The sequence below is a fragment of the Aethalodelphis obliquidens genome, unplaced genomic scaffold, assembly GCF_003676395.1.
Source record: "Aethalodelphis obliquidens isolate GAN/ISIS:26980383/991018 unplaced genomic scaffold, ASM367639v1 scaffold8, whole genome shotgun sequence".
In the NCBI taxonomy this organism is placed as follows: domain Eukaryota; kingdom Metazoa; phylum Chordata; class Mammalia; order Artiodactyla; family Delphinidae; genus Aethalodelphis; species Aethalodelphis obliquidens.
This window is the reverse complement of record NW_020837952.1, coordinates 2828354-3100968: the sequence shown is the minus strand read 5'-3', so window position 1 is coordinate 3100968 and position 272615 is coordinate 2828354. Positions and strand designations below refer to the sequence as shown.

Sequence of the window (272615 nt, the reverse complement as noted above, 5' to 3'; positions counted from 1 at the left end):
TGTGTGTTGGCTTAATATAAAAGGCAGTCAGAGCATATCCAGGCACATGCAATAGTTTAATTAGTCAGTGAGGCAGAAGTTACAGCAGATGATGAAAATAGCCTTCTCAGTTTTAAACATTATGATATTAAGCCACCAAACCTTTGCCCCAGAAGTATTGTGCAAATTCAGGTACTGTATTTTATCTATTTATAAGGTCCTCCTGCAACGGCCTCCCCTCTTTACCCAGGCTAATGTGGGTAAATGGGCATCCTGCATACTTAACTTTTCTCCATACAAGATTTTACATTTTAATTTAAACATAATTTGTGAGCTCTCATGCATAATACTTTTTTTTTTCTTTTTTTTTTTTTTTTTGCGGTACACGGGCCTCTCACTGTTGTGGCCTCTCCCGTTGTGGAACACAGGCTCTGGACGCGCAGGCTCAGTGGCCACGGCTCACGGGCCCAGCCGCTCCACGGCATGTGGGATCTTCCCGGACTGGGGCACGAACCTATGTCCCATGCATCGGCAGGCAGACTCTCAACCACTGCGCCACCAGGGAAGTCCCATAATACTCTTAATAAATATTTTTCATTGCTTTTTTCAAGCAATAAATATATTACTTTAGTACTTTCAGAGTAAGATTATGACAAAATTCTGGAATCTCTTGGGTTTTATGAGAAAAGCCCATTTCTGATTAAACACTTCAGTTAATCTATTTTTACTGCTGAGCATATATTGAGAGAGTGGGATCTTTCTGGTAGCCTGATTAGAAGTATCTTTTCATTGTGTAATCAACATGAAGGATGACATTTCTATTCCAGCCATCTTAAATTTTTCTGACTTTCATGGAACATATTAGAGCCAACTGCTGGAATATTTACCCTAGTAGAATAAAGTAGTTGGATTCTTTCCTTGCCTATTTTTTTTTTAATTAATTAATTTATTTTTGGCTGCACTGGGTCTTCGTTGCTGCACGCGGGCTTTCTCTAGCTGCAGTGAACAGGGGCTACTCTTCGTTGCAGTGTGCGGGCTTCACATTGTGGTGTTTTCTCTTGTTGCAGAGCACCGGCTCTAGGCGCGTGGGCTTCAGTAGTTGTGGCTCACAGGCTCAGTAGTTGTGGCTTGCAGGCTCTAGAGCAGAGGTTCAGTAGTTGTGGCACACGGGCTTAGTTGCTCCACAGCATGTGGGATCTTCCCGGACTAGGGCTCGAACCCGTGTTCCCTGCAATGGCAGGCGGATTCTTAACCACTGCACCACCAGGGAAGTCCCTCCTTGCCTATTTTCTATGGAGGACAGTGTTGACTGAAACGTGTACTTGTTGGTGGCACTAGAAGAGCCTCATGATAGGTACAGATGGCAACTTTTAAAATAATTACCCTGTGCCAGTGGAGAAAAGTGTATATAATACACAGAACAGTGGGTAATGTCTAGAATGCGGATATATTTTCAGATCTTCCTGTGTCTTTCCCTTCCCAAACACTAGACTTCACCTTCCTGTCAAAGTATTCCTCCACTACAGGCATCAAGGAAGGGGAAATCAGCACCACAGATAATATTACAGTGTATTCTTGATTTTATCTTAGTGGGTATTTTTTTGTTTTGTTTTGTTTTCTTTCCCAGGCCTGGAGTCAGGGAATAAATCTGAGCCATGGCAGTTATGACTTCCACAAGGTCTAGCTTAGTTTTTAGAACCTTAGGGCAATTACAGAGGAGTTTGATGCCACAGGTATACTTAACATTTAATATCTTCTTTGTTTCTTGTGTTTTCTACAGTGTCATACCAGATTAGCAGTAGCACTTCTGGACTAAATCCTTTTTTCCCTCAATACTGCCATCTGAGGGAAAAGGGATTTTTTTAGTAATTTACCTTTGTACTCCTAGAAATACTTTCAACAAGTATAAAAATGAATACACAAATATTTAAATGTTAAGACCTTTACGTTTGTGGTAAAATAGTCAAGTTTTTATGTAAGAGTGAGGTGCACAGTGGTGAACCAGATTTAAATAACAACATGACCATTCTCCTCTGATGTAATTTTTGCCCATTCTAGAAAGGAGTTTATGAAAGCCTTAATTACCTTGCCCTGTTTGTGGAGAATTAAGCTGTGAATAGAGCATCACATTTAATCTGGATAGAGAAAATTTTTCTGTAGCCACTATATAACTCCTAATTTTCAGATTGATTTGGCGTAATATAGATTATTTTCTGCCACTAACTAGAAAATAAAAATTTTAAAAGTCAGAAAATCATGGCCTAGCCTTTGAAAGACATCAAGAAGGATATTTTTGAGCTGACTCTGATTGTTGATTTGGAAATCAACTTCTTAAACAGCTGAAGTCTATGAGAATTCCAGCTGAAACTTCTGCAGTATAATTTGCTACATATTAAAAATTCTTCATAATAAATAGGTTTCAGAAGGCTTCTTGTTTTTCTTGTCTGAAGCTTCATTTTTTGGACACATTGAAGGATCGAGGTCTAATATAATCCTTATACATAGAATAGAGAACACCTAGAAACCAAAAGATGTGTATCAATAGAGTATCCATGGGAAACAAACACTGAATTTCTTCACTTGTATTTTTTCTAAAACCAACCTACAATTAAAAAACAAACGCCCTCTATCTTATTAATTTTTGGCTTGGATCATATGAGTGACTCCAGGAAAAAAAACCAAAAAACAAATCTAAGAGCCCTTTGGGATCAGTATAAATCTGAATTTATGACATTACAATGACACCCTAAAGTTTGAATTTTAAAATATTGGTGAGAAAGGAAAGTGGGAAGATTTGGCTAGATCTTGAGATAAAAACAATAGGCACTTCAACTTAGAAAACATCTATTCAGTGTCTGCTAGTACTCAGTATTCTGAAGAAAAGCAAGGTGAATGGATCGAATCCCTGCTTCTAGGGATTTACAGTCCAGTGGATGAATTAGCTATGTTTAGGCAGATGAGGTAAATGTACATCTTCCCCAAGGATGAGGTCCTAGGGCCATGCAGAAAGGGGGAGGTGGCCAGGGAAAATATCCTGAGGAAGAGAGGAGCTGCTTCAGTGAATTCCAGGGATATCAGCAAATGTTCATATCCAAAGCAAGTTAGGGGGCTTCCCTGGTGGCACAGTGGTCAAGAATCCGCCTGCCAATGCAGGGGACACGGGCTCGAGCCCTGGTCTGGGAAGATCCCACATCACGGAGCAACTAAGCCCATGCGCCACAACTACTGAGCCTGTGCTCTAAAGCCTGTGTGACACAACTACTGAAACCCGCGTGCCACAACTACTGAAGCCCGCGCACCTAGATCCCGTGCTTCGCAATGAGAAGCCACTGCAATGAGAAGCCCATGTGCCACAACAAAGAGCAGCCCCCACTCGCCGCAACTAGAGAAAGCCTGCACGCAACAACAAAGACCCAAGGCAGCCAAAAATAAATAAATTTATAAAAATCAAACAAACAAATAAAGCAAGTTAGGGAGTCACAGATTTAAACTACAAGTCACCACTCTCCCCATCCATATCAATTGTCAAGGCATCAGCTGTCTAGTAGATTGTCTGAACTAAACCTTTACTTCATTTTCCTTCAGCTTTATTTCTGACACCTCCTGTTAATACCTACAAAAAGTGCACAGAGCCTAAAGGGTAAGTTAGTTCTCATCTCAGTTAGATAGCAAATTAGATATCTGCACAAATAATTATTAACCTCTTGCCTACCTCTTAAATGTTGGTGTTCCCTGGAGTTCTGATCCCAACCCTTTTCTCACCTCATTCACACCTGTTGCTTCACTGGTAAGCAAGTTAGATCTCTCTTCTGAATGTGAGACACATGTATAGATTATATTATATGTGACATTTCCATATCCCATAGTTATGGCCTTTAAAATTGTATATAAGTAAATATGTTGAGCATGCCCTTCAAAATGCACATTTATTTATAAACCATATAAATGTACTACGATCAGTCTGTATACTGGTAAAGCTTTTTTTGTTTTTGGGTTTTTTAGGCTACGCGGTGCAGCATGCATGCGGGATCTTGGTTCCTCGACCAGGGATTGAACCCATGCCCCCTGCATTGGGAGTATGGAGTCTTAACCACTGGACTGGCAGGGAAGTCCTGCTTTTTTGTTTTTAAGATAAAAATATTTTCTCCCCATGTCCCCATGGACCTCCTTATACATCAACTAGGGTATGAGTACTGTAATTTAGAGACATCTTCCATAGGCATCTTAGTCAGTATAATATAAAAATAAGAGTTCAGGCTCTGGAATAGATTGCCCATGTTACTGTGAACAGGTAACCTTTCCTCTCTAAGCCTAAGTTTCCTTATCTGTAAAACAGATTATGACAGTACCTACCTCATTGAGTATTGTCGTTTAATAAAGACTTTGTCTGGTCATGAGCCCCTTGAGTCATACCTGAATTTATGCCGATTAGGTGACTCATGGTGGACTCCTAGGTAGCTTCAGGATGTGGCTAGTCATGCCAGAAGACCAGCCATGTGATTAGACTTTCAGGGAGGGGAGTAGGACTGGAGATTGAGTTCAGTCATGTGGCCAGTGATTCAGTCAATCATGCCTACATAATGAAGCCCCAGTAAAAACTCTGGACACTGAAGCTCAGTGGAGTTTCTTGGTTGGTAAACACACGGATGTGCTGGGAGGGTGACATGCACCAATTTCACAAGGCGATATATATATATATTTTTTCACAGGGTGAGATTTTGAGTTTGGGACCCTCCCAGACCTTACCCTATGTGTCTATTTGGTCCTGATTTGTATACTTTATAATGAAACTGTAATTGTGAGTATGGTGCTTCCCTAAGTACTATAAGTTCTTCTAGTGAAATATCAAACCTGAGGAAGTCTTGGGAAACCTTGAATTTGTAGCCAGTTGGTCAGAAGTGCAGGTGGTCTGGGAACCCCCAATGGCAGTGTCTGAAAGAAGGGCGGTGCTTTCAGGAACCATGTCCTTAAACCTGGGCCATCTGATGTGAGCTCCACGTGGTTGACATCAGTATTGAGTTGTCCTGCAATACACCAGGTGGTGTCCAAGTAGGTATTAAGATTAAATGAGATAATGATATATAAAGCAGAGTGACTTATACATCATAAGCACTCATTGTATGTTATTATTGTTTTATCCAATATGTACTCATCCTCTCACCAAACCTGTTCTTTCTTCTTCATTCTTTTTTTTTTTTTTTGTGGTAGGTGGGCCTCTCACTGTTGCGGCCTCTCCCGTTGTGGAGCACAGGCTCCGGACGCGCAGGCTCAGCGGCCATGGCTCACGGGCCCAGCTGCTCCGCGGCATGTGAGATCCTCCCGGACCGGGGCACGAGCCCGTGTCCCCTGCATTGGCAGGCGGACTCTCAACCACTGTGCCACCAGGGAAGCCCCTTCTTCATTCTTTTTATGTGTGAAAGGCAAACCTTTCATCTGGTTGCCCAGACCAGAAACCTAGGAGTCATCCTTGATTCTTCCTTCCTTCCTTTTCCCAATCACTTAGTTGCTGAGTCCTCAGTATTTCTAGAATCCATCTCCTCTCTGTTGCCATTGCCACTGCCTTAATTCATATCCAATTCATTATCTAATTGGCTTCTGCCTTTTTTCTCCCCTCCTTTGCAAATCATCTCTAATCATTTTCCTTTTCCTCTTAACACTTTCTTCATGGTGATATAAATATGCATGGAAAATAATTCATAAAACTTAAATGACCAGATTAACAGATAGTTGTAGAATGAACACCTGTAATTATGGGTCAAGAAGTAGAATATTACAGGCATCCTGGGAGCCTCCAGGTTTCCCTTTCTGATCATATTCCCCTCCCTTTTTCATAGGTAACCACTGTTCTGAATTTTATGATAAGAGTTTTCCTTGCCTTTATAGTGTGACAGTCTGTTTAGTATCCCCAAACAAACAGTTTCATATTGCCTGTTTCTGATCTTTCTGTACAGCAGGCATCTTTTTTTTTTTTGGCCGAGTGGCATGTGGGACCTTAGTTCCCCAACCAGGGTTCGAACCCACACCCCCTGGATTGGAGGCGTGGAGTCTTAACCACTGGACTGCCAGGGCAGTCTCCCAGCAGGCATCTTTTAGATGCTGTTCTGACTGTTACTCCCCTGTTTAAACCCTTCGCTGGCTCACTTCATCTTTTTACTCCTCAACTAGCAACCATATAAATCTATTGGGGGATTTGTTTTAATTCAGTTTAACTAAGCTGTTACTGTGTTTTCCAGAATTCCCTTCCCTGCATAGTTCCAGGTTAGCTTGGCCATGAGAGACATTTTACTTGAGATTTGAAGGTGAAAGTTGAAGCAGGAGCTGCCAAATTCTTTTTGCACTTGGAAGGCTTGGTGCAGAGCACCAGGTGCTAGTACAGCTTGTGTATGTTGTTGTTTATCTGCTGGCTCACCTCGCTGTTGATGGGCAGCAGTCAGGCCCACAAATCCTTCAGCTCCTTCTGGATCTCCTCCATTAGCTTTTCTGGCTCCTGGGCCAGGTGTGGATTAGCTCCATGATAGAGCGTGCCAGCTTTTCCTAAAGGTCATGCCATGATCAAGGTTGGAGTCAGCAAGACTCGGACTCAAGTTTCCATTTGTCTTTGTGGGTTCCAGCTCACCCTTGCAGATTCTAGTTTAGTTTTCTTTCCCAATTGCTGCCTTGTTACCTTCAGGTGCCAGCATTAGAAATATAACCAACAACCTAACGTGGACTGTTTAGCCAGCTCCCCAAATTGCTTAAGGTCATATCTCTATAATAAATCCCTTTTTATATATCACTACTAGTAGTTTTCCTTCTCTGATTGAACCTGACGGATCCAGAATTTGGTATTGGAAGCTTCCAGAGGAACATAACTCTGAGCATTGGTTCTCTGAATTGGTTCTGGGTTATCTGGAGTTGGTTCTCTGATCTGATTATATTTAAAGGTATTAATGGGCTTTTTTTTTTTTTCCCCTCCAGTGGCAAAGAGTATGCTAGCAGTCCATGGCATGTGGTAGCAAAACATTAAAAAAATTATCACCTTGCAGATACCCTTAATCAGGTGCCTATAGAAAGCAAGGCTTTGGGTGATCAAGTATTTATTGTCATAGGACATTTAGTGGAAGTAAGGAGTATAATAAGGTTAGTAACTTTTAAGTGTGCTGGAGAACTTGGGAAAACTATATGATGGGCTCATGGCTTTAAATTCCTAGCTCAAGGTCTTGTGAGGGACCTGAAAGCTTTATGACTTTCTAAAAAGAAACTCTTAACTCCTGTAGCCTTGAGACTGGTATTTTCGAAAAATGTACACAGGGGCTAATCCTGTGAGTGACTAATCACAACACAAATTAAATTCCCAAACTCATAACACCTCTTAAGTTAAAGTTTAGGGCATTGGGGACTTCCCTGGTGGTCCAGTGGTTAAGACTCCACACTCCTAAAGCAGGGGGCAGGGGTTCGATCCCTTGTCAGGGAACTAGAGCCTGCATGCCGCAACTAAAAAAGACCCTGGATGTCGCAACGAAGATCCCTCGTGCTACAACTAAGACCTGGCGCAGCCAAATATATAAATAAATAAATATTAAAAAAGAAAAAAAGTTTAGAGCACTGCTTTGGCAGGCGTGGGACTCTGAAAATTGGAATGGGGACATATAAGCAGATTTCAGTGAAACTGGGTCCTTGAGCCCCTATATCTTACTGAGACTCTTTTGCCAGTAGAAACAGTCCTTCCCTCTGTCTGAGAATGACTGAAACTTGGACCAAAAAGTAGTCTCCACTAAATGAAGTTGAAATACCAGAACTTCCTTAGTATACTTCCATGGTACAGCAGTGATTCTTCTTTACTGGGGCAGTTTTGTTCCCCAGGGAAATCTGGCAGTGTCTGGAGACGTGTTTGGCTTTCACAGCGCGGGTGGGTACCATTGGCACCTAGTGGGTAGAAGCCAGGGATGCTGCTGAACATTCTGTAATGCACAGGACAGTCCTCCACAACAAAGAATAATCCAGTCCAAAATGTCAGTAGTGCTGAGATTGAGAAACTTTGCCATAAAGGAAGGTATCCAAAGGCTTAGGGAGATTGGAATGTTAGACTGGATTTATCCTGCTCACTCACCCCCTAAATATATCTCCTTCCTTCTGCAGAGCTGTGAGAAGTACATTTGTGAAGGCAGCCCTGCCCTCCTTGAAGAGGTCTATGGTAATGATTTCCTATAAGTCAGAAATGACAGTAGGAATTTCTGGGCTCCCTGAGTTCAGTAGGGATGATGGGATTGTGGGGTGGCAGGGGTCAAGTGGCAGCTTTTAATTGACAAAGACAAGGAAAGCATGATTACTGTAATGGGCAGCAAAGCCTAAGCAGTAATCAAATTAGTCTAAGCCACAAAGATCTTTGGCATTTTGGCTAATTGATCATGTTGTACCTAGAGTTGAAAGCGGTGAGCAGCATGTGAGCAGAAAAGCTCTAGGTCTGGCGAACAGAAATTTGACTTGAATCATCACAATAGAGAGCCATGGCCCCTCAACCAATTCCCAAATTTGAGTCAATTCATAGACCCAAAGTCCCTGGAATAAACGAGAGGTCAGATCTCCTTAAGGAAAGACCCTGTTTCACAGCCAAAAATGCAAATACTATAAATCCTCCTTCTAGTCTTCCCCAAAGGCACCTATGACTATTCAGCAAGAGGAAGGGGAAATAATCACATTTGTGGGACATTGTTAAATATTGATTTTGAATTGATACTAATGCCTGGAGAATTAGTGTGTTCTACCAGTCGAACTAGGAGTTTATGGTCAGGTCAGTGGAGTTTTGCTGTGGGTCTATTTTACAGTTGGTCTGGTGGGTCCCTGAACCTACCTTATGTTATTTCCCCAGTTATGGAATGTGTAATCGGAGTAGACATACTCAGCAGCTATCAGAATCCTCACATTGGTTCCCTGACCTGGGGAGTAAGGGCTATTATGGTAGGGAAAGCCAAGCGTAAGCCATTGTTGGTTTTTTAAAAAATTAATTAATTAATTAACTTATTTTTGGCTGCATTGGGTTTTCATTGCTGTGTGCAGGCTTTTCTCTAGTTGCAGTGAGTGGGCTTCTCATTGTGGTGGCTTCTCTTGTTGCTGAGCACAGGCTCTAGGCACGTGGGCTTCAGTAGTTGTGGCACGTGGGCTCAGTAGTTGTGGTATGTGGGCTCAGTAGGTACGGCACACGGGCTCAGTTGCTCTGCAGCATGTGAGATCTTCCCGGACCAGGGCTCAAGCCCGTGTCCCCTGCATTGGCAGGCGATTCTTAACACTGTGCCATCAGGGAAGTGCAGTGTAAGCCATTCTAAATGCTTCTATTACCAAAGCAATACTGCATTCCCAGAGGGATTGTAGAGACTAGTGTCATCATCAAGGACGTTAAAGATGCCAGGGTGGTGATTCCTACCATATCTCCATTCATTTTGCCTCTTCGGCCAGAAGACAGATGGATCTTGGAGAATGATAATGGATTTCTATAAACTTTGCTATAGCAAATCAACACAATTTTTGCTATTTGTTTTGTAGCTATTAATCTGATTGATTGCTTTTTTCTGTATACCTTTTAGTAAAGACCATCAGAAGCAGATTGCTTTCATCTGGCAGGGCCAGCAGTATACTTTCAGTGTTCAGTCTCACGGCTGTGTGAACTCTCCAGCCCTATGCCACAATCTAGTCTGCAGGACCTTGATCATCTCTCTATTCCACAAGACATCACATTAGTCCATTACATTGATTTGATCTATCAAGGGTAAATTGTTACTATACTGGTAGGGTAAGGAGGAGTGTGTCTGGAATGTATACCTTCTGGGGCCTTTCTTAGTAGTCCCATGTCATGTGATTAAAGAAGGTGGAAAATTATACCCAGTACAGGAAGGATCATTAATGACCCAGATCATTTCAGAATGTTTGGGTCAACAACCGAGTCAAATAACCATGAATAGCCAAGGTGCTTTCGGAAGGCAAAGGGTGGATGAAATGGCCAGTGGAAAAACATAGTTATAATATGAGTCATGATCATCCGACCAGTTGCAGAAACAAAGACTGTGATAGTTATGAATATTTTTTCCTTTTTTTTTCTTTCTTTTTTTTTTTTTTGCGGTATGCGGGCCTCTCACTGTTGTGGCCTCTCCCGTTGTGGAGCAACAGGCTCCGGACGTGCAGACTCAGTGGCCATGGCTCACGGGCGTAGCCACTCCGCGGCATGTGGGATCTTCCCGGACCGGGGCACGAACCCGTGTCCCCTGCATTGGCAGGCGGACTCTCAACCACTGCGCCACCAGGGAAGCCCCCTTATTTTGATATGAATACACGTGTATACAGTCACCAATTTCTTTTTCTATTTGCCATTTCCATTTACCTACCATCTAATATAAGAAGTGTTAATAGTAGTTAACTTTATATCTCAGGATTTAAGTCACAGGATATCAAAAGGGAATACGACTCAGCTCAAAGATGAATCAACATCACCCAAAGATGGACAAAGGGATTTTGTATCCTCTTTTAGGAGAATTAGCATGTTTTTGGTTATACAAGGGATGGTTGATTTTACCATTGTCTTTATTTGAAGGTAAGTGTATTAAAAGAGGTGTATATGGATGCCAGGTTGACAAGGGATAGACAGTGACGGATTTGTAATGTATCAACTTAGCTAAACTATAACTAGATTTTCCAGAATTCCTTTCCTTTCATTCCCTGAAAAATTGCACGAGAGACATTTTGCGTGAGATTTAGAAGGTAGAAGTAAAGCAGCCAGCAAATTCTTTTGACCTGGGAAGGCACTGTTGCAGCATAGTTTTGCTTATCTGCTGGCCCACCTGGTTGGCATGGGGCAGCAATCAGGAGTGCAGCTACCATGGCTCCTGCTGAATTTCCTCTTTCACCTTCTCTGACTCCTTGGCCAGGTCCATGTTTAGCTCCCGGATGAGGGGCATCGGCTTTTTCTATGTCACTCCATCATCAAATTTGGAGGTTTAGAGATGGTGAGAAATCCATAAGGATTCCAGACCATCCTGTGTGTTTCAGCTCATCCTTGCAGGTTCCAGATTTTTCTTGCTTCTCTCACTTTTCATCTACCTTTTCTAACTGCTTGCTCTGCCCACTTCAGGTCCCAGATCCTGATACATAAGAAAGAGCCTCACAGTTACATAAGTCCAAATACCTAAAATAAATCTCTTACTATATGTTACTACTCCTAGTTCTGCAGTCTCATCAAACACTGATTGATTCACCTACCATACCAAACTGTGTCGAGTTCCACTAACATGCCATGCTTCTGTGCCTTTGTTTTTTCCCCTCTGCCTAGAATCCTGACCTCCTTCTCTGCTTAGTTAATTCCTCTACATTCTTGGCTCATCACATGGTTTGCATCCTTAGAGAAGCTTCCCTGGACTCTCAGCCCTAGTTAAACGCCTCTCCTTTGTGCTTGTGCTTCCATAGCAACCTGTGTTAATCTTATTGTAGTACCTCTGACTTTATATTGTCTTCTCCTGCTCTTGATCTCTCTCCCTAAGGAGATTAAACTAGTTGAGGGTAGAGAGTTAGTTTCACTGCTGTATCTCTAGACCAGCACAGTGCCTTGCACATAGCTCATGCTCATAAGTGTTTTCTGAATGATGAAAATGAGGCCTGTTACTTCATAGTAAAGTTTCTTGTTGTATTTTGTTCAAGACTCATATCACAGTTCATAGTAAAAAGATAATTACCATATAACTCCCTATAGGCAAGCCCCACACCCATCATCCCATAATCCTAGACCTACTCAGGCTGATTCTACTTTGCACAGCATGAAGGGGAGCTAAGAACATTGTGACTTGTTCTCATTAATGTAGACAAAAATTTTAGGTAATTTAGGTCCCAAAGTAGACTCCTTGTTAGAACTAAATGATTTAGCTGTTGATATAACCTGAATCAACCAGATAATTTTATACCCACTCTTTGGATTTGACTGTGTAAATATTGCTTAATTTATAGACAATAAAAAATTACCTATTGCTCAGGCTTGGAATAGCTGAGTTATACAGGGTATAAACTATTCACTGCTCCTTTCACTATAGAGGATAACAGAAACTATAACCTAGTTCTCCACTGGGTTTTTCTTTTTTTAGACTGAAGTATAATTCACATACAATTTGAATTTATGTTGTACAACATAATGATTCTATATTTGTATGTATTGTGAAATGATCACAGTAAGCCTAGTTAACATCTATTACCATATATACAGAATTTTTTTCTTGGGATGAGAACTTGTAAGATCTACCCTCGTAGCAACTTTCAAATATGCAATACAGTATTATTGACTATAGTCACCATGCTGTACATTACATCCCCAGGACTCATTTATTTTATAACTAGAAGTCTGTACCTTTTGCCTACTGAGTTTTTTTTTTTCAGTGCTTAAAATACCAAGCGATTAAGCCTATAACTGGGCAGCAACCTCAACCAAGTGAAGATCACTGTCTTTCTTACCCTTCCTCCTCCATTACATCATCTTGACCCAATATTCATGAATGAATATGAATGAATAAATAAAAATACTAATATGAATGGATGAATAAATCAAAATACTCTCAAAGACAGCTGAACACAAGATACAAATTAAGCAGGTTACCTAGAGTCACAGCTCTTACAACAAATCCTTGGGCAGCAACTCTCATGTGAATAAGATGATGGACATTTTCTGATCTCTTCTGTATTTTAACTTGTAAAGACCATAGGACCCCACAGTCATAAAGCCTGCTATCCCTGTGAATTAAAAAAGTAGGGATTATATAAATAGCAGGCTAAAATTCCCAAGAGCTTAGAGAATTGAATAAGAGACTGTGCAAGGGATCAGTACCTGGAAGATAAGCAGGCAAGATACCAAAGGATACTTCACTCATGGATTCAATATTTGCAGTTTTGACTCTTCCCGGAAAAACCTGAATTGTATACTATAGTAACTTGTCTAGTAATTTCTAATTTTCCTGAGGCATGGCATAGGCTGCAAGCCTTTTATTTGGGGCAAGTCACTTAACCAGTGAGTGAACCAACCAAAGTCTCAGCATTCATAGCTTTTGGGTGTTTGGCTTTATTCCTCTCTACTTGTTATTAAATAAGGAGTAAATCTAGTAAAGTGGAAGAAACTTTACTCTTCTGTGAAAATGAGATATTAAATTTTAATGAGAGGTAAAAAGGTCTGAATAGTTGCATGAGAAGTATGTGACTCTGGGAAGAACTGTGATTCTAGAAAATTCCAGAAGCCCATACAAATATTTCTGTATTCACTACATATGTCAAGGGGTGAATATACTGCTGGGACAACCAAGATTCTGTGTAATTCACTCTAAAACAGAAAACTGAATAGGAATCAACTGAATAGGAAAAATTCTAGAAAGCGATTTGAAACACTGTGAGAACTTAACCCATGACAAATCAAGATAACCAAATACCAGATAAGGGAAAAACTATTACAACTAACTTGGATTTGTATCTTACACCAGACCCTACAAAAAAAGTCTGGATGGGTTAGCATTAAATATGAAAATAAAAATATCAACAAAATCTAGAAGAAAATAGAACAGCATATTTATAACATCTAAAAGGGGGTAAGGTAGATTTAAAAAAACTGACAAGGACAAAAATGCTATATTTTGACATAAGAGTAAAGGAAACTTTTGCATAATAAAAGTGTGGCTCTATTCTGGGGGATCTCTCTTCTCTCCTATTGATTTATGCATCTATCCCTTCATCAATACCACACTGTTGATTACTCTATATATTAAGCCTTAGTATCTGGTAGGAGTGATTCCTTCCACTTAATACTTTTTTTAAAAATTACTATTAAAGGTATCCATCCTTGAGATCAACTGCCTTTTTTTTAAAAAAATTTATTAAATTTGTTTATTTTTGGCTGCATTGGGTCTCCGTTGCTGTGTGCGGACTTTCTCTAGTTGTGGTGAGTGGGGACTACTCTTCGTTGTGGTGTGCAGGCTTCTCATTGCAGTGGCTTCTCTTGTTGTGGAGCATGGGCTCTAGGCACCTGGGCTTCAGTAGTCGTAGCACGCCATCTCAGTAGTTGTGGCTCGCGGGCTCCAGAGCACAGTCTCAGTAGTTGTGGTGCACGGACTTAGTTGCTCCACGGCATGTGGGATCTTCCCGGACCAGGGCTCGAACCTGTGTCCCCTGCATCGGCAGGCGGATTCTTAACCACTGCACCACCAGGGAAGCCCTACTTGATACTTTTTCTTAAAAGAGGTAGTCTTAGCCATTCTAGAACTTTTGCCTTTATGTAAATTTTAGAATAAGCTTGTTTCTGTCTACAAAAAAACATTGCTGGGATTTTGATAGGAATTACAGTAAACCGATAGATGAGTTTGGGGAGAACTGACATCTTTATTGAGTCTTACAATCCACGAACACAATAGTCTCTACATTTATTTAGTTCTTCTTTGATTTCTTTCATTAGCATTTTGTATTTTTTCAGCATACAGATTCTGTACATGTTTTGTTAAGCTTATACCTAATCATTTCATTTCTTCAGAGCGATTGTAAATGGTCTTATGTCTTTAATTTCAGTTTCCATATGTTTGTTGTTAGTATATAGAAATGCAGTTGATGTTTATGGACGATAGCAAGTTTTGATTAACTATTGGCACATGTTTGTCTCTGTGGGTGGGTGAGGATATATTTATTCTCTCAGAGTATACTTAATAAGTGGAAATAAGAATCAGAGTAAATAATCACATTTATATGTATATTTTGTAGGCTGATTAGTAATAAGTGAAATTGAAATAAAAATGACAAACATAAAAACAGCAAAAAACAAATAACAGTTAAAACAACAATGGCAGGTACATTGAGAAACAGGTACAATGCTGAAAGCTCTGTAAGTTTAGCCAAATCTTTCTGGAAAGAACTCTGGAGACATATAATAAGTGACATTAAACTGAACATGCTTCCTGCCCTGGAAATTCTACTTTCGGGACATACTCCAAGGAAGTAAGCAAAAGAAAAGTCAAGAAGTTGACACAAAGATGTTTGTGGCTACATTATGTATGAGGAAAAACTAAACCCAAATGGCCCAAACAGAGGGAAAACTACCATAGCTATAAAAAAATTACAAGTATAGGAAGTACTAATATACAGAAATGTACTATGAAATGTTACGTGAAAGAAGCAAAAACAAATAATCTATCAACACAGAGTTTAAATACATATAATGTACACACAGACCTTAGCAGTATTCATAAGATTTTAAATAATATGAATAAATTATAATGACAGAAGTTAAGACAACAAATTAAAATGTTCTGTAAATTATTGACAGGATACTCTCTCCTGCAGCAGAAAATACTTAGGAGATATTCTTAATAAAACAATAGCTAACAAACTATTCAATAATATATATACAAATTTGATCAGATATTTTTCTAGCAAAAACTTGGCTCTCTTCCCTTATCAAATCAATACTCTGTTCTAACTGAAATTTGTTTTGTTTCTTTTAGAGATTAAAGTCAGCACCTTTACTGTTTTCCATACGATGTCTCTGTAGTTTGAATATAACTGAATTTAGCTGGAAACACTTTTCTCTTTCTACTTTAATCACGCTAAATGTCTCTGGAAAAACAATTTAATTTCCAACAGGCACAGTGATTAATCTCTGTTCATTACAGTGATCTGCTCAAGTGGCACTGAGTCCTTGAATTGTTTTGTTAGTTAAAAATGCTAAAGAAGAGGAATAAATCACTACAAAATTATTTGCCTCCATTTCTTGTGCCATTACAAGCCTTAATCAAATTAAGTGGAACTTTCAAACACAGAATATTACTATAAAGTAAAATTTTGATTCTTTTTGATATGTGAATAATGACACATAAAGTTGCTAGGTTTGTAGTGGTATTTAATGGAAACATATGACTTATACCTCTTTAGAGGCTTTTGTGGAATTAATCACAAAGTTATGTACGTCTGATTTGTATATATATTTTTAAAACAATTTTATTGAAGTATATTTGTTTTACAATGTGTGTTAATTTCTGCTGTACAGCAAAGTGATTCAGTTATAATATATATATATATATTCTTTTTCATACTGTTTTCCATGATGGTTTACAACAGGATATTGAGTATAGTTCCCTGTATGTACATCTGATTTAAATAAGTTATTTTAATAGTTTCCAGACAAAGAAAGCACAAGGAAAGAGGCATGGCTGAAGTATTAAATAATAATGCCTAGGGCAGCTAAAGCTTCTGAAAGAGAAAGAAGAGAAAGCTTAGATTTTAAAACATAATATTGGTGCTTAGATTTTGTGGGCTTTTTTTTAAGTCCACATACATATAGTATTTGTTTAAAATGTAAACATATCAAATATGTGTTGGGAAAGGATAAAGAGGCTAAGACTCCAGGTATAATTAGAATAATACTTCTTTAACCTGGAGTTTACTTAACCATCAACCTCAGCATCTGGAACACATCAGGAAGCCAGCAACAAGCCACAGAGCATGAACACCACAGAGTTCATGCTCTCAAGTGTACAGGTAGGCCCAGGCTTTCATTCAGAGCTTCTTTACTCTGAATTGACTCATGGTTCTTTTAAGCGTGGGTATCTAGCTTCTGACACCACAGAACATTAGAAGCAGAAGTTTCTGATGGTACCCAACAGTAATGGAAGAAACAGAAAAGTCTATAAGCATCGACACAAGCACTTAAAGTTTGGAGTTGAGGGCTTCCCTGGTGGCGCAGTGGTTGAGAGTCTGCCTGCCGATGCAGGGGACACGGGTTCGTGCCCCGGTCCGGGAAGATCCCACATGCTGCGGAGCAGCTGAGCCCGTGAGCCGTGGCCGCTGAGCCTGCGCGTCCAGAGCCTGTGCTCCGCAACGGGAGAGGCCACAACAGTGAGAGGCCTGCGTACCACACACACACACACACAAAAAGTAAAGTTTGGAGTTGATAAGAGAACAAAGAGACATGTAAATCTTCCTCAACTCATGACAGGGTTACACCTTGAAAAACCCATCATAAGTTGAAAATACTGTAAGTCAAAAATTCATTTAATACACCTCACCTATTGAACATTATAGCTTAGCCTAGCCTACTTTAAATGTGCTTGGAATACTTACATTAGCCTGTAGTTAGGCAAAATCATCTAACACAAAGCCTATTTTATAATACAGTGTTGAATATCTCATGTAATTTATGGAATATTGTACTGAAAGTGAAAAACAGGATGGTTGGGTACAGAGTGGTTGTTAAGTGTATTAGTTGTTTACCTTCATGATGGCGAGGCTGACTGGGAGCTGCCACTGCCCAGCATCATAAGAGAGTATCATACTACATATTGCTAGGCCAGGAAAAGATCAAAGTTCAAAGTATGGTTTCTATTGAATGCGAATTGCTTTGTCATCATCTTAAAGTCAAAAAGTCGTAAGTTGAGGACCGTCTATATACATCTCAATAGTCTCTAATAGGCTCTGTATAATAATAAACTGATACTGCAGCTGCTGATTCTGAGTCATTACAGAAAAGTTACAGTCCATTCAATCAATCCTATTTAGATTGGCTGGGAACTAGTAATTTTTGATAGACTGCTAATGAAAATGGATTAAACAGAATAAAAAATTGATGCTTCATAATAATAAGAGTTAATATTTACTGAGGATTTGCCATACACTAGAAACTGTGTTGAAAGTGTAACTCATTCATGCATAGAAAGGGTTAGCTCCAAGTATCTGAAAACATTTAATTATATAAACTATTTCAATACTCAAAGATACTGGGTAAGGCATTATTGTTTTATTAGAAACAGCTTCACAGTATCCAGTCAAGGCTTGTACTTACCTACAGGGACAAAGGGGGAATCTCTAGATTTCCTGATCAGTCGGGATAACAGGCCTTCGTCCTCATCTGCTGACCGCTGGTTATCTGAAGACATTTTTCTCTCTAGTAACAGTAGGGGATAATCAAAAAGAATCTGTTTCCGTCTCCCAATATACTCTTATGTGTTCTTCTGTCTTCATTTGCTTGACATGCTTGTCTGCTCAACTGAAATAAACAGTTATCTTTCCTTCACCCTTTGCATTGTGGAGTCCTTTCATTTTGTTTAGGGGTGGAGGAAAGAAAAATATACAAAGAGGTAAATGATGATCAGATTCCATGAATACAGAGTAAAAACACAGATCATAAGTGTGTTATTCAGTCCCCTTTCACTGCTTGGCGTTTGAAATCATTGGGAATCTCAGAACTTCCGCAAACAGTAAGAACACAGAGTTTCTTTCACAAAATATAGTTTTAAAGAATGATGGCAGTGCCAACATAGGCAAAAATACCTCCAGATTTACAGGTGATGGGAGAATGATCACTCCAGTGCTGCAGAACGTGTAGGGCATTATAAAGCACCTACCATGTACCAGATGCTATGCTAGACAATGGAAATAATCTTCCTTGTCTGCACAGGATGAATGAGGAAACTAGCAAGAGCAACTATAATCACAATCAACATGGTCTGGCAGTACCTCAGTTTGTTATCCGTGCAACCCTCTATTTTCAACCCTCAAAATTCAAATATGGAGGCTTCATTCTACAAAGCAGCTTTCATCAGAAAATGTAAGCCGGTAAGTGGAAGAAGCACAATACCGTTGGCGTACTCCACCACCTGCAGCCTGTTTCCTGGTGTTCGTTCAGCTGGAAGCCATAGATCAGAACAGGCTTTGTTAGGCCAGGACACGTTTACGTGCAATTTCCAGCTAATTGATAATGGGAAAGCCCAGAACCCTCCCCTCACCAAGGGGGCGTGGCCGGCTGGTATTGGCCATAGCCCAGGCTGGAAACTCACTGGTAGCGGCACCTGGACCACAAACAAGAGGCTTTCCAAGATAATATTCAAGGAAACATTAGGCTTTTGAAGAAGATGCCTTTCCTTCTCCCTTCATAAGGACGCTCCCAACTTCCCTCTGTGGCTTTGAATCCCGCTACCCAACTCCTGGGCCCGAAATTGAAGGGAAAGTTGGTGCAGGGTTACAACACTGGGTTTGTAGGTGGGAGTGGGGGTTAGCCTTATGAGGCCAAGATTCTTGTGGTTTTTTAGTGCGCTTGCCAGAGGGGCGCCCACTGTGGCCGGGATCCGGGACTGAGACGCCGCGAGCCTGCACCAGCTTGCCTGATGGCCAGACCGTCGCACCTGGCGGCTCCACGGGAGCCTAGAGCTGCACGCGCGCCCTGCCGGGAAGGACGTGATGTCACTACGGCCCCGGCCAATCCGAGGGCAGGGCGGGCCGGCACGGGAAGACGCCGAGCGAGCTGCTGCCCTGCGCCTGCGCGCGGAGATTGAGGCTAATCTGGCTTTCCCGGAGGGTGGTGGTGGACGACCCCTTCGCTGCTGTTGTGAAGGTGCACCCTTGAGCCCCTTGAGGCCTCGAAGAAGTTCGGACTCACCGCCTCCGTCTGACTGCAGCCACAGAGACCTCAGGATGAGGGCAGAGGACCAGGTAGCGTTCACGCTTTTTCCTTGTAACTTTTAATTATTAAATAATTTTAGATTTACAGAAAAGTTCCCAGAATAGTACCCCAAAAATGTGTATCTGACACTTAGATACCCCTTTGTTAACACTGCGCCACATTTGCTTTATCATTTCTCTCTAGATGCGATTTCTTCCTTCCTTCCTTCCTTTATATGAACCACCTGAGAGAAAGCTGCACCGATAGGCCTATACCCCTACATACGTTGTGTGCATTTGGGGAATTCTCTTACATAACCATAGTACAATGAGCAAAATCAGGAAATTAACATTGCTATAATACTATAAGGTAAAGATTTTATTCATAGTTCACCAGTGGTCCCAATAATCCTTAATAGCAAAAAAGAATTTTTTTTCTGGTCTAGGATCCAATCAAGATTACGTATTGCATTTGGTTGTCAAGTCTCTTTAGTGTCCTTTAATCTGGAACATTTCCTTAGTCGGTGTATTACTCAAGGTTCTCCAGAGAAACAGAATTGATAGTATATATATATATATATATATACATATATATATACATACATATATGTATACCTGATCGAAGATATGCATATATACATATGTATGAGGAGATTTATTGCAGGAATTGGTTCACGTGGTAATGGGGACAGAGAAGTCCCAGGATCTGCCACCTGCAAGCTGGCAATGGTCTAAGTCCCTGTCCAAGTCCAAAGGCCCGAGAAGTAGGAGCACTGATGTCTGAGGGCTGGAAAAGGTAAATGTCCCAGCAGCTCAGGCAGAGAGCAAATTCACCCTTATTCTGCCTTTTTGTTTTACTCAGGCCCTCCATGGGTTGGATGGTGCTAACCCGCATCAGTGAGGGTGATCTTTATTCAGCCTATCAATTCAAATGCTAATCATCTGAAAATACCCTCACAAACCCATCCAGAAAAAATGTTTTACCAGCTTTTTCGGCATCCCTTAGCCCAGCTAAGTTGTCGCACAAAATTAACCATCACAGTTGTCTTTTGTCTTTCATGACCTGATACGTTGCCAATGCAGGCCAGTTATTTTGTAGGATGTCTCTAACTTTAAGTTTTATCTGATGCTTTCTCATCATTAGATTGAGGCTATGCATTTTGGCAGAATATCACGGAAGTGATGTTGTGTCTTCTTGGCTTGTAATATCAGGAGGCACATAAAGTCAGCTTGTGTGGTGGTAGTAACTTTTATTCGATATTCTGCTGATAGATGTCTAACAGCTGGATCTGCAGGGAAAAAAACCCCTTGTTGGTAATATTTGCCGATTTCCATGGTATAAATACTCCCACCCTGGTCGATTTCAAGCTGCTGTCGTATAGTCACTGCACGCAAAATTGGGAAGAGATGTGACTCTTCTGAGTTGGTGTGAAGTTGGCTCTAGCATACCACTGCTTTGATCACTTGGTTTAAGGTGGTGTCTGCCTGTTTCCCCACTGTAACGTTACTATTTTTTCCCTTTATAATTAATAAGTATTTTGTGAGGAGATACTTTTTTTTTTTTTTTTTTTTTGATACGCGGACCTCTCCCTACTGTGGCCTCCCCCGCCGCGGAGCACAGGCTCTGGACGCACAGGCCCAGCGGCCATGGCTCACGGACCCAGCCGCTCCGCGGCATGTGGGATCCTCCCGCACCGGGGCACGAACCCACATCCCCTGCATCGGCAGGCGGACTCCCAACCACTGTGCCACCAGGGAAGCCCGAGATACTTTAATATTATATAAATATGCTGTTATTTATCAGATTTTTACCCATTAATTTCAGCACACAGTGATGATCCTTGCCTGGATCAATTAATATTATGTTTCCCAAATGGTAATTTCTGAAATCCATCATTCCTTTTATATTTTTCAATTGGTATTCTATAAGAAATCGCTTTCCCTCCTTCCCTGTTTAATTATTCATTTATTTATACCAGTTTGGACTCATGAATTTCCATTTTATTCAGTAGCTTATAATTCATACCATAATTTATTTATTTATTTATTTTTTATTTATTTATTTTTTAAAATTAATTAATTAATTTATTTATGGCTGTGTTGGGTCTTCGTTTCCGTGCAAGGGCTTTCTCTAGTTGTGGCAAGCAGGGGCCACTCTTCATCGTGGTGCGCAGGCCTTTCATTATCGCGGCCTCTCTTGTTGCGGAGCACACGCTCCAGACGCGCAGACTCAGTAATTGTGGCTCACGGGCCCAGTTGCTCCGCGGCATGTGGGATCTTCCCAGACCAGGGCTCGAACTCGTGTCCCCTGCATTGGCAGGCAGATTCTCAACCACTGCGCCACCAGGGAAGCCCCAATTAATTTATTTTGATGGCCAAATTGTCCTAGATTTGGCTAGTGGGAGCTCCTTCAAGCAGGCTCTCCTATGTCCTATTGACATGACACTGTCATTCTTCAAACACTTCTTTAAATCCTGGTGTAGCAAGTTGTTCCAGGCTGAACGTGTAATTTTTCTCCCCTAGCCCTGAAATCAGCCATTTCTTCAAGGAGTCCTGATTCACTTTAGTGGAGAATGATACTTAGAAACCAAGTTTTGGGAACTAGAGGTTCTCATTGTTACTGGAGTGTCATTACTTCTAGGTCCTCTTAGCAGAGTTAGGATTTATATCTCTCTATGTTTTTATTCCTATAAAGCTTTGTCCAAACCATGAATTCATAGTAATATCTTCAGTTTCAGTCTTCCCCTTTTCATATTTGTGATTTCTTTTTCTGACTGTGAGAGACCTGACTCCCACTATCCTCAGTATATTCATCTGCTTTATTCTAGACAAAAAAAGTAGTTTCAGAATTCCTAACCCATACCTCTGTGAAAAACAAGCCTATGAAATATTTTTTATAGTTCTTTTTGTCAAAGGAATACAGTCAAAATACTGTCTTCAAAAATCACTTGGATTGAAAACATGTCTACACAAAAACTTGTTCACAAATGTTCATAGCATCTTTATTCACAATAGCCAACAAGTGGAAACAACCCAAACATCCATCATTTGATGAATGGAGAAATAAAATGTGATATCTGCATCAATGGAATATTATTTGGCCATAAAAAGAAATGAAGTACTGATACATGCTACATCATAGATAAACCTCAAAAACATGCTAAATGAAATAAGCCTGTCACAAAAGACCACATATTGTGTGATTCCATTTATGTGAAATGTCCAGAATAGGCAAATCTTTAGAGACAGAAGGTGGTTGCCTAGGGCTGCGAGACAGTGGGGGCGGGGAAATAGGGAGTGACTATTAATGGGTACAAAGTCTTTTTAGGGGGTGATGAAAAGTGCTTTAAAAATAGATTGTGGTCACACAACTCCGAATATACTGAAAACCACTGAATTGTATACTGTAGGTAAATGTTATGATATATGAACTATATCTCAAAACTGTTGTTAAAAAAATAAGTTACTTGGATTAATTTTTTCTTCCTCCATCAATGTGGTTAGCACTCATTTGAAATACATTTCGGCGTTTTTTTATTTTTCCATTTTAGAGGTCCCTCCAGTTTTCATTTTATTTTATGTAAGACATTCTTTTACCTATTTTATATAAAACATAAACATGATTCCAAAAATCAAAACTATACAAAGGGTGGGCTTCCCTGGTGGCGCAGTGGTTGAGAGTCCGCCTGCCTATGCAGGGGACACGGGTTCGTGCCCCGGTGCGGGAAGATCCCACATGCCACGGAGTGGCTGCGCCTGTGAGCCATGGCCGCTGAGCCTGTGCGTCCGGAGCCTGTGCTCCGCAACGGGAGAGGCCACAACAGTGAGAGGCCCGCGTACCGCAAAAAAAAAAAAAAAATAATAAAATAAATATTAAAAAAATTGTGTGAAAAAAGAGAGTAAATCCTGAGAGTTCTCATCATAGGAAAAAGATGTTTTCTATTTCTTTAATTTTGTATCTATGAGATGTTGGATGTTCACTAAACTTATTGTGGTAGTCATTTCATGATATATGTAAGTCAAATTATTATGCTGTACCCCTTAAATTTATACATTGCTGTATGTCAGTTATATCTCAATAAAACTGGAAGGGAAAAAAAAAAGAGCCCAGGGCTAGCCTTGCAGAGCCTGGGAGGAGACCTCATCCTCACGTCAGTAGAGGGGATCTGTGAGGTTCTTAAATTTCTGATCCCACTCAGTGAGTTTTTTTTCCTTTCCTTTTGAGAAATGAGTTGTGAAGTTGTCTGGTGAGAGGAGCAGTATGGAAACGAGTGTGGTGAAGGTTTGTCCTTTGTGTCAGCTGAGGGTAAACTACAACATTCCTGAGCAGCACTGAAAGTCTAACTCAGATTTTGTAGTTTCTCCTGAGAGCAGCAACAGAGGAAGCAAATGGCTGGGATCAGTTGTTCATTTAACAAAGATTAATTGAGTGCTGCAGATAGAAAGATGAGTGAAGACAAGTGCCCTGTCCTCAAGAAGCTTAGAGTCAAGTTGGGGAGATGGGTGAGTAAAGCAGCCTCACATGAGAACACATTGAGATGGTGGGAGGAAAAGGCATGGGACCCAAAATCAAACTGGAGAGTTAAGAAAGTTCTCTTTGGAGAAAGTGACTTATGGGATGTTTTAGAGAACTGGTAAATTTTAGATGAAGGTAAAATTCATCTAAATTCATGAGGTAGGGGTGTTCTGGGCAGAGGGGACAGCTTGTAGAAAGGCACAGAAGCAAACAGCCAGGCGGCTCAATGTGTAGAATCGGGTGGGAGTGGCTTGTAGAGGATGGAGCTATAGGGCTAGTAGGGCCAGATCATGAGAGCCTTGACTTTCATTTATTTATTTAAATTTTTTTTTATTGGAGTATAGTTGATTTACAATGTTGTGTTAGTTTCAGTTGTACAGCAAAGTGAATCAGGTATACATACATACATATATATAATATATATATCCGTTCTTTTTCAGATTCTTTTCTCATATAGGTTATTACAGACTATTGAGTAGAGTTACCTGTGATATACAGTAGGTCCTTGTTAGTTATTTTTTTTAAAGATTTATTTTTAAAAATTTATTTATTTATTTTGGCTGTGCCGGGTCTTAGTTGTGGCACGTGGGATCTTCGTTGCAACATGCGGGACCTTATAGTTGTGGCATGCAAACTCTTAGTTGCAGCATGCATGTGGGATCTAGTTCCCTGACCAGGGATCGAACCTGGGCCCCCTGCATTGGGAGCCCAGAGTCTTACCCACTGGACCACCAGGAAAGTCACAGTTATCTATTTTATATATCGTAGTGTGTATATGTTAATCCCACTCTCCTAATTTATCACTTCCTCTCACATTTCCCCTTTGGTAACCATATGTTTGATTTTGAGATCTGTGAGTCTGTTTCTGTTTTGTAAATAAGTTCATTTGTATCATTTTCTTAAGATTCCACATATAAGTGGTATCATATGTTGTCTTTCTGTATCTGACTTACTTCACTCAGTATGATAATCTGTGTCCATCCATGTTGCTGCAAATAGCATTATTTCATTCTTTTTCATGGCTGGCTAATATTCCATTGCATATATATACCACATCTTCTTTATACATTCATCTGTCGATGGACATTTAGGTTGCTTCCATGTCTTGGCTATTGTAAATAGTGCTGCAGTGAGCATTGGGGTGTATGTGTCTTTTCGAATTATGGTTTTCTCTGGATATATGCCCAGGAGTGGGATTGCTGGATCATATGGTAGCTCTATATTTAGTTTTTTAAGGAACCTCCATACTGTTCTCCATAATGGTTGTACCAATTTACATTTTCACCAACAGTGTAGGAGGGTTCCCTTTTCTCCAAACCCTCTTCAGCATTAACTGTTTGTAGATTTTTTGATGATGGCCATTCTGACCGGTGTGAGGTGATACCTCATTGTAGTTTTGATTTTCATTTCTCTAATAATTAGTGATGTTGAACAGCTTTTTTTAAAAAAATATTAATTAATTAGGTTGCGCCAGGTCTTAGTTGAGGCAGGTGGGCTCCTTAGTTGTGGCTCATGGGCTCCTTACTTGCAGCCTATGGGCTCTTTGGTTGCAGCGGGTGGGCTCGTTAGTTGCGGCTCGCGGACTCCTTAGTTTCGGGGTGTTGAGCATCTTTTCATGTGCTTTTCGGCCATTTGTCTGTCTTCTTTGGAGAAATGTCTATTTAGATCTTCTGCCCATTGTTTGATTGGATTGTTTGTCTTTTTTTTTTTTTTTTTTGGTGGTACGCGGGCCTCTCACTGTTGTGGCCTCCGCACAGGCTCTGGACGCGCAGGCTCAGCGGCCATGGCTCACGGGCCCAGCCGCTCCGCGGCATGTGGGATCTTCCCGGATCGGGGCACGAACCCGTGTCCCCTGCATCGGCAGGCGGACTCTCAACCACTGCGCCACCAGGGAAGCCCTGTTTGTCTTTTTGATATTGAGCTGCATAAGCTGTTTTTGTATTTTGGTGATTAATTCCTTGTCAGTCACTTTGTATGCAAATATTTTTTCCCATTCTGTGGGTGGTCTTTTCATTTTCGTTTTGTTTATGGTTTCCTTTGCTGTGCAAAAGCATCTATTTTTGTTTTTATTTTCATTACTCTAGGAGGTAGATCAAAAAAGATCTGGCTGTGATTTATGTCAGAGAGTGTTCTGCCTATGTTTTCCTCTAGGAGTGTTATAGTATCGGCCTTACATATAGGTCTTTAACCCATTTTGAATTTATTTTTGTGTGTGATGTTAGAGAATGTTCTAATTTCATTCTTTTACATGTAGCTGTCCAGTTTTCCCAACACCACTTATTGAAGAAATTCTTTTCTCCGTTGTATCTTCTTGCCTCCTTTGTCATAGATTAGTTGACCACAGGTGCATGGGTTTATCTGTGAACTTTCTATCCTGCTATTTTGATCTATACTTCTGTTTTTGTGCCAGTACAGTACCTGTACTCAGAAAGCTATAACATGCTGATGAAAGAAATCAAAGATGACACAAACAGATGGAAAGATATACCACGTTCTTGGATTGGAAGAATCAGTATTGTCAAAATGACTGTATTACCCAAGTCAATCTATAGATTCAGTGCAATCCTTATCAAATTACCAATGGCATTTTTCACAGAACTAGAACAAAAAATTTGTAAATTTGTATGGAAACACAAAAGACCCCAAATAGCCAAAGCAATTTTGAGAAAGAAAAACAGAGCTGGGGGAATCAGACTCCCTGACTTCAGACTACACTACAGAGCCTTGCATTTTAAGCTAAGGATTTTGAACTTTAACCTGAAAGCCATGAGAAGCCATTAAAGGATTTCAGGCAGGAGGTGACTTTTTATTTAGCTTCTAGAGGCATCATGGAGGACAGATTGAAGAGGGTGGGGCTGAGCTCACTTCATTGAAGTAAGGAGTGATGTGTACAGAAGCAATGGAGGGAGAAAGGAAGGGTTGGTGTCTTACTGGTTGTGAGAGGTAAGAGAGAGAGAAAGCTAGGATGATGTCTTGGTTCCCAGCTTGAGTGACAGTGACAAAAAGTGATTTTGCTATTCACTGAGATTAAAAAAAAATACAGAATAAGGAGCAGGTTGGCGTCAAGGAGAGCCATGGTCAGATATTGGCAGATTTTTATGGCAATAGGAACTGGAGGCATGAATGGAGAGTGGTGATGTATTGGTTTACAATGCAGTCCAGCCTGGTTAGAGAAGGGACTCAATGTTGGTTGGTAGCCCAAGATAGATGAGACTCATTCGAGGTCTCCAGGTTGAAGAACAGGTGTAGTGGGAGAGGTGAAAGGCTGGAAGGCTGCGTTTCAAGAAAGAGACTTAAGAGTTTAAAATTTTCTACGTGGTGCTTTGGAGGCGATGACAGTATGCTTAGACAGGTGTTTGGCATGTCTGTTTCCCTCTAGAAATGGTGTGTTTATTTGTAGGAGCATTTTTTCCCAGGAGTGGATCTGTATCTTTCATCAGACTCTCAAGGAATCTCTTAGGACCCCATAAAAATTAAGAATTGGGGGGCTTCCCTGGTGGCGCAGTGGTTGAGAGTCCGCCTGCCGATGCAGGGGACGCGGGTTCGTGCCCCGGTCCGGGAAGATCCCACATGCCGCGGAGCGACTGGGCCCGTGAGCCATGGCCGCTGAGCCTGCGCGTCCGGAGCCTGTGCTCCGCAGCGGGAGAGGCCATGGCAGTGAGAGGCCCGCGTACCGCAAAAAAAAAAAAAAAAAAAAAGAATTGGGATTAGTTAGCACCATCTTAAGCTAATTCTCACATTTCAGACATACCTGTCACACAGGTGCTGTGTGAGCGGGAGGCAAATATTTCTTTATAAAATTTTACTCAGAAGGGCCCTACACTACATGAAGGGAAGAAAATAAAAGCACAGTGGAAAAATGTAGGCTGACAGGTTAACAGTTTATTAATATTGTCCATTTTCTCCAGTGTTTCGTCCCACTTTTATTAATAATATTTGGGCAGATGATGTTGTATGCATTGGCAAGCAGTTTGGTATATGGCATCATTTATATTTATAAATAAATGTGTATTTATCTTACTGTTTCAGCCTTCGCTTTTTTTTTTTGGCCGTGCTGCATGGCCTGTGGGTGGAATCTTAGTTCCCTGACCAGGGATCAAACCCATGCCCCCTGTAGTGGAAGCGTGGAGTCTTAACCACTGGACTGCCAGGGAAGTCCAGCCTTTGATTTAAAAAAAAAAAAAAAAAGTTTTTAGATTTCTTTGTTCCTAAGCTTTGGTGGACAATAAAATAGAAAAAAAGCTCTTCCTCTGGGATCAGAGTTAATAATCTGTTCCTGTAACCTAAGAGGTGACATAGAATTTGAACGGAGTGCTACTTCTTTTATAGTCTTAATACTACCTGCTTAGCTTGACAGGTAAGATGGGAGCCAAGATTAGAGGTACTTAGAAAATCTTGTCTGTATCTGTAACATTCCCTGTAGAAGTTATTTGCAGTAGCTGAAGCAAGTGCATCTCATCTCATCGCAGGTGCCAATGTTTTATTGTCAGGTGCAAAAATGAGAGCTTTGCCAAGTTATTTTTTTATGGAAGATTTCTTTTTAAAAATGCTGAATCTTCAGAAAACATTATAGTGTGTAATAATCCGGTCGATTGGAATTCCAGGATGACATTTATAGAAGTAAAATATCTTTTCTGATAGGAAAATATACTTTATTCCTCTTGCAAATGCTTAAGGAGGCAGGGCCTTGACCAGAGTGAGGGGCCTTGTGGAGCAGTTTCAGTGCTTTTACTAACCATGTTACATCTCATTTCATCCTCACAAAAATCCTAGGAGATGTGGGTACTGTTGTTCTCTTATGTTAAGTGAATAAAATATTAGTAAGATGCAATGATGAGGTTTGGATTCACATATTCTGACTTGAAACCCCATGCTTTTTCCACTGGACCACAAAGCTGGGAAAAGCGTTGAGGTGTCAGTTGACAGATGGCCCTAAATTCAAAGTTGAGCAGTTTAAATTCAGTCTTATGCTGAGTGGGAATTGTCAAATTAAAGTATTCTGGAAATTATGAGCTCATGCTCAGGAAGGGGTGATGAAGGCGTGGAGGCATGGAGACCAGTTTGAAGCATTTTCTGGTATGAGAGATTATGACTTGGGTGAGATATTGATGCGTGCCTAGGAAGCCACTTCTTTGTACCCCAGGAAAGTTGTTTGCTGAGCTCCTATTTTTCCATGGGGTGTATTGGGTGAAGGAGGGCAAAGAAGGTTAAGTCGGTTATAAAAGGAGTGTTTTTCTGCTACTGTATCCAGATGTAGCATCTCCTCCTCACCTTAGAGCTACTTCCCTGTTATACCCTTGAATCAGGTGACACCTGGCAAGTTCCGACATAAATGGTTTATCACTTCAGCCATCCCCACTCAATATATACATACGGTCATTCAGGCATTAGTTCTCATGCTGAGATGGTGGCTGTGGAAGTGCAATAGAAGGGACCAGTTGAGAGGTATGTAGAAGAGGCAGGACCTGACAGTGAATCCATTGGCAAATACTTTCCGAGCACCTGCTGTGTAGTACACACTATATTTGGCATGTAGAAGAAAGGAAGAAGAGATTGGTGGATGTTAGTGAGTGCTAAGTGATTTCTCAAAGAAGCAGCTTCTTGAAACAGCCAGAGAATGCTTTCTAGAAACATCACTTTACCTGGTCCTTGGGAAATAATCATAGATATTGAGGAAGTTGGAAAGTGTTGCTTACTTAGGGAAGCAGAGAGTGAATTCTTTTTTTTTTTTTTTTGAATTCTTTTTTGATGTGTTAAATCTGAAGTATCAAAGGCATGGAAAGTGTGAGGTTTAGAAATCTTCTTCATGTAGGTGGTGGTTCACAGCCTAAGAGTATAAGAAACTCTTAAGGGACTGTATACAGACTGAATGAGTCTTAGGGGATCATTCAAGAGAAATGGTGGAGGAAGAAGGAAACAGTTACAGAGACTGGGATTCAGAAGACTCAGAAGACCTTGAGAAGCAGGGCAGCACCGTGAGGAGCTCTGGGCTTTGGAGTCAGGTGAGCTATGTGGGAAAACCAGGGTGGCCACTCACTATGTGGCCTTGGGCAAGTAACGGAACATCCACTGGTCTGGTCTGCTTTCTCCTTTGTCAGATGCAGATAATTATACCTGCCTGGTAAAGTTATGAGTACTATGTAAAATAATTGTGTAAACTTCCTAGTATAAAGATGGCATGTAATAAATGGAAATTTTTATTATTAGCTGTTAGACTCATGGAAAAAAAGGATCATTCCAAGGAGAAAGTTGACATCAGGGTCAGATACATTTTAAAGATTGAGAAGGATGCAGCCTGGGTTGCACTATGGGATGTGAGAGATTTTTACCTTTAAGAACGGTGAATTCTGAATGGTAATTTTCCTTGTTCCCATGTAATTCTCTGCAGGTTTCCACATAGTTTCCTTTAGAAACAAATAATGCCTTACTTGATCTGCGTATTACTATTTTTTCTTAACTGAACTAGAAATTGGGAACATTGGCCACTCTGTTCATTTCCTGTGTCCTTAGTTAACATAACTTCTGCCCCCAATTCTCTGGTGATTCCATGGTTCAGGGAATTCTGGTTTTTCTTTAATATAGCCTGAATGCTTTTGGTTTTAAATTTTGAGGTATTTAAAGTGAAGCTTATTGAATAGTTTCATTTTTTGCTTTTGTTGACATTAGTCTGCTATGATTCATTACACCCTCAATTGCCTCAACAGATAAATAAGAATTGAATTTCAGTTATGTTAAGCTCTGTGTTTTCTAAAGCAATACCAAAGAGAAAGGCTTACGTTAGGGTCAGGAGTACAAAAGGAACTGTTATGTAATGTTTGCCTCACTTTCTATTCAAGTGTGAAATAGGTAGGAATTCAGGAGAAGCAATTGAAATATCAGAACAGTTAGGAACAGAATATAATACATATATATTATATAAATATAATAAAATTGAATTGTTTTGTTTGTTGTCGTTGTTAGCCATTAAAATAAGTGTTGAGCTCACGGACCCAGGGCCTTAACAAAATTAGGAACAAGCTAATGGAATAGTAGCCATCCCCAAATCTGCCCTTCAGGCTCTGGTGCCCAGCCCTGCCTACTTCCTTTCAGTTCCTTGAACATACTGTGTTTCTTCTTTTTATTTGTCTTTGGCACAAGCTGTTCCATGAGGCTGAAATACTCTTTATTCATCCTCTGGAATTCAGTTCACACGTCACTTCCTCAGGGAAGCCTCTGACCCTCCCCCCAGGAGGGTCAGATTCCATTCTCCTGTACCCTGCACTTCTCCCTCTTAGAGAGCACTGATCACAACTGTATGCTCCACCAGGGCAGGGAACAAGTCTAGTTTATTCAGGGCTCTAAGCCAATCACTAAGAGCAGAGTACACAATAGGCACTCAGTAAATATTTGTCGAATGAAGTTCAGCATTTATTAAGCACCAAGTACCTCACTTCGTCAACTCCTCACAGTAACCCTTTTAGGTATTCTTATCCCCATTAACAGATGAGGAAAGTGACACTAGAAAAGTAACATGCCCCAGGTCACATAGTCAACGAATGGCACAGCCAGAACTTGACCCACGTCACTTTGATGCCAAAGCCAGTGTCCTCTTTTTCTTTTATTTCTCTCATTGCGTGCTGTTATCCCACTGAAAAGCCAGTGTTCTAAGCGTGGCACTACGTGATGTTCCACAGAAAAGCCGGCAGAGGGTCTGATCAGAATGTAGCTTTGTACTTATAATGCACATTCGTAGTGTGCCTGCGTGCTTTCCCCAGTCGCAGGCTCTGCTTTCATTTGGAGGATATACAACTCTCCATGTCTCAGTCCACATGGTCTGGGTGAGCTCAGCCCTAGGGATGAAGCCCTGTGCCAATCAGCATGACCCATCCCACTGAAATATGATGATTGATTCAGGGGTGGGCTTGTGACCTAATATTGTCAATAAGAGCCAATTGAGACTCAATCTAGAACTTTGGTTGGAGTCTTTGCAAAAGTGGACTTGATCTTTCCAACTGGCCATGGGCCCTGGAAGCATGAAGATTGGCATTACTTCAGAGACTCACCACCTGAAACAGAGAGGAGGGCAGATGTGACCCTAGACACTGTCTGGCTCCTGATAGCATTATCTGAGCCTTGCTCAAGCTGTGCCTGAGGTTTTCTGCCTGAATACTTGTCACTAATTTGAGTCAGTGGAGTCCTTTTTCTGCATAAGCCTTTTTGGATTGGAAGTTCTGTCACCTGCAGTCAAGGGAATCTAACCAACACAGGACCTAAAAGACACTGGACGTGTTTTGACTCTTTTCTGTTTCCATTTTGCACAGGCTTAGGTCACTTCCTTAGGCTCTTTGAATGATCATAAATGTGTGTTTTCTGGGCCTGGGGAAGAAAGCAGTGAGAAGGTAGTACGGCAGCGATGCTTGTCAAAACAGGTGTTGTGGCTTTAGGAATCGTGGCCCTAGGACTTGCTCAGTAACTTGTGGAATGTAAGAAATTTCACTTACTTATTTTTCTGCACCTATAAAGAGTGAGGATAATATTTGCTACACTGGGGCATCCTTGGTCGTCCAGTGGCTAAGACTCCACGCTCCCAATGCGGGGGGCCCAGGCTTGATCCCTGGTCAGGGAACTAGATCCTGCATGCCGCAACTAAGATCCCACATGCCAAAACTAAGACCCGGCGCAGCCAAATAAATAAATATTAAAAAAAAATTTTTGCTACCCTGTTTAAACGAGAGGGAGTTGATAAGAATGTGTCTAGTACTTTGTACTTTGGTACGACTCACCTTCCAATGTGGCAGTAACACTTCACCATGTCAACCTGTGGCTTTTCATATTTCTCAATCCCTAGACTGACCTAACCAGTAGTGAGGTGGCTAAATAAGGAGGCTCCTACTTTTGGACGACCATAGAGGGAGGATATTCATGTTCCATAGCCCAGGAGGCCATAGATGCATGTCCTAACCTCACTGAAACATTAACTGTTTTCACGCTCAAGAGAGAATAGTAAGCTTTCTTTCTGCTCTATGGATTTCACAAATGCTGTGGAGCAACTAAGCCCATGCGCCACAACTGCTGAGCCCTGGCGCGGCAACTACTGACGTCCATGCACCTAGAGCCTATGCTCCGCAACAAGAGAAGCCACCACAATGAGAAGTCTGTGCACTGCAATGAAGAGTAGCCCCTGCTCGCCGCAACTAGAGAAAGCCCACACGCAGCAACGAAGACCCAACGCAGCCAAATAATAAATAAATAAATAAATAAATAAATAAATAATATCTGCTAGCTGTATTTAGAGTTACCTGGCTGTAGGAGGAAAAATCTGTGTGTTCAAATAGCTTAATTTTCCACAGTGAAGGAAAGCCCTCCCAGAGACACTAAGAAAAATGAAACCAAGCCAGCAAAGATATAAACCATTAATTTTATTTCCATTCCTAAAATGTAAGTGAATTTATTGATTTGATATTTAAAGTAGTCTCTTTGCAAAATCATCTCAGAAAATATTCTAAATTTATTAAAATGCATGCAAACTATTGCTGAAAATTCTAAGTCCTCTTATTGACCAACTTGTTTTCACAGCACTTGTGATGATTTCCCAAGGTTTCCATAGTTACAGTGAACAAAGAAATCATCTTGAGACCAGAGTGGAAATTTGATCAGACTAATCCGAACAGTATTTATCTACCTCTTTACAGACTCACAGCTTGACTATTTTGAGGCGGCTCTTACAAAGCGTATCTAGTTATTCAAGGTTTGTCTAATTACAGTGGGCCTTTTCTTTGCCTGCAATTTACTACATTCAGCAAAGTATACGTTAGATAATAAGGAAAATGAACCCAAGAACTCTAACTGCTTCATATAGTTTTATGGATATACTGAAGTGTCAAGTACAAACTTCATCTTAAGAATTGAAGACTGGAATGCAGGGAAACAAACTCTGGTGCAATACCAGAATAAAAAACATAACAAAGCTGGGCAGAACTAGGTGTGGCATCCTGGTACATTAATGTTGAAAGCCAGCCCAATGATACTAAGGACAACAAATAGATTCAGATTTCTTTTTTTCTTTTGCGGTACGCGGGCCTCTCACTGTTGCGGCCTCTCCCGAAGTGGAGCACAGGCTCCGGACGCGCAGGCTCAGTGGCCATGGCTCACGGGCCCAACCGCTCCGCAGCATGTGGGATCTTCCCGGACCGGGGCACGAGCCCACGTCCCCTGCATCGGCAGGCGGACTCTCAACCACTGCGCCACCAGGGAGGCCCCGATTCAGATTTCTTTAAAAAAAAAAATCTGTGCTGTTTAGGTTTGGAGTTTTCAACTAGTCAGTATTTCTTTATTTATTTTGTGAATTATTAAGATTTTTTTGGAATTTCCCTGCTGGCGCAGTGGTTAAGAATCCGCCTGACAATGCAGGGGACATGGATTCGAGCCCTGGTCCAGGAATATCCCACATGCTGTGGAGCAACTAAGCCTGTGCGCCACAACTACTGAGCCTGTGCTCTAGAGCCTGTGAGCCACAACTACTGAAGCCTGTGTACCTAGAGCTTGTGCTCCGCAACAAGAGAAGGCACCACAATGAGAAGCCCGTATGCTGCAACTAGAGAAAACCCACGCACAGCAACGAAGACCCAACACAGCCAAAGATAAAAAAATGAATTAATTTTATAGAAAAAGATCTTTTCACGTCTCCCTCTTCAAAGTCTTCTTTTGAGTGATTAACTGCTAATTAGCATCAACCTCTCAAAGAGAAGGTAAAATTAAAATCTGTTGGGTAATAATTTAAATAAGACAGAAAAAATTTGAAGTTACTGAATAAAGTAAGGTTTGAGGATAATGGTGGACTTCAATTATGAAAGCCCATTGTTTCCTTTAAGGGAGAGTTCAAAGCTGTTTTGTTTTGTTTTTGATTCTTTGGCAGACAATAGAAAATAGCTAAATAGGTTATAACATAAACTTTTAGTGATGAAATTCAAATTTACCTTAAAAAGGGGGTTCCCTTCTCCCAATTAGTTGTGTGTGTGTGTGTGTGTGTGTGTGTGTGTGTGTGTGTGTGTGTATGGCTGTGTTGCGTCTTCATTGCTGTGTGCAGGCCCTCTCTAGCTGTGGTGAGCAGGGGCTCTAGGTACACGGGCCTCAGCAGTTGTATCCATGGCCTCAGTAGTTGTGGCTCGTGGGCTCCAGAGCACAGGCTCAACAGCCGTGGCACATGGGCTTAGTTGCCCCACGGCACGCGGGATCCTCCGGACCAGGGATCGAACCTGTGTTCCCCACATTGGCAGGCAGACTCTCAACCACTGCACCATGAGGGAAGTCCCCCAATTAGCATTTTAAGTGTAAAACCCAAACCTTAAATTATTCGAGCCCTTCAGGTTTCAACTTCTATTTCACAGCATATCCGTAGATGTGAGGGCGCAGGAGCTCCCAGGACAGGGGGGCCTGTAAGTGCTGCAGCTTCAGCTTGGAGAAGCGGGCCCACTCCAGGGCCTTCCAGCTCTCTCTGGTCAGGTTGCATCCATCAAACAGAAGGTACCAGACAGGAGTCAGGACCTGTTGCCAGAAGTAATTCCAGGTTGAAGGCTTAGCTGCTACATGCTCCATGAAATAAAAAGCTCCTCCCTGAGAAAGAAAAGAAAAGAAAAAAAAAAACACATCAAGGATTTTAGTTTGGGGGGAAAAATTTATAAGATGATTTTTTAAAAATTAATTAATTTTTTTATGGCTGCACTGGGTCTTTGTTGCTGTGCGCAGGCTTCCTCTAGTTGCGGTGAGCGGGGGCTACTCTTTGTTGTGGTGCAGGGGCTTCTCATTGCGGTGGCTTCCTTTGTTGCGGAGCATGGGCTCTAGGCGCATGGGCTTCGATAGTTGTGGCTCACGGGCTTTAGAGCACAGGCTCAGTAGTGGTGGCGCATGGGCTTACTTGCTCTGAGGCATGTGGGATCTTCCCGGACCAGGGCTCAAACTCGTGTCCCCTGCATTGGCAGGCAGATTCTTAACCACTGGACCACCAGGGAAGTCCTATAAGATGATTAAATGTCAGATTTCAGTGGCCCCAAAGGCCAACTTCATGAGAAGACATGGAGAAATTCAAACTTACTACGATACTATTCTGGTTAATAGTGTCATCTTCTGTCAGATTTTATACAGAGTTGCCAATCTATATTTTCTGTTCATAAAGGTAATACATAATAATAGTTAGAATTTGAAGCAGTTACTGCATGCAAGACCCTGTCTGTAAGGCCTATCACATGTTAACTCAATCCTTACAATGCACTTATTTGGTAAGCATTATTATTATCATTCCTATGTTCTACAGATGAGGAAACAGAGTCACATAGAAAATAAACAACTTGCCCAAGGTCATACAGCTTACAAATGTCAGAATCAGGTTTTTACCTTGGGTGGTCCGGCTCCAGAGGCTGGCAATACTGTCTCACCAATATTATTTTAGAAAATTCAGAAAATACAGAAAAGTTTAAAAAGAAAAACAGTCAATCATCTTTCATCACCTCGAGACAACTACTGTTAAGATTTTGTGGAAGATGGTGGAGTAGAAGGACATGCACTCATTCCTTCTCGTGAGAGCACCGGAATCCCAACTAACAGTCATCGACAGGAAGACACTGGAATGCACCAAAAAAGATACCCCACATCCAAAGACAAAGGAGACGCTGCAGTGAGATGGTAGGAGGGGTGCAATCAGAATAAAAGCAAATCCCATAACCACTGGGTACGGGTGACTCACAAACTGAAGAACACTTATACCACAGAAGTCCACCCACTGGAGTGAAGATTCTGAGCCCCACGTCAGGCTTCCCAGCCTGGGGTGTCCGGCAATGGGAGGAGGAATTTCCAGAGAATCAGACTTTGAAGGCTAGTGGGATTTGATTGCAGAACTTCGACAGGACTGGGGGAAACAGATTCCACTCTTGGAGGGCACACACAAAGTAGTATGCACATCAGGACCCAGGGGGAAGGAGCAGTGACCCCATAGGAGACTGAACCAGACCTACCTGCTAGTGTTGGAGGGTCTCCTGCAGAGGCAGGGGGTGGCTGTGGCTCACCACGGGGACAAGGACACTGGCAGCAGAAGTTCTGGGAAGTACTACTTGGCATGAGCCACCCCCCGCCCCACAGTCTGCCATTAGCCCCACCAAAGAGCCTGTAGCCTCCAGTGCTGGGTTGCCTCAGTCCAAACAACCAACAGGGAGGGAACTCAGCCCCACCCATCAGCAGACAAGCAGATTAAAGTTTTACTGAGCTCTGCCCACCAGAGCAACACCCAGCTCTACCCACCACCAGTCCCTCCCATCAGGAAGCTTGCACAAGCCTCTGAGATAGACTTATCCACCAGAGGGCAGACAGCAGAAGCAAGAAGAACTACAGTCCTGCAGTCTCTGGAACAGAAACCACATTCAAAGAAAGATAGACAAGATGAAAAGGCAGAGGGCTATGTCCCAGATGAAGGAACAAGATAAAACCCCAGTAAAACAACTAAGTGAAGTGGAGATAGGCAACTTTCCAGAAAAAGAATTCAGAATAACGATAGTGAAGATGATCCAGGACCTCGGAAAAAGAATGGAGGCAAAGATCGAGAAGATGCAAGAAATGTTTATCAAAGACCTAGAAGAATTAAAGAACAAACACCTAGAAGAATTAAAGAACAAACAAACAGAGATGAACAATACAATAACTGAAATGAAAAATACCCTAGAGGAATCAATAGCAGAATAACTGAGGGAGAAGAACGGATAAGTGACATGGAAGACAGAGTGGTGGAATTCACTGCCACAGAACAGATTAAAGAAAAAAGAATGAAAAGAAATGAAGACAGCCTAAGAGACCTCTGGGACAGTATTAAATGCACCAATATTCACATTACAGGGGTCCCAGAAGGAGAAGAGAGAGAGAAAGGACCCAAGAAAATATTTGAAGAGATTATAGTCAAAAACTTCCCTAACATGGAAAAGAAATAGTAACCCAAGTCCAGGAAGTGCAGAGAGTCCCAGGCAGGATAAACCCAAGGAGAAACACGCCAAGACACATAGTAATCAAATTGACAAGAATTAAGGACAAAGAAAAATTATTAAAAGCAACAAGGGAAAAACAACGAATAACATACAAGGGAACTCCCATAAGATTAACGGCTGATTTCTCAAAAACTCTACAAGCCAGAAGGGAGTGGCATGATATACTTAAAGTGATGAAAGGGAAGAACCTATAACCAAGATTACTCTACCCAGCAAGGATCTCATTCGGATTCGACGGAGAAATCAAAAGCTTTACAGACAAGCAAAAGCTAAGAGAATTCAGCACCACCAAACCAGCTCTACAACAAATGCTAGAGGAACTTTTCTACATGGGAAACACAAGAGAAGAAAAGGACCTGCAAAAACAAACCCAAAATAATTAAGAAAATGGTAATAGGAACATACATATCAATAATTACCTTAAATGTGAATGGATTAAATGCTCCAACCAAAAGACACAGACTTGCTGAATGGATACAAAAACAAGACCCATATATATGCTGTCTACAAGAGACCCACTTCAGGACACATACAGACTGAAAGTGAGGGGATGGAAAAATATATTCCATGTAAAAGGAAATCAAAAGAAAGCTGGAGTAGCAATACTCATATCAGATAAAATAGACTTTAAGATAAAGACTGTTACAAGAGATAAGGAAGGACACTACATAATGATCAAGGGATCAATCCAAGAAGAAGATACAACAATTATAAATATATATGCACCCAACATAGGAGCACCTCAATACGTAAGGCAAATGCTAACAGCTATAAAAGAGGAAATCAACAGGAAAACACAATAATAGTGGGGGCCTTTAACACCTCATTTACATCAATGGACAGATCATCCAGACAGAAAATTAGCAAGGAAGCACAAGCTTTAATTGACAATAGACCAGATAGATTTAATTGATATTTATAGGACATTCCATCCAAAAACAGCAGATTACACTTTCTTCTCAAGTGCACACGGAACATTCTCCAGGATAGATCACATCTTGGGTCACAAATCAAGCCTTGGTAAATTTAAGAAAACTGAAATCATATCAAGCGTCTTTTCAAAGCACAACACTATGAGATTAGAAATAAATTACAGGGAAAAAACGTAAAAAACACAAACACATGGAGACTAAACAGTACATTACTAAATAACCAACAGATCACTGAAGAAATCAAAGAGGAAACCAAAAAATACCTAGAGAAAAATGACAATGAAAACACGATGATCCCAAACCTATGGGATGCAGCAAAAGCAGTTCTAAGAGGGAAGTTTATAGCAATACAATCCTACCTCAAGAAACAAGAAAAACCTCAAATAGTCTAACTTTACACCTAAAGGAACTAGAGAAAGAAGAACAAACAAAACCCAAAGTTAGTAGAAGGAAACAAATCATAAAGATCAGAGAAGAAATAAATGAAATAGAAACAAAGAAAACAATAGCAAAGACCAATACAACTAAAAGCTTATTCTTTGAGAAGATAAACAAAATTGATAAACCTTTAGCCAGACTCATCAAGAAAAAGAGGGAGAGGACTCAAATCAATAAAATTAGAAATGAAAAAGGAGAAGTTACAACGGACACTGCAGAAATACAAAGCATCCTAAGAGACTACTACAAGCAACTCTATGCCAATAAAATGGATAACCTGGAAGAAATAGACAAATTCTTACAAAGGTATAACCCTCCAAGACTGAACCAGGAAGAAATAGAAAGTACGAACAGACCAATCACAAGTAATGAAATTGAAACTGTGATTAAAAGTCTTCCAGCAAACAAAAGTCCAGGACTAGATGGCTTCACAGGTGAATTCTATCAAATATTTAGAGAAGAGCTAACACCCATCCTTCTCAAACTCTTCCAAAAAGTTGTAGCGGAACACTCCCAGACTCATTCTACGAGGCCACCATCACCCTGATACCAAAACCAGACAAAGATACTACAAAAAGAGAAAATTACAGACCAATATTACTGATGAATATAGATGCAAAAATCCTCAACAAAATACTAGCAAAGAGAATCCAACAACACATTAAAAGGATCATACACCATGATCAAGTGGGATTTATCCCAGGGATGCAAGGATTCTTCAATATATGCAAATCAATAAATGTGACACACCACATTAACAAATTGAAGAATAAAAACCATATGATCATGTAAATAGATGCAGAAAAAGCTTTTGACAAAATTCAACACCGATTATGATAGAGACTCTCCAGAAAGTGGGCATAGAGGGAACCTACCTCAACATAACAGAGGCCATATACCCACAGCAAACATCATTCTCAATGGTGAAAAACTGCAAGCATTTCCTCTAAGATCAGGAACAAGACAAGGATGTCCACTCTTGCCACTATTATTCAACATAGTGGCAAGGAACTCCTAGCCATGGCAATCAGAGACGAAAAAGAAATAAAAGGAATATAAATTTGAAAAGAAGTAAAACTGTCACTGCAGATGACATGATGCTATACATAGAGAATCCTAAAGATGCCACCAGAAAACTACTAGAGCTAATCAGTGCATTTGGAAAAGTTGCAGGATACAAAATTAATGCACAGAAATCTCTTGAATTCCTATACACTAACAACAAAAAAATCAGAAAGACAGATTAAGGAAACAATCCCATTTACCATTGCAACAAAAAGAATAAAATACATAGGAATAAACCTACCTAAGGAGGTAAAAAACCTGCACTCAGAAGACTGTAAGACACTGACGAAAGAAATGAAAGATGACACAAACAGATGGAGAGATATACCATGTTCTTGGCTTGGAAGAATCAATATTTTGAAAATGACTATACTACCCAAAGCAATATACAGATTCAATGCAATGCCTATCAAATTACCAATGGCACTTTTTACAGAGCTAAAACAAAAAATCTTAAAATTTGTATGGAGACACAAAAGACCCTGAATAGCCAAAGCAATCTTGAGGGAAAAAACCGGAGCTGGAGGAATCAGACTCCCTGACTTCAGACTATACTACAAAGCTGCAGTAATCGAGACAATATGGCACTGGCACAAAAACAGAAATATAGATCAATGGACAGAATAGAAAGCTCAGAGAGAAACCCATGCACCTATGGTCAACTAATCTATGACAAAGGAGGCAAGAATATACAATGGAGAAAAGACAGTCTCTTCAGTAAGTGGTGCTTGGAAGACTGGGCAGCCACATGTAAAAGAATTAAATTAGAATACTCCCTAACACCATACACAAAAATAAACTCAAAATGGATTAAAGCCCTAAATATAAGACCGGACACTATAAAACTCTTAGAGGAAAACGTAGGAAGAACACTCTTTGACATAAATCACAGCAAGATCTTTTTTGACCCACCTCCTAGAGTAATGGAAATAAAAACAAAAATAAACAAATGGGACCTAATGAAACTTAAAAGCTTTTGCACAGCAAAGGAAACTATAAACAAGACGAAAAGACAACCCTCAGAATGGGAGAAAATATTTGCAAATGAATCAACAGACAAAGGATTAATCTCCAAAATATATAAACAGCACATGCAGCTCAATATTAAAAACACAAACAACCCAATCAAAAAATGGGCAGAAGACCTAAATAGACATTTCTCCAAAGATGACATACAGATGGCCAAGGAGCACATGAAAAGCTGCTCAACATCACTAATTAGTAGAGAAATGCAAATCAAAACTACAATGAGGTATCATCTCATGCTGGTTAGAATGGGCATCATCAGAAAATCTACAAACAAAAAATGCTGAAGAGGGTATGGAGAAAAGGGAACCCTCTTGCACTGTTGGTGGGAATGTAAATTGATACAGCCACTATGGAGAACAGTATGGAGGTTCCTTAAAAAGCTAAAAATAGAATTACCATATCACCCAGCAGTTCCACTACTGGGCATATACCCAGAGAAAACCATAATTCAAAAAGACACATGCACCCCAATGTTCGTTGCAGTACTGTTTACAATAGCCAGGTCATGGAAGCAACCTAAATGCCCATCGACAGACGAATGGTTAAAGAAGATGTGGTTCATATATACAATGGAATATTACCCAGCCATAGAAAGGAATGAAATTGGGTCATTTGTGGAGACGTGGATGGAGCTAGAGACTGTCATACAGAGTGAAGTAAGTCAGAAAGAGAAAAACAAATATTGTATATTAACGCATTTATGTGGAATCTAGAAAAGTGGTACAGATGAACCGGTTTGCAAGGCAGAAATAGAGACACAGATGTAGAGAACAAACGTATGGACACCAAGGGGGGAAAGTGGGGGTGGGGGTGGTAGGATGAACTGGGAGATTGGGATTGACATATATACACTAGTATGTATACAATAGATAACTAATAAGAACCTGCTGTGTAAAAAAATAAAAAGCAAAAAAGCAAAAAAAAACAAAATAAAATTTTGTATATACATTTATATATTTTTTTCTAAAACTAGGATTGGAATATACATTCTGTTTTATAATCTGTTTTATTTTATTTATGTATTTGAGTATTATTCTAAAAGATGGTTTAAAAAACCTTTATGCAATATTTCACACCACTGAAGTTACCATCTCTTTTTTTTTTTTTTTTTTGCGGTACGCGGGCCTCTCACTGTTGTGGCCTTTCCCGTTGCGGAGCACAGGCTTCAGACGTGCAGGCTCAGCGGCCATGGCTCACGGGCCCAGCCGCTCCACGGCACGCGGGATCCTCCTGGACCGGGGCACGAACCCGTGTCCCCTCATCGGCAGGCGGACTCTCAACCACTGCGCCACCAGGGAAGCCCTACCATCTCTTATTTAACCATTCTCATTTAGGCTATTTCCAATTTTACATTGTTATAAATACTGTTACAGTGAACATCCTTATCCATAAATCTTTGTGACCATCTATAATTATTTCCAAATAAATAACTTGCTAAAAAGTGGAATTGCTGAATCAAACGTCTGTGCCTTTTTAAAGCTTTTGGTACAGGTTGTCAAATTGCCCTTTGGAAAAGTTGTAGCAGTTTGCATTCATGCTAGCAATAGATGTGAATGCCCATTTCCAATAAACTCTCATCAGTACTTTTTTCTCCTATATCTTTGTCAATTTGATGTGTAATATGGTATTTTTGATAACCTGCATAGCTTTAATATTCGTAATCGTAACATCTTTTACTAAACCTTATTGATTATTTGGATTTCTTGTTTTCTGATTTGTCTGTTAATGTCCATCCATTATCAGTTTTCTTCTTTTTTCTTTTCTTTATTTATTTGGTTGTGCTGGGTCTTAGTTGTGGCAGGTGAGCTCCTTAGTTGTGGCTCGCCGGCTCCTTAACTGTGGCATGCTCACTCTTAGTTGCGGCATGCATGTGGGATCTAGTTCCCTGACCAGGGATTGAACCTGTGCCCCCTGCGTTGCGAGTCTTAACCACTGTGCCACAGGGCAAGTCCCCACTATCGGTTTTCTAATAGGCCATTGGTTTTTTTCTTACTGATTAGTAAGGGCTTTTAGTATAATTAGACTACATAGACTACAGACGTTTTCCCTTGTTTGTTGTTTGCCTTTTAATTACAATTTTTTAAACTTCCCCTTTTATTAAAAAAAAAATCTTTAAATTCATCTGAGTATTGTTCTTAGGCTCTGCTTTGCAAACCTGTGGGTGTCTGAATCCATACCTAGTACTGCCTGGGACTAAATAACCATGTCTTATACTTTTTTTTTTTTTTAGTTCATTAGTTCATGTCTTTTATTAACCAATATACAATAACCTGTCTTCTGGTTTGTTGAAACAATAGGTCAGACAACATTTGTCACAATAGTGTTTGTCAAAGTGGCTGGCCATAAAAACTCCACACCACATTTATCTGAAGGGCACTCCCGATGAAGGTGACTGCTTTTGCCATTCTGATCCGCCTTACAGTATTTCAGGACAGCCAGCTTAACCTTTCTCTCTCTCTCTCTCTTTTTTTTCTTTTGGCCATGTGGCTTGTGGGATCTTAGTTTCCCAACCAGGGATCGAACCTGGGCCCTCCGCAGTGAGAGTGCAGAGTCCTAACCACTGGACCGCCAGGGAATTCCCAACCCTCTTTCTCTTATGCTTGTTCTTCTTGGGAGTGGTGTAAGACTTCTTCCTTTTCTTAGTACCAGCACGAAGTCTCAACAGAAGATGAAAAGTAGACTCCTTTTGAATGTTGTAGTCAGACAAAGTACGTCCATCTTCCAGTTGCTTGCCAGCAAAGGTTAGTCTTCACTGGTCAGAAGGAATTACTTCCTTATCTTGGATCTTGGCCTTTACATTTTCTATTGTATCTGAGGGTTCGACCTCGAGAGTGGTGGTCTTCCCTGTCCGGATCTTCATAAAAATCTGCATCCTGGTGGCGGCACCACCACAGATGGTGGATCCAAAAAGCCTATGTCTTATACTTTTGTGCCATTGTCACAGGATGTAAACGATAGGATTTATTTTATTAAAATACTGAATCATCTAAAAGTGTTACTAAATTCATGGTTATATTTTGTCATTAGGTATTTTATTTGGTCAGTGGATGCTGTGTGTAAATTACTGTCATATAGGAGTTAGTAACTGCTGCTTTCATCTAGGACGGTCCTATACTTATGGGTCAAGTCTGGACACAGTAGAGGCTACACATTATTAAGGAGTCTTCAGAAGTTTTCTACTTATCTATCTCTGGGGTGAAGGGGGAAACGGACCAATGATTACCTCCCAGACCCAGGGTGACCGTCCCACTCCTTAGCCTCTTCTAGCCTCCCTAGTGTTGGCTATCCCAGGCAGGGTTTAGAGATGGAGTTCCTCCAAATCTATGGGTAAGTGTAAGACCTGTGTTCAGGAATGGAAAACTTGACATTTCCTGATTGAAATATTTTTTTTCCATAGAAGAGGACAGGAGAGAAGAGGTGATCCAGGCCTGGGGAGGTTGCTGATGCCCTCTGGGTTACACAGGTTAAGCTAGAGATGCCTGTTACCCACTCAGGTGACTGTCGAGTAGACAGCTGGGTATGAAGATCTGGGGTTAGAAGAGAGATCTGAGCTTGATACTTAGATTTGGAAGCCATTTGTGTATGCACGGTAATTGAAAACATTGGGGGTACATGAGATTGCACAGGGCGTGTATATAAGTGAAATGAGAGCTAAAAAAGAAACTCCAGCGTTTAGGGGATGGGCAGAGGAAGAAAAGCCAGCAAAAGTGGTAGAAATGTTGAAGTCAGATAAAAAGCCCCAGTGACAAGCACTGTGGTACAGTGATAAGAATATTTGCATTAAAGTCAGACATAGTGGCTGTGTAACTTGAGGCAAGTTTCTTAACTCCTCTGGGTCTGTTTCCCCAGTCCAACATGAAGGCAATACCTGCTTTAAAGGACTGTTTCCTACATGAGAATGTAGGAAAGCTCTTGGTTCTGTTCAGCAGAGAATGGGTGCTTCGGAGGAGCTAAGGAAGACCACCAAGAATATGATCCCCTAAGGGCACTCTCAGGGCTTAAACCAGAGATGACCGTTACTTGCTTTGCAGAGGTGTTGTGAGATTAGTAACACTGTAAGCAAAACCTCTAACTGTGCCCAGTCTTAGGACACAAGAACCCAGGATTTGAGTATCAGAATCAGACTTTTTTCAGTTACTACTTTGACGTTGGCCTATCCTTGAGCCAAAGACAGAATTACAGTTGGCCCTCAGTATCCACAAGTTCTGCATCCTTGGATTCAACCAAATGCAGATCAAAAATGTTTGGAAAAAATCCAGAAAGTTCCAAAAAAGCAAAACTTGAATTTGCCACATGCTGGCACCTGTTTACATAGCATTTACATCGTATTAGGTATTATAAGTAATCTAGAGATGATTTAAGGCATATGGGAGGATGTGCATAAGTTATATGCAGGTACTGCACCATTTTATATAAGGGACTTAAGCTTCTGTAGATTTTGGTATCTGTGGAGGGGACAGGGAGGGACCCCGAGGAAACTGAGGGATGACTGTATATTAATTGCCTCTAAACACTATCTTCAAGTCCTTTTCTTCCTGAGGAACTTCCTCTGTTAGAAAATAAAACTGGGGATTACAGAACATCCATTTCCTCTAGTATAGTAAATTCAAATGTTAAGAAACCCATACTTGAGACTCCCCTGGTGGCACAGAGGTTAAGAATCCGCCTGACAATGCAGGGGACATGGGTTCGAGTTCTGGTCTGGGAAGATCCCACATGCCGCGGAGCAACTAAGCCCGAGTGCCACAACTACTGAGCTTGTGCTCTAGAGCCTGTGAGCCACAACTGCTGAGCCCGCATGCCACAACTACCAAAGCCCACGCGCCTAGAGTCTGTGCTCCGCAACAAGAGGAGCCGCCCCAATGAGAAGCCTTCACGCTGCAACTAGAGAAAGCCTGCGCACAGCAACAAAGACCCAACGCAGCCAAAAATTAACAATAAATAAATTAATTTAAAAAAGATATCCATACTTTATGTTCACCTATGTTTAGAATAAAACTATTTTAAACTAGTTTTTAAACAAACAATAAAGGTAATATGTGAAAATTACATATAGGTATAAAGAATTTCAAACTATACAGAGAGGTATAATATGAAAAGTAATTCCTTCCCCTCATCCAATTCCCTTCCCAAGAGGTAACCACTGTTAATAGTTTCTTGTGTATCATTCCCATTAACATAAATACTTATATAGGTATATTCTCCCACACACACACAAATGGACTTATACTGTATATAATATTCTATGCTTTCATTGCTTTTTAATTTAACACTGTCTCTTGAGGAGATAGTTTTTTCATATCAACATAGGTAACTCTTCCTTTTAACAGCTGCACAGAAATCCTTTATACGATGCGACAATTTACTCAACAGCCTCCTACCTCCTATTGCTGGATGTTTAGGTTATTTACAATTTGTGGTATTACAAATACTGTAATGAATATTTTCGCATATGAATGAGTTTTTGCACATTTGTGCAGTATAGCTATAGGATAAATTCCTGTTGGATGAAGGAGGAAGTGTCCTTGAAAATTTGATATTATCAAATTGCCCTCCAAAGAGGGCACTTCTTCCAACTGGGGTAATCCAGTCCCCCAGACTCACCCCAACACCATATTGAACTTAAAAGTCTCTGACAGTGTTAGGTAAAAATAGTATCTTGCTTTAATTTCTTCTTAATTGAAGTATAGTTGATTTATAATATTATATTAGTTTCAGGTGTATAACAGTGATTCAGAATTTTTATAGATTATACTTCATTTAAAGTTATTACAAAATAATGGCTATATTTCCCTGTGCTGTAGAATATATCCTTGTTGCTTATTTATTTTATACATAGTAGTTTGTATCTCTTAATCCCACATCACTACCTTGCCCCTCCCCACTTTCCTCTCCCCTCTGGTAACCACTAGTTTGTTCTCTATATCTGTGAGTCTATTTCTGTTTGTTATATACATTCATTTGTTATATTTTTAAGATTCCACGTATAAGTGATATCTTGCTTAAATTTGTTCTTTTATTGCAAGACAACATTTATATCATATATTGGCTATTTTTATTTATATTTCTGTTCCTGTGCTTTGCTTACTTTTCTCTTTTTTAAAAAACTGATTTAAGAATTCTATTGATCTTGATTTGTAATGTCTTTTATTTTTTTATTAAAATTTTTTTTTATATTAATTTATTTAGTTTTGGCTGCCCTGGGTCTTTGTAGCTGCACGCAGGCTTTCTCTAGTTGCTGCGAGCGGGGGATACTCTTCGTTGCAGTGCAAGGGATTCTCATTGCAGTGGCTTCTCTTGTTGCAGAGCATGGGCTCTAGGCGCACGGGCTTCCGTAGTTGTGGCACGTGGGCTCAATAGTTGCGGGTTGCGGGCTCTAGAGCGCAGGCTCAGTAGTTGTGGCACACGGGCTTAGTCGCTCCGTGGCATGTGGGATCTTCCCGGACCAGGGATCAAACCCATGTCCTGCTTTGGCAGGCAGATTCTTAACCACTGGACCACCAGGGAAGTCCTGTAATGTCTTTTAATATGAAGTTAACGCATTATCTATCATCCTTGGCAAATACTTTTTACAAACTTTTTTGTACTTTAAGTTTTTTTACACTCCTTTTTTTTCTCTGCAGGAGTTCTAAAATTTTACATATTCATGTATTATCAATCTTTTCCTATATAGCTTCTTTTCCACTCTAAGATTTTTTTAAAAATTCGGCAGTGTCTTCTCTAGTAGTTGTACTTTTTATGTTAGGGTGTTTGATCTACCTGAAATTGATAGGGCTGCCCTTGGTGATAGTGGTTACTACTAACCAGCCCTCACACCCTGTACTCACCGGCCTCAGCACCCTGCACACTTCCTGGAGGATCCGCTCCTGGTTCTTCACGGAGCACAGGACCAGTGTGCAGACCACCACATCCATGGAGTCGTCGGCCACCTGGTGCAGGTCCTCCCCGGCAGCCACCAGGAAGGGCTCAAACTGCAGGTGTCGGTTCTCAGCAATGCTCTTGATCAAGAACTTCTCAAAGTTGGGGTTGGGATCAATACAGGTCACCCGGCATCCAGGCGGGTAGAACTTGAAGTTGGGCCCTGTGCCGCAGCCCAGCTCCAGCAGGGAGAGCTTCCCGGAGGGGCCTGCGAACTCCTGTAGATTGCTGAAGAGCTCCTGCTTCTTGCTCGCCATCCGTTCGTTGTACATCACAGTAAACCTTGCCAAGAAGTAGGGGAGCGATTTTTTGCATATCCAGTTCCACAGGCCCAGGAAGTCCAGCAGGTACACGGGAAATGCCAGGATGCAGACGGCCAGCCGGAGGATAAAAATGGTCAGCGCCATCACTCAGAAGAGAAGAAAACAGATCAGCAGTTAGAGGCCTGACTCCTTTAATTGCAGGAAGTAGGTTTCTGGCCACATTCCAGAGCCAATCAGCTGCAGAGGAAAGAGCTGGTTGTGCTGGAGAGACGCAGCTGCAGTAAAATCTCGGGCGAGAGGCCCATTTCACCCAGTTAATAGATGTTTGCCAAAAGTTGCCTCATAGCTTACTTTTCATGAGGTAAAATGAGAAGGTTCTCAGCTTTTCCTTAGAAGGAAGGCTGATTACAACCCATTATTACAAATCTATTCCTGCTTGGAGACTACTGCAAGTTTCCTGCTGAAGTTTTAAATGCACAGCATACTTACAGCCTGTCTGGTTCTCCAGTGACCTCTGCTAAGAAAACAGAATCCGTGGGTGGAGCCTGGTTAAACCACACCAGAAAGCCACTGCCAAAGCCCATTTATTACGTGACCCCTCCTACTTCCCTTCCATCCGCCCTCATGTTTTTTTAAACAAATTTTTTTTTCTGCTGATTTTATTTATTTTTTGTCTCTTGTGGATGCCTTTTTTTTGGCTGCATTGGGTCTTTGTTGCTGCATGTGGGTTTCTCATTCCAGTGACTTCTCTTGTTGCAGAGCACGGGCTCTAGGCGCGTGGGCTTCAGTAGTTGTGGCACACGGGTTCAGTAGTTGTTATAGCAGCCTATATTTTGAAAAGCATTTCCCTCACCCCCTTTTTTTCTTCAGTCTCTGTAGGCAGTATTTTCGTTTTCTCCTGGGGTGTTTACATTTCAAAGACATTCACAACTTCAGGGACAGAGAAAGAATGACGTTTTTCTCCTAGGAGTTTTGGGGTGTATTTCTCTATTATCAGAAGTCTAGGGTGACTACTATTTAGATTTTTTCTTTGTATTAGGGGTTGGGCAACATGAGGCACTCTGTTTCAATCACCACAACATCTTCCCCTTTGCTCTCCTCACTTTCCCAGGGATTCTACCTCTTAGCATCCTAATCAGGCTTTCTCACAAGTACTTGGACCTTAATCTGCAGTAGCTTGTGCCCTCCTAGCTTTGCAAAATGGCACATGAAGGTCTCCAACTTATTATTCTGCTCTTGTACCTTGTCTGCCAGCCCCGAAGCTAGCAGAGTAGTGGACAACTGCATGTTCTTCTCTAACTTCAGCTCTTCTTCCAACTGTCTAACTCAAGCTTCAGCCTCTATTTGGGCATCAGTGGCCACAGAACTGCCCACAGTAGAGGACAGCCCACCGCAGCAGCCATTTGTTTCCCTTCTTTGCCACAGTGTGCTCTGCTCAGTTCCTCAAACAAATGCATCAACACACCCGGCTTTTTCAGGGTGCCCCTGTAGTCACACATTGGTGCACAAGCATCTAACATACAGGCCACCCCTCCTGACATAGAGGTTGATGTCTAACTCAGGATATTATCCTCAAATGCCTCTTGCCCAGGGCTTGTTTCTTCAGTCTCCTGGCTGCCTTATCAGTTGTTAGTTCACAACCTGGCTGCTGTACACACTGAGCAAGGAGAGACTGAAGAAAGAAGCAGACCACTCCAGATTGGTAGCTGGCAGATTTAATAAGAAGGGGGCTTACTTATGAGGCTTGCCTTAGATGGCCACGAGATGAGTAGATCTCCACGCCCACCACCAGAATCATAAAAGTTTAGATAGAGGCCTTAACTGGGATCTGTCACCTCCACAGTCCAATGGTCTCAACACCTTACTCTCTCAAAGCTGTATCCTTGGAACAGCTCCCATTGTGGGGACAGTGGTAAGAATGGACATTTCAAGGGCAGTTGAGGGAATGAGGAACCTCTGATTGCCTGAGTCCAGCCCATCAGTCAATCACTGATTACGTCCTCTTGATGACCTCCTCCAATATACTTTGTGTCCTTTTTTTTTGACCACACCCCGGGGCATGCAGGATAATAGTTCCCCCACCAGGGATCGAACTTGGCCACCCCCACCCCCCGCCCCCCGCAGTGGAAGCACGGAGTCTTAACCACTGGACAGCCAGGGAAGTCCAGTTTGTGTCCCTTTTTTAGTCAGTTTATCTAGAGGTTTTTCACTTGTATTGATCTTTTCATAAAACTAGCTTTTAAGTTTTGTTAATTTTTCTCTAGTGTTTGTTTTCTATTTCATTATTTCTGGACTTTATTATGTTTTTTTCTACTTACATTGAATTTAATTTGATCATCTTTCACTTCTGAAGTTGAAAGCCTTAATAATTGATATAAGCCCCCCTTGCCTCTTCTAATGTAAGTATTTGAAGCTATAAGTTTTTCTTATAGCACTGTTTTAGGTGGATACACAAAGTCTGATGTACTGTGTTTTCATTTTCATTCAATTTAAAATGTTTTCTAATTTTCCTTGTGATTTTTTTCTTTGACCCCATGGATTATTTAGAAGTTGTTTAAATATTTGGGGCTTTCATAGGTATCTTTGTATATTGATTTCTAATTTAATTTTATTGTCACAGAACATACTATGTGGGCTTCAATCTTTTGAAGTCTATTTAAATTTGTTTTATGGCCCAGAATATATTTTTTCTCAGAAAGTGGTCCCTGTTCATTGAAAAGAATGTGTATTCTGAAGTTGTCAGGTGTAATGTTCTATAAATGTCAATTAAGTTAAGGTAGCTGAAAGTGTCATTCAGATCTTCTGTATTCTTATTATTTAGTTGCTCTGTCAATTATAGTGAGAGATGTCTTACATCTACAATTATGATTGTGAATTTGTTTTTCCCTTTAGTTATTTCAGTTTTTGCTTCATGTATTTTGAGACTCCATTATTAGGCACAAATACATTTATAATAGTTGTAGCTGCCTGATACATTTCCTTTTCATCATTATGAAGTGTCCTTCTTTGTTTTTAGTGTTTATTTTTGTCCTGAAGTCTATTTTGTCTGGTATGTATTTAGCCACTCCGTATGCTTTCTAATGTTTCCTCTTTCCAACTTTATTTTTTATTGGAGTATAATTGCTTTACAATGTTGTGTTGGTTTCTGCTGTACAATGAAGTGAATCAGCTATATGTATACATATGTCCCCTCCCTCTTGGACCTCCCTCCCACCCATCTAGGTCATCACAGAGCACCGAGCTGAGCTTCCTGTACTCTATAGCAGGTTCCCACTAGCTATCTGTTTTACACATGGTAGTGTATATGTATCAATCTTAATCTCCCAGTTCGTCCCACCCTCCCCTTCCCCCACTGTATCCACATGTCTGTTCTCTACGTCTGTGTCTCTATTCCTGCCCTGGAAATAGGTTCATCTGTACCATTTTTCTAGATTCCACATATATGCATTAGTATACGATATTTGTTTTTCTCTTTCTGACTTACTTCACTCTGTATGACAGTCTCTGGGTCCATCCACATCTCTACAAATGACCCAATTTTGTTCCTTTTTATGGCTGAGTAATATTCCATTGTATATATATACCACAGCTTCTTTATCCATTCATCTGTTGATGGACACTTAGGTTGTTTCCATGTGCTGGCTATTGTAAATAGAGCTGCAATGAACATTGGGGTACATGTGTCCTTTTGAATTATGGTTTTCTCAGGGTGTATGCCCAGTAGTGGGATTGCTGGGTCATATGGTAGTTCTATTTTAGTTTTTTGAGGAACCTCCATACTGTCCTCCATAGTGGCTTTATCAGTTTACATTCCCACCAACAGTGCAAGAGGGTTCCCTTTTTTTCCATGCCCTCTCCAGCGTTTATTGTTTGTAGATTGATTACGGCCATTCTGACCAGTGTGAGGTATTACCTCACTGTAGTTTTGTTTTGCATCTCTCTAATAATTAGTGACGTTGAGCATCTTTACATGTGCCTCTTGGCCACCTGTCTGTTTTCTTTGGAGAGATGTCTATTTAGGTCTTCCATCCATTTTTTGATTGGGTTGTTTGTTTTTTTGATATTGAGCTGCTTGTATATTTTGGAGATTAATTCTTTGTCCATTGATTTGTTTGCAAATATTTTCTCCCATTCTGAGAGTTGTCTTTTTGTCTTGTTTATAATTTCCTTTGCTGTGCAAAAGCTTAAGTTTAATTAGGTCCCATTTGTTTATTTTTGTTTTTATTTTCATTACTCTAGGAGATGGGTCAGAAAAGATCTTGCTGTGGTTTATGTCACAGCGTGTTTTTCCTATATTTTCATCTAAGAGTTTTATACTGTCTGGTCTTACATTTAGGCCTTTAATATATTTTGAGTTTATTTTTGTGTATGGTGTTAGGGAGTGTTCTAATTTAATTCTTTTACATGTAGCCGTCCAGTTTTCCCAGCACCATATATTGAAGAGGCTGTCCTTTCTCCATTTTATATTCTTGCCTCCTTTGTCATAGATTAGGTGACCATAGGTGTGTGGGTTTATCTCAGGGCTTTCTATCCTGTACCATTGATCTATATTTCTGTTTTTGTGCCAGTACCATATTGTCTTGATTACTGTAGCTTTGTAGTATAGTTTGAAGTTGGGGAGCCTCATTCCTCCAGCTTCATTTTTCTTTCTCAAGATTGCTTTGGCTATTCGGGGTCTTTTGTGTTTCCATACAAATTGTAAAATTTTTTCTTCTGATTCTGTGAAGAATGTCAGTGGTAATTTGATAGGGATTGTATTGAATCTGTAGATTGCTTTGGGTAGTTTAGTCATTTTCACAATGTCAATTCTTCCAATCCAAGAATATGGTATATTTCTCCATCTGTTTGTGTCACCTTTGATTTCTTTCATTAGTGTTTTATAGTTTTCTGAGTACAGGTCCTTTGCCTCCTTAGGTAGGTTTATTCCTATGTATTTTATTCTTTTTGTTGCAATAGTAAATGACATTTTTTCCTTAATTTCCCTTTCTGATCTTTCATTGTTATAGGAATGCAAGAGATTTCTGTGCATTAATTTTGTATCCTGAAACTTTACCAAATTCATTGATTAGATCTAGTAGTTTTCTGGTGGCATTTTTAGGATTTTCTGTGTATAGCATCATGTCGTCTGCAGACAGTGACAGTTTTACTTCTTTTCCAATTTGGTTTCCTTTTATTTCTTTTTCTTCTCTGATTGCTGTGGCTAGGACTTCCAAAACTGTGTTGAATAATTGAGGCGAGAGTGGACATCCTTGTTTTGTTCCTGGTCTTTGTGGAAATGCTTTTAGTTTTTCACCATTGAGAATGATTCTTGCTGTAGGCTTGTCATCTATGGCCTCTATTATGTTGAGGTAGGTTCCCTCTATGCCCATTTTCTGGAGAGTTTTTATCATAAATGGGTGTTGAATTTTGTCAAAAGCTTTTTCTGCACCTATTGAGATGAACATATGGTTTTTATTCTTTAATTTGGTAAAATCGTGTATCACATTGATTTGCATATATTGAAGAATCCTTGCATTCCTGGGATAAATCCCACTTGATCAGGGCGTATGATCCTTTTAGTGTGTTGTTGATTCTATTTGCTAGTATTTTGTTGAGGATTTTTGCATCTATGTTCATCAGTGATATTGGTCTGTAATTTACTTTTTTTGTGGTATCTTTGTCTGGTTTTTGGTATCAGGGTGATGGTGGCCTTGTAGAATGAATTTGGGAGGGTTCCTCCCTCTGCAGTTTTTTGGAAGAGTTTGGGAAGGATAGGGCAATACCAGCCCCTGCCAACTGGTAACCACTAGTTCTCTCTGTGACTCTGCTTCTTTTATGTTAAAAAATAATATAATTTAAAATTTGAGTTTATAAGTAGAATGAGTCCTTTGTTCTAGTAAGTTTTTCAGATGAAAGAAATAGGGTATTTATCTAATACATAATGATCTATATAATGAAAAGGGTCCTATGAATCATGGATGGGATAATAATAACAGTAAAAACAGTAACCAGTTATTGAACACCTTCAATATATCAAGAATTTCATATAATCAACTTATTTAATCATTCACAACAGTGGTGCCAAGGAGGTATTAATAATTGTCCAAACTCTTACAGTGACCAAGTTGACAGAAAGAAATTTGAAACAAAGTCTACCTTAGATTCCAAAGTCTTATCTCTTGTGGTGGAGAGAAATGTTACATAACTGAATTCTGGTTGGCTGAAATAAGTGAACTAAGCTGGGGGAAGAGGTAAGAGGTTACAGACAGTAGCTCCTGCCTGATTACAAAGGCAGACCCAAGCAGTAAGTAGGACGGACATACCTTTGAAGTGAAAAGCAAGGGTTTTTCCTCCAGTGCTGTCGATACATTTTAGAAGAGTTTCTTAATATCAACTAATATCCAGGGCTTATCAAGTGAATCTGAATGATAGTCAGGTAGAATAAACAGGAAATGACTAATGTATTATACTGATTGCTATGAAAGCATCACCAACTAATTCCTTATAAGACCTTGTTGGTGGATAAACTAGGGTCTCCTTCAAGAAAGAACAGTCAGTATCCCCTCAGTGTTGCTCATAAGTCTATAAAAATTAGTTTTCTAGGGCTTCCTTGGTGGCGCAGTGGTTGAGGGTCCGCCTGCCGATGCAGGGGACACAAAGTTCGTGCCCCGTCCGGGAAGATCCCACATGCCGCGGAGCGGCTGGGCCCGTGAGCCATGGCCGCTGAGCCTGCGTGTCCGGAGTCAGTGCTCCGCAACGGGAGAGGCCACAGCAGTGAAAGGCCCGCGTACCGCAAAAAAAAAAAAAAAAAAAAAAAAATCAGTTTTCTACCCCTTGAATGTTAAACCAGTAATGATCCCCAAGGGAATTAATTGATGGAAAACTAATGCTTTCAGTTAAATCCTGAAATTATGTTAAAGCCAAGCAAAACAAAACAAAACAACAACAAAAATACATGATCTTAGCTGGTTGAATGTAAAAAAGAAGGATGAGAAAATAATTATTTCTCCCTTACTACATGGGTTCTCCAAAGTTTAAGGGAGATGTGAGTTGATTAATAGTAGATACTAAACCAGTCAATTTTTTCTTTTGTTTTATATAATCCATATTAAAGATTAGTCATCATAAAGTTAATCCCAGGTTGGCATCCCTCCTTTCCCAGCATGCTCTTCTGTCACCTCTGCTCACAGTTAATTCCAGGGCCCAAGAAATACAGACCTTTCGCATGGGCTTCAAGAAAATAATGTTCAGAAAATAGGTTATAACGTTGCAAAAAAAAGTCACAGTATACATTTCTAAATAAAAAGTAAATTATTTGGGGATGTTTGCACCACAATTCTCTCTTGGCACAGGAAAGGAAGTATTAATATTAAATAGTTTTAATTAGAATTTGAAAAACAGGCAAATACTTACTTCTTCAAATATCCTTTGAGAACCAGAAACAAGATGATGATTCAAAAATATATATATCATACAAACAAATGTTTTTGAATAAAATAAAATCTAACTTAAAAATAAGGTTTGATTAATTTAACAAAACATTTTTAAAATTATTAACTCTTTATTTTGACATTTATATACATAAAGTATATATTTAACTGAATATTTTACACAAACTCTAGGAAGGTATTCCAAATGAAAAAGTATGATTATAAAGTACAACAAGATACCTCGAGGAAGCATGTGATTCAGTGCCAAATTTATAATCACTTATCTAATATGTCACAATCCTTTTATTCCAGAAAATGTCCACATGAGGACTCTAAAATGGGCAATTACTTGTCAAAAGAATAAATGATTTTCATTATATAGAACATGGAAAGGGACACGAGGCAAAATAAAGATTCTTCAGAATTTCTTTATGGAGCTGCTAGTAAGACAACAGAACCTAAGGCTACAAGGACCTGTCCAAGCAGAATATTTATATTAAATATGCCTTCATTGCTTGCCTGGTAGAATTGATCTGTCAGCCACTTTTGGTAGAAGGATGGCCCACTATAGACACCAGGAAAATTTTTTCGCCCACAGCCATATCCATAACTGGTAATTCCCATTACAAAATATCGTTCATGTTCTGGTAAGTAGCACATTAATGGTCCACCACTGTCACCCTATTAAAAAAGTCCCAAAATAGTATTAGTTACTTCCACTAGTCCTTAAACAACAGTAAAGCTGAAATAAATTAATCACATTAATCATACATTTATATATATATTTTCAAAATACCTCCAACTTACAAAGAACCATAGATTTTCAGTTTTGTATTCTGACTAAAACAGGAGATATTCAGTCTGGCCTGGTGTTTAGAGGCACCGTGTAGCTGGTGGATAAACTTCGCACCTGCATAGTTTTGAACCAGAATACTATAAATCAAATTGTTTGAACTTTTTAGTGCAGTTACTCAGGAGAAATGTAATTTAGGAAGTGTGAAAAATACTGCAAATATTGTCTATTAGAATACTTCTGTTAATGCTGTGTGGGAAAGGTAGAACTAAGATATATAAAGGATTCATTTAGGGATGTGTGTGTGTGTCGTTTGCTAACTAGAGGACAGGAGTAAATTGGCATCTTGCAAGAGATGGCATCTTTCTAAGTGTTGACATTGGCTGGTGCAGGATAACAGGAATCAATGGCTAGTCCTCTTAATAGTATTACAAATAACAAATCTCTATCATGGTTTATACAAGACTGTTAATGCACTGAAACACCTTTACTGAGGACTGTTAATCATTCAAAACAGTAAGGACGCTGAGATAACTGTTTCAGTGCCTAAAGTATAAGGACTGTGTTTCTAAGGTGTTTGCAAATTCTCTACATAAGGTAAGCATTGAATAATTATTTTTGAAGGTAAGAATGTTTCACTTAGGAATACAATTCATAAGTGAAAGTATGTAGATTGGATTCTTTCACTCAGCACGATTTTTAAGGAAAAGGACACAGGAAAGATAGACCCTGGATTGCAGAAATCAGAATGAGTAGGAAAAGATCAGAGCATGGGACACTGTTTGGGAGTGATGTGCTGGTAGATTTAGAAGCAGTGAAGAAAAGAGGAATAAAGAAAGATTCAAAAAGCACAAGGGACAAAACAAAAAATAGATAAATTGGACTCCATAAAAAATCAAAGACTTTTGTGCTACAAATGATAACATCAGGAAAGTGAAAAGACAGTCCACAGAATGGGAGGAAATATTTGCTAACCATACATGTGGTAAAGGACTTGTATCTGGAATATGCAAAGAATGTTTGTGACTCCATAATAAAAAGATAAATAACTCAATATAAAAATGGGCAAAGGATCCGAATAGACCTTTCTCCAAAGACGATATACAAAAGACTAATAAGCACATGCAGAGATGCTCAACATCATTAGTCATTAAGTAAATACAAATTAAAAGCACAGTGAGATACCTTGAGATACCCACAAGGATGGCTATAATCGAAACTCTAATTCAAAAAGATATATGCACCCCAATGTTCATAGCAGTACTATTTACCATAGACAAGACATGGAAACAACCCAAGTGTCCCTCAAGAGATGGTTGGTTTAAGAAGATGTGGTATATATATGTACTATGGAATATTACTCAGCCATAAAAAAGAATGAAATATTGCCATTTGCAGCAACATGGATGGACCTAGAGAATATCATACTAAGTGAAGTAACTCGATAGAGAAAGACAAATATATATGTTATCACTTATATGTGGAATCTAAAAAAATAATACAAATAAATCTATATACAAAACAGAAACACGACTCACAGACATAGAAAATATATATAACTGAAAAAATATATATATAACTGAATCAATTTACTGTATACCTGAAACTAATACAATATTGTAAATCAACTATATTTCAATTAAAAAAAGATAGATTGTAAGAAATGCTGTAAAGGATGTGGAGAAATTAGAACTCTCATACATTGTTGAGATGGCCAAAAAGCACATGAAAAGATGCTCAACATCACTAATTACTAGAGAAATGCAAATCAGAACTACAATGAGGTATCACCTCACACTGGTCAGAATGGCCATCGTCAAAAAAATCTACAAACAATACATTCTGGAGAGGGTGTAGAGAAAAAGGAACCCTCCTACACTGTTGGTGGGAATGTAATTGGTACAGCCACTATGCAGAACAGTATGGAGGTTCCTTAAAAAACTAAAAATAGAACTACCCTATGACCCACCAATCCCACTCCTGGGCATATATCCAGAGAAAACCATAATTTGAAAAGATACATGCACCCCAATGTTCATTGATGCACTATTTACAATAGCCAGGACATGGAAGCAACCTAAGTGTCCATTGACAGATGAATGGATAAAGAAGATGTGGCACATACATACAACAGAATATTACTCAGCCATAAAAAAGAACAAAATAATGCCATTTGCAGCAACATGGATGGACCTAGAGATTGTCATGCTGAGTGAAGTAAGTCAGACACAGAAAGACACATGTCATAGGATATCACTTATATGTGGAATCTAAAAAAAAAAGGGCACAAATGAACTTATTTACAAAACAGAAGTAGAGTCACAGATGTAGAAAACAAACTTATGGTTACCAGGGGATAAGGTGGGAAGAGATAAATTGGGAGATTGGGATTGACATATACACACTACTATATATAAAATAGGTAACTGATAAGAACCTGCTGTATAGCACTGTGAACTCTACTCTGTAATGGCCTATATGGGAAAATAATCTAAAAAAAAAAAAGAGTGGATATATGTATATGTATACTGATTCACTTTGCTGTACACCTGAAACTAACACAGCATTGTAAATCAACTGTACTCCAAAAAAAACAAACAAAAAAAGAACTCTCATACATTGCTGGGTAAAAATGTAAAATGGTGCAGCCACTTGGGAATACAGTTTGGCAGGACTTCAAAATGTTAAACATTGACTCAGCAGTTCTACCCCTAGGTGAAATTTCCAAGAGAAATAAAAACATACCTACACATGGGCTTTCCTGGTGGCGCAGTGGTTGAGAGTCCGCCTGCCGATGCAGGGGACACGGGTTTGTGCCCCAGATGGGGAAGATCCCACATGCCACGGAGCGGCTGGGCCCGTGAGCCATGGCCGCTGAGCCTGCACGTCCGGAGCCTGTGCTCCGCAACAGGAGAGGCCACAACAGTGAGAGGCCCGCGTACCGCAAAAAACAAAAACAAAAACAAAAAAACCTACACATAAAAACGTACACAAATGTTTATAGCCACGTTATTCATAAAAGCCAAAAAGTAGAAATAGCTCAAATGTCCATCAACGAATGAATGGATGAATAAAATGTGGCATATCCACACCATGGTATATTATTTGGCAATATATCAATGCATGCTGTAATAGAGATGAACCTTGAAAACATTATGCTAAGTAAAAGAAGCCAGTCACAAAAGACCACAAATTGAATGATTCCATTCATATGAGATTTCCGGAATAGGCAAATCTCTAGATATTAGTGGTTGCCTAGGGCTAGGGGTAGGTGAGAGGAGAATGGGGAGTGACTGCTAATGAGTAGAGTTTTTAGGGGCGGGGGGTGACAAAAGTGATCTAAAAATTAGATTATGGTGATGGTTGCACTATTCTATAAATATACTGAAACCCCACTGGGTTGTACACTTTAAATGGGTGAATTGTATATATGTAAATTGTATCTCAATAAAAGTGGTAATGGAAAAAAAGATTCAAGGCAAATTTTGATTAAGGTTGACCATGATTGTAGAAACCAAGGAATCAGGCAAGCAAGACGATTTGGATTGTTGGAATAGTTAAAAAAGGAGAAAAACAATTTAGACTTGAGAATTAAGACTTCACCAGAAAGTGATCAAAGGACTTGTTCAAGTTCCGTTCTGTCTTTAGAAAGTATTTCTAAGGAAAATTATTTGGTCTTACCTTGCAAGTATCAACAACTCCATCTTCATCACCTGCACAAAATGAAGTGTAAGGGATTATATCCCCATAACTCTTGTCAGAAGTACAAAAACTTGGAGAAATATAATGCACTTCTGCTTCATGTAATTTTTTTGTAATATTACCTATTAACAAAAAAATACCAATAAATTATTTTGGAGAGCAGACATTTTGACAGCAATATAAAGTATTCCTGATGAACAAGTTTTCTTTCCATAGTGCCTGATTGAACAATTATGTAAAATTGTATCCATGTATGTATGTATGTATGTATGCCTAGAAAGACTGTGAAAGAAAGTTCACCAAATCTTAATGACAGTTATCTCTAGATAGTAGGAATTTCAGGTTACTTTTGTTACCTTTGCTGTCTTGTATTTCCTGGAGGTCTCACAGCAGGATCTATAGCTTTTTTTTTTTTTTTTAAAAAGGGTATTTATTTATTTATATTTTATTTTGGGCTGCATTGGGTCTTTGTTCCTGCACACGGGCTGTCTCTAGTTGCAGCGAGTGGAGATGCTCTTCATTGTGGTGTGCAGGCTTCTCATTGTGGTGGCTTCTCTTGTTGCAGATCACGGTCCTAGGTGCGTGGGCTTCAGTAGTTGTGGCACGCGGGCTCAGTAGTTGTGGTTCGCAGACGCTAGAGTGCAGGCTCAGTAGTTGTGGCGAACAGGCTTAGTTGCTCCGCGGCATGTGGGATCTTCCTGGACCAGGGCTCGAACCCATGTCCCCTGCATTGGCAGGTGGATTCTTAACCACTGCGCCACCAGTATTTATAGCTTTTACAAAGTAAAACTATATAAAAATTGTCAAGGGCGAAAGAGGTAAATGCTGAGGTCTATCTTTCTTATGTTGTAAGCTGTGAATAATTTTAATTAAAGTTTTAATGATGCTAAAGTCTTGAAGGATGTTGAATATGAAAATAAAACAGATTTTTAATTCATGCACTCCCCTAAATTCCCTGCTAATTCCTGAACATAAAGTGGTTCTTTGCTACAGAAAAGATAGGAAAATATAAGAACACTTCAGGTACTATTAAAGGACAGATCATTTTAAGGTTTATCCATAGAAAAGCTACTGTAACAGCAGCATCTCTTCTCATCAGCCTGTCTCAGAGTTACAGGTGTCACATGTGGTAGCTGAATATTTTGTGTGCCCCACATTCTTCCCTAGCTTTTCAAGTAATAGACATTTTACCCTTAGCTGCAAGTGGGTAAATGACCCAACTGTTCCATTCACAGAATTCCATTCTCCTGGTTGTGCTGATTGGTCTAGAGGTGACTATATTTGGTATAAAGCTAGCCAATTGGAATACTTATCCAGCATTTTAATTTTATTTTATTTTAGCAATATAGAAATACCTTTAATATCATAAGTGAAAAATAAGTACATGAAATAGAATGCAGGCTATTATGACAGCTATATACAATTATGTAGAGAAGACCGAAAGGAAGCATATAAAATCATTTGTAACTTATTTAATGATAGTGGGATTATATATTTCCCCATCTATTTTTCAAATATTCTGCACTATTGTTATAATGTTTTAATAAAAATGTTAAATCAAAGATTATTAATAATATTCTTCACTTATTTCCAGTATGGCTGTAATGTTGGCTGTAAATATGAAACTTTCTTCCACACACCAATATTTTCAAGAATGGCATATTCTCACGCAGTATGTTTATCCAGCATTTTTAAACTGGAGCTTCCAGAGAAGAATCTGTTTCACCCTAGTCACATGACTGTTTAGCTATAAATTCAAATCAGTCTGCAGCCATAGTTCCAGACTTATGAGGACAGGCAGCCTGAGAAAGTAAAGTCAACATACAGAGAGAATAGCAATAGGAAATAGAAATTAAATATGTCTAATGGCATCCAGATTCCTGGATCAAGGCTCCTAGAGGCCAGCCTTTCTGCGCTTTATTTATTTATTTATTTATTTTGCGGTACACGGGCCTCTCACTTCTGTGGCCTCTCCCGTTGCGGAGCACAGGCTCCGGACGCGCAGGCCCAGCAGCCATGGCTCACGGGCCCAGCCGCTCCGCGGCATGTGGGATCTTCCTGGACCGGGGCACGAACCCGCGTCCCGTGCATCGGCAGGCGGACTCTCAACCACTGCGCCACCAGGGAAGCCCAATGCACTTTTTAAAAAAATAATTGAAGTAGTACTAGCTGTATATAAAAATATATATATATAACATATAAGTTATAGAATACAATAATGAAATGAACACGTGTAAATCTACCACCCAATTTATGAACAATACTAATCCAGTGTGGTATTGGTATAGGGCTATTCAAAATAACCAGAGATTTTCAAAGTGAATAGGAGAGAGAGCCCAGAAGTAGATGTCTGGGTTTTCCATTTTGTTCCACTGGTCACTTAGAATATTCTTGCACAAATACAACACTGATCAATTACCATAGCTTTAGAATAAACCTTGATTTCTGGATGGCAACTTCTCCAACATTGTTTTCTTCCATAGGAGTGTCTTGGCTATTCTTAGGTCTTTTAGAATGAACTTTTTCATTGTCTTAACACTCATGTTAGGGTTTATCGTAACCTGGTGCTTTTCAGTTTTTCAGATAGAATTGACATCTTTCTTTTTTTTTTTTTAATAAATAAATAAATTTATTTTAAAAAAAGCCAACAACAGTAGAAACGCACCCTTGCATGGAAGGAAGTCCCTGATATCACATGAAATAGTAATTCAGAACAGTCTGTGTGATTCTGTTTATGGAAATGATGATAATATATGATCATTTTTATAGAGGAAAAATCTGGAAGACACATCCAACTTGATAGTTTTATCTCTGGAGGAACTTTTTTTTTTTAGTATTTGTTGGTTTTTTTTTGTTTGTTTGTTTGTTTGTACTGCAGGTTCTTATCAGTCATCAGTTTTATACACATCAGTGTATACATGTCAATCCCAATCGCCCAATTCAGTACACCACCATCCCCACCCCACCGCAGTTTTCCCCCCTTGGTGTCCATACATTTGTTCTCTACATCTGTGTCTCAACTTCTGCCCTGCAGACCAGTTCATCTGTACCATTTTTCTAGGTTCCACATACATGCGTTAATATACGATGTTTGTTTTTCTCTTTCTGACTTACTTCACTCTGTATGACAGTCTCTAAATCCATCCATGTCTCAACAAATGACTCAATTTCGTTCCTTTTTATGGCTGAGTAATATTCCATTGTATATATGTTCCACAACTTCTTTATCCATTCGTCTGTTGATGGGCATTTAGGTTGCTTCCATGACCTGGCTATTGTAAACAGCGCTGCAGTGAACATTGGGGTGCATGTGTCTTTCTGAATTACAGTTTTCTCTGGGTATATACCCAGTAGTGGGATTGCTAGGTCATATAGTAATTCTATTTTTAGTTTTTTAAGGAACCTCCATATTGTTCTTCATAGTGGCTGTATCAATTTACATTCCCACCAACAGTGCAAGAGGGTTCCCTTTTCTCCACATCCTCTCCAGCATTTGTTGTTTGTAGATTTTCTGCTGATGCCCATTGTAACTGGTGTGAGGTGATACCTCATTGTAGTTTTGATTTGCATTTCTCTAATAATTAGTGATGTTGAGCATCTTTTCATGTGCTTCTTGGCCATCTGTATGTCTTCTTTGGAGAAATGTCTATTTAGGTCTTCTGCCCATTTTTGGATTTGGTTGTTTGTTCCTTTAATATTGAGCTGCATGAGCTGTTTATATATTTTGGAGATTAATCCTTTGTCCGTTGATTCATTTGCAGTATTTTCTCCCATTCTGAGGGTTGTCTTTTCGTCTTGTTTATGGTTTCCTTTGCTGTGCAAAAGCTTTGAAGTTTTATTAGGTCCCATTTGTTTATTTTTGTTTTTATTTCCATTACTCTGGGAGGTGGATCAAAAAAGATCTTGCTGTGATTTATGTCAGAGTGTTCTTCCCATGTTTTCCTCTAAGAGTTTTATAGTGTCCAGTCTTACATTTAGGTCTCGAATCCATTTTGAGTTTATTTTTTGTATATGGTGTTAGGGAATATAGATTGACATCTTTCTGATAACTGAGTCCTCCTATTGTGGCATAAACTATACCATTTCGTTTACTTAGATATTCTTTAATGTCTTTTTTAAACGTTTTAGGATTTTTTTCTATAAAAGGCCTGCAATCTTTTGTTAGATTTGTTTTTAGCTACCTAATCATTTTGGTATTATTGTATTTGTTGACTTCCATTATCTTTTGTTACCAAGAATTGTCAAATACCCTTTATTCAGATTCACCAATTGTTTACTTTTTGTCATACTGCACTATCATTTTTATGTGTATGTGTATAAATTTTTCTGAATCATTTAAGAGTGAATGGCTGACATTGTGCCCCTATACCCTTAAATACTTCAGTGTGTACTGCTTAAGAACAAGGACATTCTTTTATATAACAACAGTACATTTATCAAGATCAGGAAATTTAACACTGGTCCAATACTATTATCCAGTTTAATCTCCATGTATTTTTAAATTTTCCAGCTATCTTTCTGTTATTGATTTATAGTTTAATTTCATTGTTTATAGTTTATTTCTAACCATTGCTTTGCTTTCTGTCTCTATGATTTGCCTATTCTGGACATGGCATCATATAAATGGAATTACACAATATGTGGGCTTTTGTGTCTGGCTTATTTCACTTAGCATAAGATTGTAGCAGGTATCAGTACTTCATTCCTTTTTATGGCTGGATGATATTTCATTGTATGAATATGTCACACTTCATTTACCCATTTATCAGTTGATGGACATTTAGATAGTATTCTTTTTTTTGCTATTATGAATAATGCTACTGTGAACATTCAAATACAGGTTTTTGTGTGGACATATGTTTTCATTTCTCTTGGGTATCTACCTAGGAGTGGAATTGCTGAGTCATAAGGTAATTTATATGTTTAAATTTTTGAAAAACTGCCAAAATGTATTCCAAGGCAGCTGCACCATTTTATATTCTTACTAGCAATGTATGAGAGTTCTAATTTCTTCACAACCTCATCAACACTTGTCTTATTTTTTTTTTTTTTTTTTGTCTAACTTTTTGATAAGTCATCCTTGTGGGTGTGACATCTGTTACTTTTAAAATTACATTTTCTAACTACTGATAGTGTATAGAAATGAAATAGATTTTGGTATATTGCTTTTATATCTGGCCACTTTACTAGACTCTCTTAATTCCAGTGGATTATAAATTCTTTTTTAATATAATGACATCATCTGCGAATAATGAATGTTTTGTTATTACCTTTCTAAGTCATATGTCTTCTGCATCTTTTTCTCGTGTTTCTGTACCTGGTAGAAGCTCTACTAAATATGGAATAAAAGTGGTGATAGTGGGGGAAATCACTGCTGATTTTAAAGGAAATGTTTTTCTGTAGTAATGATGTTTGCTGTAGAGGTAGATAACCTTTATCAGGTTAAGAAAGTTTCCTTCTATGTCCAGACTTAAGAGTTTTTAACAGTGTTTCTTCAGCACTATTGAGATAATCATGGGGTATTTTTTAATCCTTTAATCAGTTAATATGGTGAATTACATTAAGAAACTTCTAATATTAAACCACCCTGAATTCCTTAGATCAGTGGTCCCCAAACTTTTTGGCACCAGGGACCACCGGTTTTGTGGAAGACAGTTTTTCCATGGACCGGAAGCAGTGGGGGGAATGGTTTCGGGATGATTCAAGTGCATTACATTTATTGTGCACTTTATTTCTATTATTATCACATTGTAATATATAATGAAATAATTATACAACTGACAATAATGCAGAATCAGTGGGAGCCCTACGCTTGTTTTCACTTGCCATTCATGATAGGGTTTTGATATGAGTCTGCAAGCAATTGATTTATTATGGTCTCTGTGCAGTCAAACCTCTCTGCTAATCTGTATTTGCAGCCGCTCCCCAGCGCTAGCATCACCGCCTCAGCTCCACCTCAGATCATCAAACGTTAGATTCTCATAAGGAGCACGCAGCCTAGATCCCTCAGCATGCGCAGTTCACGGTAGGGTTTGCACTCCTATGAGAATCTAATGCCACCGCTGATCTGACAGGAGGCGGAGCTCAGGTAGTAATGTGAGTGATGCGGAGCGGCTGTAAATACAGATGAAGCTTGGCTCACTTACCCGCCGCTCACCTCCTGCTGTGCAGCCCGGTTCCTAACAGGCCACGGACCGGCACCAGCCTGTGGCCCAGGGGTAGGGGACCCCTGCCTTAGTTAAACTCACCTTGGTTATGTGGAATTCTGTTTATACTATTCTTTTTTAAAATTAATTAATTAATTAAATTTTTTGTTTATACTATTCTTGATAGATTTGGTGTGCTAATAATTTGGAATGTCCACATTTATGATACTGGCATTTCTTGTACTATACTTACTTAATTTGGGCATCAAGATGATTATTATCCTCATACACTGAGTCGGGGTATGTTCTCTTTTTTTGGATTCTTTATGAAGATATTTATATAATACTTAAATAATTGCTGGTAATTATGGTTGACTCACTTGTTCTGAGTTCTGGTGTTTTATTTTTGAAAAAAATTTAATTACGGATTAAGTTCTTTTACTGTTTAAAGGACTATTCTTATTTAGTTAGTCAGTTTGGGTTAGTTAGAATTTTCTAGGAATTTATCCATTTTGTTTAAGTGTTAAAATTGAGAGCATAACATTGTTTAAAGTATTATTTTAAAAAATTATTTATTTATTTATTTAGGCTGTGCCAGGTCTTAGTTGTGGCGTGTGGGATCTTCCTTGCGGCATGTGGAATCTTTTAGTTGCAGCATGTGGACTTATTAGTTGTGGCATGTGGACTCTTAGTTGTGGCATGCGGGATCTAGTTGTCTGACCAGGGATCAAACCCAGGCCCCCTGCATTGGGAGTGTGGATTCTTACCCACTGGACCACCAGGGAAGTCCCTAAAGTATTATTTTTTAATTCATAATATTATTTATATTTGTGCCTTCTCTCCTTTTCTCATCACTCTTACCAGGGGTTTGTGGTTTTTTCAAAGATCTAGATTTTGGCCTTGTTGGTCCTCTTTTTTTCTGATTTTATTTTATTTTCATTAATTGTTGTGCTTATCTTTATTTCTTTTCTTCTGCTTTCTATGGGTCATGTAATATTCTTTTAACCTTTATAAAGGTGGACATTTAATGTATAACATTCAGCCTTTCTTCTTTATTAGGCTGAATATTCTAGGTCAAATATTTGCTCTTCCGTATGGCTGAACCTAAAAGTTTTAAAGCTTTATTATTTTTATTTTATTTATTTATTATTTTTGGCTGCATCGGGTCTTAGTTGTGGCATGCGGGATCTTTGTTGAGGCATGTGGGATTTTCCGTTGTGGCGCACAGGCTTCTCTCTAGTTGTGGTGTGCGTGTTTTCTCTCTCTAGCTGTGGCAGGTGGGCTCCAGAGCAAGTGGGCTCTGTATTTGCAGCACGTGGGCTCTCTAGTTGAGGTGTACTGGCTCGGTAGTTGTGGCGCGTGGGCTTAGTTGCCCTGCGGCATGTGGGCTCTTAGTTCCCCAACCAGGTATCGAACCCGTGTCCCCTGCATTGGAAGGCGGATTCTTTACCACTGGACCACGAGGGAAGTCCCTAAAGCTTTAAGTGTCCCTTTATGTAGTACCTTACTTGCAGCACTGAAGTTTTGCTATGTGGTATATACATTACTATTCAGTTATAAGGATTTTAGATGATTATGATTTCTTCTTTGATATAGGAGTTATTTAGCAGTATATGTTGAATTTTCCAAATGTGTGGTTTGAAAAAGTTTTTTTCTCATTTTTTAAAAAGCTTTATTGATGTTTAATTTACATAGCATAAAATTCTCACAGTGTAAGCACGCAGTTCAAAGATTTTTGTAAATTTATACAAGCCCCACATCTAATTTTAGGATACTTCCTTTACTCCAAAGAGTCCTCCTCCCGTGCCCATTTGCAGTCAGTTCTCACCTCCAGCCCCACACTCAGGAAATGATGGTTATGATTTCTGTCTGTGTAGGTTTGCCTTTTCTAGAAATTTTGTGTAAATAAATCAGTTGGTCATAAATATAAGTTGGGTTTTGTTTTGGACTCTGTATTGTGTTCCATTGATCTCTGTGCTATTTTTAAACAACCAGCACAGCAGAAATACAAAGGATCATAAGAGACTACTACAGGCAACTATACACCAATAAAATGGACAACGTAGAAGAAATGGACAAATTCTTAGAAAGGTACAATCTCCCAAGACTGAACCAAAAAGAAATAGAAAATCTGAATTACCGTACTGAAATTGAATCAGTAATTTTAAAACTCCCAACAAACCAAAGTACAGGACCAGATGGCTTCACAGGCGAATGCTACCAAACATTTAAAGAAGAGTTAACATCTGTCCTTCTGAAACTATTCCAGGAACTTGCAGAGGAAGGAACACTTCCAAACTCACTCTGTGAGGCTCCATCACCCTAATACCAAAACCAGATGAAGATATCACAAAAAAAGAAAATTACAGGCCAGTATCACTGATGAACATAGGTACAAAAATCCTCAACAAAATACTAGCAAACAGAATCCAACAATACATTAAGAGGGTTATACACCATGACCAAGTGGGATTTATCCCAGGAATGCAAGGATTTTTCAGTATCCACAAATCAATCAATGTGATACACCACAGTAACAAACTGAAGAATAAAAACAATATGATCATCTCAATAGATGCAGAAAAAGCTTTTGATAAAATTCAACATCAATTTACAATAAGGACTCTCCAGAAAGTGGTCATAGAGGAAACATACCTCAATATAATAAAGACCATATATGACAAACCCACAACTAACATCATACTCAATGGTGAAATGCTAAAAGCATTCCCTCTACGATCAAGAGCAAGACAAGGATGCCCACTCTTGCCACTTTTATTCACCATAGTTTTGGAAATCCTAGCCACAGCAATTAAAGAAAAAATAAAAGGAATCCAAATTGGAAAGGAAGAAGTAAAACTGTCATTGTCTGCAGGTGGCATGATACTATATATAGAACATTCTAAAGATGCTACCAGAAAACAAACCAATACCATACAGTCTTGATGGCTATAGTTTTTAGTATATTTTGAAATTAGGTAGAGTAACTCTTTCAGCTTTGTTGTTCTTCAAAAATTTTTGGCTATTCTAGGTTCTTTGCCTTTCCATATACATTTTAGGATCAGCTTGTCAAATTGTATGAAAAACCTTGCTGGGATTTTGATAGAGAGTGCATTGAATATATAGGTCAATCTGGGGATAATTGCCGTATTAACAATATTGAGTCTTCGAATCCATGGATGTGGTATGTCTTTCCATTTATTAGGTCTTCTTTGATTTCTGTATGTAATGTTTTGTAGCTTTCAGTATACAGGTCTTGCACATCTTTTATTGACTACAATGAGTCTAGGTGTGGATCTCTTTTTTTAATCTTAATTGGGGTTTATTGAGCTTCTTTTATAAATTAAGGGTTTTTTTCATGAAATTTAGGCAGTTTGGGGCCATATTTTCTTCAAATATTTTTTCTTCCCCATTTTTCCTTTCCTCCCTTTCCAGAAATCTCATTATATGTATGTTGGTACATTTGGTGTTGTGCCACAGGTCTCTGAGTGTCTGTTTTTTTTCAAAAATATTTTCTCTGTTTTCTCCAGATGAGATTATTTCTATTGCTGTAGTTTAAGTTCACAGATTCTTTCTTGTGCCATCTCAAATCTCTAGAATTTCCATTTGGTTCTTTTTAAAATTGTCTATTTCTCCACAGACATTCCCCATTTGGTAAGTCATTATCATCACATTTTTCTTTAATTCCTTGAACAATAATTCCTTGAACAATAATTTCTTTTAACTTGTTGAACATATTTAAAGAGCTTCTTTGAAATCTTCGTCTGCTGTATGCAACATCTAAACCTATTCAGAGTCAGTTTCTATTGACTACTATTTTCCCCTGAGTATATGTCAGTGGGGTTTTTTTTGTTTGTTTGTTTTTTATGATGTCTTACAATATTTTTGTTAAACTGGACATTTTAGATTAATGTATTGCAACAACTCTGGGTTTTGATTCCCTTTTCAACAATATTGTAATTTTTAAAATAACTTGCCTGGACCTAAATTGTGTAATCTGTCTCCCCCACATTGCGTGATTGTTGATGTCTCTGCTCAGTTTTTTAATTCTGATTTTTTTTTTTTAACTTCTTTTGGCCATGCCTTGCAGCATGTGGGATCTTAGTTCCCCGACCAGGGATCAAACCCATGTCCCCTGCATTGGAAGCGCAGAGTCTTAACCACTGGACTGCCAGGGAAGTCCCTTTTAATTCTGATTTTTACCTTTAACCTGGCTTCATAGAGCTTTCCCATGTGTCTGCATAGTTTACTGGTCAGTTAATGATTTAAACTTTCATCCTCTGCTGATGGATCTGTGTGTGGGTTGGGGAGTACATTCAAAGTTCAGTCAGATTTCAAATCTACCTTGGTTTTCACTTTATGGTAAGCTGTCTCAGATTTTTTCCCACACATGTATACATGTATGTTTCCCAGTAAGCCAAGGATGTTTGGAGAGCTTATCTAGCCATTCTATAGCTGTCTCATTTTCAGGTTCTTCCTGTCAGATTTCTGACTGTTCCACTCCTGGCTGCATCTAGGACCTCAATCCCAGAACAGCAGAGCTGTGGGTTTCCCCCATTCATCTCTTGCTGAGTCTAATACTTTTTTAAAAATTTATTTATTTATTTTTTCGATACCTGGGCCTCTTACTGCTGTGGCTTCTCCCGTTGCGGAGCACAGGCTCCGGACGCGTAGGCTCAGCGGCCATGGCTCACGGGCCCAGCCACTCTGCAGCATGTGGGATCTTCCCGGACTGGGGCACGAACCCATGTCCCCTGCATCGGCAGGTGGATTCTCAACCACTGCGCCACCAGGGAAGCCCTAAATTTATTTTTAAAAATTTTATTTAGTTTTTTGAGTCTACTACTTTTATTGACAGTGCTGCTAGACTGGATTATCAACTACTGCTCTAAATCAAGTCCATCTCCTCTGGTACCAAGATCCTTTTTCCTCATGATCCTGGTAAAACTGTTGCACTGATTGATCTGAGAGGGGAGTTAGGAGCAGCCACAAGCAAGAAAACTACAAATTCCTCTTTTTACCCAAATTTCTAGCTGCTTATAATAAACAAATACTCTTCAATTTATTGTGCATTTTGGTTGATTTCCAGGGCTCTGAAATGGTTGCTTTTGACAATTTTTGTCCATTTTATACTTACATTGGGGGAAGAGGATTTTCCAACTCCTTATTCCATCATAGCCAAAATTCCCATCTCTCTTATTGCTAAAATAATTGTAATCAGAGTATATAGTCTGTACATTACCTATTCTTTGAATTTTGAGATTTGCTATATGGCCTAGTAAGTGGTCAATTTTTATAAAGTTTCCACCTGTACTTGAAAGGATGAAATTCTCTGATTTTGGGATGCAGAATTTTCTGATTTGGCTATTAAATCAAGCCTCCTACTTCAAGCATTATAAATCTTTACTAATTTTTCATCTGCTTAATATGCCAATAATAAAAAAGAGAGTTGTGTTAAAATTCCCTCCTATCATAGGGAAGTTATAATGTTTGCCATACAGTTCTTTCTATTTCTCTTTACTGTTATCCGGGTCCTAGTTATTAGCCTCACAAGTCTAGAACTGTGCTATCTTCCTGGTGAGTTGAATCATTTCTAAACATATAATGACCTTCTTCACCCCTAATAATTCTTTTATCTTAAAGTCTATTTTGTCTGCTGTTTGTATAGCAATACCAGCTTTCTTTTAATTAGAATTTGCTTGGTATATTTCTTTCCTATTGTTTTACTTCAATCCTTCCATATTGTTACATTTTAAGTATGGCTTGCTAAAGTAAGCTGAATTTCCTGCTTCCTAATCTGATTATCTTTATTTTAACTAGTGATGTGGTCCATTAACATTTATTATGATTATGGATGTATTTGGGCTTGTTTCTAATGCCTTATATAGTTTTATTTTTCTTATGCTTCTTATTTATCCTTTCTTGATTTTTTTTATTGAGATTTTATTTGCCTTTATGTTCTTATTCCTTTTGTTTCTTTCTACTGGTTTACAAGCTGTATCCTCTATTTCTGTTATTGAAATTTGACCATTCATGCTTAAAATCTAATGTTAATCAGTATTTTAACACTTTTCCTGAATAATACAAGGACCTGAGACCACTTTAACTCTGGTTACCCATTCTGAAGTACATGCTTTTTTCCAATTATTTAAATATCTTTTTTAAAATTCCACAGAATATGCATTGTTTTTATTTTATTCCAAGGTTTCTCCGTTTTGGCACTATTGACAGTTTAGGCCAGATAACGCTTTGTTCTGGAAGGTACGAGTACTCTCCTGGGTATTGAAGGATGATGAGCAGCATCTCTGGCTTCTACCCACTAAGAACCAGTAGCATGCTTATCCCCTGCCCAACGGTAAAACCAGAATTTTCTACAGACATTACCAAATGTTCCCTGGGGGCAAAAGTGCCCTCAGTTGAGAACCAATGTTGTATACAGACAATGTTTACTTACAATTACCTATGATTTTAGCTATTTCTTTGCTCACTTCTCTTTTTTAATTTTTATTTTAATTAATTAATTAATTAATTTGGCTGCACCATGCGGCTTGTGGGATCTCAGTTCCCTGACCAGGAATTGAACCCAGGCCACGGCAGTGAAAGCCCGGAATCATTTTGCTCGCTTCTTTCATTTCATACCTCCCTTTTGGCAGCATTGGCATCGTTTTCTTTCTCTCTGATATATTTCTTATTTCCTCTGTGAAAAATTATTGGTAGTAAATAGTTTTGTTCACTCTTATTTTTGAACGATAATTTTATTGGATACACAATTGTAGGTTCATAGTTCTGTCCTCTCAGTAATTTGATCATGATATCTTATTGTAGTTTGACTGTCATTATTGCTATTGAGAAGTTTTCTGAAAGCCAATCTCTAGTTATTGTATAAGGATTTCTCTTTTATCTCTGGCTGTATTCAGCTCTTCTCTTTGTTTTTTCTCTTCTACAGTTTCATTACACTGTATGAAAAGGGATTACATTTTGTTTTGGCTCATGTTGTGCTTACTGTAGTATCTAGATTCATGTTGTCTTTCATCAGTGATAGAAAAATTTCAACCCAAATCCATTGAATATTGCCTCTCCTCTATTCTCTTCATTTGTTCTCTCTAGTGCTCTCATTAGGTGTATATTTGACTTTCTTTTACTTGACTTTCTCTCTCTCTCTCTTTTTATTTTTGGTTGTCAAATAACCCTTTATTAAATTATTTTTCTTTGCAGTTCTTAACTAGCTGGACATTCCATCACACCACTGTTGATGTCATCTGTGATGTCGTAAGGGTGGTGGCCATCAACATTGCAGCCCACAGACTGGGCAGTTCCCAGGATCTCTTGAATGGTTCCAGAGAGTTCTCTAGCTAAAGATCAATGCCTCATCTGTCAGGCATTGTTGACAATCTAATCAAAAGTGATGTTTCCACTATGCTTAATGTTTTTCTGCTTCTTTCTGTCTCTTGGCGGTTCCTCAAGGGCTTTGATGATCAGGGAAGAGGCAGAAGGTATCACCTCAATCTGGGCCTGTCTATTTTGAATGGTCAGTTTCATTGTAATCCTCAGACCCTTCCAATCACCAGTTGCCGTGGAGCAACTTGGATGCCTTGGATGTCATCACCAGCCTTTTTTGGAGAGAGACCCAGGGGGCCGATCTTGGGGGCCAGGGCAGATGTGGCACCAATCTCCCCACTGGTGCACCTCAGGTATACGGCTTTGATCTCGCTGGGGTCGAACTTAGGCGGCATGGTGGAGGCCTCTGGTGTCAGATGAAACCAGATTCAGGATGACTGAAGAAAGTTGCACCTTGGCCTCCTCCGAGCCAAGAGCCAAAAGCTCTTTCTCTTTATTTTCTCTGTGCCACAGTCTAGGCACTTCTTCAGATACATCTCTGATTCACAGATTCTCTCTTCAGATGAGTCTAATAGGATGTTTATTTCATCCAGTGAGTTTTAAACTTAGGCAATTACGTTTTTCATTTATAAAGATTCTATTTGGTTCTCTTTTAAATCTGCCTGATCACTCTAGATCATCTATCGCTCATTTTTAATTCTACTCTTTTATTTCTTTAAACAATTCACATATACTAATTTTATATTCTATACCTAAAATATTAATATCTGAGATCTTTGGGGGGGCTTTATCAGTTATTTAATTTCTGTTGACTTTCATAATTATGATTTGTTTCCTTATGTGTTTAGTGATCTTTGACTGTGAACTGATATTTAGCTGATTTTAATCTGGGAATCCTAAGTTCCTTCTGACTTGGTACTACTTTAGCCATTGAATTTATTTCAATTATTGTATTTTTTAATTGTCACAGTTACGTGGTTCTTTTTCACATCTCTTTTCATTTTTTAAGCACATCTTTTATTCTTGTAATATCAATATATTAAACATTTAAAAAAATATTTATGTATTTATTTGGCTACACCAGGTCTTAGTTGCAGCATGTGGGATCTTTGCTGCTGCATGCAGGATCTTTAGTTGTGGCATTCTGGAACTTTAGTTGCAGCATGAGAACTCTTAGTTGCGGCATGTGGGATCTAGTTCCCTGGCCAGGGGTCAAACCTTGGCCCCCTGTATTGGGAGCACAGAGCCTTAGCCACTGGACCACGAGGGAAGTCCCATTAAACATTAAAATATATTATCTGATGATTCTGGTATCTGAAATCTTTGTAGGTCTTATTCTGATGTCTGTTGTGCCTTGTTTCCTTTGGTGTTTAGCAATTTAAAAAATTATAATCCATTTTCTTTGAAACTTTGGTGAAGTTCTTTGAGGTTTCAGGTGACATTGGGTTTCTACACAAATTATTGGCATTTGATTCTCTCAGGCACCTAGAGAACATTAACAGTCTAGGAACTACTTAAACTAAATTCTAACCTTGAGGCTTTCTAGTCTACTCAGAGTGATTTGGGGCATATGAGTGGTATTTGTAGTTACATATTTTCTGGGAAAATTTCTTCATTTTTTGCCTTCCATTAAGCAGTTTTCCTAGCAATCCTGGGGGTGGGGTGGGGGTTGAGGATGCTTTTGTTATATATGATTCATTTTTTAAAAAAACTTTATTTACTAATAATTATAGTTAACAGGAAGTTGCAAAGCAAGTACAGTGAGGGTCAGTGTAATCTTTACCCAGTTTCCTATAATGGTTCTATCTGTATTATTGAAGTACAATATCAAAACCAAGAAATTGACACTGGAACAATGTGTGTGTGTGTGTGTGTGTGTGTGTGTGTGTGTGTGTGTGTCGTTCTACACCATTTTATGGCATATGTAGATTCATGTAATCACCACCACAATCAAGATACAGAACTATTCCATCGTCACAAAGATCTCCATGCTATCTAACCTTCTTACCCCACAGCGATCAGTAATCTCTTCTCCATCTTTATAATTTTGTCCTTTTGTGAATGTTGTATAAATGGAATCACACAGTATGTGACCTTTTGAAAATTGCTTCTTTTCACTAAGCATAATGCACTTGTGACCCATCTAAGTTGTTGTGTATATCAATAGTAAATTCCTATTAACTGCTTAGTAATGTTTCATATTAAGGATATACTGCAGTGTATTTAATCATTCACTTATTGAAGGACGTTTAGGTTTTTCTAGTTTGGGGATATTACAAGTAAAGCTTTTATGAACATCTATGAACAGGTTTTTGTGTGGACTTATGTTTTCATTTCTCTGGGATAAATGCCTAGGAGTGTGATTGCTGGGTTATATCGTAAGTGTATGTATGTTCACATATGTTTTTAAGAAACTGTATCTCTGCTGTTCCATGGTTACACACTTAGAATTGCTGTGTCTCCTTGGTGGATTTACCCTTATAATTATGTTATGTTCTTCACTGTCCCTGGTAATTTTCTTTGCTCTTAAGTCTACTTTATCTGATATTAATGTAGCCAGTTCTGCTTTCTTTTCCTTTTTCCCCCCCATTCCAGCTTTTCTTTTGATTAATGTTACCATGGTATGTCTTTTGCCATCCTTTTACTTACTTTTTTTTTTTTAATATTTATTTATTTATTTGGTTGTGCCAGGTCTTAGTTGCAGCAGGTGTGCTCCTTAGTTGCGGCTCGCCAGCTCCTTAGTTCTGGCATGCGAACTCTTAGTTGTGGCATGCATGTGGGGTCAGTTCCCTGACCAGGGATTGAACCCAGGCCCCCTGCATTGGTAGCACAGAGTCTTAACCACTGTGCCACCAGGGAAGTCCCCATCCTTTTACTTTCAATCTACCTATATCATATTTGAAATGAACTATGTATATATGAACTATGCAGCTAGGTCTTGAGTCTGACTCAATTTTAGAGTACAGCCCTGAAGCTCCAGCTTTATGAGTGTCTCCCCACACACACTCAAGCAGGCTTTGTTCTTCAAGCCTCTGAAGGCCTATGAAACCACAGAAATCAATATTGAATGTTACCAATTTGACAAATACCCTTAAGATGAAAGGCAGCTTTTGTGCTCCAGTTATCTAAGTTCCTGTCTTCACACTCAGTCCTTGACCTATGCATTTTCTCTCTTTAATAATTTTCAGTGGGAAGGTTGGTGTGTGCATGTAATCTGCCATGTTGCTGGAGAGCCAATATAATCCTCAAAACAACTCTCTGATAAGGTATTATTGCTCTCATCTTACAGATCATGAAAATGTATGACATGGTGAGACATGATATAATATAATGGAAACACATGAGTTTTGAGGCAGGCCGACCTAGGCTTGAATTTTTGACTCCTCAGTTAGCTGTGTAACTTTGGGCAATTTATTTAACCTCTTTAAAACTCAGTTTATTCACCCATATTATAATATTTCTTATAGTGTTGTTGGGGCATTAAATGAGAAATACATTAAAATGCTTAGTATTTTATTTAGTACCTAGCCCTGAATAAATAGTAGTTGCTCCTATCATCATTGTTCTAACTGTTGTAAAAGATTCAATAACCTGCCCGTGGTAATTCAGCTAGTACATGGCCAGGCTGAGATTCAGACTTAGGTCTGTGATTCTAAAGCCCATGCTCTTTTTCCTGCACCATGTCACTTTCCTTATCTTCCTTAGAAAATATTCACAGAGAAAAAAAGAAAAATAATAATTCACAGACTTTTCATACATTTATTTCTATCCTATCTAAATAATCCACAAATATTTAAATGGCTAGGTTTGGTAGAGAATAGAAAAAAAAGAGTCTCAGCACTTGATCTCATATATTGCTAAACAGACTTCAATTCCCTCAGGAGCAGATTGTATTTAATGTACTACTTAAATATTCAGGCTTTAGAATAAAGAAAAAACTTAAACTTGAGTCCCAGCTTCTCAACCTCTAAGATTCACAATTCCTGGTCTGTTAAATGGGAATAACAACATTAACTCCCTAATAGGAATATTGGGAGGATAAGATAAAATAAAGTAATATATTTAGAACAGGGCCTAAAACATGGTAAATGCTCCCAAATGGTAGCTGCTGTTATTACCAAAGGCAGAGACTGTTTTCTACATTTTTCATTCCTCCCATTAGTTCAGTCAGTCAACGATTTGTGCCTCTTTGTGCACTAAAGAAAATACATGGCAATCAACCTGTTTGATACTAAACAGTGCACTAAATAAAAAGTATACTAAATTTGATTCCTTATAGCCAGAAGCTTATTATTTAAGATAAGCAAATCTGCTACAGAGCTTGCTTCATCACCTAAGAGTCTCAGAAACTACAGAAATACTTGGAACCATCATTCTCTCTGAGAATGTCTAAAGGTTTAAGTATCTTGGCATGTATAACAAAAGAAGTCTCTATTTCTGCTTTGGAAGATAATTTTCTCTCTCCCACAAGCAAGAAAAAAAACACAGAAAATTTAAAAAGACATTTCCTTTTCACTGGTTTATAAAGACCTGTTGTTCAAACTCATGATATAAAGAGATAAAGACATACATATTCACCCTCTGCCAATCATCAGGAAAATCTGTATCAACAAAATTCAGATCATAATTACCTTTTTCTGTTGTTCTTCCCCATCCACTTATAAAACACTTCGTGTTTCGGTTCAGTCTTTGGAAAACACCAAAAGGTAGACAGATAGGCTGAATATAATCATTATATCTCACTGCTTTTTTTAAATGAAAAAGCGCAATATCATTTTCATAAGATTCCACATCGAAGTCTGGATGGATAATGATTGCTTTAACTTTCATCATCTTGGAGTGTGGCTGACGCCCACCTATATTATTAGTTCCAATCACAACTCTCCACATTACAGGATCTCTGAAAGAAAGTAAATGTTCTTATCTTAAACAGGTATTTAACTAAGTAAATATTCTTAATCTCCCACTAGTTTTTGTTTTTCTCATGTTAGATTAATAACAAAAAAATTAATCCTACTTTCATGTGACAAAGTCATAGCAAGTAAAAACCTAAATATTGTGATGTAGGAAAAGAGAAAAAGATCAATGGGACAGAAAGTCCCAAACGGATTCAAGTACATGAGAATTTAATATATGGTAGCAATTCTTACCAATGGACAAATGGATGAATTATTCAATAAATGGTATTGGGACAACTAGCTAACTAACAAACTAGTTTGAAAAGTGAAATAAAATTAAATCCCTGAAAAATTATTAAACACTAAAATAAACTCCAAATGGATTAAATATTTAAATGCACGAATCTTTTAAATAAAGACTTCCTATCTTTTAGAGATACGTAAAGTGGTATGTCTGAGATTTCTTTCAAAATAATTAGAGGGGGAGTTGGCAAGAATAAAGATGAAACAAGATCAGCCATGAGTTGATAAACTGAAGCTGCATATTATGCATATGGGAATTCATTAAACTATTTACTTTTACAAATTTTTGAAATTTTAGAATGAAACATTTGGATATTAAATTAGGATGAGAAGTTTAAAAATTAAACCAGAAAGAAAATATAGATGAATACCTAACATTGTTATGGAAAGGATGCCACCAGGGAAGCCCAAATTTGCCTTTTTGTAATTCTATTTGAGCAAGTTGGAACATTCCACTGGACTATATCTCAGTGAGAAAGGACTTTATAAAGCATGACACTAAATATAAAAGAAGCAACTAATGGATCTTGACGTCTTTAAAAGCAAAAAGCAAGCAGAAATCAAACCAAACCAAAAAAGTCTTCTGTAGGTCAAAAATCAACAATTAAAACCCCAAGTGGTTAATACTTATTGCATGTGAAATTTACAAATGCCGAAATTCCTTTCACCCTTCAAATTGGCAGAGTGTGTGTATTTAATGATTATGCTCAGTGCAGACAAGAGTCAGAGGAACAAAGTTACTCTTATTCACTGAGGAATATATAAATAGATAGGCACTCTGGCAGCATGTACCAATAGCCTATAAAAGTTGCATTGATTTTGACACTGCAATTCTACTTCCTAGAATTTATTCCAAGGAAATAGAAGATAATTAGCTATCTTAAAATTGGACTAGGTAACCTCTAAAAAGTTTGTAAAAATGTTTATACAGTCCTAGTTCTATTGTGTTTAAAAAGAAATTGTAGCTTAAATGCTTTAAGCTGCTTTAAAAAAATGATGTTTGGGCTTCCCTGGTGGCGCAGTGGTTGGGAGTCCGCCTGCCGATGCAGGGGACGCGGGTTCGTGCCCCGGTCCAGGAGGATCCCACGTGCCGCAGAGCGGCTGGGCCCGTGAGCCATGGCTGCTGAGCCTGTGCGTCCGGAGCCTGTGCTCCACAACGGGAGAGGCCACAACAGTGAGAGGCCCACGTACCGCAAAAAAAAAAAAAAAAAAAAAAAAAAAAATGTTTCTTTTCCAAATGTATACAATTTATCTTTCTTGAATTAAAATTTTTTCCCGTTTTATTGAGAAATAATTGACATACATCACTAAGTTTAACGTGTACTGCATGTTGGTTTGATTTACATATATTGTAAAGCGATTACCACAATAGGTTTAGTTAACATCCATTATCTCATATAGATACAATAAAAAGGAAAGCTGGTGATGAAAACTCTTAGGATCTACTCTCTTAACAATTTTCCTATATCATACAGCAGTGTTAACTATAGTCATCATGTTGTACATTACATTCCTAGTCCTTATTTCTCTTATAAGGGAAGTTTGTACCATTTGACCACCTTCCTCCAATATCCCCTCCCCCCACATCCTGCCTCTGGTAACCAACCACAAATCCCATCTCTTTCTCTAAATTTGGTGGGGAATTTTTGTTTGTTTATTTTTATTTGTTTCTACTTATAACTGAGATCCTGCAGTATTTATTTGTCTTTTTTTGTCTGACTTATTTCACTTAGCATGATGCCTTCACGGTCCATCCTCAATGTCACAGATGGTAGGATTTCCTCATTATTTATGGCTGAATTACACTTACACACACACACACACACACACACACACACACACACCACGTCTTCTTTATCCATTCATCTATCAGTGGACACTTAGATTATTTCCGTGTCTTAGCTGTTGTAAATAATGCTGCTATGAAATGCGGTGCAGATATTTTTTCAAGTTAGTGCTTTCATTTCTTTTGGATATATTCCCAGAAGTAGAATTGCTGGATCTTGTGATAGTACTATTTTTAAGTTTTTGAGGAACCTCCATACTGTTTTCCATAGTGGATATACCAATTTACACACTCCCATCAGTGGTGCACAAGTGTTCCCTTTCCTCCACATCCTCCCCTTGATGATGGCCATTGTGAGGTGATATTTCATTGCAGTTTTAATTTGCATTTCCCTAATGACTAGTGAGTTGAGCATCTTTTCACTTACCTGTTGGCCATTCATATATCTTCTTTGGAAAAATGTCGATTCAGATCCTTTACCCATTTTTAAAATTGGATTATTTATTTTTTTGCTATTGAGTTGTATGAGTTCTTTATATATTTTGGATATTAACGCCTTATCAAATAGATGATGTGCAAATATTTTTCCCATAGGTTATCTTTTCACTTTGTTCATATTTTCTTTTTCTGTGTGGTTTTTTTAGTTTGATGTAGTCCCACTTGTTTATTTTTTATTTTGTTGCTTGTGCTTTAGGTGTGATTTCCAAAAAATCATTACCAAGACCTATGTCAAGGAGGTCTTTTTCCTGTGTTTTCTTCTAGGAATTTCATGGTTTCAGGTCCTACATTTAAGTCGTTAATCCATTTTGAGTTAATTTTTGTTAATGGGGTCAAGTTTCATTCTTTTCCATGTGAATATCCAATTTTCCCAGCACCATTTATTGAAGAGACAGTCTTTTCTCCACTGAGTATGCTTGGCTCTCTTGTCAATTATTAGTTGACTGTATGTGCTTGGGGTTTTTTTCTGGGCTATCAATTCTGTTCCATGGTCTATTTGTTTTTATGCCAGCACCATACTGTTCTAATTACTATAGCTTTATAGTATATCTTGAAATCAGGAAGTGCGATGCCTCTGTTTTTTTTGTTCTTTGGATTCAGGATTTCTTTGGCTATTCAGGGTCTTTTTTGATTTCACATAATTTTTAAGGGTGTTTTGTCTATTTCTGCAAAAAGTGCCATTGGAATCTTGATAGGGATTGCACTGAACCTATAGATGGCTTTTGGTAGTACTGACAGTTGAATAATATTAATTCTTCCAATCCGTGAACATACCTTTCCATTTGCTAGTGTCTTCTTTATTCCTAAGTATTTTATTGTTTCTGATGCTGTTGTAAATGTAATCAATTCTTTTATTTCTTTTTCAGAGAATTCATTGTTAGTGTATAGAAATGCTATTGATTTTTGCGTGCTAATTTTGTACCCTGCAACTGAATTCTTGGATTAGTTCTAATGGTTTTTTGGTTGTGTCTTGGGATTTTCTATATATAAAATCATGTCACTTGCAAATAGAAACAATTTTACTTCTTTTCCAGTTCTCATACCTTTTATTTCTTTTACTTGCCTTATTATTATTATTTTTTTGTGGTACGCGGGCCTCTCACTGTTGTGGACTCTCCTGTTGCGGAGCACAGGCTCCGGACGCGCAGGCTCAGCGGCCATGGCTCATGGGCCCAGCTGCTCTGCGGCGTGTGGGATCTTCCTGGACCAGGGCATGAACCCGTGTCCCCTGCATCAGCAGGCGGACTCTCAACCACTGCGCCACCAGGGAAGCCCTACTTGCCTTATTTTTTTAAAAAATATTTATTTATTTCTTTATTTTGGCTGTGCCAGGTCTTAGTTGTGGCATGCGGGACCTTTAGTTGTGAAATGTGGGCTCTTAGTTGCAGCATGCCTGTGGGATCTAGTCCCCTGACCAGGGATCGAACCCAGGCCCCCTGCATTGGGAGTGTGGAGTCTTACCCACTGGACCACCAGAGAAGTCCCTCTTTTACTTACCTTATTGCTCTAGCTAGGACTTCCAGTACTATGTTGAATGGGAGTGCGAGAGTGGGCAGCCTTGTCTTGTTCCTGATCTTAGAGGAAAAGCTTGCAACCTTTCAGCATTGAGTATGATGTTAGCTGTGGGCTTGTCATGTATGGTCTTTCTTATGTTGAGATATGTTCCTTCTATGCCTAATTTCCTAAGTATTTTATCATGAATGGATGTTGAATTTTGTCAAATGCTTTTTCTGTGGCTATTGAGATGATCATATGATTCTTTTCTTTCATTCTATTAATGTAATGTATCACATTGATTGATTTGCACATGTTGAACTATCCTTGCCTCCCAGGGAGAAATCCCGCTTGATCATGGTGAACAATGCATCCTTTTAATGTGCTGCTGAATTTGGTTTGCTAGTGTTTTGTTGAGAATGCTGCATATATATTCATCAAGGATATTGTTCTGTAGTTTTCTTTTCTAGTAATGTCCTTATCTGTCTTTGGTATTTGTAATGCTGGACCTTGTAAAATGAGTTTTGGGAGGTTCCTTCCTCTTCAGTTTTTTGGAAGAGTTTGAGAAGGACTGGTGTTAATTCTTCTTTAAACATTTGATAAGATTCACCAATGAGCCGTCTGGTCCTGGGGTTTTCTTCTTTGGGAAATTTTTGATTACTGACTCAACTCCTTACTAGTAATTGATCTATTTAGATTTTCTGTTTCTTTCTGATTCAGTCTTGGTAGGTTGTATGTTTCTAAGATTTTTTTCATTACTTCTAGGTTATCCAGTTTGTTGGCATCTGGTTGTTTACAGTAGCCTCTTACGACCCTTTGTATTTCTGTGGTATAAGTTGTAATGTCTCCTTTTTCATTTATAAGTTTGTTGATTTGGGTCCTCCCTCTTCTTTTCCTTGGTAAAGCTAGCTAAGGGTTTGTCAGTTTTGTCTATCTTTTCAAAGAACCAACTGTTATTTCGGTTAATCTTTTATTTTCATTATTATTTTATTTATTTTTGGCTGCATTGGGTCTTCGTTGCTGCGTGCGGGCTTTCTCTAGTTGTGGCGAGCGGGGGCTACTCTTCGTTGCAGTGCACAGGCTTCTCATTGCAGTGGCTTCTCTTGTTGTGGAGCACAGGTTGTAGGCACACAGACTTCAGTAGTTGCAGCACGCGGGCTCAGTAGTTGCGGCACGCAGGCCCTAGAGCACGCAGGCTTCAGTAGTTGTGGCGTATGGGCTCAGTAGTTGCAGTGCACAGGCTCTAGGGTGTGTGGGCTCTGTAGTTGTGGCGCACAGGCTTAGTTGCTCTGTGGCATGTGGAATCTTCCCAGACCAGGGATCGAGCCCATGTCCCCTGCATTCGCAGGTGGATTCTCAACCACTGTGCCACCAGGGAAGTCCCTGGTTAATCTTTTATATTGTTTTTTTGTTATCTATTTAATTTATTACTGCTCTAATCTTTATTATTTCCTTCCTTCTAATTTTAGGGTCATCTTTTTCTAGTTCTTTAAGGTGTAGAGGTAGGTCGTTTATTTGGGATCGTCTTGCTTCTTTTTTTCTTTATTTTTTGCGGTACGCGGGCCTCTCGCTGTTGTGGCCTCTCCCGTTGCGGAGCACAGGCTCCGGATGTGCAGGCTTAGCGGCCATGGCTCACGGGCCCAGCCGCTCCGTGGCATGTGGGATCTTCCCAGACCGGGGCACGAACCCGCGTCCCCTGCATCGGCAGGCAGACTCTCAACCACTGCGCCACCAGGGAAGCCCTGTCTTGCTTCTTAATGTATGCATTTATTGCTCTGAACTTCCCTCTTAAAACTGCTTTTGCTGCATAAGTTGTGTTTCCATTTTTGTCTCAAGATACTTTTTAATTTCTTCTTTGATCCACTGGTTCTTTTTTTTTAGGAGAGAGTGTTGTTTAATTTCCATGTAGTCATGAATTTTCCAGTTTTCCTCTTTTATTGATTTCTACTTTCATGCCATTGTGGTCAGAGAAGATCCTTGGTATGGTTTCAGTCTTCTTGAAGTTGCTAAGACTTGTTTTGTGGCCTAACATATGGTCTGTCCTCGAAAATGTTCTATGTGTACTTGAGAAATACTCTGCTGCTGTTGGTTGGAATGTTCTGTGTATGTCTCTTAAGTCCACCTTGGTCTACAGTGTTATTTAAATCTGCTATTTCCTTACTGATTCTCTATCTGGATGATCTGTCCGTTGTTGAGAGTGGGATATTAAAGTCCCCAACTATTATCAAATTGCTGCTTATTTCTCCCTTTAACTCTGTTAGTTTTTGCTTTATATATCTAGGTGCTCCAACGTTGGATGCATAAATATTTACAATTGTTATATCTTCTTGATGGATTGACCCCTTTACCGTTGTGTGGTGACCTTTTTTTGTTTCTTTTTACCATTTACATTTAAAGTCTATTTTGTCTAATATAAGTACAACTACCCCTGCTTTTTTGGGGTTACCATTTGCTTGAATGTCTTTTTCTATCCCTTCACTCTCAGTCTATGTGTGCCTTTAAAGCTAAAGTGAGTCCCTTGTAGACAGCATATTGTTGGACAAAGACTTTTCTGAACAGACAAAAGCTGAGAGAGTTCATTACCACTAGACTAGCCTTACAAGAAATGCTAAAGGAAGTTCTTTGACTGAAAGTAAAAGGACACTAATTAACATCATAAAGACATTAAAAGGTATTGCAAAAATCACTGGTAATGGTAAATATATAGCCAAACTTAGATTCTGTAATTTGGTAATAGTGGTGCATAATTTACTTACAACTTTAAAAGTTAAAGGAATTAATATAGTAAAAATAACTATAACAACACTAATCTATTAGTTACACATTATAAAAAATATGTAAATCATAACAGCAATAACCTAAAATGTAAGGTGGAGGAGAAGCAAAAGTGTAAAGTTTAGGAATTCTATTGAAGTTAAGTTGCTAACAGCTTAAAATAGTGTGTTATAATTTTAAGATAGTTTATGTAAGCTTCTTGATAACCTCAAGGTAAAAACCTGTAGGAATTACACAAAAGGACTTGATAAAGAAATCAAAGCATACTGATACCAAAAGACATCAAAACACAAAAAAGACAGGAGGCTAAGAAACAGGGAACAGTGGATCTAGAAAACAACCAGAAAGCAATTAATAAATGGTGATAGTAAGTCCTTACCTGGCAATAATTACTTTAAATGTAAACAGATTAAATTCTCCAATCAAAAGACATAGAATGGCTAAATCAACTTATATTACTTACCTATTTCAATTTATATTCAGACCGTGAGATTAAAAAACAGGTTATATACACTGAAAAGTACAAAACATTGCTGAAAGAAATTAAAGAAGACAAATAAATGGAAAGACATCCCTTGTTCATGTATTGGAAGACTTAATATTGTTAAAATGACAGTACTACCCAGAATGATCTATAGATTCAATGAAATACCTATAAAAATCCCAGTGATGCTTTTGCAGAAATAAGATACCCATCCTAAGATTCATATGGAATATCAAAAGACCCCAAATAGCCAAAATAATCTTGAAAAAGAAGAATAAAGTTGGAGGACCATACTTCCTGATTTCAAAACTTACTGAAAAGCTACAATAACTGAAACAGTGTGATACTAGCATAAGGGCAGATATATATACCAATGGAAAATAGAGAGCCCAGAAATACACCCTTGCATATGTGGCCAATTGATTTTCAACAAGAGTGCCAAGATAATTCAATGGAGAAAGGAAAGGCTTTTCAACAAATGGTGCTGGGAGAATTGGATATCTACATACAAAAGAATGAAATTGGACCCTTATACCATATGCAAAAGTTAACTCAAAATAGATCAAAGACCAAAATATAAGAATAAAGCTATAAAACTCTTAGAAGAAAACACAGAAAAGCTTCATGATATTGGATTTGGCAGTGATTCTTGGGTATGACACCAAAAGCACAGGCAACAAAAGAAAAAAATAGATAAATTGGACTTGATCAAAATTAAAAACTTGTGCATCAAAGGACACTTTCAAGAGAGTGAAAAGACAACCCACAGAATTGGAGAAAGTATTTGTATATCATATATTTGACAAGGGATTAATATCTAGGATATATAAAGCACTCCTACAGCTCAACATCCACAAAAAATCCAGACAGCCGAGTTCAAAAATGGGCAAAGGACTTGAATAGACGTTTCTCCACAGAAGAAATATAGGACTGCCCTGTTGGTCCAGTAGTTAAGAATCCGTGCTTCCACTGCAGGGGGCACGGGTTCGATCCCTGGTCCAGGAGCTAAGATCCTGCATGCCACATGGTGTGGCCAAAAATAAAATAAACCTTAAAAAAACAGAAGAAATACAAATGGCCAGAAATCACATGGAAAGATGCTCAACATCACTAATCATTAGGGAAATGTGACTCAAAACCACAATGAGGGACTTCCCTGGTGGCGCAGTGGTTAAGAATCCACCTGCCAATGCAGGGGACCATGGGTTCAAGCCCTGGTCCGGGAAGATCCCACATGCTGTGGAGCACCTAAGACCATGCGCCACAACTACTGAGCCTGTGCTGTAGAGCCTGTGAGCCACAACTACTGAGCCGGAGTGCCTAGAGCCCATGCTCCGCAGCGAGAGAAGCACCGCAATGAGAAGCCCATGAACCGCAACGAAAAGTAGCCCCCACTCGCCGCAACTAGAGAAAGCCTGCGCGCAGCAATGAAGACCCAACGCAGCCAAAAATAAATAAATTAATTAATTAAAACAACAGAACCACAATGAGATACCACTTCATGCTCATTCAGATAGTTACCATAGTAATAGTGTAAGTAATGAACTAGGGATATGGAGACTGGTATTCTGAATCTACTTCTCATCAGTGGGGAGTATTGGGGGACAAAAAGAAGCAAATTTAAGAGATACCGCACAGAGAGAGTCAGCTAACTGTCGAGGTAATGGGACTGTTGGTGAGGCTGTTATCTGAGAAAATAGAGAAGGGATAGAATTAGAGGGAAGATTTTTTTTTTAATAAGATGGGAATTTAAACTTTATACCTGATTTTGACCACTTCCAGATTTAGCATGCCATAATAACACTTAGAACAGTTGATAGTCAGTTTGTAAAAATTAATTATTTTTGCCCGTGTTGGGTCTTCGTTCTGTGCGCAGGCTTTCTCTAGTTGCAGCGAGCAGGGGCTACTCTTTGTTGCGATGTGTGGGCTTCTCATTGCGATGGCTTCTCAATGGAGCATGGGCTCTAGGCAGGCTCAGTAGTTGTGGCTCTTAGGCTCTAGAGAACAGGATCGGTAGTTGTGGCACACGGGCTTAGTTGCTCTGCGGCATGTGGGATCTTCCTGGACCAGGGCTTGAACCCATGTCCCCTGCATTGGCAGGCGGATTCTTAACCTCTACGCCACCAGGGTAGTCCCAGTTGATAGTCATTTGACTAAAAACACAAGTTATTTATAAACCACTTAGTATGTATTCACTTTTGTATATAGATTGTAATCCAAGAAAAACAAAATGGTAAATTAAAAGTTCAGATGTCTTAGATAAGACTTGATTTCTGGGCTTCAGAAAGATGTGGAAACTTTTCCTGAAGAAAATTTTCTTTCTTGCTTGCTAAACTTGTCTTCCTTGCTTTGATGCAGGCTTGTTTCTCAATTCTCAATCTGACAAAACGTTTCACCTAGGGCACTGCAAAGAATCGTTTTCTATTGTTTCCTTTATTTAGGTACCAAGGTATAGGCCACTGCTTGAACTTGTGCCAGATGATTCTTCGAAAGATGTCTCTTCTCCAAGAACCAGGTCTAGCTTTTTCTTGACCAGTCTGAAGAATTCTGAGGGCATCTTCCCTTTCCTGGACAACTTTATCTAATGTATCCATGGAATCTACTACCTTTTCTAACTGCTTCAGACTTGGCATTGGCAATCTCTGCCGCTTAGCCTCCTGCTCTAGAGTTAGGAGCATGTTTCTTTCAGGAGAACATACCAAAGTTTATGTAAATCTTCATGACTTTTGTTCCTTAATTGCTGACAGGTCCATGAAGCTCCCTGTGCTAGCAGGGGCCTGAGGACTTATTAACGACCTGAAAGCCTTCAGGGCTGCTGAGACTGTTCTCTAGAGGAAAGAGTTTAAAAGTTCATGTTTGGACTTGTTGGGAATGTGACTCCAGTATATACGTACAGTAGGGAGCTGGAACTACGACTCAGCTGGAGAGACTTGGGAGTTGCCAGGACATGGTGACTCCTAAAACAGAAGTAGATGAGACATCTCTAGGGAAGAGTACAGATGATAAGGCAAGAGGATAGAAGGTGGAACTCTTGAAAATACTGCCACTTAAAAGAAGACAAAGACTCAAGGAATAAGGAAAAAAATTTTTTTAAGGTAGAGAATAGTGGTGTCTTAAAAATCAAGAAAAGAGATCAGAGGGAATTCCCTGGCGGTCCAGTGGCTAGGAATCCGAGCTCTCACTGCTGAGGGCCCGGGTTCAATTCCTGGTTGGCGAACTAAGATCCCACAAGCCGTGCGGCATGGCCAAAAAAAAAAAAAAAAAAAAAAAAAGATGTAGAACAGCAGTCAACTTTGCCAAATGTTATACAGATGAAATAGGATGGGGATTGAGTAGAGGTCATTGGATTTGGCATAGAGGTGGGTCTTTAATAGTGTGTTCTGGCTACAAAAATCAGACTGCAATTGGGATTTTATGAGTCAATGCAGGTGAAGCAAAAGGGAGTCTTTCTTTCAAGGAGTCTAGTAGTGAAAGGAAGAATAGAAACAGGTAGGGTTTGTTTGTTTGCTAAATAACGATGAGGTGACCTAAACATGCTTGAAGGCTGTAGGGAAGAAGCAAGAGGAAAATATTGAAAAATACTAAAGAGACAATGAGGTGTAACGAAACAGCTATAGACTTGAGACTAGGTTTAAATCAATAGGTTGCCACTTTACAGCAATGTGGTCTTGGGAAAATTACCAAATATCTGTGATCTCTGACTCCTCAGGTGTGAAATGGAGATAACAGCTATCTCAGAGGGCTACTGGGAGGGCTTTTTTAAAATACAGAGTTATATGTAACATTCTTAAACAGTACCTAATCTCAGAGCGGGTCTTTCATGTTATAAGAAGGAATAAGGGATAACTGATGGTGCAAGGTTTAGGAAATGAGGGGGAACAGGAATAGAAGTGGCAGAGTCTTCTGAGACAGGAGGTACTCCTGAAAAATACAGACTATGCCTCAGTAATGTCGACTTCCTCAGCACCTAGCCCAGTCCCTAGTATATAATATACATTTAGTAAATGTCTGTTGAGTAAAGGGGTAAAAATATCAATAAGATTTAGCCTTGAGAACTGTTAAGTGGAATATTAATATTATCTTCAAATGCTTGGAAGAGTAATGAGGTTTAATATATATGGCTTCAGAAGGCAGAATGAAAATCAAGACACTTAGTTCAACATAAGGAAAGGCTTTCTAAGAAATAAAGCTGCACAAAACTTAAATGAAATTCTTTCCAAGGTAGCAGTTCATCATCACAAGAGGTGTTTCAAGTAGAGAGCCAAATGATATAGTTATGGTTATGTGTGTGGATTTTCATTATGACACACCTGGATTTGATCCCTGATTTCACTGTTTTCCAGTCAGGGTCTCCCTACAGTAAAGAGTGGTTGTGAAGAGTAGTGGAAATTGTGTCTGAAAATATGCCTGACTCAATGCATTAAAGCAATAATTATTTCAGACTAGAGAACCCTTTACTTCAATATTTTAAGAAGGATTCATATACAGGACAGAGAATTGAACCACACCTTTATAATACCTCTTTGAACTCTAAGATTTTATGACAATATAACAAAGCTATATTATTTGACCAAGGTGGTACATCTAGTAGGTTCTGGAATCTTACTTAAAGCCACTGTACCACAAAGTGTCAGAGGAGGACTAGTATACAGGTCGCCCCTCTCCAAATGCATTGTTCTCCCCACGTGTCAAAGGAACAGACTAGGGCTTCCCTGGTGGCGCAGTGGTTGAGAGTCCGCCTGCCAATGCAGGGGACGTGGGTTCGTGCCCCGGTCCGGGAAGATCCCACATGCCGCGGAGCAGCTGGGCCCGTGAGCCATGGCCGCTGATCCTGCATGTCCGGAGCCTGTGCTCCGCAACGGGAGAAGCCACAGCAGTGAGAGGCCCGCGTACCGCAAAAAAAAAAAAGGAACAGACTAGTAAAGGCCCAATATCAGGACTTAATAGGTGAGAAGAGCTTTTCCAAGAATCTTCAAATCATACCAAGCAGGCTTTTCCTTCCTTGGTTTAAGGTTTGAAAGCTGTTGAAAAGCAGTTTTTAAAGACAGCATTTTAGGAAAGAGTTGTAAGACACCCACACCTGAAAGACCAGAATTGATTTCTAACTCTGAAGCTGTTTTCTACATCTTTTTCTATACCCTTGGGTTTATACCTCAATAGCTTCCCATTTTTCTGATCTCTAGTCCTCAAGAGGCCAACTTATGGAACTGAAATGCATGTTTTTAAAATGCGGTAAACAGATTAAAAGATTAAAACCTTAGGAACCCCATCAGGCCAGTTACCCTCAGTTGAATTTTGAAGTTGTTGTTAGTTTTTCTTAGAGACTTTTCATTCTTCTCCCAGATAGCTCATAAAAATTAGAGACTAAAGAGAGACTGTATGACAGGTACCACGGTTTTCCACAGTATTTATCTTAGAGCTTCATTTTAAATGTTAGGAGGGTCATAAAGTTCTATTACAACTGTGGTAAATCGATTTCTCCAAGACTGACATCATCCATAGACTCAATAAATATTTATTATGTCTCCTGCAAACCAGGCCAACTCCTGTATTAGTACCAGAAATACAAAATAAAACATGTAGTCCTTGTCTTCATGGACTTGTCTCACCATGATCTAATGGTGAGAAAGACAAATACATGATTACAATACAGTAATTTTTAAAGCTAAAAGAAATGCTATTTATTATTTAAAGCAAGGTCCAACAAACTACAACCCACAGGCCAAATCTGGCCTGTCTCCTATTTTAATATAGCCCATAAACAAAGAATGTTTTTTACACTTTTAAATGGTTGGGGAAAACCCAAAATGACAAAATAGGATTTTGTTCAGATTTCAGCGTTCATAAATAGTTTTACTGCATCACAGCACACTCATTCAGTGATGTATCATCTATGACCACTTTGGTTCTACTGTGACAGAGTTGAGTCTGGCCTGCAAAGCCTAAAATATTTACTGTCTTTACAGAAAACGTTTGTTGACCTCTGACTTAAAGGATTTATTTCAACAAATATTCAGTGTACTATTCAGTGTAAGGCATTATGGCTACCTGGAAACATATCGCTTAACTGAACATGGCTGAAGTCAAGTGGTCCTCCGCCACTTCAAAATATCCCCCAAGAGCATAAAATAAGAGTTCTGTTCTGAATACATACCTAGTGTCCTTATTAGTGCAGTGGGCAGCCGTGAGGACCCATCTATTTTTCACCAAGCTTCCCGCACATACATGAGCACGATATCTGCCAGATTGAATCTGTAGGCTAACTAGCCATGGCCATGCGCCAATTTGAGCTTCTGTGCCCCCTACAATCCGAGACCCCTGGAACATACTTGCAAGTGGTGCTGTTCCACAATCTAAAAATAAAAATGATACATTATTTGGACTGAACATATTATTATATGTATTACTTTATAATCTTAACACGTTAATGTAATATTTGAAATCCCTGTTTAAAAAACGCATAAAGCAAGCTGGATACCTAAGCCATGCCCATATTTTGAAAAAAGATCTTAGAGAGCTGAGACAAACATGCCTTAATTGCTTACTCACAAATAGAAAGACATTAAATCAGCACAATTCATCCACTTTAAAACTCTTCTCCTGAGAAGTATAACCATGAGGCAAGTTTCTCTGGCCAGGTATCGTATTTTTCCCCCGTGTGAAACGGCCACTAAAAGAGCCTGGGACTGGTCAACCAAGAGCTACAAGTTCTAATACTTGCCATTTAACTTGTTGGGTTAATTCTTCTTAACTGTAGTATGAAAAAGTCACCTAACAGCCCTTTCATCTTTGAATTCCAATGAATTATTAGTCTGTAAAATGGGAATGACAAAGCCCAGAATGTTTTGAGGCGCATATACAGACGCAGAAGTGTATGGCATTTTTACTATTAGTACTACTACTCCAGTCATTAAAATCGGGCTGCTTGGATCCGTAAATTTTTAGTTAAAGGCAGCTGGAAAAACAGAAAAGGAGGGCCCCAAATTCAAATACTACTTAAGTGGGGAAAAGGCAAGGACGACCGTCCAAAGAGAAGAACGAACAGATACTGCCCTTTGCGTTCAACCCTTCCTCTTCCGGGGCCTGGGGCTCCTGCGCCCTGGGCCTCCCACTCATGGCTTCAGGCCACCTCCGACCTCCGGCCTGTTCCCGCGAGGAGCCATGCCCACTCCTTTCAGAGAGTGGGTAGTGTTCTGAGCATATGAGAGCGCCCCCCAGAAACAACAGCGCTGCGCTCAGGAGTCCCAGCCCCATGTCGGAACTCCTGGTGGGCAAGATGGCGGCAGGCATTTCCTGCCCGCCCCCCCTGCCCCCTTCCCCCACCCCGCGAGCCTGTGGGCCCTCGGCCTGAGCAGCCCGGCAGAGGAGGTGGGCGAGGTGGGCGACGCGGGAGCTGTGCGGCTGGCTAGGTGCAGGGGACGGGGTGGGGGGCAACGTCACACAACCGAAGTAGGCGAGGGGTTTTGATGGGGGCTGAGGCCTGTGAGGCTGCGGAAGTGCCCGGATGAGTCAAGGCCTCAGCCGGTGTTCTAGTTACGCGACCAATGAAATGTCTCGCCCTCAGCCAGGATCTCGGGATTCGCTAACTGGCGAGACCTTCCTGAGCCAGATCTACACACTTAGATGGTACAGTAGGACTGTTGTGGTGAGAGGGGAGCTGCTGGAACCTCTGGAGCAGCTCAGACTTCAAGGCCAGGAAGGCTTCCTGAAGTAAGAGCACCTAAACTGAAGTGGGTAAGCTGGGGAAGGGAGACGTAAAGCAGAAGGCAAAGCAAGTGTAGAGGTTGGGATTTGAGACAATGTGGGCGTTGGGGGAGCCCAATTTCTGTAATGCACATTGATCTCATCATTAATTGTTCTGTAGTAGTTTACCTTCGACTGGTCACCTCAGGGTGAGCTGATTAAATCAAATGTAAGGACCTGCAGGGACATCCCTGGTGGTCCAGTGGTTAAGACTCCATGCTTCCGCTACAGGGGGCGCGGGTTCATGCCTCCAAGCGCACCCCCCAACCCCAGAATTTAAGAACCTGCCTGGAAGTTGAGGACAAAGCCTGACTGAAGGTCACTGCACCACCCCTACCCCAAACACACACACACACACACTCCAGTCCCCAGCCTGAGAGGTACATTATTCCTTGCACCATCAGAACCCCCAAGATGCCCCTTGACATTACAAACACTGTGGGAAAAGAGCACAGATAAGTGGCTCCAGTTAATCGATCCACTGAACACGTAGGTATTAACCTCATACTACGTACCATACACCAAAATAAGTATCATATCATGGGAGGTGTGTTAAGACCTGGCCCTCTGACCCAGAGAACTTTATAACTTGGCTAGAAGAGAAAATCAGGGGTAATTCACTTGGAGAACAAAGAAGGAAGCCATGACACCCAAGCCTAATATGAATTCAGACACAAGGAATTGGTGTGGGCTGTGGCAGTCTGGGAAGGCTCCCTGCAGGAGGGGAATGTGAGCTGGACCTAGGTAGAGGGGGAAGATCAAGAAGAGGAAGGAGATGTAGTGAAGACAGACTAAGCAAAGGTATGGATATGTATTTGTGTTTCTCCAGAGAAACAGAACCAATAGGATATATAGAGATAGATAAGAGGAGATTATTTATGGGAATTGGCTCTCACAATTATGGAGGCCGAGAAGTCTCATGATATGCCATCTGCAAGCTGGAAAACCAGTGGTATAATTCAGTCCCAAACGAAAGCCTGGAGAACCAGGAGCTCTGATGTGGGAGGGCAGGAAAGATGGATGTCCCAACTCAACAAGAAAGGAGAAATTGCCCTTTGTGCACCTTTTTGTTCTGTCTGGGCCCTCAGCGGATTGGAGTGAATGATACCCATCCAACAGTGGTGACGGCAGATCTTCTTTACTCAGTCTACTAGTTCAAATGGCAATGTTCAGAAACACCCTCACAGACACACCCAGAAATAATATTTTACCAGTGATCTGGGCGTCCCTTAGCCCTATCAAGTTGACACATAAAATTAACCACCATAATAATAATAATACAATGTGTGTATAATTTTAGTTTTTTGGGTTTTTTTTTAATTACTGTTTTCTGTTATCTTTCAGAGACTGAAGAGAGAAACCATGCCTTAAAATTTTTGATCAGGATATATAAGAGAAAAAACTAAGTTAAAGGCTTCTTCCTGGTTTTGTATTTGATTTGATTCTTTTTGGAGTCCAGGATTGTGTATGACCCTTCTTCCCTTTAGCAGAACCATTTACTATGGTTTTGGATATGCAGTAGTAGGCTTGGACCCTGCTTTGTACTTAGGGGTATAAGTATGCTCAGCATAATGAAGAGAAATTTTTCAGTGTGCAGAGGAGAGGAGAGAGGAAAGAGGCAGGCCGCCCAACAACATGGCAGAAGGCCAGGCCCAAGCCAAAAAGATATCTGTGAGAGTTTCACTGTGGTGGGTTGACCCATGGTTTTTAAGAACAATGATGTGTAATGTTTGGTTTTAAATTGTTTTATCATTGCTATCTTGAGCTGTGCTAAAGGTTTCCTCAGTTAACCTGACTCCTTCAGTAACAAGGGCACAGTGTGGGCTTGTGGTAGTCTGGGAGGCTGGTCACATGGTGGGGAATGAAAGTAGGGGTCAGCAAAAGGACAGCGCTGTTCTCATATCATCCTCCTAGTTTGTCATGGTTGGCTGCATTAAATCAAAGGAGCCTATTAGTTGAGCCTTACAGGTGGTAACAAGTGGAAAGAGAACAGAAGCTCCTGGGCTGAGCTGAAATCAGTGGGAGGGAAGCAGGTGGTGTTGGATAAACAAGTTGCAGCATGAACTGACCTAACCCAGGGGCAGAACAGGAAACAAATTGACTTTTCCCCAAATAGTTGAGTGAAAGATGATACTTGAAAGGGGGGAGACACAGTTGGGGTGTGTTTCTGTGGGGGAGGGATGTGATCAGATTGGGGATGGCATTGTAAGCAGGGCAAGATGACTGGTCTTGCTGTGGCAGATGACAGACATTCAACAGATTTCTTTTCCACATCCTGATCAAAAACAGGTGCATGCAGCCAAGTCATGAAAGAGCAATGAAAAATGCAGTGGACCGGTACATGCAAAGGTCCTAGGCCTGGATTTCCTCTGCCTTCTCTAGGTCTTCACTCTTCTCTCCTGCATTGCTACTTCCTTGTTTTGTGGGATCACTCCAGTCCACAGACATATTCTCTGGTGTGGTAGGCAGCCACCACGATGGCCTTTAATTAGCCTTGTCTTCTGGTATTCATACCCTTTGTTAGCCCCCTCCCCTAGGTTGGCAACTCTAAGTTGGCTAGATTTAGTGACACGCTTGTAGCAAACAGATGGTGGCAGAGGGGATGGGCTGTCCCTTCCAAGACTAGATTATAAAAAGATTGTGACTTGTCTTGAACATTTTCTCTAGCTCTCTTGCTCTGAGGGAAGTCGGCTGCCATATTATGAGCTGCCCTATGGCCCTATGGAGTAGCTTACAGTCATAGTAAATCTAACGGCCTATGAAGAAGCAAACCACACCACGTGAGTGAGCTAGGAAGCAGATCTTTCCCAGGTCAAACCTTCAGATGAGACCACGGTTCTGGCTAATAAGATCCTAAATGCAACCTCATGAGAGGCCTGAAGCCAGAGACATCCCCCAAGCCACACTCAAAATTCTTGACCCACAGAAATTGTGAGATAACAAAATTTTGTTGTTTTAAGCTGCTAAGTTTTGGAATAATTTGTAACATAGCAGTAGATAATGCATCTTGTTTCTCTTATCTTTGAAGGAGGATGAGGGCATTAGTGCTGAGCCTGGGGCCTGGGGTAGGGTGTGGGGGGGGATGTAGGATGGTAGGGTTGATTGGGTCTGGAGTTAGGGGAGATTTTATTCTTCTTGGTTGTCCCTTGCTCCACTTGAGTTAGTGCTAGAAATCTTTTTTTTGAATAGTGGATGAACAATAAATTTACTGGATGTCTGATAAATATGTGGATAGTCAATAAATGTGCCCCCAAGTATTCAGTGAATGCCAAACAAATATGTGCAAATACGGACGTCTAACAAATGAGTAAACAAAAATGAAAGAAGAGGTATGTGACTTGGTTTAACCTCTCTCAGGCTCTATTTTTTTCAGCTGAAAAGGGGGATCCCATACCTAACTCATGGGAGTAAACCTTAAGAGAGGAAAGAACCTAAGTAGATGGTAGAAATTACTATTTTTCAGAACTTGCGTCCTGATTTTTAGTTCAGGGTTTTGAGCTCAACGTCTCGAGATTTATATCTTAAGCCATGAGAGGACCCTTTTAGGGTTTTTTTTGTTGTTGTGTTTTTTAAACATCTTTTTGGGGTATAATTGCTTTACAATGGTGTGTTAGTTTCTGCTTTATAACAAAGTGAATCAGTTATACATATACATATGTTCCCATATCTCTTCCCTCTTGCGTCTCCCTCACTCCCACCCTCCCTATCCCACCCCTCCAGGCAGTCACAAAGCACCGAGCTGATCTCCCTGTGCTATGCGGCTGCTTCCCACTAGCTATCTGCCTTACGTTTGGTAGTGTATATATGTCCATGCCTCTCTCTCGCTTTGTCCCAGCTCACCCTTTCCCCTCCCCATATCCTCAAGTCCGTTCTCTAGTAGGTCTGTATCTTTATTCCTGTCTTACCTAGAAATCTTTTTAATAAAAGTATTTTATTATGTAGACTTTAAATAATAACAAAATAAACTTCTGTGTACCCACAACCTCATTCACTATTTTTGTTTTGTTAAATATTTAATCCTTTTGAAGGAATGTTTATAGTACAGTTTATGTACAGTTTAAAGAATAAAAACAATATAAGGATACCTATTTAAGAAAAAGAACATCATTGTTACTTTGGAAATCCCCCGTGTCCCTGTCCCTGTCCCTTTCCCTTTCCCTTAGAAAAAACCAATATTCTGAATTTTGTACTTAGTAGTCCATTGATTCTCTTTAGAAACCTGACTGTACAGTATGGTGGTCACTAGTGACAGGTGACAATTTAAGTTTAAATTTAAATTAAATTAAAATTTAGTTCCTCAGTCATGTTAGCCCTGTAGCCAGTGGTTACCATATTGGACAGCATGTTTAGTTTTGCCTGTTTTTAAACTTTATATCAGTTGAATCATGCAGTTCATTTTCTTTTGCAGCTAGTTTTGTTTCATTCAGTATTGCGTGCTCAGCATTCATTCATGTGGTTATTTATAACTGTAACTCATTTATTTTTACCATGTGCATGGTGTGAATATGCCATGATGTATTTATCTACATTGGAATCTATTACTGATGAACATTTGAACTGTTTCCAGCGTTTTGCTCTTACAACTGATACTATTATGGATGTGAGCAGGAGTTTCTCTGGACTATATACCAGGTTAGGACTGCTGACTCTTACAGAATATATACACCATCACCTTCTCTAAATAATGCCAAATAGTTTTCTGAAATGTTATAACAACATACTGTCCAACTAGCAGCACGTAAACGTTCCCATTATTTATATTATCATCGATGCTTTTTAATTTTTTACGAATCTTGTTGGTATGAATTGAGAACTCATGGTTTCAATCTGCATTTTCCTGACTCTAAATGAGTTTGAGTATTTGAATATCTTTTCATATATTACCTACTTAGGTCTTTTATGTGTTTATCTTTATGTTATGCATTTCATTAAATGCAGCCACTCATCTTTTACTGTTTCCATAGTTTTGTCTTTTTCAGAATACCGTATAATACATACCTACAGTATGTAGCCTTTGCAGATTGGTTTCTTTTACTTAGTAATATGCATTTAACATTCTCCATGTCTTTTCTTGTTTTAATATTTATTTATTTATTTTTTTGGCTGTGTCGGGTCTTAGTTGCGGCACGCGGGGTCTTCGTTGTGGCGCTCGGGCTTTTATCTAGTTGTGGCGTGGTTTTTTTTCTCCCTCTAGTTGTGGCGTGCGGGTTCCAGAGTGCCTGGGCTCTGTAGTTTGCAGCACGTGGGCTCTGTTGTTGAGGCACGTGAGCTCAGTAGTTGTGGTGTGCGGGCTTAGTTGCCCCGCCGCATGTGGGATCTTATTTTTTTTTATTATTATTATTATTTTTTGTGGTACGCGGGTCTCTCACTGTTGTGGCCTCTCCTGTTGTGGAGCACAGGCTCCGGATGCGAAGGCTCAGCGGCCATGGCTCACGGGCGCATCCGCTCCGCGGCATGTGGGATCTTCCCGGACCGGGACACGAATTCGTGTCCCTGCATCGGCAGGCGGACTCTCAACCACTGCGCCACCAGGGAAGCCCAGCATGTGGGATCTTAGTTCCCCGACCAGGGATCGAACCCTGCATTGGAAGGAGGATTCTTTACCACTGGACCACCAGGGAAGCCCCCCTCCATGTCCTTTCATGGCTTAAGAGCTCATTTCTTTTTTGTGATCAATAATATTCCATTATCTGGATATACCACAGTTCATCCGTTCACCTATTGAAGCACATCTTGGTTGCTTCCAAGTTTTGGCAGTTATGAATAAATTTGCTGTAAACATCTGGGTGCAGGTTTTTGGGTAAACATAAGTTTTCAGCTCCTTTGGCAAATACCAAACAGTGCAATTGCTGGATCATATGATAAGAGTATGTTTAGGGCTTCCCTCGTGGCGCAGTGGTTGAGAGTCCGCCTGCCGATGCAGGGGACACGGGTTCGTGCCCTGGTCCGGGAAGATCCCACATGCCGCGGAGCGGCTGGGCCCGTGAGCCATGGCCGCTGAGCCTGCGCGTCCGGAGCCTGTGCTCCACAACGGGAGAGCCCACGACAGTGAGAGGCCCGCGTACTGCAAAAAAAAAAAAAAAAAAAAGAGTATGTTTAGTTTTGTACGAAATCGCCAAACTGTCTTCCAAAGTGTCTGCACCACTTTTGCATTCCCAGTAGCAATGACTGAGAGTTCATGTTGTTCATGAGCATTTGGTGTTACAAATGTTTTGGGTTTTGGCTATTCTAATGGGTGTATTAGTGGTATCTCATTGTTTTAATTTGCATCTCCCTGATGACACGATGTGGATCATCTTTTCACATGTTTATTTGCTATCTATATATCTTATTGATGAGATGTCTGTTAAGGTCTTTGGCCCATCTTTTTGTTGTTTTTTTTTTTTGCTGTATGCGGGTCTCTCACCGTTGCGGCCTCCCCCATCGCGGAGCACAGGCTTCGGACGCGCAGGCTCAGCGGCCATGGCTCACGGGCCCAGCTGCTCCGCGGCACGCTGGATCCTCCCGGACCTGGGCATGAACCCGCGTCCCCCGCATAGGCAGGCGGACCCCCAACCACTGCGCCACCAGGGAAGCCCTGGCCCATCTTTTAATCAGGTTCTTATTGTTGAGTTTTAAGAGCTCTTTGTATTTTTTGGATAACAGTCCTCTATTAGATATGTCTTTTGCAAATATTTTCTCCCAGTCTGTGGCTTGCCTTTTTCTTTGTCTTTCACAGAGCAGAAACTTTTAGTTTTAATGAAGTCCAATTTATCAATTCTTTTTTTTATGGATCATACTTTTGGAGTCATCGACAAATCCAAGGTCATTTAGATTTTCTCCTATGTTATCTTCTAAGAGTTTTATACTTTTGTGTTTTACATTTAGGTCTGTGGTCCAGTTTGAGTTAATTTTTGTGGAGGATATAAAGTCTGTGTCTAGATTCTTTTTTTTTTTTTTTTAATGTGAATGTCCAGTTGTTCGAGCACCACTTATTTAAAATACTGTCTTTGCTCCATTGTATTGCCTTTGCTCCTTTGTTGAAGATCAGTTGACTGTATCCCTGTGGGTCTATTTCTGGGCTCTCTGTACTGTTCCATTGATCTATTTGTCTGTTCTTTTGCGAATATCACCCTGTCTTGATTACTGTAGCTCTGTGTTATGTCTTTTTTCTTAACTGTTTTTTTTCTTTTTGGCCACTCGGCATGTGGGATCGTAGTTCCCTGACCAGGGGTCGAACCTGTGGCCCCTGCAGTGGAAGTGTGGTGTCTTAACCACTGGACCACCAGGGAAGTCCCACTATGGTATGTCTTGAAGTCAGGTACTGTCAGCTCTCCAGCTTTGTTCTTCTCCTTCAATATTGTGTTGTCTATTCTGAGTCTTTTTTCACTGTGTATAACCTTTAGAAGCAGTTTGTTGATGTCCACAAAATAACTTGCTGGGATTTTGATTGGGCTTGTATTAAATCTGTAGAACAAGTTGGAAGAACTGCCATCCTGACAGTGTTGTTTTTCTATCCATTAACATGGAATACCTGTCCATTTATTTAGTTCTTGTTTGATTTCCTTTATCAGTTTTGTAATTTTCCTCATATAGATCTTGTACATATTTTGTTAGATTTATACCTAAGTATTTCATTTTGGGGGGTGCTAATGTAAAAAGTATTGTATTTTTAATTTCAAATTCCAGTTGTTCATTGCTGGTATATTCTAATGAGATTGACTCTTGTATATTAACCTTGTATCCTGCAACCCTGCTGTAATCACTTATTAGTTCCAGGAGTTTCTTTGTCAAATCTTTTGGATTTTCTAATAGATTAACATATCATCTGTGAACAAAGACGATTTTATTTCTTCCTTCTCAATCTGTATACCTTTAATTCCTTTTCTTATCTTATTGCATTAGGACTTAACAGTATGATGTTGAAAAGCAGTGGTGGGAATTCCCTGGCAGTCCATGGTTAGGACTTGGTGCTTTCACTGCCAGGGCCTGGGTTCAATCCCTGGTTGGGGAACTAAGATCCCACAAGCTGCACGGTGCAGCAAAGAAAAAAAAAGTCCACTCTTTCCATTCTCTTTAACATTATACTAGAAATCCTAGGCAGTACAGTAAAGCAAGATAAAGGCATACAGGGCTTCCCTGGTGGCGCAGTGGTTAAGAATCCGCCTGCCGATGCAGGGGACACGGGTTCGAGCCCTGGTCCGGGAAGATCCCACATGCCACAGAGCAACTAAGCCCGTGCGCCACAGCTACTGAGTCTGTGCTCTAGAGCCCGCGAGCCACAACTACTGAGCCCATGCGCCACAACTACTGAAACCCATGTGCCTATATAGCCCATGCTCTGCAACAAGAGAAGACAATGAGAAGCCTGCACACCACAACGAAGAGTAGCCCCTGCTTGCTGCAACTAGAGAAAGCCCACGTGCAGCAATGAAGACCCAACACAGCCAAAAATAAATAAATAAAATAAATTTATTAAAAAACTAAAGGCATACAGACTTTAAAGAAAGATATAAAGCTGTCTATATTCACAAATGCCACTATCTCAATAGAACCTCTCCCCCCCAAGAAAATCTATTTTAAAAACTCCTCAAACTTATAAGTCAATTTATAATAAGCTTACAGGACAAAATTCCTCTTTTTATATATTAGCCAACAGTTGGAAACTGAAATTTAAACATTTAAAATACCTATAAGAAAAAAGAAAAATAAGTAGTAATTAGGTATAAATCTAACAAAATATGTGCATGGTCTCTGCCAAAAACTACAAAACACTGAAGAAAAAAATCAAACACTAAATAAGTGGAAATATATTGTGTTTATGAATTGGATGAATATTGTTAAATGTCAGTTCTTCCCCAGTTGATCTGTGTATAGTTTTAACACAACCCCAGTCAAAATCCCAGCAGGATCTTCTTTTATAGATACAGACCAGCTGATTCTAAAATTCATATAGAAAAGCAAAGAAACTGGAATGGCCAAAACAATTTTAGGGGAAAAATAAAAAATAAAACTTGAAGAATTCATACCACCTGATTTCAAGACTTACTATGAAGCTACAGTAATCAAGACAGTGTGGTTTTGGTGAAAGGAGAGACACACATAGATCAATGGAACATAGTCTGGATAAAACCAGTCCTTTGAAAATTTGTTGAGACTTCACTGCCCAAATTATATGGTTCTATTTTCATAAATACTCTTATGTGTTATTTACAGTTGTATTTTCTACATCAAATTTCACTGATTAAAAGATGTCTGTTTTTCACATTTAAACGTCTCTGAAATCAGTATGCATCTGGCCATCCATGGCATGGCGTAGTTTAACTGGCAGTGGCTTTTCTTTCTTAGTGGTACTTAAGATACAGCTCGCTTTGCAATCAGCGGTGGCTTACAGTTGATGAAATTTAGTATGTTAGGTCAAGTTTTTTTATTGTTCAAGTCTTTGTACTGATGATTTTCCTGCTTTTTGTATCAATTATGAGAGAAGTATGCTAAGTTCTACTAAGATTGTGAATTTTTCTTTCTCATTATATTTCTGCGTTTTGCTTAACATCTTGACCCTGTATTATTGGGTGTATCCAAGTTTAGATGTGTTTTATCTTCCAAGTGAGTTAAATCTTTTTTCATTTTATAGTGACCATCTTTGTCCCAAGTAATAATTTTTTCCTTTAAAGTCTATTTTGTTCAATATAAATATAGCTATACCGATGCTTTCTTTTGGCTAATATTTGGCTGGTATAACTTCTTCCATGCCTTTACTTTCAACCTTGCTGTGTCCTTATATTTTAGATTTACCCCTTATATAAACAACATATAGCTGGATTTTGTTTTCTAATCCAATGTGACAATTTTTAATATTTAACTAATATCCAGTGCATTTTTATTTATTATCATTACTAATACACATAGATTTCTATAATTTTATTTTGGGCAATTTGTCCTGCCTGTTTCTTTTCTCTCCTTTCTTATCTTTTGGATTGATGAGTGTTTATTAATTAAAAAAAATTTTTTGGCAAGCATTTTTTCCAGATGTGATATTAAATTCTAAGAGTTGTCAGTTGGAAAAAATAATGCTCTGATGCTCAGGTTTTTTCCAAAACAAAGTATTGTTACCATAGCTAAAATCCTAAATTTTCTTTGGTCTGAATTAAGGTACCATTTATAAGCTTGTAAAAAAGGTACTACAGTCTGACATGTATTATTTATGTATTCATACAATAAACATAAAAACATGGACTGGTTCCATCCTAAATTCATGATAGTGGTTTCCATCAGGGAGGGAAATTGGACTAGGGAAAGAAAGGTGAGGAATTTATCTGTACATCCTTCCTCTTCAGAAAATGATCTGAAGTAAAGGCAACAAAATGTTAACAGTTATTAATTATGGATTGTGCATGTACGGGATTTGATATGTTAACTTCTGTAGTTTTCTATATATTTATTTTAAAAAGTTTGTAAAACTTCCGTGATTTTGAAATGGAGGTTGCCATCTAGTGGACACATTTAAATAGGACTTTTTTTTTTTTTTTGCGGTACGCGGGCCTCTCACTGTTGTGGCCTCTCCCGTCGTGGAGCACAGGCTCCGGACGCGCAGGCTCAGCGGCCATGGCTCACGGGCCCAGCCGCTCCGCGGCATGTGGAATCTTCCCAGACTGGGGCACGAACCCGTGTCCCCCGCATCGGTAGGCGGACTCTCAACCACTGCGCCACCAGGGAAGCCCTAAATAGAACTTTTTAAACCTTTGATGTTGAGTGCAGAAAGATTCAATGAAAAAAGCTTTTCAGACTTTGTAACACATGCAAGACAGAAGGTACACTCTGGTGGCTAAGACCACAAACTTTGGAGTTGATCAGACCTAGGTCCGAACCCTAGTTTTGTTATTTACCATTTAACCTTAGGCAGAGTATCAAACCTCTCTGTGCCTTAGTGAGTTTGAACCCCAGACCCTCATTCATTTTAACAAACATTATAGAGCACTCCTTTAAACCAGGTGAGCACTGCCCTAGACTGTGGGGATACAGAAAAGCATGAAAGAGACAGAGTCTCCCCTTCACGTTTGATAAGGGAGTGTGTTGGGCGGGGATGTGCTACTATTTCATATTGAATGGTTAGAGGTTAGGTTTGTATCTGAGATCCCTAGTTATTAATACTCATATAACTTTAGGTAAGTACCAATCTCACAGGATGACATTAATATCCAAGTTCCACAAGAGAGATAACTCTGCCTTGTTTGTCACTCCTCCTAGTAATGCTTGGCATATAAAAGGCCTTTGATAAATATTTGCTGAATGAATGAATGTCATTACTTTTACAGTTTCTTATGCATAGTAGATACTCAATAAATAGTAGATATTAAGGAAACAGTAAGGCTGTGTATGTTACGTACATAGGTAACCCTAGATTTTTCTTTTTTTGGCTGCACTGGGTCTTCATTGCTGAGTGTGGGCTTTCTCTAGTTGTGAACAGGGGCTACTCTTTGTTGCGGTGCATGGGCTTCTCATTGCAGTGGCTTCTCTTGTTGCGGAGCACAGGCTCTAAGCTTGTGGGCTTCAGTAGTTGCAGCACGCGGGCTCAGTAGTTGCGGCACATGAGCCCTAGAGCGCGTGGGCTTCAGTAGTTGCAGAACGTGGGCTTAGTAGTTGTGGCTCGCAGGCTCTAGAGCACAGGCTTAGTAGCTGTGGCATACAGGCTTAGTTGCTCTGTGGCATGTGGAATGTTCCCGGACCAGGGCTTGAACCCATGTCCCCTGTACTGGCAGGTAGATTCTTAAACACTGTGCCACAAGGGAAGTCCAACCCTAGATTTTATAATAAATTAAATTGACAAATATTTACCTAAGTTAAAAACATATATGCTTATTGAAGGCAGCAAACTATTAAATATATCCAGTCAATTTTGAGGAAAAGGATTTCAACCATGAAAGGGCAAAGACTTGGCCTCTAATGCCTATCTATGTTTGCTATAAAGAAATTTACACTGATAAAAGGGGATTGAGTTATCAGAATCTCTCTTAAAAAAAAAAAAGTTAAATGGCCTAAACCTCCTCCAACTGACTCCCTCAAAGACTTCTGCCAGGGACTTCCCTGGCGGTCCAATGGTTAAGACTCCACCCTTCCACTGCAAGGGGTGAGGGTTTGATTAAAAAAAAAAAAAAAGACTTCGCCAAACACTCCCTAGAGTGGCCTTCTGAATTCTACAACCTTGATATAAGTGTTCCTTTACTTTGTTTTATAGCAAAAAAACAAGCAGTATTTATAAAAATAAAAACCTACTTTGTATAACAGAGTAAATAATGTTATATGATTACTGCAATTAGATTGTGGTATACTTTGACATTATTTCATTTCACTATAAGCTGTGACTTTTCCTTTAACTTAGCTATCAAGTCCCTGGTCAAATTCACTCACTTTATATCATTTCAGCATCTTTTCTGGGAATTTGAACTGCATTTACGACAACTTTATATTCCAAAGCATAATACATTTTTTAAAATATCTGTTGTTACTTTATTTAATTATTTAATTTTTTTTTTTTTTGGTGGTACTCGGGCCTCTCACTGTTGCGGTCCCTCCCACTGCGGAGCACAGGCTCTGGACGCGCAGGCTCAGCGGCCATGGCTCATGGACACAGCCGCTCCGCGGCACGTGGGATCTTCCCGGACCGGGGCACGAACCCGTGTCCCCTGCATCAGCAGGCGGACTCTCAACCGCTGCGCCACCAGGGAAGCCCTATAATACATATTTTTTTATTGGAGTATAATTACTTTACAATGTTGGGTTAGTTTCTGCTGTACAACAAAGTGAATCAGCTATATGGATACGATATCCCCTCCCTCTTGAGCCTCCCTCTCACCTCCTGCATCCCACCGCTCTAGGTCATCACAGAGCACCGAGCTGAGCTCCCTGTGCTATATACAGCACCTTCCCACTAGCTATTTTACACACAGTAGTGTATATATGTCACTGCTGCTCTCTCAGTTTGTCCCACCCTCCCCTTCCCCACACTCCCATGTCTGCAAGTCCATTCTCTACATCTGTGTCTCTTTTCCAGCCCTGCAAATAGGTTCATCAGTACCATTTTTCTAGATTCCATATATATGCGTTAATATACAGTATTTGTTTTTCTCTTTCTGACTTACTTCACTCCGTATGACTGATTCTAGGTTCATCCACATCACTACAAATGACCCAATTTTGTTACTTTTTATGGCTTAGTAATATTCCATTGTATATATGTACCACATCTTCTTCATCCATTCATCTGTTGATGGACATTTATGTTGTTTGCATGTCCTGACTATTGTAAATAGAGCTGCAGTGAACATTGGGGTACATGTATCTTTTTGAATAATGGTTTTCTCAGGGTATATGCCCAGTAGTGGGATTGCTGGGTCATATGGTAGTTCTGTTTTTAGTTTTTTAAGGAAGGAACCTCCATACTGTTCTCCATAGTGGCTGTATCAATTTACATTCCCACAAACGGTGCCAGAGGGCTCCCTTTTCTCCACACCCTCTCCAGCATTTATTGTTTTCTTTTTAAATTTTTATTTATTTATTTATGGCTGCATTGGGTCTTTGTTGCTGCCTACAGGCTTTCTCTAGTTGGCTCCAGCAGGGGCTACTCTTGGTTGTGGTGTGCGGGCTTCTCATTGAGGTGGTTTCTCTTGTTGCAGAGCATGGGCTCTAGGCACACAGGCTTCAGTAGTTGTGGCACGGGGGCTCAGTAGTGTGGCTCGTGGGCTCTAGAGTGCAGGCTCAGTAGTTGTGACACACGGGCTTAGTTGCTCCGCGGCATGTGGGATCTTCCTGGACCAGGGGCCGAACCCATGTCCCCTGCATTGGCAGGTGAATTCTTAACCACTGCGCCACCAGGGAAGTGCCCTCTCCAGCATTTATTGTTTGTAGATTTTTTGATGATGGCCATTCTGACCGGTGTGAGGTGATACCTCATTGTGGTTCTGTTTTTTGTTTTTAATTGGGGTATAGTTGTTTTACAATGTTGTGTTAGTTTTTATTGTACAGCGAAGTGGAGTTCCCTATGCTATACAGCAGGTTCTCATTAGTTATCTATTTTATACATACCAGTGCAGCAGTCCCCAACCTTTCTGGCACCAGGGACCGATTTCGTGGAAGACAATTTTTCCACAGGGCAGGGGGGATGGTTCAGGCGGTAATGTGCACAGTGGGGAGCGGCAGATGAAGGTTTGCTCGCTCACCGACTGCTCACCTCCTGCTGTGTGGCCCAGTTCCTAACAGGCTGCAGATCGGTACTGGTCCATGACCCAGGGGTTGGGGACCCCTGTATTAGTGTATAAATGTTAATCCCAATCTCCCAATTCACCACCCCCTTCCCCCCTTGGTGTCCATACATTTGTTCTCTACATCTGTGTCTCTATTTCTGCCTTGCAAACTGGTTCATCTGTACCATTTTTCTACATTCCACATATATGCATTAATATACGATATTTGTTTTTCTCTCTCTGACTTACTTCACTCTGTATGACAGTCTCTGGGTCTGTCCATGTCTCTACAAATGACCCAATTTCATTCCTTCTTATGGCCGAGTAATATTCCATTGTATGTATGTACCACTTTTTTTTAATCTATTCGTCTTTCGATGGACATTTAGGTTATTTCCATGTCCTGGCTATTGTAAATAGAGCTGCAATGAACATTGGGGTGCATGTGTCTTTTTGAATTTTGGTTTTCTCAGGGTATATGCCCTGAGGGATTGCTGGGTCATATGGTAATTCTGTTTTTAGTTTTTTAAGCACCCTCTATACTGTTCTCCATAGTGGCTGTATCAATTTACATTCCCATCTACAGGGCCAGAGGATTCCCTTTTCTCCACACCCACTCCAGCATTTATTGTTTGTAGACTTACTGATGATGTGAGGTGATACCTAATTGTAGTTTTGTTTTGCATTTTTTTAATAATCAGTGATGTTGAGCATCTTTTCATGTGCCTCTTGGCCATCTATGTGTCTTCTTTGGAGAAATGTCTATTTAGGTCTTCTGCCCATCTTTCGATTGGGTTGTTTGAGTTTTTGGTATTGAGCTGCATGAGCTGCTTGTATATTTTAGAGATTAATCCTTTGTCGTTTGATTCATTTGCAAATATTTTCGCCCTTTCTGAGAGTTGTCTTTTCATCTTGTTTATGGTTTCCTTTGCTGTGCAAAAGCTTTTAAGTTTAATTAGGTCCCATTTATTTATTTTTGTTTTTATTTTCATTACTCTAGATGGTGGGTCAAAAAGGATCTTGCTGCAATTTATGTCAAATAGTGTTCTATGTTTTCTTCCTTTTTTTAAAAAATAATTTATTTATTTTTGGCTGTGTTGGGTCTTCACTGCTGCACGCAGCCTTTCTCTAATTGTAGTGAGCAGGGGCTAATCTTTGCGGTGCTTGGCCTTCTCATTGCAGTGGCTTCTCTCGTTGTGGAGCACGGGCTTTATGCGTGTGGGCTTCAGCAGTTGTGGCTTGTGGGCTCTAGAGCAGAGGCTCTGTAGTTTTGGCACATGGGCTTAGTTGCTCCGCGGCATGTGGGATCTTCCCGGACCAGGGCTCAAACCCGTGTCCCCTGCATTGGCAGGCGGATTCTTAACCACTGTGCCACCAAGGAAGTCCCCATGTTTTCTTCTAAGAGTTTTATCGTGTCTGGCCTTACATTTACGTCTTTTAATCCATTTTGAGTTTATTTTTGTGTATGGTGTTAGGGAGCGTTCTAATTTCATTCTTTTACATGTAGCTGTCCAGTTTTCCCAGCACCACTTATTGAAGAGATTGTCTTTTCTCCATTGTATATTCTTGCCTCCTTTTTCATATATTAGGTCACCGTAGATGCTTGGGTTTATCTCTCAGCTTTTCTATCCAGTTCCATTGATCTATATTTCTGTTTTTGTGCCAGTACCATACTGTCTTGATTACTATAGCTTTGCAGTATAGTCTGAAGTCAGAGAGCCTGATTCCTTCAGCTCCATTTTTCTTTCTCAAGATTGCTTTGGCTATTCAGGGTCTTCTGTGTTTCCATACAAATTGTAAAAATTTTTGTTCTAGTTCTGTGAAAAATGCCATTGGTAATTCGATAGGGATTGCATTGAATCTGTAGATTGCTTTGGGTAGTATAGTCATTTTCACAGTGTTGATTCTTCCACTCCAAGAACATGATATATCTCTCCATCTGTTTGTGTCATCTTTGATATTTTTCATCAGTGTCTTACAGTTTTCTGCATACAGGTCCTTTGCCTCATTAGTTAGGTTTATTCCTATGTATTTTATTCTTTTTGTTGCAATGGTAAATGGGATTGTTCCTTAATTTCTCTTTCTGATTTTTTTTGTTGTTAGTGTATAGGAATTCAAGAGATTTCTGTGTATTAATTTTGTATCCTGTGACTTTACTAAATTCATTGATTAGCTGTAGTAGTTTTCTGGTGGCATCTTTAGGATTTTCTGTGTATAGTGTCATGTCATCTGCAAACAGTGACAGTTTTACTTCTTCTTTTCCAATTTGGATTCCTTTTATTTCTTCTTCTTCTCTGATTTCTGTGGCTAGGAGTTCCAAAACTATGTTGAATAATAGCAGTGAGAGTGGACATCCTTGTCCTCTTCCTGATCTTAGATGACTTGCTTTCAGTTTTTTTTACCATTGAGAATAATGTTTGCTGTCGGTTTGTCATATATGGCCTTTATTATGTTGAGGTAGGTTCCCTCTATGCCTACTCTCTGGAGCGTTTTTATCATAAATGCGTGTTGAATTTTGTTGAAAGCTTTTTCTGCATCTTTTGAGATTATCATATGGTTTTTCTCCTTCAATTTGTTAATATGGTGTATCACATTAATTGATTTGCATATATTGAAGAATCCTTACATCCCTGGGATAAATCCCACTTGATCATGGTGTATGATCCTTTTACTGTGTTGTTGGATTCTGTTTGCTAGTATTTTGTTGAGGATTTTTGCATCTGTGTTCATCAGTGATATTGGTCTGTAATTTTCTTTTTTTGTAGTATCTTTGTCTGGTTTTGGTATCAAGGTGATGGTGACCTCATAGAATGAGTTTGGGAGTTTTCCTGTCTGCAGTTTTTTGGAAGAGTTTGATTAGCTCTTCTCTAAATGTTTAACAGACTTCTCCTGTGAAGCCATCTGGCCCTGGGCTTTTGTTTGTTGGAAGATTTTTTTTTTTTTTTTTTTGCGGTATGTGGGCATCTCACTGTTGTGGCCTCTCCCATTGCAGAGCACAGGGTCCGGATGCGCAGGCTCAGTGGTCATGGCTCATGGGCCTAGCTGCTCCGCGGCATGTGGGATCTTCCCAGACCGGGGCACGAACCCGTGTCCCCTGCATCGGCAGGTGGACTCTCAACCACTGCGCCACCAGGGAAGCCCCCTGTTGGAAAATTTTTAATTTTTTTTTGCGGTACGCAGGCCTTTTACTGTTTGTGGCCTCTCCCGTTGCGGAGCACAGGCTCCGAATGCGCAGGCTCAGCAGCCATGGCTCACGGGCGCAGCTGCTCCGTGGCATGTGGGATCTTCCCGGACCGGGGCATGAACCCGTGTCCCCTGCATCGGCAGGCGGACTCTCAACCACTGCGCCACCAGGGAAGCCCATATTGGAAGATTTTTAATCACAGTTTCAGTTTCAGTGCTTGCGGTTGGTCTGTTCATATTTTCTATTTCTTCTTGGTTCAGTCTTGGAAGGTAGTACTTTTCTAAGAATTTGTCCATTTCTTCCATGTTGTCCATTTTATTGGCATATAGTTGCTTCTAGCAGTCTCTTATGATCCTTTGTATTTCTGTGGTGTCCATTGTAACTTTTTTTTTTTTTTTTTTTTTTTTGGCGGTACACGGGCCTCTCACTGCTGTGGCCTCTCCTGTTGCGGAGCACAGGCTCCAGACGCACAGGCTCAGCAGCCATGGCTCACGGGCCCAGCTGCTCCGCGGCATGTGGGATCTTCCCGGACCGGGGCACGAACCCGTGTCCCCTGCATCAGCAGGTGGACTCTCAACCACTGCGCCACCAGGGGAGCCCTGTAACTTCTCCTTTTTCATTTCTAATTTTATTGATTTGAGTCTTCTCCCTTTTTTTCTTGATGATTCTGGCTAATGGTTTATCAACTTAGTTTATCTTCTCAAAGAATGAGCTTTTAGTTTTACTGATCTTTGCTGTTGTTTTCTACATTTCTTTTTCACTTATTTCTGCTCTCATCTTGATTGATTCCTTTCCTGCTATACTAACTGTGTGGGGGTTTTTTTGTTTTGTTTTGGGGGTGGTTTTTTTTTTGCTTTGTTTTTTGTTCTTTCTCTAATTGCTTTAGGTGTCAGGTTAGGTTGAGATTTTTCTTGTTTCTTGAGGTAGGATTGAATTGCTATAAACTTCCCTCTTAGAACTGCTTTTGCTGCATCCTGTAGGTTTTGGGTCGTGTGTTTTCGCTGTCATTTGTTTCTAGGTATTTTTCGATTTCCTCTTTGATTTCTTCAGTGATCTCTTGGTTACTTAGTAGCGTATTGCTTAGCCTCTATGTGTTTGTGTTTTTTCACTTTATTTTCCTGTAGTTGATATCTAATCTCATAGTGTTGTGGTCGGAAACGATGCTTGGTATTTCAATTTTCTTAAGTTTACCAAGGCTTGATTTGTGACCCAAGATGTGATCTATCCTAGAGAATGTTCCGTGTGCACTTGAGAAGAAAATGTATTCTGCTACTTTTGGATATAATGTCCTGAAGATACCAATTAAGTCCATCTGGTCTAGTGTGTCATTTAAGGCTGGGTTTCCTTATTAATTTTCTGTGTGGATGATCTGCCCATTGGTGTAAGTGGGCTGTTAAAGTCCCCCACTGTTATTGTGTTACTGTTGATTTCCCCTTTTATGGCTGTTAGCATTTGCCTTATGTATTGATGTCCTCCTATGTTGGGTGCATAAATATCTACAATTGTTATGTCTTTTTCTTAATCATTATGTAGTGTCCAAGGCATAATACATTTTAACTGGAGAAAAACACAGGTTTAACTAGTAACTTCAATATAATAACTGCTGAATGACTAAATGTATATGGTAAGATTTCCAAAGCTCTAAAACATGCCCATTCTTTATGCTCTATTCCAGCGGTCCCCAACCTTTCTGGCCTCAGGGACCGGTTTCGTGGAAGACAATTTTTCCACAGACCCTGGGGGGGATGGTTTTGGGATGATTCAAGCACATTACATTTATTGTGCACTGTATTTCTATTATTAATACATTGTAATACATGAAATAATTATACAACTCACCATAATGCAGAATCAGTGGGAGCCCTGAGCTTGTTTTCATTTGCCACTCACTGATAGGGTTTTGATGAGAGTCTGCAAGCAATTGATTATGGTCTGTGTGCAGTCAAACCTCTCTGCTAATGATAATCTGTATTTGCAGCCACTCCCCAGCGCTAGTATCTCCGCCTCAGCTCCACCTCAGATCATCAGGCATTAGATTCTCATAAGGAGTGTGCAAACTAGATCCCTCACATGTGCAGTTCACATTAGGGTTTGTGCTATGAGAATCTAATGCTGCCACACTAGATTCTGACAGGAGGCGGAGCTCAGGAGGTAATGTGAGCGATGGGGAGTGGCTGGAAATACAGATGAAGCTTCGCTCGCTGGCCGGCTCCTCACCTCCTGCTGTGTGGCCTGGTTCCCAACAGGCCATGGACCCATACTGGTCCATGGCCTGGGGGCTGGGGACCCCTGCTCTGTTCAATAAAATTAAAGGGTTATCATTTTATATGCTCAAGATGTGTTCCTGGGCAATAATGTATTTCCATCAATATAACAAATTAGTAAATTATTTAAAATAGTTAATTGAACTAAGGAACTAATTTCTTTGGTCTGATGAATTTCTGAAGTCTGATAATTTCAGGTTTGTACTACAATCACCTTTAAAGTGTCATAAGCCCCACACTGAATTCAAATTAGAAAAACATCTAGGACGATAATTTGGTATGCATTTATGGAATCCTCAGTGGCTTGCCCATGCCTGTTACATATAGCTAAACTAGTTAACATTATCTAGTGAGCAAGGCCCTATTCCAGCAATGTGTAGGCTGTGGAGAATTTACATATATGTGTGGATGTCCAGTTGTTAAGGTACTAAGAGCTAGGCTACTGGAGCCAAACACAACACCTACCCAATATATTCTTTTAAAACACTCTGGATATAATCCACTGACCCCATACCTAATATTCTTTAGCCTAATGGGTGACTATTTTGAGACTCAGGCTTTACACAGGACAGGGATATAAGTAATCCCACTGGTGATCAGACTTTATCTTTCTTTACATAAACTGCTGCCAAGTCAACAAAATCCCATTTTAAAAGATGCCGTTAATGAAAAATTTTACTAGGATTAATCACAAATTTATCTGTTAGGTTAAGATTTCTACACGACAGGCTCCTTAACCATGTCCTAAACACTTGTAGAACAAAATAGTTAGCTATCTTCAGTTTGTTATAATTGGTTCTGACTGAATCAAAACATATAAACATATCCCCTTCTTAAAATAGGTAGTGTAGCCCAGATTTTTAAATTTATCCTCATTTTAAAACTAGAAATGCACTATAGTTAGTATAATTAACACAGTGGCTATCAGGAAGCTTGTCATTCGTATATCAAGCAATATATTTTACATTCGGCAAACTTAATTTTTATCAAATGTCCTTTAATTTCATAGACAACAATATGATACATATTGTATAAGAAGCACACAATAGTTTTGCAGTACAATTTCAAAGTGTATACAAATTGGAATACAGAGGTTAAACACTGGTGTGCTGACAGCATTTTTGAACTCTGGATAAACTGCATACAAAACTCACAATTCAAATATTAGCCAACCTGGAAACTTCCTATAATATAAAAATGATACTTTGAGATGCAAAATATTTTTTACTAACAAACTATATAAACATTTAAAATAATCATTAAAAACTCAACTTTAGAATTTATAAAGATTAGCTATAAAAATATATTGGCAGTCACATTTCTTATAAATGTACCATTCACTACATTACAAAATAGTCTCTCACATAAAATTGCCTTAGTAACTGTACTATTTTAGAATCTGATAAACCTTACATTAAACCAATTATAAAATCCTCTTGGAAAACTTTGGTATGCATCTTCAGAAGGTTTTTAAAACACTCTAACATCTCAAGGGCCTGTAAACATTCCATTCTATTAAAGCACAACAGAATAAGTAATGTGTATTTAACTGCATACAGAATATAGAATCAAAAAACAATTTATTAAATATTTGTAGAAAATCACCATTCCCAGAGTAACCAAAAAACAAACGATTTAAAAGTATCAAACTTTTAAACAATTCTCTTTCCATTCTGATAAAAAAAATGTTACAAAAATCACCACACTCCATTCATGTACCTTAGATGCCTTTTAGGACAAGGCCTCAAAAATAGTTAACCCAGTCTCAAAAATCCTCTCAAGTTCAATAAACAAACTTTTAAACACCCATTTAAGACCTGATGATAGAGCAAGTATACATAATCAGAACACATAGTTTATATATTTAGTTGTATATTAGCTTTTTTCTATTTGTAATTTAGAATTTATTGGCAGAAGTTGCACACACACACAATTGAAAAAGGTAAATTTTAGGAAACGGTAAGAAATGCAAACCTATAGGGTAAATTGATTTATTTTTAAAAATCTGATTTATCAAATTTCATCTTATCTGCCATTTTTGGAATATGACAACTATTGTTATTTAGAAAATTTGAATTTGTGAAAGTTTATTTCTTGTTTCTTGAGTATGTTTAATTTTTACAGAGTTTCCAGTTGTGCCAGTAACCTCCTTGAGGTCTTTTTCCACTTTATCCTCTGTCACCAGATCTCTTGCATAAGATATTTATCTTTAAGTTGCAAAAGCCTAAATAAAAAGCTTCATTTTTGACCTTTTAATTCATAAAACTCCACTAAAAAAGAAAAGAAATTCCGTCTAATTTTTAGGCAAGTCCACAAAAATATTTTCTTTCTTAAGCATCAAACACTTTTATTAGAATAAAGATCCTTCAAAGTTTTCAACTCTTCTATTAGAGTTTTATTTTGATTTTCCAGGACTGCAACTCGATTTTCCAGACATTTCACATATTCTTTCTTCTTTCTGCGACATTCTCGAGCAGCTTCTCTAAATGTAAGCATTAAAAAAAACAATGTTAGAAAAAAGTGCACATTCCTTAAATGGTAAATGCACTTCAGTAATCTTCCCTGGTCATTTTCCTCATTAAAAAAAATTAAGGTATAATCTATATACAGTGAAACACAATGATCTTCAGTGCAGAATTCAATCAGTTTTGGCAAATGCATATACCTGTATAACCCACCCACTCATCAAGACATACATTTTTATTGCCCCAGAAAGTTCCCTCATGCCCGTTCATCTCCCCAAGCAACTACTGTTTTGATTTTTATCACCATAGATGAAATTTTTCCTATTCTAGAACTTCAGATACCAGAGTCATACAGAATGTACTCTTGTGTCTCATCTCCTTTCACTCAGTATATTTTTGAGGTTTATCTGTGTTACTGTGCAGTGGTTTGCTCCTTTATATTGTTGGGCATATTCCACTGTATGAACATCATTACAATTTGCTGATCCATTCTCTTGGGCTGTTTTCTAGTTTTAGCTGCTATGCATGTTCTTGTGCCAGTCTCTTTGTAAACATATGTCCCATTTCTCTTGGATAAATACCAAGAAATGAAATATATGGGTCCTCTTATTAACTTTTGGCACATAGACTCTCTAATTTTTATTTATTGAGTTTTAATTACAAACAGTGATTTCATTCTCAGTTTTGTACATGTCCTGTTAGAATATTTCTATGGATTTACATTCAAGTTTTACATACATATAGAAGTAAAAAGTATTACTTTGAGTATTTTTTATACTACGGACTGTAGATATTATCTGCAACTTGCTTTTTTTACACATACTATTTTAATGATGTTTCTATTGATATACTGGTACACAGTTCTTTGCATGTGGACATTTCATTGTTAATTTTCACTTCCCTAACTACTAGTGTGATTGAGCATATTCTCAAAAATTTAACGGTCTTTCAGATCTGCTCTTACATAATTTGCCTATTCATACCCTTTTCCATTCATACATTTTGCCCATTTTACAATTAGAAATTATTTGAAAGATGAACAACCTAAGAACTCTCAGTGCATTATACACAGTAACCCTTTATCTGTTTCTACATTATTTTCTAATCTACCACTTGATTTCTGATATTTTTATTTCTTAATGCAATAAATGCTCTTTTTTAAACTCTTTCTTGGCTTAAATCAAAATGTGATACACTATGTATTTCTCTCTAAATTTTATCTTAAAGATTTTATTGCTTAATTTTCACAGTTAAGTCTTTAATCCATCTGCAATTACTTCTGTATATGGTATAAAATAGGGGTCCAATTTAATTTTCCTCCAGATGTGGAGTTGTGTCAGTATCATTTCAAAAATATATTCAACATTTTTTCAGTTGGGTTGTACTTCTGATTAATTCAGAAGATCTAAATCTGTTGTTTTTGGTTAGACATGTTGCAAATATCTTCTATAGGTTTGAAGCTTATATTTTCATTCACTTTGTCTTTTGATGAAAAGTTACTCATTTTAATGAGGATTCATCAATTTTTCATGTTAATTATTGTGTGTTTATGTGTGTTGTTTTAAGGAATCTTCCTTATACTTGAAACCATGAGGTTATACATTTTCACCTAAAAGTTTTTAAAATTTCACCTTTCACATATATGTTTTTAATCCATTTAGTATGATTTTTGTGTATGGTGTGAGGAAGAAATCCAATATATTTTTTCACATATAAATAACTATCTTAGCACCATTTATTGGAGTCCCTCCTTCCCCCAATAATCTGCCCTACCAGGGTTTCATGTATTCACAGATCTGTTTCTGAGCTCCCTACTCTATTTCACTGGTGATTTTGTTTATCTCAATGCCAATATAACATGATTTGAATTACCACAGCTTTAAACAAAACTTGATATCTCCTCACCTTATTCTTGTCTGGAATATTTTGGCTGCTCTTGGCCCTTTACTCTTCTACAAATTTTAGTATCAACTTGTCAAGTTCTTCAAACAACCTGTTTGGGTTTTGATTGGAACTGCATTGAATCTATGGATCAATTGGGGGGAAAAATAGTCATCTTTATAATACTGAGTTTCCATATCTATGGACATAGTATATTTCTCCATTTATTTAGATCTTCCTTAATGTCTTTCAAAAACATTTTACAATGTTTTCTGTAAATGTCCTGCACAGCTTTTGTTAGATTTATTCTCACATATTTTATTTATTGATAATATAAATGATATCTTTTAAATAATTATTTACCAAACTCTTTATTGATGATGTGAAGAAATACAGTTGATTTTTTTTTTTGCGGTATGCGGGCCTCTCACTGTTGTGGCCTCTCCTGCCGCGGAGCACAGGCTCCGGACGCGCAGGCTCAGCAGCCGCGGCTCACGGGCCCAGCCGCTCCACAGCATGTGGGATCTTCCCAGACTGGGGCATGAACCCGCGTCCCCTGCATCGGCAGGCAGACTCTCAACCACTGCACCACCAGGGAAGCCCTACAGTTGATTTTTGAAAACTGATTTTGTATCTACTAAACTCATTACTTACAATAATTTTTCTCTAAGTCCATTTGGTTTGTTTTTTTTTTTAAATCAAGCAATCGTATAAAAGATAGTAATAGTTTCTATTTTTTTCATTTAAATCCTTGTAATTTCCCCTCCCTTTTCCTGTTTTACTAAACTGGCAAGGGCTTCTGGTACAAATGTTGATTTTCAATTTCAAATAGTTTGCAGACAGATCTTCCTGGATATTCTAAGCAGATGAATATATCTTTGCTAATAATAATAGTTTTATTTTTCCTCTCCAATTTTTATCATTTTTATAGTCTCTTGAGCTTTGATGATTTACAATGACATCCTTTTTTTTAAATACAAAAGACATACTTCTTTCCCTCTCTCCACTCGATTACTAAGACTTCACAAAACTCATTCTGTCGTCTGCTCTTTCTGCTGACTCTTGCTCCTGAAAGGCAGTGTGGGATTCCCTAAGACTTTGGACTCTAAAACTTGGACCCATGAATTTAAACCCTACCTCTATCAGTTACTAAGCAGTGTAACCTTGGTCAAGTAACTTAACTTCTCTAGGCCTCAGTTTCCTCATCTCAAAAAAATGGAAATAATTTTTTGTGACAGTTGCCTAAGGGGTTGGCACATATAATGGAAGCCTAATTCCTTGGGTAGTCTGATTTTTCAACTTATATTTGTTAGAACTCAATGTATGGGGAATTCATTAGAGCCTGTGTTGAAGTTGCTTTCTCCAACTGGGGGCACTAATTTTTAAAATTACAATTCTCAGCTTATGGATGTAGTACTTCTTGGGTCTTGACCTCATGAAAAATAATCTGTGATCCAGTTCTCCAGCCTGCAGAGGCCCCAGGCTCTGTCCCGAGTCCCCTCTGCATACCAAAGCTATACCAATCACAAAGATCTGAATTTATCCCTAGGATATACAGGGGCTGCTTAAGTGCTTATTTAACATCATGGTCCTGGGCTTCTGGTTCGCACATCTAACCTCAATAGATTTCTCTTACTTTCTGCATGCTCATCCAGTCATTTAAAAGGATGGTTTTTATCTTTCATCAAGCTTTTATTATGTAGCTGACCTTACATTGTCAGAAAGAGAAGTCACACTCTAGTAATTTTTAACAAGTCTTTTGGGTTTCCTAGGTACACAGTCATATCATATCAGCAACAAGATACAATTCTTTTCTAACAATTTACATAACTTACTTCATTTACTTGTATTTGTTGGAACCTCCAAAACAACAGACGGTCCCTGCCTTGTTACCAAGTCATTTACAGTGATGCTTCCTCTTGTTTTTAGTAAAGAAACATTTTATCTTGAAGTAATTAAATGTATCCATCTGGTCCTTTTATGGTAATTTTTATTGCTCTAGAAAATTATCCTTTATTCTAATTTTCTAACTTACTGGAGAGGACCTGAAAATAGAACCTGATTATAATTTTAAAAATTTGTTGTATCTGTGGCTATTTACCCTTTTTTGTTTCTAATATAGTTTACTGGTGTCTTTTCTTTTCCCTTGAACACACTGCAGAAGGCTACCCATCATATTCTTTTTCTCCAAGAACTAGTGATTTTTAATGCCTGATGTATATGTAGTGCATATAGCAATGTTTAAAATACATTTAAAACAAACAAATGTTTCTGGGGGTTAAATGACTACTATATTTCATGATCAAAATTCATTTTTAAGAGCAATTCTGTATCCAGAAGTATATTAGGTATTATGCAGAATCCTACTAATTCTTGCCTATTCTTACTCTGGTCAACAGCAAGCAGCAAATTATTATTTTCACTTAACTTTGTCATCTGAATAAGAACAAAATATATTGTTTGAAAAGTTTTGCTTAACAGTGCTATTCAAAGGACACAATAAAAATAGAAGAACTCTAGGTTATATATTAAATAAAGAAACTATGCAAAGGGACTCACTGATCCACTGGAAATGTACTAGACATAATCTAAAACTCTTAAAATAATGTTGATATAATCCCCTCTCCTTGTTTCTAATATACAATCTCAGTTAATATCTGGTTATATTTTGAGGTTTATAAAAACATTACCCATTCTGATAGTATAATTTTACTACCTACCTATTTTTCATCAACCTTATTTCTCTTTTCAGTTGGGGGTCATCTGTCTTAGTTGTCTGAGATGTAAGGGTTACGGGAGATGTCATCACCACGGTTTGTGGTAGCGAAGTAGCTGAAGGTGTGGTACGGATCTGATATGTCTGCATATCTCCTGATGCAGCTGTGTGGTCAAAAGAATTAGTTAATTTGTAAGTGTCTTTGAAAGTACTTTGTGATGCTTTCCATAGATACTTAAGCAAACTTACTTTGTACAACCACCTGGTTGCTGGGCACAAGTATTTGCTGTCCATCAGAGGTCTGTGCATACTGGAGAATTGTTGTACCTTGTTGAGTACTGCCTGAATTTGTCATGGTTAATGTCTGAAGCCCCTGTACTCCATCTGTGCCTGGACTGGCCAGCTGTAAGGCTCCATTTGGGGCAATGGCAACTTAAACCAAAGAGAGAACATAGCTAATATAAGGCTGTACAACACACTAATGACAAAGGATTGGCAAAAAAAAAAAATTTGCTATTTATTAAAACAGGTTTAAATGCAATTCCACTTGATAACTGTTGACTACTTTGGGTGAGCTATATGTAAAACAAGTAAAACGGCATTTCTTCAGAAAATATTGTATTTCAGATACACTAATCTTAAATTTAGTCTCAAACTGTACAATAGCTGACTGGTCAAAACCCATTTGGGGCTCTATAGAGCATTCCATGCTGTTAATGTTGTCACAGCAATTTTGGGCCATTAGAAGAGGGTACCACCGATGACAAACTTTTAAAGGAAAAATAAGTAGTAGGAAATATTAACATAGTTTGTAATTTTTATTTAAAAGCATTAAAAAGATTGTATTTTAAAGTATTTTTGAATAGATAAGTGTGCCTATGGAAGAAAATTCAAAAAGGATAAAAGGTTACATAATGAAAAAGTAAATCCTCATACTCTTTCTTAGCTCCACTCTCTAGTGGTGACCACTGTTTCTGATTACCCTTATCCTTTCCCTACTACCACACAACAAATATTCCCATATACTTTAATTTATAAATAGACTTTAGAAGTAAAGACATTAAAATTTTTTAGGGGCTTCCCTGGTGGCGCAGTGGTTGAGAGTCTGCCTGCCAATGCAGGGGACACGGGTTCTTGCCCCGGTCCGGGAAGATCCCACATGCCGCAGAGCGGCTGGGCCCGTGAGCCATGGCCGCTGAGCCTGCGCGTCCGGAGCCTGTGCTCCGCAACGGGAGAGGCCACAGCAGTGAGAGGCCCGTGTACCGCAAAAAAAAAAACAAAACATTTTTTAGATTCAGAGATTCGTTTTAAACTTATACTAGGAATTACTTTCAATCTCCTTCCCTGCAACACACATTACATACATATATAAATATATATATAAAAAGTCCCATTATCCCTATTTATTCCACTGTCCACTCCCCACCCCCCTCCTGAGGTAAACATTATTTTGGTGCACAACCTTCCTAATCTTTTCCTATGCTCACACAGATTGATATATAAATATCGAAATAGGTTTATTTACACACATTATAGATACACATCTTTTGATGTTAAATATATATGTTAATACAGAATATTTTCATTTTTGCAACATATCTTCCTGTACTTGCTTAACAAATGTATATTTACCTGGTTGAATTTACTTCTTTGAAGAACTCAACTGTACTGTTCAATACAGTAGCCATGAGCCATGCGTGGCTATTTAAATTAACTAAAATTAAAATAAAAAATTCAGTTCCTCAGTCTCACCAGCCACATGTCACGTGCTCAGTATTCAGATAGTTTAGCAGCTACTGTACTAGACAATGCAAATACAGAACGTTTGCATCATCAAGTTCTACTGGATCATGCTGCCCTAAATATGCCTTGTACTGTACTTACTTCAGTTGTAACATATGAAATATTAGCCCAAGTTTCTTTGTAGTTTTCATAATTCTAATTTTTAATGGGTTTAGAATAATAAACCATTTAATATATCATAACTTTTAACTTGCTAATATGCTGCCTTAAAAAAATTTTTTTGGAAATAGCAATACATGTATATGATTAAAAAAAAAAATTCAGTTTTGTTTAAAATGAAAAGTGAACCTCCCAGTTGCCTCTGATCTCTGCTCCTAAGTTTCCTTCCTTGCAACTGCTATTCCCAGTTTCTTATGTGTCCTCACAGAAATATTCTACATATATTCTTAAAATCATATATTCATAACACATTTTAATGAAAGCCTACATGCGCCAGGCCCTGTATGCCAAGGTCATAGTTGTGAACTTACATTCCTTGAGAACAGATCATAAATAAGCTAACCTATAATTATATACATTCTGTAATTAAGCTACTATATTTTATGGCATTTATACGTAATTATAAAAAGTGAGGATGTAAGGCATGTGAGGATCTGATGAAGAACGCGCAGGTAGTAGGGATGACACCTCCAAAGATCCTGAGGTAGAAACAAGCTTCATGTGTTAAGGAACAGCAAGAAAGTCTGTGTGGCCAGAATGGCATCAAGTGGTAGGAGATGAGATCAGAGTGGCAGGCAAAGCCAGATCCTGAATGTAATGCTTTGTGGGACCTATTCTAAAGTCACTGGAAGATTCTGAGCAAGAATGGTGTGATCTAATTGACATTTTAAATAAACTGCTTTGGCTGAGATATGGAAAAGTATTAGAGCAAGAATGGAAGCAAGATGACCAATCGGATACTGCAGTAATTCAGATGAGAGTGTAGACTGAGGTGGTGGAGAGGATGACTGGAGATGGTGACAGGTGGTCAGATGGGACGCCAATAAAACTTGAAGAACAGGGGTTAGGAGAGGAGGGAGAGATTATCTATAAACGGACACAGCACAAGTGAATTTCTTGGGGTGATGGAGTGTCTTGATTGTGGTGGTGCTTAAGACAGCTCCATGCATTTGTCAAAACTCACAGACTTATACCCTAAAGTAAGTATATCATTTACAAGCCGTGTATCACTTACAAGCTGTATGACTTCAGGGATATTATCTGACTCTCGAAGCCTCGGTTCCCTCATAAATTGATAACTGCCCACCTCACAACAAAGTTGTAAGGAATAAATGAGATAATACTGAAAAAGAACTTTGCATTATTTCTGGCTCAAAATGTTATCCTTTAATAATCATCACTATAAAGTATGACAGTTTACACACCACTTCTGCAAACAGAAAGGTTAGTTTTTGTGTGTCTATCGGGTGGGAAATTTATTCCTATACGTACTGTACTGTCCGGTGCTAGTCTGATAGATGGGAGTTGGAACAGACATAGAAGTGACAGCAGAAACTCCAGGATTTTCTCCGTCTCCTTTTCTGCCCCGTGTATCTTCAGAAGATAGGTCTTTCAAAATTTTTCTGTGAAAAATAGAACTCTATTATTACTGTTGGTGATGAGGACAGCTTTACAAAGAAATTACTAAACCTTTTAAATCTCAGTCATCTGGTAGACACCTAAACTCTTATGTCAAGGAATCCTTTGTTTAGCACATACTGTGTTTTAGCACAAACTAGACTTTGTTTATTAGCAGGCTGGTTATATTTTAGTTTATGACGACCTGAAAAGAGACACTGAGCAAATACCCATACAGAGTGCCTTTCAATATACAAGGCCCTTGTAGAGGTATAAAATGTCTCCTTCCCCTACAGGAGAGATGGCTCCATTGTGAGGTATTTCATTAATTAACAAAGTACTATTCATTTTCTAAATAGTGTCAGTGACCTTTATTAAGAAGATTAAATTTTGGACTTCCCTGGCGGGTCCAGTAGTTCCAGTAGAACAATCCGCGCTTCCACTACAGAGGGCACAGTTCGATCCCTGGTTGGGGAACTAAGATCCTGCATGCCACGTGGTGTGGCCAAAAAATTAAAATGAAAAAAAAAAAAAAAAATACTACTATAAAGACTGGTGGTTGTCAAGGGGGAGTGAGGTGGGAGAGGGATGGATTGGGAGTTTGGGGTTAGCAGATGCAAACTGGTATATATGGAATGGATAAACAACAAGGTCCTACTGTATAGCACAGGAAACTATATTCAATATCCTGTGATAGACCATAATGGAAAAGAATATGAAAAAGAAGGTATATATGTATACATAACTGGGGGGAAAACCCCATTTTCCTAACTTTGATGGAAAGTACAAAAAAAAACTACTATAAAAATGCAGTTATCAGTGATAAATAAAATTGCTTATTTTAACGAGAAGTACATTTGATTCCACAGGCATCCCTCAGACTTGGTTAAAAAAAAAAGGGACTCATGGCAAGAATAAGGGGATGGAAAAAGATGCCTTGCTGAAAAGAAAGGTCTTCCAAAACACAGCTGGGGATGGAGGGAGCATAATTTTGTTTCTGGGGAAAAAAAGAAAAGGAAAAAAATGTTTACTCAAGAATTCTGTGTTTATTGTAGAAAAATCAGAAAACCTAAACTACTTGTGTGGAAACAATAATAAAAAAGAATCACAAAGGAAAAAAAAAACCCCTCAGCATTAAAAGGGATCTTTCATGTTATCTATGCTAACCCTCCAGCCAGTGGAGGAATTCTCTAGCATTGCTAACAGCCTCTACTTCCAGGAATAATTCATCTACAACTTCCAAAAAGCAAACTATTCAATTTTTGGATGGTTAGAGCTCATCCTTATTTAGACTCAAAGCTAATTCCACCCAATGAAGCTAGAGAAAGTTAAGCTTTACCCTAATTGGTTTGGCCAAAAAGTTCATTCGGGTTTTTCCATAACATCTCACAGGAAAACCCGAATGAACTTTTTGGCCGACCCAATATATCCATGTCCTTCTTTGCAATATTTGACAACTGCTGCAGGTCTTCTTTATTGGAGGCCAAATAATTTTAGATCCTTCAGCTGTTCTCTTACCACACATTGAAGATCCTTCTCCAGCTTGGTCTCTTTACTCTGGACAGTCTTCCCACAAAGACCTGCAAGTGTAGACTGTACTAACAGAAGTCCCACACAGAGAGCAAGAGAGGTGGCAGTCCTACAGGACTCTGTGTTAGCCATCTGTAGAATTGTCACAGTGGTTCCTAAACCTGCTTATGTACCAGAATCAGCTGGAGAGGTTTACTGAATTCAGATTCCCAACTGGTAACCCTAATGATCGAGTGGACAGAGCTCCAGAATCCATTTAACAAGCTGCCTGCATGGTCTTAAGCAGCCAGCCTCGCATGAGACTGTGGAACGCTGTGGCCATTTCTTCTTCAATTTTAAGTTACGAAACATTTTGAGCATAAAGAGAAGTACAGAAAATAAAACACCAATGTACCGTGTACCAAGAACCATTAGATGGTATTTTGCCATGTTTGCTTTAGGTATCTCATTTTTAATAGGAATTAACTTACAGATACACCAAAATGTCACTACCAATTCCTTTCCCTGCTCTTCTCCCCCCTTAAAGAGTACCATTATCTAAATTGTTGTTTACCATTCCCATATATATTACTTTATTTTTACTATATTTTGAGATATTATTTGCCACTGTTTTGCATTCTTCCTCATCCTCCTGCCTCATTCTTGGAGAACCTTAGTCTTTTGGACTTCTCTTTATCTGTATTCTTTCTAATGAGCTCATCTGTCCCATAGGCTTGAATACCTTGTGTATACTGATGACCCCTCAAATGATATTTCCTCAACTTCCCTCCTTAACTCGAAACTCCTATATCCAATTGTGTATTGAATACTTCCACTCAATAGCACCTCAAACTTAATACATCCAAATCTAATGTCAGATATCCTTCCACCGCTTGCAGTCTTACCCACGTCAGTAAATATCGACTGTTTTTCAAAAATTTTGGAGTCATTCTCTCTTTCTCACAACCTTTATCCAATTCATAAACAAATCCCATTGTCTCTATCTTGAAAATATATCCAGAATCTTACCCACCCTCATCACCTCCACTGCTACACCCCAGTCCATGCCACCGCCCTCTTGACTGAATAGTAGTAGCCTCTAACAGGTCCTCCTTTAGTCTACCCTTCTCTTGCTACATTCCATTCTCCACACCAATCATCAACAACCAGTCATCTTTTTAAAATGTCAGTCAGATCAAGTCACTCATCTGCAGTGGCTCCCTATCAGAATAAATGACACAGTCTACAAGGCCATAACTTGTCCCTGTGACCTCCCCAACCTCATCTCTGACCACTCTCCCCTTTATAGTCACCATTCCCCCCATCTTGCTACCGGATTATCAATTTTACTAATTCTTTTTCCCCCAAAGAACCACCTTTCAGTTATATTATCTCTATTAGTTTTCTCTTTTCAAGTTCATTGACTTCTGCTCTATTTTTCTCCCCTGGCCGTGCCATGCATCTTGCAGGATCTTAGTTCCCCCGCCAGGGATCAAACCCGGGCCCCTGGCAATGGAAGTGCAGAGTCCTAACCACTGGACCACCAGGGAATTCCCTGATTTCTGCGCTTAATCTCTATAATTTCATTTCTCCTGCTTGCTTTGACCTTATTTTGTTTTTCCCCTAGTTTCTTAAAGTGGAAACTTGTTGATTTGAGACTTTCCTTCTTTTATAAGTTTTTATTTAATAAGGTAAATTTTCCTCTAATTATTTCCCACTGGTTACAGCTCCAGATTTTGATATTTTCATTTTTCATTAAGTTCACAGTGCTTTCTAATTTCCCTTAAGATTTTCTGTTTGGTCCATGGATTATTTCTAAGTGTGTTAATTTCTGTATGTTTGGAGATTTTCCTGTTATCTTTCTTTTACTGGCTTCTAGTCTAATTCAAATATAAAAGAACTTTGCACAATTTCAATTCTTCTAAATTTGTTAAGGTTTGTTATGATCCAGGATGTGGTGTTTCTTGGTGAATGTTCTTTGTGCACGTGGGTAAAGTGTTCTAAAAATGTCAATTAGATAAGACTGATTGATTGCATTGTTCAGTTGTTCTATAATCTTGCTGAATTTCTGGCTACAAGTTCTGTCGGATACTGAGGTAGGTGTACTCAAATTTTCAGCTATAACTGTGGATTTATTTTGCTTTCCAGTTCTGTAAGTTTTTGATACATGTATTATGAAGCTCTGTTGTTAGATGCGTACCTATTTAGGATTGTTATGTCTTCTTGGTGAACTGACTCCCTCTTTATCTCTGATAATCTTCTTTGCTCTTAAATCTTATTTTGTTTGCTTTCTTTTCCTTTTCTTTTCTTTTCTTTTTTTCAGTACACGCGCTTCTCACTGTTGTGGCCTCTCCCGTTGTGGAGCACAGGCTCCAGACGCGCAGGCCCAGCGGCCATGGCTCACCGGCCTAGCCGCTCCGCGGCATGTGGGATCTTCCCGGACCGGGGCACGAACCTGTGTCTCCTGCATCTGCAGGCGGACTCTCAACCACTGCACCACCAGGGAAGCCCTTAAGTCTTATTTTGTATGATATTAATATAGCCAATTTTCTTTTGATTGTTTTTATTTCTCTTGCTTATATATATAGCAATAGTAGTAATGGCTTATAAGGTATGTATGTTCAGTATTTTGAAGAACTGCCAGATTGTTTCCACAGCCACTGCCCCCCTTACCAACACCTGTTATGGGTTTTTTGTTTGTTTTTTAGGCATCCTACTAGGTTTGAAGTCATATCTCATTATTTTGATTTGCATTAACCTAATGACAAATGATGTTGATCAGTTTTTCACATACTTATTGACCATTTGTATATCTTCTTTGGAGAAATGTTTATTCAAATCTTTTCTTCATTGTTTAACTGGGTTATTTGTCTTAACAATATTTAGTCTTCCAACTGATGAACATGTGATGTCTTTTTGTTTAGATTTTTAAAAAATGTCTCTCAACAAGGTTTTGTAGTTTTCAATACACAAGTATTATACTTCTGTTTTATATAATTTGAATTTATAAATTTAATTTCAAGTATTAAAGTATTTTATACATTTTATGTTATTTTAAGTAGGACTGTTTTCTTAATTTTATTTTTGGATTGTTTATTGCTAGTGTATAGAAAACCAGTTGATTTTGTATCCCACAACCCTGCTGAACTTATTTATTAGTTCTATTTTAGTGGATCCTTTGGGATTTTCTATATATGAGATCATTGTTATCTGCAAACTTTTATTTCTTCTTTTCCAATATGCCTTTCATTTCATTTTCTTACCTGATTTCCTGAGTAAAACGTTAAGTAAAAATAGTGAGAGCAGACATCCACAGCCTTGTCATGTGCCTGACCTTAGGGGGGAAAACATTCAGTCTTCCACCATTAAATATGATGTTAGCTCTGGGCTTTTGTAGATGCACTTTATCAGGCTGAGGAAACTCCCATCAATTTGTTTGATGAGAATTTTTATCATTAAAGGGTATTGGATTTCATCAAATGCTTTTTTGTGTCTCTGTTCAGATGACTATAAGTTTTTTGTTTTTATTCTATAAATACGATGTATTACATTAATTGATTTTCAGATGTTAAACCAATTTTGCACTCTGGGATAAATCTTACTCAATTATGGTGTATAATACCATCTATATGTTGTTGTACTTGGTTTACTAATATTTTCTTGAGGATTTTTGTGTCTATTTATAATCTGTCTTTTAGTGAGTTTAAGTCATGCTGTCTTAATATAACTACTGATATTGGTTGATCTACCATTTTATTATTTGCTATCTTTTAAAAAAATTCTGCATTCTTTTGGGTTAAGATTTTTCAAAACTCTAATATATCTATTGTGTATTTGACTAAATCTCTTTGTAGTTTCTTTAGTAGTTGTTCTAGGTGTTACAGTATAGATGCCTAGTCTACTTATAGTCACTATTTTATCCCTTCAAGTGAACGTTAGAAACTTTACCACCATATTAAATCTCTTTATCCTCCCCCATTTATGTTGTAGTTGTCTTACATATTAAAACTGCCTACACTGGAAACCCCATCAGACAGTGTCATTTTTTTCAACCATCAAACATATTTTAAAGAATTTAATAGGAGAGTAGTCCATTATATTTGCCCAGATCTTGCTGTTGCCTTTATTCATTCCTAACCTTCCAAGTTTCTTTTGGTCTTAACTTTCTTAGCAGTTATTTTAGAGCAAGTCTGCTGTCAATGATTTCTCTTAGTTTTCCTTTATCTGAGAATACTTAGTTCACCTCCATTTCTGAGGTTATTTTCACTAGATAGAGAATTCTGGATTAACAGTTTTCTTTAGCACTTTAAAAATGCTATTTCATTTCTTCTAGCTTGCGCAGTTTTTGATGAGAAATCTATAATCATTCACATCATGCCCTTATAAGTAGTGTCATTTTTCTCTGGCTGCTCACAATATTTATGCATTTTTCAGCAGTTTGATTATGATATATGTCTGGGCAGGGATTTCTTTGCATTTTATCTATTTTAAGATTTGCTAAGCTTTTTCAATTTGTAGGTTTCACCGAATTTGGGAACATTTCAGCTATTATTTCTACAAGTATTTTTTCTGCAACATTTTTCTGTTCTGTAACTCAAATGACACAGTTTAGATCTTTGGATATTGTCTCACAAGTCCCTGAGAACTAGTTAATTTTTCCAATCTCTATTCTTCAGATTGGATAATCTCCAATGAACTATCTTTGAAGTTGACTAACTCTTTATCTCTGTTCTCCTATTGAATCCGTCCAGTGAGGTTTTGTTTCTGTTAGTGTATTCAGCTCTTAAATTTCTATTTTGTTCTCTTTATATCTTCTGTACTTTGCTAAGAGTTCCTATCTTTCCATTCATTTCAAGAGAATTCACCCTTACTTGTTAGTTAGAACATTTCAGTAATAGCTCTTTTAAAGTTTTTGTCATATAATTCCAACATCTGGGTCATGTAGGAGATGGCATTTGCTTATAATCTTTTCCCTTACAAGTTAAGATTCTTCCAAGTTCTTTGTATGCCATGTAATGGTAGACATTTTCAATATTATATTAAACTCCTGTTTAAATCCTATGGAGAATTCTTGATATTCTTGTTTTAGCAGGCTATCAGCCTGGTTGTGTCCAAGCTGCAAGTTCTGACCAGCCTTCTGTGGGTCGTGGTTCCATCAATTTAGTTTTCAAAGACTATGCAGTGCTATTCAGATTTGGTCCACGTGTGTACCATGTTTGGAACTTGAGCTATGATCTGTCCTATGTATAGTTCAGTTCTCAAAGTCTGTATATGCTAGGAAAGTCCATTTTTATTCCTATTTGCTAAAAATTTGAGTGGGTGCTGAATTTTATCAAATACTTTTCTGCATTTATTGAGTTCACTGTATATTGTTTCTGCTGATTCTCACTTATAATGGTTTATTTCTTTGTACGCTTGATGATTTGTGACTGTAAATTCATATTTGGTTGATCCTATCTTTGGTAATTCGGAAAGCTTAACTTGGGGAAACTTTGTTTCAGGTGCTCTAGCCTGCTGTAGGGATCTCAGCTTAACACAAAAATCTCAGGTTCGTAGTCCCTTCCTGCAGTAGACCTAAAGTAATGGGTGTACCTTGGTCTTCATGCTTGCTTCTGCTTCCCATTCTAGTTTCAGCTCATGTATTTGTATGTATATGGTTTTATGTTTATTAGAGTAGGCTGATAAGACATTTCTGTTATTTCCTATAAATGCACAATTCATTAACAAGTATTTATCTAGGAGCTAAATAACTGTTTTGTGCCAAAAGAGCCCCACTATTTGGAAATTAAACTTTTTATCTGTATTCTTTTGCCAGTTACCTCTAACAGTCTAAGGTAAGTCTAAAGGTAGTCGATGTAAGACTCTAGTAGACCATTCCTGTCTTATATATTTCTGCCTGATATATTTCTTTCCATTTGTTTTTAAACTACCCAAATTAATCAATCATTATTAGTATTATTCTAAAAAGTCAATGGTAACTTAAATGAATGTCTTGGTTCACCATTCTTTCTTATATTCACGTTCCTTTTGTTTGGTTTCATTTTCTTCTTCCTGACATGTACCCTTTAGTAATTTCTTAAATCAGTTTGAAATGATTTTAACTTCACCATTATTTATGAGTGATTGTTCAGGTGGGTATATAATTCCAAGGCCAACTGTTACTTTCTCTTGGCATTTAAAGATTTTAGTCCATTGTCTTCTAATATTACCATTCAAAAATCTGTTGTCAGCCTAATGGTCACTCCTTTCTAGGTAATTTGTCTTTTCTCTGTGGAAGCTTTTAAGATCTTATTTTTATCTTTGGTGCCCTCCAATTTTGCTTCATAAGATATATCTAGATGTAGGTTTAGATTAACTTACATGGTTGGAACCTTGCTTTCTAAGGCTGAGAAATTCATAATGGATTACTTTTTTTTTTGGCCACACCGCATGGTATGTGGGATCTTAGTTCCCTGACCAGGGATCGAACCCATGTTCCCTGCAGTGGAAGCACGGAGTTTTAACCACTGGACAGCCAGGTAAGTCCCTGGATTATTTTTTTATAGTTTCAAATTGAACTCATTTTAGTAGGCTTATTTTTCACTCCCCCAAAAATTCACAGACAAAATTTTTTGTGTATTCAGTAGAGTCCCAATTCCTTAACATGGTAACAAGGTTCTAAGTAATGTGGCTCCTGTTTACCTTTTCTTGCTAAACCACCCCTTCTTCCTTGTACCTTAAAATTGCCAATTCCCAGAACAGGCCAACCTCTTTGATATCATACAATCTACCTTTCATTACACACTGTTCCCTCAGCCTAAGAAGCTCTCTTCCTGCCTTACAAAACCCCTCCCTGCTTCCAGAATTTATCAGATTGGTGATGAACTAAATTACATCTTTTTTTTTTTTTTTGCGGTACGCGGGCCTCTCACTGTTGTGGCCTCTCCCGTTGCGGAGCACAGGCTCTGGACGCGCAGGCTCAGCAGCCAGGGCTCACGGGCCCAGCCGCTCGGCGGCATGTGGGATCTTCCCAGACCGGGGCATGAACCCGTGTCCCCTGCATCGGCAGGCGGACTCTCAACCACTGCGCCACCAGGGAAGCCCTAAATTACATCTTTTATGAAGTCTTTCCTACTTCTTCCGTCAGGCAGGAATGAATACACCCTATAAAAAGTTCTCTCGTAACATCGAAAACCTTACTGCATTTGTCTATGTGTTTCAAAAGAGCATTTCATCCTTTTCTGTCTCCCTTTCCTCCTACCATCTAGTCATCAGGTTTGGTCAGTTCTACCACAGCAGTGTCTCAGATCCAGCCATGCCAAAGATACCACACTACCTATATGAAATCACCCAGATTATTTCAAAAGCTTTCTGTCAGTTAGTTGTACTACTTCAGCTTTCTCTTCATTCAACAAGTAATTATTAAGCATCTACTCTCATCTGGTCATTCTGCTAGGCCCTGAGGTGACAAAAAATAATAAAGCACTGGCCATGCCCATAAATAAACTGGAATTCCAGTAGCATGAGATAAGTACTATAATAGGGGTTAGTAAAAAGATGCCACAGAAGAAAGACCTAACCTGGTCTTGGGAGGCTGAAGAAAAAGTAAACAGAGAAGGTTTCCAGGAGGAAATGAGGCCTAAAGTATGTGCAGAATGTAGAAGAATGTGTTTTAGCAAAGGGACACACACACAAGGGGAAGACAAAGGCTCAGAGCTAGGAAGCGAAGAAAGGGAACACAAAGTAGTTTAATTCTTTCATATTACTATTAAAGTTAGTAAATATGGATATCTAATACTTTGCCAGAAGATGAGTCTAAATTCCTCTTCAGCACAGCAACTTGGGCCCTTCAAAATCTTGCCCTGTCTCTCTTAACACTTCCCTTCCTATACAAACACATGCTCCTTCTTGATATAATTTGCTTTGCCAGCACCATTCCAACTCATATGGTAATATAACACATGCAGGGTTTGACACGAGTACTCACCTGTAAGATGGGCGCCGTGCTAGGATCCCGTGGGTTTTCTGTGAGGAGCCTATGCTGTCAGATGAGTCCTGAGACTCTTCACTTTCTGATAAAGATGATACCTGAAAAACAGAACTGGTTTTACTATGATGAACAAAGCAGGTAGAAAAAGAATTAAATTTAATTTTTACTTTCAGAAAAAATGATCTGTCTTCTGCCACCCAAATTCCTTTGTCATTAAATCTAAGGTCGAAAAGAAAGAAATAAAAGGAAGAGAGAAAGTTTATTTCAGGAGCCCAAACTAAAGGAACATACAACACAGCAGGCTTAGAACTAAGAAGAAAGTCTATCCCCCAAATAAAGCAATACTACTTCACTAGAGTTGTAAAGATCAGTCTCTACACTGATGCACATTATTCAAAGTTTTTTTTTAATCATTAATGCTGTCTGATTTGGATTTTGGACATGCTAACTTTGAAATGTTACCAGATATCCAACCAGTATCTAATTATTAGATAATGAAATTGAGGAGACTGCTGAATATACAAGCCTGTGAGTCAGGGAAGGGGTCTGGGTGAGACGTATATTGGAAGTCACAGTTCTTTAGATAGTCCTGAAAGCCACAAGACTCAGTGAGCTCAATAAGGGGATAAATATAGGACAAAACCCAGGGACACTCTAGCAGTGAGAGGTTGGAAAGAACGGGAGGAACCAGCAAATGAGACCAAGAACAAGCCACCATGAGGAATAACTAAATGAGCAAAGTGTCCTTGGAAAACTAGCGAAGACAGTGTATTGAGGAAAAAAGAATAATCAACCATGTCAAATTCTGCTAGCGGGTGAAGTAAAACAAGGACTGAGAACAAGCATTAGATTTGGCAAAGTGGAGGTCACTGGCAAGGGCAGGTACAAACACATGCAACTTAAATATCTGTAATAATTAGCTGTATCTCACTTCACAGTTGAATGAGTTAATACATGTAAAGCACTTAGTGCACGGCACAGCGCAAGCACACAGTAAATGTTAACTCTTATTAATAATAAACCTATTAAAACTAGTTACTACAATAACCATATGCAAGTTTTAAGTTATGATATCTTACAATTGAGGAAACGACTTATTTTCAATTTTTAAAATGTATTAAATTTCTCAGCATTTTTCTGAAGTTGCATTGTGACACCTGACTTCATCTTCATTAAAAAAAATAAACAAAACAGGCTTCTAGAACGGACGTAAATTCTCTACCTTACTTACTCTCTACAGAAGGCCTTCCCCTGAACTATGTAGACTCAGATCTTAAATTTCCAGAGAAGCTTGTTTTACATTCTATAGTCTCCTTCAAAAACAAGGTCTAGTGTACTTCTACTTTTTTGTATCTTAAATCTTTGTCTTTAGATAGGAAAGAAAGATCACAATCTGTAAACATAAGAAATAATCGCAGTAACGAATAATAAAGTAATAATTAAGGAAGATCTGTCACTTCTATATTTCCTCATGCACCACAGATATGCCATTTCTAATCTAAATATTAGCTGTTTTCCCTGTCTGTCCCTAAATTTACTCCAAAGCCTCCCACTGAACTCAAGTAAGAAAATCACTTCTAAAACTAAGAGATTCCTTATAACTAAGATCAAGTATTTCTCTTTAATAACAGCACTAATAAGAGTAAAATCTTCATATAAAACCTCAAAAATCCATGCAGCAGTCACCTTTCCTATAGGAAAAAAACCAAAAACAAAGACAAAAACAAAAAACACATAAAGATGCAGCTCTAGAGCTGACAACACTGCCAGACACTGTATACATTCAAGAGGAAAAAATGAGTTATACAGCTTTTCTTCCAGGATAGCTGCTTCTAAAAATGAGAGATGACCAAAGGCATTCTGAGACTCACAGGAGCCAGAAGATAAAATGGGGAGAAAGAGTAAAAAGAAAAGGAACCCAGGATGGCCTTTTCCTCCCTACTGTTGTCAGGTGTAAATATGAAGGTAGATAGATATAAATAAGAACTTCACTATGAGAGAACTTCTTTTATTTGATCGCCATAAAGCATAAGGTAGGTACTTTCTTAGTTTGCTAAAATGCTCACATCATCACCCTTTCTTCAGAATTCTCTTTTTCATGAAGGATACCACTAGGATAAAAAGGTGCTTTCCCTTCAGAAAATTTTTCATTTCCTTAAATTCTAAGCAATAACTTCTTCCCAAAATTGCCTTATATTTTTACAGGGTAGTATATACATGAAGCTAGAAGTTCTAAAATCTAATTTCTAAGACAACTTTATTATCTTGTTTTACAATATTATAACTATAGCAACTTCAGTGTGTCCAGAGACTCAGGGTTCAAAAGTCCCCTCTCTCAACCACTAAGTCTTTGAATTTCTGTACCGTTTGCACGTGTGGTGGGTGAATTACAGAAGACTGAGCTGTCTGGATGACCCCCTGAACCTGTACTTGCTCTCCAGGAAGAGGTACAATTGTCACTGGCGCAGATCCTCTTAATGACATCTAAGAACAAATAAAAATTCAATTAACATAATATAATTATACCTGTGCACGTAAGAAAGCTGAGTTCTTAATACTGGAAAATACATTTCAGAGCTTATTATATTTAACCACATCTATTAATCACATATTAGGTATCTTCTGTGGGCAGGAGACTGCATTAGGGGGTTGAGAGTACAAACTAAACAAACAATAAGAGCTATAATATAAGCAGAGAAGTAGACAGCACTGTACTGTGGGAGCAAAGAAAGGGTGCTACTTCAGCTAGGTCTTGAAAGATATACAATTCCCTGAAGGTGTGCTTGGGGGATAGGGTTGGAAGGTATTTGGGGCAGAGGAACTGATTGTGTAAAAACATGGTGGCTCTTCAGAACATGTCATTCTGAAGATATCTGGTTAAAAAACAATTAAGAAATCAAGAATCAAAAAGTGAGCGAAATACCAACTTTGGGCAGTATCTTCAAAGAAAAATAAATTATAATTTCATGATTCAATTATTTACTTGAAATATTTTATTTCTGTGGAAAGTAGATGGGGTTTCATGGAAATACCACAATAGAATGCTAAACCAAGAAAAGCCCACCCGTCATCCTTCAAGACTCAGCTCAGGCTCTACCTATTCCAAGAAGCTTTCCCAGATATTTTCAGATCTCTCACCTTCCTCTACACTATCCTGGTTCATACCATCCATCTTGGGCTTAAATCACAAAATAAAATCCAAGGCTGCTTCTCAAGTCCTGAAAAACACCTTTATGACTCTTTTCTGTGTTTGCATCAGGCCCCCAGAACAATGCCTTATTCTGTTTCATTGAAGGTTCTTTACCCTTTCCCAAGACTGGATTAAATTCCAGTCTCATTATCTCCCAAATGCCCAGGTCAGGGAAATATGTATATAAAACTTTATCCAAATATCAGAAAGGAAATGTAAAAAAACAGTACCTTTTAAAATCACACCTCCCCAAAATAAAATACTTAGGAATAAACCTGACCAAGGAGGTGAAAGACTTATACTCTGAGAACTATAAAACATTAATAAAGGAAACTGAAGATGATTCAAAGAAATGGAAAGATATCCCATGCTCTTGGAAATGAAGAATTAATTTGTTAAAATGGCCATACGACCGAAAGCAATCTAATGCGACCCCTATCAAATTACCCATGACATTTTTCACAGAACTAGAACAAATAATTCTAAAATTCATATGGAACCATAAAAGACCCAGAATTGCCAAAGCAATCCTGAAGGAAAAGAACAGAGCAGGAGGCATAACCCTCCAGGCTTCAGACAGTACTACAAAGCTACAGTAATCAAGAGTGTGGTATTGGCACAAAGTCAGCCATATGGATCAATGGAACAGAATAGAGAGCCCAGAAATAAACCCACACACCTATGGTCAATTAATCTTTGATAAAAGGGACTTCCCTGGTGGTCCAGTGGTTAAGACTCCAGGCTCCCAATGCAGGAGGCCTGAGTTCGATCCCTGGTCAGGGAACTAGATACCACATACGGCAACTAAAGATCCTGCATGTGGCAACAAAGATCCCCTGCAACTAAGACCTGGCACAGGACTTCCCTGGTGGCGCAGTGGTTAAGAATCCTCCTGCCAATGCAGAGGACATGGGTTTGAGCCCTGGTCCGGGAAGATCCCACATGCCGTGGAGCAACTAAGCCCGTGCGCCACAACTACTGAAGCCCATGCGCCTAGAGCCTGTGCTCTGCAACAAGAGAAGCCACCACAATGAGAAGCCCATGCACCTCAACAAAGAGCAGCCCCCGCTCTCTGCAACTAGAGGAAGCCTGCACGCAGCAATGACGACCCAACGCAGCCATAAATAAATAAATAAATTAAAAAAAAAAACTGGTGCAGCCAAATAAATAAATAAATATTAAAAAGAAAAATCTTTGACAAAGGAGGCAAGAATATACAATGGGAAAGACAGTCTCTTCAGCAAGTAGTGCTAGGAAGGCTGGACAGCCACATATAAATCAATGAAGTTAGAACACACCCTCTCTCACCATACACAAAAATAAACTCAAAATGGCTTAAAGACTTAAATATAACACATGACACGGTAAAACTGCATGAGAACATAGGCAAAACATTCTCTGATATAAACTGTACCAATGTTTTCTTAGGTCAGTCTCCCAAGGCAATAAAAATAAAAACAAAAATAAACAAATGGGACCTAATCACACTTACAAGCTTTTGCACAGCAAAGGAAACCATAAGCAAAACGAAAAGACAACCTAAGGAATGGGAGAAAATATTTGCAAATGATGTGACTGACAAAGGTTTACTTTCCAAAATATACAAACAGCTCATACAACTGAACAACAAAAAAACAAACAACCTAACTGAAAATGGGCAGAAGACCTAAATACACATTTCTCCAAAGAAAAAACACAGATGGCCAATAGGCACATGAAAAGATGCTCAACATTGGTAAGAGAGACATGCAAATCAAAATTACAATGAAGGGGAATTCCCTGGCTGCCCAGTGGTTAGGACTCTGTGCTTCCACTGCAGGGGACATGGGTTTGATCCCTGGTTGGGGAACTAAGATCCCACATGCCACATGGTGTGGCCAAAAAAAACCTACAATGAGGTAGCAGCTCACACCAGTCAGAATGGCCATCATTTAAAAGTCTACAAATAACAAATGCTGGACAGGGTGTGGAGAAAAGGGAACCCTCCTACACTGTTGATGGGAATGTAAGTTGGTGCAGCCACTGTGGAAAACAATATGGAGGTTCCTCAAAACTAAAAAATAGAATTAGCATATGGTTCTGCAATCCCACTCCTGGGCATATATCCAGACAAAACTTTAATTCAAAAAGATACATGCACCCCTATGTTCATAGCAGCACTATTCACAATAGCCAAGACATGGAAAGAACCTAAGTGTCCATTGACAGATGAATGGTAAAGAGATGTGGTACATATAGACAATGGAATACTACTCAGCCATAAAAAAGAACAAAATAATGCCATTTGCAGCAACATGGATGCAAATGGATTATCATACTAAGTGAAGTAAATCAGAAAAAGACAAATACCATATGATGTTGCTTATATGTGGAAATATGACACAAATGAACCTATGAAACAAACAGAATTGCAAACAGAGAGAACAGACTGGTGGCTGCCAAGGGGAGGGGCTGTGGGAGGGATGGAATGGGAGGTTGTGGTTAGCAGATATAAGCTTTTCTATATAGAATGGATAAACAACAAGGTATACAGTACAGCACAGAGAACTATATTCAATATCCTATGCCAAACCATAATGGAAAAGAATATATAAAAAAATGTATATATATATATATATATGTATAACTGAATCACTTGGCTGTACAGCAGTAATTAACAACACTGTAAATCAACTATACTTCAATTTAAAAAAACAAAACAAAACAAATAACAAAACAAACCAACCTTTATCCAGGTACTGAAAACTGCAGACTTTCAGCACAAACAACTCCATTCAACCTCCCTCACACACACTAAGAGACATGACCAAACTCTACCACAGCTTCTATCAGTTCAAGGCTGAGTCCCTAGGATGACCCAGCCTCCTTAAAATGCCTCCTAGAGAAAGCTCAATGCTGCCAAAATAATTAACTGTTTGTTCTAGCCAAAACCTGACTATAGGCCTTTGACCTCACTTTTCTTAGAGCACTTACTTTAGAAAACTTGCAGTTGTCAATCTCTGACCCTGGAGATAAACAAATCTTGTACAACCCAGAAATGTCTTTCTCAAGGACCTGGGAGTCATCCCTTCGCAATGTAGTCATCAAGAAGGATAGGGCCTTTGTCTACCAGTCTCTGTTGGAGGATGGGAGCCTAAATTTGATAAGCACCAATTAGCAAGTGGACACAAATGGCTGAATCACAGTGACCAACCTCTCCACCTAACATCTTCAGTACTTTTCCTTTAGCACACTCCAGCATTTTAAAAGGGACCCACCTTTTGTTTCAGCAGAGTTGAGCTCAATTTATGCTGGAGTCTCTCTTCCCTACTGCACTAGTCTGAATGAAATCTATCTTGCTGCCTTTAACAGGTGTCTGGCTCTGTTTCTCACTGACAGTATCCCAATATGGGGACACAGAAATTAATGAGTAAAAATAAACAGAATTCATGAATCTGAAGAGTCCAGCTCTAGAGTCATCATTACACTCAGAGGTCCCCTTACTTTTCAGACCCTAACTAAAGCCACTCACTCAAATAATGAGGAGAGCTTGTGAGGGGGTTAATTTACGTTTCTAAAGGGATAAAAGCAATCATTCCTCCAGAGTTTCTGGCAATCCTTGTGATTTTGTGCAGACTGAGGATCTGGCAGGCAGAAAAGGAAAAACAGCACCAGATTTTGTTTTAGCTAGCAGTCATCACTTCCCCTTATTATCACTGTTCTAACCTCACAAAATGCTCATCACTCAGGGTCCCAAAGCCTGGTGTCTTCCCACTGCCACTCTCAAATGTGATCATCTAAATCCTGAGATCTTTCTCAAAGAAGGAAAAGAGGGACCTGCTGTTCCCCACCCCCCAATTTTAATCTGCAGTTGAAACACAGATGATTGCCTTCACCTGTTACTTTTCAGTGCTGTCTGAGCCTTCTGCAATGATAGAAATGTTCTAAATCTGCACTATCCAATATAGTAGTCAGTATCAAGCATTTGAAATGTGGCTAGTATGACTGAAAGACTGATTTTTAATTTTGTTTAACTGTAAGTAATTCAAATTAAAATTGAAATATCCACTTGTGGCTGCCATACTGAACAGTGCAGTCTGAGATCTTAGAGCTGTAGCACGTGCTAGTACACTATAGCACCAACCTCAGAACCCCTCTTAGGAGATGTTAGAAGAAGTAGAAAAGGATTTTTTTTGGAGCTCTGATTAAATTGGGAGCTGTAGGACTAAGGCCCCCTGATTGCCTCTCACTCCACAGGGTAGCTGAGCTCACTCTTATTCAAGTGACTGGGCAAAAATTAGCATTCTCCTTAGCTCCCTAATTAGGGGATCCCTAGACCACAAACACTTGGGTGAGGGAGGGTGGGAAGTTAGTAGAGTGGCATGGGAAAAGAAACCTCTATTTAACAGAGTTTGAATCCAAAGTCTTCTAAATCCAGAAAGGCATACAGATTTTGGAGTCAGACAGGCTTGGGCTGATTTTTAGCTTAAGGCAATCATTTGCTGCTCTGTGATGCTAAACAAATTACTTAACTTCCCAGGACCTCAGTTTCCTCCTTTGTAAATAGAACTAATAATACCTTTTTCAGAGTTACAGTGAAAATTAAATAATAAGTTAAAAACAAAAGGTATGTTAAAAAAATTATGTACACACATACAATAAATAACAATTTAGAAAATTTAAACACTGAATGGTCATTTGATAATATTAAGGAATAATTTTTTTAGGTGTGTTAATAGTATTGTAGTTATGTTCTTTAAAGGATTTCTTATATTTTAGAGATACATACTGAAATATTGAAGGCTTTAATGATATCTAGATTTGCTTCAGTATAATCCAGTTGGTGGTGGGTTAGGGGGGACAAGGAGCCGTGCTGAAACAGGGTGACGGGAACCATGATGGCTTAACCTAATCATCTCTTCTTCTGAATATGTTTGAAATTTTCTGTATTAAGTATTTTGAAAAGTAAAATACTGAACACAATAATGGGTGGTCCTGTGTCGCTCCAGAGCCCAGTGCTCTTTCCAAGACATCTTATCCCTCCTGGTACCACTGACTTTTAAAACCTCTCACACTCTGTATGTTCTCAATTTGCTTCCTACACAACAAGTTTATTTGTTTTGCCTTTTCATTTCAAGGAAAAAGGAAGAACAGACTGTTTTGACATTTGGAATAATGATTTTTTACTTACTTCAGTATCAACTATGGCAAACCCTTAAGCCCAGGGTATCCTGCACAGTTATTAATGGACTGGAGCCGTTATTTCAAAATACAAATGAAAAATAAAATGAACCAGAGCTGTACATCTTTTAGTTTATTATTTCATGTAAAGATAATTTAACTGTAATTTTGTGGTTTTAATTTTTTTGCCCCATAGTTAAGCCTACGCTGTACTTGCCCCAAAATGTCACTACTTCCTAGGTCTCAAAAGATTCAAATGATCCTTGGACAGAGAGGATTTATACATGGTAAACTGACCAAAGTAAAGAATTCATACTCAATAGCATGCTTTCAGGAAAGTGTATCTCCTATACTATTATTTACTTCTTATTTTTCTTTAAAGTATATATCTGCTTTTGTAAACTCAAAGTACTTAAAAAGAAAACCTTAGGGCTTCCCTGGTGGCACAGCAGTTGAGAGTCTGCCTGCCGATGCAGGGGACGTGGGTTCGTGCCCCGGTCTGGGAAGATCCCACATGCCACAGAGTGGCTGGGCCCGTGAGCCATGGCCCCTGAGCCTGTGCATCCGGAGCCTGTGCTCCGCAACGGCAGAGGCCACAACAGTGAGAGGCCTGCGTACTGCATTAAAAAAAAAGAAAAAGAAAACCTTATTTCACTATGATAAATAGAAACTAGTATCACTTGCTGTAAGTATATGGTAACTATAAAAATAAATATAATGAAAACAATGCTGTTACTAAATATATTTTTAACTTAAAAACAGGGTAAAATTTTAGATGCTTCATATTTCTTGACACTTCTCTGTCCTCTGCTTCTTATATTCTAAAGACTCTATAGATTCTAAATCACCAAGCCAAAATCTGAAGTACAGTGAGAACAAATAAAAGAGTAAACAAAATCACCTATCAAGGTAGATTTGAACTGCTCTCAAAGGAGAGGCGGGAATAAGAGGCCAGATTTTTCTCTAGGTAAAGATAGGGGACCTCCTATTAAGCTGGGACTTTCAAAGGGCCACATCATCAGGGTAAGGTAACAGAAGGAAAGTTGCCTAGGTATGGAGGAGGGAAGGGCTGAAGAAGATGTAACTAGCTCTCCAGCAGACTCAGAGCCCAATTAACATCACCTAGGTGGTACAAAAAGACAAAAAGAGCCTCAAACCCTGAAGGCGGTTCCCCAGGCACCTGGCAATAGTAAATTCTTTCTGGAGAAAGGCACACTCATCCTTGGCCACAAAAAATTCCCACAGTTTGTCAAGATTAATGGACAGTAAAGAATAAAAAATAACAACAAGCCACCAGGAGCAAGATGCAAAAACAGCAGACAGCACAAGCAGACCCAAGTGATTTTTAGATATTGACATTATCAGACATTATAAAGCAATTATGCTTACTATGTTTAAAGAAACAGCAGATTATGTTTCAAGACAAGCTTGAAAATGTCTTCAGTAAATAGAAAACTACGGTCGATTTGAAAAAGAACCAGATTTTCTAAAAATAAAGATACAATACTTGAAATTTTAAATATCATTGTTCAGGGCTTCCCTGGTGGCGCAGTGGTTAAGAATCCGCCTGCCAATGCAGGGGACATGGGTTCGAGCCCTGGTCTGGGAAGATCCCACATGCCGTGGAGCAACTAAAACCGTGCGCCCCAACTACTGAGCCTGTGCTCTAGAGCCCGTGAGCCACAACTACCAAAGCCCACGTGCCTAGAGCCCATGCTCCGCAACAAGAGAAGCCACTGCAATGAGAAGCCTGTGCACCGCAACGAAGAGCAGCCCCCACTCGCCACAACTAGAGAAAGCCCGTGTGCAGCAACGAAGACCCAACACAGCCCTCCGCCCCCCAAAAAAGTCATTGTTCAGATATACCAAACAAAGCTAAAGGGAAACTTAGTGAGCTGGATGACAGGTAAGAAGAAATTATCTGAACTGCAATACAGAGAGACAAACAGATGGAAAATATAAGAGAGGTTAAGAAATACAGAGAATAGAGTGAGAAGAACAAAGAGTAGGATACAGGCAAAATCTGAAGATATAATGCCTGAAAGTGTTATAAAACTCATGACAGACACCAATCCATACATTCAAGAATCCTAGTAACTCCCATGTGGAATAAATAAAAAGAATTCTACACCTTGGGACTTCCCTGGTGGCGCAGTGGTTAAGAATCCACCTGCCAATGCAGGAGACACGGGTTCGATCCCTGGTCCAGGAAGATCCCACATGCTGCGGAGCAATTAAGCCCGTGCACCACAACTACAGAGCCTGTGCGCCACAACTACTGAGCCCGAGTGCCATAACTACTGAAGCCCACATGCCTAGAGCCTGGGCTCCACAACAAGAGAAGCCACTGCAACAAAGAGCAGCCCCCACTCGCTGCAACTAGAGAAAGCTCGTGTGCAGCAATGAAGACCCAACACAACCAAAAAAAAAAAAGAAAAGTCTACACCTAAACACAACACAGTGGAACCTACAAAACAACGAAAGGTAAAAAGAAGACTATAAAAGCACCCAAAAGAAAAAAAACAGATTATATTTAAAATAGCAACAGTCCTGTTTTAAGCTTACTTCTCAAAAGCAACAATGGAAGACAGAAGCCGGCAGAATATTTTGAATGTGCTAAAATATAACTTAGAATTCTATGCCCAGTGAAAATACCTTTTAAAAATGAAAATGAAATAGGTATTTTCAACAAATAAAAATAGAGCAGCAGACCTACGTCAAAGTAAATTCCAAAGCAGTGGTTCTCAACCAGGAATGATTTTTGCCCCCCAGGGACATCTGGCAACACCTGGGGACATTTCGGGTTGTCATAATGGGGTGGGGTGGTTGGTACTGACATCTAGTGGGCAGAGGCCAGGGGTGCTGCTAAATAGCCAACAATGCACAGTCCACCACAACAAAGAATTATGCAGCCCAAAATGCCTGCAGTGCTAAGGTTTTTCTAAAGCAAATACTTAAAGTAAAAGAAAAGTAATCTTAAATGGAAGCTGAGACATGTAAGAAGGAATGAAGAGCAAAGAAATGATAAGTACGTGGGAAAAAAGCAAATAATGATGAATACATAAAAGAATTATGATGTTTTATGGGATTAAAAGAGAAAAAGATAAAATTAAATCCTAACAACAGTGACAAGTGAGAGGATAAATGGGAAATAAATGTTTTAAAGTTACTGGAATGTCTGAGAGGAAACGTATTAACTTTGGACTTTACTAAGTAGGCATGCTATAATTAGTAGTAGCTGAGTTTATGTACAGTCCAAATTGATACAAGTGATGGCAGGATGGAATGAGAAGAAATAACTCAAAAGAAGACAAGAAAGGAGAGAAAAAGAAACATGGAACACGTGGATCAAAAAGTAAAAAATAAGATGGTAGGTCTAAATTTATATGTATGAGTAATTATGTCAACTGTATATGGATCAAAGCTCTGTTAAAAGTCTAGAAGACTACAATGGAATACTATTCAGCCATAAAAAAGAATAAAATCTTGCCATCTGTGACAACATGGATGATCTTGAGGGCATTATGCTAAGTGAAATAAGTCAGACACAGAAAGACAAACACCACATGATTTCATTTATATGTGGTATAAACAACAACAACAACCACCTCACAGAGAGACTGGTGTCTGCCAAAGGCAGGGGATGAGCAAAAAGCACAAACTTCCACTTATAAAAACAATTACTGTACTGCCTATTTGAAACTTGCTCAGAGTACCTTTTAAAACTCCTCATCAGAAGGAGAAAAGTATTTCTAACTATGTGTGGTGAGGGATGTTAACTGGACTTACTGTGGTGATCATTTCCCAATGTACACAAATATTAAATCATTATATTGTACACATGAAATTAATACAATGTTATATGTTAATTATACCTGAAACAAACACAACAAAACAAAAACCACAATGAGATACTGCAACACATTCATCAGAATGGTTACAACTTAAAGAAACTCACAATACCAATTTTGGGTACTTAAATGTATCAACAGTGCTCTCATATACTTCTGGTGGTGTTGTAAATTGGTGTAAGTTTATAAAATTGTTGGCAGTATCTACTATAACTGAACATTTGCATATCCTATGACCAATTCATGGGCAGCACAGACATGTACAAGTGTGTGCACTAAGCACAATTCACAATATGTAAAAACTGAGGGGAAAAAAGTCTAGGAAACTACATCTTTTTTTTTTTTAAATCTAGTTATATACTGTTAACAAGAGATACACCTGAAACATAACCTAAGGACACAGAAAGTTTGAAAATAAAAGCACAGGAAAAAAAGATGCCATTAACATACTAAATTAAAGCCAAATTAGTATCAAATTAGACTCTAAAGTAAAAAGCATTTCTAGAAATAAAGACACAAAAGGGACAATTCTCCAGGAATATACAATTTTAAAATCTAGGGACTTCCCTGGTGGCGCAGTGGTTAAGAATCCTCCTGCCAATGCAGGGGACGCAGGTTCAAGCCCTGGTCTGGGAAGATCCCACATGCCGTGGAGCAACTAAGCCCGTGCGCTGCAACTACTGAAGCCCATGAGACTAGAGCCTGTGCTCCACAACAAGAGAAGCCACCGCAATAAGCATGCGCACCGTAACGAAGAGTGGCCCTTGCTTGCCACAACTAGAGAAAGCCCGTACACAGCAACAAAGACCCAACACAGCCAAAAAACAAACAAACCCAGTAGAACTCTTTAAAAATAAATACATAAAATCTGCATTCATTTAATAACATAGCCTCATAGCACACTTTCAATCACACAGCATAAATTGAAGGACCACTAGGCAAAATCAGTCCACAATTATAATGGAAGATTAATGCAATGCTCTCAAATTAGTCATAGAACAAACAGACAAAAAGTGATAAAGATGCAGAATATTTAACAACATGACCAACAAAGCTGAACTAATAAATACACAGAACTCTGCATCTAAATGCAGAATATACCTTCTTTTCAAGAGCACACTAAACATTTTTTAAAAATTATCATAGATTCTATGATAGCAAAGTTGTATTGCAAATTAGTTTCTAATTTATTAATTTTATGACCAAAATCACACACATTCTATTATTTCATGGGAAGAGATATCAAGAAACCACAAAATTGCTTCTCAAGAAAAAAACAGGGAATTCCCTGGCAGTCCAGTGACTAGGACTCGGTGTTTTCACTGCCGGGGCCTGGATTCAATCCCTGGTTGGGGAACTAAGATCCTGCAAGCTGTATGGCACAGCCAAAAAGAAAAAAAGTACTCAAAATTATATCATTACTTAGAAAAATGCACTTAGTATGAAAATTCTGAGATACAAACTCAGTTTTCTTTTTTTTTTTTTTGCTGCACTACATGGCATGTGGGATCTTAGTTCCCCGACCAGGGATTGAACCCATGCCCCCTACAGTGGAAGCGCAGAGTCCTAACCACTGGACTGCCAGGGAATTCCCTGAAACTCAGTATTTTTTTAACAAATTCACCAAAGATGGAGTCTTATTACCCTTAATGATAGAAACTTGCTGGTCATGCTTCCTCCAAATAGTTGTATGTGATATAATGTACCAAAGTTTCTTCTAAGGTTTAATCGTTCTTCTTAGTCCTTTTACCACAAAAACCTCCTTCATCAACAGAGAATGCTACTGTGTGTACTCATATTTGCTTTGAAAAAGCTCATGTATACTCAAGACCTCTTGGGTTTCCAACATTCAGACATTTTCAGTGACCTCACTAAGTCTATCAACACATTACAATACTATTTTGCTACTACGTACTATACTTCAGTTGTAGATTAGAACATTCACTCTATATTCTGAGGAACATTCATCTCTTACCACAGACTGTTAAGTGAGACCTCTCATGTTAAACCCCTCCATATATACTGATTAACTTAAAATTAAGAACCTTTTGGTCTATTAGTTCAGTCATTACTTTCTGTAATTTGGGGCTGTAATCTAATAGTTCCATAGGCCAAGTCCCGAGTATTATTAACACTACAGACACAGTTATTATAATAACTGTGATGTATCTAATGTCTACTATAGGTAAAATTTTTATTATAGCATGATATTTGTAAATTATATGTACTCTCACATCCCACTGAAGAAATTAGCTATCCCTTATAAATACATTTTCTCATACTTTCTCAAGCTAAGAGTCATTCCATTATAACAAAATATCTCGTTTCACACTGTCTGCAAAATAAATGGATAGATGAAGAGAAAATCTAAGCTGTTCATAACTCTTAATCTGCTTTCAAAATGAAAGAATGCAAGTGAACCACTTTCTTACACCATATACAAAAATAAAAAAACAGATTAGGGCTTCCCTGGTGGCGCAGCGGTTGAGAGTCCGCCTGCCAATGCAGGGGACACAGGTTCGTGCCCCGGTCCGGGAAGATCCCACATGCCGCGGAGCGGCTGGGCCCGTGAGCCATGGCCGCTGAGCCTGCGCGTCCGGAGCCTGTGCTCCACAACGGGAGAGGCCGCAACAGTGAGAGGCCCGCGTACCGCAAAAAAAAAAAAAAAAAAAAAAAAAACAGATTAGACCTAAGTGCCAGATCTGAAACCATAAAACTCCTAGAGGAAAAGAGACAGTAAACTCTTTGACACTGGTCTTAGTAATATTTTTTTGGATCTGTCTCCTCAGTCACGGGCAACAAAAGCAAAAATAAATAAATGGTACTTCATCAAACTTAAATACTTTTGCACAGCGAAAGACAATATCATCAAGACAAAAAGGCCGGACTTCCCTGGTGCACAGTGGTTAAGAATCCACCTGCCAATGCAGGGGACACGGGTTCAAGCCCTGGTCTGGGAAGATCCCACATGCTGTGGAGCAACTAAGCCAGTGCGCCACAACTACTGAACCTGAGCTCTAAAGCCTGAGCCACAACTACTGAGCCTGTGTGCACAACTACTGAAGCCCGTGTGCCTAGAGCCTGTGCTCCACAACAAGAGAAGCCACTGCAATGAGAAGCCCATGCACCACAACGAAGAGTAGCCCCCCACTATCCACAACTAGAGAAATCCTGCATGCAGCAATGAAGACCCAGTGCAGCCAAATATAAATTAATTAACTAAAAAAAAAAAGGCAACCTACTAAATGGGAGAAGATATTTGCAAATGATATATCCAATAAGGAGTTAATATCCAAAATATAGTAAGAACTCATACAACTCAATACCAAAAAAAACCCAAACAATCCAAATTTTAAAATAGGCAGAAGACCAGAATAGACATTTCCCCAAAAAGACATACAGGATCGCCAACAGACACATGAAAAGATGCTCAATATCACTAATCATTAGGGAGATGCAAACCAAAACCACAATGAGATATCACCTCACATCTATCAGAATGGCTATCATCAAAAAGACAACAAATAACAAGTGTTGGCAAGGATGTAAGGAAAGGAGTTGTTGACAACAGTGTTGTCATGCACTGTTGTTGAGAATGTAAATTGGTACAAACACAATGGAAAGCAGTATGGAGGTTCCTCAAAAAATTAAAAATAGGACTACCATATGGCCCAGCAATTCCACTTCTGGGTATTTACCCAAAGAGAACAAAAACACTAGTTCAAAAAGAAATATGCACCCCTATGTTGATGGCAGCATTATTTACAACAGCCAAGATATGGAAGCAACCTAAGTGTCCTTCGATAGATGAATGGATAGAGAAGATGAGGTACGTGTACACACACACACACACACACACACACAGGAATATTAGCCACAAAAAAGAATGAAATCTTGCCATTTGCAACAACGTGGATGGATCTAGAGGGTATTATGCTAAGTGAAGTAAGTGAGACAGAAAAACAAATACTATATGATTTTACTTATATGTGGAATCTATAAAAACAAATAAAATGAACAAACAAAAGATACAGACTCATAGAGGAGAACAAACAGGTTTGCCACAGGGAGGGGGATGAAAGGTTGGGCAAAATAGGTGAAGGGGATCAAGAGGTACAAACTTCCAGTTATAAAATCATATGATCACACCAACTGATACAGAAAAAGCATCTGATAATCTAACATCATTTCATGGGAAAAATAAAAAAACAAAAAACCTCTCAGAAAACTAGGAATAGAAGGGAACTTCCTCAAACTCAAAAAGAGCATCTATAAAAGACTTACAGCTAATGTCAGGTTTAATGATGAAAGAATGAATGCTTTCCCTTTGAAACTGGGAACAATGAAAGGATGTCCATTTTCACCACTTTATTCAAGATAATTCTGGAAGTTCTAGCCAGTGCAATAAGGGAAGAAAAAGAAAGAAAATGCATACAGATTGGAAAAGAAATAAAACCAACTCTTATTTGCAGATGACACGACTATACATAAAAAATCCTAAGGAATATTAAAAACAAACAAAACCCCCAAATCATCCCTCCTAGAACTAATAAGTGAGTTCAGCAATGTTGCAAGGTACAAGATCAATAAACAAAAATCAACTGCATTTCTATGTCCTTACAACAAACAAGTGAAATCAAAATTAATACAATATCATCTACAATAGCTCCAAAGAAAATATGCAATATTATTTACAACTGCTCCAAAGAAAATGAAATACTTAGGTGTAAGTCTAACAAAACATGTATGGGATCTGTATGTTGAAAATGACAATATGCTATGGAAAGAAATCAAAGGAGATTGAATAACTGGAGAGATTTACTATATTTGAGGACTGGAAGAGTCAACAAGATGTCAGTTCTCCCCAAACTGATCTACAGGTTTGCAGACACAGACAAGCTTATTCCAAAATTTATATGGAAAGGAAGAAGACCTAAAATAGCCAAAACAATTTTGAAAAAGAAGAATAAAATGTGAGGAATCATCTTCCTGATGTTAGGGCTTACTATAACATGGTAAGACAGTGTGGCACTGACAGAGGGACAGACATATAGATCAGTGGAACATAATAGAAAACTCAGAAACAGACAAATATGCCCAAATGATCCTGACAAAGGTGCAAAAGCAATTCAGTGGAGGAGAGATACTCTTTTCAACAAATGGTGCTGTAGCAATTGTACATACATAACAAAACCCCTCAAATCTATACAAAAAATACCTTAAAATGAATTGTGGACTTAAATGTAAAACATAAAACTTTTAGGAAGAAACAGGGAAAAAAAATCTTTGAAATTTAGTTCTAGGCAAAGAGCTCTTAGATAACATCAGCACAATCCATAAAAGGAAAAATTTATAAATTGGACCTAATCAAAATTTAAAACCTTTAGCTCTGTGAAAGACCCTATTAAGCAAATGAAAAAGAAAAATTATTCTTCTATTCCCCATACGATTCATACTGGAAACATCGAAATAAATTCACCTAGATTTCTAACTCTCTATAGAAGAATCTTTCTTTTCTAAAAAGTAAAATCAATATGACCAAGCACATCCAAAACATTAGATAATCGCCAGGTAAGAAAGGATTACCAAAAACACTGGTGCGCACGCACTTGCACACACATTCTTAGCTTATCCCTGGACAAACCCTTGGGCTAAATTCTCATGTCAAAAATATGAATGGGGGCTTCCCTGGTGGCGCAGTGGTTGAGAGTCCGCCTGCCGATGCAGGGGACACGGGTTCGTGCCCCAGTCCAGGAAGATCCCACATGCCGCGGAGCGGCTGGGCCCGTGAGCCATGGCCGCTGAGCCTGCGCGTCCGGAGCCTGTGCTCCGCAGCAGGAGAGGCCACAACAGTGAGAGGCCCGCGTATAGCAAAAAAAAAAAAAAAAAAAATATGAATGGAATGAAAATCAATCTGTTTTAAAAGTGTTCTGGAGCCAAGCCTATTTGTTAATTTCTTAAATTATCCTCATTTATCATCATCCACTGCCTGGAGGCAACAAAGGACTGTGGTGATTATAAAGTCTGCAGTTGTAGTGGACACCATGATGCAACAGCCAGATCCCTTTTCTCTGGTAAAAGACTTATTCCCCAGCTGCTGGAAGACAGCTGCTGACAGTGTTCAGTTGTCAGCCCTCTTTGGAATTGCCCTGGCTGATGAGAGTCACTCTGCCTGAGGTCACACGTACCCCTTCCCGGGTCAGTCAAGATCCAATGCCTGGTGCATGCAGGAATATAAAGGCCTGGCTGGTCCCTTACCCCAATTCTGAAGAGCTATCTCAGCTTCTAATCTCCCTATAGGGTCAGTTGAGGTCTTCATTGAGACTGAATCAAAGTCCAACTTTTCCCTCTGTTCAATCCTGCTTCCTCTATTCCTTTCTTTCCCTTCCACAGGTGGCAATCCCAAGAGGACCTCCTAATAAACCTCCTGCATGCTAATGTCCATCGCATTGTCTGCTTCTCAGGAAACCCAAGCTGTAAGAGAAGTCAAACTGCTGGAATTCAAATCATGTCTCTAGCCTTACTAGTTGTGTGACCTCTAAAATGGGGATTAGAAAAGCACAGTAGGTTGGTAAGAGGTTTGAAGGCATTAAAACATGTAAAATGCTTACAATACACTTGGCACACAGTGGATACTCAATAAATGTTACCTATTACTATCAACATTGTTTTCCCCATTCACACATAGTTAAAGTACACAAATTTCTCTACGGTATGAGAATTACTGAAAGTTAGGAGCTGGAAAAGACTTTACAGATCACCAAGTCCGATGCCTTTATTTCCAGATGCTGAACATCAAGTCTAAATAAGTTAAGTGGGGACTTCCCTGCTGGCGCAGTGGTTAAGAATCCGCCTGCCAAAAAAAAAAAAAAGAATCCGCCTGCCAATGTAGGGGACACTGGTTCAATCCCTGGTCTGAGAAGATCCCACATGCCTCGGAGCAACTAAGCCCGTGCGCCACAACTACTGAGCCTGCGTCCTAGAGCCTACGAGCCGCAACTACTGAGCCCACGTGCCACAACTACTGAAGCCCACACACCTAGAGGCCATATTCTGCAACAAGAGAAGCCACTGTAATAAGAAGCCTGTGCACCGCAAGGAAGAGTAGCCCCCAATCGCCGCAACTAGAGAAAAGCCTGTGTGCAGCAACGAAGACCCAACGCAGCCAAAAATAAATAAATAAAATGAATTTTTTTAAAAAAGTGATTTAATAAATAAGTTAAGTGACTTAGTCAATGTTCCAGAGTCACTAAGTGACAAAACCAGGATTCAGACCAGGTCTTAAGCAAGGTTGCCTCTCAATCTATATATACTTTGCAATTAAATGAAATTCATCAAGTACTGAGTCCCTCCCCTTCACCTTCTTGCCATAATTGAACCTCTGCTCTCCTCTGGAGAACACTGCCTCTCTCCTGCACTCATACCATGAGCCTACAGACAGAGTTGGTATTTCCTTTGCTCTTCATTGCTACTTCCAGGCCACTGTCCCAAGTTCTACCTGAAAACTCCCAAGTCTGAGGCTCAGAGCAGTAGACTGTCCCTGTGGCAGTCATGTCCCCTCATTTCTTTAAGACTTTAGCCCCAGGATCACTCTGTTCTCTCCAATACTATTCCTGATGTAATTTGTGGTGATTTCAGTATGCAACATCCAGTATCCTTCCATGTCTGGGCCAGTTTTTGATTCCTCTCCTCCAAAGCCCTGTCTTCTACCCTTCTTGGCCACCCACTCCCATTGTCATACCCTACAGGGTTTCTGAACAGGCATTTGGGGTAGGACAATTCTTCCACGTGCAGGAATATCCTGCACAATGAAAAACATTTAGCATCTCTATATTGCCCATTAAATGCCAGTGGCAACCACCATCCCTAACCCCCTACATATTTCTAGACATCTCAGTGGGGAAGCAGTACCACTCCAGTTGAGAACTACTTACCTAAACCTTATCATTACCAATAACCCCTCCTATAATCTCAAATTCAAGTATCCCTCTCTCTGAGTACCACCTACTTCCAACTCACTACCTCTACTATTTGGACTCTCAACAATTCTTGGACTCCACAGGAACTTATAATCCATCGAGTCTACTATCTTTTCCCTGCTCTTGACCCCATCAAGTCCCCACTTCTTCCTTATACAGCTTAAATTTCATGGTACAGCATTATAATCACTGTATCACATAACCTTCAATGTCCTTGTCTTTTTTTGCTTTGCTGTAAAGCAACCTGTTAACTCACATACTCTATGCCTGTAACCTGTATGCAAGTACCTGAATCTGACTGGAGAAAGACACACAACTGAACTTAATGGGCACACTTTAAGTTCATGATCAGTAACCTCAAGTGGACTGTTAATGCTCTCCAACAATCCTACTATATATCCCTAGTCCACTTACGTTCTCAAAACATTTTATCTGACTGAAAAACAAAGAAGTTATCAAAAGGAAACTTTCAGAGTACCTCATTCCCAATCTACCTACCTAACCTGTATTTGATTGCTTTCTTATTATGAATGAGGTACCTATGCTCATGTAAAATAAATTTTCCACTTGCAGACTAATGCTCATCCCCACCCCTCCTGAAGGACATCATCCCAGATTGTCCTTTCTATATGTCCTGTGTCATCAAATATTATTGCATCACTCCCACTGGTATATAGACAGGCTGTTAATTCCTCCCATCATAAAAAGTAATAATAAAAATAAAACTTCCATGACTTATAAAACCCCCTCCAGCACTTCATTTTGTAGATCCCTTTGCAGCAAAACTCCTCTCTACTCATTTTCTTCCCTCTTTTTTTTTTCCCATGTTCTCTTAGATCTAATTAGATTTTTATCCCCACTTCGACTGAAAACAGTTCTTGTCAAGGTTGTCAATGAACTCCATGTTGCCAAATACAGTCAACTCTTGTTATTTGTGGTTATGTTCTATGAAGCTGCCATGTACACTGAATTAGCAAATGCTGAACCATTGTTCCTAGGGGAAATACAGGGTTAGGTTGCTGCAAGCCTCTGGGCACAATATTTTCATCAACCGGTTAACGTATAACCTGGTTTTAAGTGTGTTTCTGTTTAAAGACACCTTATTTAATACAGGCATACCTTGTTTTATCGCACTTCACTTTATCGTGCTTTGCAGATACTGCATTTTTTACAAATTGAAGGTCCGCGGCAACCTTGCTTAGAGCAAGTCTCACTGAAGGCACAAAAAGTTAGCACTTTTTAGGAATAAAGGTTTTTTTTTTCCCTTGGCCGCATGGCTTGTGGCATCTTAGTTCCCTGACCAGGTATTGAACCCAGGCCCTCGGCAGTGAAAGCTGGACCACCAGGAAATTCCAGCAATAAAGTATTTTCTAATTAAAGTATGTACATTGTTTAGACAGAATGCTGTGGCACATTTTTTTTATTGATTGATTGACTGCTGTGTTGGGTCTTCGTTTCCGTGCAAGGGCTTTCTCTAGTTGTGGCGAGTGGGGGGGCCACTCTTCATCGTGGTGTGCAGGCCTCTCACTGTCGTGGCCTCTCTTGTTGCGGAGCACAAGCTCCAGACGCGCAGGCTCAGTAGTTGTGGCTCACGGACCTAGCTGCTCTGCAGCATGTGGGATCTTCCCAGACCAGGGCGCGAACCCGTGTCCCCTGCATTGGCAGGCAGATTCTCAACCACTGCGCCACCAGGGAAGCCCTATGGCACATTTTAATAGACTACAATATAGTATAAACATAACTTTTATATGTAGTGGAAAACAAAAAATTTGTGTGACTTGTTTTATTGCAATATTAGCTTTATTTTGGTAGTCTGGAATATAGTACTGTTAATTCATTAACATTGAACTTATGGTCAACAGCACTACAAGTCACACCTGAATGAAACTTATCTAACACATGTATTTTCTACATAAGGTACATCACAGCCTTCTTGCACTTAACACTTAAGCCCTATGCTTAGAGGCCATTTTAAACAGCAACATCACCAACAAAAAGCACAATAATGTGAAAAACACAGCACTAACTAGACCACAAAAAGGAGAATTGTTTATAGTATGAGACCTAAAATTGTAAGACAGAGTATTGCATTGTTCGAGCTCAACTGAGAAAGTGACTTAAATTTTTCACTACTCCACACATGTCCACTAATGACCACAAGAGTGCATACTGATTTTGGGGTTACAAATGAATTTTATCAAGTAGATGAATTTGCAAATACAGAATCCTTGAGGGACTTCCCTGGCAGTCCAGTGGTTAAGACTGCACATTTCCACTGCAGGGGGTGCAAGTCTGATCCCTGGTCAGGGAACTAGGATCCTGCATGCCACAAGGTGCAGCCAATAAAAAAAAAAAATCCTTGAATAATGAAGATAGACTATATAACAGTTACTGATACTCCTCATTTGACCTACCAGCAGCACTTTACATAGTTGATCATCACCTCGTTCCTAATTTTCATGATCCCCATTTCTCTTGATTTTCTTTTTACTGCTTTGGCCATCCCTCTTCAATCTCCCCAACCCCCAAATGTTGGAAAGTCCCAGAGTCAAATCCATTGACCTCATCTCTGACTACACTCACCCCCAGTAATGTCATGTAGTCCCATGACTTTAATTACACTTATGTTAAATATTTAGATATTGTCCCACAGCTCTCAGATGCTCTGTTCTGTTTTTCTCCCCACTTTTTTTTCTTTTTTCAGTTTGGATAATTTTTGTTGGCCTATCTTCAAGTTCACTGATTCTTTCCTCAGCTGTGTCAAATCTACTAATAAGCCCAAAAACGTAATTCATCTATGTCACAATTTTTATTTCTAGCATTTCCATTTGACTCTTTCATACAGTTTCTATTCCTCTGCTGAAATTTACCTCCCGTTCATACATGTTGTCCACTTTTTCCACTATAGCCTTTAATATATTATTATTATTTTAAATTCACTATCTGATACTTCTAACAACTAGTCATCCTGAGTCTACTGATCATTTTTACTTCTGACAGCGGGTGATTATTTCCTTGCTTTTTTGTATGTGCTTCATAATTTTTGCCTGAATGATGGACATCATGTGTAGTAAGATAGTAGAGACTGAGGAAACAGTATTCATGCCTAAAAATGGCGTGGTAGTTCTTCAGTACTTCTTCTACTAGGCTTTTAGTGCAGGTGGTGGCTGGGGGAGGGATGAGTCAATCTATCCAAGAATTGAGCAGGGTTTGGGTTTTGTTATGATTACCTTAAGTACACAACCAGCTCTAAATTCCTCTAGTGTGACCTTCTGCTTAGGGTGGGGCCTGGTTTGCCAGAGGGTTTTTCTCAGTGATCCTGCTCCACCCTCAGCTTTAGGCTTTCTCTGTGCACCTGACCCAGAGTGTCTCTCCATACTCTTAGTCCTCCCCAGGGATAAACTGCTATTGCTTTACTTGCTGGAGGAGCTAAGGGGAGACTGAGAAGTTGCTCTGTTATCCTGGCCTAGTCTCAGTCTCAGGGGGTAGGGCTTTCTCCAAGTAGTAGGAAAACTAATGGTCTGAACCCAGGAAAATTTTCTGCCCTTCCCTCAGGGTTTATGTATTTTCTTTTTCTTTTCACTTCTACCCACACTGGAAAATGGGGTTTATTCCCTTCCCCCAGTGGCTTAAAGCTCTTTTCCACAGGGAAGAAGGGTCCAGGCAGGCCTGTACCACCTAGAGAGGCTTTCTCTTGTCTCCCTTGCTTCCCCTAATCTTTCTCATGAGCAACTCTTGGGGATCCCTGGAGTGGGTGTTACCTACCCTGTGTCTGCAGCTCCCAAGGGTTCTATGTTCTCATACTAGCCTACACTTAGACTTTAGCAATTCAATAAAAATTTAGCTAAATTCTTCTCTTTTTCTGACCATTTTTAATTTCTTTAATGTTGTATCTACTTTATTTATTTTTATTCTTGGCTGCATTGGGTCTTCGTTGCTGCCCACGGACTTTCTCTAGTTGCGGTGAGCGGGGGCTACTCTTCATTATGGTGTGCAGGCTTCTCATTGCGGTAGCTTCTCTTGTTGTGGAACATGGGCTCTAGGCGCGTGGGCTCCAGTAGTTGTGGCTCTCGGGCTCTAGAGCGCAGGCTCAGTAGTTGTGGCACACAGGCTTAGTTGCTCCGTGGCATGTGGGATCTTCCCAGACCAGGGCTTGAACCCGTGTCCCCTGCATTGGCAGGTGGATTCTTAACCACTGTGCCACGGGCGAAGCCTCAATTTAGCTAAATTCTTATTTCCCCCTGTATGACAGCCCTGCCTTCTTCCTGTACTCTGCTACTGCTACAGGTGAGCCATGCCCACATGCCACTACTAATGTGTTGAAAGAAGTTATGATTTTTGTATATTATAGCTTACTCTTGTTTTACAGTGGGAGCAATATGCTTTCCAGCTTTCTACGTCCTAAAGAGAAGCCAGAAATCACCCAATGAGTTTAAATACCACCTATATATCTACAATGCCTAAATTTACATTTCCAGTCTGGACCTCTCCCCTGGACTCCAGACCATATATATCCAACTACCTATTGGACAAATCTACTTGTATGGTTTGGCAGACAAATTCTAAGGCGGCCCCTATGGTCCCCACCTTCTGGTGTTCATGCCTTTGTGTAATCCTCTCCCCTTGAGTGTGGGAGGGATCTGTGGCTTGCTTCTAACCAACAGAATAAGGCAAAGATGATGGGACGTCATCGCTGTGATTATGTCACATTTTATGGCTAAGGAATGGGATATCATTCCCTTGATTATATTATATAAGACTCTGTCTTGTCAGCAGACTCACTCTCACTCTCCTGCTGAACTTAAAGTAGGAGGCTGCCATGTTGTGAACTACTTATTGGAGAGGGCCAGGTGGCAGCGAATTGCAGGCGACCTCTAAGAGCTGAGGGTGGCCTCCAGCTAAAAAAATTAAAGTTCTCAGTCCTACAGCTGCAATAAAATGAATTCTGCCAACAACCTGAGTGAGCTTAGAAGTGAATTCTTCTCCATTCTAGTCTCCAGGTAAGAAGCCAGCCCTAGCCAACATCTTGACTGCAGCTTGTGAAACTCTGAAGCACAGAACCCAACTAAGAGAAATTTTAGGATAATAAATGTGTGTTGTATTGTTTTAAGCCACTAAATTTGTGGTAATTTGTTTTGCAGCAAAGAAAACTAACAAATAGTATCATAAATTTAACATGCCCAAAAGCTAAATTCCTGATTGCCAACATCTCCCCAAAAAGAAAAAAAAAAATGCGCCAATGTTGTCCATCTCAGTAAACAGCAACTCCATTCTTACTGTTATTCAAGTCAAAAACTGTAGAGTCAATCTTGACTCCTTTTTCCCTCTACACCTACATCCAATCCAAAAGCAAACACTGGGGGACTTCCTTGGTGGTGCAGTGGATAAGACTCTGTGCTCCCAGTGCAGGGGACACAGGTTCGATGACTGGTCAGGGAACTAGATCATCCCACATGCATGCTGCAACTAAGAGTTCGCATGCCACAACTAAGGAACCCACCTGCCGCAACTAAGACCCGGTGAAACCAAATAAATAAATAAATTTTTTTTTTTTTAAAAAAGCAAACACTGTTGGCTTCACAACCAAATTATATCCAGAATCTAACTTTTTTTTTTTTTTTTTGCGTTACGTGGGCCTCTCACTGTTGTGGCCTCTCCCATTGCGGAGCACAGGCTCCGGACGCGCAGGCCCAGCAGCCATGGCTCGCGGGCCCAGCCACTCCGCGGCACGTGGGATCCTCCCGGACCAGGGCACGAACCCGTGTCCCCTGCATCGGCAGGCGGACTCTCAACCACTGTGCCACCAGGGAAGCCCCAGAATCTAACTTTATCTCACCACCACCACTAATACCACCTTGGTCCAAGCCACTACTGTCTCATGCACAATCAATGTAACAGCCTCCTAACTGGTCTTCCTACTTCCACTCCACAAAGCAGCCAGAGGAATCCTATTAAAATATCAAAGTGCTTTCTCTGTAAAATATCAGTCAAATCAGGTTTTTACTCAAAAACCACTCCCAAGGTTCCTTATCTCACCCAGAGTAAAAGCCAGAAATCTTACAGTGGCATACAAGGCCTACATTATCTGGCACTCTCCTCTGCCATCCCAAACCTCTCTGCCTCATCTTGTATCCCTCTCCCCTCATTCATCCCTCTCCTACCACACTGGCTGCCCTGCTGTTCCTTAACCATGCCAAGCACATATCAGTCTCAGAGTTTACAGCTGTTGGTCCATATAATTGAAGAGGTATTTCCACAGATACGACTTCTCAGACCACCTTACATAAAAAGGCAAGTCCCCATCCCCATCAACAACCCCCTATTCCTCCTACCCTGCTTTATCAGCCTCCACAGCACATACTACGAACTGATACATTTTATTCTCCCCAACACTAGAATGTATGTTCCATGAGAGCTGAAACTTTTGTTCACTGTTATATCCCCACCTTATACTGAATGACTGAATAAATACTACTGTTATTAGATACTTCTTCCTTACAGAAGTTAGCGTCTAATAAAGCAGTCAAGCCACAAGAATTTGGATAGCAAGTCAGTGACATTATTTTTTAAAATCACTATAAAATTATTTACCGCCTAGAAATGTACTTATTCTATCTCTGTAAATATGCTTCTGAGGAAACCTGTAAAACATTCACATCTAACCAACATAACTGAAATGTGTATGTAAGCCAACTGAATTAAAACATTTCTGTGAAGGGCCCTATTAACAGAAGGTAAATGAAAGACTCTATCATTGTTTTTCCAGTACCATCTAGGGAAGATATCATTATTCTTCACAGATATAGCCAAATAAGAGAAGGATACCTCAAGCTTGAAGGATTAATCCTTTAGTTGCTTGGTTCTCTAACTTTTTCATCTCAAGACCCTTTTATACTCTTAAAAATTACTAAGGACCCCAAAGAAATTTCATTTATGTCAGTTTTTAATCTAATACTTACATTTAAAATTTAAACAGAAATTTTAAAACTATTTAACAGTTCATTTAAAAACAGCAACTAGAGAAAGCCCGCGCACAGCAACAAAGACCCAACACAGCCAAAAATAAAATAAAATAAATGTATAAAAAATAAAAAAATAAAAACAACAATCATAAATCCATTACATGTTAACATAAATGATATATTTTCACTAATATGACTAAATATACCCCCCCAAATTCGTGACAGAAATGACACTGTTTTATATTTCTGCAAATCTCCTTAATGTTTGAGTTAATAGAAAACAGCTGATTTCTCTTATCTGCTTCTACATTAAATATTTGCCATATGTGGTTTTGTTGAGGTATATGAAGAAAGTCTGGCCTCACTCAGGTATGTAGTCAGAAAAGGGGGGGCGTGTTTTAATTGTTTTTCCAGATAACTATGGATATTCTCCTTTGAAACCACATTAAAACTTGACAGGTTGCAGTTTCTTAAAGGTTGTCTGCAATGTACAATTTGAACTCTGTGTATTCTGTTAACATTAAAATCCATTGGTGTATCTCGCATTCTGAATGGATCTTATACCATGCGTGATTTTGTAACAATTTTGTAACGAAAAAGTTGGTAGCTACTGGGAAGCTGTCAAGTTCATGATGGTGAATACAAGTTATCCAAAATTCTAATTTTTACTTGAAAGTTCAAATCCTGTCACTGGCAATACATAGTTTCAGTTGTTTTCCCTGAAGTGGGTCAGGTGCATGGATCAGACAACTTGAAATTTAAAAAATATCATCAGTTCTGCAATATGCATGTCTGTCAATTTAAATTCTCTAATGAATATGCCTATTTTCCAGTTCAGCAAAAATATTTCTTTTATATCCACAATACATCTGTTGAATTGAAGATGGTCTGCCTCCTGAAACTATTAGTCTCTATTTCAAGTCAGCCCAAAGGGCCAAATAATTTTTCATTTGTCTTATGCAGCAACAAAATTAGTCTGAAAAAAAACCTAAAATAATCATGTACCGCATAAAATGAACTCTACCTTCCCAAGTTTTGAGAAGTATATACATGTTAAAACACTAAATATGTTATAACAGAAAATAAACTGAATGATCTTGACAAGATATTTAAATCAGATAATTCCTTCCTTCCATACATTTCAACATTTTACAGGGGTTTTTTTCTCTTTTGCTTGGTTCTTTTTTTGAACGTTAGTAATTGGTGATCTGCAACAACAGCTTAATCTGCATAACAAATATTCCTAACTGGTTCAATGTTTTGGCTCGTTCCTGCCTTACCTGTTGAGGAATATGAGAAATATGAGCTCCCTGAACTGTTGAACCAGACTGAGGTGCTGTCTCTGAAGCGTTATTCTTGTGAGAATCTTCCATAATCAACTGTAAGGGGAAAAAAAAAGTTAAAAGATGCTTTCTAACTTCATTTTCAAAAAATCTTAAGACATTTCTTTTCTTAACATGCATACTTTTTAAGAGGAACAAAACAGGCTTTTCTATACTAAGGGCTGAGCTCAATTTATCCAGACTCATGTTTCCACACCTTCGCTCTGGGTGTGTAGTGACCTATGATAAGAGCTTTTAAAATGGAAAATAAAAAGTGCTACAGAATATGGATAGTATACTCTATAGTTGCTTAAAAATTGGTAACTTGGTTACCTCCACGGAAGAGAATTGGTAGCTATGGTACAGAGAGAGAAAAGAGATTTTCCTTTAAATTTTTTGAATTTTGATCCACATGAACATGTTTAAATTTAATAAATGGTATACATAAGATAGTCTTCTGTGCAGGAACACAAGCATTCTTTTCTTTTTTCTTTCCTTTAAATTAAAATAAAAATTTTTAAATTTATTTTTGGCTTTCTTGGGTCTTCGTTGCTGCGTGCGGGCTTTCTCTAGTTGCAGCAAGCGGGTGCTACTCTTCGTTGCGGTGCGCGAGCTTCTCATTGTGGTGGCTTCTCTTGTTGCGGAGCACAGGCTCTAGAGCGCAGGCTCAGTAGTTGTGGCGCACGGGTTTAGTTGCTCCATGGCATGTGGGATCTTCCCGGACCAGGGCTCGAACCTGTGTCCCCTGCATTGGCAGGCAGATTCTTAACCACCAGGGAAGCCCAAGCATTCTTTTCTACAGTCTACGGAACAGTTTTTCTTTTCTTTTCTTTCTTTGGCCTGCAACATGTGGGATCTTAGTTCCCGACCAGGGATTGAACCTGTGCCCCCTGCAGTGGAAGTGCGGAGTCTTAACCACTGGACTGCCAGGGAAGTCCCCTAGGGAACAGTTTCTAATTGCATACATAGTTTAATATAGAGAACTTATTGAGCAAAGGTTGAACAGAATAAATAAATAAATGAAACCATAACTAAGGAGTTTCTGAAGATCTAGATGATCTAGATAATCAATTGCAGGACATGTAGGCTGGGTAAGAATGAGAATAAATGGGTTATGAGAGATGGAATATGTCAAATAGGAGAACTACGTAGAAAGAGGCTGGTAAAAGATTTGGGTAGAATTTAAGGTTTTTCTAATTATGTGAAAAGACATAAAAAGAGAGAGGGCCGGCCAGCAAACAAATGAAAAGATGCTCAATTTCACTAATTATTAGGGAAATGCAAATCAAAACTACATTAAGATATCACCTCACACCCATTAGGATGGCTAATATTTTTTTTAAAAAAAACAGAAAGTAAGTGTTAGCAACGATGTGGAGAAACTGAAACATTTGTGCACTGTTGGTTGGGAGTGTAGAATGGTGCGGTCACTATGGAGAACAATATGGTGGTAACCCAAAAAATTAAAGATAGAATTACTATACGATCCAGCAATCCCATTTTGGGGTGTATATCCAAAAGAATTGAAAGCAGGGTCTTACAGAGATATTCGTACACCTATGTGCATAGGAGAATTATTAACAATAGCCAAAAGGTGGAAGCAACTCAAATATTCATCAGTGGATGAACGAATAAACAAAATGTGATATACATATACAATGGCATATTATTCAGCTTTAAAAAGAAAGGAAAGGAAATTGTGACACATGTGACAACATGAATGAACTTTGTGGACATACGTTAAGTAAAATAAACCAGTCACAAAAAGACAAATTCTGAATGCTTTCACTTATTTAAGGTACTTAATAGTCAAACCGATAGAAACAGTAGAATGGTGCTTAATAGGGACTGGAGGGAGGGGAGATGGGTAGTTGTTTAATGGGTATGAAAAAGTTCTGTATATTGGCACCACAATAATGTAATGTACTTAACACTACTGAATTGTATACTTCAAAATGGTTATGATAGTAAATTTTATTTTATGTGTATTTTACCACAATTCAAAGAATTTTTAGAGAGAGAGGGGGCAACTAGGTACTTAGCCCTTAGCATCATTAATTTAATAATTGTGAAGTTTAAGCCTGCATATTCTTTCTTCTCTTTTTTTTTCCCGTTTTGGACAGCAGAAAATAAATTCATTCTTAACTCTGGATTGATGCTACTGTTTTTAGCCATTGAGAAAAGGTATAAAATCACCTCAAACATAAAGTGCTTCTAATGCTTTTCCCTCTAAATATGTCATGAGCCTTTTTTTCTAACATGGAAAATATAGAACAGAAAGAGAAAGGATGATAAAAACTTAATTATAATATTGTCTAATTTCTTTTCAGTCTTCTCTTTCCACAACTTTTAAAAAATCATAAACATACTGTACGTACAATTTTGTATCCTGTTTTCATTTATCACAAATATTTTCTAGGTTTCAAATAGAAACATATTTAAATGCTACATAATATTCCATCCAGTGAATGTACATAATTCACATTTTTTTACCAAACAAAACAATACTGAGATTAATATGTTTAGCATATAAAGCTTTTTCTGTAATTAAAATTATTTCCATAGGATATATTCTAAAAATGAGAATTACTTGGTTAAGGAGAATGAATATTTAAGGTTTTCTGAAAGAATTACAGTCCACCAGAAGCACATGAGAAAGCAATGGGAATTTTTTTTTTTTTTTTTTAAGAATTCAGGGTTTTTTTTTAAAGTCTTTATTGAATTTGTTACAGTATTGCTTCTTATGTTTTGGTTTTTTGGCCCCGAGGTATATGGGATCTTAGGTCCCTGACCAGGGATCGAACCTGCACCCATTGCATTGGAAGGTGAAGTCTTATCCGCTGGACCGCCAGGGAAGTCCAGTGAATTTTTTAGTCATGACTAACCTGATAGATGGAAAATGGTACATTGTTTTACATTTCTTTAATTCTCTATTAGTTATGTGAGCTCTCTGTTCATATTAGTTGTCCATCCATCTATCAGATCTTGTGTTTTCCTTATTACCCTATATTATTTCTTCATATAAATTTTATTTCTTTCATTTTGATACAAATGTTTCCAGTAACTATGATTTTAAAACTTTAAATTTTGACAAGTTCATCTAGTGTTCCCCTTGTTTGAACTGCTTTTAAGGGAACTGCTTGAACTGCTTTTAAGCTATATATAGTCCCTTCTTTAGGAAGAGTGCAGTGATTTTTAATCTACACTAAGAGAAGTGTAATTCCAAAGACTGAACATACAGACAGCATCAAAGATGGAATTTTATACTTTCTACATACTATCGCTACTGAAAATGCCTTTTTAAACACTCCATTTCAGAAGACATAAGAATATAGAGCAGAGAGAAAAAAAAAAGATGTAGTGCTAAAGCACTGAAAGAAACTATAAAAGATTTTATAATACCTTGTTAAATTACTGAAAATGATACTTTTCTGTTTCACTGTGACTCACTGATTTTCCCCCATAAGAATATTATTAAGAAATTTTATATCTAATGGAAACTAACATCATCAACAAAACATCTGACATTTCATAGTAAAAGCCACTACAGTCAGCAAATAACACTTTGGACAATTACTACAACTATATTTCCTACAGAAAAGAAGACAGTCTATTTTCTGTTTTTTTTTTTTTTTTTTTGCGGTACTCGGGCCTCCCACTGTTGTGGCCTCTCCCGTTGCGGAGCACAGGCTCCGGACGCGCAGGCTCAGCAGCCATGGCTCACGGGCCCAGCCGCTCCGTGGCATGTGGGATCTTCGCGGACCGGGGCACGAACCCGTGTCCCCTGCATCGGCAGGCGGACTCTCAACCACTGCGCCACCAGGGAAGCCCTCTATGATTTTTTAAAAGAGGAATTAACCAATCAGTTTTTTTTCCAAAATGAAAGCAGCCTTTATACCTTCGGCTCATTATTAACAATACATACATAGTTTTTTAGTGACGTTATCAGAATGTGTAACCTTTATTTGCTTACTTTTTAAAGCTATTATTCCTAAAATTAAGGTTAAGATTAACAATCTGTTAAAAACTTGCTCAACACAGAATTTTATGCATACATTTTCTGTAAAAATAAAGTAAGCCCAAGGCAGCAGATGGAAGCTTAACATGAAACAATCCCAAGTTGGGCAGAATCACAAGTGGGCAGTGAAACACAGCTTCAAAAGTACCATCAATGGGGTAGTTCCCTGGCAGTCCAGTGGTTAGGACTCGGTGCTTTCACCGCCGTGGCCCCAGGGTTCAATCCCTGTTTGGGGAACTAAAATCTTGCAAGCCACGCAGCGTGGCAAAAAAAAAAAAAAAAAAAGAATCGAACTGGATTTCAAATGAATAAAATAAACAGACTGAAAGAAGAAAAAAAAAGTACCATCAATGGGAATGAATTTGGGGAGCTAAATCACAGCAGGCTGCGATCCTGCTGACATATCAAGAATGTTAAAGTAAAGGCATGGCACTTTAAGAAAGCTTGTTAAGAAAAGAACATATGCTAGGCACTAAACTAAGAGTTCTTTATATATCATCACCTGGATTCTTTATTATTATGTTTTTGGATTCCCTATTTTAGAGATGTGTAAACTGAGGATCAAAGGAATTGCCATTTCTGTGGATCTCACAGTAAGATGTGAATGCAAGATCTGAAGCCAGAACTGTTTTAAGCCAAAATCCATGTTCTTTCATTCCACACTGTCCCTCTTCCAAGAATACCTTCACATCCCCAACTCGTCCACCTGGCAAACTCCTCATTTTCAAAGTTTCATTCCAAACATTATGTTCCCAACTGCTCTAGGTCCTTCCTTCCTTAATGCTTGTTCCACTGTGCCTTGCAGATATTTCTAATGAGGTTACTTAACATTCTGAACTGTGTTTATAGGCATGTCTGTTTTCGCCAGTCTTAAGGTGCCTAAGAACAGGGCCTCTATCTTGTGAATGTATGCTCTGTGCCCAGCAGACTGTCACGTATGCAGTAAAATAGTAAACATCAACAAATATAGTTTTCTCATCTGATGAATGAAGAGGGTCTTAAGTTTCTCCACCTACAGATGATGTAGAAGCCTGTGGGCAAGAAGTCTCTTGCTCAACATTTCCACAACTTAACTCACAATCTCCCCTCAAAATTGCTATTAGTCATACTGAATTTGTTTCAGATCTTCAAATGTGCCTGCGCTGCTTTCTCTCACCTTCAGGCTTTCATGTATGCTATTCCGTCTGCCAGAAACACTATTCCTCTTCAAGCGGCCTATTCCTATAAGTTATAGTTCCAGGCAAACTTTCATGACTCCTTTAGACTGGTCTAGAAGCTTTGGCTGTATCCCCACAGCACATGCTTCCCCCACCTTTCATGGCACTTATTATCACAGTATAGTAATGGCCTGTTTTCTGTCTCTCTACCAGAATGCAAGCTCTAGGGAGTCAAAGACCACTTCCTGTTCCCAATATAATACCTTGCACTTAACTACTGCTGAATAAATCAATGTGTTTAGTTGGGTTTACCTACTTAAAACTGATAGAAATAATGGTTAACAAAATATCTTTAGACAATTACTCCAGCCTAGCTTTAGGAACAGGAAAATTCAGGCACAACACCCTACTTTAGAGCTGAAAATTCATTAGTATAAATAAATGGGATGACATGTGAAAAAAAAAAAAGCATTTTTTGAAGGTACTACCACCTACTGGTGATACAGTAGTACTGCACAGATGTAGCACAGACGAAGCCGAACCTTAAAGGACAACTGCAAATAACAGACCTAACATACTCGTCTTAGCAACACAGTAGTGATTCTAATTGAGACACCGAGTAAACTGCATATTATAAAGTCTATAGGAAAAACAGCATTTTAATAAAACTGCATATTTCTGTTGGTAATGAAATTTTCAGGATAAAACGAATTTTGCGAACATAAGCAAACATAGTGTACAAACTCTTAACCACAAACGAGGCCAGTTTGACAGATGCTTGCCAAATCTATGCTGAATAAGCCTCAGAAACGTAAAGGCTCCCAATGACTATTTTAGCCCATTACGCCTCAAAAGCTGACAAAACAACTAGTGATTAACATCTACAATAACTGTAAAGAGATCAAGGGGGACGCTCCACGGCGTAGTTGACGCTATGAAATACCATGCTTACTTTCGTGATACAGGAGAAAATCAAAGAGAACGTTTGCTCAGTTTGATCGTCTGTCCGGGGGTAAACAGACGAGCTCTGTCACTCCACACTCCCCTTCCTCGCCTGCCGGCTGCACCTTTCCGTGATTATTTAGGGTGTGTGTGATTATTCTACGTCTCCCCACTCGACTGGAAGCTCCCAGCGGATAAGGGCTGGCTCTGCCCACACAGCGAGCGTCCTGGGCCCCGCACCCCGAGGGCGCCCGGCGCGCTCTGCGGGGTCCCGGGCGGAGATAACCGGTCGCGGGCCGCGCTCGGCGGAAGACGCGCGGAGGCCAAGGCCACGCCGCCCTCCCCGCGGCTCCCGCCCCAACCCCGAGACCTTCGACGGAGGGCGCTCGCCTTGGGCCACAGAGCGGCGGCTTCAGAGGCGAAAGCCACCCTGCGGCAGGAGGTCTTCGGTTTATTTTTCATTGGGGGGGGCAGCAGGCGAGAGGGAGGAAGGAGGAGACCGTCGACTGAAGGGGCACCGGGCGCCAAGGCAAGAGAACCGGAACCGCGAGCAGCCCCTCCCCCTTCCGCCGCGCGCCCTCCGCGCCCCTCCCCCACCTTGGCCGCCCCGCGCGACCCCCACCAGGCGCGCAACCCGGCTTGGCGTCCCCGCCGGCGCCGCGCCCCCGCGCCCTCCCCTTGCCCGGGGACACGGGAGCCCGTCCCACCCCCGCCCCCTGCTTACCTGTGGCTGCCGCCTCGCCGCAGTCCGGGGTGGGAACTTCCACTCCCCCCTCCCAGGTGGATCCGAATTCACTACCCACTTCCCCACCCCCTCACTTGGCGGGGACGTGCCTCCTTCTCGGGGGTCAGGCGGGGCGGGGAGAATCAGTGTCACGTAACAGCTAACTGTCCTAGGCTACCGTTTCCTCGGCAGTCAGGGCCGCCACTGGCGGCATGATCTACACCAGGCCGGGGGCGGGGGAGGGAAGGGGGGCAAAACTGAGTAACTAAGCGTGGGGGGTGAGGTTAGGGCCGTCCCTCCTTGCGAGCCGCCGTCCTACGTCACCGCGTTGCGCACGTGACGCGTCGCCATCTTGTGCCGGGGCACTCCGGTGTGGCGAGTTAGTATCGCGGAGGTGATATTCTGGCGAGAGCGGGGCGTAACAGTTACCTGCGGTTCCTTTTTACTTCAGGAGCTCTGTCCTCACTGCTCCCACACGTGTTTTCGGAGGCCGGCACCTGCTCGGGGTGTCAGGAGACCGCTCGGTGTGGGGCAGTTTTCTTCGGTTGGGGCGTCGCGCTCAGCCCCTACTTGCTGTGGCCTAGAGGTGTAGTCCTCCCCGGCCTTGACCCACGCCTGACCTGCCCGCCTCTTGTAGACAGAGTGACTTGAAGCTTGAAGGCTTGTCCTCAGCTTTTCTTACCACCCAGACTAATGTTAATCCCGGAAATCTGCGTTAAGAGTTGTATCTTTCAACACACGTGAAAGGATTAAAAAGCCACACCCACATGGTACTCGTAGGGTTAGTGTGTTAGTGGGACTTAAGTGTGTCACGCTGAAGCACAGATTTACCCCAGCTTTTAAACTAGAAAAAAGTTACGTACGATCGAGTGTCGTAAAATAAAATCACACCGTCATTTTAATACATTACAGAAACTTAAAAAAATATTTTTTAATGTGTGTCTACCTTTATGGAGAAGGGATTATGCATTATTCTGATTTTTTTTCTTTATTCATTTCCTTGCAAAATCTTTGATGGCTTTCTAGTGATAATAAACAACAAATGATAAACCTTTCAGTTTGCTCTTGATAGAAAGTTCAAGAATTTTTCTGAAATTTTACTAGTTTGAGATCTCCAAGTAAAACTGATTGAGTGGATAGAGCCGTTCCTGGTTTGACCTTTAGGGCCAGATGATGTGATTTAAAGCTCAAGAGTTACTCTGCCCGACTGTCCTAAGAACTCACTAATGTTTATCAGTTGTCGTTCATTGACTACCTATTAAAACCTACAATAGGCAACTGCCCTTACTTTACATTTTTGATTAGGCAAATCACCCAGCCTCTCTTAAGTGTCTCTTCTTATCAAAGTTGGGAAAAGTGTAATACTCATCCCATATCCCAACATTATTTAAAGAATCAAAATGTCATATATCACAGAAAAGCAAAGTGCCCTATAAAAGTAAGGTGTGGAGAAGAGATTCTCAGACGTCGGCCTTTCATGATTAACAAAGTCCGGTGACAGTCGTTCTAGAATCCAGAATATTAATGGCTGGGAGGCTGGTTCTAAGTTTATTGTTCTTTTCTTGTTCAGTTGTTTCTTCCTTAGAAGACAGAATGCTTAACAAATGTTGATCAGGACAAGAGGGATGGGGAGACTGAAAAACGTCAACCATCAAAAGAAACTAAATTACTGAAACCTTCAAAATGTTAATGGACTGCTCCTTCTTTAGTTCCTCTTCCACCCATAAAGTATCTTAAGTCTAAATCAAATATTATGCTGTGCAACACTGCCACTCACAAGTATTTCCACTGGCCTTGTTTCTCATAGAAGTGTCACAAGCTGTACCTACTACTCTTCTGCAACTTGAGGAATAACTGAAGATGAAGAAAAAAAAAAAGTATTGGTTATGATGCACATAGTTCTATCCAAATAGTAAGAGTTTTAAAAACCAGATGGACAGTTCTTTGACTTCAGAAGGGAGGAAGTAGAGTGAAACAAAGAAATTTAACTTTCAATTACCTTTCAAAGGTAACTTTTAAAATAAACTGGTCAAGCCAGTGGTGACACCTCATGGGCTCTCCTGCAGTACTGTTTTCTAGTTAGGAGAGAGGGACATTATAATGAAATGGGTTTAACAATACTACCTATCCCATGGAGTTTTGTAGATTGAATGAGTTTAACACCTGTAAAGTTAGAGCCAATGCCTGACACAGAGTAAGCACTAAATAAATGTTGGATATTAGTATGGAAGATACTGCAATATAACTGCTGGAAACTTAGCTAAAAACATGAATTGGCTGCACACCCTGAGAAGCCTCATGGGTTAACAAGAGGACTGAACTGGAGTGGAGGACTTGAGAGCTGTGAAACAGTATCTGGAACAGGGTAGCTCTCAAAAGGCAGAAATTATTTAAAGCTAGTAAATGTAGGCTTTGTAGTCTAAAAATAGGCTTAATTTTTTTGTTGTTGTTTTGTCCTTTTTCAATACTCAAGTCTAAACTCGCAGGAAAACCTAACTAAGGGGACTTCCCTGGTGGCGCAGTGGTTAAGAATCTGCCTGCCAATGCAGGGGACATGGGTTCAGTCCCTGGTCTGGGAAGTTCCCATGTGCCACGGAGCAACTAAGCCTGTGCACCACAACTACTGAGCCTGTGCTCTACAGCCCGCGAGCCCCAGCTACTGAAGCCCGTACGCTCCAGGGCCTGCGTGCCACAACTACTGAAGCCCATGCCGCCTAGAGCCTATGCTCAGCAACAAGAGAAGCCACCACAGTGAGAAGCCCGTGCACTGCAATGAAGAGTAGCCCCCGCTTACCGCAACTAGAGAAAGCCCACGTGCAGCAACAAAGACCCAATGCAGCCAAAAATTAAAAAATAAATACAAAAATTAAAAACCTAAATACGGATAGGTCCTAAATGCCTGCAGGAATTGTATGAACTACAATCGTACTGTTTCAGCTAACACTCCTAAAACAGAGTTGTCCCAGATAACTTAGCTCTGAAACTTTGCTGCTTCATCTTAACTATGCTTGAATTGAACTCCTAGAGCTAGTCTGTGAGGCCCTTGGAGTAGTGGACAACTACAGGGCTGTCCATCTATCCCTCCTCCTTTTTATGGAAACTTCTCACAGTCATCCATATCTTACCAACAGTGGGCACCTGACCCAAGCTGGGCCATCAGAGTCTCCCCTATGGAAATTTGTCTTTGGACAAAAATTAGTCTTTCTCTAGTTAAATGATCCTAAAGCTTAGGAGCTTTGTAATGAGCCTCTTCCATCTGTGAATGACGCAGATGAGCTGAGAGCTACCCAGTGGCTTTGTAGGCCCCAGTTCTAGAACCTGCTGCCTGCCTCAGCCCTTAGGTTCCATGAGCCACCCTTTGTCATTCTAATGAATAGCACTTTTCTATTTAAACTGGCTTACTTTGATTGCTATTATTTCTAGAATCCTAACTAATACACCTGGATACAGGAGAAATTATTTCCACGTGACCTCCTCCCTTTCTGTGTACCTCACCACTATCCCCTAAATCCAACCTATCACTATTTCTTGCATTGTGAACTGCAGTAGACTCCTAGCTGGTTCACTAGAAAAATCCTGCAATGGACAAGTACTAGTTATTGTGCTAGTTGGAGTGTATGCAATCAAGTTATTTACCTTCAAGATTATGATGACAGAGTTGTAGCAAGACAGCTTGGAAATGAAATTCGGCTTCCTGGAGGAAACTTCTTTATGTTGGTCAGAGCAGCCTGCAAGTATCATGCCCCTTTGTGAGCCCCCAGGTAGTGATGCTGAGGGAGGCTCAGAGGGCAGGATGGTCAAATTCTTATCCAGAAAAGGTAAGTCTATTCACATGAGAACAAATCACTAGCCCTTCTAGGATGGAGGAAGCCTAGTGTTGTCAACTTACTATCAAGTGGCCAATTAGTCTCCTAAATAGTGCCACCTTGGGAGCTCAGTGTTGGTCTCTGTCAATATTTACTTGAAGATTCAGAGACAGCAGTAGCTACGTCAGCCTTGGTAAGTGGGAGTCCGTGCCATTGGGCCTCTGCATAGCCTCCATCTCTACCACTGTATCTATTCCATTCATGTGCTTATCGTGCCAATACTGAGATGGCCAGTATGCGGCTGACATCAGCCAGCCAAGTCATTCTGTCTATTAGGATGTTCAGTGTCTCTTCCATGGTGAATTCTTTTTCATGGGCATTGATATATGAAGCAAAGATCTTCATCATCTGTCTTCCCTCCCCTATATCCATCCATATACCTCTACTGCATACCTTGTTGCAGCCAATCTTCCAGTCTTTTTCCCTTTAAGACACTGACCAACTGGCCAGGCCATTTGCCACTGCCCATGAGTTCATATATATTCTCACTTTGAGCCACTTCTCCTTCCACACAAAATGGGTGATCACATTAATATCTGCCAATTGGGAAGATTTCCACTGCAACTGCCTTTCAAAGTTACCCCTGAAAATGGTCAGAACCCACCCATAGCCAAACAGGCTTTCTACACCTGCTTCAGCTGGAGCCACCCCCATGCACCACTATGGCCATAGGTGTGAGCTGAGTGAAGAACACTTAGGTGCAACTGCAGTGGGTAACAGTGGGTTCTGGGTTGTCTCTGCACGCATAGTGCTTGTGTCCTCTGATTCTGCTTAGGCTTGGTCCTAGGTGTAATGTTCCTGTCTTATGTCGTCTTGGTGTTGGGCCCATCTGACTTTACGACTTGGTGCATTTGACAGAATCCAGCCAATGATGGCCAGTTCCAGATGCATAGTCACTTGGGGTCCCCTGGTCAAGTTTTCCATCTCTATCATGGCCCAGTAGCACACCAGTCGCTATTTTCAAAAGGCTTACAATTCTCTACTACAACTGGCATATTCTTGCTCCTGGATTTCAATAGCTTGCATTGTGATTCTCCTGCTGGGTCTTGCCATAAACTTCCCACTGCTTCTTTTTCCACGACTGTCACCTCCACGGAATCTGCAATATCATATGACTCCACGCCTGACTTAAAGCTGTCACCTGGTATTACTTTTTCATGGGCATTATTACTAGGCATAGAATGTACTGTCCCCAGAACCTGAAGAGGCCTGCTTACCAAAGAGTGTGCTTCCTTCTTTGAGAAAGGGGATGCAAGATGCAGTCATTTGTTTTTTTTCTGTCTTAGGGGATATGTCAGCACGCCCCTGACCACTAGACCTCTGAATCTTTCATAGAGTTTATTTCCCATCCTCTGGATTGCGTGCAGCTTACCAAGACCTTCAGCGTACTAACCACTTCTTGTTCTGTCTGTCTGATCAGAGTGATGTCAGGTAATGTAATTCTGGGGCAAAGCTATAAATGTATGTTCCTGTCCCTTCTATGTGAATGTGAACTACTTCTGATTCTTTAAAAAATTAAAAAAAAATTAGATATAATTGACACATAGCATTATGTTAGTTTTCAGATTCAATATATGTGTATATTACAAAATGATCACCACAATAAGTCTAGTTACTATCCATCACCACACATAGCTGCAAATTATTTTCCTTGTTATGAGAACTGATTTTCTTTCTTCATTGGAATACAAAAAGACACATTTGTCAAATCAATGGCTACATACCATGTACCTGAGACCTTATTAATCTGATCTAGCAAAGATACAAGTACAACAGCTATAATTGGGTCTACTATCTGGTTGAATTTGCAGTAGTGCACTGCCATCCCCCAGGATCCAAGAATTTCTGCAGGGACCAGACTGGTGAATTTAAACAAGGACCAACGCCTCTGAATCTGACATTCTTATGAATGGCACTAATCTCCACCATTCCCCCCTGAGATGCAATATTAATATTGTTATTGTTTTATTAACTTGGCTGGGTTGGGGACAGTTTCAGAGGTTTTCCCATTTCTGGACTTTCAATTCTATTCCACTGATTGATAGGTCTATCCTTATGCCAGTATCACACTCTCCTTATTATAGCTTTGTAGTAGGTTTTGAAATATGGATGTGTAAGTACTCCAACTTAATTATTCTTTTCCAAGATTGTTTTGACTACTCTGAGTCCCTTACATTTCCAGATGAATTCTAGGATCACTCTATCCATTTCTGCAAAATAGTCAGCTGGGATTTTGATAGAGATTGCATTGAATCTGTAGATCAATTTGGGGAATATTGCCATCCTAACAATATTAAATCTTCCAATCCATGAACACGGGGATGAACTTCCGTTTGTTTAGGTCTTTAGTTTCTATCAATGATTTCATAGTTTTTAGTATACAAGTTTGTACTTTGGTTATAATAAGTAATATTTTATTCCTTTTGATGCTATTTTAAATAGAATTTAAAAAAAATTTTATTTATTTATTTATTTTTGGCTGCGTTGGGTCTTCATTGCTGCGCGTGGGCTTTCCCTAGTTGCAGCGAGCAGGGGCCACTCTTCGTTGCAGTGTGCAGGCTTCTCATCTTGCTGGCTTCTCTTGTTGTGGAGCACGGGCTCTAGGCATGTGCGCTCCAGTAGTTGTGGCATGTAGGCTCCAGTAGTTGTGGCATGTAGGCTCCAGTAGTTGTGGCATGTAGGCTCCAGTAGTTGTGGCTCGCGGGCTCTAGAGTGCAGGCTCAGTGGTCGTGGTGCATGGGCTTCGTTCCTCCACGGCATGTGGGATCTTCCCAGACCAGGGCTCGAACCCATGTCCCCTTCATTGGCAGGCAGATTCTTAACCACTGAGCCATCAGGGAAGTCCTAGAATTGGTTTTTAAATTTCATTTTTGGAATGTTCGTGGCTAGTAAATAGAAATAATATCTTTTTTATTGATCTTGTATTCTGCAACCTTGCTGAACTTGTTTAATAGTTTGGGTGTGTGTATTCCTTAGGATTTCATATATACAAGTCATTTCATCTGGGACTAGAGATAGCCTTAATTTTTCTTGTTCAATCTGGATGCCTTTTGTTTCTTTTCCTTGCCTAATTGCCTTTTATTCAATGTTGAATAAAAGTGGTAAGAACAGACTTTCTTGCCTTGTTCCCAACCTTAGGGAGAAATCATCCTGTTTTTCACTATTAAGTGTGGTGTAAGCAGTGAATTTGTTTTTATAGATGGTCTTTATCGGATTGAGGTTTCACCTTCATGTTTGAAGGATAGTCTGATGAGTTATAGAACTGGATAGCTTTTTTTTTTCCTTCCAGCACTCTAAATATATCATTCTGTGTTTGTTCTTGTGGCTTCTGTTATTACTAATGAGAAGTTGGCTATTAATTGTATCATTGTTCTCCTGTATATAATGTGTCACTTCCCCTTGGCTACTTTTAAGACTTTTGCTTTATTGAAGTTTAGCTGTTTGCCCTTGATCATGTTTAAGTGTGGTTTTCTATATACCACTTGGGGTTCCTGGAGTTTCTTCAGTTTGTAAATATGTCTTTCCAAATATGGGGAGCTTTGCCACTATTTCTGCACATTTTTTAATTTTATTTTTTTGGCCGCACCGTGTGGCATGTGGGATCTTATTTCCCTGACCAGGGAGTGAACCCATGCCTCCTGCATTGGGAGCACAGAGTCTTAACCACTAGACTGCCAGGGAAGTCCTCTGCACATATTTTTTTATGTCCCATTCTCTTTCCCACCTGGAACTCCAAAGGACTCTAAAGCTTTCTTCATTATTTTTTTCTTCAGTCTTTTTTCTCTTTGTTCTTCAGACTGATAATCAGTCATCAAGTCCACTTATTCTTTTTTTAAAAAAATAAATTTATTTTGTTTATTTATTTTTGGCTGTGTTGGGTCTTTGTTGCTGCACGCAGCCTTTCTCTAGTTGTGGAGAGCAGGGGCTACTCTTTGTTGCGGTGCATGGGCTTCTTATTGCGGTGGCTTTTGCTGCAGAGCACAGGCTCTAGGAGCGTGGGCTTCAGAAGTTGTGGCATGTGGGCTCAGTAGTTGTGGCGCATGGGCTTAGTTGCTCCGCGGCATGTGGGATCTTCCCGGACCAGGGCTCGAACCTGTGTCCCCTGCATTGGCAGGCAGATTCTCAACCACTGCGCCACCCAGGGAAGCCTCATTTATTCTTTATTATACCATCTTCAATCTGTTGTTAAGCTCATTAAGTTCCTCAATTTTTCATTTCAATATTGTACTTTTCAGTCCTAGAATTTCCATTTGATTCTTTTTTATAGTTCCTATTTCTCTGCTAGATTCCCTATCTGTTTATCCATTTGTGTATATTTCCCTTTAAGTCCCAGTATGTATGTATGTATGTGTGTGTGTGTGTATATATATATATATATATATATATATATATATATATATATATAAAATGGCTGATTTAAAGCTCTTGACTACCAATTGTAACATCTGAGTGATCTTGCAGTTGGTATCTATCGACTGATTTTCTTTTTCCTTAGGTATGAGTCATATTTTTCTGTTTCTTCAGGTTTCTAGTAGTTTTATCATTGGGATGGATTATACTCTTTTACAGAGTGATTTTTATTCCAGAAGGCAGTTAATTTGAGAGGGCTTAACTTCCCATCTCGTTTTCCTCTGTCATGGACAATGGCTGAAATCTCTGCTTAACTCTTTCAGCTTCTAGCTGATGCTCTGTTTCACCAGGAACTCTGGGTTTTTCTCCACATAATTTAGTTTAGCTATTAGTCAAAGATTCTGACAGATTCTATATGCAGATTTGGGGACTTACATCTTCTGAGGCTTTCTCCCTGCATAGATTTCTCACCTAACTACTCTCTGGCTGCTCTGCCAACCTGAGACTCTGTCCTTTTACACCTTAAGCCAATAGGGTGTGGCTCTCTACCACTTAAGCTATTTGGAGTTATGGGGATGTCCTCAGACACAAAGTCACAAACACACAAATGTCACCTATTGCATTTCATTTTTCAAATGTAGTTACTTCTATCTTTGGGAGGGTTAATCTGACCAAGTTAACTCCACCATTATCATAAACTAGAGACATATGCTATTGATATTTATATGTTTATCCTGTATTCAGCAATCTTGCTAAATTCCTATTTGTTTAAATTTGTAGATTCTCTTGTATTTTCAACACAGACTATCATACTGTCTACAAATATTAATGTTTTTCTTCCTTTGTATGCAATTCATATAGCTCATTCTCTTTCCCCTAATTATGCTAGCTATAATATTAAGTACAATGCTGAATAGAAACAGTGATAGACAGTAAGCATCCTCATCATAATCTTGACTTTCATGGTAGTGCTTCTAAAGTATCACCATTAAGTATTTTTTATTGTAGTTTTGTAACAGATGATCTATCTATCAAAGAAGCCTTAATTTCTCTTTCTGCTATTCCACTGTTAGTTTATAGAAATGCAACAGATTTCTGTATATTAATTTTGTATCCTGAAACTTTACCGAATTCATTGATGAGATGTAGTAGTTTTCTGGTAGAGTCTTTAGGATTTTCTATGTATAGTATCATGTCATCTGCAAACAGGAAACTATCCTATTTACCATCACATCAAAAAGAATAAAACACCGAAGAATAAACCTACCTAAGGAGGCAAAAGTCCTGTACTCTGAAAACTAGAAGACGCTGCTTAAAGAAATTGAAGAAAACACAAACAGACGGAAATATATACCATGTTCTTGGATTGGAAGAATCAATACTATTGAAATGACCATACTACCAAGGCAATCTATAGATTCAGTGCAATCCGTATCAAATTCCAAAGGCATTTTCCACAGAACTAAAACAAAAAAATGTTTATTATTTTTTTTTAATTAAAAAAAATTTTTTTTGGCCACGCCATGCAGCTTGCTGGATCTTAGTTCCCTGACCAGGGATTGAACCCAGGCCCACTTCAGTGAAAGCGCTGAGTCCTAACCACTAGACTGCCAGGGAAATTCCCCAAAGTTAAAAAAATTTGTATGGAAACACAAAAGACCTCAAATAGCCAAAGCAATCTTGAGAAAGAAAAATGAAGCTAGAGGAATCAGGCTCCCTGACTTCAGACTATACTACAAAGCTACAGTAATCAAAACAGTATGGTACTGGCACAAAAGCAGACATATAGATCAATGGAACAGGATAGAAAGCCCAGAAAATAGACCCAAGCACCTATGGTCAATTAATCTACAACAAAGGAGGCAAGAATATATAATGGAGAAAAGACAGTCTCCTCAATAAGTGATGCTGGGAAAACTGGACAGCTACATGTAAAAGAATGAAATTAGAATGTTTTCTAACACCATATACAAAAATAAACTCAGAATGGATTAAAGACCTAAATGTAAGAATGGATACTATGAAACTCCTAGAGGAAAACGTAGTCACAACATTCTTTGATGTAAATCACAGAAATTTTTTTTGGATCTGTCTCCTAGAGTAATGGATATAAAAACAAAAATAAACAAATGGGATCTAATTAAACTTAAAAGCTTTTGCACAGCAAAGGAAACCATAAACAAGATGAAAAGACAACCCTCAGAATGGGAGAAAATATTTGCAAACGATGTGACCCACAAGGGATTAATTTCCAAAATACACAAACAGCTCACACAGCCCAATATTTAAAAAAAAAACAAAAAAAGACCAACCCAATTAAAAATTGGGCAGAATATCTAAATAGACATTTCTCCAAAGACATACAGATGGTTAATAGACAAATAAGAAGATGTTCAACATTTCTAATTATTAGAGAAATGCAAATCAAAACTCCAAAGAGGTACCACCTCACACCAGCCATAATGGCCATTATCAAGAAGTCTACAAATAATAAATGCTGGAGAGGGTGTGGAACCTTCCTACATGGTTGGTGGGAATGTAAATTGGTACAACCACTATGGAGAACACTATGGAGGTTCCTTAAAAAACTAAAAATATAGTTACCATATGATTCAGTGATCCCACTCCTGGGCATATATATCCAGAGAAAACTATAATTTGAAAAGATACATGCGCCATAGCAGCACTATTTACAATAGCCAAGACATGGAAGCAACCTAAGTCTCCATCGACAGATGAATGGATAAAGAAGATATGGCACATATATACATATGTATAATGGAATATTACTCAGCCACAAAGAAAATGAAAACATTCCATTTGCAGCAACATGGATGGACCTAGAGATTATCATACTGAGTGAAGTAAGTCAGAGAGAGAAAGAAAAATATATAATATTGCTTGTATGTGGAATCTAAAAATATAATACAAATGAGCTTATTTACAAAACAAAAACAGACTCACAGACATAGAAAACAAACTTTTGGTTACCAAAGGTGAAGGGGCAGGTAGGGATAAATTAGGAGTTTAGGATTAAAATATACACACTACTATATATAAAAAATTGATAACCAACAAGGACCTCTACTGTATAGCTATATAGCACAGGGAACTATACTCAATATCTTATAATAACCTATAATGGAAAAGAATCTAAAAAAGAATATATACATATATATGTAACTTAATCACTTTGCTGTACACCTGAAACTAACACATTGTAAATCCACTATACTTCAATAAAAAATTTTTAAAAAGTCTTCTTCTATTCCTTGCTGTTTGAATTTTTTCCATTAGTCAATGTTGAAGTTTACCTTTTTTCCCCCCTGAATCTGTTGAGATGAGATAATCATATGGCTTTCTCTTTTAAGCTGTTGATAAGAGGTATTATATAAACAGATTTCTCTAATATTGAACCATCCTTGATTTGACCCTCTTTGATTTTCATGTATTATTTCTTATACACTACTGGGTTTGGTTTGCTAGTGTGGAAGATTGAATTTTCCAATATAATATCTTCAGACATATGCACAGAGGTATCTGCCAAACCACATGCTCCTTTGCAATGTGACTTTGCTTCTCTCTCATCAAGATGTAGAGTCATCTCTCTTGCATCTGGGCTGAGCAGTAGAATGCAACAGAAGGAACATGCATGCCTTCCAAGAGTGGATGAGACATTTACAGCTTAACATGATCCTCTTCTGATGCTCCTTTTCAGAACCCAATTGCCATGCTGTAAGAAGTCCTAGCTATGAGGAAAGGCTACATTAAAGTGCTTCGGTCAACAGTCCCAGTTGAGTCCAGTCTTCCAGTTATCCCAGCCTGGGCTTCAGATGTGTGAGCAAAGAAGTCTAGATGATTCTGGCCCCAAGCTTTTCAAATCATCCCCCCCAGACCTAAGAGTCCTCATAGCTGAGGCCAGACATTTTGGGACAGATATAAGACGTTCCCACTGTGCCCTAATTCATGATGCACAGAATGTATATATGCATGACTTTGTTTTATGCCACCAAGTTGGGGCAGTGTACTACATAGCAGATAACCAAAACAGCTAGATTTTATAATTTTGCATCTTTTCACAAGTGAGATTATTTAGAATTTTAAAACACTGCCTTAGTCTGATTTTGGTATCAAGGTTATACTAACTTTGTACGATGAATTGGGTGGCTTTTTATTTTATATATGAAAAAAGGATTACCTGTTCCTTGTGGGTTTGGTAAAAATCAGATTTTTCTACTTCTTGAGTGAAATTTTCAAATCGCATAGTTTCTAGAAAATTATGTTTCATTTAAAATTCAAATTTACTGCAATATTATAATAATCCCTCAAGATTAAAAAAATACTGTAGCTGTAGTTATATTCTCCTTTGTGTTTCCTACTAGTTTTTTTTTTGTGTGTGTGTGTGTGTGCATGTGCATACACAAGTTTTACTAGAGATTAGGTTATTTTTAAGAAATCAGCTTCTGGTTTTGTTGAACCTTTTACATTTCCTTTATTTGTATTTATTAATTTCTGCCTTTCATTATTTCCTTCCTTCTACTTTTGTAGAGGGCCCTTTTTTTCTTTTTTTAGTTGAATACAACTATTTTATTTTTAGTCTTTGTTTCTATGAGTTTCATGTAAATTTCCCTCTTACATCTGCTTTTTAGGAATTCCCATTATTTGCAGATTCCATGTTATTTTTTGTCAGCTCTATCATATTTATTTTAGAGATTATCTCAGAAATGAATATTCATCTCTGTAGACTGAGAATGGAGATTCAGAGAAGTGAAGGAGGTCATCAGTAGTAGGCCTCTACTAACTTCCTACTATCAGGATCTTGCCTCTTCCCAGTTTTATTTGAAAAAATGTGCTTCCTCCCCTTAAAGGCTAATCGTTCCACCTGTTCTCTGGATCCCCACCCCTCTTAATTTCTCAGTGACCTTGTTTTGTCCATTATCCCTCATTGCTTTATTTGGAAACTTTCCCTCTACTCAGGAATATTTTATTTCTTCTGTCTTAAAAATAGTCTCCCTCAATTCTACATCCCTCGTTTAACTACTATCTCTTTCCTTTCTATGTGTAGATACAGCTTCTAAAAAGAGTAGCCTCTGTTCGGTCACACTTTCCATCACACCTCTCCGGAACCAGTCTTCTGCCTCCTGCCCCCATAGCTGCCACTGCTTCTGCTCTGACCAAGGTTACCAGTGACTGCCTGGTTGCCAGATACCACAGACGCTAGCCAGTCCCTGTTTTCTCAGCTTCATTGTAGCCTTCGGCACTGCTGGGCACTCCCTCCTCTTTAAAAATCGTCCTTCGATTTCTATGCCCAAGCTCCTTCTTGGTTTTGACGCTATCTCTCCAGTCATTCCTTCTCCCTTTTGTGGATTCTTCTTCCTCCCTCAGGCTTTGAATGCCCGTGTTCCCTACGGCTCCATCATTGGGCCTTTTCTCACTCTACGTGATCTTTCTTGGCACTATCATCCGTTCCATGGCTTCAACTACCACTTTTAAAAGAATGTCTCCCAAATGTGTATTTCTGGGCCAGAGCTCTCGAGGCAGAGACCTAAATATTTAGCAGCCTGTTGGATCTCCACAGCACCTCAAATGAACGTGACCAACATGGAACACAGCATCTTCTTTCCCAAATCCATTCCTCCTTTTTCCCTATCTTGGTAAATGACTCCACATCTACCTAACTCCCGACGTCAGAAATCTACAAGTTATTTTGGATTCCTCCTTCCTTATCGATTGACATCTTACTCTCTCCCAAGTTTACATGCATTGTCTCTGGTCTCCATCCTGTCACTGCGTTGGTTAAAGTGCTTTGCTCTATCACTGCAGTTTCTGCAAAGGCCTCTCAACTGATCTCCCTGTCCCAGGTTTTACCTTTCTTTCCCTACCTGCACCAATCCATTTTCTACATGACTACCAGAATAATCTTCTATGTTGCAAATCTGAGCATGTTATTTCCTTGCTATAAACACCTCATTGGCTCTCTTTGGCCTTCTGGATAAAAGTCCAAAATTCTTAGCTTGACACATCAAGGCCCTTAGTGATCTGTCCTTGGCTCAGACCTCCACAGATAGTTATCTTTTACTTTTCTCCCTTTAAACCCTACATCCTAATAATAAATTGCAGTTTCCAGAATATACAACTCTGCCTCCCCACTTGCTGCCTTTATTTGGCTATAGCTCATCCTTCAAGACTCAGTTCAGATGTTACCTCCTCCAGCCCGAATTCCTCATTATCCTCCTTCATCACTGGATTGGGTGCCTATCCTACCTGCTCCCACAGTCCACCTCTACTCGCAACCCTTAATATAGTGTATTGTTTTCCTGTATCTTCTTGAGGGCAGTGACTTGAGTTTCTCTCTCTCTAGCTTCAGTTGTTATCACAGTGACTTGTGCCTAGTGGGTAGGCACTCAATAAATGTGTATTAAGTTAAAGAAAAGTTCTCAGCTGCCTGAATAGCTTGGACTGTAATTCAAGGACCAGTTTCAGTGTCTGAGAATATGCTCAATTTGATAAAAACTCCCATCAAGTTTCTTGAAACCAGGAAATGGGAGAGCAAATGAGATATTACCTTAGAAAAGCTGAAACCCAGTCCAATTACAGATTTTAAAAAATAATAACAACGTGTATGATCAATAGTTAAAAACTACCAAATGCTACAGGGGTAGGAGGAAAACTAAGTTATAATTGGTCTGGACAAAAGGCTTATTAGTTTTCAAAATGACTCTCTATTGTTCCTCAATCTGGCCTCCTTTTATAGAACTGATTTGCTATAACTTCGGATCTCTGTGTTCATTTTCCTTAGACCTCTCCAGGTATCTTTGGGTCTTACCATCTGAAGTTAAATTTAAAATTTATTAATTCCAATTTATCAATTCTCCCGATGTGTGAAGCATTAAACATAATCAGGCATCAATATTTATTAACACAAGACAAAGGAAACACATTCAATGAGTTAATAGAACACTGTCCAGCCAGATGTTAAATTTAAAAATGTATATCTAGTCTAATTTCAAATAAATAAAAAAAAACTTTATACATAATTACACAGTACTATAGTTTGAATCTGACACTGGTAAATATCTTGACAAAAAATAAACAAAACAGCATTTAGGACTAAAAAATTATTCTTATATCTTTACACTCTCTTCCTCTGGACAAATAACATGGCCCATCTACATAGACCTAAACCAGAAATGTTGAATGAATGATAAAGAAAAGGCCTATTTTGTATTTGGAGTACTGCAGCTTGCTCCAAATACTCTTGTTTTTACACGAAAGCAGACAACAAAAACAACTCTAAGGCATAGATCATGTTGTAGTTTGAGGGTGAGGTGATAACTCCTCATTGCTTCAGTCTAAAGATTCCTGGATATTCAAGGAAAGTAATTTATTTGGCCAAGATATTGAGCACCATGCCTGGGGCACAGACCTTAACAAAAAAGCCTAAGGCCTCGGGCCCTTTGTTGATTCAACAAAAGCATTAAGCAAGCATTGCCCAGGGACTAAAGTTAAGGAGACACTCCTATGACCAATAGACAGGCAATGGTCCCTAAACAGCCTGAGGCAGCACAACTTCAGGAGGACCTGGTACGGGGAAAGCAGGGGCCCTTTATGAGGCAGGAAGGAAATAAAGAGTGTAGATTCACTGATGCCCATTAGCATGCTGGTCATTCCCAAGGTCTCACTGATGCAGGAGATGGCATTTGTTCTGAGGAAGCCCCTTCCTGATCTACCTTGTTACTTCTGCTGAGAGGCAGAAAGAGTTTCAAAAACTTTCAGATGAATAGGTTTCTCTTATCTGAAATGAGGGCTTGCTATTCTTTAGTCCCCCCGCCCCCACCCCCACTCCCCACAGGCATAAAAACCCAGACACAATATGTTCCCAAGTTTTGGCCAGGCTGTTTCTATTAATAATGGCCTTTGGGGCCTCTCTTAAGAGTCAGTTCTACCACAGAGGTTCTACTTAGTGTGGAAAGACTAAGAGCGTTGTGTCACCAAGAGAAAGTTTTCTTACCAAGTCTGCAACAGACTAGGCATCAGATCTGTAGATGATCCCACAAACACCTCTAAACTAATGACTGACTCTCTTCCCCTTCCAGAGGATACTTTACCAGAGTTACTGGTGAAGTTCCCGAAAGACACATCTTAGCATCTTAGTTTTCTTTCCTCCACCAGCTTATTCTGGCTTTGGGGGATAGGCAAAAGATAAATAAAGCAGCCACAAGGCAGAAAGCAAAAAAAATAACAATAAATCAGAGGCCTGAGGAACTTCAAAACTAGATAATCAGCCCCTAAATAACTGGGAGTTGGCCATACCATGAGATTAATGGAATATTTTATTTGAAGGAATGAGTATAATCTGCACAGTCCAGTATGGTAGCCAACAGCCATGTGTGGCTACTGAAAACTTGAAATATGGCTAGTCCGAATTGAGATGTGCTTAATACACACTGGATTTCAAAGACATAATATGAAAAAAAGAAAGTAAAATATCTCAATAATTTTTTATATTGATCCCATGTTGAAGTGATAGTATTTTTCATATATTGTGCTAAATAATATATTAAAATCAATTTCACCTGTTTCTTTTTACTTTTTAAAATGTGGTTACTAGAAATTTTAAAATGACAGATGTGGCTCACAGTATATTTCTAGCAGACACCCTAACTTGTGTAATGAGAATTATGAAAGCAACCCATAGGATAGACTCTGCCTTATACCTTTTTCTTAGAACTTGTGGATTACGGAGATAGAAGATCCTCAGGGTCCCTTGCTTTGATTAGTGAATCATTAAAAACTGTCTTAAGAAAATTACTTTCCAAATAAGCAGGCTGTTTTCTCTGCTAGTCACTGGATTTCTTACCCCAATGCAAGTGCTTTTTTCCTGTACATCCTAGAACCTCTCCCATCATGTGTAAGTTAACGTCATCCAAAATGTTGAAAAAGAGATCTGGAACTGGAAAATGTCTTGAGGTCTTCCCTCTGCAGAGAACGAGTTGGGAGGAAAAGAGGGTTATGTAAAAGGGAGGCAATAAAGTGGCTTTGAGTCATGAGACTGTGTAAGGGCAGCCCCCCAGGAGTGCTGCCGTGGCGAAGGGTCTGGTCTTTGCATTATAAACCTTATTTTCAGGGTAATTACAAGTCTAAAAAATTGTTTAAAAACATATTTAGTTTACATGATGTTACAGTGGGGTAAATAATGTGTATTATTAAAATAGTCTAAATAAATATTTACACAATAGACCAGAGTGGGTCAAAGAGAACCATTCTGATTTAACAAGTTAACTCTGTTCACTTTGAGTTTTTTTTTTTTAATTTTAAAAAATATTTCTGTAAGAAAAAAATAATAAAATTCAACTATATTCAAATATGTGAAGTATCAGACCAAAGAAAGGAAACCGAGCCAGAGGCCAAACTCAGTCCCAGGCTCTGTCCGCTTGGCCTGGGCACCACAGTTATTTCAAAAGAGTTTCTTGCATACATCAGACTTCCCCTATTTCAGCATAAGCCTGGCTACTTTGGCAACCCAAATCGGTCAGTTCTGAGACATGCAGTTACGAGGCCTTATGCCTTCGCGTGACTATCGATCCCACTGCCTTCCCAGCCTATTGCTCTTGTTCTTAAAATCCCCGCCCTCGTGAACTGGAAGAACAGAGGATGCTCTTCAGTCCTCAGAAAAGAAAAGCTAGATGTATAACTGCTGACACAGTATACAATGGGCCTGGAAAAGAGGAAATTCTAAATTCTTATGCAGTCATTCTAAACGTGAAAGACGGTTTCAACACTGGGGGCTGGAGTGAGTTATTCCGGTTCCTTAGAACTGGGTGGGATCTAATGAATCTTAGCTTTTCCTAACATGTTGATTTTTCAGCTGAGATTATTCAGTTTGTAGAAACAGGCTGAATTCTTAAAAGCTTAAGCTGATTCTGGGAATGCAAGCTTAAAAAACAAACATAGGCAGCTTCAGTTTATAAAATACACCAGCCAACAGAGACACAGTACAATGTGCAGCAAAACCTGCAAACAATTTGCACTTTTTAGTCACCTATTCAATTACACTGCATCCAGAGAATACTGAGATTCTCTCAAAGTAGAAATGTTTCTACTTTAGTTGTTACAACTATACAAGCCAATTCTTCAATTTTTAGCTGAATTATGTGTATTCTTATTTACATGTTTAAAACACTGGTCAAAATGTTTTACCATCAAGAATTTTCTATATATAAAGTAATTCTCATATTCAGTGGGTTATCTGATTTGCTATGGGTCAACTGAAAGTAAGCCAAGTAGTTCTGTGTTAACAAAACCCGCAGAAGGTCTAACTATGGTAAAATGGCAAAATACAGTACAGAGCGGGGAACTGTGTAACTCAGACTACCCCATCACATGAATTCATTAAACTCCCTTACAAAATTCTAAAACAGCATTAGATAAAAATACAACTATATACAACAGATGAAAAAAATGCAACATGGATGTAATTGCTTTAGTAACGTGCTGCTCACACTACGTCAAAGCTCATGACCAACAGACTGTTAATTTTTTTTTCATTTGCTACCACAGAATTCCCCTTTCCTGTGTGTCACGTGATTGCAGAATCCCACAGGATGAGATGAAGGATATAATGTAGCCATCTCAGCTTATTTCACACCATATGAAAGCTTCCTCCTAGTCACGGGTCTTTGGTCCTGTGGTTTTGCAGGATGGCCCCTGCAGTCCCCACAAGGCTGGTTACATGTTATACGCCACATAGATGGGGTCCAGCTGGTCAGCGAGGAAGCTGTCACGGAGGTGCATCCTCTGCTTCTCTCCTCTGGAGTTGATGGGGATAACGCCTGGGTCCACCACAACTACGACGCCCACGATGAGGTAATGCTCCTCCAGGACGACATTTGTCACTAAAGGAACCAGATCTAGGGCCTCCTGTTCAGAGCCACACAGTTCCACAACCACCACGAGCAAGTTGGTCCACGTGAACACGGCACTGAAATTTCAATGACATTCAGTTAACATGTCATCTCTTACAGTGTCTGCCCAAGACTTATCCCCATTTTCCCTGAGAACTGCCTTCTCGCTTGGATCCAACCAGAAGGCTCTCAGCCACGTCTTTAATACATGACCTTGCCCCTGTGATCACAGCTGATTAGCTGAGCCATTTAAAATCTCTTGGGAGTTTGGAAGTGGGAATGAAAATTGTTAGCTGGTCACCTGAACTGAGGACACGTGGACTGAACGTTCTGGGGTAGCAGGTGTGCAGAGAAGTACAGAGAATGGCTCTTCAGGGAGGAGAGAAAGAATGAAGTGGATGCCCACATGGCTCTAGAAAGTGAGAAGACGGTGGTTCCTGATGGCCTTCCCATTCCTTGTTTCTACCTTTCTTGAGATCCAGAGCTGGTCAGAGACTTCTAGGAACCTCTGAGATAACCAGGTATTCTGTCCATGAACTCTCTTTTGCTTAAGTTGTTTTGAAGAGAATTCTTGATATTTGCAACATAAGAGCTTTGACTAAGATTATTATCTATATTATAATACCAAACGGGAAGGGAGTTGGCCTGGCCTCATCTGAACTCAGTGCCCCATACACGCTCTCTCCTGTTGTGCTATAAGGTAGAAAGTTGCCTTACATTCAGTGGGGTTTGCTGGGTTAGAAGGTATGACCTGACTTGTGTTTTGCAGTGTTGAACTGCTTTGAAAAACAGATTCAGTCCTTAAGAAAAATGTACACAATATCTGGTAGCATCAAAAGTCAAATGGTTAAAATTAGGGGGTAACCATGGCGCCCATTCTCTGCGTTGTTCTTACACCTCATGGGCATTGTTCAGGTCTGTTCAGAGGAGAGACTCTGACAAAAGCAAGACAAAGAAGCATCTGGAAAGCATGAACAAACCATTAAAAGAACTGTGGCTACTTTGCATGAAAAAAAAAAAAAAAACCTGAGAAGGACACACTGACTTAAACATGTATAAAAAGAAACTGGATGGATTCTGTACTGTTAAGAATCCACGATGAAAGCAAATAGGTAAAAACTACAGAGTTCTAATTTTAAGAAATTTTTAGTCAACGTTGAGGTCGGATGATCCTTTGTCAGGGGTAATGTAGGGGGAATTCCCGCACTAAGAGGGAACCTGGACCAGATAATCATAACAGTCCTTTTCATCTGCTTACCATTTGATAGCTTACAAAGCACATTCTCACTGGATCCTCCTGATAATCAGGAAGGAGCAGAGGAGGCATTTTCAGATGAGGAAAGCAGCCTCTTTCCTTGGGAACGCTGGCAGCGCTGGGCCTTCTAGCTGGGTCTTTTGACCTGAAAGTCATGGTTCTTCCCACCACCCTCTACCAACTTTCTAGAGGCGGATGATCAGTTAGGTCCCTTCCAACGGTAAGCGCCTACCATTAAAAAGGACCCAGCCCCACCACGAGTCCACGGAGCCTGTCTTAGCAGACGGCACACTGCCAGACAAGGATCAGTCCATTTATTTTCTGGCTCCCCTGGAGTTCCACAGCCGTAGGTGGTCTGCTACAGACGGCTGACTACAGAGCAACTTTAACTGGTACCGCAGCTGCGGGGGAACCTATGCTGTGCAGGGGATTTACCATTCGGCCATGCTCCTGTGGATCCGAGACACCGAGGTCTCGATGTCGATGGGGTGGTACCGCAGGCCTCGCAGTTCCAGTGTCTCGTCCAGAGCTCCCACCACGTACAAGGCATCGTGACGCTCTGATGGGGAGAGAAAGAGGAACCTGGTTCATCAGACGCACTGAGTGTACTACATCGTTGGAGTTAAGAGCACAGGGTCCAGACTGCCTGCCACGTCACCTGGCGCCACCACTCACCAGCTCCGTAACGTGGAGAATTAACTTAAATCTCTGAGTCCTGCTTCCCCTCTGTGAGACAGGGGTAATAATAAATGGCTGCTGTGAGGATTCAATTCACTTAAGGGAGTTAATATGATGCCTGGTACACTGTAAGTGCTGAAAACATTAGCTATCGTCATTATTATTATTACCACGTGCCAGGACTTGTGCCTAGTGCTGCGGAGACAAAGATGATATAACATGATTCCTGCTCTGAAGATACTTACTGTCTAGTGGGGGAAACACACACACAACAGATGTCCTATGGATGGACATCAGGTGGGATGAGGTCAGCCCAGCGACCCGAGTGTGCACTAGGGCCCCCCCTCCCCGAGCTCAGCTCAAGGGTTCAGAAAGGGAAAAGCTGAAGCCATGCTGAGCTTTTAAGGATAAATAGGAATTAGCCAGATGATGGCTGGGGAGGGGAGGAGGGGAGAGGATTTGAGATGGAAAAGAAGTGAACATATGTCATTGTTCCTAGACATCTTCAAGGACTCCACAGAGACTCTAGTCCTGGTTATTAATAGGCTTGTAATCCAGCAGGACGTTGCAGAAATCTTTTTTTAAAGATTTTATGCACACACTGCATACACAAGGCTACATGGTTTATGTCTATATAGATACTGAAAAGAAGAAGAGAGATGATTTAGCTAGGTCTACAGAATGTTGTATTTTCAGGAAAAGGAAGATTTCTGAAAAATTTAGCAAAACAAACTGCTAGGAGCTGTTGGAGAGAGAAGGATGAGGAAGGCCAGCAGAGTCCCATCATACAAGAGCTGAAGACTGTAGTAACAAAAACAACGGAAAGAGTAGCTAATGACTCTCGAGTGTTTTCTGGGTGCCAGTCACTGTCCCAGGCACCTGAAGGCATTATGTCATTTAATCTCACATCATTTCCACAAGGCAGGAAACGTTATCACTCCCATTTTCCAGGTAGGAAACTGAGAGGTTGAGTGAGTGCTCAAGGTCATACAGCAAATGACAGAGGTAGGCTTCCAAACCAAGGCACCTGGCTAGGCATGCTTCCCTCACCACCAGTATGTTATTCTACTTCCCTGTGAAATATGGAGACACTCTGGAGCTGGTCAGTGGGGAACACATGCAAGGGGCGAAGGAGAAGTGACTTGGCTCAGTTCCAGCTGCTCAAGTCCAGTGAGTGATCTGTGTCAGTTCTGGGTGTGGATGATACAATTGGTGCTGGGTATTTTAAAATGGCCATTCATGCCGTCAGGAAGGTTGAAGTCACGGCTTCACTGTGGCTGCCCAGTGGGCAGAGGATGGCTGGGGGCTGCTTACACGAGAGCCCTGCCAAGCAGGCTCGTGTCCAACGTGAGCCGCTGAAGGGACAGAGGGCTTCGGCAGGCTGGCTCCTCTGCACTGCCTCCCGCTTGCAAGGCTTAGGAGCAAGGGACTAAAGGTGGAATACCTGTCCCAGGAGCTTGCTGAGGGCCGAGTCCTGCCAGAGGCATCTACCCATCACCAGGCACATCTCTATGACTGCCTGGCCGAGCCAACCCACAGGTCAGGGATGCTGACACGGGGCCCCAGTGCTTATTCCCTGGGTCCTCTTTGAGGGCAAAGTCTTACTTCAAATGAATACAAGTTCGTGTATGGGTTCAAGAGTCGGAGAAGGGAATAATTCAACACACACACTCCACATCCAAAGGCAGGCTGCGGAAGGCCAGCCCGTGCTAGGGGCTGCAAAGCGCAGCAGGACGGGGGTGAGGAACTGCTGAAGATACCTCCGGTGGCTGCTGTGAGCTCGGTCCGGCGGACAAAACCCAGGTATCCTGTTCGAGCCCACAGGGTCTGAGCAGGATCCCCAAAGCTGAGGCGGGTGTTGAAATGGTCAGCTTGAAGAGTCTCACTGTCATAGATGGTGTAATAGCCACTGGCTGTATGGGGACTGTTCACCCAAATCTACAACAAGAAAAAGCACTGGTCACATTTCGCCAGAATCAATTCAGTTCTCTGGGACAGATGATTTTGGCTTAATTTAATTAATTTTGGCTGCACTGGGTCTTAGTTGTGGGATCTTTTAGTGGCGGCATACGGACTCTTAGTTGGGATGGGATCTTAGTTACAGCATGTGGGATCCCTGACGAGGGATCGAACCTGGGCCCCCTGCATAGGGAGCACGGAGTCTTACCCACTGGACCACCAGGGAAGTCCCTATTTTGGTTTTTTAACCTCATTTTTATAGTAACAACACAGCTGCAACAATAAAGGCAGCTGTCAGTTATCAAGTGTTTACCATGTGCTAAACAGTATTATATGCCTTACCTCCATCAATCCTGACATATATGACATGACAATACAGTTTGTACTACTGTTATTCCCATTTTACAGATGAAAAAAAAAAGGAGTTAAGTAACTTGCCTAAGATGCAGAAACAAGGAAACCTACACCCAAGCCTGGGTGGCCACAGAGGCCGTGCTCTTAACCTTGAGGCTACATTGCCTCCCTGGCTCATTTCTTTCTTTCTTTCTTGTTTTAAAAAATAAATTTATTTATTTATTTATCCTTGGCTGCGTTGGGTCTTCGTTGCCACGCACGGGCTTTCTCTAGTTGCAGCGAGCAGGTGCTACTCTTCGTTGCGGTGCACGGGCTTCTCATTGCTGTGGCTTTTCTTGTTGAGGAGCATGGGCTCTAGGTGCACGTGCTTCAGTAGTTGTGGCACGTGGGCTCAGCAGTTGTGGCTCACGGGCTCTAGAGCACAGGCTCAGTAGTTGTGGCATATGGGCGTAGTTGCTCCGCGGCATGTGGGATCTTCCCGGACCAGGGCTTGAACCCATGTTCCCTACATTGGCAGGCAGATTCTTAACCACTGAGCCACCAGGGAAGCCCTCCCTGGCTCATTTCTCAGCCTCTTTCAGAGTCTCACAAATGCATCAAGGGATCATTTCTATGCTCTGAAACTAAGTTACGAAGACCGCGGGAAAATACTACAGGCTATTTGAATTTACAATGTAAACACAGCAATAGCCGACGATGGTAACAAAACTAGTATTCACTGTGTGACAGGCACTGTTCCAAATATATGACAGATACAGGTATTAATGCATTTAACTGTCACACAATCCTACTAGGTGGGTGCCATTATTACTTATGGTTGAGGAAACTGAGGACAGAGACGTTAAGTAACTTGCCCAATCACAAGAAGCTGGTAACTGGCAGAGCCCGGGTCATCTGCCTCGTGCACCCACAACATTGCTCCCAGTGAGCTATGAGATGAGATATCAGTGTCTCTCAGGGATTTGGGGGAAGAAAAATTAAGTCTTAAATATTTTTATACTAATACAAAAATGGATACATTTTGGAATAAAATATAAAATTTGTATAAATTTTAAAAATTTAAAATTTGTGGCTCCTTTTAGTTCCACTCCTTAATAGGTGGGAACAGGTGGGATTTGCCCATTTTCCTTTTCAGTTAAGGGTATGTCAGTGGACCAATCTGGGACTAGTTCTAGTTTCGGTGCCTAAATCTTCACTCCATCTTGGTCTCAATTTCCCCTCTGTCCATGTCAGTTTTGAGCCTCACAGAGAAAGATGAAAACTTTCAAAAATTCACCATGAGGGAAAAGCTATATCCACAGTTTCCTGACTTCTAAAATATGAACCCTAAAGTCTTTCACTGCTGACTCTTCAGAGTAAAGGGGAATATTATACATACCTCTCCCAGGTGAGAGTCTCCAACAGGGCCTTTGGTCTCTGGATTAACAATAACTACTTTCACTCCAGGTAAAATCTAAGAATCAAAGAGAAAACACAAAGACGGGGTTCAATTAAATCTAATGACCTCTAGGAAATGCAGTTCCCCACCCCCATCTCTTTAGTGAGGTGAGGGAGTGTACAAAGGCAGGAGTGGAGACGGTGCTCACGGGATCGTGCTCAGTGGAGACAGAGGTATAACAAGATTCAACCTCAAAAATAAACCGGGGGGCTTCCCTGGTGGCGCAGTGGTTGAGTCCGCCTGCCGATGCAGGGGACACAGGTTCGTGCCCCGGTCTGGGAAGATTCCACATGCCGCGGAGCGGCTGGGCCCGTGAGCCACGGCCGCCGGGCCTGGGCGTCCGGAGCCTGTGCTCCGCAACAGGAGAGGCCACAACAGTGAGAGGTCCGCGTACCGCAAAAAAAAATAAAAAATAAATAAAAAATAAACCGGGGGAACTTCCCTGGTGGCGCAGTGGTTAAGAATCCACCTGCCAATGTAGGGGACACGGGTTTGAGCCCTGGTCCGGGAAGATCCCATGTGCCATGCCTCAGGGCAACTAAGCCCATGCACCACAACTACTGAGCCTGCACTCTAGAGCCCATGCCAGAATTACTGAAGCCCACACAATGGAATGAAGAGTAGCCCCCGCTCGCCACAACTAGAAAAAGCCTGCGTGCAGCAACGAAAACCCAACACAGCCAAACAAACAAACAAACAAACAAACAAAAAAACACCCCACAGAAAACAAAAACTAACTACTTCTACACACAGACCACCTTCCCAACGGTTAACAGAACAAATTACCTTTCCAGACTCTGAGAGGAGCAAACTCTGGGGGGCACCCCGTTCCACAAGACGAACCCTGCAGAAAAACAATATTTACAACATAAGAGCCTTAAAAAAAAAAAAATGACTGCACCGCATCTACCACAGCTATTTACACTGCCTCTAATCTATCTCTCCTCACATCAGAGCAGAGTTTCTCAAACTCAGCATTACTGACACTTTGAGTCAGATATTTTGTTATAATTCTTTGTGAGACACTATCCTGTGCACTGTAGGATGTTTAGCAACATCCCAGGCCTCTACCCACTAGATGTCAGTAGCATCCCCTTGTTGTGACAATACATATGTCTCCAGACACTGTCAAATGTCCTTTGGAGGACAAACTCTCCCCAGGCTGAAAATCACAGCACCAGAGATGCTCTGCCTGTGCAGCCTGGGTCACTGCCACAGGCCACACTGTGAACACAGCCCAAGTCAGTGGGACTCAGGAAAAGGTCCCAGAGCCCTCCGCCAGGAGCTCCCCTTGGCGTATAGCTACGATTCACCTGTGAGCTGCTGAGGAGGAAGGCTTTTATTCCTGGGGCTCAGATAAAGTGTTGTTTCAAAAACCCTACTCTGCCTCATTTATTCTGTCTGTCTCAGTTATTTTTAAACTTCCAGAGCAAAGAGTCTATCCATTTTAGTGTAATTTATGTCAAATGTTACATTTTAATATTAAAGAACAGTGCAGCAACTGTGAGAATTAAAGCTTTCTTCTTATAAATGAAAACCTTATTAGGTATTAATAATGAAAATGAATTTCTTCCCTTCTCCCATCCCCCCAGAAGACACCAACAGAAGGAAGGAGTGGGGAGAGCTGACTTTCTCGAGGCTCAGAACTTTTCATGCTTAGGAACGCTAACAGAAAGTAAGCATAACCAATCTACTGTACCTGTCATGTCTTAATGATTTCAGATCTACATACACAGTAGTTGGATCAGGCCCTGAGGTTCCCTAAAGAAAAATAAATGTATTGTTTATTTAAAATTAACTGAATGGTATTTCCATATTTTACATTTTCAAATCAAGAAATAGATAATTTAGTCACATACATGAAAAATCCAAACTCTATTTTGAACGACGAGGCAGGGCTATAACGAAAGAGACTCCTGGCCCCGCTTTCTTCTCATCTTTCTTTCCTTTCCTCCCCCAGGGGAGTAGAGTAGGCTGGGGGCCGAAGCAGCACTGAAAGGTTACCAGGCTGAGGAGGGTCCTCACCCCTGGACTCAAGGCAGGGATGAGACAGACCAGCATGCATGGGACTCTCAAAACCAGCACTGGCCCAAGCTGGCAGCAAGGGGCCCACAACAGGCTCCAAAGTTCAAGCGTCATGATGCTGCTCCAAAGTCATCCGACCACAGACACAGAGGACCTGAAAGTATCCACCCATTTACACCACCTTCTGTGACTCTCACTCTTGTCCATGTCTGTATTTGCCTTACGAGCTTCCAAGCTACATAAAATCAGACTCAGTTCTTTTCTGTTATTTCAGCCTCTTTTCTGTTATTTACCCACCAAGATAACATGGCAAAATCGCCATCTGGCTGCAGAAAAGAATGCAGGCTTATTTGTACTTCTTTTGCAAAAAAAAAAAAAAGGCGTAAAAGATGGAGGAGACAGAAAACAAAGGGTAACATATAAATAAAATTCAAATAGGACTCAGAAATCTTCTCGACTCATCGTCTTGGGCCATAAAACCACTACTTAGAGTAAACGTTTACATTAGAGCTCAACTGCCGGGCACAGCTCCAAGTGCTTGGCACCTAGAAACTCAGTGGTTCTACAGAACGACCCTGTGAAGGACGATGCTACCATGTTCATTCTACAGATGGGCAAAATAAGGTACAGTGAAGTCCAAATAAAAAGCCCAGAGGCCTACAGCAGCTAAGCAGTAGCCTGGGCTCTGAGCCCCCCACACAAGCAAGATTTCATGACAGTCACCTGCAAACATATCGCTACATTGACTCTTGATCCAAAAGTGGTGCTGACAGCCCGAGGGGACAGACCGATGTCCTTGAAAAGCTTGGAGAAGGACTGCTGGAGAGTAATGCGGGGCCGCTCCTCAGCCACCACCACACACGTCCGGATGCAGGAGAGGTTGATTCCCCTGGTCTGTAAGACACCACGCACAGGAGCCGAGGTCAGCAGAATCACAGGAGTGCTGAACAAGCAGGGCCACTGCTCTATCTCTACGGTCAGGAAAAGCCAAGGAACTATGTTTTCTCACCTCAGACACCCAGAGAAAACATATGCCTTTTCAGAAAATGCCAAGGAATTCCACTAAAGTCATTATCCACAGGTCAATATGCTCATTCTCTATTTCTTTCCTCTTTCACCTAAAAATCTTAGGTTTTCAGCAATATATTTTTAATCCCTCTTTATTTCTATACCTTACATTTCTCTCTATTTCAAATGCAGAGATGGGACTGAGAGAAAAACAAATTTAGCAACATAGATATCTAACCTCTTATCTCTTTTTTTCATTCTTAAGGTCACATTTCTCTACTAAAGAAAATTCAGTGTTTTTTGACTCTCACATGCCAGTTAGACATATGATCGTGGGATACACTCATGAATGAGCGACCTTATCTCTGGGGCAGTCGCCAATCTCTGAGATTCTCAGGCTGCAAATTCTATTGGGAAAAATCCTCTTGGAGGTCACAGTTTCTGTTCATCCTTCACATAAAGTCATTTCTGTTCAGCCTCCTCACCAGTTTTACCTTCTTCTCCACAATGTAAGAATCAGATTAAACTCTGAAAGAGTGCATTAAATTAGAAACTGAAAGAGATAAACTTCCTGAGGTTTACAAACACCTGTTTGCCTAGAAAAAAAGCAGGCAGATGTGTCTGGCCAGCCCAAGGTGGGGTATCATCTCGCCTGGCCCATTTCCCTCAGGACTGTCTCCTGGTTACAGCTGCTTCTTACCTTCAGCACCTCCACTTGGTTTCCAAGCCCCTTGGTGCAGAGCTCCATCACTGAATAGGAGCAGAAAGTGTCTCTTATTTTGTACTGGTTGACCGTGGAGAGCCAGAGGAAAAGGTTGTTTTCCAACTCCATAGGAGGAATTAAGATGGACTGGTGACCTGAATAGACACTGCAATGAAAAAAGGCAAGAACTGACATTATCAATTCATCCTAGAACACCATCAATTCAGCAAATATTTACTGAGCATGAAGGACAGGGTTGGGTCATATTAGATATAAAGGTCTAAGAATCAGCCTTGTTCCTATGCAACTCACAAGATACAATAACTACAGAATAAAGCAGACTGTGGAAGGCGGTAACTGAGATGTGAATAAAGGCCATCACGATCACAGAATGACGAGCAAGTCATTCAAACTGGGAACACAAGGGGCGGCAGGTGTTTCACTGAGTCGGCAGCAGTTGAGCTCGGGCTTGAAGAATGAGTAGGAATTTGACAGTGGCTGGAAAAATGGGGAAGCTGGTGAGGGCATTCCAGGCAGAGGGAAGAGCATATGCAAAGGCACGGCAATATAAAATTACATGGTGTGTGTGAGGTTGTCAGAAATAGGATTCCAGAGTGAAATACTAAAGCATAGAATGCCTGGGGAGTTGTGAGAACTGAAGCCAGAAGGGTCAGGGCCAAACTGTGAAATCACTGATCTATTATTATATCAAGGAGTTTAGAATTTACCCAGCAGGCTGTCACTATAGCTTGAAGTTGGGGTAAAGCTAGTTACACGGAGCGGGTATTGGAGACACGAGTCACTGAAGGCTGAGAGACAGTTAGGAGAGGCTGCAATAATCCAGGTGAGAGAGGATGAGAGCCTGAACCCTGACAGTGCACCCAGGATAAAAAGGAAGGAATCCTGTATTGTAAAAAGGAAAGAGTCCTGTATTGTATGTACAATCTCCAGCCGTGAATCCTCAACTTCCTAAACCTTGAATGTAGACCAGAATAACTAGGAGCCCAGGAATCCTGTATTAAAAAAAAAAAATACTGGAATTGTGGTTTCCACCTCTGGAGATCTAGGTTAGTATGTCTAGGGAAGCCCCATTAATTTTTTTTTTCATAGACCCCTAGGTGATTCTTATGTAGAGATAGGTTTAAGAATAATGGAGCCAAAGGATCTGACATTTAATTGGAAGTATGACATAAAGATATAGAGTTGAAGATAAAGCCCAAGTTCCTAGTGTGGGCCCCTAACCTAGGTGGATGAGCCCATCCTAAGAAGAATGGGGACAAAGATGCCCATCAAGGAGGTGAAAATGCAGGCTGAGATGAGGTCCTCTGGGAGGAGAGTAGAAGGAGTTGGGATCTGCTATCCCACAAGGAACAATGTGGCCAATGTGCTACTTTCCAGCCACATGCTGTCACCCATCTCATTACATTCCTTCCTGCCAAGCCTAGGGGGTGCATTCTGGCTGACACAGTATGACATTTCACCCAAGTGTCATCCTTCTACTTGGCTCTGCTTCTAAAATGAGGATGACAGGATGGAGCACAGAAGAGGCAGTAAGATCACTGCCCTTTTGTCTGAGGCATAAAACTAATAGACGGAATACAAACAAACCAGACAAACGTCGAAGATACATTAGATGCACAAATTCTGGAAAGCATCAGCATTTTATTGAAACTCTACCAAATTAAGGGAGCAAACGGAAGGATGAGATGCTCACAGCCCCAAAGATATTCCCATGCATTCTGTTTCTTTGCTTTTCCATGCCTACCTGCAGAGACACCAGAGTGCAAAGCCAAGTCCACAGTAAGGGTCAAGGCAGATGGCGATCTGCCGAGAGGAATACAACTCGCACTGGAGCTTGATGGCTCTACAGAGAGCATTGACCGCAGAGTGGGACATCTGGAAGGTAAGGAACATGGAACAGGATGGAACTGGCATCCCACAGGCAGAAAAGCAGCTCTAATGAGAGTTTTGAGAAGCTTACATTCCCTCCAGCTCCTCAAAATGATGTATATTTTTCATTGCTTCAAAAAGCCTAATCGAAGTCTAACTGAAGGGTAAGTCTATCTGTTAACTTCTCAATACTGAGTTTTATGAAATACGAATCTATGACTTCGTACTGGCTTGAACTAACTCGTTAACGTTATCTGTTGGCTTCTATGCTAGGTTCAGAACACTTCATAACACAAATTCCTTGGGATAACTTATTCCGGAAGAGCCAATGCTTTTATTTAAATATAGCAGTGGCCCTTGATCCTCTGCCTGCTGGTCTCTGGTACGACCAGCTGGCCTCTCCATCTGAAGTCCCTGGGGCAGTGGTCATCTCTATTTTTTGCAGCCCTGGCACTTTACCAGCATCCAGTGAGAGAGTAAATATATCCCGACTACTCTACCTTCACTCCCGTAAGCATGCCAGTTGTGGAGACACTAAAATCAAGGTACGCCAGCATCTCAGGAGTGGGTGGTTTGTACAGCTGAGGTAACCTTTTCCTGGGTAGATCATCTGCAAGGAAAAGAAAAAACCTGATGTCAATCAGACATGTTGACAACAAGATCCTACTGTATAGCACAGGGAACTATATTCAATATCCTCCGGTAAACCATAATGGAAAAGAATGTGAAAAAGAATATATATATATGTATAACTGAGTCACTGCGCTGTACAGCAGAGATTAAACACAACATTGTAAATCAACTACACTTCAGTAACATTAAAAAAAAATCAGACACGTTGGAACTCGAAAATCATTGCTCTTCCACCGGTCTTCTGTGGCTTTGCTATGGCCACACTTAGCTTCTGGGATTTGCTAAAGCTGAGGCTTCTCGTATTTAACCAACCGGCTCACATATGTCACTCCTAGAGGAGGGTTGGGGTTGAGGGCACCAATAGACAATATAAGCAAGGAAACTACATCAGGCAGATGTATTTACTAGACGATTAGAGAGGGGTAATATACCATAGTAGCTGAAAACACAGGCTAAAGAAGCAGACTGCCAGTGTTCAAATCCCAGCTCTGCCATTTCTCAGTGATGTCATCTTGATGTTATTTAACCTCTTTGTGTCTGTTTCCTTATCTCTAAAGTGGTAATAATACCTGCCCTCCCAGAACTGTTAGGAAGTTAATTCATATAAAGCACTTTAAGACAACTCAAGAAGCTTTACTTGTTGTTATGCTGGTTTCAAGTTAAAGTTCATTATTTACAGTTTAGTACACGTCACAGTAACCATGGACTGCTTTAAAAGTTGGACAGTTTTTCTCCAAGGTAAAATGACTGATTTTAAGAATGATAATCTAGAACTGGGAATTATTTTCCTTTGCTCTTTTATGATAACCTCTCCCTTCCCTCCAAATTTGCTTTATAAGTATGTCATATCCAAAGATATCAAGGATGTCTCTGGCCCCAGCCATGCCTCCTCAATGGCTCCTTTGGCTTTCCAGATCAAGAAACGATTCTGACTCTGACTTTTCAATCTCTGTATCATTGGGCACTCATCTCTGGTCAAACCAAAGACTTTCTCTATCACCTTCAACCCACCTCTGTGTAGGGAAGGGCCACTCAAATACCTAAAGAAACCTTTCTGTTGTCTGTATCACAGACCACATTCCAGGTCTTCCTGAAACATGACTGAGTCCAGTAACCACAGCAGATCTATCTACATCATTTAACACCAACACAATCCACTTGTGTTACATATTACAAATGACTTTGTGTATATCCTTAAGTAACATATGTAAAAAAATATAGCTCAGCATCTGGACACAATAACCATAAATAGATGTCATCCCTGCATTTAAATCCACATAAATGTCCCTGAAGTGGACACTACGTGATACTTACTGAAAACTGGTAGGGAGGAGATAATGATTAAGGGGCTGGGAGGGGAGCCAAACTGACTGGGTTTGAATTTCAGTTCTGCTACTTACTTAACCTCCCTGTGCCTCAGTCTTCTTATCTGTAAAATGAGGCTAAAACTGGCACCTATCTAATAGGGTTGTAGAAGGAGGAAATTAGGTAACACATGTTACATGACTGCCACATGGTAAGGGCTCAATAAAAAGTTAGATGTTGTTATTACTGTGATTGTATGCTGGTGCTTTACATTATGTCATTTAATCTTCATGACCCCATGAAGTAGTTACGAGTAACAGAGGATGAGGATTTACACCTGTCTGCCCAACTCCAAAACCCACACTCTCCCCTCCACCACCATCTCCAGCTATCCCAAAGTCTTACCCCCTTCTTTAGTATGAACACCATCTAAAATTCATACACTTTATGGTTTTCAAAGTATTTTCATATTATGTTGCATTTGATATTCTCAATAAATATGTGAGTCGGGCCAGGGTAGGTAGTGTTTTAGGAAAGGGTCATCTCAGACAAGGTTATACAGAAAATAAGGACTGAAGCTTGAACCAGAACCATGTCTTCTGACTCCTAGTGCAATGCTGTTCCAACTCTATCACATCTGGAAGTCAAGGGTCAGATCCTCCCCATACTTTATGTAGCCCAACATGTCTACGGTCACATCTGGCATAAACACCTAACCACCGTTTGACGATGCCAAGAGTAACAGCAAGTCACGTTTTGTCGCCAGAGTTCTGGCACACTGTGATCTGCTTCTCTGGATCTGGATGTTGCAGTATCCAGTCCTTTGGTAACTCAAGCTGAGTGGATATTAAGTTTTGCCTCTGTCTTAGCAGGTGGAATGGGCTGCAACGGAAGAGCTGTGTAAACACCTTTGGTATGAGAACCTAGGAAATCTCGGGGAGTGAATGTTCTTGCCCCCTCAATGCCTCTGGAGAAATCTCCCTTTCACCTGTGTCAATGATAGTTGGCCAGGTTTTCACATCCACAGCTGCTGCTGCCTCTCGGGACCTCAGTAACCTCATTAGGGTCTGTGTGGTGAGAATGCAGGCTGCTTTGCTGACCTAGAAACAAATGGACAAAAATAAGCACCATGAGACTTAGCCCCGTGTAGCACCACAGGCTCTGGCTGCTGCTGAAAGCAACTCGCACATCATACTGGGACAGGGCAGTACCAGCTTTTCAAAGAATACACACAGGACAGTGGAGGTCAGTGTTCCCCTTACGTTTGTCCTGAAAAATGCGTAACACTGAATTAGAATGATGGACTTGTTCATAACACAAGTTACTGTTTACAACAGTGATTCTCAAATATTCCATGGTTATAACCTCAGTATGGATCCCCAGATCTCTTGATTTCATGAAGACCATAATAAAATAAAAACATGGACTTCGTAGTACTCAGGGAATGAGAGGTGTTGGGGGATCATCTCGGAAGGAGGTAGTGTTTGCAACAGTCCAGGGAATATGGTGAAACACACCGGACCTAGAACATACCCTGGACTTGAGGGACTCTGTGCACTCAGAGGAACGAGCTCTCCCACACACCCGCACATGGAAACGCATGGGGACCAACTTCCCTCACCCCGCAAACTGTGTCCGTGGAAGGAAACTCCCCTCCCTGCTGCTCCGGCCTACTTTGCAGAATATAACCAGGGCATTTTGCCAAACTGAACTTTGTAGTAAAATCATCTGTGGCAAATGCACCTTTTGTACTGCAGGCTCCAGTTGGGGATGGAGCAGCAGTTCTTAGAGAAACAAATGTGACATAAATTGGAACTTTGTAACTCTTTGCTTTAAAGTACATTAGGATATGATTAGAATAAGATTTATCTTACTTTCCTACTATAGTATACTTTAATACTATACCAAGCGAATTTATAAGACTAACCCCTCAAAAAGTGACCTGACATGGGGAGAATTCAGTTTGGCATTTAAAATTACCTTGGTTACTGTGCAGAAAAAATATTAGGACTTTTTTAAGAAGAGGGGAAAAAATAAGTTTCATGGAGAAATACTAATGACAGCTTCACTTCCTTAATGTTCATGATAAAAACACAATCCTGTATCTCACCAAAAACTGCTTTCCCCACATTCCTTCACTGGAAAATGCTGGTCACTTTGATCAGATAAAGGAAAAGGAGGTAGTTTGCAGGAGACAGATTCGACTTCCTGACTCAATTAGACTGGAAAATGAGTAAGGATGCTTAGCTGTCTGACTCTGGGTTTTATGAGATGAGGATAAGGCAAGTTATACCCGGCACTTACATCAACAATCATGCGGACGGTGGGCAATGTGGCTGTGAGGTTCTGAGCATGAGGAGGTCGGACGGTCACAGGTATGCACCCGGCATACAGGGAGCCGTAGAACGCAGCGATTAACTCGATGCCTGCAAGACAGAGCCACTTAGCTGCCTGGTTTGTCACCGAGAAAGCAAAAGCCAGAGCTTCCAAAACCTATTTATTTATTTATTCCAAAACCAGTTTATTAAATCATGTGCCAGATGGGTTCATTAGACCGTAATTTAACAGAGACATTATCGGAAGAAATTTTTTAAATTTAGAAGAAACAGAAGGTAAAGAAGGATGCATATAAAACAACTTAAAAAAATATATAGAGAAGCCAAGAATAAATAACGAGAAAGGAGCTCAGAAGTAAGCTCTTGAAAGATACCTGACGAAGGTATTTTGACATCATTACTTGATATTACCTAGAAAAAATAACTGCAAAAATTAGGGCTGCTCCACTTGGAAGATAAAAGAATGGGAAAAGGAGAGATGAGGAACACCTGAGCTTTCTTTCACTCTTTAGAAGGCCGCTATGTGAACAGCAATTGGACCCCCAAGATGTCACTCCCCCAGTGGGTGCAGGTTTTAGGGAGGCAAGGCATCACTTGATACGAAGCCTCTGCAATATCAGGACTCGAAGGGTGGCCTCCTTGGGAAGTGCTGTGGTCCATCACCATGATTAATTGGTAGATGGAAGACAATCTCCCAGGAACAAGGAGGAATTCCTTTACCAGATGACCTTCTAAGAAATCTTAGTATCAATGTAAATAAAAAAGCAAAGTGAGAATCACTGTAAAATGAGGTAAAAGGGATAAAAGACCACAGAAGGCTGGAGTTATGAGTTAGGTGGCCGAAGACTAAAGAAAGGGACAACTGAAATATTTCACCTAAAATTTTTAATATTTACACCAAACTCATCAAGTAATTCTGAGTCCCTCTTTTCTTTAAGTTTATTTTTGGCTGCACTGGGTCTTCGCTGCTGCGCGTGGGCTTTCTCTAGTTGTGGCAAGCAGGGGCTACTCTTCGTAGCGGTGCACGGGTTCTAGGCATGCGGGTTTCAGTAGTTGTGGCACTAGGGCTCAGTAGCTGTGGTGCATGGGCTTAGTTGCTCCACGGCATGTGGGATCTACCCGGACCAGGGATTGAACCCGTGTCCCTTGCGCTGGCAGGCGGATTCCCATCCACTGCACCACCAGGGAAGTCCCTGAGTCCCTCTTGATGTAAAGAGGTTGCTGAATTAGAGCGTGGAAGATGAATGCAGTAATAATCGAGGGACAGTAAGCACGAATTACGATGTGGAGAATGTGAAGTCAGAGTTCACATACAACATGCTTTTGAAGACTGGGTGAAAGAGTCCCGTTCCTGAGCACTCCTAGAAATAAGGGTCTCTTTTGAGTGTTTCCAAAAGTCAAGAAGTTGTCATTCACTCATTCAATATTTACCATAGTGCCAGGCACTGAGCTAGACAGTGCCTGGAAATACAAGAGTATTATACAAGACAGGAAATACAAGAGTAAATACAACAGACTCGGTCCTGGCAGAGCCCTCACACTGCACAACCCTGAGAGGAGAGGCCTGTTCCCGTGGCATGAGCCTGTGCGCACAGCCCACGTGGTCATGTATAGCAGCCCTGAGCTCCTGTCGTCTTAGAGTCTGTAGTCTAGCAATGGAGCTTGTCTAGTCTACCAATCCAGCACTTACCAGGTGGATAGAGTAATACAACGTTGTCTCCCGCATTGAGATGTCCCTTGTCACCAAGAACTGCTGCAATCCTCTCTGCTCGCTTATGAAGCTGAAGGCAGCTGGCCGTGCACACCGTAGTTCCCTGTTAATAGAAGAAAGTATAAGCAGGTTGACGCTCAGTAAGGAAAACAGTAACAAACAGAGCCAATCTGACATTATACGGAAGGCTGTGCCTTGCTAGATTATCTGCAGCAAGCTATCAAGTTCAGTGAAAATTCCCCAAGCACCAAAAGACGTGTGTGGTATTCCTTTTCTTTCTCAATGTTTGAAGGTACTTAGGGACTAACAACATTAACTTAAATCAAACGTATGTATTTACAGTCTCTCTTATTTAAGGTAGCTTTAAAAATACATAGCAATTTTGTATTTACAAGAAGAAATAAGAGAAGAGGGGAAAATAAAAGAAATGAAAGCAGGACGAGGGCATGAGTGAGGTCAGGGCGCTGGCTATGTGGTCAAGTACACTTGTGTAAAACACGAGTTTGGCTCTGAGTATTCTAACAGCAGAGATGTAAACAAAAACACGAACAGTGAATTAACAAAGGTTAGCAGATTAGAAGATGGCCAATTATTCCTGGTCCTGAGAATAATTTCTCCTGCGGGTCTTCATAAATATCCTTATTGTCCAATTCAAGTTTCACCGAGCTGGGCTTTTTGAACCCCTGTGCCTTTGTAAAATATAACACACGAGTGTGAAAGTGCGTAAGATATGAACGTGTAGCTTAATAAAAAATTATAGGGCTTCCCCGGTGGCACAGTGGTTGGGAGTCCACCTGCCGATACAGGGCACGCAGGTTCGTGCCCCGGTTCGGGAGGATCCCACGTGCCGCGGAGCGGCTGGGCCCGTGAGCCATGGCTGCTGAGCCTGCGCATCCGGAGCCTGTGCTCCGCAACGGGAGAGGCCACAGCAGTGAGAGGCCTGCGTACCGGTAAAAAAAAAAAAAAATATATATATATATATATATAAAAAACAAGCATCTGTGTAAGAACCAGCCTGATGTGAAAAAGACCACTGCTTAAAAGCACCCTCATGGGTGCCTTCTCCTTCCCTCCATAGGGGACCACTATCGTGACTTTTTAATGTTAGTGGCTAATTTCTTTTTCTTTATATTTTTACCACCTATGAAATACTTGATTTTCATAGTTGTACTGTACATATATTTTTTTGTGATTTGCTTCTTTCTCTCAACATTCTATGAAGCGTCATCTAACCTCTCATGCTTAGGTGTATAGTTCATTTGCTTTTGTTGCTGCACAGTATTTAACTGCATGAACATACCACAATTTATTCATCCATTCTACTGCTGATGGACAATTCATTCTAATACATATATCCTGGTACATAAATATATGAGTTTTGGTCAGGTATAGCCCTAGAAATGGAATTGCTGGGTCAATGGGTATGCCCACCTTCAACTTTACCAGATAAAACCAAACTGTTATTTGTCTATATCGTGCCAATACCACACTGTTTTAATTATTGTAACTTAACTTTAAAAAACTCATGATAAAAACAAGTTTACTGAGCTGTTTCTTTTAAAAATAACTTTTAAATTTCATTAATATAAAGTAGTACAAGTTCAATACAGGAAATTTGGAAAATATAGATTAGTAAATATGAGATGTAACCACTATTAACTTTTGCTGTATATTTACCTGGTTTTTAACAAATGAGTATGTATTATATATAAATTCACATGCAACATTAAAAAAAAAAAAGGTATCCAGAGGCTGTATAGTGCATTGGCTAAGAATGTGGGCTCTGAAGCTAGTTTGGGTTCAAATGAAGGAGCTAATTTCCTAGTCCTACCACTTAGGGCCCTGCGACCTTGGGCAAGTGATTTTATGTCTCTGTGCCTCCGTTCCCCTAACCTTAAAATGAACTATGAAATGGAAAGCACCCAGGACAGGGTCTTCAGTAAGTACTCAATTAATATTAAAGTTTTATATCCTACTTTTCCTACTTCCACATTATGACTATTTTCTGGGTCATCAACTATTCTATAACATTATTTTCAACGACTGCATAGTATTTCATGTTTATTTGCCATAATTTATTTAGTCAATTGTCTACTGTTGGACATTAAGGTTATAACACTAAAATGAATATTCCTTTGGCTAAAATCAGGGTTAAATTCATAAGGCCATTTCTTACAATGGCTCTCTTTCTGGTCCTTGGTACGGCAGTAAACTAAACTTCAGTAAGAAGCATTTTCTGGGCATAAGGGAACAATGTTGTATGGTTCCTAAGCTTTCTGGTGGCCTGGGCTAATCCAAGGTAAAATGTTAGAATATGCAGAAGAATAGATGGACTACATGTCCTTTAGTCATCCATATATATTATTTCTCTACCCAAGAAGCAAATTTCAACTTACTTTCACTAACAAATAGATCTGAAGTATGATTTGACAGGGCCATAAGTTTAACTGTAGCCAAGCTTGGGAGTGGAGTGGGGAACAAGCTGGATTGACATCTTCTTACTGAAATGGAAGGACCCTAATCAATCCATGGGCTTGAAGAGAAGCCCACTTCATGCAGAGGTGGAGCAACGAAGTCCCAAAGTTTTCTACCATAGAGCAATGGTTCTTAAGATTTTAACTGACTTTTCACTAAGATGCATAGCATATCCCTCTCAGGTTCTATCACTGCATAAATTCTCAAAGCTGTGTTTGTGTGTGTGGGGTGTGTGTGTGTGTGTGTGTGTGTGTGTGTGTGAGAGAGAGAGAGAGAGAGAGAGAGAGAGAGAGGGAGGGAGGGAGGGAGGGAGAGAGGGAGGGAGGGAGAGAGGGAGGGAGGGAGAGACTATCAGAATCCAGGGCCTGGGGCAGAAGGGGGCCATCTGGGTAAGTCCCCTAAGGGACTCAAATAGGCCCTCCAGTCTTCCCCCTGCTGGTGACAAATACTGTTCTATGCTGTGGTCACAGTACCAGCTTCGGACTCAACCATTAAAACAAACAAATCTCAACAGACTCCCATGGAATGCATAACTTAAAAAATACAATATTCTGGCGAACCATCCATTAGAAAGCAGTAGTTAAACATACTCTTGAATAATTTTCAATTTGCTTTTTATTTTAGCAATAAATAATTTAAGTATGTACTAGAAACAACTGGTTTTTAAAATGTTGATCTAAAGTCATTTTATTTCTGGTGGAAATCAAAGAATTAAAAGTCAAACTGGGTTAAAAATTACATTGACACAATGCATTCTGTCTATCTGTAGATTATGTAATTACATGGTTGTCCTATGGTTCCTATCAGAACTGAATAAAGACAACTTGATTGTGACAAAAAAGAGACAGTATTGAATAACACTCCAGGAGGTCTCATTTCAACCTTGAAATAACTGCACAATTTATCCTCATATATCAAAACAAGGAGAAAGCAACAACTCCTTCCTCTGAGTTGGCAATAGAACTTTTCTGATGAAAGAAAGAGATCAAGTGTGCCTAAGATACTCTCACAATAGCCAGCTGATTAGACATACAATTGCATTTTTAATACCTTGGCATTTAACAGCATGAAGAGTACATGGTCAGGAGTTGCCTGGGCTCGCCACTGTAAGATCTCCGCCAGAAATTGGTGCTGAAGTCATAAAGCAGAAAAAAGAATCATGGTCAGCAACTTTTAAGAAGCTGGACAATGCATCTGCCATCTGTTACCTGAAGCGTAGGTTCTGTCCTTGACTTGTTTGTAAAAATCAACCCTTCTGGAACACTTACCTTCTTCACTAAATCATTCTCTTCAATTTGCCCAAGATCCCTTCCTGCAGCTTGTGCTATGCGTTTTCCTGCAACCAGATTCCCAACCATCACAGAAGCAGGGCCTACGCCTGTAAGTAAAAGCAAAAATCAGCTCTCTGGAGATGGCGATTCAAGCTACATACCACCCCCACGCCAGCCCCAAGCATTTCCAGACTGACCAAAGCTGGTTCAAACGTTCATTCAACCAATACCGACTGAGCACCCTTCTAGGCACTGGGACAAAGTAGCAAACAAGACATACAGCTTGTATTCTAGCGGGGAAAGGCAACCAATAAACACATACACAGATAATGTCAGGTAGCAGGAAGTGCTGGAAAAAAAGAAAATAGGACCACAGGAGAGACATGGATTGGGGGGTGGAGGGACTGTGTAGAGAGGGAAGTTTTCACTCCGAGGAGGTGACAGTTGGTTGCATTGGTTCCTACTGATACATTTCATCTGTTCCAATCATGGATAAAACCCTAACGGGGGCTTAACAGTAATAAATATCTGGTCTGAAAAGAAATCTGCCATCTATGAGGACTGAGGGTGAGTTCATCAGGAAAATCAGAAGGGCTTTATTTTAAGTGAGCAATGAAATCCAGATTGTAGGACATTCTACAAGACAACTGGCCTGGATTCTTCAAAAAGGTCCGTGTGTTGAAGACACAACAGATTTGGGAGCTTTCAAGTTAAAGGACATGACAGCCAAAAGCAATGTGTGACTTTAGATACTGGATTAAAAAAAAATCAGCTACTAAAATAAACAGGTGGAGAAATATGAACATAGATTGTGTATTATTAAATGATAGGATTATATTAATGCTAACTTTCTTTTTTCTTTTCTTTTTTTTTTTGAGGTACGCAGGCCTCTCCCGTTGCGGAGCACAGGCTCCGGACACGCAGGCTCAGTGGCCATGGCTCACGGGCCCAGCCACTCCGCGGCATGTGGGACCTTCCCGGACCGGGGCATGAACCCGTGTCCCCTGCATCGGCAGGCAGACTCTCAACCACTGCGCCACCAGGGAAGCTCAATGCTAACTTTCTTAATAGGATAATGGCATTGTGGCTGATTAGGAAAATTTTAGGAGAATGTTTTTGTTCTCTAGAGATACACTGCTGAAATATTTGGGGGTGAAGTGTCATGATGTCTGCAATTTCCTTTCAAAGAATTCAGTTAAAAAAAAGTTAACAGTTGCTGAATCTAGGGGAAGGTATATGGGTGTTCATTACAGTATTTTCAACTGTTCCAGACGCTTGCCACTTGGGGAAAAAAAAGTGAAAACTCTCCCTTTCTCAAGATAAAAAAGGAAAACTCTCCCTTTCTCAATAATGCTAGGGCTTTGTATGCCTTTCCTGATGGTCACTTAAAGATTAGACTCCAACGTATGAAACTAAGAAGACAGCTAAAACATAACAAAATTTATTGCCAGCTGAGTTTTGAATAATGCTGATGCTATGCTTTGATTAATATTAAATAACGTTTATTGCCAAAATCTGTTGATTATGAATGTACTGAAATAGCTGGAACAAAATCACTTAAATCATGGAATCACTTTTAAATATGTGGGGAAGCTGGGTAAAGAGTATAAGGCAATTCTTTTACTGTTTGGCAACTTTTTTTGTAAGTGAAATTACTTCAAAATGAAAAGTTAAAGAAAAATTTTAAACTAAAAAAAAAAACACACCCTAAGGGTAGAACTCCAATACTCTGCTAAACAGTTTTCATCTACAAGGTGTATGTCCACTGAAATTTTAAGTACTGGGTGGCCAAAAGGTTCGTTTGGTTTTTTCCGTAACATGGCTCTCTAGTAGTGCTTAGCTGTCTTTAAGTTCATTCGAAACAATTTTGTTAGACTGTATTATGACAGCTGTCATATCAGTGTGCATTTAAAAAAAAACTTATCAAAATTGGTGAATTTTTGTGTAGCCATTTTAATATTGAAGATAGAAGGAAAAAACAACATTTTCGGCGTATAATGTTTTATTATTTCAAAAAAGGTAAAAACGCAACTGAAACGCATAGAAAGATTTGTGCAGTGTATGAAGAAGGTGCTGTGACTGACTGAATATGTCAAAAGTGGTTTGCAAAGTTTAGTGCTGGAGATTTCTCACTGGACGATGCTTCATGGTTCAGTAAACCAGGTGAAGTTGATAGCGATCAAATCGAGTCATTGAGAACAATCAACATTATACCACGTGGCAGATAGCTGACATACTCAAAATATCCAAATCAAGCGCTGAAAACCGTTTGCACCAGCTTGGTTACGTTAATTGCTTTGATGTTTGTGTTCCACAGAAGTTAAGCAAAAAAAACCTTCTTGACTGTATTTCTGCTCACGATTCTCTCCTGAAATGTCATGAAAACGTTCCGTTTTTAAAACAAATCGTGACAGGAGATGAAAAGTGGATACTGTACAATAACGTGGAACAGAAGAGATTGTGCGGCAAGCGAAATGAACCACCACCAACCACACTACAGGCTAGTCTTCATCCAAAGGTGATGCTGTGTATATGGTGGGATTGGAAGGGAGTCCTCTATTATGAGCTCCTTCTGGAAAATCAAATGACTAATTCCAACAAGTACTGTTTCCAATTTGACCAGTTGAAAGCAGCACTCGACAAAAAGAGGAATTAGTCAGAAAACGCATCATCTTCCATCAGGATAACGCAAGAACACATGTTTCTTTGATGACCAGGCAAAAACTGTTACAGCTTGGCTGGGAAGTTCTGATTCACCCGCCGTATTCACCAGACATTGCACCTTCAGATTTCCATTTATTTCGGTCTTAACAAAATTCTCTTAATGGAAAAAGTTTCAATTCCCTGGAAGACTGTAAAAGGCACCTGGAACTGTTCTTTGCTCAAAAAGAAAAAGGTTTGGGAAGATGGAATTATGAAGTTGCCTGAAAAATGGCAGAAGGTAGTGGAACAAAATGGTGAATATGCTGTTCAATAAAGTTCTTGGTGAAAATGAAAAATGTCTTTTATTTTTACTTAAAAACTGAAGGAACTTTTTGGCCAATCCAATACAATATGCAAAATTCTTTCCCAAGAGACTGCATAATACGTTAACAGATATATTATGTTGGAGACAGCCTTTTTTATATAGGCAGGACTCAGACTATATATGACTGTGTAAGTTGCCCATTCCTGGACTCACAATGTAAAGTTAACAAAGGTGTGATGTTTTAAAAAGTGAATTTTTCAGAGTAATTTAAAATGACAAAAATAATTCAGCAGTAATTTCTTGAGGTCCTTCTGTGTGTATTTCTTGAGACTATGAGTCAAAGAGTGAAAAATTACTGAAAGCAATAACATCTACGAGGCTAATTGCTGATACTGTGCTGTACCTGTAATATGTCTTCTTATTTTCTCCACAAAATTCTGTAAATTTCCACTGGCAAAGACTGCTAGTCATCAAGCCCTAGTCTCCTCTTTTTCCTTAAAAACACAACCCCCAGTTTTTAGCTGGGCAAATGCCTGGAATAAAGACTATATTCTTTAGCGTGGGAGAATAATAGGTAAGAGTAAGTAATATGTGCGATTTCTAGAAGATATGTTTAAAGGGGAAGGGTATTCCCTTCTTTGTCTTTTTCTCCCACCTGCTAGCTGGAATGTAGAACTGATGGCTGGAGGTCAGGAGCTTAAATGAACCCTGAGGCAGTATGCTAAGGCTGGCTGTGGCAGATTGTCTGATTTTCTTACAAGTCTTCCTTGCTGGGATTACATGAGAGGAGTATATACCTCTCTGCTCCACTGACTTTGGGCCTGGTCTGACTTGTCCTGGACAATAAAATGTTGGGAAACATGAAGCAAACAGAAGCTTTCAGTATGCTTGTATGGTTTGGCTTGCTTCTTGCTTTTGCCATCTGCCTTGAGGAAAATATGGCACAGGTAGCTGCTGGTCCCATGATGAGGACACACATGGAACAGGTCTGAACCCAACCTACAGCCTGGAGCCAAGCCAAGGCCAGCGGATCCCAGCCAGGTTCAGCAGATCCACATTCCGTGAGTGAAAAATAAATGCTTCTTACTTTAAACCACTGAGCTTTAGGATTATTTGTTATGCAGCACATCTGTAACAATAGTTAACTGATAACGATGCCAACGCGATAAGATGGGAAGCTGGACCAACGGTGACTGAGGGTTCCTAGCCAGTTCCATCCTAGCCTTGGACTGCCTAGCTCTGGATTTCTTTCACTTGAGAAAGAAAAAACTTGCCTCTTGTTTAAGCAGCCGTTATGTTCATCTGAAACGTGCAGCCAAAACCAGTCCTAACACATTCCCATTCTTTACACGACAGCTTAACAGACATCTCAATGAGATTTTTGTCACTGGGCTACCTTAACACCGTTTCTATCTTCCTTTTCCTCTCCTTTCCTTTTTTACCTCACTCCCAACCATCTCTATGCTCCTGTATTCTTCTTAAACCCCATCCTCTCATGCTATCCCCACATCATGTCTGTTCCACCTATGCTACATTTTCAAGCTGCTTTGGTCTGACCCATAAGCATTCCACTAAGATCTTAGCAGACCATCACAACAGACAGAAAAAAAAAAATTCCAAACCTAATGCTTTCATCAGACAGGTGGATGCTATGCCTATGAGGGCTTAGGAATAAACCTTTTATACAGGTTTCATCATTTAGTAAAACTGGGTGAAATCTGGCTAGCAAAAGCAATGTTTTAAGCAACTACTATGTCTCTGAGTTGCATCCTTTAAGCATCTACTGAAATGAAAGCTTTGTTAAAGGAATTCTAGATTAAATGCTATTTAAAATAGGATTTTACTCATATGACAAACGTAGGACTTCAGTATAACAGAATACAAGATGGAGAAGGGTTTGTATGTTTTACATATCCATCAGATACGTAGGCAGGAAATATGAAGATACTTCTTTTTATATATTTCTTGATTAGTACAGACTTGATTCCAACTGCCCCTGTAGAATATTAGCCTCCATAAACTGTCATTTCCACTAGCAGAAACTGATAAATATCATATATACTTTAGCTCTATATACACTGTTACTAAGATAAGGTTACTTGGTGAGTTGACAATAACGTCTATATAACCAAATGTGATATGATCTTCAGCCACCAGACCACTGAAGTAATAACTACTGCAAAGCAGAGCAGATTAACATTGTAATATCCTAATAAAAATATCCTAGAGAGTCAGAGGCTTACCTTTTATTTTATTATTGTACATCATATTTACCTTTCAGCAAAAGCGGTCTTAATGGAAATATAATTAAATGCCATACTTCCCTTTGACTTCCTAATCTTCCTACTATGTGTATGTGTGTGTGAGTGTATGTGGTAGCAGTGGGAACTGTAAAGGCCAGATTTTGGCTCTCATGTGTTTCCAGGCATACAAGAAACTGGGAGGCTCTCATTAACTTCTCAATTAAAATGAAAAAGCATCAATAAAACTTAATGACTTCATGTTGGATTGAATAGATTTTTTTTTTTTTTTGCGGTACACGGGCCTCTCACTGTTGTGGCCTCTCCCGTTGCAGAGCACAGGCTCCGGACGCGCAGGCTCAGCAGCCATGGCTCTCGGGCCTAGATGCTCCGTGGCATGTGGGATCTTCCCGGACTGGGGCACGAACCCGTGTCCCCTGCATCGGCAGGCGGACTCTCAACCACTGCGCCACCAGGGAAGCCCTAAACAGATATTTTAACATGACTGACCATCAATCACTTACTCCTGCCTTTAGTCTCCTACTCATTAGCCCTACAACCTAGGTTTGTTCAGAAATTAGGCAAAATGGTGAAATTGACTATTTGGTTTTTTCCTTGTTTCACATGGCAATTCACATACTTCTATTTGCATCTTGAATTCATAGGAATATGGCAAATGCAAAACATGCTATTTATCTCACCTCTGTCACTAACCAGCTATATGACTTTGGGCACAATTCTTAACTTTTCTGAACTTTACTTTCCACAGCTGAGGGCGAAGCTCTAGGATCATATTTGTAAAATGTATAGCTCATATTTGGCTTTTAGTAAGCCTCAATAAATACTAGCTCTTCTTATTATCAGAACCTTCCCTTACGGGACTTGCTCTATTCTACCTCCGCCAGTGGGATTCTGATCACCTTGACCCCATACCTTACATCCAGGGAAAATGGAGGCGCTCTACTGAGAATTACTCAGAAGACTGAGCCAACAGTAAACCTGGAAAAGCTATTTTACAAAATCTCACTCCTTCCTGCTTTTGGTCAGCTGATACGATTCTCATGTTACTTACTAATCTTTGTAAAGTCCAACTCTAGAGAAAAACATCATGCTGAGAGAATTCAGCTTCTTCAAGTTACAGTTTTAATGTCATGCCTTCAAAGCCAGCATTCTTACCTGGTTGCTTTTGCCGGGGTTTTGGCAAATTGGTCACGCATGTATGTGGGCACATGAGGATATTACAAGGATGTAGCGATCCCTCCAGAAAGAGCTGTTTCGTCTGAGATATGTGGATCCCTCCCAGCGGAGTTTTGGGCAGAGTATTGGCAGGCACCAGAGCAAGACAATAAACCCCCACTTGATGAATGCTATCGATTGCCTAGAAAAATACAAACAAAATAAATACTCAGTGAGATTAATTTTATGACATTTGACATCCTCCTAACACAATGCATTATTCTACTCTAAGAGTTTTTTGTGTTTTATTTTATTTTTGGCTGCTTGGGTCTTCGTTGCTGCGCGTGGGCTTTCTCTAGTTGCGGCGAGCAGGGGCTACTCTTCATTGCGGTGCGCGGGCTTCTCACTGCGGTGGCTTCTCTTGTTGCGGAGCACGGGCTCTAGGCACGAGGGCTTCAGTAGTTGTGGCTCGCGGGCTCTAGAGCACAGGCTCAATAGTTGTGGTGCACAGGCTTAGTTGCTCCGCGGCATATGGGACCTTCTGGACCAGGGCTCAAACCCATGTCCCCTGCATTAGCAGGTGGATTCTTAACCACCACGCCACCAGGGAAGCCCTAGAGTTTTTCTTTCTCTCTCCGTTCTAGGTCTAGAATCTGGTAGATTATTAGTATCCCATACATCTAAAGGTACCTAATCCTTCCAGTGATGGCAGAGTGGTGAGGTATTGGCCAACCCAGTACAATCTAAACGGACAGAGGTGGATACTGATTTGCAAGCCTCAGTATGTTCTCTCTTGATTGATAATGTCCAAAACCTAGAAATTTGTTTCGGTTCGTTTAATATTTTAGCTGTCCAACATAGCTCAATTAAACAGAGGCAAAATATTTTTATTTTTAATTTTTTTTTAATTTTTAAATTTTACTTATTTATTTTTAATAAATTTATTTATTTTGTTTATTTAATTTTGGCTGCACTGGGTCTTCGCTGCTGCGTGCGGGCTTTCTCTAGTTGCAGCGAGTGGGGGCTACTCTTCGTTGTGGTGCACGGGCTTCTCATTGCAGTGGCTTGTTGCGGAGCATGGGCTCTAGGTGTGTGGGCTTCAGTAACTGTGGCACGTGGGCTCAGTAGTTGTGGCACACGGGCTTAGCTGCTCCGCGGCATGTGGGATCTTCCCGGACCAGGGCTCGAACCCGTGTCCCCTGCATTGGCAGGCGAATTCTTAACCACCGCGCCACCAGGGAAGTCCCAGTATTTTTATTATGAACAAAACAGAAGCTCTGTAAGTAAGCCCTTGCTTAAGCGGTTCACCAGGTTACTAGGCATCCCCTTTGCAAAACATCCAGGTGAGGCCCACCTCACGCTGAGTCCTGGAGGCCAACAGCTCCCTCGGCGCACCCCTGTTCCCAGCCACGCACCCGTGCGCTCACTGAGTGTCAGCTGTGCCTGCTTCTATACCTTTTACAGCTGCTGTTCTTGTTACTGTGCTCAGATAATTAACTATTATATCCACTGATAAAATATGAATGCAACATAGGTAGAGTTATGCTTTTTAAAGACTCATTAGAGGTGAACTCCTACTGTTGATAGGAATGGGCAAGTTAATTCTAAAACGTAAGTTTCTGTTCAAATATTCATGTTCTAGTCTAACTTAAGGGAAATGAAACCAGAAACCAATGCTTTTGGACGTAGTTTATGGAAGTAAGCTGACCTGGAGCTCAAACTGGTGTAACTCACACTCACACGCCTCTGCGTCAAATAAAAGGCACACTTGTTATGTTTTGTGTTAAAATTTAATACTTGAAGAATTTCTCATTGTTATGGTTTTCTGCTTCAATCACCTTTGAAAACTAACTGACCAACCATCAATACCATTTCTAAACATGCCAGTTGAGAGGGTTCTTTTGTACTACCCACAAATCTTACTGAAAAGGAGATCCAGCCTGAGAAGACGAATGGACCAAGAGTCATAAAAGACAGACAAGGCCTTTTATTAAAATGACTTAAAAGGGCAGAGGAATAAACTTGAAAGCATATTCTTCAGACTAATCCACTAACCAACAGAGATAACTAGGAAATGGGAAGTCTGTAACAGTTCCTAAGTCTTGAGTATCTTAGAATATACAGGAAGTTAGCAAATGTATCATGTGTAGCTTGGATTCCTCACTGAAAATATGCCACCTGGTAAGTCATCCACTGACGACGTTCCTTAGAAGGTGTTGAGTTAGGTGTTTAGTTTATATCATACACTGACCTGGAATTAAACAACCTCTGGGCTCTAACCTACCAGAACACATGGAGTTCTTAAGGTTCTACTATGGATCCAAGTACCCCAAGCAGAGAAGCTACATATAAGATAATGCCTTCTTATTTCACACCCAAATCAGACCCCAAATGACTTTAACAAAAATTTGGATTAGTAAGTTTAGCACTGCATTTAATTCCTATAGTTGCTTTCCAGGGAAAAATAACAACCTGGGAAATTTGCTTCCTGTAACTGGAAAAAATACATAATTCACCACAAGATTCTACCACTATCCCCCAAAGTTCTTTCTGAATGAAATAAGCAGTGTGTTTGAAAATATGAACAGTATAAAAAAATTCTCTTTGCGGGTCTGATTACTAACCGTCTTTCAGAGATCACCCAGTCCCACTTTCTTCACAGTTTTTTCTATCTAGTCTATCTTCAGTATTCTCTTTCCTTTCTCTGATTTTTGCACTATAAACAGCCTATGCTATACCAACTGATAATTCCGAATCACAGACCCTGCAGATAGGAAGAATCTTAAAAGTCATCTAGTGCCATCACTCATCTCATGCCTACAACATTTCTACAACATTACTACTAACTGGCAATAAATAAATCCAAATGCCCCAAGCAGACAAGTTATAGACACTGGGAACAATCCCAATACATATAAGTTGAATGGTAAGGACAGTCCATGCTTTCTCTGGACCATCCATTTATCCAACAAATATTTGCTGAGCCTACTCTGATGATGTGCTGGCATAGCCATCTGGTTCTGGACTAACAGGAACAAGAGAGAGTAACTCTTGGCTTTCACGGTCTTCTATTATAGTGGATGTAGAAAACAATACATATGAAGACACTTATATGCTGATAAATACTAAGCATAAAATAGAGCAGAGTGAGGGGACCGAGGGGAAAGGGAATGTTATTTAAGATAAACTCCTCATTGGAGATATGCTTATGATTGTTCTTTTTTATATTAATAATGATCGCCATCATCTTGTACTGAAGGCAGGCACTAAATATTTCAATTCATTATGTAATTACCATCAATTAACCTTCCAATAGCTCTGTAATATAGATAATTTTATCCCCACTTTACAGACGAGAAAATAAACTCAGTGAGGTTAAGTAAGCTGCCTAAAGGCACTTATGTGGTAGGTAGTGGAGCTGGGATTCAAAGTATGATTCTAAACGAATACTAGGCTCTCTTCATCATTCTAGCCTGCTCCCCTAGAAACATTTCCCTTATACTGAGCCCATATCTTCCTCCTTCCCTAGTGGTTTACTTCACCTAGATCTCTAACTCCACAGTAAAGCTCCTTCAAAGGAAGAACAGCAGCTCATATTGGATTCCTCACACTCTAGGCACCACTTGTAGCATGCAGTAAGACTGCAGCTGTTGACATGGGGACTGATTATGTCAAAGATGTGTTCCACATTTGGACAGTTAAAACGTTCATGGGTAGTTAACACTCAGGCACAAAAGAGTGAAAGAACTTGCTGAGGCAGGTCAAATTCAATTGTTTTTGGCAACCTGAGCAGAAAAATACTTTGTGGTACACAAGGAGGTGTGGTACTATCTGCTTTTGCTAACAGTAGCTGGAATATTTGAGTAGCTACTGGCAGGAAAAAAAAAAGGCAACATAACTGGTCCACTGAAGAAAATGCTTCAGCAGTGGCTTCTGCTGCCTTTGACAGCAAAGTCAACCTCCCCGACAGAGACCCCAGGTGCGCTCACCTGTAGCACACGGCTCATCCACTGGAAACTATCTTCCTCGGAAGCGTCAGGTCTTTGTTCCGCAACCACCACGATGCGCTCATCATAAAATACAGACACAGAAAACACAGCAATTCTAAGAGAGACAGATCAAACACATCAGGACTCCCTTCACAACCAGTCCTATTTGCTTTGCTCAGTTGGAATTACAGAGAGGACACATCCCCACCGCACTGCCCAGGAAGGAGTAGTTTAGAAAAGAAAACGTCACAATCATTACCATCAAAACGAGGACTCAAAAAACGCGTACTAAGCGCCACTGTCGTGAATGTTGGGACGTAGCGATAAATAAGCTGAAGTCCCTGTCTTTGTGGAGCTTGCATGTCAGAGACAGAACAATCACGTCGCGCTACACACCGGGGGACCAAGGCAGGGCGGGGGCGGAGCAGTGTGTGGGTCGGGGGGTGGTGGGGGGGCGGGCAGCGCCTCCCTGAGGAGCGGACATTGGAGCAGAGACCTGAATGAGGTGAGGACGCGAGCCGCACGGAGATCTGGAGGAAGAGGTTTCCGGGCAGAAGGAACGGAAAGCGAAAAGGTTCTGAGGTAGGAACGAGCTTGGCAGGTTTGAGGAACAGCAAGAAGGTCAGTGTGCCTGGAGCAGGGTGGTGAAGCAGAGAGTGGTGGGGAGAGGTCAGACCCGCCCAGGTGGTCACGGAGGACCTGGAGGCGGGGGGAGGGGTTGCTCTGAGTGAGGTCTCGGCTCAAACGTCCCCCTGCTAGTGAGGCACTCCCAGACTTCCCGTATAACCCGCAGGCACCACCACCCCGCGTGTCCTTCCTGCACAGCACTCATCACCAGCTCACCTAGTATCTGTTTCCCTATGTGGTTACCTGCTCTTCCCCCAATGAGAATGTGAGTTCCCGCGGGCAGAGACGTGGCCTGTGCTGTTCACTGCCACACCCTGAGCATCCAGAACAGTGGCACACAGTTGGCACCCAATAAACGCTTGCTGAATGAATGTGTGAAATAACGGGAAGGCACTGGAGGGCTGAGAACGCCAGCAAGCCTGACCACCTCCCTTCCTTCTTTCCTTTCATCCACACATAGTTAATGAACACCTACTGCGTGCCAGGCGCTGTGCTGAGTGCTGGGGATGTGACTGTGACCAAAGACAGAAGGTCCAGTACCCCATGGAGTTTACATCTCACAGGAAGCCACACCATTACAAAAAACTATACATTTCAGGAACTGGTTCTCTAGTGGTTTAATTTTTCTACTGCTTCAAAAACTAAGGGACACCAGGATTGCTTTAAAGACATATATCCATGACTGAAAACTACTGAACAGGACATCAATTACTCAAATATATGCCAAATATCTTTTCTTGAGTTAATAAGCAAAGAAAAGAGGATATCTAGTCGACTTCATCCATGGAATTTGAAATTAGCGCTTATGTACTATGTCAATCTCTACATTAAAATGGTAATAATTTAGAGTCAAGTAAGGGAACAATTCTTAGATGTAAACTCCTACAGAGTAGCATCTATCTCAATTAGACTGAATGGGGTGACTTCTGTATTGAAGGAATGTAGGAAGTTCAGTGTTTCAGAAATCTCTCCTCAGTCTTCAGGATTCAACAAACAGTAGTAATTAAAACCTGAAATACAGGATATGGTTACAGCCCCTCAATTACAGCCAAAGAACCAGACATTTTAAGATAAATATTCAAAGCCTGGTTTCTGCTACACTTAATCAAAAACAACCTAATCTACAGCATCTACAGAATACAACTCAAATCACCCTACAGAGGTATCTTTAGATTCCACCAGAAGTGCTGACCTTTGAACTCTGTACTACTCACCTTCCTCTATAAACAGTCTTTATTGATTCAACAGCCAATCCAGTAGCAACAATGTCATCAGCATTATGTCTTCGACCACTAACCATCAGTAACCCATCCATTTTTCCAACCACGAAAACCAAGCTGCCCTGAAAGGTAACAATGATTTACATAATTTAAATAGCAAAACAGACATTTTACTTCCTGCCTTGAAATAAATCTCATAAAAACTGTAGGAAAGAAAATATCGTATTTTATGGATTCTAAAAAAGTGTTTCACATCTCGACATCTCAGAATCAGTGGCATCTTACAATTAATGCGGTCTTAATAGTATGGCATCTTACAATTAATGCGGTCTTAATAGTATATAAGAAGGGAAACCATTCATATTCATTCTTTTTAAATTAATTAATTAATTAATTAATATTTGACTGCACTGGGTCTTTGTTGCTGTGCGCGGGCTTTTCTGTAGTTGAGCGAGTGGGGGCTACTCTCCGTTGCAGTGTGCAGGCTTCTCACTGGGGTGGCTTCTCTTGCTGCGGAGCACAGGCTCTAGGCGTATGAGCTTCAGTAGTTGAGGCACACAGGCTCAGTAGTTGTGGCTCGCGGGCCCCAGAGCGCAGGCTCAGTAACTGTGGTTCACGGGCTTAGTTGCTCCGTGGCGTGTGGGATGTTCCCGGACCAGGGCTCAAACCCGTGTCTCCTGCATTGGCAGGTGGATTCTTAACCACTGCACCACCAGGGAAGCCCCATATTCATTCTTAGGGAGGAATTTTATTTTATTTTTTTGCCGCACTGCAAGGCACGTTGGGATCGTAGTTCCCCGACCAGGGACTGAACCTGTGTGCCTTGCAGTGGAAGTGTGGAGTCTTAACCACTGCACCACCAGGGAAGTCCCATGGAGGAATTTTATAAGAAAGCAACTAGGATGCCAAATGAGCACAGTTCATTTTCCCAGTCATGATTATGTATTAGTTCATCTTCTGTACTTATTCATGGGATGGATGCAGAGGAGAAAATTGTTAGACCATTTAACACTGGAATTAGGAAGAGAGTAAAACAGTTTTAATGTGAGAATAAATGTCTCAGATTTATAAGGGTAATGTTTCCATCTGGTAATATTAGAACTAAGTTAATAAAGAAAGGTCTAAGGAATTGTAGGAGCCTCTCCTTTCCAAAAAAATAACCGAGCTGCAGGAAAGTCTGCTGTCAATGTCCTCAAAGCATCGCTGTATAAATAATTCTATTATTATTTCATATAATTTTTATCAATAATTTTCCCAGACCCATTTGAAATAAATTAACTTTTCCCATTCATTATAGAATTCCTAAATTTTTGGACCATTTACATATATTGAATTATCCAGTAGTCATCTCCATTTGAATGTCACTAATTGATTTACTAAGCACAATGTAATGCCATACACTGACTAGGCTTTGTAAGTAAGACATAATCTCTAGTCTCAAGAAGCTACTGGCCCATCCTTCTGTCATCCCAGAAGACAGAAGAAAATCAGCCATTTTCAACACAGTCTGAAAAGTCCTATGGTGGAAGTGAATAAAGAGAACAAGACAGTCTCTGCTGGTCCTCCAACATCTATTTTTCCATTTCTTTCACAGTAGTAGAATTTCTAGCTGGGCATGCATTTCAGCCTCCCTTGCAGCTATGTGTGGCCAGGTGACTAGTTCAGAACAACGAGATGTAAGTAGAAGTGTTGCTCAGCAGCTTCAGGGAATTTCTCTTAAGAGATAGTAGGGCTACATCCTTTCTTCTGTCCTGTTTCCTGGAATGCAGATGTGATGGCTGGAGCTCCATCTTGGACCTCAATAGTGGAGTGGAAGCTAAAAGGAGTTGGGTCTCTGAGAATTTCTTGGTGCTGAGTGAAGAAGTCAAGACAGTAGGTGCAGATGTCTCTTTCTAGGAGAGTGATTTTCTTAGAGGTATGTCCTCAACCCCACCGTCACCCATAAATGGTGGGGAAGAAATAAAATAAAATTAGATCTTTTCTTATAGAACTTGAACTGTTATGAGGAGAAAAAACAGAGGGTAAGGAGGTAATTAAGATGGAGGGAGGTATGTGGGCTCAACTATGATAATGAAGGTCTATTACTTACAAGATAAAATCCAAACTTCCCATTATGTCATGCAAAGCCCTTCATGCTCTGCCTCTCTGCCTTCCTCACCGGCTCATGAAACTAACTGTGAGCTCTTTGAGAACAGGTTTTATATCCTAATTGTCTCTGTAAACCCAATGCCTCTAAATACCACCTGCTGAAAAACAAATTGTTTTCATTCAGAGAATTTACTGTTACACCTGGTGTAGTACTGATAATCTGTATGAAAATGATCTGTACACTATTATGGCTTCCCTTTGCTATTGAAGGTTAACTTTTTCAGCACTCTTCTAACTTACTGAAATATATTAATCAAATCAATGCAACATAGGAAGAATAAGTGAAAAGAGTTTTGAAAATAAAAGATAATGTCTTAGTTTGAAGGAATAAAATGAATTTGGGTAACTGGAACAATAAACATTACTCATTTTATGACATTTTTACAGGAACTGCTCTAAATGTAAGTTAAGCGGCCCCGTAATACTCTTGGACTAATAAGAATTTGTTCTGTGAACTAAAGTACAAATATTTGGATCAGATGCACCAAAACAAATATGCAAGTGTCACTTACTGGCCCTACAAACCCCAGTAATCCCGACCGGATGAACGGTACATCCCCAACAGGAGAGCCTGCGGAATTCACTGGAATCACCTAAAAGACGGAAGAAAGTGAAAATGTTAGCTTAAAAAAAAAAGTATTTGATTTTCAAAAAGTCTTAAATAAAAAAAAGAATTTAAAACAGTAATACATGCTTGTTGAAAACTAAAATTATAAAAAATAGTGAATCCAGTAATCCCACCTGCTTAAGACATAACAAACATTTATAATTCGTTGTTTATCTCTCCGGACTTTTTTAGATTCACATAGTAACATATTAAGCATTTTTTAAAGGGATCGTATTATATATACTATTTTGTAACTTGCTTTTTCATATATTATATGTGTTTCGTATCGTATATATATTTTGGATACCTTTACAAGTTGGTAATAGTCAATCTAGCTCTCTTTGTACAAGAGTTCTATAATATACCATCACATGGGGGAATGAGATAACATAGCCCTTGGAGTCAGATGTAAGTTCAATGTCTGTCTTTGCCACTTACTAGTAACATGGGCCTTAGGAAGGTTCCTGCATTTCTCTATACCTCAGTTTCTTTAGCCATAAAATGGAACTCTCAACGCCTATCACAGGCTTAGGGTAAAGATCAAGGGAATATAAATAGATTTGTAGATGCAAGCACAGTGCCTGGCCTAGAGTCGGTACTCAGGAAACCATCAGAATCAGCACTATTAGAATGTAACCAGTCTTTCTGGCTAGGTAGGTCATTCTAATTTTTCACTATATGAACAGTGCTTTACTGAATACTGCTGTGTTCAGTTTCTGTGCATTTGTACAAAAGGCATGAGTCTTTTCAATTTTAACAGGCTGTCCTACAAAATTATTATAGCAATTTACACTCCACCAATACCATATTAGAATGTTTTTCCCATACTCTGGCTAATATTACATGTTATCAATTTTTCTAAACTTTGCCAATCTGGTAGGCAAAAAAAGAAATCCCACTATTATTTTAGCTGCATTTATTTATTACTAACATGGATGAATTTCTTTTCCTTAATTTACCGGCCATTTGTATTACTTTTATGAATAGCCTAGTCATGTCTCCTGTCTATTATTTCTATTTGATTGGATTTTTCCCTTTAATTTTTAAGATTTCTTTTTTTACACAGGGAACAACTATAACAAGAGCTAACATTTATAAAATGGTTATCATGTACCAGGCATGGGTGTAAATACAGTTAATTCTCAAGAAAACCCTATGAAACAGAATATTTTCATTTTACAGATGAGAAAGGCACAGAGTTTCATTTGCCTCATATCAAATAGCTAGTAAGAGATGACGATGGAAAATTAGCTCTTTGCATTCATATGTGTTGCAAAGTTTTTCTCACCAGAAGCTTTTTTTTTTTTTTTCCTCCTAGCTGCACCACACGGCTTGTGAGATCTTAGTTCTCCAAACAGGGAATGAACCTGGGCCCTCAGCAGTGAAAGCAAGGAGTCCTAACCACTGGACCGCCAGGGAATTCCCTACTAGTAGCTTATTTTTAAAATACACTTTTATTTTCTAAGTAGCCATTTTTAGATCTTTTGTTCTAGTGAAGTGTTAACCACATTGAAAAATTCTCTCAGGGTTTAAATATAAGAATCCAGTAAGAAAAATATGAGAAACTTTAATTTGCAAAACCAGTGCAACAGTTTTCTTCTCCTTTTTTGGTTAGTATTATTATTGTACTTCACGGTCATTAAATTTATCCTGCAGATTTCAAAATTTCTTCATCACTATGGACCTAGCAGCTTAGTAACAAATCTGAGAATTTTAGCTAGGCACTTGCCCTCCCAGGGGAGGCAACGTAATAAAATATTATTAGTATCTTCAAACACTGCTTGAAGATCTTATTTATATAAGGAAAATGCAATGAAGAAAACTCAGATATTGGAAACATATGTAGTCCAAGCACTTAAAAGAGAAATAAGGTGAGAATAAAATTAGTAAAATGTATAAAAACTCAGCAGAGATAATTAGTCACCTGTGAAAGTAAACCAAGAGAATGGCAGTAAGCATGTGCTTTAAGAGTTTATGAATTGGTCACAACTTTTGAAGGTAGGTCAAGAATGTAGTAGTGATAGTGATGGTGATGGTGATGGTGGTGATGGTGATGATGATGATGATGATGATGATGATGATGATGGTGATGATGATAGTGGTGGTGGTGGTGGTGGTGGTGGTGGTAATAATAGACATTTAATAATATATATTATGCCATTTTAGGCTGTATAAACATAGATGATGGAGCCTTTTTGAGCCACCACATCACACCACACATATAGATAACACTCTCCTGCCATTTACATCTATTATTACATAATTACATGCACTGATTTTCAAATGGGATGGTAGACAGATGTGCCCTGCCATATTGAGACTGAGAACCACTAGTCTAGGTTATAGAAAAGGGAAGCTCAAAGACTGAAAATTGGCAGTGGTCATATAAGCCCTGTCTAGTGTGAAGGGGACATGGCCCATAAACTGGAGTTCTCTTTTCCCTAAAAGGTACCCCGAGGCAGGTTAATCCCAGTTAGGAAATACAGACAATTAATTACGCCTGTTCTGATTTCCAGGCTCACCAGGCAAACTTTCATTACAATTTGGCTTCACATGCAGAACTGCCTTCAGAAAAACGATGTGCTAGTTCCACTGAAATATGAGCTATTTGAGTTTTATGTAGTTTCCTGATGTACCACAAGCTTGGAGAATAGTGCCAGACATGCAGAAGGTGCTCAATAAATATTTTTCTCACTGAAAGACTGAATAACGGCAACAATCTACCCCCGTGACAAGCCAGGTTTTCATTTTTCATTAGGAGCTGGCATTCTGGTTTACATTAGTCTTTACAAGCGTGGTTAACTCGAGCCTACTCTTGAGAGATGGATCCATTCTCACTGCACTCTCAGAACTAAATTTTGGGTCTTATACGCTCAAACCATGGCACATTCACCAGGGTGAATTTCTGTAAGGCCTCTTACTCTTCATATATGTAAGAGATAAACAAGGGCGCTTCCTGTGTGCCAGGTACTGGTCTAAGCACTCTATAAACATTAACTCATTTAGTTCTCACAACGTTCCTATGGTAGATACTATCATTACTCACATTTTAAAAAGAAGGAAATTGGGGCACAGAGAGGTTAAGCGGCTCAACTAGTGCATGGCAGTCAGGGCTGGACCTCGGGCAGTCTACCTCTGGAGCACACACTCCCAACAGCTACGCTGTGCTATTTCCCATCAGCCCGCTCAGCTGCCTTAGTGACACTGACCTCATGCAACACGTTCCCCATGAAACTTTAACGTCATGTACCTCAAATGTATTTTTTGTCACACCAGCAAGCCCAAAGTACATCATGCCTCCTGTTCTGGAGCTGACACAGATTTCTCCAATTTCATCTGTTTTGCAGAGTTGGGGAGGTCCATCGGGTCTCACAATGCACATCATTCCTAGTGTACAGAAAGTATAGTCAAGGGACAGTCTGGAAAACCTTCGAAAAAACAGTCTCATCCTTATGAACCCACGAAAGTTTTACATTCACTGAGTGGCATTAAGTAAGAATACCAAACAGGAATGTTAAAAACAGACTTGATGCTACATAGGTATATCTGAAATTTCCACCTTTCACCCGATACTAAAGAATTTTTTAAATTCAGCAAATAAAAACATACAATAGATGCAGACCGAAGCTTTTAAAGACAGTGACTTATTCAAAATGACTACAAAGTCCAAAGAAACAGGTTAAATTAAAATACCCTTACACAGATCAAATTCAAACACGCAGGAAGCAATGTACTCTTAACTTTCTGCCAGCCCATCGTCTTGGCAATTACAGTGAAAACCGGACAACTTTAGTATCACTCAGTACTTAGCTTTCCATGTGAACAACTGTAACTGAAACATTCACAATTAAATCATCCAATTTCTGCCGGAAATAAGTATGATTAGAATCGCTTAACTCTTAGAGAGGCTTTTTGAAATTAAGTGACTTAGTACTAGATTTTGGATTCCTGGTTTTGGATCTCATATTTTATCAGGCTCCACTATCTCTAAAGACGAATCTTCATGAAACACTAAATGATGCCCCTGAGAACTCACCCCCGGGCATTACATGTCCCACATCCTGAACCGTCAGTGCTGAATTTTTATCTTCAGTATTGACCCGTATTACCCCATAGCTCAATCCATTCATGGAGAGAATGGCTCTTCCCGGCAAAGGGGCCCCTGGGACTCCAGGCCTGAAAACAAAATAAACTCATGAAATTTGGCAAATAAAATGATACTAAGAGAAAAGTATGAACATGTAGGAAAGGAAATTTCCTCTGGCTAGCATACACACAAAAATCCGCATTTTTCTCTACCCAAAACATGCCAAATTAATCTAATTTACATGTGCAAAGCATGGTGAACTTTCATTCAGATGGAAAAAGTAAATTTTAATCAGTTGTTAAGAATATACTGGCTTGCAAGGGGGACGGGGAGGGAGCGGGATGGACTGGGAGTTTGGGGTTGGTAGATGCAAACTATTACATTTAGAATGGGTAAACAACAAGGTCCTACTGTATTAAAAAAAAAAAGAAGGGATATATGTGTATAACCAAGTCACTTTGCTGTACAGCAGAGACTGACACAACACTAAATCAACTATACTTCAATTAAAAAATAAATAAATAAAAGGAATATACTGGCTTGGGTGTACTCTCTATATAGGTACTTTGCATATATAAGCTACAATCAAGAACAGTCTACTTGTAGTCTAAGATGCTAACTAAGGATTCTGAAGGGCAAAACAAGACAGAAAAAGAACTAATTCACAAATACGAGATGTTAATAACTAAAGTATAATTTCAGTTTACCAGTTACACTTAGGGCAAGAGTGGGAAAAATAAATGAGATGCTTCAAACTGCTTTACAAAGTCATTTTCACTTTCAGGATTATGAAGCAGAAAATTAGATCACACCCCTTGTCATCACCTGGTCCATTCTGCACATTTGATCAGAGTTGTAACATACATCAAGAGCACCAACATTCTGAACGATACCTGCGGATTGCGACAGTCATGGCTTCGGCGGAAGTAGCACACGGACAGATGGCCTCAGGTTTCAGACCATGGCTTTGGAACAGACTCAGGAAGGCATCACAGGATGACACAGACCCTGAGGAGTTGAAACAGATCAACTTGAAAACTGAAAACATGATTTTCATTATTGCAGGAAACTGGTAAAGAACAGAAAGCCGACACATCTGTACATCATCAAGTCCATGCAAATATTTTACTGTGCCTGTGAAATGGTTGATGGGTTTCAAGGACAAACAAATGCTCATCTAGCCCATGAAAGGTCAGTGACACTATTGAAAGTTACAACTTAAAATAAGGCTGCTCCTACCAAACTGCCCAATCAATAGCAGAGATGCACCGCAGGCAACAGGTGGCCAGTTCGGAAGCAAGCAACTCTTCCTGAAGTAACTACTGCAGTTTAGCCAGTGCATTACTAGTACTCTGGCTTAGTTCCATCCTGTTCATGTATTCTCTGACTTGTTTCTTACTAAGGTCAGTCCCAGGTCTGTGTTTTATACCAAGATGATCATTGTGACTACCGACAAAAATCCACGATGACAAAGAGCACAGTAGTATCTAATGCTTTACCTGATTCTACCCTGTGGAGGCTCAAGATGTTTATGCTTGTCAGGAAAAGCAGGCAACACAGTAAGATCTCTAAAAGCTTTCGCAAACTCCTTAGATTTGGTGACAGGGAATTTACATAAAGTCCAGACACTTGGCTCTATCAAGTTACCTTCTCATAGTTCTTTTTAGTTACATGACAGAGAAAGGACCTAAATGAGTGAGCATGGAGTGGTTTTAAAAGCTTACAGATCCATCAAATGATGAATGACTAAATAAAATACAGTATATCTATACAATAGAATATTATATGGCAATATAAAGGAATAAAGTACAGACACAGGCTACAACATGGAGGGACCTTGAAAACATGCTAAGTGAAAGGAGCCAGTCACAAAGGACCACATATAGCATGACTACATTTATGCGAAATGTCCAGAATAGATAAACATACAGAGACAAGGAGTAGATTAGCAGTTGCCTAGGGCTAGGGCACAGAGGATGGGAAATGGGGAGTGACTACTAATGGGTATGGGGTCTCTTTTGGGGAGGATGATGTTCTAAATTCAGGTCAATGGTGATAGCCGTATAACTCTGTGAATATACTGAAACCATTGAACTGTATTTTTTTTAATTCTTTAAAAGATTTTTTCTGATGTGGACCATTTTTAAAGTCTTTATTGAATTTGCTACAATATTGCTTCTGTTGTTTTATGTTTTAGTTTTTTGGCCAGGAGGCATGTGGGATCTTAGCTCCCCGACCAGGGATCGAACCCACACCCCCTGCACTGGAAGGCAAATTCTTAACCACCGGACCTCCAGGGAAGTCCCCCATTGAAGGGTACTTTAAATGGGCAAGTTTTATGGTATGTGAAGTATCTCTCAATACAGATATATAAAAAAAAAAAATGCTTACAGAAAGGGGATGAAGACCTCAGACTACCAAAGGAAAGGATATTCCCAGACTGACACTCTAGAAACACTCACAGGGATTAGCTCCGTCAGTCACAATCAACATGCGGAGGGAGCTCAAGCTCACATCTCGTTGGTCCCGATGTGCCATCATAGCCCAGTGCAAGTCTCGGCATTTTACTAAAGCAACCTTGGCTATAAATGCAAAAGAGATACAGTCAATACACACATGTTAAATTTGGTAGATATTAATATATTATAATAAAAACATTTTTACTTATTTTAGGAATCATGATTTTCACTTAGAGAAAAATAAAAACGGTTTCAAAGAAATTGTTCCAGGTGCTCTGAGGCAGTGGCAACTGACTGGACACACGACTGCCTCGCTCACTGTGACCTGCAGGCAGGCCTTGTATCCTAGCCAAGGAAGCTTCGAACACCAAAGCACCCAATAAATCTAATTCAGGGCCCGGATTCAGGCACAATTCTTAAGAATGGACATCAACTGAGATGAACTAGACAACATATCTGATTTTTTAATAACCAAACTCTAAAACCTGTCAAGGCACCAAGGCATAGAATTATGTCGTTAGAAGAGCAATTTGAAAATCCCTGAAATTGCCAACAGTCACGTAATCAAAGCTTAGATGCTGTGTGTAACTACCTTTGTGGGCATGTACTCTTTGGACCCAAGAGAGAGGGCAAGTCTTCATAACAGAGTAGGGTACACTAATTGTATGCATCTTATTCATTACATTCTGAAAAGCAAAGAAAGATAAAAAGTAATCAATACCTAATACATACTTAGCATTTTAAAACTGAACTGATATTTTGTTAACAATTTTAACCATACAATACTCAAACACATGCTCTTTGAAAAAAATTGAAAATATTAACTATAAGGTTGAAGCCTCCTTTGCTACCTATTCTCAAACCTGGTTCCCTTCTTTCCTCCTCAGAGATAATCATTGTTATGAATCTGCCATGGATCCTTCCAGTCTTTTTCCCATGTATTTACATATATATTCATCCCCAGAGAAACATAAAAGGCATCATACTATACATATATCTACAACTTGCTTTTTTTTTTTTTTGTGGTACGTGGGCCTCTCACTGTTGTGGCCCCTCCTGTCGCGGAGCACAGGCTCCGGACGCACAGGCTCAGCGTCTATGGCTCACGGGCCCAGCTGCTCCATGGCATGTGGGATCCTCCTGGACCGGGGCACGAACCTGCGTCCCCTGCATTGGCAGGTGGACTCTCAACCACTGTGCCACCAGGGAAGCCCCAACTTGCTTTTTTTTCACTTAAATTGTTCTAGCGCTAAATCTATGTACATCAGTATAAGAGATCTATACAATTTTTTGGACCTGCTGCATAGTATTCTATAGTATGACTGTACCACAATTTATTTGGGCATTTCCCTATTATTGACAGATTTTTTTTTGCAATTACAAACAATGTTTCAAGGAACATATTTATACTCATTTCCCTGGCACGTGTGTAAGTGTGTCTCTAGGGTAGGTACAGAAAATTTGTACTGCTGAGTCATAGGATGTGTGCCTTTACCACTGAACAGAGAACTGCCAAACTGCTCTCTAACCCTCTGAGCGCTTTCATCATGTTTATGCTTGCCACATACCAGCAAGGGCTGGGTCTTACAAAGCAAGAAATCAACGTTTCCCTGTCGCTTACCGGAGGTCCTGCCCAGACCCGTTAGGTGTTGGGGTAGATAAAGCTGAGTAACCTAAGGGGGTCATGCAATTTGGTGTCTCTCCTGCCACCCAGACCGAACATACCCAGGACCCCCTGTCCCCACAGAGACCCAGCCTGACAGAGTAGTTAAGTCTTGGTACTTAGACTAGCCATTTTGTTCACCAGCCAAGTGGCCCAAAGATACCAAAATACCACTGTAAACCTCTTTTTCCTCCCTCCCCCAAGTTTCTAGCTATGGTGACAAACTTTTGGATTTCAGGGAAAGAATGGTGCGTATAACTAATTCTTCACACGTGTCCCTATCTTGCTCTGTGTATCAGAGAGAGAAGATTCCCTCTAACTCCTCACAAGGGTTTCTTAACCGCTGATAAAAAAAAAAAGAAAATGGGAAGGACTTTAGAAAAGAGCAAGAAAGCATGTATGCTCAAGGAATAAGGGTTTTTTTTTTTTTTACTAATTTGAGGGGTCCTGGGAGAAAAGGGAAACCGCTCCTCTTCCCCATGCTTCATTTCCTACTCTTTCTCTGACTCCTGCCATGTGTGATGAGATACTCTCAAAGGTTCTTTCAACTGTAGGATACTGTATCTCTCCTCTCTCCCCTCCTAATCAGCATGCTCCATATGTAGCTTTTCCCACTTGAAATGTCCCCCCTTCTACTTCCACCCCCCAAACATCTCTGTATGGCTACATCTTACCCATTTTTTAGTCCAACTCAACTGTCACCTCTTCCATAAAAATTGAGGCCACAGCTGGGAGGAAGTCACCTTTTTCTAACTCCCTTAGGATGGTACCTGTTCCTCTATTATGGAAAGCAGTCTCATCTACCTTGTTATTCTACTCTTTCATTGCAGCATGGACTCATTCAAGACATTTTGTCCAATGGAAAGGTTAGATATTATTAAACACAGTTGCAAAGTTCCAGATATATTTAAGTAATCTTTTCTTCAGAAAAGAGAAGAGGTGACTCTCATAGTTTTTTGAAAATTATAAATAAACATATAGCCATTTGTAGAAATTTTTAAGCTTTGAGTCATCATAGCAGATATTTAAAGGATTTTTGATCCTAAGTTCTCCTATATACTATTATGTGAAAGGTATACCCAACCACACAATGAAGAAAAAACAGAATTACATTCTCCTTTAAAAAAATTACCATTCGTATCACAAAACCAAATTCCCCTGGAAAATACTACTGATCTTTTAGGGGCTTACATTTCAAACAAGCACTGAGTGATGCTGTGGTTACACAGCACACACAGTGACCTGAATCATAAGCACAATTTACACTAAAGGCCTCGATTCTGTGTAGCTTACCGCAAACATGCCATGCCACAGCCCCGCATCCTTCTTAAAGTCTAAAACATTTACTACTGTTTCCCCTAAAATAGAAAAAAATTGGAAAAAACACAAGGAAATCATCTTTAGTGTTAAGTAGCAAAATTATATCACTTGCCTCTATTAAACAACTGATTTGGTACTTTTAAAGAAACCACTAAAAGTTCTCAGGGTCTTCTAATTACTTGAGGGTACCCTCAAATTGGCTGGGGGACTGATCACAGGGTGACGTGGTCACAGAAGAAACAATGAGTTTGGAATTCCTTGACTTTGGCACTGTCTTCGAGATAATAATTTTTTCCTAATTATATAAGGAACACATGTTTGTTTTAGAAACTTTGGAAGTTTCACAAGCATATGTAAAAAATTATACTTCCTAGAGAAAACAAAAAATGTTGGTGTATGTATATATCTATATATTATATCTACATACATGCACATATAATTCTAAGCTTATATACTTATAATGCTTATATAGAGACAGATACTTGACTAACAAAATTGGTACATACTGCTCTGTATCTAATTTGTTTCCACTTAATGATATACTGAAACAATCTTTAATATTCAAGAACATGAGTTTTAATACCTCAGCGTATAACCCATTATATGAATGTATTATATAATAATCAACTGCATTTGTTGGCATTTTGATTTCATTACACACACATATATATTTTTAACCAGACAAGAATGCAGCTCTGTAATGCTGCTATAATGAGCATGTATTAACTTGTTTCATTCTATGAAAGGAAAATAAAACACTAAAAAAATTAATATTGTGAAGAACATTCTAAGGGGAATAGTCATTACACAATATATATCAACACATCTAAAGTCCAACAACCCAGAATACATTTTTGTGTTTTAATTTGTGTTTTTTGGTAGCAGAATTTCTTTGACTCTAACTCCATACAGCTGGTGGCAGCTCTAACGCATGGGGAGATGGAGGTACCTGACATTCCGCGGCTAATAAGCACATGGTTTTAATTAGTTTTCTATTTCTGCACTCTAGAAATCATGCTTTACATATTTGGTTTGCCCAGAATTCTAGCTTCTTTAAATCACAGCATATTTGTGAAAAAGAAGAAAGCAAGCCAAGAATGTGTCTTAGAACATTTCCCTCTGAATGCGGTCATTAACTGGAGTCCAGCCGCCGAGCGCTCTGCGCGAAGTCACACAGATCTGAGCTCACAGTGCAGGCAGTCACGGGGTGAAGTCTGACCTTCAGAATAATTGCAGGCCTGCGACAGAGCTTGGCAGTGAGACAGCATTGCAAGGCGGGACACTGTAACTCCCATTACACTCCCTTCTTTGCTTGTTTTATACTAGAAAAAAAAACACAAAAACAAAAACACAAGAAACAACAAAATGGGTTATTTCAAATGACAAAATTAGAATTCAAAAACGAAACCCCGAAAAGCCATGACGATGGGCTGAATTTAACATTTCATATAAATATCTGAGGCTACGCACTTGGGCCCCAAACTCTAATCACACAAAGATAGGACTGGGTAATGTCAAAGCTCAGCGAAAGTATGTGTGAAAAATTCTTAAAAGTTTAATTAGTCGTCAGTGTGAAGTGGCTGCTAAAGAAGCTAAAACAAACATGTGACTTCAGCCGTGTTAACAGAAGCACAGTATCAAATACACGGCAAGAGCAAGGGCTAAAGGTGTGCAAGTGTGGTCCCTGTCTATCAGCAGCTCCCAGCTGGGAGGGGAGGCTGGGAAATGGCCTATTCACTCCTCCAAATCAATCAGCTATAATTTTGCTTTTACCTCGATGCTCCATTCAAGTTGCTTTTTACCAAGATCAGTCACATTTTTATTGTTAAATCAAAAGCACATATTGCATACGTTACTTTATCAGACCTTTCTGTAATATGTGACACCTCCTTTCTTTTTTTTTTTTTTTGCTTCAAAATGTTATTTACTTTTATTTAATAGAATATGTGCATATTCAGCAGTCCTTTGCAATGAGAGTACTGATACACGAATTCAAGCCTATCCACATTTTAAAGGTTTTCTAATTCCATCTCAGAAATGCCTTAGTAATTTTATTACAGATTATCACTTTCATAAAAATTAAAGTTAGTCAAAAGTTTAATATGGCATAGTGTATCTCACTTCTTCTTTTTTTTTTTTTTAGTATTTTATTTTATTTTATTTATTTATTTATTTTTTAACATCTTTATTGGGGTATAATTGCTTTACAATGGTGTGTTAGTTTCTGCTTTATAATAAAGTGAATCAGTCATACATAAACATATGTTCCCATATGTCTTCCCTGTTGCGTCTCCCTCCCTCCCACCCTCCCCATCCCACCCCTGACACCTCCTTTCTTGACACTTTCTCCTTCCTTGGCTTTTGTGATACTCCCCTTCCTATTCAATATTCTCTCTCTCTGTCCTTTCCCTCCACTTTCTCTGCCCATCCCTTGAATGTTGGCATTCCCTGAACGTTCTGTTCTTCCTCTTCTCTTTTCACTTTAATTCATCAGGGTACCACATTCCTGATGACTCCCAATTCTCTACTTCCAGTCCAGACCTCTCTCCAGAGATCCAGACTCAGAGGGTCAACCCTTCCCCTCGAATGACCCGTACTCCTGTGAAACGCAGCCAACACCACCCCTCTACCTTTCGCCCATGAAAACTTTTCTTGCTGTACTTCCTGTCTTAGCGAAGGATGCCATCCATCATCTATCCAGCTGCCCAAGTCAGAAACCCAAGTGTCTTTCTTGCCTCTGCCCTCTCCAGAGTTAGTCACTAAGTCCTGTCTCTTCTATTTCTTACTGTATCTCAATTCCATCCAACCACTTTTCTCCATCCCCATCACCATGAACTTGGGCTCACCTGGATAACTGTGAAAGCTCCCCATTTCCCTTCTTAACTCCACCAAACAGATAAATCTTTTAACAACATATTTATTCTTGTCACTCTTCTGCTGACAACCCTTTAAAAGCTCCTTATTACCCACAGGATACTTGAAACTCACTAGCAATGTCCTGTGGGTAATAAGAGGGTCCCAAGTGAAAACTGCAAGTTAATTCAGAATAGCAGAAGCATAGAAATGTAGAGGACAGTAGTTCTACATGAGGTCAGAGAGCTAAGCAGGGGCCACAGAATGAAGGGCACTTTACCTTTTAGGAAGAACCAATAAAGAAGAGTGAAAAGGAGTGGTCAGTCAGTAGTCAGGGAAGCCAGTGAGCAGTTTTAAGGGGGATGAAGGGGTGAACCATGTCATCACTGGGAGATGATATGGATTGAGAGCTGACTGCTAAATGTGGTATTTTAATCGCCTGTTTACTTGTCTGTCATTTAAATGTACCCAGATCCCTTCCATCTTTAAAAGCAATCCTCCTTCGATCCACGTTGCCTCAAAGCTACTGCCCACTCTCTTCCCTTCTATAGCCAAAGTTATCACTACAGGGCTCAAGTTGGGTGGATTTTTTTCCCCAAACTTTTTTTTAAAATTTATGGATGTTTATTCATTAATTTAGCAAACAGTTGGTGAGCATTTACTAATATGTCTCAAGCAAGATGCAGAGTACTCAAGGGCATAGCTTTGAGAGTGAATCAGGTATGAGTTTGAGTCCGAGCTCTGTCAACTTCAAGTCAAAGGTTTTAGACAAACTTTGGTTGGTTACTCAAGTTAAAGTCTTAGTCTCCTCAGGTACTAAGCAGGTTTAATAACAGCCCCCCACCTCACAGGGTACTTGTGAGGACTGACTGAGATAATGCATATAAAGCACTTGGCCTGGGCTTCCCTGGTGGTGCAGGTTTAGAATCCGCCTGCCAATGCAGGGGACACGGGTTGGAGCCCTGGTCTGGGAAGATTCCACGTGCCGCGGAGCAACTAAGCCCTGTGCGCTACAACTACTGAGCCTGTGCTCTAGAGCCTGCGAGCCACAACTACTGAGCCCGTGTGCTGCAACTACTGAAGCCTGTGTGCCTAGAGCCCGTGCTCCGCAACAAGAGAAGCCACTGCAATGAGAAGCCCGCACACTGCAACAAAGAGGAGCCCCTGCTCGCCGCAACTAGAGAAAGCCCACGCGCAGCAACGAAGACCCAACACAGCCAAAAATAAATAAATTTTAAAAAAGTAAAAATAAAAAAAAATAAAGCACTTGGCCTGGTGCCTGGTATGCAGTAGGACTTAATCCCTCAACTGAATTATGTTATCAATCAGTCAAGTTCCTACACTAACATTCAATACCAAACCCTCTAGCCATCTGTTTCTTCTTGCTCTTTATCTGTTAAATTTGTTCTTTTTTTTTTTTTTTCGGTATGCGGGCCTCTCACTGCTGTGGCCTCTCCCGTTGCAGAGCACAGGCTCTGGACGCGCAGTCTCAGCGGCCATGGCTCACGGGCCCAGCCGCTCCGCGGCATGTGGGATCTTCCCAGACCGGGGCACGAACCCGTGTCCCCTGCATCGGCAGGCGGACTCTCAACCACTACGCCACCAGGGAAGCCCTAAATTTGTTCTTTTAAAGCACAGCTATTTGTCCTCCTCAATTCTCCAGTCTCTTGCTTCCCATCACCCCCCACCACTCCCATCCCCAAAGCAGCAGAAAAATATCTCTGCCAGTAAAGCATTTCTTAAACCTCTGAACTTCTCTAAGTCTTTTGTAACTTTCTTATATGACAAGGATCAATTTCTTTGTTGTCTTTCTCTTGAATATGTATTTATGTTCAAAATAATTAGAATAGAAGGGCCACTATAAGGCATTTTACAAGCCAAAAGATGGAAATCTAACAAACCAGGAGGATCTACTAACATTAACACTACAAAAAATTAGTTTTAAATTTTGTGGGACAGCAATTGAAGCCAAAGGAAAAGTCAGAATGTACATCCTAGTCTCAGGACTTACCTCAATGTATGCTGGTTCTGTACCAGCAGGTGAGATGTGGGGTTGCCAGTCTTTAGGTGGCTTTGAAAGGTACTTGGAATCTGTTACAACCCATTTGAGCCGGGGCCAACCTAAATCAAACCCAAAATAAAAATTGAATTGCCTAAGCCATCAGGAAAGGAGTTCACAATGAATTGGTCATTTTAAATATCAAGAGACCAAATCAAGGTCATTTTATAACCAGTAAAATATCTTTATTAGTGTTTAGTGATAAATCACCAGACAATTGTACCTTCTTTCGAAAGTACCATCGTTCCACATGCTAATTCCAGGCCTTGACATTACCTCAACAACTGGGAGGTCCATTTGGCAGTGGAAGTCCACTGAGGATAGGGTCTATCCTCTGTCTCTACATGTAGCATTTAGCTTTAGTGAACAGAGTGGTAGCTTTTCCAACCATCAGCATAAAGGTTAAGGGTGTGGGTTGTGGAATCAGACAGATCTGGGTTCAAATCGCTGCTCTGCCATATATTAGCTGTGACTTTGGGCAACTTACTTAACCTCTTTGTGTCTTACTTTCCTCACCTGTAAAATGGGGATAATAATGGTACCTACTTCATAAGATTGTGAGAATTAAATAAGAAAATATATGTTAAGTACTTAGCTATTATTAAATTAAAACACTAATTAAAGCACTCAGCTTTAATTTTTAAATGATAATTCAGGTACAAATATTACTAACCTTTAAACTGTACAATTTCTCCATTCTGGGTTTTTGGCAATCCCTTTAGACAAACTTCACTGGTAAGAGCTAAGGCAATACCACAGCTTCCCAGCAAGAAGCCAATCTGCTGCCCTCCAGCATCCTGTGGAGAAAAGATAATGAGCAAGGCAGGGGAGTGAACGTGAGCATACTGAAGGCCCAAACCTGACACTTAGTAACACTCTGGCACTTGTGTGACACATTCGTGGAACCCCCTGATATCTGGCAATTGTCAAAATCCAGTGACAATATGTTCTTCCAAATAATTTCTACAACACAGTGACTTCCTGAGTGCAAATCCCATTTTATTAATCTGACATTGCTAACGATGAATTCCACCAGCCCAATGCAACCATTTTAGTGAACGGTCAGCAACACTCCTCTCTTAGATTAATCTCAGGAAATGAAATAAAAGTGAACATGGTTAAGTTGTCTTGACCTAGCCATACCTCCAAATCCAAAAGCAAAGCAATTCAGGTCAGAACAAAATAAATAATGTAAATGGACATCAAATGTACAAATCTACAATGAAAGTGAATGGACGGTTATACCCAGGTCCACATACTCCTTATTATTCTATTTTAAAGGGGGTAGATTTAAGCCTTACAGCAATAGCTGAGGAAGAAACCAAAAGAGATAGCCTAAAGCATTTCCATTAAAATTTCATCTTAAAAGTATCATTATGAAGCCACATAAACATTGCCAACTTAATAATTTAAGAACAACCCTATGATTTCCTGACCAATCTAAAGATACTATACCCATCAACCAGAGTTTCAGGGATGCTACCCAGTTTTTTATTCCTTTCAGAAAATAATTTTTTTCTTATAAATCCATAGTCTCTACCATATTTGTCTTCACCATCAACTCCCAATAATAAACTGCACAAGAAAATTAGGGTCAAACAGCTCATGGAGAGATCATTCAGTTAAACTTTGACATCTGCCACATATGCTTATTTTAGTAGGACGGATGTGTGGTCAAAGTAAATTCTGTACCCCAGAGTAGTAACACAACATCACTGCATCGCCCTTCGACTTAATGGAGGCCCTAGATGTTATGATACAGTTAAGGGAAATCCCTTCACAGAAAGGTTTCACCTATTGTAAATGTGGATTATCTATAGTCTCTGAAGCAAGAGTGGTACTTCTTTTTTTAAGATTTTTTTTGATGTGGACCATTTTTAAAGTCTTTATTGAATTTGTTACAATATCGCTTCTGTTTTATGTTTTGTTTTTTTTTGGCCCCAAGGCATGTGGAACCTTGGCTCCCCGACCAGGGATCAAACCCACACCCCCTACACTGGAAGGCAAAATCTTAACCAGTGCACCACCAGGGAAGTCCCGAGAGTGGTACTTTTTGTTGTTGTTGTTGGCTGTACCACGTGGCTTGTGGGTTCCTCGACCAGGGATTGAACCCGGGTCCACGGCACTGAAAGCCCGAGTCTTAACCACTGGACCGCCAGGGAATTCCCGAGTGGTACTCTTTATAAATGGTAATCGTTGAAAAGTCAAGTATGTCCCCATAACTTTTACGTGATATATAAACACTAGAAAAATTCTATCTCGGTTGAAAACAGGTTATTTTCATGAAACTTATAAATACTCATAAATAAATTTTCTACAACTTTCATGTTTTTATAAAGTGAAGCTAAGTACTTAAGAAAGTGGTCAGACTATTTTTTAATGTTGTAACTGAGTCAACTGATCCAAGAACCCAATGCCTGCCATGTCGCATCAGGCTACCCTTCTCTTAAATTTAGCAATGTTACCTTTCTGGTAAGAGGTACCTCTATAGGCACTGGAATCACTTCGGCCAGGAGACATCCATAAAAAGCCACCATAAACATGACTGGATCATTGTTGGGGTAAACCAGGGCTACCTATAATACATAATGACATTCAATACAGAGGAATAAGAGGAGACTAACGCTTTCAATGCCACTAAGTGATAGATTTATATATGACATTTAGCATGGACACAATACATCAAACCATTTAATGGCCTAAAGAAAATTAACTTATTCAGAAGGATGCACACATCTAAAAAGATCTCTGTCATTCCCACGATTATACTAGGCACAATTCGGGGACTATAATGCAGTTCAGCATCATCACCATAAGAATTTTACATTTAATTCTATTGGTGATTTAGCAGTAAACAACCCACCTTCAGTAGTAAGTTAATTACTTAGAAAACCTAAGGCAATTTACTTTAGTGCAGGGCTAAAGCAATAAAATTAATGTGATGGATCTCTCTAGACAGACTAACATATTAAAGAATAAGCCTTATATCTCTCAGAGAGAACCTACAAGCATTGACGGACTCAATTACCACCTTAGGGCAAACCTAAGGTTTCTTACTTTTTTAACAGATTCATTGCATTAATCCTTATACTCACTTAACCAACAATGCAAGTATACTAGCAAGAAGGCATTTGGTAGTAGGTATAAGCAATACTGGCAGAAACCATTATGAATATAAAGTTAATTCATTTACAAAAGATAAACAGTGAAACCTCCATAATATGTTCAAACCTGTGATCTCACCTGTAATGCATCAGAGATAACTGACCCTTCCTAATTTCCTCAAGGAATGCAAAAACACAGAAGTCACGATTGTTGTGGAGTTTGTTCCTTGGCTTGGATATTCACAGATTAACATTTGAAACTTAATTATGTCATTGGACTTTTGTTTCTCCCTTTCTTTCTCTCACTTAAAAATTCTCTTAACTTACTCCCAAGATAAGTTCAGTTCTGAACCTTCTAGAGTTCTAAAAAAAATACTAAATGCACAAGACATTTAAACAACCCATTTCCTTTCTGCACACAAGTGTCCATGTTGTTAGGAAGACACGAAATTACCTTCTTAGGGTTCAGTGAAGATTATGATACACTCACAAGTCATACTTAAAAGTAAAAGCCACACTTTAGATGCCCTTTGCCAAAATGCAGAAGTATTAATATCTTTAAAAGGCTAGTTTAGGAAATTTTGTAATCATGAGCCTACTAAAATGAATTCTGTTGTGTATGTAGCTGGTGTTTCATTCTACAAGCCCAAATGAAAAGTAATATTTGATGATAAGAAGTAATTTTATTTAGAAAGTGAATAAAACCTTTAAATATTGAAAAAAATTTTAATGTCACCTCTAATTTAAAAAGAAATTAATGATGTCAATTTGTTTCTTCTTAGAAGTAACATAAGTCTCCCTCCCTGTCCACAAAAAACCCCAGAATATTGTTTTGAAAGTTTTATGGGGCATTTTTCAAAGAAAAAAATCAAAGAGTAAACTTGATTGCTATTTTTGTTGTCTAAATATTGAAATATTTATTTACAGAAAGATTTAGGTTTCTCTTTATTTTCATTAGTAAAGAGACACGTGAATATCCTTCAAACTATAAATGCAAGAATTATAACCTGCGTTGGAACCAAACCATTTTCTATTTCTAAGAGTAAGAGTTATATAAATTGTGCTGTTGTACATTAAAAATTCAGAATGTGCATGCTAGAAAACAATAAGCATCACCTCCCTAAAACAAACAAAAACCCCCCCAAAAAACCAACCAAACAAACAAAAAAACCAATTACCCTGTCTCCAGGTTTTAACACAGGTTCATTTTTGGTCCCCAGTTTATTAAGCAGTGTGTAGGCCAACTTTAAACTTCTGCTCCACAACTTTCCTGGAAAAAGAAAACAGTCATATAGAAACACACAGGCCTACTTCAGCAAGAGGGCATTCAGTTCATCAGCACACCAAAGGAGATAACGGCCACTAGCAAATGATACATTAGACAAGCATCACCCTCAACACACAGAGAGGCCCTCCGCCACAAAAACTGCTTCACAGTCACTCTAGTTTACGAAAGCCAGTGCTGCCTTCAAGCAAAAATGAAACATCACCGAAAGCTCACTCTGATTTAGATAATATTTCAAATTCTTCTCTGAAGTAATCTGAGTATCTTTAGAAATAATCTGATGTGAGCTGATCAGATTTAAAGGGAAGGAAACAAGTTTTTATCACAGGACTGAAAATCAGAAGACAGCTTCTTTCTAAGCTTTTTCTGAAGAAACACTTACACATATGATACTGGATACCTGAAGTAAGTGCAAAGCAAAAGTACGCCTCAAATGACTGAGCATTCCATACCACTGTATTTCAGTGAAAACAGACAATAAAATGGAAATTAACTGTATGAAACATGTGGATATAGTCAAAGATGTTAAATAAACATGTAAAGATTTGGCTAGCTGACTGCTTTCTTAAAGGGCGCATGGATGAGATTAATGTACAGCTTCTGAAATGAATGCTAAAAACAATTTTAGGGGGAAAAGCCTATTGCTCCCCTCTTCCGGCTCCTTTCCCCGACCACCCGTAGAAATTCTTATTTTAGATTATGAAGAAAGTAAAATCATTTTATTTTGCAAAGATATGTTAGTTTTACACACAACTTGTTCAGAGGGGCATTGAAGATGGAAACTCATGTCAATCTGTACAATTCTTTAAATAAAAACTATTTCTCTAAAGTATTCCATATGGAGATCTATGGACAATGTATACCACTTGTGAAGGTTGAAAAAGGAATCTGTCTGAATAAACTAGTACAAAATCTCACAGCCCAAGTTGAATCCATTCTTCTTGTTATTTAAAAAAAGAAATAATAAAAATAAAGTTATTTTAAAAATTTGTAAAACAAAACTAAATGGAAAACTACTGATTCTTTGTTCATTATAGAATTTTGTGCCTATTACACGCAAGAGGCAGGATGAAGTAAATGACAAAGATCTAAAAAGTAACCAATTTCAATTTTTAGATAAAACCACCTGATTTTTACCATATGCCATTAATCCTGCCCAAATGTCTTCCTAAAATCCTCTCCTAATGTTTAAACATCAGTGGATCTAAAAAGTCTCTTTCTTCTTTTAAATATCAGCTGGCTTGCAACAGTCCCTTTAGCAAAAGAAAATATTTGGCAACAGCTATACTTAGAACTTAGGATCCTATTAAAATAATTTAAAAGATCTAGTGAAACACAATGACCAGTAACTGCTAAATAGCAAGATAAAAACATTACCCATGATAATCTGAAGAACTATTAGGAGAAAAGGAAGGAACTGGACTCCTGAAACTCACCATAAGTAAGAGTGTAAATTGGTTTCCCTGTTACGTCCAGTGCAGTCAGACAGGGGCATTTTGCCTGAGTGGTGCCCCAGCGCTGCAGGGCAGACTCAAGAGCAGGAGGCCAGTTACAGATGACTCCTAGTGGCTCTCCCTTCACAGGGGTCATCTGCCGTCCCTCAGGCTTGGGTTGGTTGGGGTCTGGCTGAGGTACTGTACCAAAACAACCCCAACAGGTTATGAAAATAAGATCTGAAGTAAGTACAAATACCAAGTAACACAACTTAGGTCTCTAATCTCAAGTATATTTCCCCTTTCCCTTTATCTTCATCTGGCTTGAACTCACTCTGAGAAAATAAAGGACGTCATTAGAAATAGTAATCCACAAACTGGGCCTTAATTCATTTTCCCACATAATCGTAAAATCATATTTAATATATTTTACACAACAAATCCTGACTCTGACAAAGCAAATGCCTGAACGTTCAAAAAAACACAAAGCATACATTTCTGTTTAGCAATTTTACAATTTTTAGTAAGCTTGCTTTTAGACCTTTAGTTTGTGTCCAATGTTAGAAAGCCAGGTTCCACCTCACCAGGTTATGTTTAATGATAAAGCATTGAACTATGAATCAGAAAACCCAAGCTTACATTCACTTTTTACTAGTGTGACCTGAGGCAATAGGAGTTACCCCAGCCTCAATTGTCCTCATCTATAAAATGGGGATACAACAGGGTCATATTGGACTCAGGCAGACAATGGGCATGAATGACAACGTTCCTTCCATGTCTCTATACCTCTGTGCACATCTCATATGGCCAATCCCTTTGCCTCCTGGTGAACTTGCAGTCATCCTTGTCGGGATGGAGCTCTAATGGTACCTCCCCTGGGAAGCCGCCCGGGGCCATTCCTTCCTTAGTGCTTCCACACTGTGTGCTAGTACACCCTTATTAAAGTACTGAGGATGCTCAAGAGCATCTACTACTCTATAATTTTTTCTCCCCCTTTGACTGAGAGCTCTCTTTTTTTTTTTTTTAATATTTATTTATTTATTTGGCGGCTCTGGGTCTTAGTTACGGCACACGGGATCTTCGTTGCGGCACGTGGGCTCTTTAGGTGCGGTGTGCGAACCCTTAGTTGCGACATGTGGGATCTAGTTCCCTAACCAGGGATCGAACCCAGGCCCCCTGCATTGGAAGCGTGGAGTTTTAACCACTGGACCACCAGCGAAGTCCCTTGACTGAGAGCTTTTTGAGAGAAGACATGGTTCATATTCCTCTTATTGCCTAGAGTGCCTAATACATAATGGTTGCTCAATCAATGTTAATTAAATTGAACTGAACTTGGGGGACAAAAAAGAAAAGCACCAGGATCATTAACATGGGCAATTCCAGAAACTGGAGGTGACTAATATTTCATATTCTTTCATATAGACAAAACTTAAGTCCTCTTAATTTTCTACAATAAACAAGTATTATTCAAACATTAAAAAGCAAAAAAAAAAAATCCTGTATTTTCATAGCAGGAAAGATAATTTACATATGGAACAAAAGGCCAAGTATTCACTGAGTGCCAATTATGTGCACAAGATGTGATAAACATTGAGAAGATAAACGCTGCACATATCATTCTTTGAACAAACATTTATTGCTTCTAATAATGCCGGGTACAAGGAATACAGGGTCCATGCCCTCTAGGAGTATCCAGACAGTGGGGACACACTCATACACAGAGCTAAGTAAACATGACCAGTGCATGACAGAGACAGGTACAGAGAGGGCAGAAGAGGGCCATGCCACCCAGCTTAGGGGATGGGGTCTCCCACCTGGAGGAGGTAATGCCTGAGCTGAGTCTTAAAGGGAGGGGAAGGGTAGGGATTAGCGAGGTGAGTAGGAGATGAGAGAAGCATTATAGAAGAGAGAACAGATGGAACGAGCAGCAAGTATTAGAAGGGCAAATGAAATGCGAAATAAATTTTATCTTACAGCTCAATTTAATGACAGGTTGGGGAAACTTACTTAAAATGTCACTCATTTTTCTACTGATACAAAACTAACAGTTTCTCTTCCCAACTCACTGCCCTAGGTAAATAACATTTGCATATTCTCAGACCCTAAACCACTGGATTAAGTATAAAAATAAACATGGGTGATTCTAAATAAATAGTTTTCTTTTTATGGACAGATTGTATATATGGTAGGCATAGTTCTGGTCATAAAAGTCCGTACATTATTGCCATCCATTAGGCCTCAATGCAGACCCTGGGGCACACTCTTCCAGACTTCCAAAGACATATAGATATTTTTCTTTTCCAAAGGTAATTGTCATTCAAATAAAAAAATGCTGCCTATTTAAAATTAGTGGAAAGCTGTTAGCTCTATTCTAATTGAGCTCAAGTATGAATATTGCTCAAGTATAACTCTATTAAACCTTGACCTTCACTTGCCTAGTCAATACACAGTACTAAAAAGACTGAAGAGGATATTACTGGCACAGACACCCTGAAAATATCAGTCCATCAAGAAAGATGACCATAGTTCAATGAGTTTAGTGACTCCTAAAGAAACAGAAATTCATCTTAACCTCATACGTCAGGTTGCTTGTTGCTTCCTGCTGTACAAAGTGGGCTAAGACTGGATCTGGTCTACCAACATGCCTAGTTCCATTAAGGTTTGCCTACTCTTAGCCTCAGGACGTAAAAATGGACTGCAAAACTACCAAGACTTAGTTCTTTGGATGAAAGCTTTTGTTAGATAGAACTATCAAATGGCCACCCTCATTCCATCTATGCCGCCATATGGTCCCCTCCCAATCCTTCTATTAAATTCCAGACATCATATTATTTTATCCCTAAATATTTTTAAAATTATTGAATGAATAAATCACTTATCACTTCCTCTAGGGAGCCTTCCCTAACCACACAGATGAAATGGAGTTCTTCCCTTCTCCAAACTGCCTGTACCAGTTGATACATGCATATTGACTAAACTCAGCTTTCACCTACAGTATATGTTTTGTCTAAACTGTAAACAACAACATGAAGGAAGAAGGAAGTGACTGTACTTTCGTGAACCTATTTCACCATCTACCACGTTAAAGCAGATACATATATGTGTTGACTGGTTGATTTAACAAAACGACTGGGTTATATTAGAAAAGAATGGGCAGGACTTCCCTGGTGGTGCGGTAGTTAAGAATCTGCCTGCCAATGCAGGGGACACAGGTTCAATCCCTGGTCCGGGAAGATCCCACATGCCTTGGAGCAACTAAGCCTGTGCACCACAACTACTGAGCCTGTGCTCTAGAGCCCGCGAGCCGCAACTACTGAGCCCGCATGCTGCAACTACTAAAGCCTGCGCGCTTAGAACCCATACTCCACAACAAGAGATGCCACCACAATGAGAAGCCTGTGCACTGCAACGAAGAGTAGTCCCTGCTCGCCGCAGCTAGAGAAAGCCTGTGTGCAGCAACTAAGACCCAACACAGCCACAAAAAAAAAAAAAAAAAAAAAAAAAAGAATGGGCAAACTTTTGAGATCGAATTTGACACTCCAGTTCTAGGATAATGCCAAATATAAACAATTTTTAAAATTATGTGTTTGTTCCTAATTTCAAAGAGCATATTTCTGTGTTCCATAGTTATCTCTTTGTTTTTCTCTCCCCTCCCTCTCTCTTTACTTTTCATCTCAGATTTAAAATATAAAGAGCAGAAAGCTATCAACTCTTTCAACCAAAAACGATGCCTTGTTCATCCTTAAATCCTATAATACCTAACATGTAGCAACTGCTTACGAAATTTCTAAGGAATATACATGTTTGTTAATAGTACCACTACCTTCCACTATTTCTTCAGAGTCATCCACAAAAAATTCTTTTAAGGGAGGCCTTTTGGGTCGTTTCAGAGTGTTGAGAAGCTGCTGGATTTTTGTGGATACTCTGCTACTGACAGGAACACCTATAAGGGAAAAAATGGTAAGTTAAAATTAATTGATTTTAGGGATATTTCAGTTCCTCAATTCTCTTAGGAGCTTTTATTTCTAATGATGTTTGGCCTTTGTCCACAGTCTCATTCTATTTCAACTGGGCCAAATACGTACATTATCATTTTTATGACAACAGAGAAAAAATATGCTATTATTAATACTGTTTAAATATTTCATCTAACATCCCTTTTCTCTCATAGCATTCTTTTCTTTTTCCATACTTTTTGTTCAGAGTATCTTTTTGAAAGTATAGACGAAGTGTGAACAAGTGTTAGTGCTGCTACAGTGCAGACGTTGAAAAGAGGGAGCTCAAGATGATCTGTGTGAGTAGGTCAATCGCAGTATAGTTCTGCCACTGCTGGACATCAGGCAGTGCTGTTTATAATTTGAATTTTTTCTGTTTAACTAATATGCCCTATTTAGCTATCAAACAGAGATGCCTACCATCAGCTGTATCCATGAGGCTGGACCTGTTGGATCCTTTGTGCATGCCTTTAACTATCCCCGATGGGGGTAGATCAATATTTGCTGGGCGTATTGAGGAAGATGATGACGAAGAAGAGGTAGTTGTAGTGACGTCAGGGGGAGCAGAGAAATTCTCTAAGAGGGAAGAAACCAAGATTTAGAATTATATTACATTAGCAATAAAAATAAGAATCTTTAAATCTTTTTTTTTTTGGTTTGTTTTTTAAGAAGAAAGAAAACTACATAAATGGCACACTAGCTCCAATAAAACCACCTTTAAAATCACATTTTACTAGCAAGATATAATGAGAGAGGAAGAGGTTAAGCCAGGGCATATGAGCTTTCTAAAATTATTACTCTTGAGAACTTGAGCAGCCTTAGTAAGATAAAATCGCATATCAAATATTTCTCAAAAATGCTGTTTCCTACACAGAAAGTCTGGTAGAAATCCAATGTTATAAAAATAACCATAATAAAATAAAAATTGCAAGTGACTTCAAAATGAAATCAAAGTATGATCATTATGGCTACTAACAGTCTAGTCTTCTGAGCATTTCTTCATGTTTACGTTGGTTTATCTATGTTTCTTCTTTCACTGAAGACAGAAATTGTGTCTTGGGAGTCAGATCGCTCAAGTTCCCAAATGAAGAAAACCAGATAAAATCCACTTTTAATTTTTATAAAATAACCAATAGGTTACTTGGATTTACTTGACAGAAAAGGTTCTTCCCTTGCTCTAAGCACGATTAAACAGTGTTGTTATATTCTGCTTCATGTAGGGATTCTTACTATAAAGAAATAATGATATAGTTGGAAGAGAGCCATTCAACAGGGATGTGTTACAAAAAACTTAGAAGAAGAAAACGAAAATTAGAGGAAGCAAAGTATACAATTCGTAAGAATAATGAAAGGCCACTCATAACTATGGAAAAGGGAAAAAGCATAATATAAACAATTTCTAAAATCAATTTGGGAGTAAGTTTTCCATGCCCCAAAAGTCTATAATTACTAGTTTAATATTTTTTAAAGCTTTAAATATTTTGCACAAGTATATTGCAGTATATTCTTTCTGTAGGATAATGTGATAACAAAGCTTTAAAAATAGACATTTTTATTTGACCCAGCAATTCCACTTATAGGAATACATCCTAAGAGGAAATAATCAAACAAATGCACAAAGTTGTGTGTTCGAGGATGTTCATTCCGGTTTCATAATAGCAAAAAACTGGATACTACTTAAATGTCCAAAATAGGGAAACGGCTAAAATAAGCTAGGGCACAGCCATACAGTTGCATATTTTGAAACCATAAAAAAAAAGTATAATTCTATATTAATGATATAAAAGATGTCTGTGATACACTGCTAATAAAAGGTTATGAACATTATATTTAGTACAATTTCACTTCTGTAAAAACAAAACCAAAACCTTACATATTTATATGCAAATAAGGTCTAGAAGGATATACGTGAAAGTGATAACACTAAAGTGTTACCCATAGAAGTGGGTTTGTAGATTATTTTTCCTTTTATCTGTACTTTCAAATTTTTCTTTTAGAAACATGAATTACTTCTGTTAGAGCAGACATCCGAAAGGCAATAATGTGGGATAAAATGGTTCCTGTGAGTACCTGAACCAATAACTTTTCACAGAGTGGAAGCAATATGAGCTATGAAGTCAGATGAAATCATCTTGTTAACAAAAATTCAGGTAAAGTTAACTGGGTATCAGGAAAATATTTTTAACAAGTGACACTGCTCTCTTTTAGACAACGTGGGAATAAAACCTGACCCCACCATGGCTCTGTTGCTTACGCTCCCAATAGAAGAGGTGGTGAGCACGCTCATCCGTAGCTGCTTTGGGAGGTTCAGTCAATTAAGGGCACAGCTAAGAGTGCAGGACAAGCCATCAGTTGCTGGCACTTGGCCTTTTAATGTAGGCAAGCATACCCTCAAGGTAGCTATTTTCTTTCAAAATTATAGGCTTAAATTGAAAGGTTTCCAAGTTATTCTTTTCAGAAATCAATGAATAGAATAAAGATATATATAAGGTGAAACAGGAAGGTCACTGATATAAAAATTAAGACACCAAAATGCAAGTGGATTGTTAAAAAACAAGGAAAAGTATCACAGACACACGATGTTCACATACATCACTTAGTGCCATGTGTACCAACTAATTAAGCAAAAGCAGAGATCTGAACTGTATCTTTATCTGCAGATGTCACAGACTCTTAGAACACACACACACACACACACACACACACACACACACACACACACACACAAAGCAGAGCCAAGCGAAAGCTATACTCCATAGAGGAGCACTGGCAGCAGGTAGCAGCTCACAGAGTACCAACGTTCTCAGCCCGCACACTCCGTTGTAGCAATAGCACAGCAGCAACGACAATAAATCCAGTCTTTATGCTAAAGACAAAAGGGTCTTATTGATATTGTCTTAGTTCAGAATTTGCTCAGGTTTAATTTTTTTGTGTTTGAGAGAATGTAGACAACAATCCTGGGAAAATCTAATACATGACATCTTTTAACACCTTTTACTTGATGGAATATTCTCCAATAGGGATAAACCACACTAAGACTGGTGTTATATCTTGCAGCTTGAGTATTGCTTATAGAAATAGCTATGGCTTCAGGTGGGCAATAAATACTATGTACCAATAATGCAGACGCTCTCTATCATTGCAAGTGTAATTAATGCTCGTGTTTCCTTCTTTGCCTCATTAACTGTCATGTTCTTTCTGATTCTATTTTTTTTAGGCCACCCTGAAAAACCTAATACAAATCATAACCTATTTCCTGGATACTGGGAGCCAAATGGAACATAATTTGGGCTTCTCGGGTAGATCCAGCTCCTACCTATTCGAGTATTGGCAAATACATCAGCTAGAGACCCACTGGTTCCTTTGACCTCTCCATGGGACAGCGTAGAAGATGCGGATGAAGAAGTGGACGATCCCTGAATTGAACGGTTGATCCAGGACTCAGCGTTCTGTAAGCTCTGTTGCAAGGCAGCAGAGAGCGCAGCTTGGCGTCTCAGAGAGCCCTCATCCTCAGAGGCCGAAGACGTGTCTGTGTGGAATTAGAAAAAAAGAAGTTCTCGATCCTGCCTAGAACAGAGGGCTTTCAGATCTTTCTCATCGATCACACATTCAATTTTGACAGCAGCAAAAAACATTTATATTCTTAAGGTAGATTAATATGTAAAGTTTCTTGAGAATCTCAAGGAAAGGTTTATGAACCAAAGTCTGCAAAAATAAAGCAGCCAAAATCTAGAGGTAATTTTAAGCTATTTTAAAAAACCCATTTTAGAACATTTAAACTTCACTGTTTTTCTGTTCTGAGCTTAAATCAGTATCTGAATTCTTCTGGCTTATCTTCTTATGTTCAAATAACCCTGAAGTGCCTCTATATCTTCTTCAGTCTCTTTATTAGAGAACCTTGTGATAGGCTGCTATACTGATTTTCGTAAGTACTTACTAATTAGTGTCTACTTAAAAGAAAATGATCTTGATGGGAAATATAAACACTTATTTTTGGTAACAACAACTAAAGTGCCAAACAGTGAACTAGGTGTTGAGGAACTGACTTATTCTTATGTGGAATAAGAAACAGTGCTCAGCCTGGAGGCATTCATGGTTTTAGTGGAAAAGCTAGCTGGTCACAGGGCACAGGTGAGCTCTCCAAACGTGACTGGAGAGGTCACAGATCTGTATTTCTCTCCTTGATTCCCAGTCAGAGAACTGTGAGAAATTCACTGACGTCTGTATTTAGACTGGCTCTGACTTCAGGAAAATAAGGTCTAAATTAGAAAAGCATGTTGAAAAAAAGAAAAAAAAAAGAAAAATTCAACCAAATATAGGATAGCCAAGGGAAGCAGAAGTCAGGAATTTATTCCAGGGCTCTGAGCTTACGAGTCGTACAAGTTAGAGTGGCATTTAGTCTGATGTCAGATAAACCCTTCTAAATGATTTTGAGGGTTATAATCTATGGCCTGTGGATTGAATTTCATTCAATTTTTTTAAAAGTAAATATTCTGTGGTTTGTCCTGCTGAACTCTTTCCTCTAACTCAGGTGAAACTGTGGGTCCAGATTCTATTACTTTGGTTCAGAGAGCCAAACAGATAACTAACAGGGCTAGAACACTGCTAAAACCTGACAATGGAAATTCGAACAAAAGACTAATTTAATCTAGAAGTCAAATTGCGCAGATCCCGAGTAAGAAAGTTAGAATAATGACTACATCCTTGCTTCCTGCTCTGAACTACCTCTGACTCATTCTCTCATACTGAAGGAGATCTGAGGCCCAAAACTTACTTATTTACTTACTTATTTATTTATTACAATGTACTACTTAGCTACATAATGTGTGCTGGGAACTGTCAGGTTCTGGGGATTCTGAGATGTATGAATTCTTCTGAGACAGTAAATGCCCTAAGAAGTCTTACCATCTAATAAAGGAGATACACAACTCCTCAGACTATTTCATACGAATATAACAGATGCTAGGAAATGGGGTGAGCAAAGGGTTTCACAGGAGGGGCACCAATCTCAGTCAGGGATCTGAAGTACTTCTATGTAAATGGAGCACACTTTGAGGAGGTAAGGAAGGGCAAAAGATGAGGCTGGAGAGGTAACCAGTGACCAGACTCCAAAGGGATAAAGCGATGAGGTTCTTCAAAAGGAAAAGAGATTTATAATTAAACAGAGGGTGATTAAAGGAAAATACAGAGAAAGAAAAGTAACAGAATCTGTAACCTTTTACTTAAGGAAAACATTTTTGCATAATCTCCAAGAAAATATTCTAACATTTCACCTGTACCTTGGGAGGCAGAGATTTCAGTCTTTGCAAATATGCTTAAAAAAAAAAAAAAAGTACATGTGGGAGGAATAGGACAGGTGAATCTGACCCTAAGAATAAAGTATTTTCGGGGTGATACCTCTCAGGATCCCACAACCTCCACTGTATTTGCAGGCTGTCTTTACTGAATCAATTATTGTAATCTGTGTTAAGTCTAAAATCAGAATAACTCAATTTTAAAAAGATAGTAAAACCAGTATTTTCATGATTAGGTTTATGGAAAATTGGCTTCATTATGTTCCTATATTGGATCAACATGTAATTAGGTATATTGTTTCAATTCAATTACCTCATTTGCCTGCCAGTCCTCCTCAGAGTGTTTAGTGACTACAACTGTGGGGAGGCTGAGTGTAGTGGAAAAAACATGGCTTTGGTGTCCTCCTTCCATTTGAACTCTGGGGTCCACCACTTACTAGCTATGTGACTTGGGGACAAAATTACCCATCTGAGAAGGTTGTTTGCTTGTTTGTCCATTCAACAAATACTCTAAGTACTACACTAGTTGGTAGGAATAAAATGGTAAGCAAGAAGACACAGTCCCTACTCTAACAGGACTTAGTCTTAAAGGAGTTCGAGGCAGGCACCCAAGGAAGTGAGACCTCAACCAGGGTGGAATGGTAAGCAGGAATTACTTATGAGAGGAGAGAGGAGAGTCAGGTAGAGGGAACAGCATGTAAGAAACCTGGGAGGGGACAGGAAACAAAGCACATTTGTGGATCTGGAAGAAATGAGACCAGCTGAAGCACAGGATGCAAAGCTGGTACTGACGAGAGATGAGGCTGGACGAGTAGACAGCACTGGGTTGCTAAGGGCCACATAAATCAGCTGAGGAAACTCGCCTCTGTGCTAACTGCTGTGTGAGACCACGAAATGAGACAAGCTACAGAAAGCACCAGCAGTGCCAGCATACAGCAGGTGGCCAATAAACATCAAGTCCCCTTCTGCCCTGAAAAACCCACCCTATGTTACCTCACAGACACAAAACTGTGGCTGTGAAATGCTTACAACTGATCACATGTTAAGATCACACAAAATGTAAGCACTGCTCTAGGACTATGTCTTTTTAAAGATAAAAACAAGCTCCCTTAAATATTCATACATTTATTTGGTACCTTTTTTTTTTAAAGTAACTGTCGCCCATGAAATTGTTATGGATTAGCAGAAAATTGGGCAAGATTAAATGAATATTAATAGAAATAAAGCTATCATTTTCCCACTGATTCTGCTCTGGTTGAACAGGAACTCACAACTCTTTTTTTTTTTTTTTTTTTTTTGCGGTTCACAGGCTTCTCACTGCTGTGGCCTCTCCCGTTGCGGAGCACAGGCTCTGGACGCGCAGGCTCAGCGGCCATGGCTCACGGGCCCAGCCGCTCCGCGGCATGTGGGATCTTCCCAGACCAGGGCACGAACCCGTGTCCCCTGCATCGGCAGGCGGACTCTCAACCACTGCGCCACCAGGGAAGCCCAGGAACTCACAACTCTTATCCATCATAACTAAAGCCCTTGCCTAACTTCCTGTATATTATGAATATAATAGGTCTACACAACAGAAAACTATTTTGGAAACACAGTTTGACCTTCAGGTTATAACTGATGTGATTTTAACACAGTATCATTTAATAGTGATCACCAGAAGCCTAAAATCCATTTATAACCAATTAGGAAACATATAAACAATTAGTTTGTGGACTTTAAGGGAAGAAAAGTCCTGAATTTATTTACTAACTGCTGTAGCACTCCTTAGCCATTTGTGGAAATGACTCCCTTATTCTTGGTAGAAAATATATCTATTATATCTAAAAATGTTTATCTTAAAATTTTAAATACCTACCATATTATCTTTCCATCCCACTCCTGGGTATCTACCCAAGAGAAATGAAAGCATATATCTATCTGTACAAGGACTTCTACATGAATGCTCATAGGTGCTTTATTTGTAATAGCTAAAAATGGGAAACAACTCAAATGTCCATCAACAACTGAAAGGATAAACAAATTGTGGCATATCTTTATGATGGAATACTACTCAGCAATAAAAAGGAATGAACTACTGATACACACAACAACATGGATGAATCTCAATGTAATTGTGCTGAGTTAAGGAAGTCAGACCTTCCACCCACCGAAAAGAAGAACAACTGTGTGATTCTATTTATACAAAAACATGAAATTCTAGAAGATGCAAACCAATGTATAGTGACAGAAAAAACAGATCAGTGGTTAGTTACCTCATGGGGAGGGGGAGAGTTGAGATTACAAGGGAATTATGAGGAAACTTTTGGGGGGGTGATAGATATGTTCATTACCTTAATTGTGGTGATGGTTTCACAGTTTTGCTATGTCAAACACAGCAAAGTATATGCTTTAGATATGTGCAACTTATTGTATGTCGATTATACTTCAACAAATCTGATTTTCATAGGTTTGTAGGGGTGAAAAAGATGCCTTGGTGAGAGGATGGTAACATCTGAAGGTTAGTCTACACAACCTGAGGGTATGATGCAAGGTGCAAAAGTTCCTGGAAAGACAGCGCTTGCCACTGGGTTCTGACAGCTGATACCCAAACTAGGCCCAGATACCAGCTTAGAACAGCAGGTAAGTCAAGATTCACTGAAAGAAAGACCTCATCCTAACAACTATTCCAAAATATGCCACATACACTAGGCCAGAAAATGGGAGCTTCAAAGAACAAATAAAGGAAACAACCATTAACCATTGTACAGTTAGTGTACAATACTCTGGAGCCCATGAAAAGAAATTTTTGTGTGTGTTTGGGGTTGGCAGGTGGGAAGGGGTGGTATCAGGCAGGAAAGTGTCATGTTCGCTTGCGTTGGTGGCTCAGGGGAATTAAGGACTTCCAGAACCTTCAAGAGAGGCAAAGGAAGTTTCCATGTAGGCAAAGATAGAGTTTGAAGCTTAGGAGGGAAAAGCTTTAGAGACCCAAGAAGGGGCAGTCCGGGAGTAAAAGCATATATGGAAGAGAAGATTAAAAGGTTAGTTTGGGAAGCAGTCCATTCTGAATTTACGTTGGGCTACAAATTCTGAACAGATTAATCTAGCACTAAACTCAACAAGGGTGAGTACTGATTCACCAGACAAGGCTTAGGGAGATGTTCAGAGCTACTCAAGAGATTTTCCAGCATCCCACAGTAACCTGTGTGGACAGAGAGCTGGCTGGGGCTGAAAATCACTATGTAGAGCCTAATCAGCAGAGGCCCATGCATTGCCCGACCATTAACATCCAAACGGGGATACTTACGAGGGAGGAGCACTGACTAGTAATAATTACTCCGGGCTCACTCTACCTATAAGAGATCTCCACTGTTTTTCTAGGTATTGTCCCAGGTCTATAAAAAAACATCTCACAAAATGAACTAATATTACAATTAATATTGGGGTGAGAAGAGAGGTGTTTTTTTTTTTAACTTATTACCTACTTGAAAAGTTAGACCAAACATGCAGCAATTGTTAGAGCTCCAAAATTACCAGAAAACATTTACTTGACAGTATGGCAGAATGCGAGGCAATATGCCAAGTGGGAGAATAGGCTTTTAAAATCAGGCTGCTTTGAATTCCAATCTTAGCTCTGCCCCACTGATAGCTGTTGGGCAAATCAGTTCTTACGGGTCTTAACTCTACTGTTTGCTGTTGTTGTTCTTTTTCTATTGATTCTCTTTCATGGTGGATCTTAAAGAAAGAAAAGAAAAAGAAAAGAAAAAGAAAAAAAAATTCAGTGGATCTTCGTCTGTGGGGATCGTAAGTCCCTGAATTGATGCTGTATCCTTCCAGAAACCATTTGCGCCCCGGGTTATCATCAGCCTAGGACCACTTTCTAACATTAGTTCTTACCAGGCAGGCCACTGAAATTCAATTCTTGTACCTACTAACCACAAATTGTTAGGGAAGGTCCCTGACCCCATCATTCTAAGGCCAGGCAACAGGCAAGCTTTCTCGACAAGGTCTTCTTTTGCTGGCAGGTTAATTTTTTCTAGTTCCCCCTTCTGCTAAAGATGTGAGTCCCTCTTGGGGTCTCAATTCCAGCTTCCAACCTTACACAGGTCCAAGGTTTTATATTTTCTACCCTTATAGTAATTAAAATTTAGGCCCCTTGTTTACTGTCTCCCCTCTCCCTGGGCAGCCAAAGTCAGCTCCATCTCATCACACTGATTTTCAGTGATCGTTCTCTTCCTCTTGCTCCTGTGTGTATTTAAAAGGAAGCTGGTTATATTCTATCTAGCATTTCGAAAGAGAAGTTTTCTTTCCTCTCTTTCTAGGAGAGAACTTTCAGGTTATCTAACTGACTACATAGCTAGAAACAGATGTCGGAGCAAGTTACTGAGTCTCTTTAAATCTGTTTTCTCATCCGTAAAATGGTACAGAGAATTGTTGAGAGAACAAATGATAAAAAATATATATGTTAAGCACTTAGCCCTTTGACCAGTACACAGAGGTACTCAAGAAATGGTAACTATGAAATTACTTTTCTTGGAAAACCTTAAATTTTACAATAACCTATTGAAATAAACAAATTCAATCTGATAGAGTGGGTTTTTATTGTGCTTTGGCTTAAAGAATATTGAATACTAATCGTCCAAGTAATTACGGAGCTTTGCTCATAACCCATACCAATAATGAAAGTATGTTATTAAAAGATCCAACTCTATTAATTAGACCACGTTTATAGAGGTCTGATTAGCCATCTCTGTTTACTTTGTGGTTCTGAATAAAATTAGAATATTCTGGGGAAACTCTCCAAGTTGGTAACCATCTATTATGTGTTTTGGACTATAAGCTCTCAGAAGGCAATAGCTATTCAATTTGCTTGGAATAATACCCATTCCAGGACCACGCATACAGGAGTATCTATTAAGTAAAAAAGGACTTTCCAAACCTGACACTTTAGTAGAGAAAAAAGAAAATCAAGAAAGGAGCCTGACACATAATTGCTGAATGACCTGGGGCAAATCACTTAGTGACTAGAAGGTTGTTTGTTTCCTCATCTCTAAAGAAATCTGGACTTCACAATTCTCAGAGTAGTTGGTTATGAGGAACAAATGAGGCAGCGCAGCCACTGGTATATGGAAGTCCCTTACATAGTGTAATCCTATAAAGCATTATTAAAGTGTGTTAAAAGTATAACAATATCCCAGTCTGTTCATGGGCATCATTTTCACATATAGAAATGCAGAGAGGTAAATCTCTCTTTTGTCCGGCCCTATGAATTACTACTATAGGCACTTTCAAGCGGAGACCTGTGGACACAGACCTCTACATTTTAAGCTTCATTTTATGCAAGTCAGTCAAAATACCTTACTGTGTTTTGGGGTCATTACGTGGTCTATTTGTTCATCTGTGTACCCTCAGAACGCAGTGTAGGGTAAGTCCACACGGGTGCAGAAAAAGCTTAGAGGAGAAAAAATATATGCTGTAGTTTTTGCATTGTGTTTATCTGTATGAATGAGTAATAGTGTTACACAAAGAACCCCTACACAGAAAGAGCTGAGGTAATTGCCTCATGACATTAGTAAATGGTTTCAGCACATAAAGGGAACTGGATGGCAGTAATTCAAGCAGTCTAAAAGACTATGTAAGAGGCCACAGGCACTAAAAGAACCATAGATTGCTACCAACTTGGAGAATTTAAATTTTCCAATCCACAAGACAGAAAGCAGTGCACATATCAATAAGCAAATTTTAGGCTGATTGACATTTTATTGTTTGAGAAGGATTTATGAACAAAAGACAAATGATTTCTCATGCTGTTTACCATATTTTCCAGACTATATGATACTACGAATAAAGCCAAGACTTATGACATAGTTTACTCCTTAAATCCTTTTTGTTAAATCTCTCCAAAAACAGCTCTAAATTTTCATCAGTTCAGTAATTCCGATAGTTATGTGTTGGGTGCCTCCCAAAGAAGCCGACTGGCCAGCGTGCTCTAGCAGGTATCCCAGAAACTAAGTTCACCTGGCACAGCACGTGCAGAGTAAGGGCTCTGACTGGAAACATGTTTTGTGATGTGTGTGGTGTGGCTTCTCAGTGCGCAAAGGACAACACAACTAAAATACTGTGAAATTTGAGGTTAATTTTGCTCTGCAAGACTGGCACAACTTTTCTAGAAAGAAAATCACAGCAAGGTCACCTTTATAGCTGCCTAGAAAATCAGTCTATAACGAGCAGTAATTAATGTCAATTCTCCTCTTCCTCCCCACCCCTTGAGCGCAGCTTCAGCGTTTCCTCTAAACTTCAGGGTTTGGGGGGCTATCAGAGTAAATATGCAAGAGGAGACCTACCTGCCATCCCTGGGTTAGGCTGTAACAGGTTCCGGGAGATAGCGATAAAGGGTTAAAGTGCAACAGCCAAGTCTCTAACCGGTGGTTCTCAGATGCTTGGAGAGAATGGAATCCAAATCCTAACCCATGAAGAGCAAATTCTATCCCCCCACGTGAAAGGTGCTAACGGAAGCCTTATGATACAGTCCTTCCCACACATTCCCTCACACTGGAACACAGGGTTTGTCCCAGACACGTGCGTTATTGTTGAACAAAAGCATCAAGATCCAGCTCTATGTGGGGGCCACGTTAGAAACCGCTATGTGGGATACTCTCAATGCTCATGCTGGGAGAGAATTCCTCTTCTATCTGACAACACTGATGTCTCTAAGAGCATATTAACATCTCTCATGTACTATTCAGAGCTCCCGGAAGAGGACATAAATGGATAGGAAACCTTTTTATTTCTCTGCTCTGCTGAATAAAAGGTCTTAGGAGAGAGGACTGAATCTTTACAATCATGAAATTATTAAAACCACAAGGTGATCAAGAAAATGATGCCACATCTTTAAGGCTGCAGACAGAGGAGAACATTACTGTTTAGAAATACAGAGGCCTGTGGTGAATTCCAAAGGACTATAGTCTCATTCAGCAATGAATAGCCGTGATTTAGAGTTGGTAAATTCCCCTCAGGCAATGACTTTTGTAAGGGGATAGAAAAGGTTTCCATTCCTTCCGAGCATTCTTAAGATCCTTTGCTGCACTCTCACATTTCACCCGAGGCCATGGGAGCAGACTATTTACTGTGAAACTGCATTTCTTTAGTACAGTTCTGGAGAGGACTGTTTCTAAGAACTCCCAGTCACATTGATCCCTACCCTTTGCCATTTACTACAACTGAACCCTCAGCTGCGCTGCAGCAGAATCTGCCAGGAAGGAATAGCTACGAAACTGAGAGCCCCCTTTGTCCACGAGGACCCAACTGGTGCTGTACTAATGCGGAAGGGAAGCCATCCAAGATTCTGAATGAGTGGGCTGGAAGTATGCACCACTATAGACACAGAATGTCTCATTGTGATGGTCTGCAAGAGGTATCCTGTGTTACGTTTTGAGAAACACTTGAAGCCACAGAGCTATTTCTCTTTTGAACATATTGACACCACAGATGTAAAGAAAAAAAAGCACACACAGTTAATGAGCCCACAGCACACCCAAATGCTCTGAGAAGTTAGCCAAAACCTAGTAGAAGACTATTAATATAAACCCAGGCCAGGGAATAGGATCAGCGTGAACAGCTCAACCTGACGGCTGTGAATCAAAGTCAACCACAACAAATGTAACCTTCCTGGGAATCTCCCCCAAAAGACAGGGTAAGTCGCTGAGACCAAAACAGTACAGGAAACATTTTTCCCCGAAGATTTCATTACCAGTAACATGACGGTAGCGAGACAGACACTACACTGAGGCTGTGAAATACATTTACTATGTTTAGTCTCAGAGGCCTACATCGAGATTCTGTCTGTGATTTCATCTCACAATTTTTTTAAAGCTTTGGGAAAGATTCTGAATAGAAAAGACAACTTGAAGTTGTTCCAGTTGCTCCTCAAATATGAATTTATGGGGGTGGGGGGTAAGGCTTCCAAGCCTAGGGGATGGGGATGGGCCTCTTGGTTCCCGCTGATCTCCTGATCCTATTATAGGAAGTGGATTCTTAAAAACATATACAAAATACATTAACGCATATAAACACACTTACATACGTCTTCCAGATTTATTATAACTTTGCATGACTTCTCTCTCTCATGACACAAAAAAATTTTGTCCCAAGACCACACATTCCTGTGATTGTTGCAGAGAAAAAGCATCTGATTTAGGAGTATAAATTTGTTAAAGACATATATGACTCTGGGTCATATTTTGGGTGTCAATGAGAATAACTATTATATTTAACTACAGAAGGATATTTCTTAGACCCTAAGCTTTGGCTTTATTTATTTATGACTACATGACTTTGGAGATTACAGCAAGGAAATGCTGAAAACTCAGAAGGAAATTTTTTTAAAAAATAGCTTTACTCTTGAGGCCTCTCTTTGTGTGTGGTTTATGATGCAACAATCAAAACCTGTCACCTTCAGTGTGTACTCTCATACACCTCTGATGACAGGAGAGGAGTTCTGGCTCCTGCCTCAGAAAAGAAAAAGCAGAAGTCATTTGAGAAACATCGAAGTAGTAACTGTCAGACAGAAAGCTTCTGATAAACCTACCGGGAGGTGTGCAGGCATCCGCGGGAGACTGGACAAATGTGGACCGCCTTTTGGTTGGCATGGGCAAAGCCATTTTCTGTTCTTTATGCTTTGCCAGCGCAGCTTGAACTGCTTCTGTGTGGATATCTGAAAGATTAAACATTTGCATTTATTAGGTCCTGGTTCTCAAAGTGTTTACTTCTGTGAGCTGAACTATCACTGCCTCAATCGTTAAAAAGGGATGTTTAGGTGAGTTTTATTTATCATTTGCGTTATAACAAAAATGAATATGAAAAAGAGACAAAAGAAGTAGTCAAGGATAATTTACAGGGGAGGAAAATGAAGCCGAGAATGATAATGAGACCGCTTAACACAGCAGAGAAGGAGCTGATGGAGATGGGGGTGGGGGTGGAGAGAAAGGAAAAGTCTAACGCGGATCTGGGCCCGGTGGGGACCCGACCTCTGAACGGAATGCGTGCTGTGCAGGTGCCTACAGGACACTCTCTGTTCTTCAAATTTAGGATTTGCTTAGCTGTCTGAAAGGGGTTGAGACTCCTCAGTTCTATACCACAGGAAGAGAAGGGCTGATTTTGATCTAGAAAATATAAGGGCTGATGGTACTTGTTTGCCACTCTGGCCACAAAAGAATTCAGCTCTCCACTTGAATGTCTAATAGGAAGCGCGAAATAGCATATCCAGGCAGAACTCCTGATTCTCCACTCCCATCCCAAAACTCAATCTACACTTGTACAAAATAGGATCATACTATACACAGTATTTTGTACTGTGCTTTGATTTTTTAACCCTTATAAAATCCTACTGAGGTAGATAACATCTGAGGTGGCTTCCTGGATCACAATGATTTCCTATTCTCAACGAATGGGCCCAATCTACATAAGCAAATGACCTTTAAAGGCCTGTCCCTTCTAAGAGCTGGACCAATCGGATTGTTTTGGGGAGAGGGGGGAATTGAAACTCTGAATCAAGAAACCACAGCTCCCAGAGTGGAGTCACTTGAATGGCAGTGCCCTAGAAAGAAAGAAAGTTCTTGAACTTCAAGGTTGAGATCCCCAGAGCTGTCTCTCCTTCCTGGAGATTTCTCAGCTGTTCCTTTGCTTCTATAAACTACCCCAGCCATTTAAGCTAGACTGAGTTATCCTATTTCATGCAACCCAAAAACCTTCACTAACATAACTAGAAACATCTTTCTATGTAAATGCAGGTCTACAATATAATTTTAAAGGGCTGTGTAGTATTTCACTGTATAAATGTGCCATGATTTATTTAAATAACTGTGTTTCCAAATTTTTGCTACTATTCATACAACTATCCACAAGAATAATTCAGTATTTTCATTTTAGCACATATGTCTAATCCTATTTCTTTAGGATTAATTCCAACAACTGCTGAAACGTATTTCCTAAGAAGGAGGATTTTTTTCTTATATAGCCACAGTGCATTTATCAAAATCCAGAAATTCAAAATTGATACAAACTATTATCTAACCCACAACCCATATTCCAACTTAGTCAACTGTCCCAATAATGTCATCTACAATTTTCCCCCTTTTCTCCTGATCCGGGACACTATACAGAATCACACATTACATTTAGTTGTCATGTCTCTTTATCATCCTATAATCTGTAACAGTTTCTCAACTTTTATCTTGTATTACCTTGACATTTGTGTACAGACTAGTTACACTGTAGAATGTCCTTTAATTTTGGTTTGTTGATATTTCCTCAGAATTGGATTTAGGTTATGCATTTTTGCAGGAATACCACAGAAGTAATGTATCTTCCTGAAACAAGATATCAAGATGCATCTGCCCTGCTACTGGTAATAATGACTTTACTTAGTTAAGATGGTGTCTGCTAAATTAATCTACTGTAAGTTACTATTCTTTCCTTTGTGTAATTAATAAATAATTTATGGGTGAATACTTTTGAGACTATGTAAATGTTACATACTTCCTTAAACGTTCACCCACTAGTTTCAGCATCCATTGATAATTCTTGGCTGAATCAATTATTATAATGGTTACAAAATGGTGGTTTCATAACTCCAACATTCCTTCTGTATTTATTAGTTGGTATTCTCTTCTAAGAAAAAGCTTTCCTTTCTCCACTATTTATTTATTTATATCACCATTTATTTATTTATATTTGGACCTATCAATTCTCATTTTATTCCATGACTAGTCTGTTACTATCGTTACTTATTTTGATGCTCACATATCCCAGCTTTGGCCAAAAGAAGCCCCTTCAAACCACTTCTTATATCCTTTTGATGTATTCTGGTCACTTTGAATGTTCTTTGTTTTGTGGTACAAGATGATCCATGCTCATCTGGTATGTTCCCTGCTCCAGCACTGGAATTATACATTTCTCCAAGGAGCTCTGGCTCCTCTTAGTGAAGAATGGTATTTAGAAACCAAGATCCTAGAACTAGGAGTGCTCACTGCTATTGGGGTCTTTCTTCTAAGCCTTTTCAGTGGATAAAGGAATATAAACATAAACCAATATACACACATATGTATCTATATCTATTTTCATCTATATTAAAAACCATGAGTTCATATTAATACCTACAATTCCAATTCAACACCACAGAATTCATTCCAATCTTCCCCTTTCCATTTGTAAACTCCCTTCTCTAACAGTAAAACACCTGGTTCACAGTATAATCAATATATTTTACTCATTCATTAAATGCCACAATACACAGAAAGTGTCAAAATTCCTATGAAAGGTAAATCTAACTAGAGTTCAATATTTGAGTTCTTTTTGTCTTTAGACTAAATTAAAGTACTGTGTTCAAAAAGCTATTTGGGGAAAAAAAAAGCTATTTGGGGGGCTTCCCTGGTGATGCAGTAGTTAAGAATCCACCTGTCAATGCAGGGAACACAGGTTTGAGCCCTGGTCTGGGAAGATCCCACATGCTGCAGAGCAACTAAGCCCATGCACCACAACTACTGAGCCTGTGCTCTAGAGCCCGCAAGCCACAACTTCTGAAGCCCGTGCGCCTAGAGTACGTGCTCCGCAACAAGAGAAGCCCCCGCAATGAGAAGCCCGCACACTGCAATGAAGAGTAGCCCCCGCTCGCCGCAACTAGAGAAAGCCCACGCGCAGCAACGAAGACCCAATGCAGCCAAAGATAAATAAATATTAAAAAAAAAAAAAAAAGCTATTTGGGTTAGTTCTCACCCCTCCCCCCTTTGGTGGTTATATTATTCTTTGAGTAATACTGTTAGGTTCATTTGTTTTTCTTTGTATTCCACAGGTCCTTTCCAAAGTGTGGATTAAACATTATGTGACACAATAAGAAACATACATTTGGTCTCTGCCTGGGTTCCTGACACTGAGCTCCTAAAACCCTGTAATTTCCCGAGTGACAGGAATGTCTTTTGTTCTAATGAGGCAACTCTTGGTGGGCTCCTGGATCGCTTCTGGGTGGGGGCTGGTCACCAGACAGACTACGTTATGATTAGAGGCTTAGAACTTTCAGCCCCATGCTCCATCCTCTGGGGAGGGGAAAGGGACTTGGGATTGAGCTAATCACCAATGGCCAATTATTTAGTCAAGCATGCCTAGGTAATGGAGCCTTCATAAAAAACCCTGAAGTATGGGCTTCCCTGGTGGCGCAGTGGTTGAGAGTCCGCCTGCCGATGCAGGGGACACGGGTTCGTTCCCCGAGCCGGGAAGATCCCACGTGCCGCGGAGTGGCTGGGCCCGTGAGCCATGGCCGCTGGGCCTGCGCGTCCGGAGCTTGTGCTCCGCAAAAAAAAAAAAAAAAAAAAACCCTGAAGTAAGGGGTTTGGAGAGCTTCTCGGTTGGTGAACACATCCTCGTGCCACCAGGGTGGTGTACCCTAAACTCCACAGGGATGGAAGCTCTTGGGTTTGGGACCCTTCTGGACCTTGCCCTATGTACCTCTTTATCTGGCTGGTCATTTGTATCCTTTATAATAAACTGGTAACGTTAAGCAAAGTATTTCCCTGGGTTCGGTGAGCCATTATAACAAATAATCAACCCTGAGGAGGGGGTTGTGGGAATCTTCATCTGTAGCCAAGATGGACAGAAGTATGGGTAATGTGGGCACCCACTACAAACAGTCCCCAACTTATGATAATTCAACTTATGATTTTTTGACTTTACAACGGTATAAAAGCAATATGCATGCAATAGAAACCGTACTTCGAATTCTGAACTATCTTTTCCTGGGTATGATTCTCTCTCGTGATGCTAGGCAGTGGCAGCAAGCTACAAGATCACAAAGGTAAACAACTGATACACTTATAACAATTCTGTAACCATACAGCCATTCCATTTGCCCAACTGTAGGCTAATGTAAGTGCTCTGAGCACGTTTAAGGCAGATCAGGCTAAGCTATGACGTTCGGTAGGTTAGATGTATTAAATGCATTTCAACTTACAATATTTTCAACTTACGATAGGTTTATTGGGATGTAACCCCATTGTAAGTCAAGGAAAATCTGTACTTGTGATTGGCGTCTAAAGGTGGGGAGAGTCTTGTGGGAATAAGCCTCTGGGGTCTGCACTAACTCCAGGTAGCTAATGTCAAAATTGAATTAAATTGTAGGATACTTAGTTGGTGTCTGCAGAGGACTGGAGAATTGCTCAGTGTGGAAAACCCACACACTAGATGTCAGGAATACTGTGAGTAAACATACAGTTTTTCTTTAATTAACATGGTTCCAAAAGTCAAAACTATACCAAAAGGTAAACTTAAAGATGTGTCACTACCCCCAATAACCACTTCTATCCCAATTCTACCTTCTCTATAGGTAACCAATCTCCTTATTGATTTGTCCTGCCTATATTTCTTTTTGCAACAAATAACCATATTTTCTCATATCCCTGTCTTTCATACACAAAAGGTAGCATACAATATATACTGTTTTGCACTATGCTTTTTTCACTTAACAATAGATCCTGGAATTCATTCTGTATCAGCTACTAGAGATCTTTTTCATTCTTTAAAGCAGCATAGATAGCACTCCATTGTATACCACAGTTTATTCTACTACTATCCTATGTGTGGGCATTTAAGTGTTTCCAATATTTTACAATTACAAATAATGATACAACAAACAGCCTTGTGCAAATGTATTTTTATACTGATGACAATATATCTTCAGGATAACCTCTTACAAGTGAGACTCCTAAATCAAAAATTGAATACATTTTAAATTTTGTTACATCTTGCCAAATTCCCCTCTGAAAGAGCTTTGTCATATTGTAGTACTATCAACAATGTATAGGTGTGCCTGTTTCCCCATAGCCTCACCTTCAAAGTGTGTTATCTACCTTTTCACTGTTGCCAGTTCAGTGGCTGAGAAATGGTACTATTTTATGTTATTTTTTGTTTTTCTTTGGCTGCACTGTGCGGCATGCAAGACCTTAGTTCCCCAACCGGGGATCGAACCCAGGCCCCCTGCAGTGGAAGCGTGGAGTCCTAACCACTGGACTGCCAGGGAAATTCCCTCAGTATTTAAATTTAAACTTTAAATTTGCACCTCTTTTATCATTAGTGAGATTAAACATCTTTACAGAGGATTTTAGAGCCATTTAATATTTGTTTGTTTGAAAGTGAAGTGAATGTTCATGTCACTTTACCATTTTTCCATTGGGATTCTCAGTTTATTTTCCCTTGATTTTTTTTTTTTTTTTTTTTTTCAGTACACGGGCCTCTCACTGTTGTGGCCTCTCCCATTGCGGAGCACAGGTTCCAGACATGCAGGCTCAGCGGCCATGGCTCACGGGCCCAGCCGCTCCGCCGCATGTGGGATCCTCCCGGACCAGGGCACGAACCCATGTCCCCCGCATCCGCAGGTGGACTCTCAACCACTGCACCACCAGGGAAGCCCCTATTTTCGTTTGATTTTTAAAAGTTTTTCATATATAAAGGATATTAGCCCTTTATCTCTGAGATATGTTAGAAATATTTTCTTTCAGTTTGTCATTTGATATTGTTTGCAGTGGTTTATTGCCACGCAAACGTTGTTTTTTAATAAAAAATTTATGTAAGATTTCAAATTAGCAACCTAAATGCACAACTGCAGGAACTCAGAAAAGACCAAATTAAAACCAAAGTTAGCAAAAGGAGGAAATAACAAGGATTTGAGTAGAAATAAACAAAATAGAGAATAAAAAAAACAACTGAAAACAATCAACAAAAATAAGAGTTAATTTTTTGAAAAGATGAACGAAGTTGACAAAATTTTAGCTAGATTAAGAAAAGACAAATAACTAAAATCAGAAATGAAAGAGGAAATATTTCAACTGATGTCACAGAAATAAAAAAGATTATAAGACACTGAATAATTATGCACCATAAATTGGATAACCTAAAAGAAATGGACAAGTCCCTAGAAAACATATAACCTACCAAGATTAAATCATGAAGAAACAGAAGATTGGAACAGACTGATTACTAATAAGGAGACTGACTCTGTAACCAAAAACCTTCCAAGAAAGAAAAGCCCAGGTCTCACTGGAGAATTCTACAAAACACTTTAAGAAGAATTAACACCAATTCTTCTGAAACTCTTCCAAAAACCTGAAGAGGAGGGAACATTTCCAAATTCATTTTATAAGGCCAGCCTTATCCTGATACCAAAGCCTGGCAAAGATACTACAAGAAAAGAAAACTACACACCAAAATCCCTGATTATTAATGCAAAATTCCTGAACAAAATACTAACAAACCAAATTCAACAGCACATTAAAAGGACCATACAGCATGACCATTAAAAAGACCATACATACCATACCTAAGCTGATTCAACAAATGTGAACAAATTCAACTCAATATCTGTAAAACTCTAATAGAACAAAGGTCAAAACTCATATGATCATCTCAACAGATGCAGAAAAAGCATCTGACAAAATTAACATCCTTTTATGATAAAAACATGCTACAAACCAGGAACAGAAGGAAATTAGCTCAAGATAATAATGATCATACATGAAAAACCCACAGTCAACATCATATTCAACAGTGAAAAGCTGAAAGCTTTTCCTCCTAAGGAATAAGGCAAGGATGCCCACTCTCACACTCTTTCAACACAGTACTGGACATCATAGCCAGAACAATTAGGTAAGAAAAAGAAATAAAATGCATCCAAATTGGAAAAGAAGAAGTAAAACTGTTTCTGTTTGTGGAAGACATGATGTTATATGTAGGAAACCCGTGAGATCTCACATATAAAACTTTTAGAAAAAAAAAAACTGTTAGAACTAATAAACAAATTCAGCAATTGCAGGATAGAAAATCAACATACAAGAATCAGTTGTATTTCTGAACACTAAAAACAAATCATCTGAAAAGTAAAAAAAAAAATCTTACTTACAATAGCATCAAAAAGAATAAAACACTCAGGAATAAACATAACCAAGGAGGTGAAAGATGTGTACGCTATAAAACATTGATGAAAGAAATAGGAGACAAAAATAAATGGAAAGACATCCAATGTTCATGGGTTAGAAGACTTAATATTGTTAAAATGTCCATATTACCCAAAGCAATCTAGAGATTTAATGTAATTTCTATCAAAATCCCAATGGCACTTTTTGAAGAATTAACAAAACAAAATTCCCAAATGCATATGGAATCTCAAAAGACTCCAAATAGCCAAAACAATCTTGAGAAAGAAAAACAAAGCTAAAGGCTTCACCCTTCCTGATTTCAAAACACATCACAAAGTTACAGTAACCAAGACCATGATATTGGCATCAAGACAGACATGTAGAACAATGGAACAGACCGGAGAGCCCAGAAATTATCTTGGTGTATATGGTCAAACGGTCTTCAACAAGGGTGTCAAGACTATACAACAGGGAAACGACAGTCTTGATAGAAACAAATGGTGCTGGAGAAACTGGAATATCCATATGTAAAAGAATGAAGTTGGACCCTTACCTTTCACCATATACAAAAATTAATCAAAATGAATTAAAGACCTAAACATAAGACCTGAAACTATAAAACCCCTAGAAGAAAACACAGGGGAAAAAACTTCATGACCTTGGAATGGGTAATAATTTGCTTGGACATCCAAGCAGAAAATAGAAATAGGACTACACCAAACTTTAAAACTTCTGCACAACAAAGGAAACAACAGAGTGAAAAGGCAACCTATTGAATCAGAGAACATATTTGCAAACCATATACTCGATAAGGAGTTAATAGGTAGAATATGTAAAGAACTCCTACAACTCAATAACAACAACAAAATCTCAAATAACCCAATTTTAAATGGGCAAGGGACTTGAACAGATATTTCTCCAAAGAAGACAAAATGGTCACTTTTAAAAAAACCAAGAAAAACCAGAAAATCACAAATGTTGGCAGGGAGGTGAAGAAATTGGAACCTTTGTGCACTCTTGGTGCGACTGCAATGTTACAGTTGCTATGGAAAACAGTATGGAGGTTCCACAAAAAAATTAAAAATAGAACTACCCAAAACAATCCTACTTTTGGGGTATATATCCAAAAGAACTGAAAGCAGGGTCTTGAAGAGATATTTGCACAACCATGTTCATTGCAGCATATTTACAATAGCCAAGATGTGGAAGCAACCTAAATGTTCATGAGTGGATGAATGAATAAAGAAAATGTGGTATATACATACAATAGACTATTACTCAGCTTTAAAAAAGAAGAAAATCCTGTCATATGCTACAACACTGACATGCTAAGTGAAATAAGCCAGTCACCCACACACACAAAACAAATATATACCACTTATAAGAAGTATCTAAAGTACTCAAATTCATAGATGTAGGGAGTAGAATGGTGGTTGGCTGCAGGAGGGAGAAACAGAGTTGTTGATCAATGAGTATAAAGTTTCGGTCATGCAAGATGAAAAGGTTCTAAAGAGCTGTTGTACAACAATGTGCATATGGTTAACAATATAATGTACACTTAAAAATTTTAAGAGGGTAATTCTATGTTATGTGTTTTTACCTCAGTAAAAAAAATTTTGTGTCGTTGTATCACATCTCGATTTTGAGTCTCAGAAAGCCTTCCCATAGGCTTTCCATAAGCTTAGATTATTAAAAAATTGACTAATATTTTCTTTAGGTATTTATATGGTTTCTTTTTTACTTGTAGATCTCTGATCCATTTGAAGTTTTTGCTTGTATATGGTGTGAGGTATGGATTTATCTTAATCTTTTTCCTGTTGTCCTAGCATTGTTTACTAATAAAAAGTACTTTTTCACCCAAGTGATTCACAATGCTATCTTTATCATATAATAAATCCCAGATGTACTTTGGTCTATTTCTGAACTTGTTATTCTATTCCAATGGTCTGTCTGCCAATTTGTATGCCATACCACACTGTTTTAATTATACAGTCTTTGGAGTATATTTTAATATCTTTTAGGTTTTCTTTCTCAGTGTTTCCTAGCTATCCTTACGTGTTTATTGTTCCAAATGAACTTCAAAAATATCTTTTCTAGCTCCATAAATAAATTTGATAGTGTTTTTATTGGAATTGGATTAAACTTATAAACTAATTTTTGGAGTCCTAACATTTTTGTGATGTTGAATCATCCTATCTAAGAACAAGGGATGCCTTTCCATTTATCATGTCTACTTTGTGTCATTCAGAGTGTTTTAAAGTTTCCTTTATAAAGATTTTACACAGTCCTGAAGTTTATTCCTAAATACGTTTTATCTTCTTTATTGCTTTTGTAAATGAGGTTTGCTCTACCTTTATATCTTTTGACCAGTTATTGTTTGCATATATGAAGGCTACTGGTTTCTATACTAGTTTCAGATCTTGCTACTTGACTAAATTATTTCATTAATTCTGTCATCAATTCTCCTGGGTTTTTAAAATGAATTATCATACCAACTGCAAATACAGCTTCACCTCTTTTCTAATTCTTACACCTCTAATTGATTTCTCTTGTCTCTTTGTGTTGGTTAATACCTCTAGTTAATTTAAATGTTAGCATCCCTAGGATTAGAAAAACTCTTACAAATAAGAAAAAAAAAAAAGAACCCAACTTAGAAAAAAAGTAGGCGTAGGCAATGGACAGGTAGTTTACAGAGGCAGCACAAATGGAAAATAAACATATTCTAAAATGTCCAGTCTTGGGGCTTCCCTGGTGGCGCAGTGGTTGAGAGTCCGCCTGCCGATGCAGGGGACACGGGTTCGTGCCCTGGTCTGGGAGGATCCCACATGCCGTGGAGCAGCTGGGCCCGTGAGCCATGGCCGCTGAGCCTGCGCGTCCGGAGCCTGTGCTCTGCAACGGGAGAGGCCACAACAGTGAGAGGTCCGCGTACCGCAAAAAAAATAAAATAAAATAAAATAAAATGTCCAGTCTCATTAGTAATAAAAGAAATAACACTTCTACCAACGAGGTGAGAGACTGTCCATTTCCCCACATCTGTGGACAATACTGGGCCATGTTTTGTCATCTTTCCCAAAAAGTTAAGTGGAAAATGTTATTTTACATTTTTTAAGTAGCTGCTCCTATCCTTGGCTTGTTGTTATGAAGTGGTTAAGACATGGTACATAAGTGGCACAGCTGGGCGTTAAGGACCAGGGGCAGAACAGA

General features: G+C 39.6%; 5 protein-coding genes, 1 non-coding gene and 3 pseudogenes across 20 annotated transcripts in view; all 9 read right to left on the bottom strand.

Annotated features, from left to right (window-relative positions):
- Nucleotides 1-2244: 2244 nt before the first annotated feature.
- HIGD1C (HIG1 hypoxia inducible domain family member 1C) lies at nucleotides 2245-20947 on the bottom strand. Its single transcript, XM_027106275.1, is given in 4 exon segments — nucleotides 2245-2496; nucleotides 12584-12643; nucleotides 12646-12717; nucleotides 17792-20947. Coding segments are annotated over 4 exon segments (291 nt in total). The 5' UTR covers nucleotides 17886-20947; the 3' UTR covers nucleotides 2245-2431.
- A 14295-nt stretch (nucleotides 20948-35242) lies between these two features.
- Nucleotides 35243-49027, bottom strand: TMT1A (thiol methyltransferase 1A). The gene is made up of 2 exons (XM_027106274.1): nucleotides 48197-49027; nucleotides 35243-35494 (listed from the first exon to the last, which is right to left on the bottom strand). The coding sequence occupies exons 1-2, from the start codon at nucleotides 48692-48694 to the stop codon at nucleotides 35258-35260; spliced, it is 735 nt and encodes a 244-aa protein (XP_026962075.1). The 5' UTR covers nucleotides 48695-49027; the 3' UTR covers nucleotides 35243-35257.
- Nucleotides 43222-45644, bottom strand: LOC113620443 (ubiquitin-40S ribosomal protein S27a-like; annotated as a pseudogene). Its single transcript, XR_003432770.1, has 2 exons — nucleotides 43954-45644; nucleotides 43222-43814 (listed from the first exon to the last, which is right to left on the bottom strand). The product of XR_003432770.1 is annotated as a ubiquitin-40S ribosomal protein S27a-like (transcript).
- On the bottom strand, nucleotides 43872-43944 carry TRNAE-CUC (transfer RNA glutamic acid (anticodon CUC)). The gene has a single exon. It is a non-coding gene; the product is annotated as a tRNA-Glu (tRNA).
- Nucleotides 49028-56262: 7235 nt separating the features above from the next.
- On the bottom strand, nucleotides 56263-93430 carry TMPRSS12 (transmembrane serine protease 12). Its single transcript, XM_027108199.1, has 5 exons — nucleotides 93226-93430; nucleotides 92331-92529; nucleotides 78570-78838; nucleotides 60434-60576; nucleotides 56263-56640 (listed from the first exon to the last, which is right to left on the bottom strand). The coding sequence occupies exons 1-5, from the start codon at nucleotides 93428-93430 to the stop codon at nucleotides 56389-56391; spliced, it is 1068 nt and encodes a 355-aa protein (XP_026964000.1). The 3' UTR covers nucleotides 56263-56388.
- On the bottom strand, nucleotides 73799-74348 carry LOC113620439 (60S ribosomal protein L12 pseudogene; annotated as a pseudogene).
- Nucleotides 88432-108498, bottom strand: LOC113620440 (39S ribosomal protein L47, mitochondrial pseudogene; annotated as a pseudogene).
- Nucleotides 108499-114527: 6029 nt separating this feature from the next.
- ATF1 (activating transcription factor 1) lies at nucleotides 114528-169444 on the bottom strand. 10 transcript variants are annotated; one of them, XR_003432768.1, is made up of 9 exons: nucleotides 168458-168579; nucleotides 161909-162007; nucleotides 135851-135970; nucleotides 133484-133584; nucleotides 123883-124013; nucleotides 120898-121080; nucleotides 120653-120812; nucleotides 117957-118076; nucleotides 115958-116068 (listed from the first exon to the last, which is right to left on the bottom strand). XR_003432768.1 is itself a non-coding variant. In XM_027106271.1 (9 exons), the coding sequence occupies exons 1-8, from the start codon at nucleotides 168527-168529 to the stop codon at nucleotides 117996-117998; spliced, it is 915 nt and encodes a 304-aa protein (XP_026962072.1). In that variant the 5' UTR covers nucleotides 168530-168579; the 3' UTR covers nucleotides 115958-116068; nucleotides 117957-117995. The 10 variants fall into 10 exon arrangements, 9 of the variants coding, with proteins under 9 accessions (XP_026962070.1, XP_026962068.1, XP_026962066.1 ...); XM_027106271.1 differs by having other exon boundaries at nucleotides 117957-118044; XM_027106269.1 differs by lacking the exons at nucleotides 117957-118076; nucleotides 168458-168579 and adding an exon at nucleotides 169221-169444 and having other exon boundaries at nucleotides 114528-116068.
- Nucleotides 169445-183906: 14462 nt separating this feature from the next.
- DIP2B (DIP2 acetate--CoA ligase B (putative)) overlaps nucleotides 183907-272615 on the bottom strand; it is a 236316-nt gene continuing 147607 nt past the window's right edge. For 3 of the 5 annotated variants that reach the window (XM_027106260.1, XM_027106262.1, XM_027106263.1), the window contains 35 exons: nucleotides 262043-262168; nucleotides 251502-251714; nucleotides 248606-248761; nucleotides 248011-248133; nucleotides 244194-244391; nucleotides 242651-242742; nucleotides 240834-240944; nucleotides 239042-239165; nucleotides 238321-238430; nucleotides 234676-234778; nucleotides 233430-233494; nucleotides 231066-231159; nucleotides 230477-230596; nucleotides 228908-229022; nucleotides 227964-228103; nucleotides 227178-227314; nucleotides 223833-223913; nucleotides 221167-221294; nucleotides 219326-219440; nucleotides 215337-215538; nucleotides 208950-209059; nucleotides 208732-208812; nucleotides 205186-205309; nucleotides 203464-203585; nucleotides 202148-202259; nucleotides 199722-199831; nucleotides 199097-199227; nucleotides 197329-197497; nucleotides 196344-196514; nucleotides 195295-195356; nucleotides 194382-194439; nucleotides 193536-193610; nucleotides 191605-191782; nucleotides 189602-189725; nucleotides 186159-187988 (listed from right to left, as the gene is read on the bottom strand). In XM_027106260.1, the coding sequence (XP_026962061.1) occupies nucleotides 187736-187988; nucleotides 189602-189725; nucleotides 191605-191782; nucleotides 193536-193610; nucleotides 194382-194439; nucleotides 195295-195356; nucleotides 196344-196514; nucleotides 197329-197497; nucleotides 199097-199227; nucleotides 199722-199831; nucleotides 202148-202259; nucleotides 203464-203585; nucleotides 205186-205309; nucleotides 208732-208812; nucleotides 208950-209059; nucleotides 215337-215538; nucleotides 219326-219440; nucleotides 221167-221294; nucleotides 223833-223913; nucleotides 227178-227314; nucleotides 227964-228103; nucleotides 228908-229022; nucleotides 230477-230596; nucleotides 231066-231159; nucleotides 233430-233494; nucleotides 234676-234778; nucleotides 238321-238430; nucleotides 239042-239165; nucleotides 240834-240944; nucleotides 242651-242742; nucleotides 244194-244391; nucleotides 248011-248133; nucleotides 248606-248761; nucleotides 251502-251714; nucleotides 262043-262168 (4433 nt within the window). In that variant the 3' untranslated portion in view covers nucleotides 186159-187735. Of the gene's footprint in view, nucleotides 187989-189601; nucleotides 189726-191604; nucleotides 191783-193535; nucleotides 193611-194381; nucleotides 194440-195294; nucleotides 195357-196343; nucleotides 196515-197328; nucleotides 197498-199096; nucleotides 199228-199721; nucleotides 199832-202147; nucleotides 202260-203463; nucleotides 203586-205185; nucleotides 205310-208731; nucleotides 208813-208949; nucleotides 209060-215336; nucleotides 215539-219325; nucleotides 219441-221166; nucleotides 221295-223832; nucleotides 223914-227177; nucleotides 227315-227963; nucleotides 228104-228907; nucleotides 229023-230476; nucleotides 230597-231065; nucleotides 231160-233429; nucleotides 233495-234675; nucleotides 234779-238320; nucleotides 238431-239041; nucleotides 239166-240833; nucleotides 240945-242650; nucleotides 242743-244193; nucleotides 244392-248010; nucleotides 248134-248605; nucleotides 248762-251501; nucleotides 251715-262042; nucleotides 262169-272615 lie in introns of all 5 variants that reach the window. The other 2 variants (XM_027106261.1, XM_027106264.1) reach the window with 2 other exon arrangements.

Bases quoted from the DNA above. Each gene is read 5' to 3' on its own strand.
- TMT1A (XM_027106274.1), bottom strand. From the start codon at position 48,694: ATGGCGCTGACCATTTTTATCCTCCGGCTGGCCGTCTGCATCCTGGCA. The intron at 35,495-48,196 runs GTGAGTACAGGG...TTTCTTTCTCAG, and splicing joins TGTGCAGGGTGCTGAGGCCG to GGAGGAGCTTTTTATTTCAT.
- TMPRSS12 (XM_027108199.1), bottom strand. From the start codon at position 93,430: ATGGGGCTGGGACTCCTGAGCGCAGCGCTGTTGTTTCTGGGGGGCGCT. The intron at 78,839-92,330 runs GTATGTATTCAG...ACTTTCTTTCAG, and splicing joins TGCACTAATAAGGACACTAG to AGATCCTGTAATGTGGAGAG. The intron at 60,577-78,569 runs GTAATTATGATC...TTTTGTTAATAG, and splicing joins GGGAAGAACAACAGAAAAAG to GTAATATTACAAAAAAATTA.
- ATF1 (XM_027106265.1), bottom strand. From the start codon at position 168,529: ATGAAAAATAAACCGAAGACCTCCTGCCGCAGGGTGGCTTTCGCCTCT. The intron at 121,081-123,882 runs GTACGTATAGGA...CTTTGGTTTAAG, and splicing joins GACTAGCACCGGACAGTACA to TTGCCATTGCCCCAAATGGA. The intron at 116,069-120,652 runs GTAGGTAGTAAA...GCTTACATTTAG, and splicing joins ATAAGGTTGATGAAAAATAG to AGAAGCTGCTCGAGAATGTC.